This window comes from Lepidochelys olivacea (assembly GCF_965140295.1).
Source record: "Lepidochelys olivacea isolate rLepOli2 genome assembly, chromosome: 8".
Classification (NCBI taxonomy): domain Eukaryota; kingdom Metazoa; phylum Chordata; order Testudines; family Cheloniidae; genus Lepidochelys; species Lepidochelys olivacea.
Window position 1 is genome coordinate 104,852,527 of NC_140418.1, and position 245,432 is coordinate 105,097,958.

At 46.0% G+C, this 245,432-nt stretch overlaps 4 protein-coding genes across 9 annotated transcripts; 2 read left to right on the forward strand and 2 right to left on the reverse strand.

Moving 5' to 3' along the window:
* Positions 1-15,128: 15,128 nt before the first annotated feature.
* Positions 15,129-29,961, reverse strand: MMACHC (metabolism of cobalamin associated C). 2 transcript variants are annotated; one of them, XM_084638074.1, is made up of 5 exons: positions 27,467-28,835; positions 20,350-20,436; positions 19,472-19,666; positions 16,864-17,016; positions 15,129-16,109 (listed from the first exon to the last, which is right to left on the reverse strand). In XM_084638074.1, exons 2-5 carry the CDS (start codon positions 20,386-20,388, stop codon positions 15,798-15,800), a joined length of 699 nt encoding a protein of 232 aa, XP_084494200.1. In that variant the 5' UTR covers positions 20,389-20,436; positions 27,467-28,835; the 3' UTR covers positions 15,129-15,797. The 2 variants fall into 2 exon arrangements, with proteins under 2 accessions (XP_084494200.1, XP_084494201.1); XM_084638075.1 differs by lacking the exons at positions 20,350-20,436; positions 27,467-28,835 and adding an exon at positions 29,702-29,961.
* A 150-nt stretch (positions 29,962-30,111) lies between these two features.
* Positions 30,112-48,456, forward strand: LOC311525088 (uncharacterized protein). Of its 5 annotated transcripts, none has more exons than XM_084636883.1 (12): positions 30,112-30,235; positions 32,444-32,630; positions 34,439-34,472; positions 34,943-35,103; positions 35,737-35,818; positions 36,389-36,569; positions 36,737-36,804; positions 38,341-38,417; positions 40,471-40,571; positions 43,715-43,809; positions 44,631-44,765; positions 47,676-48,456. In XM_084636883.1, the coding sequence occupies exons 2-12, from the start codon at positions 32,565-32,567 to the stop codon at positions 47,810-47,812; spliced, it is 1,137 nt and encodes a 378-aa protein (XP_084493009.1). In that variant the 5' UTR covers positions 30,112-30,235; positions 32,444-32,564; the 3' UTR covers positions 47,813-48,456. The 5 variants fall into 5 exon arrangements, with proteins under 5 accessions (XP_084493009.1, XP_084493013.1, XP_084493011.1 ...); XM_084636887.1 differs by having other exon boundaries at positions 34,442-34,472; XM_084636885.1 differs by having other exon boundaries at positions 30,131-30,235; positions 32,540-32,630.
* Positions 48,457-64,004: 15,548 nt separating this feature from the next.
* Positions 64,005-93,246, reverse strand: LOC311525452 (uncharacterized protein). Its single transcript, XM_084637625.1, has 5 exons — positions 93,095-93,246; positions 74,679-75,122; positions 72,733-73,062; positions 72,395-72,561; positions 64,005-66,567 (listed from the first exon to the last, which is right to left on the reverse strand). The coding sequence occupies exons 1-5, from the start codon at positions 93,171-93,173 to the stop codon at positions 66,523-66,525; spliced, it is 1,065 nt and encodes a 354-aa protein (XP_084493751.1). The 5' UTR covers positions 93,174-93,246; the 3' UTR covers positions 64,005-66,522.
* A 20,731-nt stretch (positions 93,247-113,977) lies between these two features.
* On the forward strand, positions 113,978-237,431 carry TESK2 (testis associated actin remodelling kinase 2). Its single transcript, XM_084637626.1, has 11 exons — positions 113,978-114,185; positions 129,332-129,642; positions 149,471-149,592; positions 161,904-161,952; positions 198,663-198,809; positions 213,216-213,298; positions 215,301-215,376; positions 217,150-217,233; positions 220,789-220,875; positions 228,553-228,700; positions 232,372-237,431. Exons 2-11 carry the CDS (start codon positions 129,421-129,423, stop codon positions 233,373-233,375), a joined length of 2,022 nt encoding a protein of 673 aa, XP_084493752.1. The 5' UTR covers positions 113,978-114,185; positions 129,332-129,420; the 3' UTR covers positions 233,376-237,431.
* Positions 237,432-245,432: the final 8,001 nt, after the last annotated feature.

Genomic DNA, 245,432 nt, shown 5'->3' on the forward strand with positions numbered 1-245,432 from the left:
AATGCTGTATCTTCTTAATGTACTGCAGGTACAGAAGGATGCAGCTAACCCAAATGTAAGGCTCTACGAATATATAAATCTAGTCAAATAACAGTAAAACGATAGTGACATGTTACTTACACTAAGAATACAATACAAATGGATTATATTAGTGCTAACTAGTGTAGTTAAGGTTGTAGTGATGGGGGAAAAATACATGGTCATCTTGTCCATCTACCCGCCAATGCAGGATTGTGTCCTTCAGTATATTTTTTAGATCTTTGGCCAGTAAATTTTTAAATGTCTCAAGTAACATAGCTTCAACCATTTACTTTGAAATATTCAGTGATCCCCATCAATTTGCTTATGCAGCCAGTTTTATAAATCAAGAATTTTCTATGAAATAAAGTAATCTTATTTTATTTTTACATTTATTTTTAAAAAGTCTAGACGGTAAAAAGTTCTGTTCAACCAATTTAAATTTTTAATGTTTGAAATTAGAAATATAAACCTGTTGACTGCTGCTCAAGTTTTACATTACACTAAAGGTACCCTATAAGGGTTAGTAAATGCTCCTTGATCATAACTGACACTACTATGAAGGAATCAAGTCTCCCTTTTGTAATTAGTATATTTCGTATTTTTGTTCATATTTAGGACATGATAGAATCTTATCAATTTAAATTGAGATATACATCAAAGGGACCACAGATGGATGTATTCAAGTGAATAGCTACAGAATTAATTCTATGAAAGACAAACAAAACATTAAAAAAGGAAAATAAGATCTTAAGATGTGATTCACTGAACAATTAATCTGTGCTTTATTCAGCAGCATTTATGCACACAAATTGAATGTATTTTTTAAAGTGATTTGTAAGAAAGGTTTGAGCAAAAATGTTAGAATACCACCAATATGCCATACTGCTTACCTACAGCATACACTGTAAATTTACTTAGTTCTCCCTTCTAAAGTTATTGCAAGTGACAAATATTTTGATTTCACCAGTTCAAGAAAGACTGAAACACCTGACTTACTTCTTGCAAATAGTGATCTTCAGTATGATAAAATATGTATCTGTATCTAGAATGTTTTACTTTAACCTGTATATAAAGAATTTTAAATGTCAGATAAATCCTTACAACTCCTTACTTATTTTTCCCTTAGCAATAAGAAAACTAATGTAACAAATGATACAACAGAAGACATAAAGAGGACCTGTCTTCTTCTAATTCATAACCTCTATTTTCTGATGGAAAATATTGTTTCTCTTCCTTATGATGTCTCTCTCACTATGAAGCTATTTTATTATGCAGATGGCAAGTATTGGGATTTATTTGTAAAACTTTATTTAAACAAACAAAAAAATCTGAACAGAATGGAACACATACATTTTACACAAAGAGGAAAAAAAGACAAAAAATAAAGTAAAATTAATATGATATGTACCAGTTATCATTTTGCCTATATCTTACATCGCTTTCTCCCACCTTTTGTCTCTTGTGTATTTATATTGTCAATATAAAAACAACAAGGAGTACTTGTAGCACATTAGAAACTAACACATTTATTTGGGCATAAGCTTTCGTGGGTGAAAACCCACTTCATCAGATGCATGGAGTGGGAAAAAAACAGTAGGCAGGTATATACACACAGTACATGAAAAGATGGGAGTTGCCTTAGCATGTGGGGGGTCAGTGCTAACGAGACAATTCAATTAAAGTACAAATACAATACTTCCATGTAGGGACCAGCTCTTTCTGTGTTTGCACAGTGCCAGCAGAAGGATATGCCAATTCCAACTGGGGCCTCTAGGCACTACTGTATTACAAATAAATAAGTATGATATGAAAAGCAGAATTGTCTCTAATAAAATTAGTTTTAAATTTTCCTTTAGGTATCAGAGAGTGAGTCTTCAGGCATGGGAATGACCTTCAATTTTTATCATCATAGATCTTCATACTCCACATTTTGTTCTTAGTCACTTAACATGTACTTAAAGTAAACATCTGATCAGTCTCCATAATGCCAGAATAAAATGACAACTAAATTGTAAATATTTGAAAATCATAGGTCTTTTTTAAATATGTACCTGTTTCCTGTTTAAAGGAATTAAGCACTGTTCACACAAATAGAATTCCCCACATGTTTAGAAATGAGTTACTATTACTACTATTAATAATCATGATGAATGATTATTAGTGTAGTGCATTTATGAGCAAGAGGATTCTCTCAGGTGTGTGTTTGTTTTTAATAGTGACCCCTCCAGAATACCAGCCTCCTGGCTTTAGAGAGGGAGAGTCAGAGTTTATCTTATTCGAAGGCATACCTGTGCTTGTGAAGGTGGGAGAAATAGAAACATCTTTCCATATGTTAAAGCTGAAGATTATTAAAAAGGAGGAGAGGATAGATTCAATGGATATACATGGTATCCTGAAAGAATGTAGAGAAGATGCAGAGAGAGAAAAGGAACAGGTACAAATATCTAGCAAAAATGCATGTTCCTTTTTATTATCACTATATTTCATATGTGCATCCACAAAAATTATTAGGCAAAGAATCTTTTTCAAGGTGTGGCTGAGTAAATTTTTTTCCAAGATCCCATTTTCTTAAAAATCTTCTAAAATAAATAGAATTGCTCATGAAAAGCTGTTTCCTCTAGCCCACTAATAGTACAATTATTATAAACTTAATTATCAATTGATCTGTCATGGGATAATAACCACAGAAAATATTACTACTGTTTTTCCTATGTATTATTGTTAATAAAAAAGAGACTATGCTTGCCAGTGTAGCATAGTGTTTTAATGCATATATTCTGGAAAGCAGCTAACAGAAGGCATGATCATCAATATGAAACAGTTTGATTTTCTTCCCTGGATGCTGTGGTAGATATAGGGTTGCCAGGCATCCGGTTTTTGACTGGAACACCAGTCGAAAAGGGACCCTTGTGCCACGGCTCCAGTCAGTACCGCTGACCGGGCTGTTAAAAGTCCAGTCGGTGGCGCAGCAGGGCTAAGGCAGGCTCCCTGCCTGCCCTGACTCCGCGCAGCTCCCAGAAGCAGCTGGCATGTCTGGTCCCTGGGTGCAGGGACAATCAGGGAAGCTCTGTGTGCTGACCCTACCCGCAACACTGGGTCTGCAGCTCCAGTGGCCGGGAGCTGTGGCCAATGGGAACTGGGGGGCAGCGCCTGTGGGTGTGGGTAGTGCGCACTGCACAGAACCGCCTGGCCCCTGCGCCTAAAAGCTGGATCTGCCGGCTGCTTTCAGGAGCAGCGTGGAGACAGGGCGGGCAGGCAGGGAGCCTGCCTTAGCCCCGCTGCCCCACCAACTGGGAGCCGCCCGAGGTAAGTGCCGTCCGGCTGGACCCCACACCCCGAATCCCCTGCCCCAGGTCGGAACCCCCTCCCTCACCCTAGCTCCCTCCCAGATCGCACACCCCCATCCATACCCCAACCCCATGCCCCAGGTAGGAACCCAAACTCCCTCCCAGTGCCCAACCCCTCCTACCCCCCCGCATACCAACCCCCTACCCCAGCCCTGAGCCTCCTCCTGCACCCCAGTCCCACCCAAGAGCCCACACCCCAGCTGGAGCCCTCATCCCCTACCCCAGCCCAGTGAAAGTGAGTGAGGATGGGAGAGAGTGAGCAACAGAGGGAGGGGGGCTGGAGTGGGTGGAGGCGGGGCCTCAGAGAAGGGGTGGGGCCTTGGGGCAGGGTAAGGGTGTTTGGTTTTGTGCAGTTAGAAAGTTGACAACCCTAGGTAGATAAACAGTACACAACAGCCAGTACTGCACATCACAACTATAGGCCAGATTCCTGTTTACATTAAGGCCCCTTTACAGCACTCTGGTAGTGTAAAGATTTACCCCTACTTTGAGGCCTGTTCACACTGCCAGAGTAGCATGAAGAGGCCTTAATTCAAAAGAGAATATGGCCTTGAGTCTCCTAGAGGATTTGTATCCATTATATAAGTAGACTAGCCTGATAAGCACAATGATGAGGGTAATATAAATAATTAGATACTGCATACAGAGTTATTTACCTTAAAAGTTTAAACTACTTCATTGTTTTACCTTTAATGCCATTTTTCACCTGTACTTTTAAATCAACATTTCTGGCTCATTACTTGTTACAAATACATTACAATCCAACTTCTAAATCTGCACAAAAACCTTTGATTATATAATTTGTGCCTTTTTTTCTTTATGATGTGTAAAGAAAGCCAGAATTTTTTTACGCATTTAAAAAAGGTTTGTTGTGTTTCTAACCTCAGAAATGTCAAGCCTTATCTTTTTTGTTTTTGTTGGAGAACTACTCTGAGGTCTCAGCCATGTATTGTGAGCTTTCTCAGCTCTTAACTGAAGGGGCAGGGATGTTTAATTTAAATACACAGATTTTTTCTCTCAAACATTTATAAGGTATTTGAGTTAAATAGGTATTAGCAAGTACAAATAAAAAAACAGTTTTAAATTGCTTTCCCCTCCCCCACTTCAGCTAAGTGGGTTTCATACTCTCAATATAGTGATGTCACCTCCTGTTGGACTTCTTAGGCTCATACCATGTATAATATGTTTCAAATGACAAGGTATGGTGATATCTGTTTTAATCCTGGTTCATGTCAAATATTGCATTTTAATAGAAGTCTCTTTGTATTTGTTTCCTTTGAAGAGGCTGGATCCTTTAGGAGAATACATTAATACAGGTAGGCTCCATGTTCTTTGTTTAGATCTAAATACATGTATTTACATTTTGCACAATGCATTTATTTATTATGTTTTTTATCTGTGTTACATTTGAATGTACAGGTCGAGATTTGTAATGGTGTTTATTTTACATTTTAAAAAGGCATTTCTTCTTTCTCTCTTATTTTAAGATTACACTAGTTTTTAGCGGATATACAGATTTAAAGCCTGCACTTGCTGCCTTTGAAGCCAATGAGAGTTTTGCTGTTTATTTCAATGGGAGCAGAATAGAACCATATGTAATTTTTGGCACCATTTACTTTACTTTTAGGGCTGTGACCGATGGTCATGTAAACATCATACACACAAGCTACTGAAAATGTAAATCCATCATTACAACTGAGTCCTTGCTGGACACAGTTTTATCATATTTACAGTTTGAAATATGAGCTTGGGTCTTATTTTAATTTTTCATTGATTCTTATGTTTTCACATCAAATGATACAATTTGAATAAATGTGTAATGATGCCACCAGAAAAAAATATATAGCAAATACTGCCCCTTTCACCAGTGGATGGAGCACCCATATGAAGGAGAAACAGGAGTGGTGGTAATTGTGTGAAGTAACAGGCCGAACTCATACACAGTTGCACAGAGTGGGTTGTTAGAGATCGCCATGAGATGCTTCAGCACCAATGGAGAAGTTGCGTTAAGACCACTTTTTCCTATCTTTCCCCACTCAAAAATTCATGGCACCTGTATTCTGGATATTTTAATATATGTAGTCCAAAGGGAAGCACAATCTGAATATTAAACCAAGAAATCATAATTATGGTGTAATAAAGAACTGCTGTCTTGTTGATAATGAAGATGTCATTTTTAAATATAGAAAAAAAAGATTATCTTAAAACTGATGCAGAATCAAAAATAAAGACCTTTCAACCACTAGATCACCATAACAAATTATATATCATTCCATTTGCCGGTTTAGAAAATTCCTGGTGAAAGCTTCTTGATTGCAAGAACTTGCTAAATTCAATATTTATTTTTAATATCAGAGCATTTCACATAGGAAAAAAAAGTCTTGTGTCTAGGGCATAGGATTGGGAGTCAGGAGACGTGATTTCTGTTTCTTGTTCTGCCACAAACTTCATATGTGATCTTAATCATTTTACCTCTCTGTGTCTGAGTTTATCCAGATGTAAAATGGGGATAATATACCTACCTACGTCACAGGACTCAAGGTAGCAATATAAAAATAGTTTAAAAGTGCTGATGTACTAGTGATGAGCATAATGTCCATGAATATAAACACATACAAATAATTTTAAAAAAATTCTTCTAAATAGCAGGTTTCAGAGTAGCAGCCGTGTTAGTCTGTATTCGCAAAAAGAAAAGGAGTACTTGTGGCACCTTAGAGACAAACCAATTTATTTGAGCAAATAAATGCTCAAATAAATTGGTTAGTCTCTGAGGTGCCACTAGTACTCCTTTTCTTTTTTCTAAATAGCAGAACTTTTAGTGTACAAAGTAGAATAAAATCTCACTGGAGTAAAAGATAAATGTATTTTTATAAATGTCTTTTTTAGAATATGAACCACCAGGATCTGAAGAGGAATTTGTTGATAAATGCCACAAGGTATGTTCATAGTCTATTTAGAGCCAAATCCTGGCCCCATACAAGCCAAAGCACAAACACGCTGTGTAATCAAATGTGCTATAAAGTACCTAGTCATAATAGCATAGTTATCCTGCTGCAAAAGAATGGGTTGTCAACATGGGGCTTGCTCATTATGCTGTAAGGTGTGCTTTGCTGCTACTTCTTAAAGGCCCAGTGTATGCATAGTAAGCAGTGCTGGCTTATACCTGAATAGCGTACTCTCTCACTGGACTGGACTTTCGGCCAAATCTGACTCGTCATTGAAACTTCACTCATTATGGGCATGCAATCATGGGGTGTTGTGTATACAAGCCTACAATTTTCCTGGCAAGATTTCCCATGGCCATGTATATCAGAGGCCACTGCGAGGATTAGTGAGACTTGAGCTGTCATATAGTTTGACTGCTTGACCCCTCTCTTCCCTTGGGTACCAGCATAGAATTGAGCCTTTACTGTTTTCTAGTCATTGTGAAATTAGTTGTATAGTAAAAACTGAGCAGAATAATCCTATTTGTCTGATGTTTGTATTCTGGATTTCTATCATCATTTCTATCATTGATGTTATATCATCAAGGCTATTAACTGAGAGCATCGCATCCTGAAGGGACACAGTGCAAGCTCCTGCAGGATTCTGGCTTGGCTGGATTTGCTGCAGGGAGCCACAGAAAGACACAAAGATCACTGGTGCTAAAGGACCAGTCTCAGGAGTCATGGAGGTCACGGGCCTGCCCTTCTGGAACTGTGTGGGTCCTTGGGTCCACTCCTGGCCCACTAAAGGGGTCACTCCCCAGAGACTGGTTACAGGCTGGGGCATCAACCATACCCCATGACACATGGGTAGAAGGCCTTCCTAGAATCTCCTTAGTGCTCCCTCCTGCTCCAGCCCTGTCCCTAGCCCAGCTGCTGGATTGTCCAGAAGTCAGCCTTTTAGCTGCCTTCCACAGTTCCAGTACTTGGGCAATCCTCCCTCCGCTGGATCCAAGGCTTTTATAGAGCCCTTTATGCCACCCTGGCCCTTTTCCCCAATGTAAAGGGGCTGGAGTGGGAGCAAGGATCTACCCCTAAGACTATGTTAGCTTTTGTAGTAAAGTTGTGTTGTAACTTTCAGTTCCAAATGTTCTGTATGCAGTACTGCCTGTGCCACAAGTTCAAAAATCATGGGTAAGATACCAAAAAAATCATGAGATTGCCCCCAAATAGGGACATTTAGAAAAAGGTTATGGTGCGGTTTTCAGCTGCCTTTTGATTTTTGAACACAGCCTGTCCACCCACAAGGTGCGGGAGACCATTAGTGTTGCCAGTTCTCCCAGATTTATTGAGTTAGGTGATTTTGAACCCCAACTACAGGAGCTCTTGCTGGCTACCTGATGGTAAGAAGCTGGAAGCTCCACACCAAAGTCCAACGTTATAATTAATCTGTCTACTCCCACATCTGCCCATCCCCTACACCAGCCCAGCAATTAATTCTGCCCCCTGCCAACCCATCCATGAATCCTGTCTCTCCAGTTCCCGTATCTGTCTGCTCCTTACCCCCACCTCTGCTCCTCCTGCTGCTGCAGAGGTTCTTCACCTCCCTTCTCCTGGACCTGGGGAAGCAGCTGCAGCAGTGTTCTCTTCCCAGGCCTGGAAGGGGGGCAGCTCCAGAGGCTCTTCATCCCCTTCTCAAGCTTGGTGTGGCAGGGATGAAGAGAGGAGGGGGTAGAGCAGAGAACAGACTGATCTATTGTTCACAGCAGGGAAGGAGGCCCAGAGAGCCAGGCCTCCCTGAGTTGCTGGGGTCTGTCTGCTCCCCACTCCCTCCTATAAGAGTGGTGTTGCCAGCTCCCTCTCCACTCCTCAAAAAGTTCCTGGTTGCTTCTTGTAACAGTTCTGATTGGAGGCTCTTCCCCAGAGGCTGAAAAGTGGACAAGGCAGCCAATCAGGGGAAATTTTCCCTCAAACTGGACTGAAATTCCCAAGCTTTTCCACGCATGGCTCCAGCCCCAGTCAAAAATCACAATGCTGAGAATGGAAATAGATTATGCTGTTCTCCACAGACGTTTCTTAAAGATTTCATGAAGGAATCACTTTAACAACTGAGCATGGAAGTTGTACACAAAATTATCATTAAAAAATTACATGATTTGTGCATGTAACTTCTGTGCCTTTGAAAATTTACTTCTATAAATCATAAATCTTTCAAGTGAATACATGCTTTTTGAATTTAAGCAAGTTAGGATTAGGTGGTAAAATTGAAGACAACTGAAATCAATGTACTTACCAGATCCCCTAAAGAGGGTTTTCTGCTGTTCCCATGTAGCAGTAAACTCCATGCCCTTCTAGAAGCTCTTTGTGTGTGTGATAATATGCAAGCTTCGCTGTTGGGCAAAGCTGGATTCCTGCTGCCCCGCCTGTATTTGGGTTTCCCACTTGGAAAAAACACTCAGTCCTGCCATCTTGTGCTAAAAGCGTATCTATTCTTTTGGGTTGTTATTTTAAATATATATAGAAAATTTCTTCATGCTGTAAAATTTCAGCACACTTTAAAGGACTGGCTCCTGCAAAGCCCTATCATGTAAGAACTCAGTATGACTTCAGCAGGACTATTTGAGAGAGAGTAAAGGCTGCAGTATTAGGGCTGGCTTTCACTGAAGTTAATGGCAGAACTCCCTGTCATTTAAAAGTAAGCAGATTTGGAACCACAGTCTGTAAAGTCAACTGTCAGTCTCATTATTCTTAATGCTACTCTTTGCATGGGGCTGGACAAATAAAGTACTCATAAGTGCCGGGAAATCTGTTAATAACCAAACACAGAACTCCTCATTCAGTGTTTGCTCAAACTTCCTTTGAAGTCAGTGAACGTTTTCCAGGATTTAGCCCATGTTTAATAGTCACCAAAGTTTCTGGCCACCATAATGAGGAGTCCACTTATACAATATTGTATACAATAAAAATTACGCTTCTGACAAAGGGTGAGAAGCCAGTCAAACTACCATGTGGATCCAGACTCTGGTCCCACGATCCCTTGGTCCAGCACTGTAGAAAGAGAGTGCTCAGCCCCTACAGGCAGCGATTGCCTCAAGTGAACACTTCTGGCTCACACGCACAGTGGCACTGATGGTATACAGTCATTTTCACTCAGAGGGAGCGTTGCTGCAACAAGGAGGAGTAAGAAAGTGGAAAATAGGGAATCCTCCAGGAAATCTCCAGCCCCCTGGTCGAAATCCATAAAATAAGTGCCTACTCTTCCACAACTGAAGTTAGTGGCAAAACTCTGGTTGACTTCAGTGGGAGAAAGACTAGGCCCTCAGTTATCTTCTTCCATACTTTTTGGTGTTCATCTTATAACAGGCACCTGTCTAATCAATAGTTGTCACCATTTATTCAATTCTTATATAAAAACCTGCATTTTTTCCCTTTAAGGTCAATGATGAAGCTACAAGAAAAAGGGAGATATCAAAGAAAAAGAAGAATAAATAAGGAATTTATGCATGTGCAAGTACTTTGAATTCAGTTAAGCCCACAAGAAGTATTTTGGTTGCTTGAAATATACTGAAGAGATTTTTATTTTCAAACTGAAGAAGGAATTTAGTTCAAGCAGCTGTTTTTAAATCTTTTCAGTCTCCAATTCTAATATACTCAGACTGTTTTTAAAGGGAAAAAGTAACTTATTTTATGAACATTTATAAATAAAAGGTGTTATGAAAAAATAAATTTATCTACAAAATACAACTGAACAGCTAGGCTTGGTGTTTTTCATTACTGAATTTTAAGTGCTTCCATTAAATTTGACATTTGAAATCAGCTAACTACATTTTCATGGTGGTGTCCAAGAATGATTCATTCCTCACCTTGCCCCAACAGGTCAGACTCTGCCCTACAGGTCTTAAAGTTTCACAGTGGGGTTCCCTTTAATCCCCTATATATATATATATATATTGAACTTTTATTTACGTCTGTATGACTGTCTTGGTGTTGTACCCCCATCTAGCAGGAAGGGAAAGTGACCACCTACAACAGTGATGCTCCATAAATTGGTTACTAAAAGGCATAAAAGATACAATCCAATTCCCTTTGAAGTCATCCAGAGTTGGACTGAGTAATTCATGATTACAGAGCTGTCACTCTCCTCTAGAGCTCCATGGAATTGGATGAGTGCCACAAGCACAAGGAGCATGCACTCTGATGCAGCTCTCCTAGTCAGGTTTTTGATACGCTCAACATTGAAGGGACAATTCCTGAAAGATGGAGAGCATTTACCAATCCTACTTAAATCAAAGGGAGTTCTAGGTGCTCAGCACTTCTAAGGATTTATTCCTATGCTGTAATCAAAGCATCAGGACAAATATAACAAAGATGAACAGGAATAGCTTCAGCAAATTAGAATTTCAATAATTATTGATCAGATCTGCAGGACTCCAGCATTACAGCTGAGCTACTGAAGAAAAGTTACCAACTATCGATGATATCTTGCTGGGTACTTACTAGAGGCTTTCATGGATTATTAACAACTCTAAATTATTACAGGACCAAAAAAAATTAAATCCTCCTGTGGTACTCACTGACATTTTAGTTTCTTGTTATACAAGTGATCTGATAAGGTACTCACAAATAAAGTAGATTTAGCCCTTGTAGTGGTCCCTCAGGCTCAAGTTCAGAGGGAGGCCACTCTGTGTCACTGTGTCTGGCAAACAAACAGTCTACGGCTCTGGCCCTCTGGCAGGCAGAGCGCGGAGCAGGCTTTTGCCTAGGCCTCCCGGCTAAGGCAGCCAGCAAACAAACAGTCCACAGGGCTCAGGCCCTCAGGCAGGGTGGAGCACCAAACAGTCTCTCGCCTGTCGTCTTAAATCAGGCAGATGGCAGACAAACGCAGGCCTCTTGGCCTAAGGTGGGGGGCGGTAGCCACCAGTTGGGGGGGGGGGAGCAGGGGCAGGGGGACCAGGGTCCACCCTACTCCACCAGGTCCCAGCCCAGGACCCCAACAGTGACGGTGTATTCTGCCCCACTGGACCAGCGGGGATCCGTCCAAAACATTGATTGGGGTTCAGGCAACACCACAACGAAACTACAGTCTGGTGTCCCTGGGCACCTTCCTACTCTCCCCTTGTGGTGTATCTGTGGCTCGGGGTCATCTTCCATCTCCATGGGGTACTCTGCTATTGGCAGTCCTGGGAGCTCTTCAGTGCCCTGGTCACCTGGTGGCTCTGGCAGCTCATGTAGGTCCTCAGCGCAGCAGGGGTCCTCCTCAGGCTCCAGCCCCAGCAGTGGGCAGGAGGCATTTGCCTCCTCCGGTAGCTCCAGCCCAACAGAGCCGCAGGGCCCGCCTTTTATAGTTCCTGTCACGTCCCTTTGCTTCTGATGGGAGGTGGGGCTGGGCTGGCTCTGCCCACCAGGGGAGTGTAGTGCTCCCTCAGGTTCAGAGGGAGGCCACTCCACCTCGCCATACCCCGAACAAACTTTGTTTTTTTAAAAAACTCTGACTGTGCCTGTTGTCATACCTTGCCTGCATCCCAACTCCTAGTTTCTCTCACATTCAGAAACGGTTTGCTTCTACGTCTAAGGGGTGTAAATATTTTCAGAGTGTCAAAAACACAAAGGTTAGTTCTTGGTTAAGCATCTCAAGCTCCCCAAAAAATTCAGTGAGTATCATGTTGCTTACGCAAAAGTACACTCAGTACTCACGACTATTTAGACATTTCTAAGTTTCATTAACCAAAATAAAATATAGAGGTAAATAAGTTAAAAAAGTAAAATACCGATGAATATAGCAGCATTCCTATTTATTGAATTAATTTCAACACAAAGAGTTCAACATGGGCAAACGGGTAACAACTCAAACAATAAACCAAAGTTTGATCACAAAGTGGTATCTAATTCCATTCTATATTATTCTGGGAGGATGGTCTGCATACTAATGTGGTTCCTTTAATATGAGCCATTATTATATTCCAAGTCAGTTGTATTCCTATCAACAAATAAAATGTAACAGTTCAACCATAAGTAATTCTGAAGTCAGAAATTTAGAATTTAAATACTCATAATCCCACAACCACACAATGATTAGTCATAGCCAAATTGTTCTCTGACATAGGCAAATATATTAATATAACAATAACCCCAAATATGCAGAATGATTCCAAGCTGCTTCTAGTGTTTTCTGAAGCTCACCAGAAAGTATATCCACAATTACTTTGTAACAATCAACTACAGTCCTTGTTTTTCTTGTAGAAAGCTAAAGTAATGAAGGGTCCAAGGCAGAAGACAAGGCAAACGATAGTTTACGCAATCTCAGCCTAAGCTGAGTATGCAAAAAACTGCCTGAGAACTTGTTACGTGCAATTCCAATCTTGCCTATAAACTTCATAGAAATTAGTGTTGTAATAAAAGCCCATAAAGCAAATTATCATAACAGTATCCTCGTAAAGGCACTGCTAAGCTATGTGCCTCAGTATATTACTGTATCAAATGTTACCTTGAAATAAGGCTAGCACCATTTCAACAACTAGCGCTAATCTTCGCTGGTGAAGATTATCGCTCACCTTTGGAAGGGCTTGGGATATTTCCGAAATTTATAGCTGGGGAATTCAGGTACAGGAAGGTAAAGTCTGAAGGTGTGCAGAGGAGCTGATGGCAGAGCTAGGATTAGAATTTGGGAATCCCTGTCTCCCAACCCCATAGTTTGCTGTTGGGAACTGGAATGCTCCAACTCTGCTCGGCTGTGTGAAGAAGGGCAGAAAGGCACTGAAGCTTGTAGCCCTGCTGAGAGAGGACCTAGGCTGAGCACAGACCCTGACAGAATACATTAAATAATATCAGCTGTGCATGACCTGGCAGGGGGAGGGTCTCAGGAAAAAGAGTAACAAAGAAGCAGGATGAGCTGCAAAGACAGAGGATTTTTTTGAACCAGGCAACCCAGCTTGTGAGCACACTGACTGCTCTATTTAGAGCAAAACTCATTTTGATCTAAGGCAAAGTCTTTTACTGAAGGACAGCTTAGGGTCTGGGTACCAAACAACAAACAATGCAGAACTGTAACACAAATTACAAACAAGGTGCAGAACAGCCTCCACATTCCTGCTGATGTCAAGAAAAAGAGAAGGTGCTCAGCACCTTGCAGGATTGAGCCCAAGTAGTAAGCAGTCTTTCAAATTGCACCATTAATTGTCATCTTATTATACAAGGTTCTGACCTCACAAACAGCTTCTAAATAAATGAATCACTGACTTCCAGTGTTCCTTTGAGCTCAGTGAATGTAAAAAGACACAGTCCATCTGAAGATATCTTACCCAGTGATGTAAGTAACACCTATGATCACTAGCAGATCAGAGAAAATCGAAGTCTCTCTCTTTTTTCAGCCTGTTTACATTTGGCAGCATTTCATGTATGGTCAGCTTTGAGGCTATCCCTCTACTCATTCAATTAGGAAGCTTTCCCATTTTCGTATTGAGTCCCCCCCCACACACACACAATGTGGCTGTGGCAAGGGAAGTACTTGAAAACCTTCAACTCAGGCATTGTCTAGGACCAGAAGAAAAAAGTTTGGCTTTTTTCCCCTAACCGAGCTAGCTTAACTTGATTGAAAAGCCCACTCTGCACCTGCATAGATATAGTGCAACTGCGTTGGCATCATTTCACCATGTGAAGTTACAGCTGAAGCAGGATCCTAAAATTGAACTAAATGTGTTGAACTGTGTCCACATCTGTGTTACGTGTTTTGTCTGTTTGTGATTTTAGGGTGGTGGTGGTGGTAGTAAGAGGGGTTTTCCAATCAAGTTAAACCAGCTCCTTTTCCTAGTCTGAGTGAAAAAGACTAGATTTGAAAGTGACAGCGCCGTTTAAAACATTCACTCTCCTGAGAGAGTGTATCACAGAATAAAAGGTGCTAGAGATGTTTGAAAAAGTCTGCCCTCTGAGGTCGTACAAAGAAGCAAGTCATTTCACAATTCAATTGTAGACAATTCAGTAAATCCTTATTATTAAATAGAATAAAAATAACTAAGCTTTTTAAAAAAATAAGTCCTATTAGAACACAAATAATCAGTACTTCTAAAGAGCAGCCTGGATTTCCCAGCCTCACGGGCGCCTGAACTTTGCCCAGTTGAAGGGCAAATGGTAACTTAGCAGGAGCCAGAGGAATCCATTCCTAATTAGCTATAACACGGAGCAGACTGCAGCCACCTTCCTCTATAAGATGGGGCCAAACCATAAACCCCAGCATGCAATACTCCATCTTGATCCAAGAGGCAGGCTTCTAGATTGAGATGGAGCATGCAGGCCAGATTAACTTTTTACGGGCCCAGCTCCAAACATTTGTGGGCCCCTCTGGGAACAATGGAACATGGCAAAGGGAGGTCAGTCCTTGGAGCCAGGGGCAATGGGGCATGGCACGGCAGGGGCAGCCCTGCTCTGCACAGTGCTCGGGCACTGTTTACAAACTGGCAGTCACCAGACGCACACTGGCCCTCCCAGCCGTGTGCTGCCAGTGTGCCCCTTCCCTGTGGAGGTGGGTCCATGCAACGCCATGCAGCCCCCCCCCCCAGCACCCCTTGGACCCTCTATGCCCAGCACCCTCACACACACAAAGGCACAGTATCCTGAACACCACCTCTGCTCAGCACCCCCCCGCCATCAGCCCGACCACAACTGCCCAGCACCCCAACACACACATCACTCCCACTGCCCAGCACCCTTCCCCACAGCCCCACCACAACACACCCCCAACAGATCCCCACTGCCTAGCACCCCAAAATACACAAAACTCCCCCACTGCCCAGCACCTCCCACCCCCTCACATCCCAGTATCCCCCCCACAGACCCACTCCTCCACACCCTGCCCCCAAGACCCTGCTGAGCCAGTGCAGAGCAGGGATCCTCCCCTCCCAGCACAATGCAAGGGGGCAAGACCACTGAAGCTCAGGAGCACAGAGTGGCCCTGTCCCCCGGGGTCCCACCCAACCCTACCAGCCTGGCACTGATGGTGCTCGTGGTGGAGGAGGCGTTTCCTTGCATGGGCGGGGGGGAGAAGCAGCCTCCAACTTCCCACGCCTGTCGCTACCACAGAGTGGCAGGGAGAGGCGGGCCCCAGCCTCGCGGAGTCTGAAGCGGTTGGTCACTGGTCCAGCCAGAGCGGCAGCAGCTGAGGGCTCCTCTCTGCCCCTGGCTCTGCTGGTGGCAGCCTGCTGGTGACGGGGGCAGAGGGGAACCCTCAGCTGGCTGAGAGGAGCGAGCGGTAAGAGGAGAAGCTGGGGGGAGGGGAGATGTAGAGAGGAGCCAGATACTCCGGGCGCAGTGCCCATGGAGCGGGCTGTGCCAGGCCGGGGCCCCTTTTCAGCGGGGGCCCAGCACCATGGTGCCATTGTAAACCCAGTACTGATTCACATGGGATCTTCCAACTCTGAACCGTCACGCACTTCTTCATAACTGCTATGGAGGATGAGGGCGTCTGTGAGCTGCACTCTGTTCATTCCCTGCCCCACACTTGGAACCGTGTTACTCAGTAAAACGTACTTCTCTGGAGAAGTCCTTGCAGCTCTAGCAGTTTGAATCTCTCTGCTGGAGGAGCTCCAAAGTAGGCTTTCTGCTCCTCCGAGTACCGTTCCTTCACTTCAATGATGTCCCTATAGCTCCAGTCCCGCCAGTGGAAATTGAATTTCTCCAGCAGCTCTATCCGCTTCTCCTCCGAGGTCACACAATCCACAGGAGCAACCTGCTCCAGGAATGGCACCTGAACATCTGGGAATATGAGGAGACCTCGGATAGCAAACCAGCCTCCATACCGGGGATGGATACAAACACCATAGATCTTCTGAAAAGAAGAAAGAAATGGTATGAGACGTGCTGTTCTAGATCTAAGGGTTGGCCTTGTCTCAAGCAGTGCCTAGTCTCTGGGACTTCGAGAGAACCTCTAATGCACATGGCCAAGTGATGCTGTACTGTATGAGAAGAAAGAGGAATTCCCTCCTAACCTTATACTCTGAAGCATTATTACATTTGATTCCCTTTACTTGGTTCACACACCTGCATGTGCACGCACCCCTCTCCCTCACACCCCCAAATAGATGTGCTGGAAGGTGGATCTCGGGAGCCTCTTGTTAAAATTCCAAAATAAAAATTGAACACAGCGCAAGTTTTCCCTGAGTAAGGATCGCAGGATTTGGCACAGAGACATAGAAAAGGCCTATTTGGTTCTCTAGCACATTTTGCCTATCCTCAGCCAGGATTTTTCCTATGCTACATTTGCCTCTGCTTTTGTCTAGGCTAGATTTAGATGTCCCAGGCAATTGGTCTTCCACCTCTTCCCTTAGAAGGTAATAAATCTCATTGATCAGGACATTTCCCCTCCTATTTAGCCTCCATTTTCCTCTGCTCAATTTCATCGCTCTTCACCTAGTTATGCCCATTGTACCACTCCAAAGAATTCCCGACTCCTTGGCAGACACACTTCAAATAACTATCACATTTATGCCTCATGAGTTCCTTGAGGAAGGAATCAGTGAGTCAACAAAAGTTTTACATTCAGGTGCTCCCAAGGGATTCTTGGGCTATGATTCATAGCTTACCTTTTCTCCCCAGGGATCACACCTCACATCCTTCCTCTGGTAGTAATATGCTGCTCCAGCCACATGGGCCGCTGTCTGGGCCAGAAACTTGGGCTTCCGGTTTGGCAGGATCTCATAATCATAGATGATGTCCACTCTCTGGTCAGGGAGACTCTGGAGGAAGAAAAGTATCAGCTCAGAATGACTGAAAAGTGTTGGCTAGAGGCACACTGGAAATTCGTGGAATGGGTTTGAAGCTCCCTCCCTCACCTGGCTACTGAACTCCCCCTTTCTAACCAATAGGCTTGCAGGATCACACGCTGTTCTGTATATGACTTCTGAGTGATCCTGCATTTCCAGATACTAAGCGCCTTGACCCTACAGTGAAAGGTGCATTATTAATGAGTTTCATTCCCTTTATAAGGGAGTTTTTTGGCATGTCCCTTCTCTCTTCCTTTCCCAAGATAGAACTCAGTACATCTAGTGGACACTGAAGAACTGGGAAACTTCCGATTTGTTTTTATGAAAACATATCTATGTCTCAGTTTGCCCTCTGACCTTGTATTGTAACCTGCCAGCACAATGGGATTAATGTCTTCTTTAAAACAGGACAAGCAATGCAGTGGAGGGACATCACATAATCACAAATGAACTATCAACCTGTGAACTGAGCTATAGAATCAGAATACTCAAAGACTGTATCAGCTTTATAAAGATGTACCTGTCTGGGCTGGGGGAATTGCAGGCGTTTCCTACTGGAACTCAAATCACTGGAGGATAATTAATGCAAATCCTTGGACAGGGAAACAAATCTAGAGAGGCCCCACCCCCCGGGGAATGGCATATCCTGGTTTAACTGATTGAAGGCAGCTAGAAAACAAAGAAATGAGAATTGTATGATGTGACCAACCTGAGGGGTCACACTGACTACGTCCAAGAACTGACATGTGACAAAGGGCAGATCCTGCAGAAAGGTTTAAACTAAGTACTTTGAAATCCACCAAGGTCTTATGTGGAGATACCTGGTAAGCATGTGGGTTAAGCCATTTGTTCTATCATATTTTTTTTCAGTAATGCTTTTGTTCTGATCAAATACTGTGCTTTATTGAAGCTGGCTGGTCACTGATTAATACTGTCATTGCCCTCAGGTCTGCAGGTGCTGGACTAAAGTCAAACTTGCTAAGGTGATCACAGTGAACTGCAGGAAGAACTGCAACCTAAATCCCTGGGCTCACCTGAAAGGAAGTCAGCTCCTGCAGGGGAGATGCTAGCCACCCAGAAATGGAGGATTAAGGGGACACAAGGATTACATAGTGAGTCTTGCAGTCTTCCAGCACTGTATTACTGAATTACATTTAAAGATACTGGTGAATAGCCAATGCAGTCGGATTAATGGAGATATTCAGTGGGAAAGTTTTAATTTTTTTTGTAAGTCTCCATCCTGAAATCTTCTGGCACTCCATGATCTCTAAAGTCATAATGTGGGGTATCACCAATACCAAAAACTCCTATGCAGTTTTGAGGATTTACAGTGTCTCAGTCCAGGTTTGCAGTGGTTATAGAAGTAGAAATAAAGGCTCTGAGGACCTCTCTGTCAGCAAGCTCCCTTCTGTAGTTACTGAGGTATTTATTTATATACATACTTGCAGGATATGTTCAGCAGGACGATCTCCTCTAAGGGACTGTTCTAAAGTTCAGTGCAGTCAGTGGCAGATTCAGTGGTGGATTAGCCACTGGACAGACGGGGCCTGTGTTTGGGGGAGGTGGCGGAGGGTGGAACAGGGGCAGGCCCTGGGGAAGGAGCAGAAAAGGGTGGGGCTGTGGGTGGGGCCGCAGGAGGAAGGGGTCGGGAGGGGACCCCACTTCCTTTGGCCCAGGGCCCCAGGAAACCTTAATCCGCCTCTGGTCATTGGAAAGACTTCCAATGACTTCACTGGGCTTTGGATCAGGCCCCAGATGTCCTGTTGGATTCCGGTACCACAAGGAAAAGGACATCCAGCCCCACGACTCAGCTCCAGCACTGAGGTGCAGCCTCTGCCAAAGCACAGATTGAGGCTTGTGTCAGTTGTCAGCCATATCTTCCTCTCTCAGATGTCTGACTCCTGCCTTGAGCTTTTTGACGCTTTCACTCACAACTCCTTCAGGTCCATTCTCCTTATGGTGGGGTAGACCCAGGTTGACCTTCTGTATGACCTGGTGAACACCATCACCCCAACCCGTGAACCCATCCAACAACAGCTTTGTGTTTTTAATCCATGCCCACACCAAGGATGTAACGATAAAAGAGGCTGCGTAAGAGAGAAAAGGAAGTTGACACCCTTTTGGGTACTCTTATCGTGAGCCTGGCAGCATGAATAATACTGTGCAGTTCCCATCTTTCATCTGAGGATCCCAAAGCACTTAAAAAAAAACCTCAGTCACAAACTCTCTGCCCATAAAATAGGTCAATATCATTATTGCCATTTTACAGATTGAGAAACTGAGGCACAGAGAAGATAAGTGACTTCCCAAGGTCACAAACACAGCCAGAAACAGAAATAAACCCAAGGGTTCTGACTCCCAGTCTCCCATTCTAGCCACTAGGCCATACTCTCATTAGCAAGAAGACACTGTTTTCAAAGGTTCTTACCTCCTTCACAAGTGACAGATGATAAGAAACGCATTGATCCACTGGGTCATTGATTTTTTTCAGCAGCTGTTTGTTCACAAAGGGTTTAAAGGCTTTGTCAAACATCAAGGGGGTGCTGAGGACAACGAATGCCAGTGCGCCCTCGGAGTACTGGAGGTGAAAGGACGGCTGAAGAACAGCATTGTACCACCCAACCTTCAGCAAATAAAGACAAACATCCATTAGAACCAAGACACCTAGATTTTGTCCTACCAGGGCTGCGCAGAATTTCAAAACATGAAAGAGACTGCAGCTATCTTCATACGTAATACAGATGTGCAGCCTGCCCAGGCTACAGATCCCAAAATGCACTGCCTTCCATTCAAATCACGAGGGAGCATTTCATGTTGGGATTTATGGTCACCTCTGTGATGGTGCCCCCCATAAGGCTTTATGGAAATATGCTTATGGATATACGACATAACTGGAATATGTTCTATGCTGTAGATGTCACGTAACATATCTATGTAAAGGTTATGACCTACTGAATCTATTAATCCTATTTGTATGCATGTATCATTTTTGTATTTGAAGTTATGAATATTGGCCATGTACTGGCTTGATTTCTAAATAACCTTAGTAGAGCATTTGGTCAGTTCCTGGAGAAAGGAATTTGCAAAGTTAAGTGCCCAATCAAGAAGCACTTAACGAACAACGCATCTTGAAAGGCTCCAATCTACATAAGAAGTCTTCCCAGAGACATTCAAGATACCACGTGGGCAATGGCTTCTGCCTGTAAAAACTGAGTCATGCATGGACATGTGACTTGCCCAGGTGACTCCAGAACTCCATCTTGGAGCTGGACTGTGCATAGGCGAGAGGAGGGGGTCTCCACTCACAAGAGAGAGTCTATTTAAGCCCGTGGGAGACCCCTCCATTTGGTCTTCAGCTGACTAAGGAGATAGCCTCTCCACCCGCAAAGATACCTGAAAGAAATTAGAACAAAGGACAGTAACTACAGGGGTGTGAGTGATTGCTGCACCTGGACTAGAAAGAGATTAGTCTGTAAAAGGAAGCTTACTGGAACTGGTGAGGTTTTGTCTGTATTCAGTTTTATTAGACATAGACTTGGGGTTTTATTTTATTTTGCTTGGTAATTCACTTTGTTCTGTCTGTTACTTCTTGGAACCACTTAAATCCTACTTTCTGTATTTAATAAAATACAGGGGGATAGCACCCAGGAGCCCTGAGCTTTAGCCCAAACTTTCCCTCTGAAATCTCAATCCTCTGTTTCTCGTGACAATCACTTTCATAGCAAAAACTATGATGTCACAGAAGCAGCATGAGTCACTGAACTCTTTAAGGATGAAGATCCTGTGTGCCAATGTCCCTCCTAATAACAAAGTGAGAAAGGAAAAACAAACAAACTGTATCACAGAAAAGCAGAATCATCTCAAAAAATAACTTGAGACATCAATGGGTCTTTAACAGCAACTGGATGTGGTGCCATTTTACATGGAAATGCAGATTATTACAAATTACAGCACTGAGCTGCAGAATTCACAACCCATTTCTGCCTCCAGCCAGTTTACTACAAATAATGAGACATGCTTCTCTGACATCATTCTCGCTAACACAGTGGGAGGCTGGATGGGGGTGTTGTCAGTGACTGTGGAGCATATCTCCCAGCACTTCGCCATTCACATACCGGGACAGAATTTGTTCGGAGTGGACTCCACTGTCTCTCTCAATTCTCTCTTGAAGCAATAGTGAGCACCACTATCTGGGATTCTTGGACTGGTGTCCCCGTTGGATCCTTTATTTTGACCCAGTGATCTCACTCCTGTTCCTGATTGGAGTTTTTTGTTTTCTTTTGGGTTTTGTTATTTGTCCCCCATTGTTTGGTTGATCCTTGTTTTCTGTGGCCCATCCCTTTTGTTGAGGGGGTGGCCATTTGGGTATTGTTGTGTTTTTTCCCCAAGGATCAAATAAGCATGCTCACTCACAGCCGCCCTGCCCCTTGTGATGTCATAAGGGCCATGACAGGCTGCTGGAAAGAAATGGATACTTCTGTTCAATCGCATGACGGGCCACATGCTTTACTTCTCCAGGCATAAACATTTATTTGTGAAGGTAAATGACATGATGCTCCCAAGAGCACAATAATCCCTCAGCGGAACATTAGGTGCATCACATATTATGATGCTCCCAAGATTTCAAGAGTTACTTTCATGGCTGGATGGGTCATAATGCAGCCCAGTTGACAGTATTAGAAGTTAGGGGGCAGATCAAGCCAAGAAGGCAGGGAGATATGAGCAGGAGAACAGAGACTCAGCCCCAGGAGTGCTAAGCACAGCCAGGTAATAACTCTAAAAATCCTAGCATAATACACAAACAGCATGTTACACAACCTGATTACACATAGCAAGTTTATTCTTGTGTATAGGACCCTGTGACTCTATTAGTTTCTTGCAGTTTTGTCCCTTGGGAGGTCAAACGCCATGGCTGATATTTAAAAAGGAGTGTAGAGGTTTTAGAAATTAATATTTCTCTAAGGGCCTGAAACTGCAAGGTGCTGAGAAGCTTTGAATACGAGTGAAATCAATGTGAAAGTGACGCTAATGAGAGCAGGAGGTACCCAGCACCACACAGGATCAGAACAGAGAAAGAAAATGAAATTTACAGTAAATCATCATCCTTACAAGGTCAGCCCCACTGTTTAATCTGAAATTGGGTCATTTTAAGATGCTGAACTGAGACTTCAGAAAAATCAACTGAAATATTTGAATCTAAAGGTTGTTGATTTTGCAGCTGAGATCAGGAAATAAGATGCCACTAGAAATAATGAGAATTGTATCTTAAAGGAGCCACAATGGTACCATTCTTTCGTTCGGTAGTTAGAGCCCTTTTTGTTCCCTGTTTCTTCCATTCACTCTGCTTTGTCTTTCTGTGGAAGTGGGAAGGTATCAGATCCTGCTCCAAATGCTAGAAGAATCACTTCTAACAAGACCTTTTGGCCATCAGACCAGGATTGTATCCCGAGATTAGCTAGGAAAGGCATCAATATTTCATTTGCTATATATAAAGCTCTTATTGTTCCAGAATTAACATAGCCTACTAGAAACAGTCCAAAAAAAGTTTTTGCTTCCTCTATTATACCAGGTCATAGCTGAGATTATAATCCTGTATGGTGCTCTCAGGATATTGTCAGATCCAAAAGAAAAATTATGCTTTAATTTTAACAATTATAATTAAACAATTAAAAACAAGCAGAATAAGGGTGATTAACATCCCAGTAGTTCTTTTTCTATTGATCCAACATCTATCTGGGCTGGTTGAAATAATCAATATTTGATGTATGTTTGCAATGTTGTGGTAGCCATGCTGGTCCCAGGATATGAACAAGACAAGGTAAGTGAGATAATATTTTTTGCTGGACCAATTTCTGTTAGGGCTTGGCTACACTTGCAAGTTAGAGCACATTAAATCAGCCCCGGGTGCCCTAACTCCTGAGGTGTCCACACTGGCAAGGCACACAGAGCGCCTGGACTCTTCAGCTGGAGCGCTCCTGCACGAGAAGCATAAAGCTTGCTGCGCCCCGGCTGAAACGCCCGGGTGGCATGTGGACGACGTGTTGCATTACTGTGCTGTGATCGGCCTCTGGAAACGTCCCATAATCGCCTGAAGTCAAGTGGCCACACTTGTCATTGTTTTGAACTTGGCTGCAGGTATGCAGATATCCCCTTTCAAAGCTCCGTTTCTGACAGCCGGCTGCTTATCTGCTCCGGGACAAAGCAAGCCATTACTGTAGAATGCTGCTGTTGTGAGTGTGTGTGAGAGAGTTGGGGGGGGGGGGGCGAGGGAGGTCTACTGCTGTCTGAACTTACCAGACAGCATGCTGACACCCTCTCTACCACCCCAAAACACACTGTCTCTCCCCCCACATACACACAATACACTCCCTGTCACACTCCACACACACACACCCCCTTGAAAAGCACGCTGCAGCCACTTGCACTTGTGGGATAGCTACCACAATGCACTGCTCTTTGTGGCGTTGCAAGAGCTGCTCATGTGGCCATGCCAGCCCGCTTGCAGCTGACAGGTTAAACACGCAGCAGTGTTTTCCCTGCTACGGTCTCCGAAGGCTGGTTTAACTCCCAGTGCTCTACATCTGCAGGTGGAGCCATGCCCTTAGTGGAAAGTTTCACAGAGCTTTTTGCAGGTCTGGAAAAGGAAGCCAGGGTGTCACAACTAAATACAAGGAGGGATAGACTGTTAAGCATAAGGGGTTAACACATATTGCAAGAAACTACCTAAAAGAAAGTGGGCAATAAACACCCTGCAGTTACAGGACAAAGGAGGATTGGTAAATTACAGATTGTTGTAAGGAGTCATGAGACCAGAGTCAGAGAGACCAGGACACACCAACTCAAAGCAGCATAGGCACCAGACCCGGAGACAGATGCAAAACCTGCAGATAGATCTCTACTGCTCAGATGATCAATACCCCCCATAACACACCTCTCGAGATCTACGCGTCCTACGTATCTCTATCTTACATGTGGTGTACCTCATCCAGTGCATCAAATGCCCCCAACAACTACTATGTGGATGAAACAAGACAATCAATAACCTCTTGACCCCTTCCTGCGTTGGGGGGGGGGCAGAGTGAAGGCAGCTGGCTTCAGGAGTATTACTGAGCATGCTCAGTCCATGTGAGCATGCTCAATAGAAGCCAAACAGCAAATCTGATAGAGGGGGAAGACGATGTGATCCCACCCCCATCCCACATGGCCTCTGCTCTCAAATTCATGAACTCACACAGGAAAATGATAAAAGAAACACACCATAGCATCTGTGGGTAAACACAACTCACAAAGCAATTATTTCCTCTTTGACCCCTCAGGCCCCCTCAAAGGAAACCTGCACATCTTGAAAAGACAAGCCTAGGAACTTAAATTCATAAATCACTAAAAATCATGGTCTCAACAGAAACACTGGTTTTATGGCTCATTACAATTTGTAACTTACAAACCCTCCTTTGTCCTAGGGCTGTAGAGGAGTTAATCACTAGCTTCCTTTTAAGTGGTTTCTTGCAACATACCTTAACTCCTTTTGCTTAACAATCCATCCCATCTTGTATTTAGCAGTGACATCCTGGTTATCTTTTCCAGACCTGAAGAAGAGCTCTGTGAAGCTCAAAAGCTTGTCTCTTCCACCAACTGAAACTGGTCTAATCAAAAATGTATTACATCACCCACCTTGTCTCTAACATTTGATTTTGTAATGGAGATTGCCCTTAAATATCTAGGTGGTTCCATATTTCGGTTTTATATTTTAGAAACTAATTAAAAACATTGGGGGAGGGAAGGCTGCTGCGTGGCACGGGTTTAGGGCAGGCAGCTGGCCGGCCCCGCACAGTGAGGGTCCATGCCACCTCATATGCCACCCACAATGTGTAATAAGTTGAAAACCACTGATCTGAGTAGCTATTGATTTCAGTGGACTCTGGACTGACACCAGTAAAACTGAGATCAGTTTTGTTTTGGCCTTTGTTTAAATCAATGGCTCTCAGTCCTTCCATACTACTGTATCCTTTCAGGAGTCTGATTTGTCTTGCGTACCCCCAAGTTTCACCTCACTTAAAAACTATTTACAATACAAAAAGTGTCACAACCATGATCACTGAAAAATTGCTGACTTTCTGATTTTTACCATATAATTATAAAATCAATTGGAATATAAATATCGTACTTACATTTCAGCGTATAGTATATAGAGCAGTATAAACAAGTCATTGTCTGTATTAAATTTTAGTTTGTACTGACTTCGCTAGTGCTTTTTATCTCACCTGTTGTAAAACTAGACAAGTATCTGGATGAGTTCATGCACCCCCTAGAAGACCTCTGCGTAACCCAGAGGTATGTGTCACCCCGGTTGAGAACCACTGGTTTAAATAATTAGTTGGTCTGCACGTTATTACAGTGTTGAGAAGAGATTACACATGTTATTAGTCATGACGCAGTTTAAAGACTTGTATAGAAATAACACGGTACGATGAATGCATTCTTACTGTCCCTTAATATCCTTTTTGGAGGACTATCTTTTTTAAATACTACATGGGGTTTTTCACCAGGGAAGAGCAATGGGGACCAACCCACACATAGACATCTTGTATGTTTGGGTTTTTACAATAATAAAATAATAATTAATAATAAATTAAAACTGCATTATTAGCCATGCAGTATACTGCTCTGTAGGCATCTGTAGGTTCCAATGTGCAGATCATTACTCCTGGGCAGGTGCCAAGCAAAAGGCTGTAGGGATAGGGATGGGTATGTATTTATTTTCTGTCAAAGGAAGGTCTCCAAGTTCCCTAGAAAAATTGTGATATACAGCACCAGGTGCAATTTCCTGCATTCTGTCAGGCCCAGGACCTACAAACATATGATGAGCTTTATCTACAGGAGCAGTCCCTTTGACTCTAGCTGCAGGGATAGAAGAGAAGAGCTATTTCTTCCACTCAATGCTAAAAGCCTGGTGAGGCAACGCCATCTACTGTCTCTTCATAGATATGGGCCCCCATCAGTACCCCCACAGAAAGGCTTCAGTGCCCACTGAAGTCAGCAGGATTCTTTCCGTTGGCTTTACTGAAAGCGGGACTGGGTCCATGTGTAGTCATCCTACTGAAGCCAGTGCAAGCTAAGGACGTGAAGTGCCCCCTCAAAGGCACTCAGCACATTTCAGGAGGTGCCCTTAAATCAGGGGTGGGCAAACTTTTTGGTACAAGGACCACATCTGGGTATGGAAATTGTATGGCAGGCCATGAATGCTCAAGAAATTGGGGGTTGGAGTACAGAAGGGGGTAAGGGCTCTGGCTGGGGGTGCGGGCTCTGGGGTAGGGGTGGGGAGGAGGGGTTGGGGGTGCAGGAGGGTGCTCCGGGGAGGTTTTAGAGGGCAGGAGGAGGATCAGGGTTGGGGCAGGGGGTTGGGGTTCAAGAGGGGGTCAGGGGTGCAGGCTCCGGGCAGTGCTTACCTCAAGCAGCTCCCAGAAGAAGCGGCATGTTCCCCCTCTGGCTCCTACACAGAGCCGCGGCCAGGAGGCTCTGTGTGCTGCCTTGTCCGCAGGTGCCGCCCCTGCAGCTCCCATTGGTCTCAGTTCCCGGCCAACGGGAGCTATGGGGGCTGCACTTGGGGCAGGAGCAGCATGCAGAATCCCTTGGCTGCCCCTATGCGTAGGAGCTGGAGGAGGGACACACCACTGCTTCCGGGAGCCGTGCGGACCGGGGCAAGCCCTGAATCCTGCTCCCCGGCGGGAGTTCAAGGGCCGGATTAAAACACTCCCAGGCTGTAGTTTGCCCACCCCTGCCTTAAATAGTAAGCAACATGAAAAACCAATGGAAGTATAATCGCTAGCATTCATGCAATGCATTACAACATGCTTCTGAGTGCACAGAAACAGTCATTAATCCTTGCACCACCGCAGGAAGAGAAGCAATTATCATCCCCATTTCACAGTTAAACTGAGGCCTGGGGAAGTCAAGTGATGTGACCACATCAGTAAAAGAACCAAAATTAGATCTAAAGAGTTCCTACCTCCTATTCTTTTTTCAGTCCAGGAGGCCAAACTGCCTAGCAAGAACAGAACACTGCAAATAGCAAGACAGAAACACTCTCCTAGCCAGTAAATCATTCAGCTGTTGAACTGCACCTGGTAGCATTTTAACTGAAGTGAACTTGTTTCTTTCACCAACAGCAGTGGGACTAATAAAAGATATTATGCACCCACCTTGTCTGTCCTGACATTCCACATTTATCCCCACATCTTACTAGCTCAATTTACAAGTTAAAGATTTTCCTAACAGATTGGTTTGTCAGCAGTCAACAATAGTCTTATTTGTCAGTCACCTAACTTCATTGCTCCGAAAATGTTAGTTTACAAAAAAGCTTCATTTAAGAAATTCACAGTTTCAGTGGGAAGATTTCTGATGAAGGCTTTCAGAATGTACGTACCTGGGCACATAAGGACTTTGTCTCTCTGTGAAGATCAACATTCACTGACTGTGGGGGCAAATCTTAGTTTCACCTTTGCCTGGGTTAATATTCAATTCTCAGGACAATAAAAACTTTACTTCTACAGTAGTCAGTTTCCTGACTATTGTCAAAATTTAACTTTCAAGACAATACAGTTTGATGTTAATCTCAACAGAAGTCAATTATCTGTTTAGTATCATTTTGTGCAGCTCATCTGTGAATTCATGCAATCCTTTCTCATGCTTTCCTCCACTATTTATCTCCTGCTCTTGCTGTTCTCCAGCCAACTTCTCTGAATGTTTCAGTTGCTAGTTTCCCTGTTTCTTTCCTTGTATTTTCAACAAGATTATGCATTTCACAACATACATGGAGAAATGTTTCCTCCCACATATTTTAAAAATTACACTTGGCCTTTCTCAGAAGCCCACCAGTATCAACTGCCACAAATAAAATGCTGTCCCATGATGCACTCTGCAGAACAACATGGCAGTTTTGGAAATAATCTGAAAGGATGGAGATGCAATACACTTTGGAGCTCTCAGAGATACTCCAGGGGACAGGTTGCTACTACACTATGGTAGGACTGATATCATTGGGAGTCAAAGGACTGACACAGCTTTCAAGAGGCAACCAGCTTCTCACAGGATCAGGCCTTTATAGAAAGGCACTCATGCCAGTTTTGAAGGAGACTGGGCACTTCATTTTCCCAGGTGATCCAAACAATGTGACAGCAGAAATGAGATGAAAATAATCAATGGGAATAAATGAAGGGATAACAAGCAGCAAGATATGGGGCAAACTCAGTTCATGTCTGGATGTCCTGGCCAGCAAAATGTAATTCAGGAAGAGTTACAGACTCAGGAGTACACAAAGATTTCTGGGTGAGAGCCTACCACTTCTTGCTCATCACTTCAATGCCACCTTTTCCAGCACCTGGCCTGAGTGAAGAAGGAATTAGACCACGTACTTTCCATAAACGGTCACCAACATACTATACTTCAGAATACAGCCTGCGGGGGGAGAAAACATGTGTGGGATCCCTGTGGCCCACTTGTCCCCAAATCCACTGGACAGCCACCGTTTTCCCCAATGGTAACTGCCAATGATACCACCATGTCTGGAATACATCCGGGACCCTTCACCCCAAAGCGCCTGCAGCACCAGGGAGGAGCCCGAGTTGACTACCGGCCTGGCAGCCTCCTGTCATCACACAAGGTGGCTGACGCGGAGATGTAATGTCACGGCGACAAGTGCAGGACGCCGCGGTGCCCACACGGCGACAAGTGCAGGACGCCGCGGTGCCCACACGGCGACAAGTGCAGGACGCCGCGGTGCCCACACGGCGACAAGTGCAGGACGCCGCGGTGCCCACACGGCGACAAGTGCAGGACGCCGCGGTGCCCACACGGCGACACGGTGACAAGTGCAGGACGCCGCGGTGCCCACACGGTGACAAGTGCAGGACGCCGCGGTGCCCACACGGCGTCACGGTGACAAGTGCAGGACGCCGCGGTGCCCACACGGCGTCACGGTGACAAGTGCAGGACGCCGCGGTGCCCACACGGCGTCACGGTGACAACTGCAGGACGCCGCGGTGCCCACACGGCGTCACGGTGACAACTGCAGGACGCCGCGGTGCCCACACGGCGTCACGGTGACAAGTGCAGGACGCCGCGGTGCCCACACGGCGTCACGGTGACAACTGCAGGACGCCGCGGTGCCCACACGGCGACACGGTGACAACTGCAGGACGCCGCGGTGCCCACACGGCGACACGGTGACAACTGCAGGACGCCGCGGTGCCCACACGGCGACACGGTGACAACTGCAGGACGCCGCGGTGCCCACACGGCGACACGGTGACAACTGCAGGACGCCGCGGTGCCCACACGGCGACACGGTGACAACTGCAGGACGCCGCGGTGCCCACACGGCGACACGGTGACAACTGCAGGACGCCGCGGTGCCCACACGGCGACACGGTGACAACTGCAGGACGCCGCGGTGCCCACACGGCGTCACGGTGACAAGTGCAGGACGCCGCGGTGCCCACACGGCGTCACGGTGACAACTGCATGACGTCACAGAGCCCATATGGTGTCAAGGTGACAACTGCAGGATGTCACAGCCTACGAGGCTGTGCGGGCCACGTGGGCACCACCCAGGGAGCCTGGTGGCCATAGCAGCCTCCCGCCCCCGCCACGCGGCGTATACCTGGAAGGGAGAAAGCTCGAAGCCGAAGTCGCACAGGCAACCGCGGACCCGCCTCTCCAGCGCAGCCACACCGGGCTCCATGCTGCCCATCGCGCGGGGCACCACGGGAGATGTAGTCTCCCGTCCGCCATGGCTGCGCGCGCGGAGAATCATGGGAAAGAAAGTCCTTCCCCGCCGCGCCGCGGCTGCACGCGGGCAACGCTCGCCTCCTCCGGCGGCTGCGCGCGGTGCGTCTTGGGACGCCGCGACCGCGCGCGGGGCATGACGGGAGAGGTAGGCCGCTTTTCGGACGCCGCGGGGCACGATGGGATTGTAGGCCGGCCTGCCCGCCATGGCTGCTGGGACGTGTAGTCCTGAGGCCGTGTCTCTCTGGGCCGGGGGGGGCAGGGCGGACTCCATCCCCCAGCAGGCGCCGGGGCAGGGGGGGGGGTGCGGTGACGGCGGCTGGGCGCGGTTTGAATCCTCGGAGGGAGCGAGGCAGCCCCCAAGGGGCGTGGGGGCGCCGGAGCCGCGCGCCGGGCGCGGGAGCCTGTGGTACCGGTAGTAGGGACCCCCGCCCCGCGCCTCCCAGCTCGGCCCGAGCCCGGTCTCGCCGCTGGGACCCGAGACCTGCTCGCTAGGCCGCGTTCCCGCTGAGCCCCCCGGGGCCCCGCCCACCCCCGGGGGCCCCACGCCCCGCCCCTCCGCCAGGCCCCCCCAACGCCTCCCCTGGCCCCGCCCCTCCGGCAGGCTCCCCGCGGCCCCCCGCCCCTCTGCCAGGCCCCCCCACGCCTCCCCGGGGCCCCCTGCCCCACATCTCCCCGTGGCCCCGCCCCTCCGCCAGACCCCCCCCCAACGCGTCTGCCAAGCTCCCTGACACCTCCCTGGGGACCCCGCCCCACATCTACCTGGGGGCCCCGCCCCTCCATCAGGCCCCCCCAACGCCTCCCCATGCCCCACCCCTCAGCCAGGCCCCCTGCCCTGCCCCTATGCCAGCCCCCCTATGCCTCCCCGCGGCCCCCCGCCCCTCTGCCAGGCCCCCCCACGCCTCCCCGGGGCCCCCTGCCCTGCCCCACATCTCCCCGTGGCCCCGCCCCTCCGCCAGACCCCCCCCCCAACGCGTCTGCCAAGCTCCCTGACACCTCCCTGGGGACCCCGCCCCACATCTACCTGGGGGCCCCGCCCCTCCATCAGGCCCCCCCAACGCCTCCCCATGCCCCACCCCTCAGCCAGGCCCCCTGCCCTGCCCCTATGCCAGCCCCCCTATGCCTCCCTGGGGCCCCCCGCCCTGCCCCACATATCCCTGGGGCCACGCCCCTCTGCCAGGCCCCCCCCAACACCTCTGCCAAGCTCCCTGATGCCTCCCCGGGGCCCCTGCCCCACATCCCCCTGGGGCTCCCCACCCCTCTGCCAGGGCCCCCCAATGCCCCCTGGGGCCCCGCCCCACTACCAGGCCCCCTGGGGCCCCGCCCTGCGTCCCCTCGGGGCCCCGCCCCTCCGCCAGGCCCCCCGACGCCTCCCTGGGCCCCCCCCCGTCCCCACATCTCCCTGGGGCCCCACCCCTCCGCCAGGCCCCCCCAACACCTCCCCGGAGCCCCTGACCCCGCCCCTCTCCTAGGGCCCCGAACACCTCCCCGAAGTTCCCTCTCCTCCGCCAGGCCCCCCAATGCCTCCCCGGGGCTCCCTCTCCCTGCCCATCGGCCAGGCCCCCCAACACCGCCCCAGAGCCCCCTCTCCCTGCCTGTCCGCCAGGGCCCCCAACACCTCCCCGGAGCCCTCTCACCCGACCCCTCTGCCAAGCCCCCCAACGCCTCTCTGGAACCCCTGCCCCCCCGATTTGCAAGCCCCCCAACACTTCCTCGGAGCTCCCTCACCCTGCCCATCTGCCTGGCCCCCCAATGCCTCCCCAGAACCCCCTCTCCACCAAGCCCCCCAACAGCTCCCCGGAGCCCCCTGACCCCTCTCCTCCACCAGGCCCTCCAACGCCTCCCAGGAGCCCCCTCTCCCCACCCCGTTGCCAGGCCCCCCAACGCCTCCCTGGAGCCCCCTCTCACCTGCCCTCTGCCAGGCCCCCCAACACCTCACCAGAGAACCCTACCCTGACCCTCCACCATGCTCTCCACTCCACCCCCTTGATACCTCCCATCACCCCACCCATCACCCCACCCATCCACCAGGCCCCTCTGCCAGCCCCTCTGCATGCCTCTCCAGAGCCCCCCACATGCCTCTGCCATACCTCCTCCCCCCAGCACCTCCCCAGACCCTTCTGAGACCTCACACCTCATGGTGGGGGGGCTGACCCACCCCCCACCCAAAACACCCTGAAACTGTCTGGCAGATTTAGCTGGTGGGAGCCCTGGGCTATCCCTACCTCCTTCACCCTTCTTTGAGGACAGGGCATGACCCTGCCCCAGAGTCCGCTTAAGGCTCAGAGAAAGCGGATGGGGTGTATTTTACTGCATCGCCAGCGCTATGGCAGGGTGCTGTGCTTGGCCCTAGGAGATGGTCTGTACGGAAGTCTGCTTCTGCTCTGGGCTCTGCACTGCCCTGTCCCAGTACCAGTGAGCCTCCATCAGGCCTAGTTTATGAAATCCATTCTGGGTGTGAATTATGTAGGAGTCTCAGGATTTCTAGACCCTGCACTTTGCCCTCAGTCCTGTATCCTCCCATTTATTTCTCTTACCATACATGTATATTTATTTTAACTGTAATAGGAGCATAGACTGTATAGGGAGAAAAATCTCTATGCTGGTGGTTTTACAGGTCAATCCAGCTATCTTCACCACGTTGGGCTCTGCTCTATCCCTCAGCTTTATACACCAAGGGCTGATTCTAGGTTACTTTGTCATTGGTAAACAGTTAAAAGCATCTGCCTACCAGCCACATGAACTGGGATACACAGCTCAACTCCATATTGACTGCAACAGACAGCAACGTGGCTAAAATAAAGGCAAGTTCAGCTGCATTGTCATCTCTTTCTTGTGGCTTAGACTCTCACTCCAGGCAAGTCCTATTTAAACAAGTGCTGGATCCCTTGGTTCCTTGAACTATGTTGGTAACGTTGCTGTAGGTGAAGTCACCGGGACTGGTTTCTGTAGCTGCTTTGGCTCGTATTAGGTTTCAGAGTAGCAGCCGTATTAGTCCGTATCCTCAAAAAGAAAAGGAATAAATTTGTTAGTCTCTAAGTTGTCACAAATATTCCTTTTCTTTTGGCTAGTATTGTATCTGTTGTAGAGTTCCCTGCCCTCTAGAGACTGGTTGAATGTTGCACATTGATGGTTGGATTCAACTGAAAAATGACTTTCACACAGGTCTTTTTCAGTACTAGACTGGAGGTATCAAGGCTCCAGTGTCCCTAGAAGGGATGAAAATGGAAATGCTTCTGCAAATATTTCAAGGATGTAAATGCTCAGGAGTAGGGAGCGATTCCTCAGGGTGATTCAAGGCCCTAGAAGAGAAAAGGGATGAAATGGGAACGCAACATGGATTGGGCACTGGACTGAGAGGAATCACCTAATTCCTGTGTAATAAGCAACTTCTAGAACTGGATGGGTATCCACTGTTTGCAAACATCACAATCCAGGCCTCTTTGCCAAAATAAAATCCACCTCTGTGTTTACTGCAGATACTTACGGAAATTACGTCCTCAAGGTCCTCTGTGCAGTTTGTTTTTGTCCCTTCAGTGAAGAAAGATTCTCTTGACTTCCCCAAGAAAGTTGGATCTTTTGTTGAGCCAGGATTATTCTGTCAGCCCTGCAGAAGCTTTATTATATAACAGTTCAGAGGAAGGGGTGTGCTCTTTTGGATAGATACAAGTGGTTTTCTTTAAAGACCAGCAGATGAATACCTCGGGTTTTGTCAGACCTTCCTGCGATATCCACCCCATGAAAGGGAGCCAATTTGTGGGTAGTGTGATGTGCAGCTCTGAGATGTATTATTTTATCGTTAGAGCCAGGGAAGATGGCTGTGTTATAGAGAAGGCAGCAATAACGTTGGGGGAGAGTGGTCTAATGCTTAGAGTGGGGAATTGTGCTTTGGGATTGCTGAGTTCTGTTCCCGCTTCTGCCCCAATTTACTGTTTCGACAAGCCCCTGAGCTAGTCTCTTCCTCAGTTCTCCCCATCTATAAAATGGGAGATTATGGGCTATAGAGGGTGCTAGAGGTACATGGTTGTTTTAAAGCTACTGGTGCTGTTCCTAATTAATCAGCCACGGGGGGGGGGAAGGGAAACACTTACACTGCAGTTCAGTCTGGCTAGAGATCATACAGACCTCTAGGAATGCTGTTAGATTTTTCCAAGTTCTGTGACTATCCTTATGTACCTAATATGGTAATTGTTTCACATAATTAAAAACATGTCTCTTGCAAACATTTTTCATAGATTTAAAAGTCAGAAGGGACCACTGTGAAATCTAGTCCGACTTCCTGTATAACACAGACCATAGGACCTCCCTGAATTCATTCCTGTTTCAACTACTTTCCCTTCTGGATTTGCCCCACATACTTCACCCTTCTGTTTCTCTGTTCACTCTTCATCACTGTTGTTGCAATTTAGTTGATTTGAGAAGTCGTCATTGAGAACATGAGGGCATTTCCTAACCTGTCCTCTGGTGTTAACACCCCATCCTCCTTCTGTCTGAAGACAGATCCACTGTGGAAAGCCGTGTGAAGCACCCTACCACTCCTTCCTGTGTGTGTAACTTTCCCTGTCCTTTAGTGTCTTTACCACTTAATCTGGTTTCTCTTTCTCTATTACAGCAGCGTCTGAACACAATCAGCATCTCTTCCAAAGGTAACAACCTGTTTGTCTCAAGCATTTCGAAAAGCACTTGCTACCATAGCATTGAGGTTCTATAGGAATATCCATTGCGTTGTACAATCCTGTGTTGTTGTTGCTGTGTCTCAAATGGATAATTATTCTTGTCTTTATTTTTGTTTTGTAAAAGCTGTTGATGCCTTGGGGTTAAAATCCAGGCAACTTCTGTACCCATGTAGCAACGCAATGGCCATTTCAAGCCCCTCTTATTGGTTATCCGCACAGCGGTTCCAGGGTGGGCAGACCTGCCTGTTCTAATGACTCCACGTGATTGTATAATTTAAGCAGAAATAAGAGAGAATCTAGTTTCTGCTTTTGAAAACTTCAGTTTGGCCTTTTCCAAGTTCCTTGTCTTGGCACTAGCTGAGGCAAGTCTAACAGTGTGGTAAACAAGTGGGTTCCCTTCCCTGCAGCCCTTGTAACTCCTGTTACTTTTGATCTCTTAGTGGATTTGCTGCTGGACAGAATAAACACTGAGAAGGTTGCATTTGATGAGTCTCTGGCTGGATCTCGGCAACCGTGTCCTACCTGCCTAAGTCTTCCACACTGCAGGATGGCAACAGAGGAGCTTGCAACCATCAGCAGTCAGCTGCATTCGCAAGCTAAGGTAACTCCAGAGTGCCGATGACATTAGCCTCTCTACTAAGGGGAAAGAGACAGGTTTCACTAGTGAGCTTAAAATACACACTTCTTACACTGGATGCCCTGGACTGTGGGGATCCTCTGTTTGTCACACGATGGGAAAAGCCTCTCCCTGTTGAGCCAGTGGATATTGCTCTTTGAGACAGCTGGAAAGGTCTCCACATGAGGATTTGAGGTGTTCCTTTCTCTCCCCATCACCCTGCTTGAGAGTGTGTTGCCTCTGCAGCACCCCCGATTCCTGCCAGCACATGGCTGAAGCTGCAGGGACACTTCACTTGTCCTTTAAAGCAAAGTAACTTCCCAGGATCACTAACTTTCCTTTCCTCTCTGTCAGGTCCCCTGTATCCCTTTGAGCACTGAATCTTCTCCCTGCCCCTGATCACAGCCTTTATCCTTTCAAGAGGAGGGTCATAGGAGATTCCTTGGAAGCCCCTCTATCCTGCTCAGCCGAGTGTGGTTGCTTTTAGAGTCAGTCTTGAGGTGCCCCACAGCATTCCCAGCTTCTGAAACTGAACTGACTTGCACAAGACAACTGAGTTCTTCTCTGCACTCAATTATTTCCATATGAGACTTGTTCTCATCCTGCTCTTCCCCCCAGGTCATTGAGTCTCTCACCCAGTCAGTAAATCGACTGAAGCAAGAGAAGGAGCTCCAGCAACAGCAGATCCATAATCTGGAAGGTATTGATGAATCACTTGGCTTTGCAGTCATTCTGGGATGTTCAGAGATTGCTCCTCATCTGACTGTTTGGGATCCTGTTGATGAGACAACAGGCTGTGAGTGCAGTGCCCCAATGGGGCACAGTCCAGTTCGCTATTCTGCTGAATACATAGAGCTCAAACCTAGAGTAGAAACCTGGTGTCCCAACTCATAGTCCTTTGCTCTAAGCCTTACAGAATACAACCTTTACATCTGTTGGTACAGATGCTTGTAGGTTGTTGGCTCAGATGTTGGAACTCTCACGGGTTCTACCCAAGAGTATCACTTGTTCAGAGTACGCCATGAAGACCGGACTCCCCCTCATGCCCCTGGAGTGTGCTGGCAGAGTGGTGAAGGGAGCTCTGGAACTGGTACCGATTTTGCTGTACCATGTCAGGGGATCAGCAGAGGCCCCCCGCGTGCTCAGTCCAGTGCCATACATCAGCAGTGAACTGACTTTTGAGACCATTGTACTGTGTATTATTCAACCCCACCCTTCCCGTTGCAGGCTGAAGCCTAACCATTTTCTGTTGTTTTGCTTGCTGTTGCAGAGGAGGTTGGTCGATTGCATAACAGCCCTCAGAGTGGCTTGGAGTCCCTGCTGGGGCGGAGAATGGAAGGGCTGAAGAGCGAGCTTCGTAACTTGCGACAGCAAGTGTTTCACCAGCCGGATGGAGATTGCACCCCGGATCCGTATCCCAGCTCCAGCGTCATGCAGGAGGTGCATGAGAGGTCAGCTCTGGGGCTTTACAGCCATGTGGGTCATGGGAAATTAAGGCTGTTGCTTCCTTTGTTAATAAATTTGTTAGTCTCTAAGATGCCACAAGGACTCCTTGTTGTTTTTGCTGCCACTCTGAAACCTTTCCCCAGGGGGTAACTCTCTCTCTCTTTCATTTTAGCAAAAAGCTCCTGTGGCGCGAATATGAGTGTGTGAGGCGAGAGGTGGATCAACTGAAGCACAAGCTCAGTGAGTGTTGCTCTGGACTGCTCCCCATGCGGGTCACTGCCCTGTGGGCCTGACAGGTGACTGGAATCGGGAGGGAAGCAGCCTGCAGTTGAGAGCATCATGTTATTTGTTGTCGTGGACAGTTTGCTCAGGAATGGAAGAGATGGGGATGCTGTGGTGAATTGGCAGAGTTGGAGGGGAAGTGTGGGAGCATGCACAGGGCTTGCTAGCTCAGTCAGACTCCCAGCAGGGCATTGGCAGAGCTGTGGGAGGGGAACATGCACTGGGTCTCCCAACTCTGTCTGACTCTGAGTGTTGCACTGTGGTGCTTTGAGAGATGGGGTCCATTCAGTGAATGGTTGGTGCATTGCAATACGCTTCTGTATCTGTTTTTCAAACGTCACCCCTGCCCTACCCTTAGAGAGGCAATGGGGGGAGGGAATTGATAATGATACTGACTTCCTTTGTAAAGTGCTTTGAGATCTACTGCTGAAAAGTGCTATGTGCGAGCTGGCTGGCATTGTTATTACTGGGCCTTTCTCAAGGATGCTATGGGATGTCAAGTACCTTGGCTGGGCATAGACCTGAGACACTCCTGGAAATGCCTTGGTCCTAGATTATCAAACTGTGGCTCTACTCTTCAAAGCAACTGTATAAAAATGACCCCTTCATACTCATGAGCCACTGCTCAGTCAGATTGTCCGTTTATAGCAACTAGGTTTTAACTACTTCACTCCTATTAGCGGTGCAGAGCTGACATAACCATGGGAGAGGGAGCTGGGTTCTATTCTGGCTCATGAATCATAAACAGAATCTCCAATTATGGGCTAAATTCTGTTCTCCCTATATGGCAGCAGCTTCTGTGGAGGCAGTTAAGTGTCTTATCTGTAACCAAGGGCAGAATTTGAGGTGCAGAATCTTTGGTAATTACATGAAACAGAAGGAACCTAGCTTGACTCTCAGATGCCAAACTGAGTTTACTGCAGCAACTCTGTTACCTTCCAGTAAGGCCGAAAGTTCCCAACAAGGATCAGGTCCCCATTGTGCTAGGTGCAGCATAAACACACGGTGAGAGTCAGTCCCTGTCCCAAAGGGTTTATAATCTGAAGAGACAAAACACAGAGTAGGGGAAAGGAATATAACCATCATTTTTACTACTTATAAACTGAGCATGTTGAATATAGTCATTGAATGGCAATAAACAAGGAACCACTAATGTTATTTTCACAGTAGAACTGTACGTAAAGGGCTTCGTGTCGATAACAGCTTCCCCATTTGTGCCTGTTATATATCTGTGAAAGCAATAAACCTGGGTATTGTATATGAGTCCCGTGGAGATCTGGCAGCTGCTCCTGCTGTTCACATGAGTTCCTCAGTAGAATGTAGCCCTGGCATGAGAGGTGCCCACTGAGCTTTGGAATGTGCCTGGAGGAAAGGGAGTGCCAAGGTGACTATTAAAAATCAGACACAGAACAGAAGTAGATTCTGCTCTGACTCAGCTCTCTGGCCAGAACCAACCCAGTTCACTAGGTAAAGTTACACTGCTTTCCTTCTCAGACCGACAGGAGGAGGATCTAGTCACTCAGATGTCTGAAACTGATGAAATGAAGAGAACTCAAAGTCGATACTGCAAGGTACATAGCTTTACAGGTTCGCCTTCCCCAGGCAAAATCATTACATGCATTTTTAAAGCATGTGATGGTTTGATAACCTGTGGAACTCACTGCTTTGAGATGATAGGAAAATTGTAAGTAAAATTCTTAAAAGAGGGGTTAGGCACATGTATGAATAGTATCTGCAGTGCAAGCAGCTAGAGTAAATGACTGGCTGTTGATCCTTATGCTTCTGGCGTATATTGATCACCAGTTGGGGGCAGAAAGTATATCTTCTCTTTGGATAGTATTGTAAAACTATCCAGGAGATTTATGGGAGTTTTATATCTTCCTCTGAAGGCTGGAGAAAAGATCATGGATTTGATGATCTGTTCCCATATGGCAGAGCTGTTATTTCTCAGGCTTCCTGCATTAACAGCATCTAAAAGGTTTACTGGTGCTACATTAATCAACACCAGGATATTACTGTGTTTTCCAGTGTGTTTCAGATTTCAGTATTTATTCCTTAGGATAGAACCAACTCCTGTTTGCACCTGGAATTATGGGAGGGGTCACTGCAATCCCTGTTTATAAGGGGCCACGTTAATTAAATTAAACACTGAGACTCAGTAGTGAGGCCCAACTGTAGCAATTCTCTTTCCTATATAATTTAAGTGTTTATCAAACAATATTGGTGCGCTCACAGTATTTCTAAGACACCTGTCATATGGGTAGCTAGGTGCCATGTAGAAAACTAAGATCAGTATGGTAACTATTTCCCCTTGTTTTTTCCTAGCACCCCCCCACACCCCGTTCCTCAGAAGTTCTTGTTAAACCCTGGATTTGTGCTAGAAATGGCCCACCTTGATTATCACACACATTGTAAGGAGAGTGATCACTTTAGATAGCTATTACCAGCAGGAGAGTGGGGTGGGGGGAGAGAAAACCTTTTGTAGTGATAAACACCCATTTTTTCATGGTTTGTGTGTATAAAAACATCTTCTGTATTTTCCACAGTATGCATCCGATGAAGTGAGCTGTAGCTCAGGAAAGCTTATGCTCAAATAAATTGGTTAGTCTCTAAGGTGCCACAAGTCCTCCTTTTCTTTTTAGTATGGTAACAGTCTGCAGAGGATGACTTATTTTTATTTGATATTGATATTGCTGTAGTGCCATTGTGCAAGGTACTGTACAAACACAGTCCATGACCCAAAGAGCTAACAGTATAAGAAGACAAATGATATATGAAAGGTGGGGGGAGAAGAGTATATTCAAAATATATACAAGTGTTCATGTTCGTAAAAAAAAAAAAAAAAAAAAAAAGCCAGCATATATATCTAAGAGTTTCCGACTGTCCCCATCATAGCCATTGGAACTTGCTTGATTTCTTGTAGGCGTCACTGCAGAATTTGGTGGGATTTGGAACAAAAGGTAGTGCCCTTATGAGTCACTTCAGGGAGGGCATTCTCTGCGTAAGGTGTGAAGACATTTGTGATTGAGGCTGGCAGAGCAGAGGAAGAGAAGGGATAATGCAGTGGGAAAGACATGGACAAGTAGGGAGGGGCAGAGTTGTGAAGGGCCTAAAATACATTGGAGCTAATAATCAGACCTGACTATACTTCTCAGCTAGCAGCAGTCGTCTAACCCTTTTAGAAACCACCTGCTGTCTGGTGCCTGTGGACAAGTAGCCCCCATAACCTGCTGCCCAAGAGACTCTGGTGGCACATTCTCAAACTGATTGGTGTTTTTATACATTATGGTTGGCCAAAATGCAGTCTGTGGGCCAAGCATGCACAGCAGAGATCTATAGTGTAGCCCTAATTTCCATTAAGGAGGCTGGGTCAAGGGATACAGATTCCAGTATGCTATACCCCATCTTGATCTGAGCACCCCAAACTGTAAAGGAAAGGTGAAGTGCTCGTTGCCATGGATAGCATGGTTTGTGTCAGCTGTGCTTTCCCCAAGCTGTTCCAGGCCCGTGCAGAGAGCAAGTCACACATGCATGTTCTGCTGGGCTCAGCACTGCTGTGTAGACTCAGCAGCTGTCTGTGAGGAGCCCTTTTGGCAGTGACTGACTGTCCCCCCTCATCCACAGATGCTGGAAGATCTGATGAACAGTCACAAAGCTCAATCTGATGACTTGGACAAAGCCAGGTTCGAGACGCGGAGCACCCAGCAGGAGCTCGGCCACATCAAGTAGGGGAAATGTACCTTCCAAGGGTCTTGTGGGACATATGGCACTACATGTGTGCACGCACCATGCATTGCTGGCAACGTGGGGTGCATTCCTCACCCCGCTGGGCTCAGCACATCAGCTGCAAGTGCAGCTCTTTGTATAGCCGCGGGATATTTCACCACAAACCACGTGGGAATGGCGCAAGTGTGTGCACTGCCGTGTGACCACTCCTCAGTGCCCCTGTGTGAAAGGAGTTGTGGGGAATATCCGCTCAGTTGCTAGTAGGCAGGTGTCCACATCACAACTAGCACTAATAGACCCTATGCTTCCGCCCTCAGAGAAGGCAAAGGTGAATTCCCCTCTTGCTTCTAGAGGGGGCCTCTGCAGGTCACGATTGAGGCCTGTTATTGAGGCAGTGTGGAGAAGCCGTCTCTGTACCTGCGTGGTGGATAGAGAACATCCATCGCCAGGGTTGCAATCCAGCACCTTGGCCAATGAGGCATTCCCCTTTTAGATGCATAAAGTGCCAAATTGCGAGCCCTGGAGGTTCCAGAACATGGGCAGGTCAGTTCAAGCTTGCCCACTGCTGGGAGAGGAGCCCCAGCTAGGGGCAGATGGAGAGTTCAGGCTCCATGGTCCATTCAGTCTTTGGTCTCTCTGCTGAGGCAGCTAACAAGGGGACTAGTTGTGATGGTATCTGTTTGTGATGGAGACACGTATACCTTGGGAACTAGACTGAGTACCCCAATTTACTTCACACAGGCACAGAGCAGCCATCTAGTGTGAATGACTTCCTGCCGTTCCTATTCTGGGCTGACCCTACACTGTTGACCTGGAGATGAAAGGCTCCATGTCTAATCATGGCACTCCTGTGCCCTCTAGTCCAAGTGCATAGACAGCGTGTAAGCAAGCATGCTCATGTTCCCCCTCCACAAACCCTCTACCATGGGCACTGACTGACTTCTGAAGCTCCTTCTCTGTCACTCACTGAGTGAACCCACTTGGTGCTTTTCAGAAAGTGGTGATTCCCCCCTTTAGTTCTTTCCCTTTCTAGCACCTCAGCAGGAATTCCCTTCTGCCTGGGGCCTCTTCTCTTCAAGAGACGCCCACTTGTGTCCCTTTCTCCATGCTCTCCTCTTGCTTTCCTGTGCTATCACGTTCCCACAATGGATCATGCTGAGGAAGGAAACGGACTCTACCTTTTGGCTGTGATCTCCACACAGCTGGGCCTTGCATGCTCTGGCCTCTTCCCTGGAGAGGATGGTGATATTAGCATTTCCCCTTCAGTAATCCTTAGCTCTGTGCTACTGTTCCTTTAATTGTGTCCTTGTCTTTCCAACCCAGCTGGCCCAGGGGTATCTGGGGATTCTGTGTGTGCCACTGTCTCTAACCCTCTTTCCTTCGTGCCCAGGTGCCACAATGGGATAATGTGTCACAGGACTGCCAAGTACCCCTTCAGCTGGTAGGCAGTGTTCCCTCAATGGTGTGCCCCAGACCTCCCTTCCCAGGGAAGCACTCTATCCATTCATTAACATCAGGCTGATACTGAAGACCTTTGCAATACAGCAGGGCTGGGACTATTTATTAAATATTTGTTCCTGAAAGGTCTTTATTTGAAATACCTGTGTTCTCTAGAGATGTAGCAGGTAAGTCACTGCCAAGCAGTATCGCATAGAGCCATTCATCCTGAAGGATCTCAAACAGTGTGCAGCGTGGTGACACCCACCACTCCAATGCTGTCACTACTGGAATAGCACCTGGTAGGCTCCTTAACAGCCAACAGCAACACTTTACCACAGTTTGGGGCAGGATGTGAAGCATATTTTTTTATCCACCTGAAAATGCATGGGATGGGAGGAGCCTGTGAAGGCAGAGTATAACTACAGTAGAACCTCCACGGACACCTCGGGAATAGAGGTTATTCGTAACTCTGAACAAAACGTTCTGGTTCTTTCAAAAGTTTACAACTGGACATTGACTTAATACAGCTTTGAAACTTTACTGTGCAGAAGAAAAACGCTGCTTTTCACCATCTTAATTTAAATGAAACAAGCACATAAACAGTTTCCTTAGCTTGTCAAATCTTCTTTCTTTTTTTTAAACTTTCCCTTAATTTTTTTAGTAGTTTACGTTTAATGCAGCACTGTACTGTATTTGCTTTTTTGGGGGGGTCTCTGCTGCTGCCTGATTGCATACTTCTGGTTCTAAATGTGGTGTGTGGTTGACTGGTCAGTTTGTAATGCTGATGCTCCTAACTGAGGTTCTGCTGCATTGCAAATAGAATTAAGCTGGGACACTGGAGATGCATGCATGGCCTCTGCAGGGATGAGCCCTTCACATCACTCGGCAGTGCCCCATCTGATGGGCACATGTAGCACTGGCTGGCTCTGCAAGGAGCTGTGTCCAGGTCTCTCCTGGTGATTCTGGGCCTTTGAGGGAGATTGATGAGGAATGATACTAAAAACATTAGGCATTCCCTAGTGCTTTCCAGCCAAGGATCTCAAAGCCCTTTTCAGACACAATTCATTCTCACAACCTTCCTCTCCATCACCCCAGCAAGGTGCATGTGATGATGTTATCCCTCACGTTACCGATGAGGAAAGGAACAGTACCAGAGCTGGGATTGGAACCTAGGTGTCCTGACTTCTTGTTCTCTCTTCTGGTACCCCTTTTAATCGCTTATATTCACCCCTACCCCCCAAAATCCATAAATAACCATTAGTGTTCTTAGTGGAAAATATCTGTGAAAACATTCATGGTCCAGCATGGCTCTGTTATTAGAATCTCCTTGATGAATTTGTTCTGACATCAGAAACCAAACTTGCCTCCTGTACTATAATAACCCACTGTGGAGGATGTTCTGTTAACTCAGTGAGTCATCTCCAATAATGAGATTTAATTGCAGTTCTCCTGTAATTAAATATTGATTCTCTTTCCCTTCCCTTTCTGTAGAAGTCTCAGGTCTCCCTGCCCCCCATGCCCCACGCCCCCCATGCCCCACACCCCACATACAAGAGTTGCTTAGCAGAGCTGAATCTACCTTGAACCATGAGTTTACCAAAATCCCTCATTGCAGAAAATCCAAAGAATGAATTTTGTGTCTCTCCTGGCAGCTGTTTCTGTCCCTGGAGCTAATCAGTGGTGTTGGTTTTGTTTCAATCAGATCCACGGTCACTGACCTGAAAGACCAAATGAAAAATCTGCCCTTGGAAGAGAAGTCATACACTAAGCCTGTAGGAAAGGAAAGTGCTCATGGGAGTAAGTGATGCTAGTCCTCTTGGGTAGAGCTGGTTGGGAATTTTCTGACAAAATAGAGTTTTGTTGGCAAATGCTGGTTTGTTGAACCTGAAATGTTTTTTGGAAACATCCTTGGGTTTGACAGACTTTCATCAAATCACAGCAGGGTTCCAATAGAAACCTGCCTGGTTTGCTGGTGGGCTCCTGAGGATCCCAGGGCTTCCAGGGTCTGTGGCCCTGGGGTAGCCCAACCATGTGGACCGCCTGGGGGCCAGGGAGCAAGGGGCTTCCCGGGTCCATGACTCTGGGCAGCCATGCCCTGTAAGGGATTCCAGGCTCCCTGCCTGAAAGCCTCCGAAGTCCTGGCTCTAACTAGGGCTCGGCTCCCTGGCTTGCAGCAGAGAGCCTGGAAGTCCTGAGAATTCTAGTAATGTCGCTTTATTGGACTCCCTCTCCAGATAAACTACTTCTTGCCCTTGGGACGTGATTATGGTCGGGGATAGTCAGGAATCTGGCTGGCTTCTCTGTTTCCTTCATCTTACCTATGATCCTGCTTGGTTTGTCTTTAATCATGGAGTCAGAGATGGGAGAGTTCAGTGCAGTGCATTGCCTTCAGTGTGTGTTCAGCATGTGTCCAGTGCACTTCCAGTCTCGATTTACATGATTCAGGGCCTGGTTCTCCATCCCTTTCTTCGTTATTTACACTAGTGCAGAGTAGGAATACGATGCTATGAAACCAGAATGGTTGTATTGCCTATGAAGATAGTGAGGAATCCGGCCTATGGTCTTTAACCTTGAGCTCAGCTCTCAGCTTATCCTGCTTGTTGGTGTGTTTCTCTTAGTGGAAAGCAACGATTTGTTGAGAGAAGAGGAGATATTTTCTTCCTCCCTGAGTGATGATTCTGCCTCTGAGCTCAGTCTCACAGATGTCAGCTCGGATGAGCTCTCTAGTGCCACAGAGATTAAGGAGCCTGAAGGTAAGAGAAGTATGGCTGGCTTAGGAGCCCTTGATACCCTAAGAATATAGTTGTTTTCAGTGGGAACGTGGATGTGTGACTGCCTTGGGGGGAGAGGGGAATCTCTTTTTACGTCCAGTCCCTATTTTGTGTCCCTAAAAGTGTTTCAGTATTTGTAATGCCCATACTAAGGTCAGACTCACAACTTGACAAGAGCCCGAAGGCCGTACCCAAATTAGGTGTATGTATTTGGCATCTAAATATGGGAGGCAGCATGATCTAATGGTCAGAGCATTGGACTGGGAGTCAGACTTCTTGATTCTAATCCCAGCTCTCCACTTGCTAACAGATTTACTTTCCAGGGCTCCTTGTCGATCTGTTGTCAGGCCTAATCAGGTGGAAGGTGCTGTGTAAACAGAAGTATTATTTTGCATAAACTAGAGCATCCTGCAGCCTCTCACATCTGTACTATTGAGTGGCAGTCCTGAGGAGGGAGGGACCTTATCTTCTAGCATGCAGTGACCCAGAGGCTTTCCTTTGCATGTTGGTGTCTAGTCTGTCCAAGTTGTGTACTAAAGATTGAGACGGTTTGTAGTCTGCATTGTAGAACTTCACTTTCCACCCCTGTACCAAAGCATTGGGGGAGGGATAGCTCAGTGGTTTGAGCATTGGCCTGCTAAACCCAGGGTTGTGAGTTCAATCCTTGAGGGGGCCATTTGGGATCGGGGGGGGGGGCAAAAATTGGGGATTGGTCCTGCTTTGAGCAGGGGGTTGGACTAGATGACCACCTGAGGTCCCTTCCAACCCTGATATTCTATGATTCTATGATCTTATGCTGCTTTCTTCTCTAATCTGATACGGGCAATCTAGAATGCTGGTTGTGATGATTTGGGGGCTCCATCTACACAGCTTATGAATTGATTACAGTTGTGAAGTTGTTAAGAAATGTTTGTATCATGGAATGCCTTTATGTATATATGGTATCCGCTATGCTTGTGTCGGGTCTTTCCAAACTACAGACAGGGGTGGGTGGCTAGAATTTAATGGCTGCCTATCCAGCTGGAAACACCTGAATGAAAATGGGTTAGTTGAGGCCAGAAGATATTTTTCCCAATTTGTCTGCAGGGAGTGGGGGAAGTGGAGAGAGTGGAAAGGATGAAGACAAAAGTGAGAACGGGGGAGTTTAAACAGCCCCTGAAAGCCACATGGGGAGTTTTGGGCAGGAGAGGGTAAGGAGATAGAAGAGCCAGGGTCAGAGAGGTGAGGTGGGGTGGGGAGAGAAGGCTCCATGTTTCAGAACACAAGCTAGGCACTGCAGCAGAAGGACCCTGGATGTCCCCAGAGGACTCTGATCCTAGCCCAAAGAAAGCTGTCTAGTAGTGAGGAAACTGAGGCAGGGAAATGCAAATAGGGTTTATTGTTTGTATTGATCTGTGTATTTCTTGTGCAGTTAAGTAACAAGCTGTGCTATTAGAGTCCTTTGCAAAGTGTCTGTGCACTGCATGTTGCTCCTAACACACGCCCCTTGAAGTAAATGAGACCCAGAACACCCCACAGCTGGTGTTCTGGGAGAGGAAAGGTTTCAGCTGAGGGGGGTTGGAGGAGGAAGAAAACCCTCAGTGGCCACCACTGTTTCCCAGGGGCTGGACAATGGGCTGCATAATCACAGCTCCCAGGATCGTGTGCTAGACAGTGGGTCTGTGCCCTGAGTGTGAGCCTAGAAGCCCCAAGATAGGGACAGTACATGGGTTCTCTTTAGACATTGGAGGCTTACAAAAGTCTGGTGAGTGGCCAAGAGGGGCGCTTGACTGGGCCTGTGACACTGGCCTCCAAAGCACTTAGATCATGGTTCAACTGTGGTGCCCTATGGTGTCCGTTGTTGGAGCGTCCCTTCCAGCCTTGTTTCAGGGTAACATTAAGCTGCAATATGAGGGCCAGTTCTAATACTACCAATAATAATTATACTGAGCATTCCCCAGGGGTGCCAGGAGGTCAGTTTTTAATGTCACTCCATGTTTGGTTTGGTGCTGACACTCAGCCAATGAGGTTAGGAAGGTGAAAATCACCGATTTTTGAAAGGCTCATCTTCCACACTATATATCCCTTTGGATTTCAGCTTTGTTTCAGGATGTTAAAGACCCTTGGGTTTGCATTAACACTTAGCCTCAGGGGAATTCCCAGCTCCAGGAACAAAGGGGTTAATGTTCTTTTAAAGGAAATTCATGCCCTACTTCCGTAAGATGCTTAAGATTCTCGTGAATGGGGGCTTTAAGGTACATGAAATTGCCTTGAGTTCTGTTTTTTCTAGGTACAAATCCCGCTGAGTCAGTCTTTACTAGTAAAGCTGCTACAGTTAGCTGCTTTGCAGATGCAGTTGTAACATGTCCAGTTGTTAGGATGTTCCCTAAGCAATCTCCCCAGGACATATCAAGGGGTTAAATTCCCTTCTCCAATATTACTTGCAGGCACATGCCAGGGACTGAGTTTAACATTTGATCAGCAAAGCCCTGTGTCAGATAACATGCATAATTTCATAAGAGGAAGCTAGTTATCCTATATTATTGGTAGTAAATATTGATATCCTAGTAGCACCCAGAGGCCAGGGTTGGGATTATAGTAGGGGTGCCCAAAGGCTGCTAAGAGGCAGGGGCCATGATTAAAAAATATATGCCAATACAGATTAGTCAAACCCACATTGTCAATGTGTTTTCTTGTATTTGTATTTGCCTGAGTAGATGATGAATTGGCATTGCTTCAAATTCATTGGTGACTCCGAACCAGCAGCAGATCAGCTTTGTCCTCACTCTGCAGTTACAGGGAGGTCGTGATCAGGGGCTGCAGTTTACCCTTGGGCCATTTTTCTCGGTTGATAATGAGGACTTGAGCCTCAGAGTTCAGAGTATGGCTAACTCCTCTGAAATGTGTCTGTAGGATCCAAAGAACTCTCCACCCCAAGCCTGGAGCTGGAGGACAGCACCCCCAAGGAGGAGGATGGAAGCATGTCAGATGAGGACCTCAGCAGTGACCTGTTTGACAGTCTGCCTGAACTTAATCTGAGTGATCTTTAATGCTTAGCCAAAGAAAGCCCCCCTCTGTCAAATAAGAAAAATTAAAGATGGAAAGGGAATTGGCATCTCAAAATGGACAGGCTCCTCTTCTGAACTGTCAGCCACTTGGGCGGCTGGGGGTGGAGGGGTGTTGCAGTGGCCCAAAGTGATCCCTTTGCGGGAGACGGGCTCTGCACAGCCTGGTATCAGGCAATCAGCACCTCCACTGACTTTGACTTTCAAGTACTCCAGAAGAAACCGATTGGGCTGTGTATTCCTGAGCTTCAGGTTGTAAGATTTGTTCTAATTATGTTAGCTCAAGTGCTGGGCACATATATGGAGACCTGCTCTACCCTCTCTGCATGGGTGGGGAACAGAGCCCTAGTCGGTGATCATAAATTTACTTAGATAAGGGCCAAGAAGCCTCTAAGTGGCAGCTGAGTTTGCCAGGTGCTGGTAAATCCCTTCCCACTCAGGTAATTGAAGTGGTTTAAAAAGCTCCATTCTTGGAACAGTGTTTTCATGTCAATCATAAAGGGAAAATTGCTTTAATACAGGAGACGACAGCCGAAATGGAGAGAGGCTGCGGCCTAAAATCCTGCAATTCCCATTCTTCAGGCCTTGCACGTCTCGGGTGTTTTAAATAAAGTTTTCCTAAGTAATTACTCTGATTTTACACAAGTTACTTTATAGCAGGGAGCGGGGGAGGACAAGGGGAAGGAAGGGTGTGTGTTAGGTGAGAGTCAGTGTGCTTGACAGTCCAAGTCCAAGTTAGTGAGCGAGAGGAGGAGCCTAAGGGGCTGTGAAACAGGAGGGATGCAGAGATGCCACTAACCTTTCCCTGCCTCCTGCCCTTCCCCAAGTTACCAGTGTTGCTCATCCTGCAAAGTGGGTAGCAAAGGGAGGTGGTCCCGATTCGGGGGGAGGTGTTTAGTGCAGTGTGGCAGAGCTCAGTGTTTGAACAGCCAAGGAAATAAATAGCCTGTTAATGAAATTCATTGTTGGTGTTAAACTGGGAATAGCAGCAGCCAGGTGAGTCATCGAGGAGAAACAGAGCAGAGACACAGGCAGAAAGTGCTCCTGCGCCAGTTAGTTCGTATACTTGGGGAAGCGTAACCACAGTTCCCACCCTGGAAGGGCCAGGAAAGCTGGGCAGCGGTGACTCTGCTAGAGACCTACTGTGGTGAGAGTGGATGCCATGTTTAGCATGATCTTGCAACAGTGGATGGCTGCCAGAAAGGCTGGTGCAGGATGTGAGTGGTCCCTCTCTAAGTGACTCTGGTATGACCCCAGCCACCAGACTGGAGTCAGTGCTAGACATCTCCTTACCAGAACTTTATTCCCAACCTGGTAGGAGGCCAGAGAGGAGCAACGGAAATGAAAAGGCGCTGCGGGGACTGACAGAGAAGCAGAGGTTAGCTCTGCGAATGAGGCAGGGCTTGGCTAAGTGAGGACTGGTGGGGGGGTGGAAAGGCAGGAATTACTTCAGGCACTAATACAATGTGCCTCTCATGGTGGTAGCTACATCTACTTTAGAGATTAGGCTGAGAGCAGTCAGCTTCTCCTAAATGGGGAGCAGCTGCTTCCTAACTGCCCGGGACCCAGCTCTGTGTCCTAGGGGAGGACCCCAGGGAGTGAATGGCAGCCACTAGATTCTGGTTTGGGATACCAGAGGCTGCCTGGATGGAGGTGAGCCTGGTTGGGACTTGCTGCTGTCTCATGGCCCTGGATTCTAGAAACTAAAACTGGACAAGACTTTACGGAACGATCGTGCATTGCCCAGCACCTGGGCTGGATGGTCTCAGAGCTGGCCTACAGCTAGGTTGCCTGAAAAACGAATGGGGTGATTTTCCCTGAAAGCTCTGCACAGTCCCTTTGGGAAGATGCCTGATTCCCCTTCCCTTCCACCGAAGCAGGCGCAGACAGTGTTGGACGGGTCTCTAGTATTTACACCCATGGAGCTCACAATGCTTTACAAAGCCAGGCAAGCATTTTCAGCCCCCTTTTACAGATGGGGAAACCAAGGTACGGAGCAGTTTACTAGTGAGTTGGGGCAGCGCTATGATTAGAACCTAGGAGCCCTGCACTAATTTCAATTGTCTATAGCTGCGTCCGATAAAATACTTCTTAACGAGTTGCTGAGTCACACTAATGGCTTAAAACTGACTGAGGGATACATTCCAGAGTGTGCGAGCCTTGTCTTGTTCCACGCCCAGCCTGTAATTTAGCATCTGGAGTTTTTGTGGTGCTGACACAACAGGTTGTTAAGAACACATCAAATAGGGCTGATGGCACTGGTCTCCCTTCAGCTCCGGGGAAAGCCTGTGTGAACGGGGACACTCGCTCTCGCCTGCCAGAACTGCACGGGGCAACCAGCGTGTCCAATTTCAGGGGAAAAGTGCTTCAAAAGAAGAGAGGATTAAAAGCGGGGGAGGGGGAAATTAGCCTGTGGGAAATTAAGTCAACAGATGTTGCATTACAGTTGACAGTGTTGGTAAATGGCCAGTCCTGCAAGAAAATATTAATTCTGGGCAGTTTCTAACAGGGAGACCTGGTTTACAGCTGCAGGAAGTACAGGGTAACTTATTTACTTCTTCCTTTACCTGAGCTGGGCTGGATCTAACTGCAAGTTCAGAGGAACTGGGAGCTCTGCAGAAAGTGTCTTTAATCCCTTATGGCTGTGACTGCCATTGCATCTGTAATCAACACCGTGCTGGATTTGTGATTGAGGGGGCTACTGTGTGAGGAAATGATTACAGATGAAATGAGGCTAAAAATTGTTAACTACTTCCGTGTGTGTGTGTGTGTGTGTGTGTGTGTGTGAGAAACAGCTGCTAGCCCAGGGCCCTGTCTGTGCTCAGATCAGAACGGTGCTGACCCCCATCTTATTTAAACGTGGTTATTTCTAGTAAGGGCCTATTGATATTGCAAAATCAACCTTGACAGGAGACCTGATCACAATCTGGGTGTCACAACCAACATTAAACAGGATGCCTATTGTACAATGAACAGAACTAAGTCCTTGAACCATCTTCTCAGATCATTCTAAAGTCAGCTGCCAGACCTGGCTGATTCTTGTAGCCAAGGTGGGAGCTAGTATGCCCTCCTCAGCAAAGTGGCAGGGCAGCAGGACTCGTCACTTAAATGCAGGAGACCCAAGAGGGCAGCGCTAACATAATTGGCTCACAGGATTCTCAATGCAACAACAACAAATCCATTCCCATTGATCAGGATCTGTGAGCATTAGCGGTCTAACCCTGAATGCAGCACATAAGAGTTGGGGTCTGGGGCTGATAAGGCCTATTGTTAGGCCATTGCATTTCTCCATCTTTGTTTTAAGCTTTGGCACCCGGGCACTTGCTGGAAAATCAGCCTGGTCACTGGTTTAGTCCTTTTACAGATTATAAACAAATGATTCCTTCTCTGTTTTACAGGGGATGTGGGGAAGAGCAACCCTCTTAGTCCGTGCTGCAACTGATCAGAGTTATGTCAATTACATGGGGAAACACTGACACAGGTTGGGCAATCTTTTTTTCCTGAACCCACATTTGTAGAGGGTTCAGGAAAAGGGAACAGTATAGTGCTGCTGTCCCCAGATTTCCCTTTGGGCTTATATGAAATAGTGCTGGGAATTCTCCATGCTCAAGGGAAAAACTCTGTAGAGTAAGAGCCCAGAGCTAATGGCATGGTTAAAAAGTCCTGCATTTCACACACATTCATAGGACCGAACAACAAAAGGAAAGTTCCCTACTTTGCCTCTCAATCTGGTTTGAGCTTCTGCTCCCTGAAACAGCAGTGCATGGTAAATAGGGCAGAAACGCTTTTAAAGTTTCGACCCTCCGCATTGATCTGTGGCTGCGGCTCACGGGAGGAAGACTCTGTATTTGTGACACTTGCTCTCAGGACAATACAAAGAAGAGGTTACTCACTTTGTGTAGTACCTGCAGTTCTTTGAGATGTGTGCCCCTGTGGGAGCTCCACTTAAGGTATGCATGCGCCTCAAGTCCTTGATCGGAGATTTTTCATTAGCAGTGTCCATTTGCCCCCCGCCCCGCACACACTCTATACAGCGTCACCCCAAGGGTACGTAGCGCTGTACAGGCGAACTGCCCTCAGTTCCTTCTCTAGCCAAACGTCCAACAAAGGGCAGCCCAAAGCAGAGGGGACGGAGGACAGGTAGTGGGTCACCCATAGGGGAGACCTCTTGAAGAACCACAGTTACGGCACAAGGTGAGTAACCTCTTCTTTGAGTCGTGTCCCTGTGCGTCCTCCACTTTCAGGTGACTCCTGAGCAGTGTCCCCCACAGGGAGGAGAGAACTTTGGAACGGAGCCCCAGACTGAAGACGGTACACCGGTACCAAGCGTCGCATCGGAGCTGACGGCCTGGACTGAGGCATAATGTTTAGCAACAGGATGCACTGTGGTTCACGTAGCCAGCCTGCATATCTCCAAGACTGGAATGCTCTTGAAGCTGTGGCAGCTGCGTGCAATCTGGAAGAGCGTGTTGTTATCTGGGGTGGGGGTAGAGCATCGTCTGCGTCGCAGCAAGCGATGATCCACCCGGAGATCTGCTTCCAAAGTCTCTCTGCAGAGATCGTGGACCCATGGATCTCTCTGTGGTGCAGACAAACAGTGTAGATGATTTCTGAAATTGCTTGGTCCTATCTAGATAAAAGGCCAATGCCCATCTACCACCTAAAGTATGACAGGAGGTTTCACGCTGAGATTTATGTGATTTAGGTGTAAGCAGTGTCAGGATGAGCTCCACCCTGACATCTGGTGATGAGGTGTGGCAAGTTGTGGAAAAGAACTTCAGGGGCTGATCTCATTTGCATAGGCACACCCACCCCGCCTAGAATGAGGCCATAGCTGCCCAAATGGTCACTTTGGCTGCTGTGGGATCCCCAGTGTCTCTGTTATTGGGGCAGGAAGAATAAATTGTTATTACCCTGATTATGGGAACTGTGCTGGGAACTGTACGTGGCCTTTTGTTATGATGGAGGGACTCACCCTCAACTGAGTAGCACTTGCTAGGCAAGGGCCATGGGTTCCAAAACTCTGTGAATGGAGAGAGGCTGGGGACAAGTATTAATACTTGATGGCATGGGCCCCTTGCTGAGGGCCTTACATGCTGATTGCACTTTCTCTTCTCTCCACTGTGGACTATCAGAGCTAATTTTGATTCCGTTAGGAGTCTAGTTACAGGCTGCTGAGCTCACTTTGGGCTAATGGTGGCCCAGCACTGAGGCTCCCCTACTACAAGCTGAATTCACCAACGAGCTGAACTGACTAGGAGCCGAAATCACTGAGCGTTGGGTTAAGTAGTGGGGCAGCCTGAAGAGACATGCAAAAAGAAAAGGAGGACTTGTGGCACCTTAGAGACGAACCAATTTATTTGAGCATGAGCTTTCGTGAGCTACAGCTCACTTCATTGGATGTATGCTGTGGAAACTGCAGAAGACATTATATACACACAGAGAATATGAAACAATACCTCCTCCCACCCCACTCTCCTGCTGGTAATAGCTTATCTAAAGTGATCACTCTCCTTACAATGTGTATGATGATCAAGTTGGGCCATTTCCAGCACAAATCCAGGTTTTCTCACCCTCTGCCCCCCCCCCAAACTCACTCTCCTGCTGCTAATAGCCCATCCAAAGTGACCACTCTCTTTACAATGTGTATGATAATCAAGTTGGGCCATTTTCAGCACAAATCTAGGTTTTCTCACTCTCTGCCCACCCCCCAAACTCAGAGGGTGAGAGTTCGTGGGGCGGCTGGTGGAGCTGAGCGAAGGCCTATGGAGCTGTGGGGCGGTCAGCTTCAGATCATGTAAGGTGCCCCTTACCTCTCTGCCCCCCCGCCCCCATCTCCACTCAGGTTGGGAGGTAAAGCTCTGCAGATAAACTTTCGAACTCTGGGGCTCCCCTGACCAGGGAAAGAGACTTTTGGGTCATTGGACTTTTGGGACTTTGGGTGATTTGGGGTTGCTGGACTCAAGAACCAAAGGGAAAGAGCATGCCCCAATTTGCTTGGGGTGGGTTTTTGCTCGTGGGTTGTGTTACGAATCCTGTTGGTGGTGTTTCCCCAACATAATGCCACATTGTTTCTCTCTGTTATTAAAAGGCTTTTGCTACACTCAGACTCTGTGCTTGCGAGAGGGGAAGTATTGCCTCTTGGAGGCGCCCAGCGGGGTGGTATATATTTGTCCCAGGTCACTGGGTGGGGGCTCGAGCCGGTTTGCATTGTGTTATTGGAATGGATCCCCTAGATATTGAACCCGGCCCTTGTTGCTGCCAACTCTGACGGGCAGAAGGGTTACATAGGGAAAAATACTGGTAGATGGATGGTCTGGTTAAGATGTAAATCTGACAGCACCTTAGGTAAGAATTTAGGGTCTGGCCATAAAAAGACCTTGTCCTTGGAAAAATACCATAAAAGGGGGTTCTGCCATCAAGGTCCCCATCCCTGTAAGTTGACGTGATAGCTTGTACAAAAGCTGTCTTCATAGATAAGTAGGGCCCTACCAAATTCGTGGCCGTGAAAAACGCATCACAGACGGTAAGATCTGGTCTCTTGTGTACTTTTACCCTATCCTAGACAGATGTCACAGGGGAGACCAGCGTTACTCAAACTGGGGTCCTGACCCAAAAAGGGGTCACAGGGCGTTGCAAGGTTATTGTAGAGGGGTCGTGGTGTTGCCACCCTTACTTCTGCCCTGCCTTCAGAGCTGGGTGGCTGGAGAGCGGCGGCTGCTGGCCAGCTGCAGCGCAGAAGTGAGGGCGGCAATGGGTGGCCGGAGAGCGGCAGCTACGGGCTGAGGGCCCAGCTCCGCAGGCAGCAGCTCAGAAGGAAGGGTGGCAATCCCCTACTGGGCCATCCTTACTTCTGCGCTGGTGGGGGTGGTTCTGCTGCCTTCAGAGCTGGGCTCCCGGCCAGCAGCTGCCGCTCTCCGAAGGCAGCGCCGCCGTCAGCAGCAGAGCAGTAGTAAGGGTGGCCATACCGCGACCCCCCGATAATAACCGTCTGCCCCCACCCCCACTCCTCCCTTTTGGGTCAGGACCCCTACAGTCACAACACCGTCACATTGCAGATTTGAGTAGCTGAAATCATGAAATTTATGATTTTTAAAATCCTACGACCGTGAAATTGGTCGAGCCCTATAGATATGTAAAGCAAGTGCCATAGGCTCCAATGGAGATCCCATGAGGTATCTGAGAACCAGGCTGAGAGCCCAAGAAGGTGTAGGATCCTTAACCTGGATTCCCTAACCCTTCAATAACTCTTGAGGACACAGGGTGAGCAAACGGGAAACCCTTCGAGCAGGGGACAAAATGCTGATAGTGTGGCCGGAAGAACCATAATGCAGCCAATTGATAACCTGATTTTCCAAGTTTTTACGACAAGATGGCTGAGAGCAAAGAGGGTTCAGGCACAAGATGGTGATGACGACACCCGTGGCTGAACTATTTCCGTTTCTGACGGGAAGAAATCCAGGTGGACTCTTCTGCTGTAATGTCTGTTGCATTTCTGTTGAGCAGGTGGATTCTAATCCTGGGAAACATCTAGGAGCCATGTCGGTAGGCAGAGGACCCCTAGGTTGGCATGAATCATACGAGCTGCATCCTGGGAGAGGAGATGAGGGATGGACGGAAGCTTGAACACCGGCAGGACGTGCAGGTGAAGCAGGTAAGGATACCAAGCCTGTCTTGGCCACGTCAGTACTATAAGGATAACCCTGGCTTTGTCCTGTCTGATCTTATTCATCACGCTTAGTAATAGCAGTGTTGGAGGGAATGTGTAGAGGCAACCTAGGCCTCTTTTTTTGTTGCTGAAGCGGTGAATAGGTCCACTTCTGGAAGTCCCCATCTTTGGAATATCCCATGAAGGATTTGAGAGTCCAACTCCCCATTCGTAACCTGGGAGAAGCACCTGCTGAGCATGTTGTCTGAGACATTCTGGGCTCCAGGAAGGTAAATGGCTGAGATCTGAATCTGATGGGCTATATACCAGTCCCATAACTTCGCAGCTCTGGTACACAAGGAGGGGGAATCTTGCTCCTCCCTATTTGTTGATCTAGAACATGCAAGCCACATTGTCCATCATGATCCCAATTAAGTTGCACCTGATGAGGGGTAAGAACTGAAGGCAGGCATTCCTGACTGCCCTGAGTTCCAACTGGTTGATATGGAAAGCAGTTTCCTGAAGTGACCATCTGCCTGGAATTGCAAGGGTTTTGAGGTGTGCTCCGCAACCTAGCAGTGATGTGTCCATTGTCAGTTATTGTGGGAGCTGGGCAGATAGAAGGGATGCCTGCAAAAACACTAAGTTGATTTTTCCACCAGTCTAGGGAGTTCTTCACCTGGAGGGGAACCGCGATGTGTTTTGTCCAAGCTGTCTCTGATTGAGCAATAGGTCCTTCTGAACCAGCCCTGAAAGCAGCGGAGGTGTAATCTTCCATGTTCGGTTACAAAGGTGGAAGCTGCCAGATGAGCTAGTAGCTATAAATGGTTCCCTCCTGTAGTTTGGGACTGCCTTGAATTGTCATGACCAGATTTGCCAAGGTCATGAATCTCTCCATTGGAAAGAAGGCTCTGGCTGCTGCTGAATCCAAGAACACCCCTTGTATTCTCTGTACCAGAGCTAACACAGATTATTTACATTTAGTTGGAGACCCTAGTCCTAGGAGAAAGCAAGAGATTTCTGTGTGGAGGTCAGTACTGCTTCATAAGATCGGCCCTTGAGTCATGAGTTGTTGAGATACGGGAAGGCTAAAATTGCCTCTTGCTGAAGGTAAGCAGCCACTACTGCTAGAACTTCTGAGAACACCTTTGGAGCTGAAGAGAGGCTGAAGTGAAGTACTCAGTATTAAAAATGCTCCTGTCCCATGGTAAAACATAGTTATTTCCTATGTGCTGGGTGAATCGCTACATGGAAATAGACGTCCTGTAGGTCGAGGGCCAAAAAACAATCTCCTGCCTCTAGAGAAGGAAATATAGCTGCCAGAATCACCATCCGGAACTTCTGAGACTTTGCAAATTTTTTGAGTCATCTTACATCTTCCTCAATGTCCTCCAGTGGGGAGGCCCCAGTAGAAAAAGGAGGAGAGTACTGCAGTACCGGGAAGCAACAGTAATCCGGAGACTGGGGTCTCGGTACCAAAAGTCATTCAGTGACGATACCCATAAACAGTGACGACTCTGGCTCGTCTAAACCTGACAAGTCCCTGGTGCAACAGAGTGCCTGTGGTTACCAACGAAGCAGTTGAGTTGGATGGTATCGTTACCTGGAGCACATAGATGCTGGGGCCGAAGGTGTCCAGCACTTCAATTTTTCCCAGAACTGACAGTGCCAATGAGAAAGCACCAATGGTAAGTCTGATATAGATGGTGCTGTTCTAGAGGAATGTCTGTCCTGGACCTCGTTGTCCTTCATACGTGGTACCATATGTGGTACCAGGGGCCTGCTGGAGCTGTGCTTCTCCAAAGCATTCTGGGATCTCCTGGTCCTGCCAATACCAGAGGAAGAATCCTTTGCCTTCACGGTACCAAACCAAGAAGTCGAGGCCTCCAACAGCACAGACTTAGTGGGAGATCAAGGCCTTCTGGGAGCCGCCATCTGCTGGTGGGAGACTGAGCTCCTCTTCTTCAGAGCTTTCCCTGAGTCCTCTGAAGTCTTCACCCTCTTAGGGGAGACTGGAGCCAAGGTTGAAGGGGCACTGGATCCTGTCTGGAAACAGATATACAGGGGACGTGGGGGTGAGTCTCCTGACCTGACTCGGAAGCAGGTCAAAGGGAGCATGCCATCATCAGAACCTCAGTTTGGTCTCCCGATGCGTCCATGCTCTAGATTTGAGAGCTAGGCGAAAGTTACACTTTTGACAGATATCAGACTCTCCCAAGCAACGGATACACTTAGACTGCCCGTCACTGATGGGTAGCTTCTCGACAGGAGAGGTAGTGTTTGAAGCCTGATGAGCCAGGCATGCCCAGCCAGTCCAAATAAGCTTCCTGGAAAAAGGAGAGGGGGAAAAAACCCCAAAGCACTCGTATCTAATTCTATACTGGCAACTAACAGTAACTAGAAACATGAAACTAAAAGAACAACTGTAGAACACACTCAGGGACACACAAGGCTTCATCTCAGGCCGAGGCTGTAGAGAAGGAACTGTGGGCTGTACGCCAGTGCAGATCTGTATACCCTTGGTGTGCAGCATGAGGTTGTATAGACCGTGTGCGCGGGCAGAACCCAAACTGCTAACAGCAAATCTCCGATCCAGGGCTCGAGAGGCATAGCTGTGTCTGGAGTGGAGCACCCATCAGGACGCTACTCGAAGAGCCTGAATTTTATATCACTTTTAATTGGAAGGAGTTTTATAAGCTATACACTGTGATCGTATCCCTGTTACAGACACCCAGAAACGGGAGAGGAAAAACCACCATGTAACTGTGAATTGTATTAGACAAATCTACCAATTAAAATTATATTTTAATATATTTTAATTATAATTTAGCGGATAAACAGCACTAGGTCACTACTCCCATCCTGGAGCAGGGCAGGATTGTTCCCTACAGCCTATTCATAGAAAAGTAGGGCTGGAAGGGACCTCAAGATGTCACTTAGTCCAGCCCCCTGTGCTGAGACAGGACCAAGTAAACCTAGATCATCCCTGAAAGGGGTGTGTCCAACCTGTTCCTAAAACCTCCAGTGAGGAAAATTTCAACCTCCCTGGGAAGCCTGTTCCAGAGCTTAGCTCCCCTTAAGAGTTAGAAAGTTTTTCCTAACATCTAACCTGAAGCTCCGTTGCTGCAGATTAAGCCCATTGCCTCTTGTCCTGCCTTCAGTTCCTCTTTGTAACAGTTCTTAACACATTTGGAAATTGTTACCAGGGCTTTGTCCAGCCTTGTTTTAATAGTGAACTGTAAAGGAGGGGGAGAGTGGTTGTGCTCCTTTTGTGTCTTTATGATGCGGTAACAAGAGAAGGGTGTTCTTATTTCCCTTTGTGAAAGGGGTTAGTAGTTCGGGCTGTTTACCTGTGGTGTTGCGTGGGTGATGCAGGTCAGCGTGAATGATCACAGTGGTCCCTTCTGGCCTTATAATCTATGAATCTGCCCTAGAAACTGGTATGGCTGGGTGGAGAACTGGTAGGATTACATCACGTATGCCCTGGCAGGGAAACCAGACTGAACGGGGGTGTGGGCGTGTGAATATTTCTGTTTAAAACTGAGCTTTGTTGCTTGAGAGAGAAATTCTCCCTGTTAAGGATTCAACACCCTGTTTCTTCAGTTAAGCGCTGGAAGATCTCCTGGTCTGCACGTCTGACTCGCCAAACACGTCTTCAGACCAAAAAAAGGGGGTGGGGTTGGGGATGGACATTCCTGGTTTTTTTTAAACTCTCAAGCCTTCATTCTAACTCCTAAATAAAAGTCACCCACCCTGCACCCATATTTCCTGCTGTCCTGTAAAGCTTTCAAGCGGTGTTGCCCATTTCCCTTGGGAGACCCTCTCAGTATAGACAGTCTTGCCCTCTGCAGGTACTTCCTAATCTGGAGCTAAATTGCTCTCTGCACCATCAAGTCTCGGTAGAGCTCCTATGCTCACCTGGAACAACTTCTCTACAGTCTCATTCACAGGTTTCTCTTCTGCACGGTCGCAGGGCGAGACATGCTCGCTTCAAACTTACCTGCAGCTGGTAAACTCTGATGGGCAGCCCATCATACGGGCCATTGGTGCAGGAATCTCAAGCCCTACAGCCACACAGGGAGCTATCCTTTGACCAAGCACCTTTCAGGACTAGTTGGCCTTTTCCCCCCTCCCTTCAGAAAGTGAGCTCCCACCAACAAGCATGGGAGGCGGGTGGGTCACTGAGGCTCCAATCTCTTTTATCTGCACTCCATCCCCACTTCAAAACGTAACTGGCCTGATTGATTTCTGGCCCCTTGCTACAGAACTATATTGAAGCCTGGAAAGTGCACAAACCAAACCCAAAGATGCCATCGAAGGCCTGTGCTGTGTGCAAAAAGACACACACAAGCTGGCATCATCAAACAGCTTGCTCAGCTGGGTGGGGAAAATCAAGCCCAAGAGGCCCCCACATGACTCATCCCAAGGGGCTCACAGCACCAGAAACTATCTAGATGCTAAGTGGGAGGCCCTGAATCTGGTGGGTCACAGAGGCAGAGTCTCCATGCCTTGTGGAGATGGTTTCCTACAGGTCAGGACAGGGGGACACTAAGGTGGTAGTAAGAAGGAAGCTTGGTCCACTGCTGCCCTGTGGCACTTAGTCTGTGGTTAAAGGTTCAGTACCAAGGTCTTTCAGGAAGGCTGAGATTTTATCTGCATTGTGAATTTGCCCAGATTCTAGCCCCTGGTGTAGCTGCCGTCCTGCAAACCCCAAGCATAGCCAGAAGCAGCCATCCGGTGCTCTGGGGTACTTTAGCGCAGTTTCAAGGATGGCTATTTAATGGGGCAAACCCCAGCATAGACTGGGTCTGAGTTTGTTCATTCAAGTGCTGGCTTGGGACCTGCAAGAACTTCTGGCTCACTGTGGTGTCTGTCTGCACCATACACTAACTCTCACATTCTCAATGTCTTTATTTTTGCTTAGAATCATAATCATAGAATCATAGAATATCAGGGTTGGAAGGGACCCCAGAAGGTCATCTAGTCCAACCCCCTGCTCGAAGCAGGACCAATTCCCAGTTAAATCATCCCAGCCAGGGCTTTGTCAAGCCTGACCTTAAAAACCTCTAAGGAAGGAGATTCTACCACCTCCCTCGGTAACGCATTCCAGTGTTTCACCGCCCTCATAGTGAAAAAGTTTTTCCTAATATCCAATCTAAACCTCCCCCACTGCAACTTGAGACCATTACTCCTCGTTCTGTCATCTGCTACCATTGAGAACAGTCTAGAGCCATCCTCTTTGGAACCCCCTTTCAGGTAGTTGAAAGCAGCTATCAAATCCCCCCTCATTCTTCTCTTCTGCAGGCTAAACAATCCCAGTTCCCTCAGTCTCTCCTCATAAGTCATGTGTTCCAGTCCCCTAATCATTTTTGTTGCCCTTCGCTGGACTCTCTCCAATTTATCCACATCCTTCTTGTAGTGTGGGGCCCAAAACTGGACACAGTACTCCAGATGAGGCCTCACCAATGTCGAATAGAGGGGAACGATCACGTCCCTCGATCTGCTCGCTATGCCCCTACTTATACATCCCAAAATGCCATTGGCCTTCTTGGCAACAAGGGCACACTGCTGACTCATATCCAGCTTCTCGTCCACTGTCACCCCTAGGTCCTTTTCCGCAGAACTGCTGCTTGTGCCCTAGAAACCTACTAGCCTGATTCCCAGCATGACGTCTTATGTGCAGCAGCTTGCAGGGAGCTGTTTAAAGGGCACCTGGAAGCCCAGTGCAATTGTGGCAGCCATTTCTCCAACTTCATTCCAAAGTGTCAGAGAATTGGGTGTTTCTGACCCCTGAGTCCAGGAGACTCAGAATTTCTTCATCAGCCCAGGTGCTCCCGAGTGCTCTCCTGGGCCCAACCAGCAGCATTGGCATCACGGCCTCGTTTGGGGCCATTGTTAAATCAAGATGAGTTGCAATCATGGATGGGAGAACTGGTGAGAAATCATGCACGACAGGATCCCAGGGGCAAGGCTTCCAGTTAACGGGATGCCAGGACCGTGGAGTTCAGTAATGCAGACCACAGCAGCCCCCAAAGGTGTGACCAGGATATTGTGGGTCACGAGGGGATGGGGAGGAGGAAACCAATTGCAAGATGTGAGCTAGTGGGCTTGTGTGTCTTGTCTCCATTAGCGCTGTATGGCTGCAAGCTAGCACACAATGAGACTAGCGTAGTGAGATGATCACACCAGGGCTAACCAAGGTATAAAGATGCCGTTAGAATGTTGCAAAAAGAAAAGGCGGACTTGTGGCACTTTAAGAGACTAACAAATTTATTTGAGCATAAGCTTTTGTGAGCTACAGCTCACTTCATCGGATGCATGCAGTGGAAAATACAGTGAGGAGAATTATATACATAGAGAACATGAAACAATGGGTGTTACCATACACACTGTAACGAGAGTGATCACTTAAGGTGAGCTATTACCAGCAGGAGAGCGGGGGTGTGTGTGACCTTTTGTAGTGATAATCAAGGTGGGCCACTTCCAGCAGTTGACAAGAAGGTCTGAGGAACAGTGGGGGAATAAACATGGGGAAATAGTTTTACTCTGTATAATGACCCATCCACTCCCAGTCTCTATTCAAGCCTAAGTTAATTGTATCCAGGCCTGTCCTATAGTAGATGACTTCTGGGTACTCTTCTGGCTCTGTCAATCTGTTTCTTCACTTCAGCAGGTGGGTATTGTAGTTGTAAGAATGCTTGTGTGGTGTGGTCTGGAGGAAAGCTGGAGGCATGTAGGTAGGAATAGCGGTTAGTAGGTTTCCGGTATAGGGTGGTGTTTATGTGACCATCGCTTATTAGCACCGTCGTGTCCAGGAAGTGGATCTCTTGTGTGGATTGGTCCAGGCTGAGGTTGATGGTTGATCCCACCATCCAGCTCTTACCCAGACCACACCACACGATCCATTGTCTACAGCCAAGCTCTACGATACAACCGCATTTGTTCCAACCCCTCAGACAGAGACAAACACCTACAAGATCTCTATCAAGCATTCTTACAACTACAATACCCACCTGCTGAAGTGAAGAAACAGATTGACAGAGCCAGAAGAGTACCCAGAAGTCACCTACTACAGGACAGGCCCAACAAAGAAAACAACAGAACGCCACTAGCCATCACCTTCAGCCCCCAACTAAAACCTCTCCAGTGCATCATCAACGATCTACAACCTATCCTGAAGGATGACCCATCATAGAATCATAGAATATCAGGGTTGGAAGGGACCCCAGAAGGTCATCTAGTCCAACCCCCTGCTCAAAGCAGGACCAATTCCCATCACACTCTCAGATCTTGGGAGATAGGCCAGTCCTTGCCTACAGACAGCCCCCCAACCTGAAGCAAATACTCACCAGCAACCACACACCACACAACAGAACCAGTAACCCAGGAACCTATCCTTGCAACAAAGCCCGTTGCCAACTGTATCCACATCTCTATTCAGGGGACACCATCAAAGGGCCTAATCACATCAGCCACACTATCAGAGGCTCGTTCACCTGCACATCTACCAATGTGATATATGCCATCATGTGCCAGCAATGCCCCTCTGCCATGTACATTGGCCAAACCGGACAGTCTCTACGTAAAAGAATAAATGGACACAAATCAGATGTCAAGAATTATAACATTCATAAACCAGTCGGAGAACACTTCAATCTCTCTGGTCACTCGATTACAGACCTAAAAGTTGCAATTCTTCAACAAAAAAAACTTCAAAAACAGACTCCAACGAGAGACTGCTGAATTGGAATTAATTTGCAAACTGGATACAATTAACTTAGGCTTGAATAGAGACTGGGAGTGGATGGGTCATTACACAAAGTAAAACTATTTCCCCATGTTTATTCCCCCCCCTCCACCCCACCCTGTTCCTCAGACGTTCTTGTCAACTACTGGAAACGGCTCACCTTGATTATCACTACAAAAGGTTCCCCACCCCCGCTCCCCTGCTGATAATAGCTCACCTTAAGTGATCACTCTCATTACAGTGTGCATGGTAACACCCATTGTTTCATGTTCTCTATGTATATAAATCTCCCCACTGTATTTTCCACTGAATGCATCCGATGAAGTGAGCTGTAGCTCACGAAAGCTCATGCTCAAATAAATTTATTAGTCTCTAAGGTGCCACAAGTCCTCCTTTTCTTTTTGCGAATACAGACTAACACGGCTGCTACTCTGAAACCTGTTAGAATGTTGGATGCCTGTCTGTTCTTTATCCCTCCTTGCTTTAAAATACCGAAGGGATAAGTTTCAAAAGCACAAGGGGCTGTTAGGTGCCCACTTCCACTCACTTTTAGGTGCCTTTTGTGCTTATTACAGTCTCCCTAACTGCCCTCTCCCTCCCCTGCCCCGGGACCAGAGCAGTCAGAGACTTTCCTTAGCTTTGCTTATCATTGGTTATGTTGCCGTCTGCAAATTCTTCTTGCCCTGATGAGATGTCATGTAACCATCCCAGGGTTTGCTGTGGAGCAGATGATCGACTCAGAGCAGTTGCTGGAGCTACGTGCAATCACCATACATGAGGCCTTCGGCATTTGTAACTTTATTGCAGAAAAACCCACTATTAACATATTTTACAAAGAAAGTTGCACTTTGGTGTTTGGCAAGTTCTGTTCCCCCGCCATTGGGGGGCAGAGATGCAGCCGTGCCTGGGGCAGCCAGTCCTCTCCCTTCAAGCTGTGTGCAGAGCGGCTCGTTCTGACAGCAACAGCTCCATTGATACCCATGCGCCAGTTCCAGCCAGGAGGAAGTTCCGCTATTTCCATCAGCACTGTCCGTGCCTCTGTTGGTGCTAACCATTGGCCGCACCCTGCCCCCCCGCCAGGGAAACAAGGCTGCAGCGTCAGTGAAATTTCTGTGCGCAGAAGTGTTCCGACTTGGCAGTTTGACGCCTGTGGAAACTGCCCTCTAATTTTCACACGAGAGGGGGGGGGAAAATCACATACATTCCCTCCTGCATTTACTTTTGGGTGTCTCTCATCACAGGTAACAGACCCAAGTTTACAGCCAACAGGAAAACCCTAACTACTGCATGATCTCTTCATCAGCTACTCCCAAAGCCACAGAGCAATGCAGGGAGTGGGGAAGTCACCTTCTCCAGCTCGTCTGCCCTGGTTCCAGACTACCAGTTCTCCGGCTGCATGGCCCAAATAATCTCCATTAAAGCCAACGCTAGGACTTATATATGTCCTGCTGGTGGGAGACTAGGCCCTCCCGAAAGCTAATGTGGGCACTAGCATGGCTGTGAAAATGGTACAACTTCATGGGGCAGGGGCCTCACCGGAAGAGACGCAGGTTGCCCACAACTCCCCCAGACTTTTCTGGCCTGAGGGAGCACAAGCGCTGGCGGCTTCGAACCAAGACAGCAGGCTGAGACCTGAGGAAAAACAAGGCTTTTGTTTTATACCATCTATCCCAGCATCACTCTCAACAGCGAGACCTCTCCAACCGCTGCCCCCAGGCCCAGCTGAGCGGGACCCCAGAGGAGCCTTCAGAAGGCGAAACAAGATAGGAAGCAGAAATAAGCAGGAGCCACTGTATGGGAAGAGAGAAGACCCAGAAACCCCAGTGAGTGAGTGAGTGCGTGTGTGTGTGTGTGTGTGTTGGAGAATGGGGACAGGTGGTAACACAGAACAGAAAAAAAACAACCACACAGCCTCTCTTCAGCTGCACCCACGGAAGAGACGCATCCTGCCCCACACACTAATGTCGGTCCCTAGGGTGCCCAAAGGCAGCTGGCTGTCTCCAGACCCGCTCCTGTTTGTTTGCTTATTATGCAGCCGCAAAGGCACCCAGGAGACGCAGGGGCAGAGCTAGCAGCCACTGAGATTGTTCAAGGGACTTGAGAAGCAGGGAAGCAGCATTTCTTGACCTCCAAACCCAACACACCGGCCTTCATTTATATGAATGAGAGTTCTGAGGAGGGGGGACAAGGCACAAAACAATGGCAAAGGCTGGTTCGGGGGCGTGGAGCATAAAGTGTCCTTGAGAGCCGCCAAGGGGCAAGGCTATTTCGATGGTGAACTAAGGAGCTCCCAGCTCGCGCTAGCGGGGAGGGAAGTCACGGTGCAGGCTGGGCAGGGCAGCCTCCAGCCGCCAGAGCTCAGAGCAGGTATTAAGTGCAACAAGTGACTCTGATACGCAGGAGAAGGGCCTGCATGTTCCCTTCCCACGCTGAGGCGACCGCGGGCCAGTCTGCCTGCGGGGAATGGGTTAGGCTTGTGCAGCTGCCTCGAGGGAGAGAACAAGGGATTTTGTTTTCTTTTGAGACAGACAGGAGAGTCCCACCCAAGACAAGGCTACACAAGCCCCAGTTACATTTGTTCCTTCCCTCTGCAGCGTGATGAAAAGTCTCCAGCCTACCCCGCCCCTAGCAGCGCGTTCTCCTTTCGCAGCCACGGGGCTGTTTTTCTGGGCGGCAAGGAGGGGAGTGCAGTTTACCGCGGTCCTGCTAGATTCTCTGGGAATTCAGGAGTGGATCCCACTGCTGAAGCTGAAATAGGAACAACATGTGCAAAAAAACCACAAAGCAAGAGGGAGCCAGTCTGCTCCCCACCCTCGTCTCCCAGTAGGAAGTAACATTCTCCTTTGCTTGCCTTGTGAGGACCGACACTGCGTCTCCTGACACAAGACGCACTTTGAGAGCAGTAGCTTCTGAGACTTCCAAGCGAGTCCTCTCCAGAGATTGTCGGCTAAACATCCGCTCAGCCGCCAGGGTAAAATGCAAAGTGAAAAGCCCCTCTCTTGTCTCCTCAGCATTTTGAGGAGGGTCAGGACACTCGGCGTATGGAGAGCAGAGGGAAGGGCCAGTGCTGGGCTCTAACTGGCTCCAGCTCTTGGATTAAACCCTAAAACCAAACTTTTACAAAAGTTTTTAAAACAAACCAACCCACCCATCTGCAATGAGTGTTTCAGTCAAGTGCAAAATCAGAGCCACCTTCCCTCCATCCTCAGGGGATCTTCCTGGACCAGATCCTCAGGGGCCTACTGCTCAGGGAACTCCAGCGCTCCCCCAAACCAGGATGGAGGGTCCTCTTCTTGCTGCCTAGTAGCTGTAGAGGGAGAGGGGCGTATCCTCCATCATGTCGTCCTACGAGCAAAGGAGAAACACACACATTAGTATCTGTCACGTCATGGCATGAAGGGGGGACTGGTTTAGATCTGGGGTTGTTCTGGGACCAGACTCCCTTTCCCTCATCCCACCCCCTCAAGGCCACCACCAGTCCAGCCAGGGAGGTCCCCCACCAGCAGGATTCATCAAACAGAGGGGTGGTCTCTGCGGAAGGACGCAAGGCAAACACCACATCGCTCCCAGGCCAAGCCGCGAGGTCCTAGGATGGTGAACATATCACTGTTCCTCTGTGGCATCACTAGGCTGGACGACTGGTATGAAACAGTTACTTACTGTAACTGTGGTTCTTCGAGATGTGATGCAGCCACGTGTTCCACTTAGGTGTGTGCATGCCCAGCACACCAGAGCTGGAGAAATTTGCCTAGCAGTACCCGAGGGGGCAACGCTCACGCCTTGTGGCCACAGCCCCTCCCCTGGCTACTCTCCCTCAGTTCTTTCGCACTGAATGCCAGGACCCGAGAGTCCAGTGCAGAGGGGATGGAGGGTGGGTTGTGGAATACACGCCTGCATCACATCTCAAAGAACCACAGTGACAGTAAGTAACCGTTTTGTCGTCTTCGAGTGGATACGGATGTGTATTCCACTTAGGAGACTCACAAGCAGTACCTCCCCCCTCATCCCCAGGAGGTAGGGCTCAGAGTCTACCAAAGCCTGCATCCACCCTGGAAGATGCAATTACGGCGTAATGATTTGTGAACATACGTATCGACGACCACGTAGCAGCCCTGCCAACGTCCAATATGGAAATGTCACTGAGGAAGGCTATGGGAATTGCTTGCACCCGAGTAGAGTGAGCTCACACCTACTGATAGCCGTTGAGGGGGCCGAGCTGAGGCTATTTCATAGGCTGTCTTGATGCAGAGTGTTATCCATTTGGAGATCATCTGTGAAGAGATCACTTGACCCTTCATGTGATCTGCATATAACACAAACAGGCAGACGAAGCACGAAACGGTTTAGTCCAGTCCAGACAGAAGACTAGACATCACCTGACATCTACAGTATGGAGACATTGCTGCTCTGGAGACGAATGCAGCTTAGGAAGGAACACAGGTACTGCCTGGTTCCAATGAAACTGAGAAGCCTCTTTAGACAGAAATTTTGGATGTGGTCGTAACGTCACGTTGTCTTTGGAGAATTGTGTATAAGGAGAATCTGCAACGCTCATGCTCTCCTTATGGAGGTCCTTGCTACCAGGAATGCAGTTTTCTGACCCAAAAGTGGGACAAGATGCTAGGGGCTCAGATGGAGGTCCCATTAAGGCCGCTAGGACTGAGTTAAAGTCCCACAGAGGAACCAGCTCTCGGACCGGGGGATGTAGACGAAGGAGCAATTTTAAAGAATCTTGCTACTATGGCACGGAAGAAGACAGATCTTCCCTGAATGGGGGGATGAAATGCTGATCCTGCTGCCAGATGTGCTTTCAATTAACTAAACACAAGCCGGAGTGACTGAAGATGCAGCAGGTGCTTCAAAATGTTCCCGATAGAGACCAGTGATGGTTGGATTCTTCGAGCTAATGACCACGCCAAAAATTCCTTCCATTTAACTGAATAGGCCACCCTGGTGGAGGGTCTTCTACTGTTAAGGAGGACTTGGACAGCTGCCGAATGCTGCTCTTTCCTCCCACGCTGGGAGATCCAGGGAGCTGAGCACTGGATGCAAGGCGTGGCCTTGGTTCTAAGTAAGTTGGGATGGGGAGGAAGCAGTATGGGAGGCTGAACAGACAATGCAGGAAGGTCGGAGAACCTGCAGTCTTGGCCAGGCCACGGCAATGAGAATAAGCTTGGCCTGATTGGCCTTGAGGATGACCTCAGGGATGATCAGGATCGTGGGAAAGGCATACAGGATAGGCAGCTGCCAACTAGATGGAAAGCGTCAGACAGGGAACCTGTCCTCCAAGGCCCCCTCGAGAGCACAACAGATGACATTTCCTGTTGTCCCTTGTAGTGATCAGGTTGATTGTCGGGATGCCCCAAGCTGTGAAGATGACCCAGAGAACACTTGTCTTCGAGAACCACTTGTGATTCAGGGAAAAATACCCCCTGAGACAGTCCATGAGAGGATTCTGAACCCTGGGCAAGTGAACGGCTATTGGATCGTTCTCCTTAGCACAGAACTGCCACAGCTGGTCATCTCTAGGCAAAACAACCTGGAGTTTGCTCCCCCTTGTTTGTTCGCATAATAGATCGTTGTGGGAACTTTGGGAATCTCTTGATAGGCATAGCATGCACTGTAGATGGCCCGAAACTCCAGCACATTGATATGGAGCGAGGTCTCCCGCTCCAACCACAGTCCCTGTACTTTCAGCGCTCCCAGGTGCACCAACCCAACCCATCAGGGACGTGTCAGTAACAATCGACCTAGTTGGCAAGAGCCAGACAAAGGAAACGCCTTGGCAAATGTTCTCTGGACACATCCACGACTGCAAGGAGTCCAGGACCAGTGGAGGAAGACGAATCAATCTATCTAGAAGGCGAAGAGCAGGACAGTAACCTTGCAAACTGGACCGCCTGCGTGCAAGCAGACAGGTGACCCTACAGCCTCAGACACGTTTGAACTATTGCGGGAGGCTGAGTCTGCAGACGAAGGCAAAGATGGCAAATTGCCTGAAAATGGTCGGTTGGAAGAAACATTCTCGACATCGTGGAATTTAACAGGACCCCAATGACCTCGATTTTCTGAGTGGGAGCCAAGGTTGACTTTCCAGTGTTTAGAATGAGACCCAGCTGATGGAGGAAGCGCACTGTGATGCCAACGTGAACAAGAACTTCCCCTCCATAACCAGCCGTCCAGATACAGGAAGATGTGAATTCCCTTCTTCCTGAGAGATGCTGTAACAACCACCATGCATTTGGTGACAACCCGGGGGACAGAAGAGAGGCTGAATGGAAGCACTGTGCACTGAAAGTGGTGTTTCATCACAATAAACCAAAGGAACTTAATGTGGCTTGGCAAAATTGCCACATTTAAGTAGGTGTCTTGAAGGTCAAGAGCAGCAAACCAGTCATTCTGAGACCATACAGGGAGAATAGTCAATAGGGACCATTCAGAACCTCGTGTACCAGATATTTGTTGAGGCTGTGAAGGTCGAGGATGGGTCTTACTCCTCTCATAGATTTGGGTATCAGCAAATACTGGGAGTAGAAGCCATGACCCTGGTGTTCCAGCAGAACCTCCTCCACTGCTCCTAAAGCCAGCAGAAAATGGATCTTATGAGACGGTCCCTGAAGAGGGGTGGGAAGGAACTGGATAGCATAACCCGACATGACGGTGCTTAGGACCTAGCTACTGGTAGCAATCGAGCCCCAAGCATTGTGAAAGTGGGCCAGCCTGTCCCCAAAGGGGGCAGACGAGGAGGGAGGAGCAACCACTGGAAGAGTGCTCTGGACCAAAGGGTTCCAGAGACGGCATGTGGACTGGCCGAACCCTGAGCCTGACTGCTTCCTCCTATGGGAACTATGCCCCTTTCTGGGGTAGCCCCAGTGCCTTGGAGGAGTGAAAGTCTGCTGCTGGTGTTGCATGTCTCTGCATGATTGGCCCCCAAAGACCGCAGGGAAGTCCTGGAGTCTCTGAGGGAGTGCAGCATCTTGTCAGTTTTGTCCAAGAATGGTGTTTGGCCGTCGAAGGCCAAATCCTCTATGGATTACTGGACATTGCGGCAATGACCAAATTCTGCTTTGCCACAGGCATACCGAAGCCAGCATGCTTAGCCAGTTCAAGGAGCGTATCGCTGATAGGGAGGATGAGTCTCCCAGGGGCAGATGGCTGCAGGATGTCCACCAATTTGTGAGTATTCTCTTGCACGAACTCCACTTGGATACTGCAGGAAGCAGCTACATGCCACAAAAGGTCTTGGCACACCTTAAAATCCTCCGGTATCGAAGGCAAGGATGAGCCAGGCAACACAGCATTGTCTGGAGACGGAGACAAAGCCCTCAACTGAACCAAAGCTGGATCCTGTTTATAGGGCTGATGGACCTGGATGGGACGACTACAGAGGCTACACTGGTGCTTGGGCCTGCAGCAGATTGACAGTCACCACTGCAGGCCTGGCCAGTGATTTCGCCTTCAAGCAAGACAGAGTGGGACCTCCGCAAAGGAGGAGCGTCCCAAGGATTCCATGGAGGCCACTGGCACGGATAAGGCATTGGTAGCCAGTAGACACCGGGCCGGAGAAGAACGCCAATCTTGCTACCCATAGTGGTCTGTCAGCGGTCCCCAGTGCTGGTCCGGTGATGGAGCGCGGGAGGATGACAGCGCCAACTCGGAGCTTGGGGAGCCTTGGGATCCCGGAGATAAGGGTGGAGCGAGACCAGAAGACGCGAGTAACCAACTTGTCCATTGCCCAGAACGAGGCAGGAAGCGGCACTGCCCATGGAAGTGGTACTGTTGGCACTGAGCATGCTGGTGCTGGAAGCAGTGTCAATCCCAAAGGAGAGGTCGGGACCAAAAGGCAAAGGCGGTCTGTAGCTGCCTGGAATGCCGCTGACCTGGAAACAGCCAGTACTGGCATCTCCCTCTTTGGTGCCGGACTCAAAGGACACCCAGGGGCCAGAACCGGAGTCAACGGTCCAGGGTTTCCAAGTTCCCCACTCAGAAGGGTTAGAAGTACTTGCGCCATCCCACAGGCCGGTACCTACTCTGTGCCAGTCCATGCTTTTCTTGGGGGAGGCAGAAGAGTCACCCCGAGATCTGGAGCAGTCCGGATTGGTGGTATGCAACCTTTTCCTTGGCACAGGCGACAGGGAAGGGCTCCTCTGTTTCTTCGGAGAGGCAACTGCTCCGGAACGTGAAGCAGCAGCCCTTGGAGTCCGCGGGCACTCCCAGCCCGGCATGCGCCTCGGGACCGAAGCAGGTGCTGCGTCAGGCGAAGGTCCCAAGCCCCTTGAGCCTGTCCCTTGAACGATGTGCAGATCGCACAACGCTCTTTAATGGGGGCCTTGCCAAGACAGAGCAAGCACCGTGTGTGAGGATCACTCCTCCCGCCCCCCTCGAAGGACAATGTTTAAACCCTGGTGAGGGCATCATTAAGGAAAACAAACAAATACAACTAACACAAAGGGTACTATCTATCTATCTAAGAGAAAAGCTAAACTTATTGAGAGGTTAAGACGGTTAAGCTCTGACTCCAGCCGAGGGGGGATAAGAAGGAACTGAGGGAGGGTCAGGGCAGCGCTGCATCATGTAGCCAGGGGAGGGGCTTTGGCCATGAAGTGTGCGCCTGACCCCTATGGGCACTCCTAGGAGTGGAATACACGGCTGCATCTACTCGAAGAAGAACTTTGTATCTCAAAGGCTACATAGAGTGTTCGCTTCACCCACCATGGAAATGCAACCTCCTCTGGCGGGGGGAAACATAGCAGCTGTTTAACAGCCGTCCGGGAACACTGCATAACACATCAGGGCAGGAGTGAGGAAGAATACTGAATCTACTTGGAACCCTGAGGGAACCATGGCACACGACGTCGGGCTGCCTTCACACGGTCTGTCTGTCTTCTGGAACAGGGCTGGCAAGGTGGATCCTGTCACTAAATCTCATGTCACCTGACGTCATCCTGGCAATGAACCTTGGATGGAGGCTCTCCAGACCCCACCCCACACTCCCCACCCAGCCACAGGTACCTCTTCCTTTGCAAGAGGAATGAGCTGAATTCCCTCTGTGCGGCTTGTCTAGCAACGGCTAGAAGGGGAGCTGCACTGTGGCCTGGTCACACAGTTGGGAGCCAGCCAGCAGCTCCAGGCACAAAGGCCCTGGGCATGGCCGGCAGGGGGCATTGCTCACCATGGGCAGGTCCTGCAGGCGCCGGAAATCCATCCGGCTGTTGCGCTGCCGGTATCTCAGGAAGCCCACCAGGGCCAGGATCCCCACCATGACGACGAACATGGAGATGACGCCGATCACCAGGGGGTCGGCCCCCATCGCGCCGGCAACAGCGGAGCTGGGCAGGTCTGCAGGGAGGAGGAGACGGTACCGAGAGGGTAAGGTCCTGGGGCAGTCAATCCCAGTCTCTCCCTGGGCTCTGCCCTACCGCACCACAAGGGGCTCCCCCCAGCTCAAACGCCTCTCCCATGCCCGGGAGAGCAGAGATCGGCGCACGTGGGAGCCTTGAGAGCATTTACCTTGACCATCGTCGTCTCCCACATCCAACACCGAAGCCTTCTCATGCACAGGATCGGCTGATGGCTGCATTACAGCTGTTGTGGCTGCCCTGGTGGTGGAGGAAGCTCTGGGGGTCACCGTGGTGGTGCTGGGGGTGGTAGCTGCAGGTGGGCTCCCTGTTGTCATGGCAGCAGGCACAGAAGCGGGCCCTGCGGCGCTCTCCTCTGTGGCGTTCTCCTGGGCTGTTTGTGGCGTGGGTTCAGGGCTCTCTGCGGTGGGTTCAGGGTTCCCTGTCGTGGGCCCCAAGGTGCTGAATGCAGAAGGCTCCAGAGGGGAGCTGCCTGCTGTTGCTGCACGTAAGAAAAAGAGGCAGTTATCTACAAGGCAAAATCCTGCGTCTGCCCATCCCCACCCTGCATGGCCTGGAAAGGGCGGTAGGCATCCCTGCTGGCACCTAGGGGACATGCCCAGCTCCTGGCATGAGCACAGAGCGCTCTCTGCTCCAGGTTCTCCCTGGGATCCTCAGGGAGGCAGCGGAGAGGCCCTGAGCCCCCTGCTGTTCTGTGTCGAGCTGTTCAGAAGGCCACTAACTGGAGCCCTGGAACGTGGGCAAGGCTTGGGAGGGCATCTCAAGCCTTTTCAGGCTCGCGGCCCGATTCCCCCATCAGAGAAGATTCTTTAGCACCCCTGAAAATTTACTTCTTCAGCAGGTTGAGAGATACCTGAAAAGGCCCTTAACCCTGTCTCGTCCTCCCTGTGGCTACATCCCATCACCTCCACATGGCCACCCAATGGTGCTCATCTCCTAGCAGAGGAATCCCCATGACAACGCCCCAAAAGGAAGAGCAGGGATCCCCACTAGCCTGCGGACATGCCTGACAGCTATGGCCCTGAAAAGGGCAATAGGAATAAACTCTACGAGCCAGGACAGCCGGGGCACTGCCCTCTGGGGTGGCTGCCCGCTGCTCACAGTGACAAAGGCCGTACAGATTAATTGACAAATCAGTTTGTATTTCGCAGCCTGTCAGAGCCAGAGAGCCCTGTCAGAGCCTAGGGCGTGTCGAGGGGAAGGTCTCTGAGCTGAGAGCCCCTCTCCAATCAGCAGCAAAGCCCAGAAAACCAGGTCAGTGAGAGTCCCCATGCCAGGCAATGGGATTTTAGGGCAGCGTGGCAGACCAGGGCGCTCTTGGCCACCCTCCCCTTTAACACGAGGCCGAGAAGCAACAGCAGTAGCCTCCCTGGAAATGTCGTCAGGCCAGAGAAGAGAGATTACGCTGGCAGCTGTGCCCTGCCGCCATTAAGGATCCCAGCATTGCTCAGAGCCACCTAGCCACACTGCATGCTGGGATTTTTCTCACAGTTTCTGGTTGATGATGGAGGGTAGCTTCTATCTATCCCATGGTACGGAAGTTAGGGGTTGCTCCGGCAAGCTGCCAGCCTCAGCTGCCAGCTGGGTAATACTGCTTTAAAGCCAGCCAGGCCAGGTCCTGCTCTTACTTATACCGGTGTGACATCACCACGGTCAGGAGACCTGCTCTGGATTGACGCGGGGTTAAAGGAGAGCAGCGTTCGGCCCCTGGGTGAGTGTGCACGTACCTCGGAAGGAAAGGGTTAATTTGTACTTTTGAGGAAAGATGTAAGGGCCTGTAGCAGCAACGCTCCCCCTCCCAGGACAGCTGGCTGATGTGGTAAAAGTCAGGGAGCAGCTTCCCTGTCTGCATATGAGAGAGGAACCAGCAGCTGCTGCAAACCTTTCCCGCTTGCCCCAGCACCAGGATCCTGCTTTCACTTACCACGGGCCCAATCCTGTGAGGTGCTGAGTGCCCCCGACTCCAGGCAAAGTCAGCGAGAGTAGAAAGGCACTCGGCACCGCAGGGGCCCAGGCCCTAAGTCCCCAGGCTGGGTGTGCTGTGGGAGAAGGTGCCCCCTACACGCGGGTGAGCCGCGGGGTAGCGAGAAGCCTCACCCAACGCGTCCTTTGGTGGCAGAGACGTTGGAGCCATGGTCGCGGCGCCAGTCGGCCCCGGGGGGCTGGAGGGCTCGGTTTCGTTTTGGCCAGGCGGGTTTGTGGTGTTGGCAGCCAGAGCCGGAGGGGGGAGCACCGACAGGTTCTGATTCCGAAGCCCTGTCATCGCATCCGCTGAGACGGCTGGGGCAGAAGTCTGCAGCCTGGTGCCCTTGGTGGTGGTTGCGTTGGGATCGGGTGGGATGGACTCGTCCAGCTCGACAGCGCGGGGGCTGCTAAAACTGGGGTGCGGGGTGGCAGCCCCGTCCTTATCGGCGCTAGTCACAGGAGGGGCAGTCGCCTCTGGGCTGAAGCCATCAGCCTCATGGAGTGGAAATGAGCCTGGCTCGGTGCTGGGCTGAGCTGGGGACACCACCTGGTCAGTCGGGGTCTCCTGCCCGTCTCCTAGTGCAGGAAAGAATGAGAGAGAAATGCTGAACGGGGCGATGTCCATGCCACACGAGAGGGGACCAAGGGTGTAGGCGGGCTAGGGAGGGAGGGCAGGAACCAATCCCCAGCTGGCCTATGCTGCATACAGCATCGCACAAACACCAGGGACCAGAGAAGGGGTCCGGGCAGCAAGCCTGCCTCTGGAGCAGCAGGCACTGGTCTCTACTGAAGGCAGGATGCCTGAGCAGATGGAGCTGCATCAGCTCCACTGTCAAACCTCCCGCTCCCATTGCACTGTGCAGGATGGGCGTGACTCTGAAACTTCTCCACACTCACCTCAAAACTGGGAGTTCAGTAAGAAGAGTGTGTCCGAAGGCCAAAAAGCCACACTTCCAGTGTCAACAAAGAGGATGACCACAAAAAAAAAAGCCCACCCTGGTTCAATAGGGAAGTGAAGGTGAAGGTACAAATAAATAAAAAAAAAAAAACATAACAAAAGGACAAAAAGGGGAAGTAGATAGCAATCATTACAAATCAGAGGTTATGAAGGGTAAAATATTGATAAGGGAAGCTAAGGACACGAGGGCGAAAAATTAAAAAGGTGTCTAAATATATTACAAACAAAAGGAATCTTCACAATGATAGAGGTTCATTACTACTAGATGGAGATGGTAATATGAGGATCATATGAGGATGATTAACTACTTTCCAGGCCTTTGGTAACTGGGGAGGATGTTAGCATCTACGAGTAATAGACATTTTAAAATCAGCAGTTCCAGATACCTTGCATCCAAGAATTCCAAAAGAGTTGACGGAGATTTCTGGCCCATTAATGTTAAATTTTAATAAATCTTGGAATAGCAGGGAAATTCCAATACTTGAAGAATGCTAATGTTGGGCCAATACTGTATTTAAAAAGGGCAAGTGGGATGAACCGGTTTACTATACGTTGGTTAGCCTGTCATCTATCCTGGGCAAAATAATGGAAAAGTTGATGCAGGATTCAATAAATAACTAATGGGAATATAATTAATGCCATTCAACATGGTTTTATGGAAAACAGTTCTTATCAAAATGAAATCAGATTTGTTTTGACAAGCTTATACAGTTGGTTGATAAAGACAACCGTGTAGATGTAATAAATATGTTTTGTACTGCATTTAATTCAGCATCATGTCACTCTTATTAAAATATTAGCACTATACAATATCAAAACACGTTAAATGGTCTGAGAACTGACTGACAGATCTTAAAACACTGGGGAACTATCATTGACTGGGGGTGTTTCAGGGTTCTGCAGGGATCTGCTAGGCCTGATGCTATTCAATATTTTCATAAATGATTTGGAAGTAAATATAAAATCACTGTTGATAAAATATGCAGATAGCACAAAGACTGGCGAATGGCAAATGATGAGAAGGACAGGGCAGTCATACAGAGCAATCTGGATGACTCAGGAAGCTATTCTGTGAAAACAAAATGTGTTTTAATACAGCCAAATGCAAAGTTGCACAGCTAGGAACAAGGAATGCACCCTATACCTACAGAACGGGGAACAATATCCTGGATAGCAGTGACTCTGAAAATACTGCAAATACTTATTCATGCGCTTAACTTTAAGCACATGTATAATACCTAGGGTGACCAGATGTCCCGATTTTATAGGGACAGTCCCAATATATGGGGCTTTTTCTTATATAGGCACTTATTACCCCCCAACCCCGTCCTGATTTTTCACACTTTCTATCTGGTCACCCTAATAATACCACTGATGCCAACTGCACATACATATTTGCAGTATTGCGGCCATAGAGGGAAGCCCAAGTGGTGCACCGTACATAGTGAGTGGCCAGACGATGTAAGTTATACTCACATAGGTCTTGCCCTCATTCCAGCCATCAGCGGCCTGGCACCAGAACAAACCCCTAGTGTGGGTAAAGCTCACTGCAGTTTGCATCAGTCCAGTTTTGGCTGGTTTCAAGAGCTTAGACCCCCCGCCCACAGCATGTCTCCCTTACAAATCTGGCTCCCGAGAAACGCTGCCAGCATCGTGTTGGGATCTCTTGACAGATGCCAGTGACTCTGGTGACGCAGCAAGGAGAGATTGCATGTTAAGAAGGCATGAGAGAGAGAGAGTGTGTGTGTGTCCCCAACAAAAGGCTTAGAGGCCTTAGAAGGGAGAGGCTGATGGAGCTAAATTTATACAGGCTAAAGGAAATGGTATTTATGGGATTGTGAAAGCCCTATAAATATCTGAAGGGAAATACAAGGCAGAGGATGAAGATCTAGTAATAACAGGGGTGAAAAATACACCGGAGTAAGTAGGGGCTTAGAGACTGGCAGATGGACCCGCTAAGCTCACTCTGTGGGACGATCTAAGACAGCCCAGGGGCCCCCTGACAAGAATCAAGCTGGTGTGTGCCTACCACTACCCCGCCCTACTCATAAGCACTGAGTAAGAGGCCAGAAGCTCCTGAAGCCATGCTAGGCAGCTCTCAACCATCTAGCCTGGAAATAAATAGCTCTTCCCATCACCCACCCACTTCCACCCACACCCACACCGGCTCTGAGACAGCACTGTAAACAGGCCGTACTTGTATGGGAGCAGGAGGAAGGGGTGAGAGAGGAGAGGGGCGGGGGGGCCAGCTCTGCAGCGGGCTCACAAGGCCTGTTCCCCGTTTGGAAGCTGCTCAGGGATGCGTGCAGACGCTCACCCAGCCGGCTAGCAGGAGAAGGGGGAGCCGAGGGGGCAGGATCGGCTTTTCCTTTCCAAGGACAGGGCAGTCTCCCAGGTGGAGGCCAGAAGAGCAAAGTGCCCCTAGAGCCCAAGCTTCAGAGAACCAGCCCAGACCAAAGCAGGGTGCGGGGTTAACCCACGACCTCCCGCCTCTCAGGTGCTGGCTGCGCAACTGTCCAGCCCTCATTGCCACTGCTGGCTGGGCGAGCCCTGCCTCCCATGGGAAGGAGCGAAGCTGCGTGCTGAGCTCCCGGGCCCTGGGGCTGAGTTCCCCAGTGCTAGATTTAGGTGCTGTGGTTTCAGGGAGCGGGGGAGGCCAGGAAACAGTTTTGCTCTCAGACCGGATGGGGGGAGGGAGTCAGGGCACAGCGTGGAGCAGCCCTGCTGCTGCTCTGAATCTTGGAGGAAGGCCTAAGCCACTTGAGGCTGGCTGAGCCCCTCTCGGAGTAGGGAAAGGGACAGCCTGACTCTCGTGCTTTCCATGACAAAGCATGCTGGGAAAGGAGCGGAGCTGGGGGCCCTTGAAATACCAGCTCCTCTCCCTTCTTTTCAGCCAGCTGTAGGGAAGTTGGCACCGGGGGCTGAGGGTGTTGGCTTGGCTGACCGAGCTCTTGGGAGTCAGCAGGTGTTCAGGGTGCAGGTAGGGGCTTGTCTACGCTAACAGCCTTCGGGTTTTAGCTGCTGCTGGGCTGTGGGAGCTCCTGGAGATTTATATTGCTTGGGGGAGCGGGTCTCTGCTGTCTCATGGTGCAACAGATTCCTTGGGTACAAGAAACCTCTTCATCTGTCCCTGTGTACCCCCTGCCCACTTCCACGGCGGGCGGGGCCCTCCTGTCCCTGCTGGGGGTTGTGCTGTACCCAGGACACAGAACTCACAGAGTCTGTATCCCTGGAGAGAGCCACCTGGCTGTGCTGAAGGAGCAGACGGCTCTCAGCAATACCCCCCACACACACAACAGCTGGAGGGGTCCTCACCTCCCTTCAGGAGCTCTGCCTGCAGGCCTCCCTGGGGAATATGGAACTTGTGGGGTGGGTCTGGATGAGACGGGCTGGGCTTTGTCTCTTCTTGCTGCCCCAGCAAGATCACTGAGGTGTATGGCCCGCAGGGAGCTTAAAGGTGCAACCGTCTTTGAGGGGCTCCGTGGTGTTAGTGGGAACCTGCCCTCGGAGCTGTGGTTTAGAGGGCATGGTACAGGGAAGCAGCACGTAAGGGGGCACTTGAAGGCATTAAAAAAAGCTGTGTGTAGCTGGAGCCGCTGATCCGTTCAGCTGTCCCGGGGGTGCACACCGAGGCTACTCGGAACGTCAATGCGCAGCCAGGGCAGAACTCTGAGCTGTCTGCTCCAAGAAGCAGACCCCTGGGCCCTGAGCTACAGGAGAGGTTTTGCACCACCGACAGCAAAAAACTCAATCCTGCTCCTAACCAGTACACAGGTACAGCCAGCTCCTAGCTGGCTGAGCAAAGCACGGCCTTTACCCTTTAATGGGATGCGGTGGCCATTAAGGCCAGAGGAGGTAGTTTAGGAAGAGAGGAAGATGGTCCTGGGGGCACTTGGCATCTGGGAGAAGGAAGATACAGGGCAATCCCAGACAACTGTTCCCATAAGGGCCTGGCACCAGGAGCTTTGGAGAGAGGGCAGGGCACAGCTCCCCTCTCTCCCAGCCAACACAAACAGGAGTGGGGTTATTAAACCCACCTGGAGAGCATCAAGAGACTGACTAGTTGACTGAGTGGGTGACTCAAAAAAGGAGTCTCCAAGCTAAGCCAAGGAAGAAGCTCCTGAGACCAAGAGGAAGAACTCAGCCAGGCCCTGAGGGGAGAGTCTACAGTACAAGAAGGGCCAGGACCGGAATTGCACAGACCCAAGGAGGAGGGCTGTGAAACCCTGAATCTATGGGTCTGTCTATACTGCAGCGTAAGCCCAGGGCTAGCAATAACTTCAGGCAGCAGATCCAGAGTTTCTTAACCCAGGGCTCTAGCATCTACACTGCATTATTGGGCCGAGTCCCACTTCCCATGTCCCAGACTTCCTCGCACCCTTCCAAGATGCGGCTGCTCTAGCCCTTTGTTCGTGGTGCAGTAAGTGAAAACTTGACTGTCCAGAGGCCAAAGGAGAATCAGCCTGTGGGATACTCTTGGTGGACTCCAAGAACACGAGTCCAGTGGGGCCGCACCTACACTGCAAAGCAACAGGGCTTGAGCCCGGGTCCCAGCTTGACTCTGACTCAGACCCTCCACCCTCATGGGGTCCTGGGACCCTGTGTCGGAGTCCTGGGTTACAGTGATTTGTGTGTAGACAGAAGGGGGGTTAGGCTTGAGCCTGAGTTCAAACTCTGGGCTTACACTGCAGTGTAGACATACCCTAAAAGGGAGCGAGAAGCTGGTTAATCTGAATCAGATAGTCCCAAGGTGGGGGGAACATTGTACTCTGGATGTAGGTGTAAGTGGGTTATTCTCAGAATTGAAGGGGAAACTGAGGCAGGGTGCCTGCAGGGCCATTCCAGACCCTGAGGCAGTGCTCTGGGACTGCACCTACCTACGACACGCAACGCTACAGCATTTCTGTCTGTAATGTGATCACTTCTTAAAACTGCCTCTGATCAGTTTGGAGCAACAGCTCAGCAGCATAACAGCTGCCCCACTCATCTCACTGGACATTAACTCTGAAACCTAATGATGACCAGTCAACTATTTTCTGTTGAATACTAAATGTATTGTAGAGCCCTTCTCCCACTACTGGGTTCAGCACCTCCCTTCGAGGAAAACGGCACTTCAGGAAAGGCAAAGAGCATATCAACACAAGCAAAGATGCAGCTCCTTGCAATGACCTCCGGCTGGGGAACCAGAGGGGATATAGCTTTCAGACCAAGAGGAGCCCTAGAGGAGGAGGGTTGTAACCATCTGAGAAAAAAATGCACCCTGTTTCAGACACTGGTGGGAAATGCACCCCACTCCACGGTGAGAGGCGAGGGCTAGCTGCTAAGGCCAAGAGCCATCTAGGTATTGCAGACGGCTCTGTGGTGCAATGCTGCTACAATACTAGATCTCCAGCATGAACCTGAGCTGACACCAGCTCTGAGGCGAACACCCGTAGTACAGCAGAAGAAAGCAGGAAGCCAGCTGAACATGAGGTGCAGAGGCTTAGCTCAGACTTCACAGCTGTGCAGTGCACCAGGCTCAGTGATTGAGGGGTTTCTGAATACATAAGAATCGGTAACCAGCTCCAGATCTAAACTGCCTCCTGGGTGAGGCTGGAGAAGTCTGCACCAGGGGCACAAGCAGAGCTGCTGCTGGGCCTTGTCCTGAAGGCTTCTGCTTTGCGCCTGTGCTTCCCTGGAGAGTCCAATGTAAAGCGTGCTTCATCCCCCATCTCCCAAAGTCTGCAAGGCCATTCCAAGGACAGGGAGGGCTGCCGTCACACAGGGACAGACGGACTCCCGTCTGTGTGAGGAACCAGAACCCGCCACCCAGTTCCGTGGGCCTCGTCTCTGAAACAAGGCCACGGCTCTTGGAATCCCAGTCAGGAGCCCCCCGGCTCCCTTTTGGGAGGAATTCATCAGCCAGATCCAAAGCTGGAAGAGCCACTCTCTGAAGTAAACTACAGAGTGGCCAGCAGCAGCTGGGCCTGGACTCAGGGCTCCCTTCCCCAGCTGAGAAGACCGAGGAAGCAGGGTCCCTCTGTGAGCCCTTTGATATTGAGCGGCCTGGGAGGCACAGCTGGCTCCAGCCTGCAGAGACCCGGTCTAGATTTAAACACAACCGCTGTCAGAGACTCTCAGGACACCCAGCATTCTGCTGACAAGCACTTAGCAGCTCCATGGGACCCTTCAGCCCCCGAGCAAGGCCTGTGCCCTCCCAGCTCCCTAAGTGAGGGACAACGGACTTGGATCTTCCTCCAAACATCAGGGACCAGGAGTAAATCCCAACAGACCCTCATGCAGATATTTCCAGCTCCAGTCAATAAAGCACCAGCAGCCCGGTGAAACCCCAATGGATCAAACACACAGCAAGGGTCGGAGGGACTCCGATGTGTATCTGTTACACAGGGGGCAGGTGACTGACTCATCTGATGGGTTTATGGGACCTTCAGTATAGAGTGGTCTGAGAGCATCTTTCTCTTGTTCGGAGACTCTTTTGTTCTCTAAGTTCTTCCCATTGGAATCACTGCTGGGGACAGGTGCAGGCTTGTCCCCTCTTTATCCACCGTGCAGATACAGCACATGCAACGGCAGGGCAAGCGGCCTCTATGCTCCCCCTCCCAGTGTACCTCAACCCTGCCCTGGGAAGACCACACACAGGGATGCGCGAGGCGGTCAATCTCCTTGACCCATTCACTCTGTGGCACTTTTTCTGATTTTGCCAAGGGAGCCAATTGGTACCAACTGAGATGGGTTGTTAGAAGGGACGCCTGCACACCAGGCATGGACCCGCCCCAACAGCTCCTGATTTGGGGGACCTTTGGGAAAGCTTTCAGGCACTGCTGGCCCGGGCTGGATTTGAATTGGCAGCCTCTCCTTTATCTGCAGCACCGAGGTGCTTAGATCTGGAGGGTTTCAGCAGGGGGAGGGCAGCACACGCACAGAGTTCCCTCCGAGACTTCTAGCAATTGCAACTCGCCCCCTCCACCCCACCCTCCACGCTTGATATGCTCCTGGTTACCCAGGCCAATGATCAGTGGTCATTAAAGGACTATCCAGTGCTTTCTCGGGGTCCTCGCTCCCCTGCCCAACCTAGGAATCTATCAGAACAGGCCACTGCTAGCCCCCTGCCCATGAGCCCAGGAAGCAGAACAGACCCAGACCCTGCACTGTAGCACAGATGGGAATACAGCAGCTGGCTCTGCGGAAACCCCATCACTCAGCATCAAGATAAGTAAGTTAAACCTCGGGCAGCAGCTGTGCTGGAGGAGTTTGTGAGCATCAGCAGCTGGCATTAAGGAGCCTGGGCATGTGCAGGAAGTCTCTGTGCTCTTCTTCCTCCCCCGCCCCAGAGCTCTGCTTCTCCTTCCACCTGGAGCTCTGCCCCAGTCTAGGGGAGGAGCTGTGGAAGTGGGGGCCGGTATAGACAATGGCAGGGGCTCCTGGCGAGGGTTTGCAGGTGGGAGTACTGGACTGGGGATGAGGGTGCAGAGATGTTGGCAGAAAATGCTTGACCAGTCCCTGGCAGGCAGATAGCAGATGTTGGCAGCTGGGGGCTGTGTCCAGCAGGTGCAGGGTTTCACAGCCTTCTCCCTCAGAAGGTGATCAAGGAGTCCATGCCGCAGCCCTAGGATTAAGGCTCTTCTGTCAGAGAATCCTGCTTTAGTTAAAGGTTGCGTCAGTAACCCTGCACTTCCTGCAGCCCATGGTAAACATACAGCTCAGTATAACGAGTGAATGCACAGCCATTCTCCCCAACCCGCCCTCCCCCACACCAGGGGAAGTCAGCGTTCAAACGACTCTAGCTGGCATCCTATACTCCAGCCCTGAAGACACTTTCTGAACCTGACCACACTTGCCCAGACAAGGTTTCCTGCGTGTGCAGCCTGCAGCCAGGAAGGCACTAGCTGGCACAGCGGGGAAATGCACCACCTCAGGCTGCGCGACCTGCTCAGTGAGGAGTTCAGTGGAACCGGTCTCGTTTCCACTGAATCCAGCCCTCAAACCAAAGGCACAGGGTAAAAGTGGCCGTGTCTGCTCAGAGCCCCGGCACTGGAATAGCAGGGTGGGCAGGGACGAAGGCACACGGGAGAGCTGCATATCAGGAAAAAACCTGCACACCCCTAGAGCCAGGCCACCAGCCCCTTCCGTTCATGGGCACTACAATTATCCAAGCAAACATTTAATGAGATGAAGACCAGGCTAATGAGTTACTCATAGTCCTAATGAACCAGACACAGTGCCTGGGCTTGACGACAAGCCCGGAAGGAGCAAGCATAACAGGCCTGGGAGGGAGACAGTTCACATATGTGACAGTCTCAACAGCTGCTGAGTGGAGATCCAGGAACTGCCTCCTGTGACAATGGCAGGGTAGCGGGCTGTCAGCAGCTGCTCCACAGGAGATGCTGGCAAAGGCACTAACTGCAGCCTAGGGAGGCAAGGAACGGCTGAATGGGACTTTCTACAGTGTGCAATGAATGACTAAGGCTTACCTAAGGGGAAAGAGGTGGACCGGCCTTGCTCTGACTGCCATGCACGCTGGGTGAATGAATGAACAAGGCTTTGTTCTGAAGAGACTGTTTGAGTCCCTTTAATCGGCTGCCGTCACAGGCTCCTGGAGGGAAAAAGGCTTGCAGGTGCAAACTCCCTTGGGCCTGTCGGTTTGACAGTTGGTGAACAGGGGGTTGGAGCCCACAGAGCTAGCCTACGACTGGTAGGACCATGTGGTTTCCACCCAGAGAGAGAGGAAGGCAGCAAAGGGGTGCCCTCAAGGGGGACTAACAGGATCTAAAGTGCAGCCTCACCCTGTAACGGTGAGCCTCCCCAAGTGGAGTTTTTAGAGCGGGACTCTCTCTCTTCCCTTCCTGGGGGGTAGGGGGGGCACATTCCTGCTCTCCAAGATAAGCTCTTCTGTCTAGGCTGGGCTGTAAACTCAGGTTGTTGTAGATCACAGGCCTTCCACCTCCCCTGCAGAGCTGGCAAGGTGAGCTAGCGCTGCCCGTTCCACCTTAACTACTGTGCACAGGACTCGTCTACGTATCTCTGGCCTCAGGGCAGCAATGAGACCGCATGGGAGGGAGCTGGAGTGTGACAATCCAAGCTTTATGCATTGCTGCTGCCCCTAGGGCCCAGACTGCTCCTGGAGACTTCTATCCTGGGAGCAAAACAAACAAAGCAACCCCAACACAGCCCAAGGTGGGGGGGGGGGGGGGAACAAGCTGGCTTCATGGACCAAAATACTCTACAGATTTATTTTTAAAATCAAGCCCAGTGCTGCTGAAGGAAGCGGATTTCCAAAGGCTGCAAAGAAAGACACTATTGAAAGAAGCTAACGCAGGCCAAATCCTCGCTCTCTCAGCGGAGAACGAACGGATGAGTTATAACAAATCGCCAGCAGCAGCCAGAACATTTCCAGAGGGATCCTCCCAAGTCCCTTGGTTTTTTAACAAAAGAAAGAGGTCTGTAAATGGGCGTGCATGCAGGTCTCCAGTACTTTAAATATCTATCAGCAGGCAAGAAGAAAAGGAGGACGTGTGGCACCTTAGAGACGAACCCATTTATTTGAGCTGTAGCTCACGAAAGCTCACGCTCAAATAAATTGGTTGGTCTCTAAGGTGCCACACGTCTTCCTCTTCTTTTTGCGAATACAGACTAACACGGCTGCTACTCGGAAACCTATCAGCAGGCAGACTTTGCCAGAGTTCTAGCTATACTGCAGGAATGGGACCGGATAGGTACAAGTGTTCCTACAAGTGTTAGCCATGTAGGAAGTCCTTGGTTAGGCACACGGGCTGCTGCCCCAGCCATATTTAGAAGTGCCATGTAGCCCTGCTCAGCTTGGTCTCGGGCAGAGGTCTCAAACACACAGCCCGCAGGGTTATTTTCTGCCCCCCCCCCGAGCGTTTACCTAGAGCAGCTCCTGCCTGGCACGCACCGGGGGCAGGGCAGGTTCCCCACCTGCCTGTCCTGCCCCCGCACCGCTCCGGGACCTGGGGGGAGGATGGGGAGGCACAGGGGTCTGTGTGTTGCCCTGGCCGCTCCTCCAGGTATCTCCCCCAAAGCTCCCACTGGCTGTGGCCAGGGCAACACACAGACCCCTGTGTCCCCCTGCCCCCACCCAAGTCCCGGCCGCTTCCTGCCTGCCCTGCCGCCGGAGCACGCTGGGCCAGACCCGCCCCCCCAACCCTTCCTGCAGCCAAACCCCCTGCCCTGAGCCCCCTCCCACACCCACACCCCTCCTGCACCCCGACCCCCTGCCCTGAGCCCCCTGCTGCACCCCACACCCCAGCCCCCTGCCCTGAGCCGCCTGCTGCACCCTGACCCCCTGCCCCACTCTGCACCCCAACCCCCTGACCTGAGCCCCCTGCCACATCCCGCACCGCTCCTGCACCCCAACCCCCTGCCTCACCCTGCACCCCTCCTGCACCCCTTGGGGGCAGGGAGGGGGCAGAGTTGGGGTGAGGATTTCGGGGAAGCGGTTGGAATGCGGGCAGGGAGGGGTGGGAAGAGGCAGGGCCTCATGGAAGGGGTGGAGTGGGGTGGGGCCGGGGCAGCGGGGGGTGGTGGTCAGTGGTGCGGCCCTCAGGCCAATGTACTACTCCTCACGTGGTCCTCGTGGTCATTTGACTTTGAGACCCCTGGTCTAGGGGGAACATGACAGAAGCTCCCAGGGCCTGGTCTACATAAACTTTGTACTGGTACAACTATGTCAGTTGGGGGGACTTAACTGAAATACGTAAACCAGTAGAAGCCCTAATGTGGACACAGTTACATGGACATTAAGGTGCCTTGCACCAGTAGTTTATTCTCCTTTCCATACAGGAATAAGCTATAACAGTGTGAGGCACTTTTATACCAGTATAATTTTGCTCATGCTAAACCTTGTACCAACACAGTTAGAGCAGAAAAACTCTTGTGACTAGACAAGCCAGAGTCTCGCTGAAAAGTTCTGCAATGGGCATTAAGGACTTTAGAAAGTTTCACCCCGAGCAGCAGCACTTAGCACCTGCCGAAGCCTCACCTGCAGGAGGGATCCCAACATTGCTCCTGCTGGTGGAGCGGCAGCAGGGTGACGACTGCTGGGAATTTTTAGAAAGTTTCCTTGGTGGAAACAGGGTCACAGAGGCCAAGAGGTTCAAAGGATGTTCCAAAAATCCTGACTTCTAGATGACACGCACTAAAACCTACATTAAAAGAACATGAACACTGCAAAGCCAAGAACTCCAATGTTAGGAAAAGTCAGAATTAAGGCTACTCATGCAGTGTCCTTGTGCAGATGCGTTACGACACAGTCTTCACTCACATGATCAGACATAATTTTTTCCACAGGACCTCTGCCTCATTCAGGGCACAGGACGGATGGCGCAAAATCAATGAACAGCTATTCAATATTGTTTTCTCCTTATTGTTCAATGTATGGCCCTGGGCCTTATTTACTGCACACTATTCAAAGCCTGCTCTGAAGACAACATTATTCATTTCCTCGTGGGCTCTTCTGTGATGCCCATCAGTATGGCATCTGAGTGCTTCACACACTGCAATTACTTTTCCCAACCCCTGTGAGATGAGGAAATGCTATTATCCCCATTGTAGAGATTACTCAAAAAATATCAATTAATTGAGATGCCTAGCATGATATAGCACTTTGTGTGTTCAAAGCACAGCTCCCACTGACTGCAGCTGCAACTGCTTAGTCCTTCAAATCAGACCCCAGGGTCTCAAGTCAGTTACCCAGAAAATGAGGAACACACGATTAGTGACCTCCTGTGAAAAGTCTGGTTTAAGGTGATTTGACTAGCATCCCATAGGCACACAGAGGCAGGGATAGAATCCAATTCTCCAGGGCAGCATTCCACTGCCTTATCCATGACACCATCCTTTCTCTTCCTGCATCCCCTGCCGCATCACTACAGACCTTCCACAACAGATGAGGCAGGGATCCTATAGACAACAGCCTCCTTCACGCACAACTCTGCTCCACCCCAGAGCAGGTCCATTCTGCGCAATGAATGAGGCAGAGGTCCCATGGAAAAAATAGCACACAATTGTGTAGTTAAAGAATGGATCATAAAGCATACACACAAGAGGACTGAATTATGGTTGCATGAACAACTAAATAAGCAATACTGCCAAAAGGGGTTTTTGGTAATATAACTGAGTCTACACTAGGGGTTTTGCAAGGACAGCTGTGTCGGTTCCTCAGGTGGTGACATTTTTTCACATTCCCAACCAAAGCAGCTATACAAGCAAAACGTTTATGTGTAGACGGGGCCCGACTTTCAAGCTCACACGGGAAATCAGTGGCAGAGCAAGAACTAAATAGTTTCCCCCAAATCCGAGACTAGTACCTTCGCTGCTGGAACGTACTTTATCTCATTCACAAGCTGTCTAAAAATCCTGCCTGACGTAACGATAAACCTTCCTGTCCAGGTCATAAGCTGACCAGTGGCTAACTGAGAAAGCAGATAGTAGGAAAAAAGCCTCCCATACAGACAGGTTATTCCATAACTGTCCACCTCAGGATGTGTTGCAGGTCCTTTGAAGCAACTGGAACTGGCAACTGTCAGACAAGATACTGGTCTAGATGGCCACCAGCCCAAACCCATATGACAATTCCTAGGATTGTGAGAGGAGCTTGGTAGCTTACCATACTCCCCCAGACACACTACTCTGATGTGGTTATAGCCGATACGGGTCAATGTATGCACACAGGACTTTTTCCCAGTGCAACTGGGCATTGGCCATACACCCACCACACTGTGTAATTGTGCTGGTGCATTCTGGGAAAACACAGGCAGTTCTCCTTTACTGCCTCAACTGCGGGGGCCAAGGGCAGAGGCCTGCGGGTGCCTCCCACAGTGGATTCTTTTCAGGTTGTCCCCCTGCACAGAGAGCTAGGACACTCTCACCTCACTACCCAGGCACTGTTAGAAGGCCGAATTCGTAAGGCAGCAGGGCTGTTAGGACCAGGATGCAGCCTGAGCGTTGTGCTACGATTATGCCATAGCTGCATGGTTAGGAGGCAGGTGTTAACATGGATCGTGTGTTAAGTCAACCAAGTTACACAGTCAGGCTATGTCTGCACTGCACAATTAATCCACTTGGATCAGCTGCCTGGTCCAAGCACTCAAGTTAGTTTAGGCCAGGAGTGAATATTCCCACTGCAAAGCCAAACCCATGTTACTACGTCCTCCCATCTCTGCGCCCACCAAGGTGTGTCTGAGGGCACTGCAGTGAGGACCAACAAGAAGAATTACACAGATCTAAGGTAAAGAAGGCTCAGCTGAACAGGGCAGTTTCTATATGCAAGTTTCTGATAGCCCTGCAATTCTACAGGAAGTGAAAAGTAAATGGGGGGAAGTTTTTCTCCCCCCGACAACTGCTTCCACATCATGCAAGGCACAACCCAGTGTCCTCCTCAGTAGATTTCTCCTCCCCAGAAGCCTCAATTCTGAGCGACCCCACATCAGCCACCGCGCACAAGCACAGTTTGGCAGGGGCACGGGATGCACAAGTCACATTTGGGGCAGGGGTAAGTAACAAACAGCTTTTCACTCGGTCCAGCGTGAGGTAGGAGAAAGGTGTGACATCCCTTCTGGCAGCAAATCCAGTGAGACAAGCTCCTCCTCTGACAAACGGAGCATCCGAGACTTCTGGGGGGTGAGGGCCCCTTGCACCAGTCGGGGCTTGGCCCCTTGACGTAAAGATGGCCCAAACTGCAAAGAAGTTTGGAACCTAACCAGAACTTCCCCAAAGTTCAAGAGATTTGCATCTCAGATTCTGGTTAAGGATCCAGGAACACAGAACCTGCCACATTCAAACAGACACTGAGGCAAACTAACCGAGGCTCCAACAGTGGCCGAAAGCAAATAATCAAAAGAATGAAGAATGCCACATACTGTACCTGGCTGTAGCCCAGAAGTGGAGATTTTTCTGATCTCCAGCTGATCACCCACTTACACCTTGAAACAGGTTACCAAGGAGCTAGGGAGGAAAGAAGCCTCATGTGATTGGGTATCTACCCCACACTGGCATTAAAAGTGTTAAACTGGAGCTAGAGAGCTTAATGAAGGCACCAGGTTACACCTGGAGGGTGGGCTGGGCTGGCCCACCTGAAGATGAGGCCCAGCTGCAGGAGAAGGTGGGTGATGAGCATAAAGGGAAGAAGCCCAGAGGAGAAAGGATCCTATAGTCTCTCCCTAGCGGCTGGAGATTGAAGGAAGGGCCTCAAGGGAAACAGATGTACAGAAGCCCAGGAAGAGGCCGTGGGGAAGGCCACAGGAGGAAGAAGTCAAGGGAGGCAGCAGGAGCAGACCTCAGCTGTTCACTGCAGGGTCCCTACTTGGACTGGAACTCAGGGGAGAGGAAGGAGCTGGGTTCCCCTGCTGACCACAGGGAAAGATGGTACAGAAACACCCTGATGGGGGAGAAGCACTGTTGAATTAGGAGCTGGGCTTCAGGGAGAAAGCCCTGGGAGGTGTTGCTCAGCACCACGCCAGGAGACCAACCCTGCAGACTAGAGCCCTACAGAGTCTGCCAAGGAGTGAGCCCTACTAAGGGTGAAGAGTTATGTTTGAGTCTAGGTTATTGGCCCAGAAGAGAGCGGTCAAAATCTGACCTGGCTGGATGGCTGGCATGAGAACACTACAGGGCCATAGCTGCTGTCAATGGGGAGCACTAGATGGGGGAGAGTCTGCTGTGCTATGCCATGCCCAGCTATGGGGCGGGGGGGGGGGGTGAACGTTCCAGTGATGTGTCAACCCATCCATACCCTCCTTTAGCGTTATGTGTTACACACGCCACCTGTCATTTCAGCACATTCGTGGCTTAGGACCAGCTCCAAAGCCCACCGAAGTCAATGGAAGACTTTCCCCTGACTTCACTGCGCTGAGGATCGGGCCCTCGTGCTTCTCCATCTCTGCCACATCTTCTTTCAGAAGGCCCACAGAGACCAAACCCTTCCCCCAATCATTAGCTTCCCCGACAGTGTGAGCCCCTAGGGTGTGCTCTGCTGATTACTAACACACGCCCAGGCAGGGCTCTGATGCTGTGGCAACGAAAGTTCTCTGAATGCTTAGATCCAACGGACAAGGCCAAATCCCACTACTGAAATAGTGCTTTAAAAACTTATTCTCCCTTCTGGAATATGGAAACCTTCACCTAACACTTAAGTAGTCTCACTGATATGGGGTCAACTTATTCTGTAACATACAACTTTTAACAGTGATTATTCATTCACCATGAATTTTGGGAGTACCTGGTAAAAACTGCAAGGATGAAAGAATGCTCTCTAATACGCATAGACATCGAGCACTTTTTTAAAATTAGCATTCCTGTTTTTTATCCCCTAGGCGTAAGAGCTACATACAACTCTGAGCGAAGAACGCTGGTCGCTTTTCCAAAGTGTTGGGTTTACTTCACCCCAACTCTGTGCTGGTAAATGGTGGGTATGGGATCCCCTGAAGGGTCCACGCTGGCATCGCAGCAAGCAGAGGCAGGTACTTCAATTATTGCTAATTGTTTGGCCCTTCTATAGAACCTTCAATCCACAGACTTAGTGAAGGTGAATGACTCAGCCCTGTAAAGATACTGCTTCCCACCCCCACAGATCGGTCCAGCTGGACCTACAGAGAACTCATATCTCCTAACCCCGCAACCCCAGCCTTGTACTCTAACTGCAAGAGCAACCCCCCTTCCAGTGCACTGAAGGGACACACATGCTGTGTTTTAGGAGGCATTCAGCATCACATGAAGGTTTTCTTAGCTTTGTTGATCCCCCTTTAAACAATTTGTATTTGACATTTTAAAAGCCTGATCCATGGACCAGGACATCACTGTGCCAGGCGCCGTACAAACACAGAGCAAAAAGCCACTGCCCCAAGGAGCGCACAATCTAAGAATAAGCAAACAGGGGTGTACAAAGAAACAAGCGGCAGGCATTGATCAGCCCCATGAGCAGCAGTGTCTTGTTCGGCACTCACTGAGGTATGTTGTAAGAAGTCCAAAAGAGTTGCAAGAGGCAGGGGTGAGCACCCTGGGGCAGAAAGCAGAAGCAGCAAAATCTACAGAGTCAGCCCCAGAAGGATCTAGATCAGTAGTTTTCGAACTGGGGTACGCGTATCCCTAGCGGTACAGAAGCTCTTGGAGAGTACACAAGCAAAATCCTGTAATGGCGGACAACGCCTGGCATGTGGTAAGACTTTGCAATCTAATCACAGGGTCACAACAATACACCTATCTCCGATGTGGGTATGTGGTAGACTGCATTATTTGGAAAGGTGTACACAGCCCAAAAAGTTTGAAAACCACTCATGTACATGAATCCCACCTATCTACTCAAAGGATGGCAGGGCCACCTAAGAGATGGAGAGACATTAACAGCAGGTACTGACTGGGCCAACCTCCCAGCGGGAGCTTGGGGGGAAGAGCACTGGCCAAGGGAGCTTATCCTGGCCTCCTGGTGGCGTTCGCCAGGTGACCCGCGTACACGCCTGCGTTGCAGGATGGGATTGGACCCAGGTGATGGGAGAGCCAGCGCCAGGCACTCGGCTCTGGCACCCCGTGCACGCATCGCCGGAGGGGACGCCCAGCCCGGTGCAGACCTCGGGGGCCAGCCACCCACCCAGCTGTGCAGAAGGTGGCAGGCTGCACTGCCCGGAGCTGAGGCAGTGGCTAGGGCTCTGACCCACAGGGCCCCAGACCCACACCCCGGCAAGCCCCCTGGAGGCCATGTTACTGCCATGGCCGGGGGAGAAGGAGAGGGTGCCCCTCCAGCCAGAGTGGGGGGAGCCTGGCCGGCCAGCCAAGGAGCGGGAGGGAGCCGGCGAGTGCCCCCCCCCCGCAGGCGGAGAGGGGGGGAACCAGCTGGCTGGGTGCCCCCCAGGGCATGGGCGATGGGGGAAAGCCGGGCAGAATGGGGGGGGGTGGCTCAGTGCCCCCCCTCCGGGCACGGGCGATGGAGGGGAGCCGAGCGGAGTGGGGGGGCCGGCTGGGTGCCCCCCCTCCGGGCACGGGCGATGGGGGAAAGCCGGGCAGAATGGGGGGGGGCCGGCTGGGTGCCCTCCCCCGGGCACGGGCGATGGGGGGAGCCGGGCGGAGGGGGGGGGGCCGGCTAGGTGCCCCCCTCCGGGCATGGGCAATGGAGGGGAGCCGAGCGAAGTGGGGGGGGGCCGGCTGGGTGCCCTCCCCCGGGCACGGGCGATGGGGGGAGCCGGGTGGAGGGGGGGCCGGCTAGGTGCGCCCCCTCTGGGAATGGGCGATGGAGGGGAGCCGGGCGGAGTGGGGGGGCAGGCTGGGTGCCCTCCCCCGGGCTCGGGCGGAGGGGGGGCCGGCTGGATGCCCCCCCCGGGCTCGGGCGGAGGGGGGGCCGGCTGGATGCCCCCCCCCGGGCACGGGCGACGGAGGGGAGCCGGGCGGAGGGGGGGGGCCGGCTGGATGCCCCCCCCCGGGCACGGGCGATGGGGGGGAGCCGGGCGGAGGGGGGACCGGCTGGGTGCCCCCCCCCGGGCTCGGGCGATGGGGGGAGCCGGGCGGAGTGGGGGGGCCGGCTGGGTGCCCCCCCCCGGGCTCGGGCGATGGGGGGAGCCGGCTGGGGGGCTGGCGGCGGCGGTACCTGGCAGCGGCAGCAGCAGCCCGGCGAGGAGGCAGCAGGCGGCGGCGAGGCGGAGCAGGGCGCGGCCGGGCCCCTCCATGGGGCCGGGCTGGGGGGCGGCGGGCGGGCGACAGGGAGCCGGGCGGGGGCGCGGAGCCGTCGCGTCTCGGAGCCCGGCGCTGAGTCAGGGGCAGGCGGCGGCTGCCACGTGGTTCGTTCCCCAACACGCGGGGCGTGTCCCCCACCCCGGGCTCCCCGCCCCCCGGGCCGCCCCCCTGTCTCCCCACGTGTCCCCCCCCGCGCCCCGCCCCCCGGGCCGCGCCCCCTGCCCCCCCACCCCGTCCTCCCCGCCCCCATCCTCCCCCCGGGCAGCCCCTTGTACCCCCCGGGGTCCCCGCCCCCATCCTCCCCCCCCGCTCCCCGCCCCCCGGGCCGCGCCCCCTGCCCCCCCACCCCGGGCTCCCCGCCCCCATCCTCCCCCCGGGCAGCCCCTTGTACCCCCCGGCGTCCCCGCCCCCATCCTCCCCCCCGTGCTCCCCGCCCCCCTGTCCCTCCACGTGTCCCCCTCCCCGCCCCCCGGGCCGCGCCCCCTGCCCCCCACCCCGTGCTCCCCGCCCCCATCCTCCCCCCGGGCAGCCCCTTGTACCCACCGGGGTCCCCGCCCCCCGGGCCGCGGCCCCTGCCCCCCGCCCCCATCCTCCCCTCCCCGTGCTCCCCGCCCCCATCGTCCCCCTGTGCTCCCCTCTCCCATCCTCCCCCCCCCGTGCTCCCCGCCACCCAGGCCGCCCCCCTGTCCTCCCCCGTGCTCTCTGCCCCCATCCTCCCCCCCGTGCTCCCCGTCCCCGGGGCCGCCCCCCTGTCATCCCCCGTGCTCTCCACCCCCCGGGCCGCCCCTCCTGCCCCCCCCCGTGCTCCCCTCTGCCATCCGCCCCCCCATGCTCCGTGTTCCCCGGGCCGCCCCTCCTGCCCCCCCCCCGTGCTCCTCGCCCCCTGGGCCGCCCCCCTCTTCCCCCCCCGTGCTCCCCGTCCCCATCCTCCCCCCGTGCTCCCTGCCCCCGGGCCGCCCCGCTCTGCCCCCCCGTGCTCCTCGCCCCATCCTCCCTCTGGGCCGCCCCTTGTCCCCCCCCGTGGTCCCCGCCCCCCGGGCCACAGCCCCTGTCCCTCCCCCGTGCTCCCCGCCCCCATCCTCCCCCTGGGCTGCCCCCTGTCCCCCCTGTGTTCCCCGCCCCCCTAGCCGCGCCCCCTGTCCCCCCCCCCCGTGCTCCCCGCCCTGCAGGCCGCCCCCTGTCCCCTCACCCGAGGTTTACACTGGCCCTGGACTCCTGTCTCAAACCTGCCCCTCACCCCCCCCCTCTCCGGCTCCCCCTCCCTCCTCTGCTGGGGCCTTCCCTGCACTGATCTTCCTCCCCCCAGCGCCCTAGAGGGCACCCCCCTGATCTGCCCTCCTCACCCCACAACCACCCCTTATGACCTCCTGTTCCACCCATCACCTTTTCTGAGCCCAGGCAGGCCGGGCACTTTGCCATTGACCCGAGCTGCCTTAAAGCCCGAGGTGTTACCCCCTGGCCCTGACTATATTATATAAGGCTTGGCTAAAGTGAGGGGGGGTGGGCACTTAGTGAAGGGGTGAGATAGGAGCCTTATTACGTGCCAGTGTTTCGCCCATTGACGGCCCCCTTCCTTTCTTGGGGTAGAGGAACAAGGATACTTGTTGCACAACATTTTGACAGAATGCTCAACGTCTTCAGAGAGATCTTCATCGGCTGACAGGGTTCCATGTAACGTATGCCCCTAGCCCTCTTCATTCCCAGATTATTCCCCGGGTCGACGGACACATTTAGCTGCCCTGGGGCCAGGATTTAGAAGGTGGTTGTGGTAGGGTTTTTCACCCCATCTCCCATCCTATAGGAGAGATCCTTTGGGAACAGATCTCTCCCACGCCCTAGTTATCTGCGGCCAGGATTTTCACAAGTGCTCAGCACCTGCAAGTGGGGATCCAAATTCCCACTGAGGCATCAAAATAAGTGAACATCTTTTCCAAAAAGAATGAGGAGTACGTATGGCACCTTAGAGACTTAACAAATTTATGTGGGCATAAGCTTTCGTGGGGTAAAACCCACTTCATCGGATGCATGCAGTGGAAAATACAGTAGGAAGATATATATACACAGAGAACATGAAACAATGGGTGTTGCCCATACCAACTGTAATGAGACCAATTAATTAAGGCGGGCTATTATCAGCAGGAGAAAAAAAACCTTTTGTAGTGATAATCAGGATGGCCCATTTCAAACAGTTGACAAAACGGTGTGAGTAACAGTAGGGGGAAAACTAGCATGAGGAAATAGTTTTTACTTTGTGTAATGACCCATCCACTCCCATCACTGTAGAGACCCACATCTCTCTCCCTCCTGACCAGGGGTTTTCCAGGCTGAAGGGTTCCCTGCCTACACTGGGATTTCCCCGCAAGCCAGATTGCCCTCACAGGCCAGTGTCTGCACTTTGCTTTCTCTTTGCAACCTTGTGAACAGCAGAGTTGCCAGCTGTTATAAGTTACCACACAGCCCTTTCTAACAAAGCACAAGTTATTCCTGAGGTAAAAGCGTTAGACAGAAAACATATTTAAAAAAACAATACAAGTTCCTACAAGCATGCTAAAAGCTTACCAGAGGTCACCCATTGGTCTTAGGGGGCCTCTGTAGGCCAAAGACCTTTCCAGGAAGAATTGGGGGACAACTTGGACAAAAGGTCCTTTCCATTGGCTGGATCAGAAAGCAGGCCCCCATGCAGTTTAAACTCAGGCTATTTGTCCAGTGCTCATTTCTTTGTCTGTTGGTCTCTGGAGAATCCAGTGTGAGCCAGTCTAGGCAAGTCTTTCCAGGTGCCGGGACTTCGCTGGAGGCGTTACCGCCTGAGTGAATTTGCCTAATCACCTCCCAACTTTCTTAGTCCCTGGAGAAGCCCTGGTTCCCCTCCCACACGCAATCACGTACAATCCCTGACTCACAACGATACGTAACCTTCATAGGGTAAGATCTCCCACAGATATGGCAGGAAACTGCCCTGTTACACCATGTATGTGCACCGCTGCCCTCTACTGGATGTAATCAGAATTGCTCAACTTTGTGTTGTACGGAGACCCTCTACTGCCAACAGCTAGTTTGTACTTTTGGAATGACAGCATCTGAATTTTTTCCACCCCAGTATTCTGAGTGGTCATGGTGTGCAACATAAGGACATCTAGGTAGATGATTTAAGATGGATTCAAGGGCAGATTTTTCCTAGGAAGTCACTGCCAAGGATGACTGTATAAGGCTCTTCTGCCTCTAATACCCGGTTCAAATACGTGCCAAGGTCTTGCAAGCTCCTGACTCCTCACTTCTCAAGAAGGTGGTCTCTCTGGAGACACTGAAACTATATATGTCACAGCTGTCGTATGGACAGAGAGGCCTTCGGTTGTCCAGGTTACTAGTCCATTTGCTTTAATTAAACAGGGACACTTGGTACAAGATATTTTCAAGAGCACAGAGATTATGGGGAGCCTTATGCTGCTGTCGTGCCCTAGAGGCAGGTAAAAAATATCCTGAAAAACATGTGCAAAGGAGACCCCCTACAGGTCACTGCTAGAGTTTACCAGTTCTGCTCATTATTAATTATTATTAATACACATAATTGAGCACTCTCAGTATGTAGAATACAGAAAGTACAAAGGAAGCTACTGTACCGAAGTAACACCACCTTTGTGATGACACTTACTGCTCTTCCATCACTGGAGAAACACTAGAAAGCTATTTTTCATTCTATTACTGGTGCAGAGGTAGTTATTGTGATTCAATAATATTATCATTAGATGTTACAAAACAGCACAGTAATCAGCAGAAGATACAAAGGAACGTGGAAGCTACAGTGAATCTAGTCTGTCCTTCCATTTAGCAGAAGACTGGGAGTTCACAGCTTGAGGCAGGTAGAATGACAATGTACACAGAGAAAAAAATATCGTGTGGTCTTCGAAGGAGCTTCTAAAATAGAGTTACACACGCAATGATCAATGCATTGACTCCTGCCAAAGTCATGCAACAAGGGAATTAGAAAGAGTAGGAGAGAGACAAACTTGCCAGGGTGTAACTATGAGAGACACATAAATACAGTGATGTGACACTGGCCGCTATTGGAATGGCTCAGCTGTGTGTCACAGGCCCCCTACAGTTAACAGTTATAAGATATTTTCCTTCATCACAAGCAGAGCTGAAGACACTGAGTGTTATTCTCACTGCTGTCGTGAAATTCCAAGCGGTCACTGAATGCAACTTAATGACAACTGTGAAGTCCTCAGTGGCCACAGATTGGTTGCACCACAACACACAGGACAGCTGTTCAGACATCAGACATGGAGATATTGTCAGGGACAAGATCAGGATAGGAGGCTGCATGGAAGAAGTGGGGAGAGACAGCATTTGGAGCATTGGCAAGGAGCAGCAGTTCCAAGCACTAGACTGGGATTTAGAAGATCTAGATTTTATTCCTGGCTCCGCTGCTGACCTGCTGCATGACCTGGGGCAAGTCAATCTCACTGTGCTCTATAGCTATATAGATGAATGAGTGGGATTCTATTCTGCCTCATCTGCCCTCAGTAAAATTATTAGCTCCATTCTCATCGCAGAATGGTTGGTGGCAATCAGGATTCATCTTTGATCAGACAGACATAACGACGTGGCACCCAAACTGTGTGCACTACATATCCCTTCTGGAGGTGCTACTCAAAAACCTGGGGTGCTACTCAAAAGTGGGACTGTTTATGGCTGAGTTATAAACCCTCTGCAGATGGGGGATTCTGTTAGCAAAGGGAACATTGCTGGTAGCAGAATAACAAAAGCAGAAAAGATAGCCCAGGTGATTATTTTTTGCAGGGTCAGTGCATAAGACAAGAAAGTTTTGATAAATGGCAAATCACAACCCAGGGAGAGGAATTTGTCAGAGAAGGGAAGATGCTCCCAGGTCACTAACAGAAAAGCAAAAGGGAGCATTTCCTCTGCATTTTCCCAGACTATTACATCTCCTCTGTCATTGCCTCTGATGTGGAGAGAGATGCCATTAATCTATTTTTGATAACTGTGACGCGAGCAGTCAGCCTGGCTACAAGGCCTCTGTCTATCTCTCCTCATGCATCTTTGTCCCCACAAGGACTCTTCATGGCTGCGTAGTCTAGGGGGAAGGAAGAATGGATAAAAGCAGTTAAATAAAAGAGATCAGACAGAATAGCTCCAGAGTAATACTTGGAGGGCTATAACAAGCATGGTGGCTCTGATGACTCAGGGGATTGGACCTGGGCTAAGCAGCTGGCAGGCTGGGGGAACACGAGGTCTGGCAGCTCAGCCACAGGATAGGGTATCCTTTTCCTCCCTACCCTTTGGGAGGAAGAGCAGGGGAGTTCAGTTGAGGAACCGCTGTGTGGTGCTTTTCCTCCTCAACTGCACAGAGCTATGGAGGAATCCAACAGCAGCAGACCCTAGAGACAGACAACAACTGAACGTGTTTGGGGCAACTAACATCGGGTCAGGGTTTGGATTCGAGCGACTTGCGGCAGTGCAGCCTACCGGCCCCTCTTGCAAACTGCTCTCTTGTTCTAAAGAACCTCAGCTTTCAACTGGAAAAAAAAAGTCCCTAGCTGCAAAGAAAATGTACCGAATGTGAACAGAGTGCAAGGAAAGCAGACATGAGTCTACAGACAGCCTTTCAGAGTAACAGCCGTGTTAGTCTGTATTCGCAAAAAGAAAAGGAGGACTTGGGGCATCTTAGAGACTAACCAATTTATTTGAGCATGAGCTTTCGTGAGCTACAGCTCACTTCATCGGATGCATACTGTGGAAAATACAGAAGATGTTTTTATACACACAAACCATGAAAAAATGGGTGTTTATCACTACAAAAGGTTTTCTCTCCCCCCACCCCACTCTCCTGCTGGTAATAGCTTATCTAAAGTGATCACTCTCCTTACAATGTGTATGATAATCAAGGTGGGCCATTTCCAGCACAAATCCAGGTTTTCTCCCCACCCCTCCCCCAACCTCCCCACAAACCCACTCTCCTGTTGGTAATACCTTATCTAATTACAGTGTGTATGATAATCAAGGTGGGCCTGCAACCCTAACTCTGAGAGGTGGGAGCTGCCCCCTTCGTCTCAGAGAAGTGTTAATTCAGCTGATCCCTGGGGAGAGTTTAAATGTCAACACTGTTAACGATTCCATTCCTCGTGTGCGAAAGGAGGAGCAGGTGCCCAGACCGCACCATGCGCTGTGACTCCCCTCTCCGCGTGGTGCCATGTGGTGCTGGGGAGTTACCAGCACTTACTGTCTTTCCTCCAATCGAAACGCTGCCAAGCCCAAGGAGCTCTGCCGAATCCATGGGCACATTCAGGCCTCCCAGGCTCGGGGAGCCCAGTGGAGCTCAAGAAGCTGCGTGACCATCCTTGGAACATCCACACAATCTATGGCGACTCATATGGCAGAGCATGGGTGGAGCTTGGAGAAGTCTGTTTCCGCTGCCGTTTTCCCTCCAGTTTGACCCCTGCATGGGAGAAAGATTCTGCTCCTAGCCTTGGGAGCTTTGAGTCAGCGAGAATTCCTCTTGGAACGTGCACGTGGTACGGCAGGTCCACCTTGGGAAGGGTGAAGAATGCTCCTCCTCTTGTGCCTGGCCTCTTCTGCAGGCTAATGGAGAGGGCTGGGGCCATGCCCCCCTGCCACCATCCTTCCCTCACTGCTTACAGTGGAAGTGTTAGCAAACACATGAGACTCTGGGACTCTGGCTAGCCCCTGAACAGGAGCTCAAAATAGAGGGTGAGGTTTTTGTGCCCTCACGTACACCATGAGGTTGCACCAAAGCTGGCTCACGGATATCACTCCCCTGCTGTGACGTTTCACTGCCCCAAGCTGAGCAAAGCGCAGACCATAAACCGCGTAAGTGGTGCAACATGATATCTGCTTTTTCAAACTCCTTCAGTCGAGATCATCTTGGGTGTTATTGGTAACAACATTTCAGACTTCTAACCTGAACATGTCCCATGAAATGGGGTGAGGGAGAAATACAGTGATCCTAACCCCTATCAAGAATACATTGTCTCAACCCAGCTGATGTTATTGCATTTTAATGTATTATTTGTATTGTGGCAACTCCTAGGACCCCCACCCATAGACCAGAACCCCCTTGTGCTAGGCACTGCACAGACAGATAGTCCTTGCCTCAAAGACCTTACAAGTATAAGACAAGAGACACCAGATGGGTCTGACAAAACACCCAGGGGGAACACCAGGAAACAATGAGCAGAAAGCCATGCTCACAACACACCACTTGCCTAGCCATTAATGACAGGTTTCAGAGTAGCAGCAGTGTTAGTCTGTATCCGCAAAAAGACCAGGAATACTTGTGGCACCTTAGAGACTAACCAATTTACTAATAAATTTGTTACTCTAAGGTGCCACAAGTACTCCTGTTCTTCTAGCCATTAACATCTATCTGCCCAGTTAGTTCTTTGTTTGTTTCTAATCCAGGCTTTCCTCACACTGCAACAAACCTCTAGCTACCCAGGGCAGGTCTGTAAATAGAAAAAAAAAAAAAGGCCTGCAGCAGCAAATCTCAGAGCCTGGGTCAACTGACTCGGCTTGCGGGGCTAAAAATACCAGTGTAGATGTCTGGGCCTGGGCTGGAGTCTGGGCTCTGAGCCTCTCCCCCTCACCGGGTTTCAGAGCCCAGACGCCAGACCCGAGTCAGCTGACCTGGGCTCTGAGACTCACTAATGCAAGGTGGGTTTTTTTTTGCTGTGTAGACATATGCTTAGGGCTTGTCTACACTAAAAATGCTACAGTGGCACAGCTGCGTTGCTGTAGCCCTTGAGTGTAGACACGGCCTACGTTGACAGGAGGGGTTCTCCCGTCAGCGTGGGTAATCCACCTCCCCAGGAGGCGGTAATGAGGTTGACGGATGAATTCTTCCATTGACCTATTGCTGTCTACACCAGGGTTAGGCTGGTATAACTACGTTCCGCAGGCATGTGGGTTTTTCACATCCCTGACAGAAGTAGCTATGTAGATGTAAATTCTAATGTAGACCAGGTCTTAGGCTTTTCTAGACTAGGGGAAAAGGAGCGTTGTTAGAACATGTTCTAACTAGTACTATGTGTGAAAAGTCTAGTGTAGACAAGGTGCATTGCCTTTAACATGTGCTAAACCAGTTGAGTTAAAGTCTACTTTAGGCCTGGTCTATACCAATGTTCCCACTAATTTTTGACAGGCCGTGTGCGCAAAAAAAATCCTGTGCAAATTGTTGTGCTTCTGTGCAAATTTTTGTGCGCGCGGTGTTTTGCCGTGTGCGCCGGGTTTAGGATCTGTGTGCATGCGCACAGCTTAGAGGGGACAGTGGACTACACTAGGAAATTAGGCTGGTATAAATACATGGCTCAGGGATGTGAAAAATCCACACCCCTGAGTGAGGCAATAAAATGACCTAGCCCCTGGTGTCGACAGCGTTATGTTGACAGGAGAATTCTCCCATCAACCTAGCTACCACCTCTTGGGAGGTGGATTACCTATGCCAACAGGAGAACTCCTCCCACCAGCATAGGTAGCATTCGCTGAAGGGTTACAGCAGAGCAGCTGCACTGGTTTTAAGTGTAGATACACCCTTAGCATGTGCTATGCTGCCTTCCCCACACTGGACTTTTCAAACATGTTAATTAACAAATGGTAGCTTACACCTTCTATCATCAGAGCTGTAAATCCAAGTCTATAGAAGGCCCACAGAGGAAAGAACTCAAACTGCCAGACAAACTCAGAATTGTTCATGTGACTAGAAACATGCAAACATCAAGATAACTAGGCAGGGTAAGGAGGACCAAGTGGTGCATCAGCTCTGAGGTCTACCACTTGAAAGCAGAGTGGGAATTCTTCTTTGTCTGCAAATAAATCTCATCTCATCTGAAAAGCTCACCTGGAATCACATCAAGGGATGTGGAATACATAAAAATATCTTCCAGAGGAACTCATCAAGAAGGCTTTTCAAATCCTGAGAGTTTGATCTGTTGCCGAAACCCTGGAGGCTTAATTCCCCATGCTGTCCTATTTGATATTCAGCAAGGACAGCAGACAGTAAAAGAACAATGTCAAAACAAACGAACAAAACAAAACAATCAACACACCACATGGACCAAATTCTTCACAGATGTCCTGGTGTAAATCTATTGGCTTCAATTTAATTACTCCAGATTTACATTGGTGTAAATAAGAGTGGAATCTGACCCATTACATTTAAAAACAAAATATTCCTTAACAGTGTTTCTTACACAGAAGATTATCCCATAATAAAATCATGTTAAAATGTTGATTTTCATCACTGAAGGCCATGATGCCTCTGCACCTCTTATGTCCCACTACAGGTCTCTGCACAGGAACGAGGTGATTTTCACCTTTTGTTTGCTATTTACACTTCCCTCAGCTTGGTCATATGGAAACCAGATTAGTCTGTTTTTAGTCAGTTTCATTTTGTGATGCAGACTCACTAATACAGTGCTGTGGTGTGCTGGTTGCAAACATCCTATGGGGATATTTAAAAACCTCTTTCTCCCCCAAAATATGTTTCCACTGCGGGGGAAGAAACAATTTTCATTAAAATGTGTCTGGTCTTATTAGAATTTATAAATACTACATTTTTCAGTTGCTTAGTACAATGATTCTGGTCCCTGTTTGGGATCCTTAGGGCCTACCCAAATAGAAATAATCAAGAGCAATATATGTTGGTTCTAAATTACTTTACAATGTCTGTTTAACATTTTTCCATTGAATTGGGCCTGTTTACCTGCGGAGAATTTTTGAGACGTCTGAGTGCCGTATTGTCCCCTTCTGTGGAGAAGTCCAGGAACTCTATGAGCTTTCATTCCTAGCTTGTCTATATGGGGAGGTTATCCCAGTATAAGGCAGGGTGTGAATTTAAAGTAAAAAGAAAAGGAGGACTTGTGGCACCTTAGAGACTAACCAATTTATTTGAGCATGAGCTTTCGTGAGCTACAGCTCACTTCATCGGATGCATACCGTGGAAACTGCAGCAGACTTTATATACACACAGAGAATATGAAACAATCCCTCCTCCCACCCCACTCTCCTGCTGGTAATAGCTTATCTAAAGTGATCATCAAGTTGGGCCATTTCCAGCACAAATCCAGGTTTTCTCACCCTCCACCCCCCCCCCCCACAAACTCACTCTCCTGCTGGTAATAGCCCATCCAAAGTGACCACTCTCTACACAATGTGCATGATAATCAAGGTGGGCCATTTCCTGCACAAATCCAGGTTCTCTCACCCCCTCACCCCCCTCCAAAAACTCTGTGTGTGGTTTTTGAGCTGTAGCTCACGAAAGCTCATGCTCAGATAAATGGGTTAGTCTCTAAGGTGCCACACGTCCTCCTTTTCTTTCTGCGAATACAGACCAACACGGCTGCTACTCTGAAACCTGAATTTAAAGTGTAAGTCTCCATGTAGACATTCCTATTCCCATTTACAAGTGCTTTTTTTGGTGTCGCTTAGGTTGCTTTGGCTCAAGCTAAACTGAAAAAAATAGAACTCTCTTCAACTGGACTAAAAGTGTCTACACAGGGAGTTATGTTGGTATAACTATACTGGTATAATTATACCCGTTAAACTGGCAAAACTTTCCTATGTAGATAAGCCCTAGCTAGTGGTGCAGTTATGTCAGACATAAACAGACACCTCATTTTTGGGGAGTGATGGCAGAATTTAATCTGAATTAGAAGCATTCAAGCAACCAATTCAAATTAAATATGACACCCTCACCCTGGCCTTCAGTACAAACGTTCCCCTTTTCCAGGATCTGAACACGTTCTCTTAACTTTTCACATCATTCATTGCCATTTTTGTGCATCTCCCCAGTTTCTGGTACCAGGGCAGGGACCGTGGGATTTCTCTATCTGCAGGGAAGTGGAAGGTCCAAAATGCCTGGACTCAGGTTTGTTCTCGTGGTAGTTCCAGCCCAGCTGGAACCAGGAACCACCAGGGAAATCCTGTGTCCTTGGGAGAATCCTGTAAACCTGGGAGGCTGGCAAAGCACCTGAACTTACCCAAACAGAACCTCCAACCTTTTAGGTTCAGCTGCCACTATTCCATCAGATAGGTAGCTACAGAGACACTGGTTTTGGAGTAAGGCTCGAGATCAAAGGGAGGTGAGTTGGTCTCATGTTCAGAGCAGGGGCTGGGAGTCAACACTCCTGGATTCTATTTCCAGCTCTGGCACCCCTCGGCTGTGTGATAGCAAGTCATGGCCTCGCTTTGTGCCTCAGTTTCCCTACCAGACAAATGGGAATACATACCTACCTTTGGAAGACATTCCAGATATTTATATAAAAGGTGTTATATGAATGCAAAATAATCATTATTTTAACAACTCCATGGCTACTGATGACTAGTTACTACTGTGGTCATTGGTGATTTTGTGGCAACAGCGGGAATAGAACTCAGAGTTTCCTGGTACAACAGCGTAGGCCCCTGCCATTTGAGCTAAAGGAAAAGTGCATTAGCTGTTAGTAGTATAGGATCTATGATACAAGCTGAGTAGGTCTATCCAGTACAGAGTAATTCTGACAGACACTTATTTTTAACTTGTTACTCCTCTGTCGGTCTGTCTGTATCCATCCATTGTCTCGTCTTATACTTATATTATCAGCTCTTTGGGGCAAAGACTGTCTTTGTGTTCTGTATTTGTACAGCACCTAGCACACTGGGGTCCTGGTCCATGACAGGCTATGTGACAGAGTACTGAGAACCAACAGCTGAAGCACACTGGTCACTGTAAATCCAATTAGTTTCTCCGAGAGCTCCTGATTGAAGGGTGGTTAATTACTAGGTCATCCTGACCCGGGGAGAGCTAAGGAAAGAATTAGCCCATTAACTGAAGAGTAGAAAAGGAGCACAGGAAGGCCATGCAGGAGAGAGAGGCTAGCAGGGGTAGGCTAAAGTGAGAGCTCAGGCAAAAAGTAAGGATGCTTGTATGACTCTGTAAATAGAATTGCATCACAGGACTGTGAGAGGGGAGTGGTTGGTAAAACACAAATAAAGTACCCAGCAGTGGTTACAAACCAGAGGTGTCAGAGCTGTTTGTGCAAGAAGACAGGAGTGGAGAGCCGTGGCTCCTGGGCATTACGATAAAACAAATATAATAATAATAATTAGTGAGTTTATTATAGACGTGATCCTACAATGTGCTGAGTGCTCTGGCCCCCATCCAGCAAGGCACTTATGCAGCTGTTTAACTTCAAGTACATCTTAAGAGCTTTGCTGGGTCAGGCATGGCAGCATCATTTAACGCAAGTGGGTTTGTGATCACATCTACAGTGATTAGGATGTTGTGGTATCACTCCAGGATACACAGAGTGTAGCTGTTATGATTACCAGAAGTGATCTCCTTCTATTAAGAGGTTTCAGAGTAACAGCCGTGTTAGTCTGTATTCGCAAAAAGAAAAGGAGGACGTGTGGCACCTTAGAGACTAACCAATTTATTTGAGCATGAGCTTTCGTGAGCTACAGCTCACTTCATCGGATGCATACCGTGGAAACTGCAGCAGACTTTATATATACACAGAGAATATGAAACAATACCTCCTCCCACCCCACTGTCCTGCTGGTAATAGCTTATCTAAAGTGATCATCAGGTGGGCCATTTCCAGCACAAATCCAGGTTTTCTCACCCTCCACCCCCCCACACAAATTCACTCTCCTGCTGGTGATAGCCCATCCAAAGTGACAACTCTTTACACAATGTGCATGATAATCAAGTTGGGCTATTTCCTGCACAAATCCAGGTTTTCTCACATCCCCCCCACCCCCATACACACACAAACTCACTCTCCTGCTGGTAATAGCTCATCCAAACTGACCACTCTCCAAGTTTAAATCCAAGTTAAACCAGAACATCTGGGGGGGGGGGGGTAGGAAAAAACAAGAGGAAACAGGCTACCTTGCATAATGACTTAGCCACTCCCAGTCTCTATTTAAGCCTAAATTAATAGTATCCAATTTGCAAATGAATTCCAATTCAGCAGTTTCTCGCTGGAGTCTGGATTTGAAGTTTTTTTGTTTTAAGATAGCGACCTTCATGTCTGTGATTGCGTGACCAGAGAGATTGAAGTGTTCTCCGACTGGTTTATGAATGTTATAATTCTTGACATCTGATTTGTGTCCATTTATTCTTTTACGTAGAGACTGTCCAGTTTGACCAATGTACATGGCAGAGGGGCATTGCTGGCACATGATGGCATATATCACATTGGTGGATGTGCAGGTGAACGAGCCTCTGACAGTGTGGCTGATGTTATTAGGCCCTGTGATGGTGTCCCCTGAATAGATATGTGGACACAGTTGGCAACGGGCTTTGTTGCAAGAATAAGTTCCTGGGTTAGTGGTTCTGTTGTGTGGTATGTGGTTGTTGGTGAGTATTTGCTTCAGGTTGCGGGGCTGTCTGTAGGCAAGGACTGGCCTGTCTCCCAAGATTTGTGAGAGTGCTGGGTCATCCTTTAGGATAGGTTGTAGATCCTTAATAATGCGTTGGAGGGGTTTTAGTTGGGGGCTGAAGGTGACGGCTAGTGGCGTTCTGTTATTTTCTTTGTTAGGCCTGTCCTGTAGTAGATAACTTCTGGGAACTCTTCTGGCTCTATCAATCTGTTTCCTTACTTCTGCAGGTGGGTATTGTAGTTGTAAGAAAGCTTGACAGAGATCTTGTAGGTGTTTGTCTCTGTCTGAGGGGTTGGAGCAAATGCGGTTGTATCGCAGAGCTTGGCTGTAGACGATGGATTGTGTGGTGTGGTCAGGGTGAAAGCTGGAGGCATGCAGGTAGGAATAGCGGTCAGTAGGTCATCAGCCACACTGTCAGAGGCTCGTTCACCTGCACATCCACCAATGTGATATATGCCATCATGTGCCAGCAATGCCCCTCTGCCATGTACATTGGTCAAACTGGACAGTCTCTACGTAAAAGAATAAATGGACACAAATCAGATGTCAAGAATTACATGTGTACATAAGTGAATTTGTGTGGGGGGGTGGAGGGTGAGAAAACCTGGATTTGTGCTGGAAATGGCCCACCTGATGATCACTTTAGATAAGCTATTACCAGCAGGACAGTGGGGTGGGAGGAGGTATTGTTTCATATTCTCTGTGTATATATAAAGTCTGCTGCAGTTTCCACGGTATGCATCCGATGAAGTGAGCTGTAGCTCACGAAAGCTCATGCTCAAATAAATTGGTTAGTCTCTAAGGTGCCACAAGTACTCCTCTTCTATTAAGAGATTTTCAAGGCCTAGAAGGGACCACTACAAGAGATCCTAACCCAGTGGGTCCCGTATCATGCCCATCACTTTTGGTTGAGCTAGCGCTGATCTTTTTAGAAAGACATCCAATTTCCATGCAAAGATTTCAGCTGATGGGAAATCCATCACCACATCCCTAGGAAAGTTATTCCAAAGGTTAACTCCCTCACTGTTAAAAATGTGCACCTTATCTCTTGCTTTAATTTGTCTGGCTTCAGCTTCTGGCCATTGGAGCTTGTTCTGCCTTTGTCTGCTAGATGAAAAGTGCCCTTTACTATCAGAAATTTTCTTCTCATTTAGGTACTGGGATCAAGTCAGCTCTTAATCTTCGCTTTGTTAAGCTTCTTTCTTTTCTCACGAATGAAAGCACAGTTTCCAGACCTCAAATCATTCTTGTTGCTCTTTTTGGAACCTTTTCCAATTTGTCAACATTCTTTACGAATTGTGGACACCAGAACTGAACACAATATTCCAGGAATGGTCTCACTTAGACAGCGGTAATAAGACTTCCCTACTCCGGCTTAGTATACCCCCCAGCTTATGCATTCATGTTAACAGCCATCTGGAATTTATGGGTAGTCAGAGATTTGATTATTTTGTAATGAAGAAATGTCCTTCTTTCATCCCCCTCTCCCAGGTGCATTTCAGATGCTCTGAGGCAGGGAGTTCCTCTCCTGTCTCCTATTACCAGAGTTCTTTTTATGTCTGTTTTTAGTGCCACTGGGTGCGTTAACCGTTGCCTGCTCTTTGCAAGGCTGTGACACTCAGACAGATACAGGGATCTCTCTGGGGAAGGCAGTCATACTGAAAGAAGAAAGACCTAAACCACAAACCACAGAACTGTGTTCTGGAGTATTTGATCTTTAAGTAGGACAATCGGCACAAGGGCAGCAGGCGGGGGAGAAGGGGGAGCACCCATAGTGAACAGAGCTTCCTGTAGTGGTGTGTTCAGGATGTGTAACTCTTGCCTGTTCTTCCTGCATGCAAACAAAAGATCATTACAAGTAAAGCAGCACTGTGATCTCTGCAGACCTTTCTCTTTGATCTCTTTCCATCCAACCTTAGTTTTCCTCCTTCCAGGAAACAATGGAAAGCTCTATAAGCCATTCACCTTCTGCAGGCTTTAGTGCCAGAGTTTTAAAAGTGTCGCTCAGACCTGTTCACCAGGGGAGCTGCAAATAGTCAGCATGTAAGTTTGGTTTCAGACAAGGCTGTCGCTGTTGATTTATGTACACATGTGGTCATCAGTTAAACCCACACTCTTCTGCTCCAGGCCTCTAGCACTTGAGGTAAAGAAGAGTTTCCTTTATGTGTCAGCAGTCTTGGGGCTCATAACAATATACCCTTTTTAAGTCCTCTCACAAATGTGGATCATTTCCTCATGTAATGATGAGCATAATGCCACATGTGATGGGCACATTAAAAATAGTTAGATAGAGCAGGGGTGGCCAACCTGTGCCCTGGAGCCACATGCGGCTCTTCAGACGTTAACATGCGGCTCCTTATACAGGCACCGACTCCGGGGCTGGAGCTCCAGGCGCCAACTTTCCAATGGGCCAGGGGGTGCTCACTGCTCTACCCCTGGCTCTGCCACAGGCCCTGCCCCCACTGCACCCCTTCCCGCCCCCTCCCCTGACTGCTGGGAGCGGGGTGGGGGGGCAGGAAAGAGCTGATGGGGGGCTGCTGACATATTACTGGGGCTCTTTGGCAATGTGCATTGGTAAATTCTGGCTCCTTCTCAGGCTCAGGTTGGCCACCCCTGAGATAGATGAACAGTGTTTCCACAGAGCAAATGAGGCTTGTGATGACTAGATTACACTGGCATAGGGTAGTAATGTTACTCCACAACCCCAGTTCATATAAGTTCCAGCACATTAAAGTTGCCAACAAAGACATCTGTAGGTATATTAGAGACACACATTGAAATCATGTTGAAATGCAGCAACTGGGTGACATTTTTGGAAGGACAGAGTGGGTGAAAGAGAATGTTTTTGCTTCAGTATAATAGGCATGGTATCCCAAATAGCTGGAATGGCTACCACAAGGTGTCACCTTGGAGCAAATTAATAACAGCTTTAAAATACCAACTGGTATAAGAGAGTTCTGGGGAATAGCTAGATTTAAAAAAAAAATTGTCGCAGTTAGTTTCACTGAGAATGAAGCAGCAACGAACACTTGATTCTAGAGGATTCCCACCAGGCTGAATATTCATGATCTGTTGCATGGACATGAAAACACTGAGATGTTTAAGAGTTTGGTGTTCATATTCTTTTAAATGTTGAATGAACTGTTCAAATAAACTGCACTTGAATTTAAAGCTCCAAAATGTAACTTAAGGGAATTTCGTTTGAGTAAAGGGGCCATTCTTGAGCTCATGCTGCCAAGAGGGCAAACGCTTGCAATTTTGCTACAAAGGCATCTATCTCCTAGACCTAGAGCATCAGAAAACAGAAATAGCTGACAGATCTGAGTAGTTCTGTCTGCTTTATTGGGACAGCTGAATTAGGTTCTGATGAAGAACTTAATAATTCTCTATGTTTAATTGTAGAAATTGGATAGTGCTCTATGGCTGAGAGGTTAGCAGAATAGACATTGGGGTATGTGGGGAATGTGTGAAGTTTTGAGTTTGTGGTGACTGATTTGGTTTTTTTTAGCTAGAGGAATTCAAAAGAAAAATGAGGAAAAATAAGATAAAATTTAAAAAAAAGAGAGTGCTTTAAAAATGTCTCCTCTGCAAAAGTTAGTAAAGATTTTTCCATTAAATTTACATAGAAAAGTCAATTGAAAAGTTGTTGTGCAAAATTTGGAGACTAAATTTAGTTAGTAAAGTGTAAAACAGACTTTAATCATGCTTTAAGTGTAAATCTCAAAGCAACTTGAACAATGGAGTTGCTACTGATGGTTCCATTATGAATGTGAATCGAACTATTTTTAGACTAAATTAGAAAGAGTAGACTGTACTAACAATACACAGAGAAAATATCATATATTGTAGACAGAATTGATAGCATTGCGATAGTTATGGTTGCCTAAACAATGAGGAGTCCTTGTGGTTCCTTAGAGACTAACAAATTAAGGTTGCCTGACACTTCCTGTTCTGAGATGCTTTTTTAACTTGCTTGTAACTTTGCCAAACTTGAACTGTTCAGGCTGAAATTTTATGTTGTTTATGCATCAAAAACAATTAACTGAAACCCAGGACAGGTAGGTCTCCATTAAACTGTAATGAAGTGACATTTGTTGAGAGACTAGCCCTGCAGAAGTCATTCAAAAAAGAATTAAGCAGTGAAGAGGTTTTTGCAGTCAGCTTTTCCTTTGGTTTAGATGAGTGTGTATGTTTATAATATTTTGCCTTTCCATTTGTGAATGTCAAATCACTTTATAGACATTAATTAATTAAAACTTACAACCCATTGTGAGGTTGATAGGTATCATAATTCCCATTTAACAGATCGGGAAACTGAGGTACAGAGGGCCAAATTTGTCCCTGCTATAAGTCCAGTGAAGGCAATGGAGGCAAGACTGGGGGAGAGCTACTCTTCACAGCATCATGTCCCCACAACCTGAACAGATTTTTACAGTGCAAGCTAGTACAGACTCTGTATTACTCTGTGCATGTTTCCCTCTGTGCACAAAATGTCCACTTCCAGGTTGGTATTTGCTATCAGGCAAAATTTCTTCCCTTGCTTCATGTGTCTGACTACTCCCAAAATGCTGAAATCATTACATTCCCCTCAGAGGATGGCTGATATGTGACCTAATACATCTCTCCCCTCTTATTTTCTATAAGAGAAAAGGAGTACTTGTGGCACCTTAGAGACTAACCAATTTATTTGAGCATAAGCTTTCGTGAGCTACAGCTCACTTTTCATCGGATGCATACTGTGGAAAGTGTAGAAGATCTTTTTATATACACACAAAGCATGAAAAAATACCTCCTCCCACCCCACTCTCCTGCTGCTAATAGCTTATCTAAAGTGATCACTCTCCTTACAATGTGTATGATAATCAAGTAGGGCCATTAGATAAGCTATTAGCAGCAGGAGAGTGGGGTGGGAGGAGGTATTTTTTCATGCTTTGTGTGTATATAAAAAGATCTTCTACACTTTCCACAGTATGCATCCGATGAAGTGAGCTGTAGCTCACAAAAGCTTATGCTCAAATAAATTGGTTAGTCTCTAAGGTGCCACAAGTCCTCCTTTTCTCTTTGCGAATACAGACTAACACGGCTGTTACTCTGAAACCTATCTTATTTTCTATGTAATTTCTGTCACCACATATGTTCATTTGTTTGAGCACTAGGTGTCACCATAACTTTATACTCGGGCCAGGATACATGTAGCTTGGCACACGTGGTAGGAGTAAATACCCTCAAACAGGGGCATCTAAATTTTGCTCACATAATGGAACCATGCTGACAATTTTGCAGAAGCCCAACTAACTTATGTAAAATGGATAAGGCTGCAGGTATTCTGATATTTAAAGTAGAGGTACGGCCCTATGGAGACAACAGGTCCTGGCATGCAGAGCTCTGTCTCAATCTGAGCAGAGATGTGGCCCATAAAGATGGCAGGTACCAGCAAGCCATCACAATACTTCTGGCTTAAATGCATCTGCCTGTGCCTTTAGGAGCTGTCTGCAACAAGGATAACAGCCTGCTACCTGCTCATAGCTCAGAGAACTCTTGAACTGAACTGAACTAGTAGAGAGAGGTTTTGGGAGCTGAATGATCAGAGTTCAACCAGGGGTGATTTACCACAAGATGCACCAGCAGGGATGTGAACTAGTAGGAACCTTCACCACTTGGGACCGTGTTGTCTGGGGAGAAATATGTGATAACCACGCATAATGTAGTGTATGTCCCCTGGGATTATAACAACTCACAGATTGCTAACACTCATTTAGCACAAAAAGAAAAGGAGGACTTGTGGCACCTTAGAGACTAACAAATTTATTTGAGCATAAGCTTTCGTGAGCTACAGCTCACTTCATCGGATGTAGCTCACGAAAGCTTATGATCCAATAAATGGGTTAGTCTCTAAGGTGCCACAAGTCCTCCTTTTCTTTTTGTGGATACAGACTAACACGGCTGCTACTCTGAAACCTGCCATTTAGCACAGGTGCTACTCAGCCTTGTGTGTTTTGCGCTGAAGGTCACAGGACTGAGCCCTGCAAAAACCCCTGGGTGCTTGGCCAAGGCCAGTTACACTGGTAATCCAAGCAGGCGGCTTCCCTGTTGTCTGAGGCAGAGTGCATCAGGGCCCCCCCTTGCACAGACCATGTCTCCCCTGTGCCCCCTCCCCCTGCAGGCCAGGCCCCGTCTCTCTCTGCACCCTTCCCCCCCCGCACAGACCCTGTGTCCTGCTGTGCCCCCCCTGTGCCCCCTCCCCGCACAGACCCTGTGTCCCCCTCCCCCCCGCAGGTCAGGCCCTGTCTCCCCTTGTGCCCCCCACCGCAGCTCAGGCCCTGTCTCCCCTGTGCTCCCCCCCCGCACAGACCCTGTGTCCCCCTCCCCCCCGCAGGTCAGGCCCTGTCTCCCCTTGTGCCCCCCACCGCAGCTCAGGCCCTCTCTCCCCTGTGTCCCCCCCCACACAGACCCTGTGCCCCCCCCCCCGCACAGACCCTGTGTCCCACTGTGCCCCCCCTGCAGGTCAGGCCCTGTCTCCCCCTGTGCCCCCCCCTGCACAGACCCTGTGTCTCCCCCCCCCCGCAGGTCAGGCCCTGTCTCCCCCTGTGCCCCCCCCTCACAGACCCTGTGCCCCCCCCGCAGGTCAGGCCCTGTCTCCCCCTGTGCCCCCCTCACAGACCCTGTGCCCCCCCCGCAGGTCAGGCCCTGTCTCCCCCTGTGCCCCCCTCACAGACCCTGTGTCCCCCCCCGCAGGTCAGGCCCTCTCTCTCCCTGTCCCCCTCCCGGACACAGCCTGGCTGCCTCCCCCCGCCCTTAGAACGGGGCGGCGCAGTGCATGCTGGGTCCTGTTCGCACCACGGCTCCGGACCAGGCTCTCGCCCATCACCCCTCCCACTCTCCCTCCCGCGCCATCGATGCACGGGCCCTGTTGACAGCTTCACGCCACTCACCTCAGAAATAATTTCTAATTGGCTCTCATACTTGTCAATCACTGTCAGTCTCACTCTCATTGGACAGTCTTTTATTTACTCCCGCCTTCAACTGCTGGCCAATCGGTTTGAGGCGCCCCTAGCAACGCCCCTTCCATTCCCTCCCACTTTCTTCTCCTTCCCTTACTTCCTAGTGGGTCCGGCTGCTGCCGGAGCTTTGTTGCGTTTCATTGTGGACGGCCGAGAGGGCTGTCAATCAAATAATTTTGTCCAACCATCAGGGGGAACTCTTTGATTGGTCCAGCCGGGCCTGTCCATCAAGCATCCAGCGGTGCCGATTGGACGCCGTGGCCGGGGCGTTCATCGATCGGGGCCGCCCCCTGAGTCGGGGTCTGGCTGGCTCGGGCTCGGGCGCGGGCGGGCCCGCAGTGGCGTTGAGGCAAGGGGGGCCGGGCCGACGCGAGGCGCTGGCGGGGTGGAGGCTGGGGGTCGAGGCGTGAGGCGGGGGCGCAGCGGCCCCTCCCCTTGGGCCCTGCTGGTGGGGGGGGCTCGCCCCACATGGCCCCCCCTCGCGTGCGGCGGGGGCCACGGACCCTCCCCGCGGCGCTGAGGGGCCGGGGGTGCCGGCGCGGGACGCGGCGATGAGAGACCTCCCGGCGCGCGGGCCCCGCTGCCGCCCGGGCCTGGCTGCAGGTGAGGGCGGGGAGCTGCCGCTCGTGTCCCTGCTGCTGCTGCCGGGGGAGCCGCGGGGGTGGGGGGTGATCTTGCAGCCGGAGGGAGCAGCTTGTCACGCGGCGTGGGAGCAGGAGGTTGGGGGCGGATTGGGGGGGAGCAGGGGGAAGGGCAGCTCGTCATGGGGGCGGATTGGGGGGGAGCAGGGGGGAGCGCAGCTCGTCATGGGGGCGGATTGGGGGGAGCAGGGGGGAGCGCAGCTCGTCATGGGGGCGGATTGGGGGGGAGCAGGGGGGAGCGCAGCTCGTCATGGGGGCGGATTGGGGGGAGCAGGGGGGAGCGCAGCTCGTCATGGGGGCGGATTGGGGGGAGCAGCTTGCTTGTCATGGGGGCGGATTGGGGGGGAGCAGGGGGGAGCGCAGCTCGTCATGGGGGCGGATTGGGGGGGAGCAGGGGGGAGCGCAGCTCGTCATGGGGGCGGATTGGGGGGAGCAGGGGGGAGCGCAGCTCGTCATGGGGGCGGATTGGGGGGAGCAGGGGGGAGCGCAGCTCGTCATGGGGGCGGATTGGGGGGAGCAGGGGGGAGCGCAGCTCGTCATGGGGGCGGATTGGGGGGGAGCAGGGGGGAGCGCAGCTCGTCATGGGGGCGGATTGGGGGGAGCAGGGGGGAGCGCAGCTCGTCATGGGGGCGGATTGGGGGGAGCAGCTTGCTTGTCATGGGGGCGGATTGGGGGGGAGTAGGGGGGAGCGCAGCTTGTCATGGGGGCGGATTGGACGGGAGCAGCTTGTCATGGGGGCGGATTGGACGGGAGCAGCTTGCTTGTCATGGGGGAGCGCAGCTTGTCTCGGGGGGCGGGTGAGAATCAGTGGGCCCCGGGGAGCAGCTTGTCCTCACGGGTTATTTTGCAGTCTGCTGCCGAAAGCCATAATACTGGGCTTGGTTAACCAGGTGCACGTGGATCTGTTTGCGCCAAGATATTTCGATGAAAGGTGCTATTAAAATCCATAGCATTATAGTAGAAGCTCCTTAAGGAGCTAACTAAGGTAGGAACACAAATCCAGTCATTCTGGTAGGGGGAGGGTTCATCGGAGCCGTCCTTGGTGCAAGTTTCATTGTTAGTATTCTTTTCTGTTGTTCTTTCCCTACAGCTGTAGCTCAGGAAAGCTTATGCTCAAATAAATTGGTTAGTCTCCAAATTTGTGTTAATGACAGACTCGGCCATGCAGGTGTATGTTTATATATTTGTTTTATGGTTTTCAGATAAAAGATGCTTTTTAAATTTAAATGATAATTCTTAGTATATGCCATTCCAGTTAGTGTGGAACTTTTAAGTGCTCAGCTGAATACTGAGTCTTGCCAGTTGAAACAATTGCAGTTGTTGTTTGATGGAATTGTTTTTGTATCTTATCCTGAGTTCTCTGAGACTTTTATTTGTATTTTATGTATGGTAATAGGTTGAAACTTATAACCATTATTTAGGATAATATATGAACTATTCTTTAAAAATGAACTTTACATATCCTCTGAAGTAGTAATCATTTTTCATAATCAGAGATCAGATTTCTAGCATCTCAATCTGCGGATCAGTAAATTTATAATCTGCACATGGATGCACTGGAATTTATAACTTTAGAAAAGTGTTTTATGGGAAGGTCTGACATACCAGTGAATGTTCCATAGACATTTCTACTAAGCCTTTTTGGCTTGAAAATGTGTGTATTGTTGTATAATCTGCTAAATCAATAGAAGGTGTGTGACTGCTGTCTGGCCCTTACTGCCTGGCCACAGACATCTGCTGTATAATTCCACCTGCACTAGTTCTGGCTTCATGTAAACAGCTGCATATAAAACACGTTTAGTTTGTACTGCCGATCTTTGTGGCATTGTCCAACACTTGATGGAAAGTGTATGCTGTCTTTTTAAATTCATTGTGCTAAGCCATTCTTGTGCCAGTGGATCACCTGTTTCTACTCTGAAGGGTTGAGGGATGGGATGGGGGAGAAATGAGGATCCCTATTTCTTGCTTCAGTGTATAATATAGGGAGGCACATGGAAAAAATGAAATTAACCAACATTGAAAGTATGCAGTGCCTGTAACTTAAAACATTATCCTTTATAATAATGATGAAAAGGTTTTACTATTACAAGATCCACTGCATTGAAACATGTATGTTTATAATTGTGGCTTTTTATGCAACTGATTATTACAGGTCACTGTTTTGCAATGAATGCAAAAATGACACGCTTTTGGGGGGAAAACCAGTAATATTTGTGTAGAGCTCTGAAAATGTAAATTATGTAAGCTAACCTCTGCTCTGGCCTTCATTCTCTCTCCAGATTTTAATATATTATAAAAAAGGAACTAACCAAACTGCATATGTAGCAATAAGTATATCTCATGATTGGTCACTTGTATCCCTCCCACTATCCCCATCTGTTGTCTAGCCTCCCTGTGTTATGTCTGATTTAGATTGTAAGCTTCTTGTCACAGGGACCTGTGACTTTTTTATTGCATACCTACCATGCTAAATAAACAATGTTCTTTATTGTTGTTATAGTTGTTGTAAATAGTTGATATGCAGAATTTCTGTGATTTCTGTAGCCACAAGCTAAATAACTAAACTGCCTGTGCTTTTCAAGGCGTGCTTTTGAAGGCATGCTTTATGTGTTTCAGCTATGTGAGTTTATAAATGACATATAAAAGCCAAGTCTGCATTAGGAGTGAAATCAGGAAGGCCAAATCACACTTGGAGTTGCAGCTAGCAAGAGACGTTAAGAGTAACAAGAAGGGTTTCTTCAGGTATGTTAGCAACAAGAAGAAAGTCAAGGAAAGTGTGGGCCCCTTACTGAATGAGGGAGGCAACCTAGTGACAGAGGATGTGGAAAAAGCTAATGTGCTCAATGCTTTTTTTTTGCCTCTGTCTTCACAAACAAGGTCAGCTCCTAGACTACTGCACTGTGGAGCACAGCATGGGGAGGAGGTGACCAGCTCTCTGTGGAGAAAGAAGTGGTTCGGGACTATTTAGAAAATCTGGAAGAGCACAAGTCAATGGGGCCGGATGCGCTGCATCCGAGAGTGCTAAAGGAGTTGGCGGATATGATTACAGAGCCATTGGCCATTATCTTTGAAAACTCATGGTGATTGGGGGAGATCCGGACAACTGGAAAAAGGCTAATGTAGTGCCCATCTTTAAAAAAGGGAAGGAGGAGGATCCGGGGAACTACAGGCCAGTCAGCCTCACCTCAGTCCCTGGAAAAATCATGGAACAGGTCCTCAAGGAATCAATTCTGAAGCACTTAGAGGAGAAGAAAGTGATCAGGAACAGTCAGCATGGATTCACAAAGGGCAAGTCATGCCTGAGTAATCTAATTGCCTTCTATGATGAAATAACTGGCTCTGTGGATGAGGGGAAAGCAGTGGACGTGTTATTCCTTGACTTTAGCAAAGATTTTGACACGGTCTTCCGTAGTATTCTTGCCAGCAAGTTAAAGTATGGGCTGGATGAATGGACTATAAGGTGGATAGAAAGCTGGCTAGATGGTCGGGCTCAACGGGTAGTGATCAATGGCTCCATGTCTAGTTCGCAGCCGGTATCAAGTGGAGTGCCCCAAGGGTTGGTCCTGGGGCCAGTTTTGTTCAATATCTTCATTAATGATCTGGAGGATCAGCAAGTTTGCAGATGACTCTAAACTGGGAGGAGAGGTAGATACGCTGGAGGGTAGGGATAGGATACAGAGAGCCTTAGACAATTTACAAAAAGAAAAGGAGTACTTGTGGCACCTTAGAGGATTGGGCCAAAAGAAATCTGATGAGGTTCAACAAGGACAAGTGCAGAGTCCTGCACTTAGGACGGAAGAATCCAATGCACTGCTCAGACTAGGGACCGAATGGCTCGGCAGCAGTTCTGCAGAAAAGGACCTAGGGGTTACAGTGGACGAGAAGCTGGATATGAGTCAACAGTGTGCCCTTGTTACCAAAAAGGCCAATGGCATTTTGGTATGTGTAAGTAGGGGCATTGCCAGCAGATTGAGGGACGTGATTGTTCCCCTCTATTCGACATTGGTGAGGCCTCATCTGCAGTACTGTGTCCACTTTTGGGCCCCACACTACAAGAAGGATGTGGAAAAATTGGAAAGAGTCCAGCGGAGGGCAACAAAAATGATTAGGAGACTGGAACACATGAGTTATGAGGAGAGGCTGAGGGAGCTGGGATTGTTTAGTCTGCGGAAGAGAAGAATGAGGGGGGATTTGATAGCTGCTTTCAACTACCTGAGAGGTAGTTCCAGAGAGGATGGTTCTAGACTATTCTCAGTGGTGGAAGAGGACAGGACAAGGAGTAATGGTCTCAAGTTGCAGTGGGGGAGGTTTAAGTTGGATATTAGGAAAAACTTTTTCACTAGGAGGGTGGTGAAACACTGGAATGCGTTACCTAGGGAGGTGGTGGAATCTCCTTCCTTAGAAGTTTTTAAGGTCAGGCTTGACAAAGCCCTGGCTGGGATGATTTAGTTGGGGAGTGGTCCTGCTTTGAGCAGGGGGTTGGACAAGATGACCTCCTGAGGTCCCTTCCAACCCTGATATTCTATGATTATTGTGACATTAAGTAAAATCATCTGTTTCAGCCAGCTTCTTATTTTCTTTGTGGCTGAAATGTTAGGAGAGATTTTAATCTTATGTTTCTGTTCTGTACATTGAAAAATAAAAGTTAAAATGATTATCCCTCATGAATGGGAATAACCTAAAAGACCTTGTGTTTCTGCCCTTTTTACACTCTGGGATACATACCAGTACATCTCTTCATTTTATCTTTCCCAGCATTTATTTATCTTTTGTTCCTGCCTTTGTTGTGCTGGATTCTTTAATGCCTTATGGCTCATTTGCATTGGCTGATGCGAAGGGGCTGCAAAGTATCTGAAAGCTGCTTCCTATTTTCTGAGAATACTCCAAATGCAGAGGGGGATAGCCCCTAGTGAAGGGGTGGGAAGGGATATGGCCAGTGCATTCCTAGGCCTTGACTATTAGGGGTCTTGGCCTCCAGGGCATTATTTAGAGCTACCCTAACCTGTGCTGTGCCTAAGGAAGCCCCAGCAACTCCAGAATCCAGGAGGCAAAAGCAACTTCCTCTCAGTACTGCTCTGAGCTCTGCACTATCTATGCTGCTTTGTGTAGGGAGGGACAAACGGGTCATTATGCCTTCTAGACAGCTCACCTTTCCTGCCTCTCAAAAGGGATATGTACCTTGCCTGAAATGGATTATTTAAATACAGCAACCATGTGTTGTAACCAAGCTAAAGCAAATCATATACCTGTCTTTAGTCTGTTTAGCATAAGGTCTTGTGTATGCTACAAAGTGGAACTGTTACAACCAGGTTAGGGGACTGCAGGTGGTTACCAGGTCCCTTAATGGGGTTACCTTTAAATTAAATGGACCTTAGAAGTTATTGGCAGGAACACTAAGGACAAAGCATTTAGTATTTCAGGGTTGTGGTTGTATTTACATTTCCTGAATGAGTGTTAGATGCTTAAAAATGTTTGTGACCATTGTACTTGGGCTTGAATGCCAGGTTCTGTGTAAGGGGTTAAGGACCAGTCAGTCCCGTTTACTGAATTCAGACTTGGCTGGATTCACAAATTAGGTGAGAGGTTTGTTTCAGTTCAGCCTCTTTTGGAGGTGTATTGGCATCACAAACTACCACGCAGTTTAGCCAACTGACAGTCTCTGGAGCAGGGGTAATGCAGGTCACTTCTGAGGAACTTGTGGTCTTTTTGTGGAAAGCATACATTATAATAGCATTGGCTAGAGTCAGAAAGTGGCTCTTTCAGGAACAACGAAGATCAGAGAAATATAATATGAATGTAAAATTAAAAATCCAGGATTTAGCATTTTTTCAAAGCTCAATATCCTGAGTTCCTCAGGGCCGAATGTCTGATGTCCTATAGAGCTAATGGTGGCACTTGTGTATATTTGCACTTTAGTGGTTTTACAGTGTTTTGAAAATAGAACTAATTCTCACAGCCCCCTGTGAAGGAGTAAGGTAGATATTATCATCATTTTACTGAGTTGCGGGTGGGGGAAAAGAGACAGCAGTTAAGTTACTTCCTTGCATGGCCACTGACTGGATGTGCCATTTCAGCATTAGTACGCTTGAACTCCCAGCTTCTAGTTTCATGCTGAATCCACTACAGTATACAAGCTTCTGTAGCTGTACAGTCAGGGGCAGCCTATGGAAATTCAGTGACACTGGAGCAACATTCTCAGTTCTTGATGTTAAGTCTACCATATTTCCAGGTTTGACATGCAATTAATTATGCTTTACTAAGAGATGTGGACCACTAATATTGTGGACCAATGTTTGGGCTGCGTGTGGTGATGCATAGGGAAGAAGTCACTGCTAAATCTTTGCAAAGGTAGTTGTGTCTGTGTTCCCATAGCTAAGGACTCTGCTGCAAAACAAGAAGTGGATGGGAATGACGTGCATCCCCATGTCATCTATGGAGGCAGCTGAGGTGATGAGAGAGGAAATATCCTTGGGCTGTCTGATCTAGGAAATTTATATTGTATTAGAACGCATTAACTAACATGATGTATAACATTCAGTGTAGACTAGTGCTCTTGGGTTAAATGTGACAGCTCTTGTCTACATTATGAAAAGGAGGACTTGTGGCACCTTAGAGACTAACCAATTTATTTGAGCATGAGCTTTCGTGAGCTACAGCTCACTTCATCGGATGCATACCGTGGAAACTGCAGCAGACTTTATATATACACAGAGAATATGAAACAATACCTCCTCCCACCCCACTGTCCTGCTGGTAATAGCTTATCTAAAGTGATCATCAGGTGGGCCATTTCCAGCACAAATCCAGGTTTTCTCACCCTCCACCCCCCCACAAATTCACTGTCCTGCTGATCACTTTAGATAAGCTATTACAGATAAGATAAGCTTATCTAAAGTGATCAGCGAATACAGACTAACACGGCTGTTACTCTGAAACCTGTCTACATTATGTATTTTAAGTCATGTCAGCCAGCCCAGTGTAACTTCCTAGTGTAGAAAAGTTCCACAGAGCCCAGTCTATTTCCCATTACAGATTCCCATTGACTTCAGTGGGAGTTGGGTAAGGCCTCAGTGCTGTACGAACTTTGCCTGATTTCTCCCTGCCCCTGGTGAGATGGCCAATATTATTTTCATTTTACATACTGGGAAAATCAGACATAGAGAATGACTGTCACACAGGGAGTCATTGGGAACAGAATTCTGGAGTTCCAGGTTCTGAGCTCTTTTGGTCTCTCATGCTTTACCTCCTTCCGCTTCTCATAGATTTAGGGAACCAAGATCCTCAAAATGCACTTCTTTTGACTTAGTTGATGTGTGAATTTTGACCCCCTGTACAGAGATTGCTTTTTTCCCTTATAGATAACATTGCTAAGTGACCCTTGGCTACCTGCTTCTTGTACGTTCTGATAGCACTGTGGATTGAAGTTGGATCAGGAACACGGTTTTAGAATTGGGAGCTTGAATGATTAACATTTGGCAGATGTCTTGTGTCAAAGCTTGGGCATCTCATTCTTTGGAAAACATTTTAAAATTAATAACAGGCACCTACCAGATCTTCTCCTTTCCAGGCTAGATGCCGAGCGACAAGTCCTGTATGTGTGTAATATATAGACATGTAGTTAATGGTTGCTGCTGTGTAGTTAGAGAGAGCAGTCAATTTTCTAGTAGAAATTGTGTCTTTTTAAGATTGACGTGTGTAAATGTGCACATGCTTAAACTTGCCTGAATCTTGTAGTGGAGACAGGCCTGAACTCGTTTATTTGGGAGAGACTTTGTTTTGTGTCTTGAGGCATTAAAGGGACACTGTCAAGGTGGGAGGCCTGAAACTTGACCTATTTTATCTCTTTGAAAAGAAATAAAATGCAAAGCACTGGGTTATTTAGTCTTTTGAGCTGCCTTGCAAGTGCCCTGGGAGGTAACTCGATGTGACATAATGGGCTTTTCTGTCGATATTTTTGAAACAAAAGCTTATGTCTGTAAACTCAGACCTCAAGTGAAATAAATACAAACAAATTCTACAATCTTTTGTAAGCAACCCTACAGTAATAAATTGGTGAATTCATGCAGTGGAGGCAAATGTTGTAGTAATTTAAAAAAAATTCAATTCAGGCTTCCAAAAGACTTTGAACTGATACATAATTTTAAAAAAATAATTTAAGATACCTAGACAGTGTCTTTTTTAGCAAATTGATAGATGGTTGGGCAAGGCAAGGAAGCATTCTGGAAGACAGATATTGTAGATATTTCCATACCTAAAGACACTGACTTGGGGTTGGGTATTTCTACCCTCACCAAATGTATAAGAATACCAAAGACAGGAGTTTGAAAGCCAGCAGTTAAGCAGAAAACACTTATAGCATGTTCAGTGTTTTAATAGGCTATTGAGCACAGTTGAACAGTTTTCCAGGCTGAACGTTAATATTAAAAATGCTCTGGTTTTGCAACGGGATTGTTTTGGATTCTGTTTAGTGCACTTTAATTTACTACTTGCTATGGTTAATTAAAGTACGTCAGACTTACTAGACAGTTAGTTAAACCCTGGATGATTTAATTGAGAATGTGATCATTAGTATAATTGGCCAAAATGACACTAGGCCTGTTTGGAATGCTTCCTGCTTAAATTTTTCCTCTTTCTAATGCTGCATCTACAAACCTAGTGAGAAAATGAAACTAATACAATTCCTACCCTAGCAATTTCCATGGATATTTTTTACACTGAGTAACTGTCTGGAAATTAGACTAGCTTTAGCTGGCCAAGATGAAGGAATGGGTTACTTGAGAATCCAGATGGTAAAACCTTTGAGGTTTTAATTTTTCAGTGTGGGACTTATATAGACCTTCTCTAACTAAGTTCATCATGTGATTTCAAGTAATAAAGGATGGGGCATGTGTAGTTCTTTTTTAAAAAGAACAAACTAATAGGGAAAGCATAGTGAGAGACTGATTTTTTTTTTCTTTTACCTCTGGTTGGATTTTGTTCACAGAATTTTCAGGTTTTTTTTTTTTGTACCCAGTTGCTTGTGGGTTTTTTCCTGTTTCTCTCCTGCTTGATCAAACATCACATCTGTTGTGCTTGATGCTTGCTAGCATAGGGGACAACCGTACTCTCCTGTATCTTTTTTATTTTTACACACACACAGTTTCACCTATGAACTTAACAAACCATGTTCCTGAGCCTACGAGGAACTCCAGTGGATGGACCCCTGTGCCCAAGTGGTGCCTGACTGAAGTCTGAAGAGCTCTGTGGGTATGTCTGTGCTGCAATTAGACGCCCCATGCGAGTTGATTTGGGCTAAGGGCCTGTTTAATTGGTGTAGACATTTGGGCTTGGACTGCAGCTCAGGCTCTAGGACCCTGCAAGGGCCCCAGAGCTTGAGCTCAACATCTACACCACAATTGCATCTTAGTTCAAGCCCTGTGAGCCCCTGTCAGCTGGAATGGGCCAGACGCAGGTGTCTAATTGCAGTGTAGACATAACTTGTGCAAATTCAGGGGCTTACTTCATGTGAAATCCACTGAAGGAGCGGGGCTTTGGTTGTAAGCCCTTTGGGGTAGGAACTGTGACAATCCTCTGTTGAGAAAGCACCTACCACGTTATGGGTGGGACTGCAGCATAAATAAGTCATACCACAACTTTGTGCCTTCCTCTAGTGCTATTTTATCTAGTCCTTCTCTAAAGATGGACTCTGTCTGAATAGGAAATATAAATGAGTTGCTGTTGCATTTCCTCTGCACCTTGTTCGCTGTTCTTGAGCACCTTCCTCTTCATCTACTTTCCTAGTGCTTCTTTAAATCAACAAAATGTTTGTTCAGATCTCAGTTGGAGCACTAAGAGTTATTATTATTTATTTTTAACCTATCTCAGAAATTGTGTCGGGGCATCATCCTTATTATGGCTCGGGGGGGATGGTTTTCAGAGGTGTCGGTGCTGTTCTTTATCAGTTGCAGTGATGCCAGGCGTCATGCCCGTGCTGCTGCTTCTGTAGCACTTCCAGACCCTAATAGCTCTCAGAGCAAGAATATGAGGTTAAAAATTGAGCGTTGATCTCCTGCATATCAGTGGGCCACCACAGCATGATAGTCAATGAGCACAGAACCCAAGTGTGGTCAGCTTGCATATGCTGTGGGAATTTGCATGGTAAATTCAGCTTAGGAAAGTGTTTATAGAGTTCTATAGGAACACCACCATATCCTGCATTGTGGAGATAAAGCAATCCCTAGCCAATGTTGTTAATACTTTCTCCCTGATTTTCAAGGACTTAGTCAAATACGTGGTAGGTACCTGAGCAATGCAACATATTTTTTTTATTCTGTAACTGCTTCTTTCCTTTTTCTTGAGAGTGTAACCTGAATGTTGTTTGGCATTGCAAAATAAAGTTCACTATTGAACAGAAAAGGGGTTACCATCTGTTTTGTTGGCATTTTGGCACTGAAGTAACATCTATGAACTAAGACATGCATTGCATACAAAACATGCTTATAAACAATATTGCTGTGTGTCCAAGGGACAGCTGGTGAGCCTCTGTTTTTTTGAAATGCTCTTTAAAACTCAATAGACTATTTTTAAATTGTCATTTGTAACTGTTTCAGGTTTAGGGCTCCTACATCTGTGTAAATAAAAGTACAACTGCCTCATCTGTTCCTTGTCTCATTAGTGACTTCACTTGTCCACTTTTCAATATAGATCACTGTTTTTTCTGCTTCAGGCTCCCCTCTTTTTTCCTTCTCTTTACCCTTAAAAATCTATTCACTCTGTGATGAACTCAGATTCTCCAAGGACACACTGAATTGCTGTAAATAAGCAGTTAAATATGAAAAGATGAACAGCCTAGTGAGCCTAAAGGTTTAAACAAAAAAGTAGGCCATCTGTCAAGTTTGCCAGTGCAAGTTTGGTTTGATAGGCTCCAGAGTCATCCTGATTACTTCATTGTCCTCTTAAAAAAAAAAAAAAAAATCCGTTACTGGTGTTTTTTCCTTTTCTACTTGGCAAACATACAGTAGTGTATTTTCTGTATTTTGAATTGAATGTAAATTAATGTAGCTTTAAATAAAGGAAAAAAGAACCCCAAAACCACTCTGGAACTTTACCTTGAGTGGGAACATCATTGATGTTATAATAGACTTGGGGCTAAATCTTCAACTGTCATTGCTCTGTTGACTTCAGTGGAACTGTGGGCAGGTCTACACTATGGCAGGGATCGAAGCTCTGAGATCGATCCACCAGCAGTCGATTCAGCAGGTCTAGTAAAGACCCGCCAAATCGACTGCAGATCACTCTCCAGTCGACCCGTGTACTCTACCCCCAATGAGAAGAGTAAGGTAAGTTGATGGGAGATTTTCTCCTGTCGACCCCCTGCGGTGTAGTCCCCGTGGTAACTCGACCTAAGGCATGTCGACTCCAGCTATGTTATTCACATAGCTGGAGTTGTGTAGTGTAGGTCGACTTATCGCGGTAGTGTAGACATAACCTGTGTAAGTTATCACAGGCTGAGGGATTCAGAGTGGTAGCTGTGTTAGTCTATATCAGCAAAAAGAACAAGGAGTACTTGTGGCACCTTAGAGACTAACAACTTTATTTGGGCATAAGCTTTCGTGGGCTAAAACTCACTCCATCAGATGCATGGAGTGGAAAATAAAGTAGGAAGATACAGAGAGAGAGAGAACATGAAAAGATGGGGGTTGCCTTACCAACTTTAATGAGACAAATCAATTAAAGTGTGCTGTCCTCAGCAGGAGGAAAAATCACTTTTTTAGTGGTAATCAGGGTGGCCCATTTCAAACAGTTGACAAGAAGGTGTGAGTAACAGTAGGAGGAAGAATTAGCATGGGGAAATAGATTTTAGTTTGTGTAATGACCCATCCATGTAAAGTACACAATTTACAAACTAAATTACACAAACTAAAAACTGTTTCCCCATGCTGATTTCCCCCCCTGCTGTTACTCACCTTCTTGTCAACTGTTTGAAATGGGCCACCCTGATTACCACTACAAAAGTGATTTTTCCTCCTGCTGAGGATAGCACACTTTAATTGATTTGTCTCATTAGAGTTGGTAAGGCAACCCCCATCTTTTCATGTTCTCTGTGTGTGTGTGTGATATATATCTTCCTGCTGTATTTTCTACTCCATGAATCTGATGAAGTGGGTTTTAGCCCATGAAAGCTTATGCCCAAATAAATTTGTTAGTCTCTAAGATTCCACAAGTACTCCTCATTCTTTTTACAGGTTAAGGGTGTTGGCTCTGAAGTTGTAGTGTATGGAAACCTGAATAAAGGATGTAGGTGCTGCTACTGACAGCTAATGAAGATCGTCCTTTATTTGATTTTAACGTTGTGCTGTGTCATAAGTATAAAGGGAAAGGTAACCACCTTTAAATCCCTCCTGGCCAGAGGAAAAACCCTTTCACCTGTAAAGGGTTAAGAAGCTAAGATAACCTCTCTGGCACTTGACCAAAATGACCAATGAGGAGACAAGATATTTTAAAAGCTGGAGGGGGGGGAACAAAGTGTTCTCTCTGACTGTGTGATGCCTTTGCCTGGACCAGAGCAGGAATGCAGGTCAGAACTCCTGTAAAAAGTCGGTAAGCAATCTAGTTAGATTCTGTTTTGTTTAAAGAAAAGGAGGACTTGTGGCACCTTAGAGACTAACCAATTTATTTGAGCATAAGCTTTTGAAAGCTACAGCTCCGATGAAGTGAGCTGTAGCTTACGAAAGCTTATGCTCAAATAAATTGGTTAGTCTCTAAGGTGCCACAAGTCCTCCTTTTCTTTTTGCGAATACAGAGTAACACGGCTGCAACTCTAAAACCTGTTTTGTTTAAATGGCTGATAAAATAAGTTGTGCTGAATGGAATGTATATTCCTGTTTTTGTGTCTTTTTGTAACTTAAGGTTTTGCCTAGAAGGATTCTCTGTGTTTTGAATCTGATTACCCTGTAAGGTATTTACTATCCTGATTTTACAGAGGTGATTCTTTTACTTTTTCTTTAATTAAAATTCTTCTTTTAAGAACCTGATTGCTTTTCATTGTTCTTAAGATCCAAGAGTTTGGGTGTGTGTTCACCTATGCAAATTGGTGAGGATTTTTATCAAGCCTTCCCCAGGAAAGGGGGTGTAGTGCTTGGGGGGATATTGGGGGAGGGGGGGCGACGTTTCCAAGTGGGCACTTCCCCTGTTCTTTGTGTAACACTTCGGTGGTGGCAGCGTTTAACCTAAGCTGGTAAGAATAGGCTTAGGGGGTCTTTCATGCAGGTCCCCACATCTGTACCCTAGAGTTCAGAGTGGGGAAGGAACCTTGACATGCTGTTTTTGGTCCAGGGATCCTCAGTCAAGTCTTAGCGCAGAGTGGTTTTCTTGTGATGGCAGCAGAATTATGGGAAGTGTTCATTAACTGTTACTCTAGTATGGTGAAGCATAAAACGTTATTTTTCTCGCCGGGTTCCTAAAACTAGTCTAGTAACTCTTCATTTAAAGTTGTCCTGGTTAACGCTGTTTCGTTGCTGATCAATTAGAGATCATGCTCATTTAAAGTTGTGCAATGCTGCCTTATAATGTTGTTTGGCAGCCATCTGCTTTGTCACTGCTTGCAGAAAGAGCAGCCTGTTGGCGCTAGCTGGTGGGGGCTTGGAACCTGGGTGGACCGTCGGCCCCCACATCAGCTTCCCGCTCCCCTAAGTTCCCTGTGCGGCAGCTGCCCAGCAGGCTATCAGTTGCTGGCAGTTCAGCTCCCCCATGGCCATGTGCTGCTCCTGCCCTCTGCTTTGGAGCTGCTGGTGGGAGCCTCCTGCTTGCTCTCCTGCTGGTAATAGCCCATCCAAAGTGATAACTCTCTTCACAGTGTGTATGTGGGCCATTTCCTGCACAAATCCCACCTTGATTATCACGAAAGCTCATGCTCAAATAAATTGGTTAGTCTCTGAGGTGCTACAAGTAAGTACTCCTTTTCTTTTTGCGAATACAGACTAACACGGCTGCTACTCTGAAAACTGTGAAGAGAGTTATCACTTTGGATGGGCTATTACCAGCAGGAGAGTGAGTTTGTGTGTGGGGGGGGTGGAGGTTGAGAAAACCTGGATTTGTGCTGGAAATGGCCCAACTTGATGATTACTTTAGATAAGCTATTACCAGCAGGACAGTGGGGTGGGAGGGGGGTATTGTTTCATGGTCTCTGTGTGTATATAATGTCTTCTGCAGTTTCCACGGTATGCATCCGATGAAGTGAGCTGTAGCTCACGAAAGCTCATGCTCAAATAAATTGGTTAGTCTCTAAGGTGCCACAAGTCCTCCTTTTCTATTAACAGTGTGTTAACCCTTGAGGGCTCAGTTGAGTGCTAGTTCATCATTTAGCACTAAGGCATTATCCGGGAAATATCCCACCCTCTGACTCCACCATCTTAACCAAGCTTCACAATCGTCATTGCTGTGTACTGTATTAAATTGTGAAAAAAGGTATACTGTACATATATAGTGTGTGTATATATATGTATACTGTGTGTGTGTGTGTGTGTGTGTGTGTGTGTGTATGTATGTGTGTATGTATATGTATATATATATATATATATATATGTATATATGTATATATATATATATAAACTTTTTGTCTGGTGAAAAAAATTGTCCTTGGAACCTAAACCCCCTCCCCATTTACATTAATTCTTACGGGGAAATTGGATTCGCTTAACATCGTTCCGCTTAAAGTCAAATTTTTCAGGAACATAACTACAACATTAAGCGAGGAGTTACTGCAATATTAAAAAAATCTTAGTGAAATAGAGAATGTATTTTATTTGACTAATTAAAAAAAAAAACCTTGTGTAGGAATAGAAGGATTTTTCTAACTGTGTTTGGGGCCCAATACTTTCAGTATGTGTCTCTTCAATCTTATAGCCAGAAATATAAGGTATTTCTGGAATCTAAAGACAGAAAAGGCCATTTTAGGCGGTCCAGTCCATCTCTGTTGTTCCCTTTTGTATGCTTACTAGGATTCTGATTATTTTTCCTAATGAGAGTTAAATTTGTCAGGCTAAAGAGGTGTGACTGAAGAGTTGGACTCTTTTTGGGTATGTCCCTGATAGTAGTAGCTAATGAAGTGTTTTTCTTCTTGTTTTCTAGCATCCCACCAAAGCAGAAGAAAAACTACTTAAGCACCTAAGATGTGAGAAGATCCTTCCTTTTTCAAAAGGAACCATTTATTTTCCATAATGGATCGAAGTAAGCGGAATTCAATAGCAGGATTTCCACCACGCTTGGAGCGCATTGAAGACTTTGATGGGGGTGGCGGAGGTGATGGGACTGTGTCCCAGGTGGGGAGAGTTTGGACCTCTTCGTACAGAGCCCTGATAAGTGCCTTTTCCAGACTTACACGTCTTGATGACTTCACCTGTGAGAAAATAGGCTCCGGTTTCTTCTCTGAGGTGTTCAAGGTGGGTGGCTAACCTTAGTGATTCTCCTCTTTCAAGTCGATGATGGAGTATTTTGTACAGAGGCTGTTTTCTCGTTTCTGAATGGGGGCCTCTCCTGATCTGTTAATCATCTGAAGTTTTTGTATGTGCTTTGCCTAGGGGTGGGTAAGTGGTGGGGATCTTGGCAAGTAGCATAACGTTTTCCCCAACCACTTACAATATGGTGTGTCATTTATTTTAGGAAAGTTGCAGAGGAGGATGTGGGAAATGGTGGAAAATTTTTGGATTGGCTTTTTGTTTCTTATCTATGTTTTAGTCAATGCATGCACACATTAAATATTTATCTCTTATATGCTGGGGAACCTGTGGTCTGGATGTTTTCCATTTGGCTTTCTAATTGGGCCTGCAGAACTGCATTTGTTTCTTTAGTACAGGTTGCTGATCTTCTTTGCTTCCTAACAGAAGAAGTAGACATGTTGTGATGTTGGCACATAATTGTGGAATTTGAAACAACATGCTGTAGTTTATTGCACAATGCCTTTGTACCCTCCTCCTCTTTTCTGTTTCCATCTCTTCATTCCCTGCTTTCTTTTTCTTATTCAGTTTTTCAATAAAAAGAATCTCTTATTCTTTGAGCAGATCTGCGGTTGTGGCAGTCACCTGCTTCTTCTCAGTGTTTACAGCATCTACTGACTTTCCAAACTGTAAAGCCAAGATGAGATTGTGCAATCTCAAGTTTGTGTCAGCAGTGTTCTGCCGTTCTGGCTCTTCTAGTAAGGTTTATAGCCATTTTGATTTTTGCTAGGTATTAGGCCAAGTAAAATATTTTTAAAGCTCTTAACTTTGCTATAGGGGAATTGATAAATGCATTGACTTTTAGACTTTAAGGTGTTGCAGAGATTATTGGCTTCCTTCCCCGATTTTATGGCTTTGAATAAAGTCATAGTCCAAATTGTATTTACATCTCTGTGACATGAGATACAGCTTTTCCAGATGTTACATTAGTGATGTAACATTTCTTTTGTACTGTATATTTTAAAATTGTAAAAGCTCCTAATTCTGTGGTTAAATGCTTAAATTACAAATTTAAAATAATTTAAAATAAAGGTTACATTACATAAATTATGATTTTTAAATTTTGTTTACACCTCTTTGCCCAGAAATGTTCAACACTCCATATGTAGCTATCTGCTTCTGGTGAGAAGGCATAGCACTGCAAGGAGTAGCCTCTCAGTAACTGGAGAAAGTGAATTCATGTTATAACGGTACACAGAATGATGCTGTTTCTTGTTTGCATTTCTAGGAGCTAATGTAATCTCCGGCAGGCCCTGTATGTGCTGTGCAAACAGGCTTTTTAGATTAAATTGATTGTTCTTAATCTACCAGCCAATACTGATGGATTTAATGGGAAAAGTTTCACAAGGCGGAGAAGGCAGATGTTCCAGGTGGAAGAGGCAGTATGGAAGAATGTCAGGAAACAAAAGTGGGTGAGGGATTTAGTGGGAGCAGTTAGGAGCAAGGTGTGGGCAGAGGAAGGATACATTACCAGCATATGTGCTAGTTGATCTGCTGCTTTAGTTTTCTAGAAGAGATGATCTTATCATGACAGGCCACACGGAAGATCTTTGCTTCTATATACAGTTTAGTGAAGGCAAATAGTAGCTGCCACTGAGCTTCGTTTTTAACAATCAATGTGCTTGACATTCTCTAGTCCTTTGTCAAAGGTATTTAACTTGTAACTCCACTGCAGAGTCAGTCTCTTGAATGAGCATGTTACATTAGGCACGCATTTGACCTATGGTGGTGATGTGGATTTAAAATGTAATATCTCTGGGATCTGTTCCTCCAGAAGTGACGGCAGATCATCTGCAGGGAGTAAAGGATGCCAAAATGGTGGAGTCTGGTTCACGTTCTCTTCTCTTCTCACCCCCTCCCCCCCAAAATTACTGTGGAGCAAAAGGGATGAGAAATGTTTTAAGATGATATCCTGTGATGCAGTTTTAGTGCTTACTTGGGTGATAAGTTTGTGCTCTGCTATGATGTCAGTAGGGCCACCTATGTTATTAACCTAAGTTCACTGGTGCTCTGATTTCATATTAAGCTTCTTGATGTATGTCCAGTATGGAGACCATTTCATGGTTCAAAGGACTAGAAGTTCATCTTGGTATGCAGTCTCTAAGGTGGAAAATCAGTCAAGAAAAATCCAAGATAATTCTAGTCTTTTTTTCCGAGGCAGCTTTGTGAGTGGGTAGAAAATACAACTTTCTAGCTTAATGAAATTATATGAAATAAGAGCTTTGGTGACACCATTCTGAAGTATTCATCAAACATTGGATTAAGAACATAAGAACGGCCATACTGGGTCAGACCAAATGTCCATTTAGCCCAGTATGCTGTCTTCCGACAGTGGCCAATGCCAGGTGCCCCAGAGGGAATGAACAGAACAGGTAATTATCAAGTGATCCATTCATTCCCTGTCACCCATTCCCAGATTCTGGCAAACAGAGGCTAGGGACACCATCCCTACCCATCCTGGCTAATAGCCATTGATGGACCTATCCTCCATGAATTTATCTAGTTCTTTTTTGAACCCTGTTATAGTCTTGGCCTTCACAACATCCTTTGGCAAGGAGTTCCACAGGTTGACTCTGCTTTGTGTGAAAAAATACTTCCTTTCCTTTGTTTTTAAGTAGGCTTTGTATCTGTAACACAACCAGGGATACTTTGAAAGGCTAACTGGTTGCAATATGGTCAGTTCATTTTATTTGTCTAATTTCTGTGATTAGTTGAAAAAATTCTTTTCCAAGTACAATCCATCACAGTGGATGCAATTGCTTGCTCTTAAATTGGGGGTTGTAATAAATACTAGTTTAAAAGAAAGTACCTTTATGTATAACACCTATTAATGCAAAATCAGGAGAAAAACATAACTAGCAGCAAGTACAACACATGTTGGTTTTGTTTTCTATTAATGGTTGTGTGCCCGGGCAAATCTTAATGCACTATTGAATTCTTGTTTTATACACTTCCTATAATAATTGCAGAAAAAATTTTTAGTGGAACTTTAAGGGCTTTTAAGTGACCAATGCATCTGAAGAAGTGGGTTTTTTACCCACGAAAGCTTATGCCCAAATAAATCTGTTAGTCTTTAAAGTGCCACCGGACTCTTTGTTGTTTTTGTGGATACAAACTAACATGGCTACCCCTATGATACTCAATAGTGACAAGTTACTTAAATCCAGATGGATGTGTTTTGGGGTTTGCACAGCATGGAGTATTAATCTGGCATATTATTAGCCAGCAGTGTAGCAATTCTTGCATCCTTAACATCATATAATATGAAATTAGAGCTTAATATTTCTCTGAGCTGTCATACTGAAATAGCTGGTATAGTTAGAAGTAGTTGGCTAATAATTGGCTTCTGGCTTAGACTCCAAAGGCCTGTGCAGAACATGAAGGACTGTTCTCAAATTGGGCTAGGCATGAAAAATCTTTTATTAATAAAACAAGTTTTAAGTTTCCAGCTAGGAGGCAAGTGTACGGCAAGACCTTCAGGTACTGATAGAGCTATAATTCAACGTGGGGGAGATGTGCGTCAGACACTGAAACTAAATCCTACACTATGAAACACACGCTGTTCATTATACAATACAGTAAGACTGAAGTGAACAATTAATTTGTCTTCTGTTCAGAGCTCCTTCTGCGAAAAGCGTTTTGTGCTGTTAGCTTTATACAAGGCCTTATGGACTCTGCAGCAAGCTGTACCTAAAGTCTGTGGTAAGGCTCCTGAATTCTGTGACAGACTGGAAATTCTTCAACCGCCTTGGGTGAATTTTAAAATCAGGCTTTTTTCTGAACAAAATACAGTATGGGTAATACAACCAGCCCAGAATGCCCTGGGGCATTTATTTTAATATTGATTCTATTTAATTCACTCTGCCCATGAATTTTCAGTTTCCAATGTGCGGAAGATTTTTGTATTGACAACATAACAAACTGTCTTGTGGAACCTGTTACTAGGATTCTGGAGTTTTGGGAGCTATGAAGGGACAATAGAGGGTTTTGGAAGCCAGGAAGGAATGAGAAGTAGATTGGGATTGTGGAATAAGCACACTAGCTGGGTTTCCTTGCTAAAATGATCTTCAGTGAAACAGTTAATGTTGACAGTTAAACACCTTACAAATGTCTACGTTACATCTATGCAGTTACTTTTATCAATCAAACTTATAATCTCTTCAAAGAATGAGATCAGGTTTGTTTGAAAAGACCTATTTTCCATAAAACCAAATTGACTAGCATTAATTACATTCCTATCCTTTAAGTCTTTATCAGTTGAATCCCGTATATTTAGCTTAAAATGTTGCTCTTGAGCAATCTGCTGAGGTTTCAGTATATTCTATGTCATACTGGCATTTGATACCCTTCTAGATTAATTTTAAAAGATATAATCTTCAGACGTATTAGTTTTTCCTGGTAATCCTTATTACAGCCCTCCTGGTAATCCACCCCCTCGAGGGGAATAGTTCTGAGCACTGGGAGCCTGTCCACACTCGCACTTTAAAGCGCTCAGACTTGCTGCGCTCAGGGGGGTGATTTTTTTACCCCCCTGCGCTCCCCCGAGCCAGCAAGTTAGAGCGCTATAAAATGTAAGTGTAGACAAGCCCTAAATGTCACTTAAAGAAGAGCATTCACAAGGACTTCCTTTAGGTCTAAGCTAATACATACTAGATACACATACACCCAGTGCAGTCTGGCTATGTGACTTCCTTATAATTCATACAGAAAGTTTGTCAATCTTTGATAGTTCTCTTATACGTAGAACTAAAAAGAAAGTAAATTTTGTAATTTATTTTGTTCATGCTTTATTTTTGTATATATGTATAGGCACATTCTTGCACCTCTTGCTGAATCCATGAATAACAGTGTACGTTCTTTGAGTAAAAGCAAAGGACTAATCAGTTTTGCTTTCTAATTCCATGATCTTATGAGATCGTAATGTTCTTTTATTTTGAAAGTAAAGTGGCCATATAATCTGGTGGCTGAATCCTCTCAGATGCCATGGTTATTGGTGCGGCCAAACATGGGACTTGTAGCATCAAAAATGAGAGGCCTCTAATACCTGTTCCATTATTCAGTGTGTCACTCTCCCCAGCTTTCGTGAGCTACAGCTCACTTCATCGGAATGTGGTTCACGAAAGCTTATGCTCTAATAAATTTGTTAGTCTCTAAGGTGCCACAAGTACTCCTTTTCTTTTTACGGATACCGACTAACACGGCTGCTACTCTGAAAAATCTCCCCAGCAGGCTGACAACTCAAGCCAAGGCAGCAGGCTAATTCACTCACATGTGAATAGAAAGAAAAGAAATGTTAAAAGGTCATAGTGTGTTCAAGCTAATTCACTTATTAGAATAGACCAAATGAGGATGTTATCACATTACATATACATGGCATATGCCTGATAATTACATTTGCCCTAAATACTTGAAAACTAGTGAAATGCTAATGTTGTTCTCTTCACTCATCTGAAACTTGTTGATTTACATTGCAGTTAGTTAGCTCTAAATCAAAAGGTGTGTTAGCATTAGGAAGAGAATTTATTTAATATGTAATACTGCATGAAAACTAATGAAGGATTGTTTCTGGCTATCTCTGTTCCTGTAAACTAAGAAAGTTTGTCTGGGGGGTGTATCTAAATGCATTATATATGTGTCTGCAATGGGATTGCCCATAACTGGAACAGAAGCCTTAGAACAGTAAATGATAAGCATGTTAACTTCAAAGCATGGGTCCTTACATTCAACAATGGGAAATCTACAAACCCATGCTGTGGTGGGATTATATGCCAGATTGCTTTCCTGGGAAGACAGCTATCAGAATAAACCCTGGGCATGATCCTGTATCTCTGGACTGATGATTCTGAGCGAATACACACAGGTCCCCAAAGCCATTTTCATAGAAACGTAGGACTGGAAGGGACCTTTGAGAGGTCATCTACTCCAATCCCCTGGATTCGTGGCAGGACTAAAGATTATCTAGACCATGCCTGACAGGTGTTTGTCTAACCTCCTCTTAAAAATCTCCAGTGCCAGAGATTCCACAACCTCTCCAGGCAATCTATTCCAGTGCTTAACCACCCTGACAGTTAGGAAGTTTTTCCTAGTGTCCAACCTAAACCGCCCTTGCTGCAATTTAAGCTCATTGCTTCTTGTACTATCCTGAGAGATTAATTAGAACAATTTACCTCCCTCCTCTTTGTAACAACCTTTTTTGTACTTTAAAACTGCTATATTGTCCCCTCTGTCATCTCTTTTGCAGAGTAAACAAATCCAGTTTTTTCAGTCTTCCCTCATAAGTCATGTTTTCTCGACCTTTAATCATTTTTGTTATTCTTCTCTGGACTTTCTCCAGTTTGTCCCGATCTTTCCTGAAATGTGGCACCCAGAACTGGACACAATACTCCAGTTGAGGCCTAATCAACGCAGAATAGAGCAGAGGAATTACTTCTTGTGTCTTGCTTACAACACTCCTGCTAATATATCTCAGAATGATGTTTGCTTTTTAAATTTATTTAGCAACAGTGTTATACTGTTGACTCATATTTAGCTTGTGATCCAGTATGACCTCCCAGACTTCTTTCAGCAGTACTCCTTCTTAGGCAATCATTTCCCATTTTGTATGTATGCAACTGATTGCTCCTTCCTCAATGGAGTACTTATTGAATATCGTCTTTATTTACTTCAGACCATTTCTCCAGTTTATCCAGATCATTTTGAAATTTAATCCTCTCCTCCAAAGTACTTGCAACTCCTCCCAGCTTGGTATTGTCTACAAACTGTATACGTGTACTCTCTATGCCATTATCTAAATTATTAATGAAGATATTAAACAGAACCAGAAGTACTGGAACAGGGGACCCGGGGGCCACAGCTCCCCCAGTTTTTAACAGCTGGAAGGGTGAGCAATGCGGGGAGGGGGCAGAGAGGAGTGAGTGGGAAATGGGGTCTTTGGGGGAAGAGGTGGCATGGGAGTGGTGCCTTGGGGAAAAGGGCCAGTGTGAGGGCAGGAGCTTGGGGAGAAGAGGCAGCGTGGGAATGGCGTCTTGGGGGGGGGGTAACGTAGGGGGTGGGGCTCAGTTAGGGAGCCTGTGGCCTCCCCACTTTTAGGAGGCTTCCGCCACTCTGAACTGGACGCACAACCGATCCCTGCAGGACTGCACTGAATATGCCTTCCAGCTTGCCTATGAACCACTAATATCTACTCTCTGGGAATGGTTTTCCAACCAGTTATGCACCCACCTTATAGTAGCTCCATCGAGGTTGTATTTTCTTAGTTTGTTTATGAGAAGGTCATGCGAGACCGTATCAAAAGCCTGAATAAAGTCAAGATACAACACATCTACCACTCCCCTCCCCCCCGCCCCCCCCCCATCCACAAGTGTTACCATGTCAAAGAAAGCTATTAGGTTTTTGGGCAACCGTCAGAGACTTACAGGTACTCGTAGACATTATATCTCTGTTATCAATTGAACTTACAAACTCTAACCCACCTGTTATATATTTTACTTGCTTTAACCTCTCAATACATCTCATTTCTTTTCTTAGCTAATAAATCTTTAGTTTATTTTACTAAAGAAATTGGCTGTCAGCATTGTTTTTGGTGTGAGATCTGGCGTATCCATTGACCTGGAATGAGTGACTGACCCTTTGGGGTTGGAAGAACCTAATGTGTGGTGAATTTTGGTTTTAGTAACCTTTCATCATAAAGTTCATTTTGTCTGAATGGTAAAGAGGGGCTGGAGAATTGAAGGGGACTGTCCGTGGCTCCAAGGTAAGACTAACATAGTAGTCCAGGAGTGCACATTTGTTATGGGCTTGGTGAAATCCCCTTCCTTAGAAGTTTTTAAGGTCAGGCTTGACAAAGCCCTGGCTGGGATGATTTAGTTGGGATTGGTCCTGCTCTGGGCAGGGGGTTGGCCTCCAGAGGTCCCTTCCAACTCTGTTATTCTATGATTCTATGAAATCTAATTATAGGATATACCACCAATTTGGGGTGTCTACCTTTTTTGAGAGTCTGACCTGAGATTGGCGCTCTTAACTGTAAGCCATACCGTGACCCAGAGTCTTAACAGAAGTGAGAATTTTCTTTAGATCAGGTAGTAGACTCCTGTATTTTTGGTGCTGGAGGTTCTGGGTTTAATAGATGTTCATGCTCCTGGTGTCTGTATTTACACCATCTTTCTTTGTTATAAATGCATAGCATAAGTACTAAATATTACTTATCTGTCAGGAGTCTTACATCTTGCTATAAAGTACATCTGTTTTAAAAACATGCTTTTTTAGAAAAACCTTTCAATGCTCATCTAGTATAAGCCTCAAACCATTAACTGAATTTAATGTTCATTTAAGGTGCTGGATTGACAGTTATGGAGTCCTCTATTCATAGAACTCATTGCAAACTTCCGTCCATTCTAACCCTTCTTTCCCTCTCCTCTGATGGCCCTGCTAACTTATCTTAACCCTGATTTTGAAGGGCCATGCTATGTATAAGACTGCAGTGGGACCCAGTTAGAGCTGCTTCCGGGGCTAGCTACATGTGTTCGGCTCAAACAGCAGGCTGCCTCTAGCCCAAGCTTCTCTTTTCCTGAGATGTTCAGATCAACTGTGCAAGATGCCAGTGGATGTCCCCAGCAGATGTCCCCTTCCAAAAGCAATAATGTGACCTTCATGTTTGCCTGGTGGGAAATAAAGGAGGAGTCACCAAGTGAGCAGAACTGTGAACAAATATCGGGGGGGGGGGGATAGAAGTGCAGAGTGAGTGTGTGTGTGTGTGTGTGAGAGAGAGAGAAACAAAACAAAAACAAACACATACAGAACAAAAAGGACAAAGGGGGAGAGAAAATGGACGGAAAGGAAAGGCAGCGACAGCAACATGTGAACTAGGGGTACAGTACAAGAAGACATGGGTGGGAGGAGTGAGAGGATATCTAGCCCCAATCTATTCAAAGGGGAAAGAGTTTGGAAACCACTGACATGGGACATTTCAGGGAGCATGCTTCAAACTTGGAATCTTTAATTAACCTTGCCTGTTGGCAGGTAAGTAAACAATAAATCGTTTGAACCTTCAGCGTGTTTTAAATACAAATATAAGTCTGCACATGGTTGACAGTCTCATCAGAAAGGCCAAAGATGGAATTGACGTGGAGACTGAACTGCACTGTCATCACTGGAGGTGGTCACGTTGGCTGGGTGATAAAGCTTTCATGGCTGCTCTCTGTGTGGCACCTGTTCTCTGCATAAATAGGACTTCAGTCTCCGGGGTGGTCAAGCCAGCACCTTTAAGCTGCACTGAATTAATTTAAAGGCTTTAAAAAAAAAACCCCAAAAAACCCAACCTGCTAAAAAGGAGATTCTGGGAGTTGAGAGTAAATGTATCATTTTGTGATTTTTAGAATATATTTAAAGTTTAAATAAAATGTGAAAAATAAAATCTTAGATGTTAGGATTACTACAGCATTTGAAAACAAGTTAATGCAAAAGCTAAAGTGTAATGAGACAAATCCAGAACTAGTGCAATTGTAACGGATTTAAAGGAGATTATAGGATGAATTTGACCCAGTGTATAATACTGAGTTGTACGGTTGTATGTGTTTTAATAACCTCTACCACGCTTTTCTCCCCCCACCCCCTGTTTTGTCTCCACATTTGAAGCCATGGTTACATTCTTGAAGGTGGTGATAATTAATATTGACGCTCAATCATTAAGTAAGAAGAGTACTTATTTATAATTTTCACTTTATAGATAAAGGCAGGAAAAATGCTGGTTTTGAGCATATTAGCTGTTGGGATATGAGGTTTACTGATGCTAATGACTTGTAACCACAACTTGTTTCATGCTGCTTATGCAAGTTCATATTTTTGGCTTTCTGGGCTTGCGGCATACTAAGCAGACAGTTTTTTTTTTTCTTGTCCTTTTTTGTACATTAGACACTACTGCATTTAGTTTCTCCTAAGAACTAGTCTTTGTATTGGCCACTAGATATAACCGCTCTTTTCAGTTTTACCTTTACTATGTTTTTGTTTGTACAGACTTAAAAATAAAAAATATGCTTTCTTGTCCACCTAGCATGGTCCTTATAAATGCCACAGATGATGTATCTTTCTTGTACCTCCCTTGGTTCATATTGCCCTTCCAAAGTAAAATAAAACCTTGTAAGGGGAGCCATTGGGCAGAGAGTGGCTCCCTAACCAATTTCTATCCTTTATATCGTCTAAACTCTTATTTGTTGCTCTCTCCTTAAAGTTGGTTCTTAGCTGCTGCTGTAGCCGTCAAACACAGGTGATGCAGTGGAGGTCAGATATTGAGGGAAGATTTTCTTGTAGAAAAGTATTGATTTCAGCCACTCACCTAGGGAGCTGACTCTAATAATTAATCACGAGTGGAACTAGAGATGCAAATGAGCAGTCTTCTACATCAGCAACAGTAAAGGTTTGTTAAAGTCCCCATCCCCAACAAAAACCTCAGAAATTATTTGATTACACTTAGAAATAAGACTGCAAAATAGGAGGCAAGCAGTGAAAACCCCTTGCCTAGACTCATATCTCAGACATTTTTTCTTTCCCCATTTGCAGTTACTGAGCAGAGTCACATTTGTACATTATATTCTACCGCTTCATATCCGTGCACCTAACTTTGCGAAACTCTAAATCTGCAGCAATTAACGTAGTCACATACAAATGCTAAGGAGGCATTTCTGAGATGCTATATGAAGCACGCTGATATGTTGCTTTCTGGTATATCTATATGTAAAGGGACCCTGCATATTTTCTCTGTTTGGTGACCTGTCCATGCTTTGTCCTATTTGTGGAAGACTTGGCAATTCTGTCAAAATGTTTGAAGGACTGGTCATGCAGATCTACAACAGGACAGATTCTGTTTTGCTTTCATCCAGACATACAGGTGTAACTTCTCTAGGTTTCTTTTCAAGCAAACTAATAACCTACAAGGAAGCACTTCTAATAGTGGGTAAAAATAAAGGCAGAACTGCAGTAGAAGTCAGCTGATATCAGCTAAGTCAGCTAAATCACACAGGAAACCTCAAACCCACATCTGCATTTTCTGCTTGTCACTACTTAATCTAAAGGTGTTCTCTATCATTTTCTGACATGTCCTTCTGAGCAGCACTATCACTCGGCCTGTACTAGGAAGATGAATTTGTTAGTTGCATTGAGGAATGTTCTTTGAGTTAGCCTGAATTAGTGTAACTGATGGAGTAGGCAGTCTCCAAACACAGCTTAAAATGTAGCGGTGAGGATGTACAATACCCTTGGTATTTGTGGGTCCTGCATAAATCCGTTTAACTAGGGTAAAGGACTTTATTTTATATAGATTCTTATAAATGTTAAGAGGGCACCTGTTCACATACTGTTAATACCCTTGACATAGCATATTATTTGTGATGTATATAAGTACTGGAATACTATGTAGATTTTTAGTGTCCACATTTTAAAAATGATGTTGAAAAATGGGAGAGGGAGCAGAAAACAGCTACAAAAATGAATTGAGGGCTGAAGAAATGCCTTACAATGAGGGACGTAAAGCTCAATCTGTTTAGTTTATCAAAAATGAGTGAGAGGTGACGTGATTCACAGTGCATAGGTACTTTCACAGGGAGAAAATACTGAGTACTAAAGGGCTCCTCAGTCTAGCAGAGAAAAGGAGCACAGGAACCAATGACTGAAAGCTGAAGTCAAACAAATTCAAATTGGAAATGAGTCACAAATGTTTAAGAGGATGATAAGCCATTGGAACAAACTATGAAGAGAAGTGATGATGTCTTCAAATCAACACTGGATGCTTTTCTGGTAGACGTACTTCAGTCAAATACAAGTTTTACTGGGCTCAGTATAGGGGTTACTGGGTGAAATTGAATGGCCTGTGATATACAAGAGGTCAGTGGATGATCGAATGATCCTTTCAGGCCTTAAAGTCTATGAATAAGTTAATTGTAGCAGTAGAGTTCAGTATAATAACCATCACCACCAGCACGCCATGCAATTTAATCTCCTCTCCCTCCAACAATTCTCCTCCCTTACAATTTCCAATCCACTGCACTCCCATTTTCAGATGCTTGTGGAAAAAAGGGGAGCTTTGCAATGTGGCCGGAAGGTGACTGGACTATTTCAGATTAAGTGTTGGGGGAGTGGTGCAAGGTGATCTGGTTCTGGCTGAAAGCAGAATCTGCATTTGACCACTTTGCTGTTTTCTGTGTAATTTGAATTGTAGCCTTGCTCATCTGTCTCACTAGCTATACTGAATTATCCTCTTTGGCTTTGTTTTAAGGGGAAAAATAGGGTACGTTTGCCATCATATTAGCTCAGTTGAGTTAGCTTAACATAAGTGAAAAACCTTGTTAAAATTCAGGCTTTTCAGTTGCTTTATGCTAACCTGACGGAAATATCATGATGGAAAAAACACACCCTTTTTGCCCATCAGGACCTACACACACCCAGTAGCTTATAGAGTATCTTTTATTGTGCGTTGTCCCTCACTCACAGAAGTACTGGAAGGGTTAGGCTATAACTAATAACTAGAATTTTTAAAAATGTAAGCGTTAAGGAAGATGTGTAGAAAGAGTACTACAAAATAAGCAAAGGGCTTTTGCATGTTGACATGAAGTGATATTTGAGGAAAGGAACCAGTCTGTCTGCCTGATCTGGATGCCCCTTGAACTGATCATGGTTTTGCATTTCTTTAATGCCTTTCAACATTCAGATAGTTCCATAACCTCTTTGAGACAGGTGAAGGATATAGAGGGATCCCTTGACCTATTGCTGAAATGCAGCCACTGTTAACAGTACATAGCAACACTATGCAAACACTTAGGGCAGGCAGTGAAATACATTACTGTATCCAGATGGAACTGTAGTGGGAATTCAGGGGAATTTGGCCAGGACACTGAGAGGCAAAACAAATAGTAAATATAAAATATGCATATGGGCTCTTTAATGACCACAGGTAGTGATAACCTCAGTTTTACTCAGCTCATTGAATAAAATCGTGATCCCCTTAATATCATCCTGGGACAATGATTCATTATCGAGCTTGAGGGAAGAATTCTATCTACTACTGTAAACTGCCAGGGCTATTTTCTGTAGCATCCAGATGTTCAATGGAGACCTCCCATCCAAGGCATTTTTTTCTCCTTTACAGTGACATTCATGAGTCAACAGCTTCGGCAGCTGAAGAATTCCATTAGGATCCTTACCAGTCCTGTTGCTTACAGATTGTAAATGAATAGAAACATGGGTGGTTCTTCAAATTACTGTCCACATGGATTCCACATTTGAGGCTCATGTGTGTGAGATTGGAGTCTTTTGGCCCGCAGTGTCCATTAGGGCTGTGCCTATGGCCTAGATGTCCTTGCACGCCCCACCCAAGAGCATGAAGTGCTGAGTGAGTCTGACTTTCCCTCAGTTCCTCCTTGCTGCCGGTGGCAGTGAGACAGAATCCTTGCTGTGTCCTCCTGCTGCTTTGCATGCTGTGCTGGTTTACTGGTCTTGTTGCTTGTTGGTAACACTGACACCCACTCACCAAATTTCTTATTTTAGTCAGGTTCTGGTTTTTAGGCTAGGAACCCCAACCCCTCTCTCCCCTGATACCGAGGCTCTATCAAAATGACAGAGGCAAAATCTCTGGGATTAAGAACCTGCCCCTGATCTGACAGTTCAATGCCACTCAGTGATGGGCACTCTCAGTGCCTGTTTTGTTTGGGAGGGATGTTTTCTTGCACTTTGTACCATACATACATACCTCTGACAGACAGGAAGGAGCAGTGCTCCAGAATTGAGCTGCTAAGGCATAGGAGAAATTGTAGGCCAAGTGGAATGGGGTGTGTGACCCTAAGAGCATTCCAGGGCCAGGGGCTCACTGACATCAGGTTTCAGCAGGCCGGACCAATTTAGTGAACCCCAACTCTCTATGGTTACAATCTGTATCTAAAAGGTGTCAAGTAATATGTTGTTGGAAAGCTAGTAACTCACAGATCATTAATATTCTTGCATAATCTATGTATGCAGTGTGTGTTAAAAGTTATGGGTATATGGTGCTGGGGTCAGAGTTGCTGCAGCGATAAGACACTCAGTGCATGGAAGCCAGGTTAGGGCTGTTGTACTGTAGGCGGGCTGCTGGCGTCAGTAGCCAATCCAGGGATGCACAGCACGCAGAGACTTAGGCTTGCTTGTTGCTGACTCTGAATGTCCCAGGCAGGCATAGTAGTAAAGCTTTTTAAGGCACATTAGGGTTATGGGGCAGGCAGTGACACAACTGCTCACTGGTCTGGATTGCACCCCCAGAATGTTACAGGTGGAGGGGAGAGAACCGTGGTGGCACAAACTTTTTGAGACTGGTATCCAAAATCAATTGTTTGATTATTATGTGGGCCATGAAAGCTTAGAGAGAGGTTACTGAGATGTGTATTTAGTGGTCTACTTGTACCATCATAAGAACATAAAAACGGTCATACTGGGTCAGACCAAAAGTCCATCTAGCCCAGTATGCTGTCTTCTGACAGTGACCAATGTCAGGTGCCCCAGAGGGAATGAACAGAACAGGGAATCATCAAGTGATCCATCCCCTGTTGCCCATTCCCAGCTTCTGGCAAACCGAGGCTAGGGACAGTTTGGATATCGCTTGACTGTTTCTCTTAAGCAGCCACCACACAGCAGAAAGAGAGAATCCAACAACTTTATCTGATTAGTAAAATCTCTGATATGTGGTAGTCTTGAAAAAACTTTAAAATATCAACTTGAACATCACATTTCTGTTTAGAAAACTTTGTACCTGCTGCTGTTACAAGTAACTTAATATTACTGTGACTGAGAGAAATTAGCAAAAAACATTATTTTTTGAGTTTTTCCCCTGTTTAGTCAGTCAGATTCTTTGTGGCTGAAAAGACCTTCCTCAACAACAAGAAGGGAGCAGAACAGCTATTTCAATCTTAAAAAATTTAGGGCCACGCTATTTAAAAAATGTTTAGTGAGAAACTTTTTTTTAAAAAAGCTTCAGTTAATTACATAAATATTAACGTTATTAGCCACATGGAAACTTTTCTAATTGTTTGACGTTTTAAAACTTCCTATGCTAAATTGTTGGTGTATTGCAGTTAAATAGGGTACTTAATTACAAGATAATAAAGGTGTTCAGAGACTACGGGCTTGTCTACATTGGCACTTTACAGCACTGCAACTTTCTCGCTTGGGGTGTGAAAAAACACCCCTCTGAGCGCTGCAAGTTTCAGCGCTGTACAGTGCCAATGTAGACAGTGCATCAGTGCTGGGAGCTCTTCCCCTTGTGGAGGTGGGTTTTTTAAGCTGCAACTACACAAGCCACGTTAAAGTGAAGACGTGCCCGTAGGCTAACAGCCAAGACGGAATAAACTAGATAGTGACTGCACTTCTGGTTGATTGCCGTGATTATTTCTTCTTCTTTTTTTTTTTGGTCATTTGTGAAGTGTCGGGCCTTGCTTTCCTTCTGGATGAAAGGGCTATGTCAACGTGAGTCATTATCATTGTGTGGTTTTCCAGTAGAAAAGCAGGTGGCAAGACTACACTGGCATGAAAATATGTCTCTTTTGTCTTAGACCTCACAACTTTTCAAGCACATTTAAAATGATCTGTGAGCTTTCTGTTCTGGATGAAGATATGCTGGGCTGGTTGCACTGGGATTTTCTGATTTTTGCCAGCTGGCAAAACATCCATGTTTATGTAAGCCCTTTCACAGCAGGGTACTGAGGGAAAGGTGCAGGGTTCCTGTTATTCATATAAGTGGGACACGCTGGCATACTTCCAATATTAATGTGAGTGACCTTATGGACGAGAGTACATAGAACAGGAGGATTGCTGTGATGGACCTATTATGTGGGAATTTTTAGTTTTTCTTGTAGTGACAATAGAACAGGGAAATCGGATGCCTCTCAAATGGTGGATTTTAATGGTTTGTGGCTAGTGCCTATCTGTGTGCAAAAGTGATGGAGCATGTTTGTGTGATTGACGAATATATCAAGAATAGAAAAGAAAAGTTCAAAAACTATTGTGGATGTAGTAAATTGAAACCCTCTCCTTTTCCATCCCAAATGCTTAGGATATACTTTGACCTGGACAGTGGATGTGAAGAAGCTGGGAGGCGAGGAGAGAATTCCAAATTGCTTCTATTTAAAACTCTAGCCATCTTCTGTCAGTCAGGTCCAGCTTTCTGTTGTCAGCAGATGAGTAGTTCTTTTTCTCTTTTCTGAATTGCTTGATTAGGCCTTCTATTTGTTGGACTGTTGTGGGCGGGTGAGTGTTTGAAGAAATGGTAAAGGTTAGTGAGAGGACTGATAGAAACTGGTCTTGGTATGTTTGATCAGCTCGAGACAGCTGATTGTGTCGGTGGGCACGCATGTGTGTTGGAAAGATGAATGTTACAGGGACATTGATCTGAGCTCATGTAGACTGTCTGCATCAGTGTGGTGGTGGTAATACACTTTTTCCCATCCGTTCCCAGTGTGCAGTACAGTGCACTGGAAGATACTGTCCCAAGATGTTTCATGGGATGTACGGTAACTCCAGATGTTTATAACATTGGGAGTTGTGTGGCTAAATTGTGGCTCTCCATCAAGAAAACTAACTAACTTGGAGGCTGTATCATGAAAATACTTAACATAAAATTGTGTTAAGAAATTTATTTATAATATAAATTCAAATGTCATTGTGGCACTATAGAAAGGTCTTCAGGAAGATGCAAATTTAGATGCATCAGTTCTACTATCAGTTACATGATTTTTATAACAAAATTGGGTACAAAGGAATGGCAATCTTCTTCTCTCATCTGAGGCTCTGGCGAAATCCTAAAACTGTATTTGTGATATCAGTCACTTCTGTAGCAATGGACTGGTATCCTAAACACAGGATCATGATTTCACTGCAGGCTCAAAGAGGAAGGAGAAGCTTCTTAAAAAAACACACAAATGTTTTCAATGATTAAAAAGGAATGCAGGGGAAATGCTTTCAAAGCAAAACTTTTTTTGATAGAAATGTTTCCTCTTTACATTCCCCATGCAGATTCTGAAAAGGAGATCAACAAATAAACTATTTTGGGGGCTCCTCATGACTAACAAGTTTTGTATGCAATGGAGAGAGATGATGGTGTGCATTTGAGGCCAAATCTTGTGCTGTGACCTATTAGAGAAGGGATAGCTTGTGTGTTCTCTTATCAAAGTACTGGTGCAGAAACTCAGCTGTTTTAACTTTTATTAATCTTAGAAAATTTCTGTAGCTTATGTAAATACCGTAATAATATTAAACATTTTGGTTATACGTTATAAAACCAGAGCAATCAAGGGAATATTTAGCAGATGCTTTAACCTGGGTGGTGAGATGATACTGAGTAGTACATGAAGAAAAGGAGGACTTGTGGCACCTTAGAGACTAACCAATTTATTAGAGCATGGACATCTTCAGAGTGCTCCACAAATTTAAAGTTCTCAACACCCCGGGCAGGTAGGTAAGTTTAATCATCTTTGTTTTATAGATGGGGAGACTGAAGTGTAGAGGTAAAGTGACTTGCCCAGAACTACTCAGTGAGTTAGTGACAGAGCTGACATTAGAATTTGGGAATTGACTCTCAGCCCTATGCTGTCTCAGCACACCTTGTTGCTTTCCTTATCTTGGCTTTGTCATGACTTTTATACCACAATGAAAAATTAAACTAACTCCCTGGGTTTCTTTTCTACTCCCACACCCCTCCCAATTGCCACTACTGAGTCTGAATCTGAGTTTGCTCATAAGTCTTTCAGGGCAGTTTTATGTAGAACATTCTGCTGAATTAGGTATAAGATTAACTCCTACCCCCACCCCCAGGCTGTGCCTGCTTATATCTAATGCCAAAGTCTGGAACAATAGCCCTCTGATCGAACTGTGTGTTTTCTCTCAAAATAAGACACTAGTCCCTTTTTGCTTTCTTCATTTGACCAAGAACAAGCTAATGAAGGGGAAATATGCACAGTTCTGTATCAATAAATTAATTGTAAAAAAACCCAACCGCATACCTACTGTATTGTGGGCTCTTGGTTCTAAATTTACAGTGCCTAGTGGAGACAAATGTAACACTGACAGAAAAATGAAGTCTTTTTTTTTTTTTAAAGCATATAATGAATAGATTTACAAAGTAATAGAAATTTTATTTCTTTTTCATTAGTTGTAAAATTTAATTTGGTTTGCCAAAGAAATATTGGGTAAAACTTATTTGTCCTTAGGTGTAGAATATATCACAGTAATTGTAAACTCACTGCTTTGCAGAACCAGCTATATGAAGTAACATTCAAGTTGTCAGACATGGCTTTTGGCTTAGTTCCTAATAACCAGCCTGCGTGGTACTGGAGCAGTGGTGGGCAGCCCGCGGGTCGCATCCTGCCCGTCAAGGTAATCTGCTGGCGGGCCACGAGACCGTTTGTTTACATTAACTATCCGCAGGCATGGCCGCCCGCAGCTCCCAGTGGCCGGGAACAGGGAATCGGGGCCACTCGAAGCTGCGGACAGTCAAAGTAAACAAACTGTTGTGGCCTGCCATCAGATTACGCTGATGGGCAGCGTGCGACCCACGGGCTGCGCACCACTGCTCCAGTACCACACAGACTGATTATCTGAAGGTGAAACTGATTTTCATTTCCCAACCTGAGACAGATGTGAAAAGTAGAAAGCATAAATGATGACAAACTAATTGGATTGCTAGCATTTGCTCTTAATATCTGTTGTGTAGTGACACAGGTAAACACTTGTTACAACTCAAGGTTTTTACCTTGACAGTCTGCTATTAGCAGCGTAAGAGGAATGGTTGCGGAATTTGATAATGTAAAGGAGAATTTGTTTATTGCTTGGTAATAGCCATTTTGGGGGGGCGTCAGGCAGGAATATATGGCTGATCTTGCTTTTCTACTCCCATTCATCAGTTTGGCTAAGGTTTTTTTTTGTGTGTGTTTTCTTGCTCAAAAAAAGTAAAAGCTTAACCTTTTTCAGAACTTCTAGTAATTAGAAGTGGGAATGGAGCCAAAATCTCATGCAGGGGTGTGTGTGGAAAGAACTCGTGTAACAAAATGGAGCTGCTTTGCAATATAGATGAAGAGTTCCTCTCTCTGTCTCTGTCCTGATATCCAAAGACCTCTGTAGGGTTGGCTCTAGCTAGCTTCCAGATCACCTCTGGAAGATCATCCGTCACCATGATTTCTCATGACAGCAGCCTTCCACAGGAACAATGAAATTGTCATCTCTGGTGGAGGAGAAGAGGAGGGGCTATTGTGCATTGGAGACAGCTTTCACGGGATTTAGAGTGTGGAACTCCCCCTCTCAAGAGAATTGGAACGATACAGAGAAGATTAGCATGGCCCCTGCGCAAGGATGACACGCAAATTCGGGAAGCGTTCCATAGTAAAAAGAGACTGAGTGACCATGGAAATAACTACGTTTGGAGCTAAATAAAAAAAATGCATTTCTTCAGTGTACTTTTTCTTCAGTTTCTTTACGCTTGCTCATACAAATATGAACAAGCAAGCAAACCCTCTAAACTTAATAAGCTTTTTCTCCTACAAATAGTGACAGAAGGGGGAGAAATGATGATTTTTAAATACTTGGGAGGTACTCAAGCACTCTGGTAATGGAAAGTCATGTTATAGGCTAGAGATGGCATAGTTATCAACTTGTTTCAGACATGAGGACCATATGTCCTGCTGCTTGTTATATGCTACTCTGTTAATGGCTCATTGACCTTACATTTCCTGCCATCAAAATGTCATCTGCTCATTTTGCTTTTATTCTGTAGGTGAGACACAAAACTTCAGACCAGGTGATGGCTTTGAAGATGAACATGCTGAGCAGTAACCGAGCAAATATGCTGAAAGAGATCCAGCTCATGAACAGGCTCTGTCATCCAAACATCTTAAGGTGCTGAGTTTTTTTCTGTTGGGTAGTAAGAGGGTGAGAGAGGGTTCCTAAGAACCTTTTTTTAAAGGGTTTTGTGTATAACTGGAACTTTATGGATCCACAAGATAGAGAGTCTCTAATTTTAAAATAGGATTTTTCATACTAGAGCATATTACCTAGATTGGCATTTTGCATCCAGTAATAAGCAATAACTGTTTCCTCAGACAAACATTAAAGTCTTCATAATGTAATTGTCCCTACAATCAATCAACTGACATGAAGGAAGAGATTTGATGTCCACTTACTGTCTTAATGTGCATAGGTTAAAACTATTGTGAAGGGTCACATAATAATCAAGCTTCAGGACTGAAGAATAGAAAGTAGAATTAAATTAGTCTGCTCTGATTAATACTTCTCCTTTCAAGGGTAAATCATCCAAATTTTGCAATAGCTTGTCATATGTCATTTCCAAATACTTCTAAACAGCTATTATTGTTGCACCCTTTTATTCCTTTTCAGTCTCAGACATACTTTCCTGAAGGTTAGGTGACCAGCAAGAGGCACTGTATGCATCCGATGAAGTGAGCGGTAGCTCACGAAAGCTTATGCTCAAATTTTTAGTCTCTAAGGTGCCACAAGTACTCCTTTTCTTTTTGCGAATACAGACTAACACGGGTGCTACTCTGAAACCTGCTTCAGCTGAGGCTGTAACATTGTTAGAATCTAATATGATGATGATTATCATCTGCACAGTGTACCCAAGTAACATGGGTACACTGTACAGATGATAATCATCATAACATCCTGGCAGACATCCTGACTGAACTATGATGATGACTGAAGTTTTTCCTTGGGGAGTCCATCAAGCTCAGAGCCTGTCAGTGTTTGTAAGCAGTGTAGGCTCATTTTGCCAATGTGCATTCCTTTACATTTACACATGGTTAATTTATTGAACCATTACTTTGCAAAATGCCCCCAGAATGTCTAAATCTGTAATACTTATTAAATTGAAATGACAGTTTGCTCTTCCATATTTTTAAATAACTCTGGTCCCAGTATCAAACCCTAGAATATACTCACTGTTAACTTTACTGTTCTTTGCAACAACTCTTAACCAATTATTAATGCAAGGCAATATACACCTTACTCCTTTACCTCATTTTCCCCCCCTTAATAATCACTCATGAGGAACACTTATCAGAAGTGTTTGAAAATCCCCATGAAGTACCCCTCCAGTTCATGTCAATCTATTTTATTATTTTTTTCCAAATAACAGTTTAGAGAGGCACAATTTTTTCTTACGGTAGCCATGCTGGTTTGACCTTATTAGATTATACTTATCCAAGTGCTGTACTAATCTACCCTTAATCAGACTCTCAGTCCTTCTTTTTCTTTACCAAGGTAGGGCTCACTGGCCTAATTCCCAGCATTTCTGTTGGTGTTCTCTTTTTTATTTATATTTTTTAGTGGCATCATGTGGGCAACTTTCAGTTCTTCGGGAGCAATAACTTTTATAAAGAATATTCCTCACTTCATTTCATTCTGAATACTCAGTTGTGCGGTGTGTGGTCCTCCTGGCAGCTGATAGAGTTGCACTGGAATACAATTTGGAAGAGACTTTGTTTTACAATCAGTGTATCTCAGTGCTTTCCATATCAAGTTTGCAAAACAGATGAATGTTCTAATTGCTAGTCTGTAATAGAGCTGGACTCAACCGGCAGCGCCTCCTGCTGGTTGTCCTTGGGAATTAGCTCATCCACCTCTGGAGTGTCCTCTGCTTTCTGGTGATCCGCCTTACTGCTGGCCCCAGTTCCTCCCAGGACCCAGTGCCGCCTCCCACTGGGGTGCTGCCCCCTGGCAGTAAACCCCAGCAATCCCTGAGGGTCTCCCTTCCCTGGAGAACCCCCACCCAGCCTCAGTCTCGGCTACTACCAGTCATCTCTTAGCCCTGCTCCCTGGGACAGACTGCAGTGTATCAGCCACTCATCACAGGTGAGGGGATTTGGACCTGCTGCCTCTGTCTACCTGTGGGCTGCCCCCTTGCAACCCCAGCACCTAATAGGCCCTAATCTAGGCCTCGCAGCCTGGGGGTTTCCAGGCTGGAGCTCCCCTGCTCCCAAGGCCTTTCCCCCTCAGCCCTCCTCCAATCTAGGTACTCCCTCAGGTCCCTGCAGCCAGGCCCTTCCCTTTCTGAATGCAGAGAGAGACTGGCTAAGCTTCAGCCTAGCAGCCCCTTTATAGGCCCAGCTGCGGCCATTTCCCCAATCAGCCTAGCTTTTCTTGCTCTCAGCCCTGGCTCTCTCCCAGGGCTGGCTCTCAAGCCCCACAGGGCAGGAGCGGGTAACCACCCCGCTACACAGTCCTACAAACTTGCTCTGAAAGTCAACCTGTTTCTTTTCTGGCTTGTGCTTTGTCATCACCCGTAATAGAGAATCTGTTGGCCAAATGCTGCGTTCAGTTACATCTAAGTAGCCCTGCTGCTTTTGGTGGGGTTGCACAGGTGTCAGTGAGAACACAAGTAACTTGGGTCTAATACGGGGTAACTGGGTGAAATGTCCTGTGACGCAGAAGATCTGACTAGATGATCTGATGTTGCCTTCTGGCCTATTCATTTATGAATAATTTGAGAACAATGGTGTTGCACAGATTGCTCTGAAATGGAACAATAATTCTGTTGATTATATGTGAACCAGAAGATATTCCAGTTTGCTCTGCCAGTGGGTCTGCAAAGCTGACAGTAATAAATCTTTATTCCCTCCCACTCACCTTAGGTAAGCACATACAACTCTGATTATGTAAAAATGACCCCTTCTTATTCAGCTCACCTGTCCTGTTGTGTGTTCACTTTTTCAGAGTAGAATTCACTGAAGTTTTTCAAATTGCTTGATTTGAGGCTTTTTCCTTGGGGAAAAGTCACTGTCTATTAAAATTGCTGACTTTATCTTCCCTACTGGAAAGTGCCCTTGAAATAGGAATTTCTTCATTGTCTACAGTAAATTCCAATATAAAAATTGTATTTCACTTTTCCAGTTCTTCATCTGTCTCACACTTACTCCATGCCGATAGTTTGTTTTTTCTTTCTATTTTAGGTAATTGATATTTTGTGTTTGTCCTCTTCAATTTTAGTTCAGAATTGAGCCCTACCTGGCACAGTGTATTTTCCAGTCTCCTAAGGATGATTGCAGCAGGATTTCCACCTTTTAAAAAGTTGTTCCTCTCTGTCCCCCAACTAATAATATGAAGTGCTACTCTGTTTAACCATGTGTATTTTACTTTACTCCTTTTCATTTATATATTTTTGTACAGATGTCTATACTCCATCTGTGCCTCTAATTCATTGTTGTAAGAAATGAGCCTACAGGCTGTTAATCCTGTTTGTTAAAACTTTTTTTGTTCATGTATGTATTCATATCCAACATGCATTTGCTTTTGCAATATTTAGTGCTGAGGGGAAAAACCACACATGTAAGTCTCATCTAACAGTAGCCTGGACCACTATCAGATGTAGATCCTGTCATTAGGAGAATGTTCTACAATAGTATGTTTATGTTGAAAGGTTTTCTGGGCTGACTTTCTGGGATTCTTATTTGGGTTGAAAGAGAACCGTTCTTTCCTAGTAAATTTTAAGTCTTTTGAATATGTAACTTTTCCATTCCAGGGATTTAAAGACTATTCTGTGCTTCAGCTTGCTTTTAACACTCTTTTCTTCATCACTTTTTAAATCTGTCCCCTAAAATTATCTTCCTTTGTTATTGCTAGGGAAGGTGTTCTCTCTCATGATATCAAACCTAATTGTGCTGTGGTCAATGTTTAACTAATGCAGCTTCTTCACTTGACTCTCAGGTGAACTTTGGTCTTACGTAATAGGTAATTATAAGTCACCTCATCTCTTATAAACTCTGATGTGCTGTGAAAAGCAATTGTTTTATGGCAGTGGTTTTCAAACTATGATCTGTACATCACCAGATGGCCCTCTTCCTTGTGTTCTGCAGACTGAAACCTTTTGAGAGCCATGCTGTGGGTTTTTTTTGTGTGGTTGGGAGGATCTTTTTCTTAGGAAGTGGTTTGCAAAATTATATCTCTGTCCTCTCCACATTAACTTGTCTTCCTGGTGTAGTTAGTAGCCAGGAACCTCTTTATCTCATTGATGTTAATTGTTCTACCGTTTGTCTGACACTAAATTAGGTGGCTTCTTTTCACAAGCATTCCTGTTAACTCACACTTTAGCTTAAATATTCTAATATAAAGTTACTTGTTTTTTCTTGATCAAATCACTGTCATCACTAATATTAATTAATTTCATTTGGTTGAAATTCTGCTTTTGCTTGTCTGCTGGCTGTATTGCCCCATCCTTATTGCTGGAAATTCCTGGCTATAGAATCATTTGTTGCCCCTGGCTCTGGGCATGGAATAAGTAGTCTAGCTGTGTTCTTTGTGTCTTGCATATCGTCACCAATATTAAAAGATTCCGCTGCCCAAACTCTCCACTTCATCTGACCCAGCTGTGGTAGCTTGCTGGCTCAGGGCAAAGTTAAAACTGGGTCTCCACCTGTTGGAGACAATGCAGCCCAAGCTGCCTTGCTGTCACCCCGGTGACCTCATGTATATGTTGAACATGAGAATCTATAAAAATAGAATCTTTGGGTCTCCAACACAAATGTACCCTTGAGGAAAATGAGAAATTGCCCATGCTACCCTATGGATTATCTCTGCACACACACAAACATAAAACAAAAATGGAGCCACTTTTTTCATCTCTCCAGGGGATATTTTTGAATATATTTTGTCACCTTCTCTTGTAGCTATATTGGCACAGTGGAGCTAACGGAAATAAAAAGCGGTATAAACTTAGTTCTGTCATTAAAGTCATTAGGCATGACTCTGAACACACACTGGGAATAGATCTCTTGAGTAAGAAGGTGCCATTTTTGCATAATCATTTTCTGGGCCCTAACTTATATCATTCAATAGATGGTTTCAAGTTAACCCTTAAAGAGAAATGTAGGAGAGAAGTCTTGGTTGCTGATATTGACATGCATCATATTCAGGAGTTCCTACCCAAGGCAATCTACAGGACTCTGATCCTTGTGAAATCAATGCTCTTTTGTCCTGCTCTGTGTTCTATAGTGCTCACTGATGGGGCAGTCTGTTAACCCAAGTCCTTCCTCTCCTGTGCTGTCTTTTAGATTAGTGCATTTTCAGTATGTGATTGAATTTCAGGCTTTAATATCACTACTGTTTGCATGAAAAATGCTTCTTTATTTAATAAGTACTTTAGGGACCTTTATATATAAAAATGTTCTAGACACAAAGTCTTAGCTCATGTCTTAAATGTCCTCATGGGAGCACTTTAAAGTATTGCTGTGTGTTTGGCAGCGAACATGCAGGCAGATTGACTCATTGATTAAACCCCACCGTCTGCAAATGTAGTAAAACTAAAATAAAGTCTGTGTATGTGTGTCGTTTGAGCTTTCTTGAAGGAGAATTTTTCATCTGCTCGCACACATAAATTCAGCATCCTTGAAATATAATGCCAATCTATTTCCTTTTGCTTCAGTTGGTCCCTGTCAAGCCCTCCCATCAGTGGAATAACTTGTGATTTGAGTATGTTATAATAGGCTGACTGCTGGCATTGTTTTTAGCACACTCAATATGTTTATGCTGAACAATGATTTGTAATTAACAGATGGGAGCCGGAAAATGATTTAACAGGTTTGTTTTTCCCTATTACCTGGATCCTCAAAAGAATTCTTTTAGAAATGGTTTGCACATACTGGTGTAACATATATAAATATAAATAAAAATTTATGAAGCTGAAAAAGGGCTAGTTGAGATGACTTACCTTTGGACTAAAATGTGATATGGATTACAGTGTCAACAGTAAAAAGTTGTTAAAATGCATTTTTATTTAGTAGCATCTAGTACAACTATGGAAGGTTTTAGTGCAGATTTACTGAAGTCATTCCCTGTGTTGGTTGTCACATTTTTGGGGTGCAATCCAGACCAGTTAAAGGTTGTCATCTCCTGCCCAGTTACCCTGGGTGCCTTAAAATGCCCTGCTGCTGTAGCTCCCTTGTCTGGACACTCCCAACCAGCCAGAGACGGCTCTAGGATTTTTGCCGCCCCAAGCAAAAAATTTTTTGGCTGCCCCCGCTTTTTTTTCGTGCCCCCCGCCCCTGGCTCCGCCACAACTCCGCTCCTTCCCAACCCCTTCCCCAAATCCCCGGCCCTGCCTCCTCCCCTGGGTGTGCTGCATTCCCCCCCCATTGCTTCCTGCGGCTCCCCCCCACGACCCCCCACCCTAGCTCACCTCCTTTCCGCCTGCTCCCCTGAACACGCTGCCACTCCGCTTCTCCCCTCTCCCTCTCAGGTGAGGGAGAGGCAGTGCGTTCAGGGGAGCAGGCGGAGCGGAGGTGAGCAAGGGTGGGGGGAGTGCAGGAAGTAACGGGGAGGGGGTAGAGGAACCGCTCCCCACCCCAGCTCACCTCTGCTCCACCACTGCTGCCTCCCCCGAGCGCGCCACCACTTGGCTTCTCCCTCCCTCCCTCCCTCCCAGGCTTGCTGCCTGAAACAGCTGTTTCGCATGTGGCAACCCTGGGGGTGGGGGGAGAAGCGGAGCGGTGGCAGTGCGCTCAGGGGAGCAGGCGGAGGCGAGCTGGGGCAGCAGGGGCACATTGCTAGGGGCAGCCTGGCTGGCGCCGGAATGACGCCCCTAGAAATGTGCCGTCCCAAACACCTGCTTGTTTTGCTGGTGCCTGGAGCTGGCCCTGCAACCAGCAAACAAACATGCACTGAGTCTGTGTTGTAAACAGCCCTGGTTCAGTAATTCTGACTCCAGCAGCTTGCTTGTTACACTGGTCTCTGCCAGTCTTGGTTACTACTAGCCAAGTGACCCCAACATAGCCTCAGTCCTGAACTTCCCCCAAAACTGCCTGTCTGCCAGCCAGCCAGAGACTCAGAGGACAATAATAATTTCACATGTGGCATTGTTATGATTGGCATTATTGTGAATAATATATATTCCACAATGATATTAATGACCAATGTGGTGTTTAGTTTTCAGACGATACCTCATGAGATTCGTACAAGTATCTTTGAAGTAGTGTGAGTAGGGTTTGACTACAGAGTGCTTAGGGTCATAGCCATACCCTGCCCTCCACAGATATTCAGTGCCATGGTACAAGTATATTTATATAAACCCTCATTTTCTCAGCACTGAAGACAGTGCATCTCACCAAGAGGAATAATCCTTAAAGGATCAGCAAGCAGGTCTACTGCCTATCCAGATAAATGGAATCTCACTCGGGGCAAAGAATTTCTAAATTTAACTAAGTAGTTGTATCTTCTAAATAGCAGCTGCCTATATTACCTTCAGCACAATTATTTTTCAGCAGTATTTGGGTTAGCTCGGAGGCTCACTGTTGCCTGATACAGCACCCACAGGAGCATGTTATCCAGGAATTTGGATTGGCGGAGCTATGTCTGTTAAACCTGTTTTCCAGATTTTCAAAAAGAGTTGCATTCTTTGGTAATGATTAAATGATACAATTTATGTTGCTTATAAATATATTAACAACACTGTCCTGGTTTCTTTTTGCTTGCATGGCAGTTTCTAATAGTGTGGGGTTTTAGAAATCTAGCCTGTTTATGTGAGCTCATAGCTACTAAGACTTGTTTCAGTTCTGTTTAAGGGGTAGAAACATCTTTATTTCCCAAACAGAAAGCCAGTGTTTCTCATTGTTTGTTTTTAATTTTGTTCTTGTTTCTAGGATTTTGAACAGCTGCCTTAGGGTTTTGAACTGCTGCCTATTCCTGCAGTATCTGAGTGCTCACAGTAGTAGGTTGCAGAACATGGCATCTTTTTCCGTTTGTTTCTCTCTGATAGAGACACTGTCAAATCTTATTGGCCTTACCTTACTTTAGCTTTTATACCTTCCAAATGAACAGATGAAATTAGCTATTTTTTTGTCTCAAACTTTTCTTATTTTTAATAAATCTGTCACATCAGTATCTTAGTGTTTCACATTTACTGCTTTCTATTCCTCTTCAGCCTAAATGTGGGTGTGTGAACACCCACTAAATGGCTGTTTCAATTTTACTAATGGTTTTAGTATTTAAAAAACAAAAAGACCTTTGTGAAACCTGCGGTAGGTTACTTTTGATATAGACTATATTTTTTACTATAATGGATGTGGAAAGATATATTAAATAAGACAATTGGAATAAAATAATTTGCTGGTTTGATACTGAGACCTCCTGTGACCCAAGCAGTTTAGCTGAAAAAATTTACAAATTCCATCAGAACTGGCTAACATCATTGAAACTTCTGAATTCTACCTGCTTTTTTGCCAGTTATTTTTCTTCTGTGGCCTTCACCATTCCCTTCCACAAAGAACAACCTTGTCTCACAAACATCTTGTTGGATTAACATCAGACTTTATTTACATACATTTAAAAAACCTGTTCTTTTCCAAAAGACCTTCGTCTGTCATGAATGTGTAGGGTTAATTCATTCTTTTTTTGTGAAATGTTTGAAGATTCTTAGATGGAGGTTCCACATTTAAAAAAAAAATAGTTGTCAGGATTTTGTGTGTCTGAGTGAGTTAGTGTGTGAGCTTCTGTTGGAAGCTGTTTTACAAATTTAACTATAGAATTCCTACTGCCTAGATGTACTGTATTATCTTCTATCTAAAATGATAATCTGAGTCCAGCTTCTTTTGTCAGATATATTGCATAAGCCATGAGACTTGTGTTCCTAGTACACACCATTTGATTCTTGTCTTGAAAGAAAAGGGAGTATAAATTCTTCATAGCCTGTTTTAGATATCTGGGTTGATTGAAACGTTAGTGTATGTATTTGCCACAAAGGTCAACTTTTTTAACTGAGCAAAAATGTTGCAATAATAAATGTTATTACCAGCAATATATCATCAATTTTCGTTTCACAAAGGACAAAATAAATTTTCAAGCTCTCGGAACTTGTGCAGGAGTAGCCGCTGGAGTCTAGGATCTAAATGTCCTGGAAGACCACAATCGCATATCAGGCTTCATTGTTTTGTGAATGAAGCTGTAACTCTGTGTGGTGCAGCTCAATGGCCTTAGTTTAATCAAGTGTATTTCAGAGTTCGCCTGCATAATGTCAGTCACTTCTTGAACAGATGTATTTCTGACCTTTTAACGGTTTTTAAATATGAATGACCTATTTACAGATTTTCTTTTAAGTAGTTGCCCTTAGGAGAGAAGAGGCAGCAGTTTTATAGACTGGATATCCAAAAATCTCTTTCTGATCTCACCATAGTTTTGCATTATATGAACCAGAGAGTATTCACGTTTTCACTTTTTTCCCCATGATAAAGATAGATATCATATGGGGCAAGAGCGGTGGAACAGCAGATTTTATGGAGCAAGTTCCATTTTTTTCCTCCCAGTTACAGAAAACAGATTTTCACAGCTCAGCTTATGCAAAGTCCCTTATCTATATTGTTTTTCTTGGGTTGCCTGTAATTTACCAGTCAGCTGTTAGACAAAAGAACAGTAAGGATCATTCATTTCTTCAAAAGCAGCTTAGCTTAACTAGTACTACGTGTCCCTTGCATCATTTTGCTTTTAAATACAGAAGTGTTTTAGGATATAAAAGGTCATTATTTCTACAAATCAACCTTCACGAGGTTCCTCTGTCACATCCAGAATGGTCGCATTTACTGAAATCATGCATTTCTGCTCACACACTTTTTTGTGGTGGGGGAATAAGAGAGTGTGTGGAAGAATTCCTCTGTCAGCCATTAACACAACTTAATAGTCAACATGTTTTTTACCTCTAAGTGATCAAATTGTAAATGATACAACTGCAAATGGTTGTATTATGAAGCACACACCTCGTATGACAATGATATGGAATCAACTGTACACTTCTGGAGTCTATATAGTTGTAAAAAGTCAGGCTTTAATTTAACTTTCTAATGGGAGACAGTATTACATTCTGCTTTACTAGTCTTCATTCACATTTTGCCACACCCAGGGTGACCGCTGCTACACAAATTGCCCGTTTGTGGTGAACACAAGGAGTTTAACCTGGAGGGATGGGGGAGGTGAGGTGTGCAAATGAGATTCTGATTGCACTCCTGTAACCTAAGGTTGAATGTTTAGCATGCTATTCTCTTCATTGTGCTTAAAAACTAAGAATGATAGGTGCTTTTGGAGTACCCATACTAGGAGCTCCAGTCATGGACAAGGGCCCCAATGTGGTAGGTGCTATACAAACACACCACAGAGAGATGGTCCCAGCCCCAAAGAGCTTACCGTCTAAGTAGTTGATTACAGTCTGAGTGTTTTGAAATCAAATGATGAAATAGTCATTCAGGGTAAAATGTTCACTTGCCCTATGTGACGGTGCAAGAGAATGTGGGAGCATAAGATGCTTCTCTTCTCCCCACACCTTTCAATAGCAGCTAGCACAAAGTAGCCAGTCCAGAAGGGGAAGTAATTTGCTATTTGTATTGGCTTGTAGCTGATTACTCAGCTTGGCTGTCCGTCCCTGAGTAAGTACGAAGCAAGATAATTAATTGTGACTTTGACCCCTTTCCTTTCCCCTGGTGACATAGCTATATGTTGTCCTTTCCTCAAGGCTTGGAGAAAATGAGACAATTTACCCCTTTAGTGAGTAATTTTCCACTTGAGTCTGAGTCTTGTCTCCTGAGCTCTATTGAACTGAGCATTCAAAATAGAATCATAGAATATCAGGGTTGGAAGGGACCCCAGAAGGTCATCTAGTCCAACCCCCTGCTCAAAGCAGGACCAATTCCCAGTTAAATCATCCCAGCCAGGGCTTTGTCAAGCCTGACCTTAAAAACCTCTAAGGAAGGAGATTCTACCACCTCCCTAGGTAACGCATTCCAGTGTTTCACCACCCTCTTAGTGAAAAAGTTTTTCCTAATATCCAATCTAAACCTCCCCCACTGCAACTTGAGACCATTACTCCTCGTTCTGTCATCTGCTACCATTGAGAACAGTCTAGAGCCATCCTCTTTGGAACCCCCTTTCAGGTAGTTGAAAGCAGCTATCAAATCCCCCCTCATTCTTCTCTTCTGCAGGCTAAACAATCCCAGCTCCCTCAGCCTCTCCTCATAACTCATGTGTTCCAGTCCCCTAATCATTTTTGTTGCCCTTCGCTGGACTCTCTCCAATTTATCCACATCCTTCTTGAAGTGTGGGGCCCAAAACTGGACACAGTACTCCAGATGAGGCCTCACCAATGTCGAATAGAGGGGAACGATCACGTCCCTCGATCTGCTCGCTATGCCCCTACTTATACATCCCAAAATGCCATTGGCCTTCTTGGCAACAAGGGCACACTGCTGACTCATATCCAGCTTCTCGTCCACTGTCACCCCTAGGTCCTTTTCTGCAGAACTGCTGCCTAGCCATTCGGTCCCTAGTCTGTAGCTGTGCATTGGGTTCTTCCGTCCTAAGTGCAGGACCCTGCACTTATCCTTATTGAACCTCATCAGATTCCTTTTGGCCCAATCCTCCAATTTGTCTAGGTCCTTCTGTATCCTATCCCTCCCCTCCAGCGTATCTACCACTCCTCCCAGTTTAGTATCATCCGCAAATTTGCTGAGAGTGCAATCCACACCATCCTCCAGATCATTTATGAAGATATTGAATAAAACCGGCCCCAGGACCGACCCCTGGGGCACTCCACTTGATACCGGCTGCCAACTAGACATGGAGCCATTGATCACTACCCGTTGAGCCCGACAATTTAGCCAGCTTTCTACCCACCTTATAGTGCATTCATCCAGCCCATACTTCCTTAACTTGCTGACAAGAATACTATGGGAGACCGTGTCAAAAGCTTTGCTAAAGTCAAGAAACAATACATCCACTGCTTTCCCTTCATCCATAGAACCAGTAATCTCATCATAAAAGGCGATTAGATTAGTCAGGCATGACCTTCCCTTGGTGAATCCATGCTGGCTGTTCCTGATCACTTTCCTCTCATGCAAGTGCTTCAGGATTGATTCTTTGAGGACCTGCTCCATGATTTTTCCAGGGACTGAGGTGAGGCTGACTGGCCTGTAGTTCCCAGGATCTTCCTTCTTCCCTTTTTTAAAGATTGGCACTACATTATATAAATATGGTACAAAATATTGTACCATAGCCCCTCACCCTTCTGTTAAGCTAGGATTTTAAATGTTCCGACCTGAGATGTACAGTTTTCACCACACTGATCCTTGCTTGTTTCTAATGCTTGAACATTGAACCACCTTCTCTTTTTACTTCTGTTGTTTTTATTTATATATTTTAAAAAACCTTTGTTCTGTATTTTGTAGGTTTATGGGTGTCTGTGTACATCAAGGACAACTGCATGCACTGACTGAGGTAAGACTGTTTATGTTCAGTACTGAACTGTTTGTTTTGTGTACTCCCCTGGGTCCAGATTCTACATTTTGTTGAGTAGCAGTTACTTATGCAAGTAGTCCCACTGGCTTTGATAGGATCACTTACTGTAAATGTTACAGAATCAGGCTTCTTAATTATGTTTCAGTAATAGACTCCTAACACCCAGCTTTCAAACACTGACCCTTAATTGGATGAAAAATCAACATTTAGGTATGTAAAATGGCCATTAACAGAGTATCCAAAAGAGTATCTAGGCCAAGACTATAACAGGGTTCAAAAAATAACTAGATAAGTTCATGGAGGATAGGTCCATCAATGACTATTAGCCAGGATGGGCAGGGATGTTGTCCTTAGCCTCTGTTTGCCAGAAGCTGGGAATGGGGGACAGGGAATGAATAGATCACTTGATAATTACCTGTTCTGTTCACATAAATTGGAGCACAGAACACTCGCCCTGGGAGAGTTGGGAGTTGACTAACTTGTATGATAAAGTATCTTCTACTAAACTAGGTACTGTAATAAAACTAGACATGAAGTCATATTTGGAGGATAAGTTTCTACATGAGATGTTGCAGTTTTTTCTTTACATGATACTGTGTTTTAAAAAAGAAACTGGTACCACATTTCATGTGGTGGGGGAGACATAGCAATCCTCATAATTCAGGTTTGCTCCTTTCACACACTGATTTTGTTGTGCTGTGCATATGATGTATACAAGAAAAGTACTTGACTTTTTTTCCCCAGTGACAGAATTTTCACAGGATATTGTTTCATTATGACATTTTGTTGAGTGTCTTGATAAACTCCCACAAATAACTAGGTTTTTTATATGAATAATAGAACAAAAGTTTTCTGCTTAGCAATCTTGCATGAATGTCAGTGCTTTTAGAATATTTTTTTACAGGACAAAAAGTATTTAAAACTGCCTAATATGAAAACGTGCAAAAAGCCACAATACTGTCAATGTAACTTTATTTGTAACTTTGTTTTGCTTAAAAATGTATGTTGCTTTTTAAAAAAGGTATGAGTAAGATCACCTTTAATTATTATTTACCAGAAGGAATCTGCCCACCATAACCATTTGTGAAATATTTTTTATAGAATGCAGCCAGTTATTAGAGAGAAAAAAACATTTCAAGAGGTTAATATGCATGATTCCATTAATGATTAAAATGGGGAGGAATATCTAATAATACTTTGTCCTGTCATGAGTGCAGGGGACTAGACTAGATGACCTCTCAAGATCCCTTTCTGTCATGTGATTCTATGATTGCCCTTTATCCAAAGGGACTTGGCATGCATGCCTTGGAGTCTCTGTAGAAAGGGAAGATTGGGTAATCGTGTGTAAAACAATAGTAACAAATAGAGAACATAACAGGGCCAGTCAAAGGCATGCCCACAGTTTGCTGCTTGCCCAGTTTGCATGTGTAGTCCAGACTTGAATGGATATACACATTGGCTTTGAAGGTCAGAATTCATTGGGGGTGAATGGGGTAAAGGAGGGACAGGATGAGTTCACACCTTTGTTGCTCTTTGGCTGAAGCACATTAGCAGACTTTAACAGCTGTATTTTCACAATGGAAAAGAGATGTTTTTAAAATGAAAACTTAGACTTTTCAGAAAATTGCAGGATGCAGCAGATTTATGAGAAGACCTTCAAAATGTGAGATGGACAGTTTTCTCAATCTTTGTGATATTCTCCAGTACCCAGCAAAGTTGTTTTAAGAATTTTTTCTCTGTGTGCTTAAGTAAAACTCCTTCATGCCCATTACCTGATCATTAGTGCTTGTCTCTTTTGGGGTCTTTGATCAGGCTAAGCAGGGAGAATACCCCCTCCCTGCCCCTAAACATGTCCAAAAAGTAATTGGACTTCATTATGCTCTACTAAAATCTTAGCAGATACTACTGAGCATGCTCAGAAATGACATTTTCCTCCCAGATGCTTATCATTTTAAACACCTCTTCAAAAAGCAAACAAGCGAACAAAAACCCAAGAGAAACTTCCTATGGAGTAGTAGCTAAATTTGCAGATGCTTGCTTTCTTCAGCAATTTCTGAATTCTTGGCAAGCGAAATAGGCAACCTTTGTTTCCTCTGTTTTTGGTCACCAGTAATTCAAAATAATAGAAGAGAGAATCCTCAGTCTTTCACAAAACTTTACCTTTGGATTGAGGCAAAAAATGATGTTTCAGACCCAAGCAGAATGTTTTAGAGTTATGACCAGACAGAATAGGGGAGCTATGATGAAATGTTGTATCTAACTTTAATTATAGTGTTTGCTACAGCCCAAGTGAGAACTCAGGTAAATTTAATTTACAGCCAAAATAATAAAATTGCTACATATGGGCATTTGGTCATGGAAGCAGTGAGCATGTGCAGGCATTCATTTAATACAGTAGCTCTTTTGTGGTGTATTAGTTCATATTTGTACAGTGCTCTGAAAATGTAAAGTGCTATATAAGTTCTGAGTAATATCAGTATATAAATTCTGAGTCCAAGTTTTGCCAGTTATACTGTCATTCCCCCTTCTGGAATATTGTGAACAGTACTGGCCATATAGCTTAAAGGAGTTTCTGGGGCTTGGGGAACAGGGGCAGAAGTGAACGGCTAAGGGAATTGGTGGTAGGATACATATTCTTTACCTCTAGTGCCACCAGTTTCAATACAGCCCATGGTGACAGTAGTAACCAAAATTAAACTACCATCTGGTGGCTCTTCACTAGGTTATATGAAATAAATTGGTGTCATTCCATTTTCTGGTTAATGGATTCCATCAACCAGAAAATGGAATCAACCAGCTTGGTTGATTCTAACCTCTGTCCTTATTGGCATTCTCAGGAGAGCTGTCCAGGACTGAATTGGACGCAGAGGTTGAACTATGTTATCTCAATAGGCCACTGCTTTCTAGGGCATGGTTGAGGCAGTGAAAGCAGAATCTTCCATTACTGCAGCCTAGGGTTTCCACTTTTCTAATAGCTGGTAACCAGACTCCCAAGGCCCCACTGCTGCTCCGCCTCTTCCCCCGCAGATTAAAAAAAACTGGACATCAGGACTTGTCAAATGGCACTTGGACACAAAAACTGAAACTCAGACTGTGTGGGTGAAAACTGGATGGGTGGCAACCCTACTGCAACCTGTGCTGGACCTGTTCTTTGGATAGATGGAGGCCTTCGGACTCTGACAGCACTGAAGATTTTTCTAAATTAATTAAATCTATTTCCAGACTATGAAAGCTGCTTAAAAATAAATTAAAATTTGTTGACATGAAATCTGTGTAGTACAGAGGACCTACGCTTTTACTGTGGTTGGGAACAATGATGTTTTCAGAAGGATAACAGTCTGGAAAAGAGAGAGTCTGGAGAAGAGAAGACTGAGAGGGGACATAACAATTTTCAAGTATGTACAAGTTGTTACAAGGAGGAGGAAGAAAATTGTTTTTCTTAACCTCTGGGGATAGGACAAGAAGCAGTGGGCTTAAATTGCAGCAGGGGAGGTTTAGGTTGGACATCAGAAAAAACTTCCTAACTGTCAGGGTGGTTAAACAGTGGAATAAATTGTGTAGGGATGTTGTGGAGTTTCTATCATTGGAGATTTTTAAGAGCAGGTCTCAGTGGTTTGAGCATTGGCCTGCTAAACCCAGGGTTGTGAGTTCAATCCTTGAGGGGGCCATTTAGGAATCTGGGGCAAAAATTGGGGATCGGTCCTGCTTTGAGCAGGGGGTTGGACTAGATGACCTCCTGAGATCCCTTCCAACCCTGATATTCTATGATTCTATGAAACACCTGTCAGGGATTGTCTAGATAATACTTGGTCCTGCCACAAGTGCAGGGGACTGGACTAGATGGCCTCTCGAGGTCCCTTCCAGTTCTGTGATTCTGGAGATTTAAAATTAACATCTGAACAAAGAATTTAATTTATTTTTGTATGTATTTGTTCCTGTGACAAATAGTAATCTGAAGAAAGCTGAGGCCTTCTAGCAAATGTAGTGTATTGTACATGAATTTTCTTGAGGCATGCAAATACCATCAAGAGGGAGGAAAGTAGCCATAAAATCCATTCGACTAGCTCTGAGAATTTTAGAGGTCGTCATCTGGCTGTTCAGGATTTGTGTTACCGGTATCTAGCACTTTACTCCTGGCAGGTGGCAAGTAGAGTGTTACATTTAACAAAACTTTTTCCACATGTCTGAGCATACAAGAATCTGAGCATGCTGAGATCTGCAGAACATAAGTTGTCTGCTTCTGGAAAGTGTTGATATTCTGGTGCTTGGTTTTGTTTTGTTTCTTTTCCTTTTGGCAGCATTTGTACTCGTTTTTAATTGTCCCCGTCAGAAATGGGTTTTGTTTGAAAACTGTCTGGCCAAGAAACAGCTTAATGCATGGGGTTTCCAAAATATGAAAGTGGAATTAATTGGACTGGACTGGGACTCTGGATATGTTATAATTCCACAGCATAATCAATATTGAATGTGTTCAGTGTGCTATTCAGACTGGAAGCTGCGGCATCTCTCTCTTTTGAGCAGTAATACAGTATGTACCCTTGCAAACACACCATTAAAAACATTTGGAAAGTGGAACTGATGCTTTAATACAACAGGGCTGTAGTGTGCAAAGGGGGACATCTGGATTTGCTTCATTCAGTAGATAGCAGCCACTCATTAAGTGTTCACTGTCCTTGTACAACTTTTTCCTTCAAGTCCCTCTGAGGAGGCTCTGAGTAAGGGACCAGTAAGATTTTTGTAAAATGCTTTTCATGCTGAAGATATATGAAACCATTTTACACACAGTCTGAGTTTTATATATTCGTGGTGCAGAATTGTTGAAGGGAAACCAAAGCCCCAGCAGCCTTGTGTACGTCAGCTGAAAAAATATTGCTATAAACTTGGTTGGGACGTCCTGAGCTTGCAGTGTCTGCACAGTGCCATGCAAACAACACGCAAATGCCATCCCCAGATATTTTATAAGTGTTGATCGTGCTGGATGGTAGCAACACTGGGCTTGTTACCACCAGCCCAGTGTACCGAAATTTCTCTCCATTGTGGTGTTGCTACACTCATTCAGCCAGTCATTGTAATTCCATCCTCCAATGTCTGGGGAAATTCCCTGGAAGCCCGTACTGTTAGCATCCGTACTAGGCCCTATGCGTTAGGTGTTTCAGGAGTCCCAGATCCATTGAGGCAACCGTGGCTGTAAGATGCTGTGTATGTATCTGCTTACAGTCCTGAGGGAAAAACTGTGGGAGATGCTGAACAGGAAAAGTAGGGAAATAACCCTTCTAGTGCAGTTGATGTCCCTTCAGTGGTTCCCTGGCTGAGTGTAGATTCTACCTCTGCTCAGCAGTTCTTCACACCAATCACTTTGTGTAGTATGCTTTACAGATGTTGCACACTCAGGTTCCTGGAAGAGTGTTGAAGTGTGAAATGCTTCCTGAGTCCTCCACATGCTGCCGCACTGCTCTCTGCTGCAGTATGTGCTGGCAGCCTGCAGTATGGGAAGATGGGGTGTTAATGCGTGTAGGTATGCCAAAAAGCATTACATGGAAAATATATTAAGTGCTGCTATGGACATTTTCTTTTGTTTAAAAAAAAAAAAAAAACCCTAAAGGGATTGACTGAACCTGTGCAGAGTTTCAACTTAAGGAGGTGTTTTTTACAACTGGGTACTAAACCTCAGGAAAAACAGTTTACAATGCAAATACTTCCAGACACGTTAATTTTCAGCTCAGACAAGGGGATTCCTATTGGATTGTTCTGACACATTATATTTGAATAGCTTATTGAACAAGACACTGCTACTTTTACTCCCATCAATCATCTTCTGTCATTGTCTTGAGAAGGATGCTGTTATGTAGCAGTTCAGAATCTCCCCCCTCCCCCCCCTTGCTCTGTGGCTCCTTATTTTATATTTTGTGCTCATAATTCCAGCTAGTGCTAATGGAAGTTTCTATTGCTTTGGTAGGGAATTTTTTGTCTCCAGTGTGTCTGTTTGCATTGACTGGAAATTACTTTCCCTTCCCCATGCCCACTGTAGGCAAATTTTAAGTGCAATCAGTGGGATTTGAGGTCTCGGGGGGGTAGTTTTATTTATAGTACTTATAATATACTGCTGGAGCCAGGCCCTGATTGCGAGGAGAGAATGTAAAAAGCTCCTAGTTCTCAGAATTGTTGTTAACTTAAAAACTAAACATCTAATAGCCAAGGCGTCCATGCTGTTTTCTGCTTCCACGAGCAAAGATGAACCTGCAATTGATTATCCTCCTCAGGCATACTTCCACTTCCCCTTGAAAAAACGTTGAATGGGGTTTTGGCTCTGGTTTGGGGAGACAGCTAGGCAACAATTCCTTCTCCTTCACTCCAAATCCACAGGATACAGCGGAGTCATGACAGGTAATGCAATTCTTAGCAATCATTATGCATCTCGGGTGGCTTTGAAAGCCTGAGACTCTCAAAATTTTTTCGTTTCCTAATACACAAGGATTCCAAGAAAGATCTACAAGTATGAAAACCCCTGTGGGTCTGCACTAGTTCTGGGGCCATTCTGTGTGAGGGGTTCTAGAGCACATCAACATCCTTAATTTGCCCAGTGACCAGGGAGATTGGCATACATATTTGGATGTCCAGATTGACTGGATCTGTGACACTCTCAGGCTTTCTCTGCTGGCCACCCACATCACTACTGTGAAAGGACCTATCCACTGTGTTCCACTTTCAGACTCCCTCATCACTTAAACATACCCTCTCCCAGAACTCCATCCCAAGGTGAGTGCTTTCTGGTTTGCTGTTTAACTCTCTTCAGGAGGCACGTGGCAATTGTGAAGCATATAACTCACACAGAGACACTTTGCACAGATTCTAATACCATTGCTGTATTATACTTAGTCATATAAAGCACAAGACAGTAGTGATAATTTAGAAAACAATATGCATCCTAACTGTAATATCCCTCTCAGGCACACCCTTCCCTTGGGAGTCCTTGGGGACCATCTGGGCTCAGGCAGGCAAGAAGAGTTTCCCCTGCCTGCCTCAAGGCTGCATCAGCGCTTATCAGCTTGAACTGATGAAAGTGGCCAAAGATCCCTTATAGATCTGTTCTTCCCTTCAAGTCTTCTCTATCAGGTGACTCTCTTTCCAGCTTCCCCAGGTGACCAGAGACCCCTGCCAGGCGATTTTGTTGCCAAGGCAACCTCTTCTCAGACAAACCCAGCTCCTACCCAGGAGAACTATCTTATTCTCTAGAGCAATTCCATTTCTGTGGTAGAGTATTTCAAATCAATTACTCTCTCTTCTGTTCTGCTTTTACTATTTCAGCCCGATGTGGAGGCAAACAGACAGTAGAGAAGGTAAAAGGTTGCACATACAAAATGGAGTTTGCTGCTTGGCAGAGATACATACAGAGTCCATAATCTCACACAGAATTCATAGATCATACAAACAGATTCCCCTGTTGGTTACAGTCAGTTTGTAGAAAAGAAGTAGAATCCACAAGGGCCATCATTCTTGCTTAGTTCTGGAGGCACTTAGCATCACTGGATCTCCAGCACCCTTCCCTCCATGCCTGATAGCCAACTATTTACCAAACAGTCGAGGTTTGTGTTGTGGAGTATTTCCTCTGCAGTACCGAAGGAGCCTCTCCTTCAGGTTAGTATTAGTTCTCCAAAAGGGTGGCAGTGGTGTTTCTCCAATAGAAGAGAGTAGCAGTAGTTCCCTACTTCAGTGAGGTTAGCCCACAGTATTGCAATAATAATATAAAAAGAAAGCTAGGAGGTGGCAAAGGGTGGAGAGAAAAAAAGGGAGATTAAAATGGAAGTAGAGACACCCACATTTACCCTGTTAGAAATATAGTACTTGTCCGTAATGCACTGAAAGCTCCATTTCCAGCAAAACCAAAATGACAGAAGGGGAGGGTCCTTCACTTGACCCTTCAGTAAGATTAAACATCTAAATGTTACCCTTTTAAAACTGTCTTTTTTTTCCCCTTCCCTGGTGAAGTAATATGCTGCTATGACACATTTTTGAACAGAACCCTGACTCATAAAATAATCACATCAAAAAGCTACCATGTTACTGCAGTAAACACACATTCCTCGTTTGGCGTGAATTTTCTCTTTGGCTTGTGCAAATCGTCTTTTTCCAGTGATCCAAGTGCTTAGTAGTGAAATCTCTTGAGATATTTTAGCACATATTTCATGCAGCTAGTTTTAGTAACTGCCAAAGCCTTTTGAGAAACAGGAATCTAGTGTTTGGCAGTCATTATCCACAAGTAAAGGATGAGTTTTTGTAACTTTTATACATGGCATTGATTCTTTTCCTCCTGGCTGTGCTTGCCTACCGTCAGTCAGTACTGATATAAAGTTTGCAAACTAGAATTAAGACTCAGTTTGTGTATCTTACTGTCTTGTACTTTTAATTAGCCAAATGACTTGGAATCTCTAGTTTGAATATACTGGTTTGGGGGAGTTGATACCTTGTTTTCTATCTAGGTATTTATACCATGTATTCCTCAGTACAGTGTCTGAGCACTGGTTCACAGGGAAATGTTCTTCCATTTTCTTGTACATTTTCCCCACCAGTTTTGGTGCCCTGTCTTATTTGTTCTTATGAGCTGAGTTTTTAAATGAACATTTTTATTGTGTGTGCATATATATAGTTTTATAAACTGTGGTAGTTTTAGAGATTTGACCAGTGTGGCAGGATGTCTACCTTGGGGTGTCATGGATTTTTGCAGTTGTTGTGGATTTAACTAATCCAAGCTCTCCCCTCCAGGAGGAAAGGGAAGATTGGCTATGGAAACTTTCTCTTGGAACTTTTTGCTGACTAAACTATGAGAATTTACCTGTTAAACTAAATCGAAAATGTTTAGGATTAAGGGAGTGAATTTTGGATTACAGTGTTCTAAAAGACAAATTCCCTTAAAAAGGCTAGGAATAGCATACAATGCTGCTGCCAGAGGGTCAGTTTGTCTCCTTTTTTTTTTTTTTAAATGCCACCCAGTTCTGTGATGCCTCAGAGGAACTGCTGTACAAGTTCTGTAAAGAGTTCTTAAGTATGTGTAAAATTCTGTTGATTAAATTTGGGATTAAAATGATCCCTATGATCTACAAGCCAATGAACAGTGTGAGTTTTGGATTAATAGTGTCAGTCTTTATTTGCATACCCTATTTTTTCTTTGATTCAGTTCTTTCTAGGTTTCCTGTTAAAGTTGTAGTTACTGTTTGTGTTTTTATTTCTGTTTTTCACACAAAGGGAAACAGATAATCCCTGAACCTGGTACAGTAGCAATGGCACTGGTGGTTGGGTGTGTGTGGCATAGACCAGTATCTATAAGAAAACTAGGTCTCTTCAGATATGAACCTGAAAAGCCTGTGAATTCTGACACCAGGGTGATAGGTGTGACCTGAGAGAGGCAGGTATTTGTTAAAATAGTCTCTAGTGCAGTATGGCCATCTTGTATTGCGCCTCAGGTGGATTCCGGCCATAGGGCAAGTGTATCTAGTTCCAGGAGGATCATGCCTGTGCACTGGGAATCTTGTGGTGGCACAAAGTGGGAGTAGCTGCTCCTATTCTGCCACCTCTTCCTTCTGCTTCCAGCATAGGGCTGGAGGAAAGAGGGTTGTAGCAAGATTACTCTTATGTTGTGTCAATCCTCCACTGCTGTTTGGTTCCTCTGGGGTCATTAGGAGCTTGTGTAAGAGAGAGCAGCTCTCAGGCTGCTCTACCTCAGTACAGAGGGTTCACACTTGCACATAATGGCTCCAAGATCAGATGAGCGGTTTGGCTAGACCCCAGGGATTGGCCCTATGGCGAGATTAATGATAACTTTGCATGAAGCAGAATAGTTAATGTATCTCATGACAGCATTAGGATGGAATCCGGAGACTGCAGTTGAGAGACTCTTCTGCAAGCCGCACTAGGCCTTCCTCTACATCCACGTACGGGCCTGTCGCAATCTGGTCTTAAGTGAAGAAACGAGCAAATGAGATGACCACACAAAAAACGTGTGGGAGAGAAGGGCAAGAAATATGCTCACTTACAAGTTCTGAGGGTAATACACATTTCTAATGTTCAAAAGAGTAGCTGAGTCATTTAATCTCTCTGACTGTCTTCCCTGCTGTAAAATAGGATTAATGCCTCTTCCAGTGGTACTGGAAGAGTTATTTAATTGTTTTGCAAAGGGCTTTGCACTTCTAATAGCACTTTCCATCAGAGAATTTCAGTATTATGATTATTGCAGTAATTTTTTTTAAAGGAGCAATTTTTTTATGTTACAATAAACGGATGTAAATGTTAGGACATCTTTAGTTCTTTAGTCTAGTCTTGTTTTATTTACAAACCTGAAGTTATTTAATTTTACTGCAGGAGTAGTAGTAAAGGGAAAATGAACCTACAAGTCATAATGCCTCTTTCACTAGGTACTTGCTAAGTCTGTCCTGTGTGAACGGTTGTACAATGTTGCTATAAAAATATACAGAATGTATTTCCATCTGCCGTCTGTGTTCTCCACTTCCTGACTAAGAGCCAGTATCGGTGCACAATATTTAAGATTAATCTGATTAAGTTTTGGCTAACAAAGAAAAGAGTCTTTAATAATTGATAGCTTTTTTTGACGCCTTTAGAAAGGTAGGTGTGACTCTTGAGATTTTTCTTGAGCCAATCAATCTGAAAAACGAAAAGGAGTACTTGTGGCACCTTAGAGACTAACAAATTTATTTGAGCATAAGCTTTCGTGAGCTACAGCTCACTTCGCTCATGAAAGCTTATGCTCAAATAAATTTGTTAGTCTCTAAGGTGCCACAAGTACTCCTTTTCTTTTTGCAGATACAGACTAACAGGGCTGCTACTGTGAAACCAATCAATCTGAAGTTTCTTTTAATTTCATTTTTGCATAAAAAATGCTGTTAACTTGATTTTCAAACCAAAGCTTATCTGAAAATTCCTTTTTGAGTATGTGGCAGTGTGGGTCCCACTATAAGTGTTCCTGCGTGTGAGAGGAGTGACTTTTTTCAATTGCAGTGCATCACTTTTTGACCTGGGGTAGAGTGATGCACTTTCTATATCCTGGAGTCCTCCCTCATATGCTTGCAGGAATGGATATATACTGCACTTTAGAAAGAGGAAAAGATTGCACTCCCCAGTGGCATCCCTGATCAGGCCCCTGCCATTGACAGGGTAGAATACCAAGAACAGCCAGAACTAATGCCAGAGCAGCAACATCATCCTGTTTCACCACCTAAATATCTTTCATCCTCGTTGCATGATGAAGACGTCCTCTTGGCATAGGTACCAGTGCCAGATAACTCCACGCTACTTATGAGAGAGAGAGAGATCTATATCTGTATCTCTGTCGTGCAAGAAACTCTCCTAGGTTGTTATACATATTGACAACATTTGGCCTGGGCAGGATCGGACTCCCAGTAAATGACGGACTGCTGGGGCCTGTGTCAAAAGCCGACCACAATACCACCAACCTTAAAGAAAGTAGAGAAGAGGTACTGAGTTCCTCAGAAAGGGTTCGAGTACTCCTGCTCCCACCCTGACGCACACTCCCTGGTTGTCTGCGTCCTTGACCCACTTGAGACAAAGAAAACTGTTGACATCACACGAGAGAGCCTGATTTTCATACCAAGAGAAAAACCCTCAGTACAGTAGGACTCCCCAGCTGTCTTTCTCCTTACTAACACACCCTGTTCTTGCAGCAAGTCAACACTGAGGGGACTGTCGGGAGCCACGTTAGACCCAGTTGACACAGCATGACTTTTGGAAGCCTCTCTGCCCTGTCCACCAGGTGTAGTCTGCCACGGGTCCTACAGAGATCATCGCCAATGGCAACCGATCCAGTTTGCCTCTTGACCCCCGTACCCATCCTCCTTCCCTCTCTTACAAAAAGAAGTGGCTTTGGTGCTTCGTCTAAGTACCATAGGGGAAGTATCACCAGAATTCTGGGGAAGAGCCTTCTATTCTAATATTTACTTATAGAATTATAGAAATGTAGAGCTAGAAGGGATCTCGAGAGGTCATATTGATCAATTCCTCCCCCCCAAAACACAAACACACACACACACACACACACACAGAGTCAGGGCCAAGTATGCCTAGACCATCCCTAACAGGTATTTGTCTAACGTATTCTTAAAAACCCCCAGAGACTGGAATTCCACAACCTCCCTTGATGTAACCTAATCCAGTATGTAACTATCCTTATAGTTACAGTTTTTCCTAATATCAAACCTAAATCTCCCTTTCAACCGATGAATCCCATTACCTCTTGTCCTACTTTCAGTGGACAGAATCTGGAGAACAACTGACAACCTTCTTCTTTATCAGAGCACTTAGCATAGTTGAAGTCTGTTAGCAGGTCCCCCCTCAGTCATCTTTACTCAAGACTAACTATGCCCAGTTTTTTTAACCTTTCCTCATAGGTCAGGTTTGTGTTGCTCTCCTCTGGACTCTCTAATTTGTACACATCTTTCTGAAATTTGTGACTTTTGGAACTGGACACAGTACTTCAGCTGAGGCCCTACCAGTACCAAATAGAGGAGGACAAATAACTCCTGTTTCACATATGACACTCCTGTTAATACATCCCAGAATATTAGCCTTTTTCACAGCTGCATCACCCTGTTTACTCATATTCAGGTTGTGATTCACTATAACCCCCAGATCCTTTTCAGCAGTATTATGGCCTAGACACGTACTCACCATTTTGTAGTTGTTTGATTTTTTTCCTTCCTAAGTGAAGTGTTCTGCATTTGTCTTTATTGAATTTCATCTTGTTGAAATCCGACCAATTCTCCTGTTTATCTAGGTCCTTTTGAATTCTAATCCTGTCCTCCAAAAGCTTGCAACCCCTCCCTGCTTGGTACCATCTGCATATTTTATAAGCATGCTCTCCACTATATTATTCAAGTCATTAATGAAAATGTTGAATATACCAACCCAGGACAGACCCCTGTGAACCCCACTAGATACTCACTCCCAATTTGACAGCACACCACTGATAACTACTCCTTGAGTACAATCTTTCAACCAGTTGTGCACCCACCTTATAGTAATTTTCATCTAAACCACGTTTCCCTAATTTGCTTATGAGACTGTCATGGGAGACTGTGTCAAATCCTTTCTCAAATCAAGAGTTATCACATTTAATGCTTCCCTCCTAACCACTGAGCTAGTAATCCTGTCAAAGGAGGACATTAGGATGGTTTGGCATGATTTGTTCTTGAAAAATCCATGCTGGCTTTTCCTTATGACCCTACTATCCGCCAGGCGCTTATAAATGGATTGTTTAATAATTTGTTCTAGTATTTTTTGAGGTATCGAGGTTAGGCTGCCTGGTCTATAATTCCGCAGGTCCTCTTTGTTCCCCTGTGTAAAGAGAGGCACTATGTTTGCCCTTCTCCAGTCCTGTGGACCTCTCCCCCTTCTCCATGAATTCTCAGAAATAATTGCCAGTGGTTACGAAATTGCTTCACCTAGGCTTTTAAGTACCTAGGATGAATTTCATCAGGCCTTCTTGACTTGTATATATCTAATTCAACTAAATATTTTAACCTGTTCTTTCCCTGTTTTGCCTTGCTTTCCTTCACCTTGTTCTTAATATTAATTGTGTTGCATGTCTGCTCACCATTAATGTTTTTAGTAGAGACTGAAGCAAAATGGGTATTTTAAACACCTCAACCTTCTTGATAACATCCATTATTAGCTCCCTTGGTTTCCTCTCCAAGTAGTGGACTACACCCCAAGTTCATACCTTAGATAGTCTCATAATAAATTAATTAACTTGCCAGTCATCTTCCTGAAACTGCACTCGACAGTGGGAGAAAAGGAGCTATGTACCTTGAATGTTTCAAGAGCTCTGCTTTATTACCTTAGCAGAGGTAAGCCTTTAAGGCTGTTTTCCCCACCTCTTTTGGCCGTATCCAGACAGTCAAATAGTGATTCGGTGAATACAGCTGAAATTCCTCATTCCCGTCATTCAGAGGGGATGCTGCTTGCCAGCCACCTGCACTGGGATACTCATTATGTACTCAAAAAAAGGTACTAGACCTATGGACGGAAGTTATTTTCAGATTCCAAAAGCTTCTTGTAAAACAAGAACACCCTATTAAATTTTTGTTTTGAGGAAGCATGTGTAATCTGCATGTTTTTGTCCATTTGGAAAATCAGTGCAGGGTGTGAATTATATAATTACTCTTGTTCCCCTTAACAGCACTTGTAAATATCAAGGAGGTGAGTTACCATTGCTTCATTATTTATCTCACAAGAGGTACTGGCATGAGACAGTGTTTGGGGAAGTTTGTTACAAAAAAGCCTGAAAAAGAACACTTTGGCTGACTTAACTACTTGCCACGTTTTTTCTTCAGAGGGATGGACAGTATCCTTGTCCCTCATTTCCTCTCACCATTAACTGAGCAGTGTTTGAGTGGCCCCAAGTGAAGTTAGTGTAGCTATTCGGGGATCTAAGCCATGCTGGATTTTTTTAGGGAGGGCAAGGGGGAAGTGGAGGTTCTTACTAAAAATATGATAATTAACAATATGTATTCCCCTGTTTTTTTAGATAAGTATTGAAGCAATGTACTAGTACATGAGAACTTGAGTGAAATTGACAAAAGAAAAAAGTGAAGGTGACTAATCTGTGTTCACTGAGAAATGCAAACATTAAATCTAAACGTGATATATGTAAATTAGATTTGAAAACATCTACTCCATTAAATTATTGATTATTAATTTGTATTCTACCACCTAGGAGCCCTAGTCATGGATCCAGGACCCCATTGTACTGGGCACTGTACAAATTGGACAAAAAGCTCTGCCTGAAGGAGCTGTCACTCTAAGCATAAAACAAGAGGAAAACTGATATAGACAGACCTACAAGAAAGTACAAAGAAACAGTGAGGAAAATATTGGTCAGCATGGTAGGCAGTGGCCTCAGGGCACCCATGGCCTAACTGGTGTCAAGTTTTTGTGTGTGTGAAGGCATCATGGCAAAGGAGAGATTTGAAGGAGAACAATGAAGTAGTGTCGCTGATGGTTTTTGGGAAGAGACTCCCAAACTTGTGCGACAACATGGGGGAAAAACACACAGGTGATTGTTTGAAAATCTGGCCCCATGAGCTGATCGCATGTGGGAGCTGACATCTTGATACTGAGTGAGGATGATGGGTAGGGTGAGGGTAGGCTGTGAAGGACCTTGAAAGTGCACACAAGTAGCGTATGTTTGATGTGATGGAGAAGGGGGAGCCAGTGGAGATATGCAAAGAGGGGTGACACAGTCAAAGTGATGGGTTAGATAGAAAAATGATCTTTGCAGTGGCCTTCTGAGTGGATATAAACAAGGCAAGATTGCTTTTGTCACGGTGAGAGTTGTGTGGATGGATGGGAAGGGCTGTATCTTAGAGATGTTATGCAGAGAGTATCTGTTATTTAAAATTTAGGCACATCCTGGATGTGAAGACCTAAAGAGAGGTCAGAGTTGAAGATGGTGCCCAGGTTACAGGCCTGAGTGACCGGCAGGATGATGGTGTTTGTCACAGTGGTTGAGAAAGGAAGTAGTGAGGGGAGGATTTAAGGAACGTTAGGAGCTCTGTTTTAGCAATGTTGACGGCTAGACATTCACAAGAGGATGTCATGGCTAGGATTGTAGTTTGGACAGAAGGAGACAGTTCTGGAGTAGATCAGTAGATCTGTGAGTTGTCAGGATAAGCTGATAGTTAAATTTGGGTTTACAGATGAGATTACCCAGAGAGAAGGTGTAGAGGGAGAAGAGACTTGGACCAAGGACAGAGTCCAGGGCAATTCCCACAGAAAACTGCAATAGGGACAAAGCGGGTTGTCTAAAGGATACGCCGAAGCTAGAGAGATAGGAGAACCAGGAGAGGACAATCACGGGAGCCACAGGCGGACAAGATTTCAAGAAGAATATGTTCAACTGTCGAAGCCAGCTGACAGGTTGATGAGGATGGAGTACTGGTTCTGACATTTGGCTAGGAAGAGCTCCTTAGATAACTTTGGAAAGAGCAGTTTCAGTGGAATACAAGGGGGTGGGAGCCAGGATGGAGTTGGAGGAGAGGAATGCCAGACAGCAATTGTAATCAGTGTGTTCAATGAGCTTAGACATGAAAGGGAGATGGGGTGGTAGTTGGCAAAGCAAGTGAGGTTGAGCGAGCTTTTTTAAGATAGGAGAGATTATAGCATGTCTGTATAGTGAAGGGAAAGAGCCAGAAGAGAATGAGAAGTTAAGGAGAAGAAGGTTAAGAGGGGGGGGATGAGAGTTGGCACGAGGGACATCAGGAGATGAGATGGGGTCACTAGGGCAAGTGGAGAGGTTAGAAGAGAGCAGGCAAGAAACTTCCTTTCCTGTTAGACACAGGAGGAGAGAGAAGGAGGAATGGGATGGCCGTGTTGTATTTTGTCAGTTTTCTCTTGGAAGAAATCTGTAAAAAAATTTCTGTGTGGAGAGAGGTGGTAATAGTAGAAGGGGGGAAGGGTTTTAAGAGTGACTCAAAGATGGCAAAAAGGGGCTGAAGTGAGAGGGGCAGAAGTGGTGGTCGGGACTGGTGAGAGATATATGAAGAGAATGGGGACGGAAGGAGGACTGCATTTTGGGCAAATGTCACCAGACCTGAGGAGGCAGAGGATGGTGTGGATGAGAGACCTGGATTTGTGTTGGGAGGAAGGGGGAAATTGGGATGGAGAGAGAAAAGATGCAGGTAGAGCTGGTGGGAAATTGAGCAGGATGAGGAGGACTAGGGTGGGGAAGTGGAGCAAATAGTAGGAGGAAGGAGGTGGACAGATACTGCCGTGCAAAAGAGGAATGTGGTGAGCTGTGGGTCAGAGGCAGATGGACAAGGTTATAAAATAAATAAATAAACTTAAGGTCATGCTTATGGGAGCTGCCCCTCACATAACTGGAATGTGTTGTCCCACCCTGCCAGGGATGGGGGAAGAACGTGCCTGGACTCCACCACCGAGAGGATCTGGGGTGGGGGACACACCGGGTTAAGAGCAGTTCCCTGGTGTTTGTAGAATTCCCCCACAGGTAGCTAGTGTGCATTGTCCCACCTGCCAAGAAGGGGTATTGGTAGTCCACAGGTAAGAATGCTTATTTGTAAAACATGACTTTTTAAAACTGAACAGTATACCTTTAAATCTTTCAGAGTAGCAGCCGTGTTAGTCTGTATTCGCAAAAAGAAATGGAGTACTTGTGGCACCTTAGAAACTAACAAATTTATTTGAGCATAAGCTTTCGTGAGCTATAGCTCACTTCATCGGATGCATTCAGTGGAAAATCTTTAAATCTTTGACTCATTTTGCAACACAGAACAACCACAGCGTGTCTAATACAGTGAAGTGTTTTTTCACAGTAGTTAAGACAAAGTACTTTTTCTCTACTTCGTTTATATTATTTTCCTTGGAAACCAAATATTTTGTGAACTATTTAAAAGAAGGGGGGAAAAAAGACTTCAGTCCCCAAACACAGCTTGATATGCTTCATGTGGTTTTAAATTGATGTTTTTGGTATGTGAAGTGTCCAGGCTTTAACTAACAAAAGGCAGGAAATTCAGAGTTCTGGCTGAAACTCTGTCTTCAGTTCATCCCCTTGCACCCTGATGTTGCAGCATGCGCGTAATCCCTGACCCTGCAGTTCTCACGCAAGCAAAATTGACAAAGGTGTCTGGGAGTTTTGACTAAGTAAAGTCTCTGCAGCATTACTATCACCAAGTGTTTAAGCATGACAAGTCAGACCCTCCTCCCCACAAAAAAGCATGTGGTTGGTTTTTTTTAAAAAAAATTCATGATTTAAAAACAAAAACAGGTTGTTTTATTTGACTTCTGGGTTTGAGCCCTTTACATTTGAATCACATTTTTCCAGTTTTTCCCACAACTATGAGGCTTAAACATAATTTTTCCTAAAAATGAAAGTTAAGAATCTCAATTCCAGGCCTTGAGGAGCTGGGACTTGAAGAAAAATACCAAATATTGCATGAGTTGGTCACATTGGATTGGACCCCTGGTATGCAGAATCACTCGTTGCTCAAAGCTCCCCTGATGTAGTTATAGGAGAGCTGCTGTGCCTGGTCTCAATACCGTGATCTTGAGGCTAGAAAGGCGTTTTAGGGCTTGTCTATACTTAATGCTGCGGTGTGGAGCTGCGTCGCTGTAGTGTTAGTGAAGATGGTACGGGCACTGGTGGGAGAAGTTCTCCTGTTGGCATAGGCACTCCACCTCCCCGAGAGGCAGTAGTTATGTTGACATAGCGTTGCCTACAGTGGGAGTTTGGTCAACATAAATGTGTCGCTCAGGGTGCCACACCCCGGAGTGAGGTAGTTATAGCGACATAGGTTTGTCGTATAGACCAGGGCTTAGTCAGAATTCTGAGTTTCCTTCTATTTGTTAACATCAGTCAGATTCTCAGTGTTGTTTTTCACATCCCACATATGTTAGAGTGTTTCCTTGTAGTGATGCTGATTTAAAAAAAATTATGCAGAAGTGCACAAGATTGATTACAACGCACATTGCAGAATTAATTGAGACTATTCTTATGAAGCCATTGGTTCGTTGTGTGTATATCTGTTTTGACAGTTTAAGGCCTGGTCCTATTTAAGCTTGCATGTAGTCACATTAACTTCTATGGATGCGGATGCTTAAAATTAAACACGTGTATAAGTGTTTTGCAGGATTGGGCCCAAATCATGGTTTTCTTAAATACAAATGGTTTGAAGTTTCTTTCGAGTAAAGCACCAAAGCTGTGTTTTGGGGAAGAAAGTTGTAAATTCCATCTGTATTTTCTATCCCTTCAGTTTTTCCTTCTCTCACTTGACATGACTTCATTACTAATTCATTCTTCCTCAGAAAGCAGGACACTATGAACTAATAGCCTGCAAATTTAACAAACCCCAAAACACAAACTTTGCATTGTCCCATTCTCCTAAAGGTGGAATGCTCTGTGTTGGCCTACAAGGGACTCCAATTTGATGTCTAGTTGCCATCTGCTCCCTGAGCCCCATAGGGAATGGGAGCACTGTCAATTCAGAAAGCTAGTGGGGAAAGAGGAATTCATACTGTCGGTCAGTAGTGACCAGCTGTTTGGGTGGCATAAATGGACTGAGAAGAGTTGTATCCAATCTCCTTGCACCAAAAGGATGCAAACCATCAAGCAGGCTGAGTATAATGCTGGAGTGGAAGAAACAAGGAATCAGCAAGGCTCAGACAAACTTGCAAGACCTGGCTGGGAGTGGGGAGAAGGAAGTAGATTATAGTAAAGAAGAAAAACTGCTTTAAATTGAAAACAGCATGGAATGAAAGCATTATAATTGGACACACTAAAATAACACTGACTTGAAGACAGAAGCCAAGGTTTTCAAAAATAGGAGCCTAACTTTAGTCTCCCAAGTCCATGTTTAGGACAATTTCAGGTCAGCCTTAGAAAATGGTCAAATATGCCTAAGTGAAGGTGACTGGATTTTAAGTTCCTACTTGCTGAAGTTTCTTGAAAATGAGACCGTCTCCTTGGTTACTTTTAAGTAACAAAAGTTTTAAAAAGTCCAATTTTTAGCCACCCTGGTAGAAATTACCAATAAGATTCTGGGGCAGAAATTAAATGTTCCTCTATTTGTACAGTGCAGGGCACAATCACTGCTCAAGAATTGATACTGCCTAGTGGGAGTTAATACGCTCTGGGTGTAGACGTTGGACTCTGCTTCTGCTGAATTGATTGAAGTCTCACTTTAGAGTTGCTCTTGCTATTGGCTGTGACAGCAATAAGGTACTTTGTTTCCTCCATGCATATGCAATCACTCCATTCCAGTATTAGTTTGCAGTATCTAAAGTTCTTATTTTCATTGTGCCTAAATCTGGGTTGTTGGTGCAGATGGATGGTGCATGCAGTTTATAAAGTTTGTTTCTGTTGGTTAGACTGTTTTTTCTTTCTCTTTTTCTATTACTATAATGACAGGAAAAATGGTTATCAAGGTCAGTTGCATAAATACACTGGGAGTGTTTTCTGGCTCCAGCAAAATAATCTCATTTCCTGGAATATTTTAAGCATGGATCTGAATATGTAGTGAGCTTCCTCAAGCCTTTCTTCAAAAATGTACATTGCAGTAGCACATTGTTATTACCATACACCAGCAGCTGAAACCTAGTCTATAGTAAATTGTTTCTGGCTATCAGGCCAGTAAATGAATAAACACATTTTAGTTAGCTGGAACATCATGGAAAAGGGGAAAGGATGGAATAGGACAAATCTTGACCAGAGAAGATATTGGAGCTATTGAGCAAGGTGTAGGAAGACACTTTTCTTTTTCCTTTCCATTCCTCACCTTCCCACACACTTTTTTAAAATCTGGGTGCTGACTAATGTTGCCATTATGTAACCCTTCACAGAGCAGTGCAAACTGATTTGTGTGACCCCCTTGTAAAGTAGATACCCTCCACACGTGTGCACACACAACTACCTCTTTTAGAGATGGGCAAAAGACAGAATTTGTGACCTGACCAAGGCCACAGGTGAATTGCTGGCAGAGCTACAGATATACCTCTGGATGTTCTGTATTTTGGTCCTATGCTCAACCACTAGGTCACATTGCTTGTCTGATCACACCAGAAAGTTTGGCCAACTACTATAAATAGCTGCAACTTCCTACAGCATACTAGGACTGTGGGCTCGATAATTAACTTTTTTTTTAAATCCCCTGATTGGACCCCTCTATGATCCCTTGTGCAGGGTCTCTTGAGCTTCATATTTGAGAGACACTTGCCTGCTCCACCCCATTGCTATAATGTGCTCTGTTACAGTTCTTTTCATGACTTCCACATAGGTAACTTCATCACATCTTTCAGAGTAACAGCCGTGTTAGTCTGTATTTGCAAAAAGAAAAGGAGGACTTGTGGCACCTTAGAGACTAACCAATTTATTTGAGCATGAGCTTTCGTGAGCTACAGCTCACTTCATCGGATGCATACTGTGGAAACTGCAGAAGACATATACACACAGACCGTGAAACAATACCTCCTCCCACCCCACTCTCCTGTTAGTAATAGCTTATCTAAAGTGATCACTAGCTCACGAAAGCTCATGCTCAAATAAATTGGTTAGTCTCTAAGGTGCCACAAGTCCTCCTTTTCTTTTTGCGAATACAGACTAACACGGCTGTTACTCTGAAACCTCTCCTTACAATGTGTATGATAATCAAGTTGGGCCATTTCCAGCACAAATCCAGGTTTTCTCACCCTCCGCCCCCCCTCCCCCCGCCACACACACACAAACTCACTCTCCTGCTGGTAATAGCCCATCATTGTAAAGAGAGTGGTCACTTTGGATGGGCTATTACCAGCAGGAGAGTGAGTTTGGGGGGGGGGGTACAGAGGGTGAGAAAACCTGGATTTGTGCTGGAAATGGCCCAACTTGAAGATCACTTTAGATAAGCTATTACCAGCAGGAGAGTGGGGTGGGAGGAGGTATTGTTTCATGGTCTGTGTGTATATAATGTCTTCTGCAGTTTCCACAGTATGCATCCGATGAAGTGAGCTGTAGTTCATGAAAGCTTATGCTCAAATAAATTGGTTCGTCTCTAAGGTGCCACAAGTCCTCCTTTTCTTTCATCACATCTGATGCCCTGCAACGTACTTGTGTAACACACACGCTCAGCAGGGGGTTATGCAGGTCCCTCCTCATCCCTGAGTGACCTGGCACATCCCAAGTTCAAACATCCAATGTTTGCTTTTCAACCTTGATTATTTACTATTTGTGTGGTGCCAGCAGTGTGGTAGGCATTTCTGAGATGTAAGAGATAAGACCATTGCCTTGAGCAGCTTGGACTAGATGGCTTACATACACATTTTAGTTTTAAATTGTACATTTCTTAAATAATAATGCAGAGCTTTTTTAATTAACTTTAAAAACAGTAAAACAACCCTGTAACCTGAGCTACAGCATGGCAATTTGCATTAGCTGATATCTGAGCTTATGCTAAAATTGTGTTTTGGTATTCCAAGCCTGCGTATTTGGAGCTGATAAAGCAGTTATAAAAACTGGTAGGTGCCCAGTCCATAGAGCTAATTATGCCTGCTGGGACAGAAGGGTAGGTTGGCTGGCTAGAATAGCCTAGTTTTCTTGCAGACAAGAGTCTTGAGCAGGGGTCTCAAACTCAATTTACCTTAGGCCCAGTGCCAGTCCTGCGATCCTCCCAGTGGGCCGGTCACGTCACTGAAGATGGTGTTCAGAAAAGAAAACGTTTATATTGTATTTTTTATTTTGAATTTCTTAGAAAATAATAAAACTGTCGCACAACTTTATACAATTCTTCACCTGCCAGAGAGTTTTTAGTGTTTGCCAGGCACCTGGCAATGCTTCAGTTCTGTCCGTTTGTTGATGTTTGGCCTCAGTGACTGAGCAGTTGAAACCTTCAGGATTGCAGCAAGGTGGGCATCAGATAGTTGGGTTGGGTATTTTGACTTGCTTATATTCATTGTGGGGAAAAAGTGACACTGCCTCCATGGCTGATTCTGCCCGGCAACTAATGATGCTGCCTCCATGGCTGACTCTGCCCAGTGATTAGTGATGGTATCTTTGTCCCTCTCCCCCAGCCAATGCGGGGGGGGGGGGCGGGAGGGGAGGGCACCAGCAGCAGTGGGGAGGTTCTCGGGCCGCAGATGGCCTGTGGGCTGGGACTTTGAGAACCCTGGTCTTGAGTCTAGTCAATCACAGAGGCTGATGAATTTGATGGATGTCTGGTTAAAATATGGAAAGTGAACACTGTGCTTGGTTTTCCTTTAAAATGGGCTATTTTAAAACTCTTTTTTGATATTCATAAAGTCCAGTGTGTAAAAAGCTGATCTTACCTTTATTATTAAACACAAGGATTAATTTGTACTTACCTCTAGCATTAGGAATGATGTGGGTCTGCAAGCTTCTTACCCTTGATGCTGCCAGAATCCTGGGCCAATGCCTGTAGTTCTTTGGTTTTATTATGCTTGCTTGCCCAAATCCATGCTTCAACCTCTCCATGCTGTTCCATATCATGCAGTCAGGCATTATCTTTAACATCCCTTTCTTAGTTTACGTCTCTGTTACACTGTAAGATCAACTCTATCACTCAGTTTGGTACCTCTCTCCTCCCCGCCTCCCTTCCCAGTCCCTCGATTCAGTTTCTTGCTGCTATTCATTCTGCATCTGCTATTGCTAAATGTTTTTTTCTTCAGTTCTCATTCTTCACTTCTCACCCAGTTCATCATTTTAAATGTCCTTTCAAAACGTATTGTCCTTTTCCCCACCTCCTTAATGCTAGTGCTGTACTGCATTGACATTTTTGCTACCAAATGGGAAATACTGTGTGTGTACCATTGCTTGACTTGCTGCTCTGTTTCCACGGTAATCCTCACCCAATACTTTAGTTTTTAAGGTGTTATATAAATAAGGTTTGTTGGCAGTGTTGTGTAGCCATGCTGTTCCCAGGATCTGAGCGAGACAACGGTAGGTGAGGTAATACCTTTTATTGGACCAACTTCTGTGCATCAGATGCCTCAGTAACAACTATATGGGTGAAACCAGACAATAGCTATGCTCTTGAATGAACTTGCACAGAAAAATAAGACAGAAACACCATATCCCCCGTGGGCAAACACTTTTCACAAGGCAATCACTCCATATCTGATCTCTCAGTTCTCATGTTCAAATGAAACCTGCATAATACCTTCAAAAGATGAGCCTGAGAATTTAAATTCATAACTCTGCTGGAAACTAAAAATGTGGACTTCTCAGAGACACTGGTTTTATGGCTCATTACAACAATTTGTAACTCACCCTACTGCCTGCTATCCCTTAACTGCCCAGTGAGTGTGAACCCCTTATGTTTAACAATCAGTCTCACTGTGTATTTAGTTCAGACACTTTGGTTAACTTCCCCATACCTGAGGAAGAGCTCTGTGTAGCTCGAATGCTTGTCCCTTCCACCAGTTGGTCCAGTAAAAGATATTACTTCACTTACCCTAAGTTACATTAGACACAAGGTATGTCTACACTATGAAATCAGGTCGAATTTATAGAAGTCGGTTTTGTAGAAAGCAGTTTTGTACAGTTGACTGATTGTGTGTGTCCCCACACAAATGCTCTAAGTGCATGTAGTCAGCAGAGTGAGTCCACAGTACCGAGGCAACCGTCGACTTCTGGAGCGTTGTACTGTGGGTGGCTATCCCATAGTTCCCGCAGTCTCCGCCACCCATTTGAATTCTGGGTAGAAATCCCAGTGCCTGATGGGGCTAAAACATTGTCGCGAGTGGTTCTGGGTACATATCGTCAGGCCCCCGTTCCCTCCCTCCCTCCGTGAAAGCAAGGGCAGACAATCGTTTGCGCCTTTTTTCTTGAGTTACCTGTGCAGACGCCATACCACGGCAAGCATGGAGCCCGCTCAGCTCACCGTCACCATATGTCTCCTGGGTGCTGACAGACGTGGTACTGCATTGCTACACAGCAGCAGTTAATTGCCTTTTGGCAGCAGACAGTGCAGTATGACTGGTAGCCGTCATCGACGTAGTCCTGGGTGCTCTTTTAATCGGGTGCCTGGGCAAACATGGCAGTGATTCAGCCAGGTCATTTCCCTTGTTTCGTCTCGTGGCGATTCAGTCCTACTGGCAGTGTGCTGTCTTTTAACCTCCAGCCAGCAGAAGATGATGGCTAGTTGTCATACTGCACCGTCTTCTGCTGAGCACCCAGGAGGAGATAATGGCTAGCGGTCGTACTGCACAGTCTGCTGCCAGCAAGATTATAAAGATAGATGAAGTGGCTCAAAACAAGAAATAGACCAGATTTGTTTTGTATTCATTTTCTCCTCCCTCCCTCCTTCCCTCTGTGAAATCAACGTCCTGCTAAACCCACTTTGAGTTCTGTCCTCGAGGGGGGCCATTCAGTTTCTCGCAAAGCCACCCCCTTTATTGATTTTAATTCCCTGTAAGCCAACCCTGTAAGTCATGTCATCAGTTGCCCCTTCCTCTGTCAGGGCAATGGCAGACAATCGTTCCGCGCCTTTTTTCTGTGTAGACGCCGTACCACAGCAAGCATGGAGCCCACTCAGATCACTTTGGCAATTAGGAGCACATTAAACACCACGCGCATTATCCAGCAGCATATGCAGCACCAGAACCTGGCAAAGCGATACTGGGCAGATAAGCGACGTCAGCGCAGTGACGTGAGTGATGAGGACATGGACACAGACTTCTCTCAAAGCACGGCCCCTGGCAATGTGGGCATCATGGTGTTAATGGGGCAGTTTCATGCGGTGGAATGCTGATTCTGGGCTTGGGAAACAAGCACAGACTGGTGGAACCGCATAGTGTTGCAGGTCTGGGATGATTCCCAGTGGCTGCGAAACTTTCGCATGCGTAAGGGCACTTTCATGGAACTTTCTGACTTGCTTTCCCCTGCCCTGAGGCGCAAGAATACCAAGATGAGAGCAGCCCTCACAGTTGAGAAGCGAATGGCGATAGTCCTGTGGAAGCTTGCAACGCCAGGCAGCTACCGGTCCGTCGGGAATCAATTTGGAGTGGGCAAATCTACTGTGGGGGCTGCAGTGATGCAAGTAGCCAACGCAATCAAAGATCTGCTGATATCAAGGGTAGTGACCCTGGGAAATGTGCAGGTCATAGTGGATGGCTTTGCTGCAATGGGATTCCCTAACTATGGTGGGGCCACAGACAGAACCCATATCCCTATCTTGGCACCGGAGCACCAAGCCGCCGAGTACATAAACCGCAAGGGGTACTTTTCAATAGTGCTGCAAGCACTGGTGGATCACAAGGGGCGTTTCACCAACATCAACGTGGGATGGCCGGGAAAGGTACATGATGCTCGCACCTTCAGGAACTCTGGTCTGTTTCAAAAGCTGCAAGAAGGGACTTTACTCCCAGACCGGAAAATAACTGTTGGGGATGTTGAAATGCCTATATGTATCCTTGGGGACCCAGCCTACCCCTTAATGCCATGGCTCATGAAGCCATACACAGGCAGCTTGGACAGTAGTCAGGAGCTGTTCAACTACAGGCTGAGCAAGTGCAGAATGGTGGTAAAATGTGCATTTGGATGTTTAAAAGCACGCTGGCGCAGTTTACTGACTTGGTTAGACCTCAGCGAAACCAATATTCCCACTGTTACTGCTTGCTGTGCGCTCCACAATATCTGTGAGAGTAAGGGGAAGACGTTCATGGTGGGGTGGGAGGTTGAGGCAAATCGCCTGGCTGCTGGTTTTGCACAGCCAGACACCAGGGCGGTTTGAGCACAGGAGGGCATGGTGTGCATCAGAGAAGCTTTGAAAACCAGTTTCATGACTGGACAGGCTAGGGTGTGAAAGTTCTGTTTGTTTCTCCTTGATGAAACCCACCGCCCCTTGGTTCACTCTACTTCCCTGTAAGCTAACCACCCTCCCCTCCTCCCTTCGATCTCCGCTTGCAGAGGCAATAAAGTCATTGTTGCTTCACATTCATGCATTCTTTATTCATTCGTCACACAAATTGGGGGATGACTACCAAGGTAGCCCAGGAGGGGTGGTGGAGGAGAGAAGCACCAGGAGGGGTGGTGGAGGAGGGAAGGACAAGGCCACACAGCACTTTAAACGTTTAAAACGTTAAAACTTATTGAATGGCAGCCTTCTGTTGCTTGGGCAATCCTCTGGGGTGGAGTGGCCGGGTGGCCGGAGGCCCCCCCACCGCGTTCTTGAGCGTCTGGGTGAGGAGGCTATTGGTTACACAGGGGCTGTAGCGGCGGTCTGTGCTCCTGCTGCCTTTCCTGCAGCTCAACCATATGCTGGAGCATATTGGTTTGATCCTCCAGCAGCCTCAGCATTGAATCCTGCCTCCTCTCATCACGCTGCCGCCACCTTTCAGCTTCAGCCCTCTCTTCAGCCCGCCACCTCTCCTCACAGTCATTTTGTGCTTTCCTGCACTCTGACATTGTCTGCCTCCATGCATTCATCTGTGCTATGTCAGTGTGGGAGGACAGTGTGAGCTCAGAGAACATTTCATCACAAGTGTGTTTTTTTCACCTTCTAATCTTCACTGACCTCTGGGAAGAAGAAGATCCTGTGATCGTTGAAACACATGCAGCTGGTGAAGAAAAAAAAAGAGGCAGTGGTATTTAAAAAGACACATTTTCTAGAACAATGGCTACACTCTTTCACGGTAAACCTTGCTGTTAACATTACATACACAGCACATATGCTTTCGTTCCAAGGTCGCATTTTGCCTCTTCACCCCCACCCCCCATGGCTAACAGCGGGGAACATTTCTGTTCAGCCACAGGCAAATAGCCCAGCAGGAACGGGCACCTGTGAATGTCTCCTTAAGAAAAGCACCCTATTTCAACCAGGTGACCATGAATGATATCGCTCTCCTGAGGATAACACAGAGAGAAAGAACAGATGTTGTTTGAATGCCAGCAAACATACACTGCAATGCTTTGTTCTACAATGATTCCCGAGTATGTGCTACTGGCCTGGTGTGGTAAAGTGTCCTACTATGGTGGGTGGAATAAGGCTGCCCTCCCTAGAAACCTTTTGCAAAGGCTTTGGGAGTACATCCAGGAGAGCCGCAAATGCCAGGGTAAATTAATCATTAAACATGCTTGCTTTTAAACCATGTGTAGTATTTTAAAAGGCACACTCACCAGGTCCCTTCTCCGCCTGGCAGGTCCGGGAGGCAGCCTTGGGTGGGTTCGGGGGGCACTGCCTCCAGGTCCAGGGTGAGAAACAGTTCCTGGCTGTCGGGAAAACCGGTTTCTCCGCTTGCTTGCTGTGAGCTATCTACAACTTCATCATCATCATCTTCCTCATCCACAAAACCTGCTTCTGTGTTGCCTCCATCTTCATTGAAGGAGTCAGATAACACGGCTGGGGTCGTGGTGGCTGAACCCCCTAAAATTGCATGCAGCTCATCATAGAAGCGGCATGTTTGGGGCTCTGACCCAGAGCGGCCGTTTGCCTCTCTGGTTTTCTGGTAGGCTTGCCTCAGCTCCTTACGTTTCACGCGGCATTGCTTCGGGTCCCTGTTATGGCCTCTGTCCTTCATGCCCTGGGAGATTTTGACAAATGTTTTGGCATTTCGAAAACTGGAACGGAGTTCTCATAGCACGGATTCCTCTCCCCATACAGTGATCAGATCCCAAACCTACCATTCGGTCCATGCTGGAGCTCTTTTGCGATTCTGGGACTCCATCATGGTCACCTCTGCTGATGAGCTCTGGCCAGCATGGCAAGCTGCAGGTGACCATGCAAACAGGAAATTGAAATTCAAAAGTTCGCGGGCCTTTTCCTGTCTACCTGGCCAGTGCATCTGAGTTGAGAGTGCTGTCCAGAGCGGTCACAATAGAGCTCTCTGGGATAGCTCCCGGAGGTCAATACTGTCGAATTGCATCCACAGTACCCCAAATTCGACCCGGCAAGGCCGATTTAAGCACTAATCCACTTGTCAGAGGTGGATTAAGGAAATCCATTTTAAGAGCTCTTTAAGTCGTAAAAAGGGCTTCATCGTGTGGACGGGTGCAGGTTTCCATCGATTTAATGCTGCTAAATTCGACCTAAACTCCTAGTGTAGACAAGGGCTATGTGAATAACGTAGCTGGAGTCACCCGGAAGAGAACTCACGTTGAGTCACTTTAGTCTTCTTGTCTGGGGTAGAGTACAGGGGTCGACTGGACAGCGATCTGCAGTTGATTTGGTGGGTCTTTACTAGAGCCGGTAAATCAACTGCCGGTGGATCGATCTCAGTGCATCCCTGCGGTAGTGTAGACCCGCCCTGAGGCGTAACATAAGATCATACTATAGGTGAGTAGTGTAACAGATAAGAGTGTCTGGGATGGCCTTGCTGAAGGTGACTTAACTGAATTGTTCTGTGAACAGAGACCCTGAATTCAGTCCTGGATCACATTTGTGTGACTGCGGAGGGAATCAACAGTGCAGCAGAGAACAGTTTTGAAACTGACTGTGCTGCTGTTATAGCTGCTAGACCTGCACTTTAAGTGTATTTTAGTGGGATGATCTGGTGCGTTCATTTTTGCTTTCCTGTGTGCACCCTGATTGTGTCTGAATCAGACACTCATGCTGTTCTGTCAAGTGTTGCCAACTCTTTATGATTTTATCCAAATCTATCAATATTGGTGTCTTTATTAAAGTCCCAGCAGGAGTCATGTGATTGCCAGGTGCTCTGTTCTCAGTTACATTTTTTTTTAATTTGTTGTTCACAGGGGAAAACCTTGAAAACATGAATCCTAAAGGCTAACAACCAGAAAGGTTCTGTTTATTTGCCAGCACTTATTATTTTTCAAAATCTCATGGTATTTTAGGGCCCGACTCATGACTTTTGAATGCTTAGGGTTGACAGTACAGCTATAGATAACCTGTAGGGAAGCAGAACGACTTAAATTGTGCTCACATTATCCCTTGCTGCAGTGCAGTAAAGGATTATTTTGCTTGCTCTGTCGTGTAACATGAACCTTTGCTATCGCAAGTCTGACCAGGAATCTGAGTTTGAGCCACAGCGGGTACAGGCTTGATCATGCTCCTGCGCAATTGATATTTTGAGGAGCCTACCCTCTTGGGACTGGGATGAGGAAAGAACACTAAAAAGAGGTGTAATATAAACTTGGTTCTGTTGAACCATCATGCTTAGCTGTCACTTTGGCGGCAAGACCATGGCTAGATTTCACTGTGAATAAATGTGTGGGAACAGGATATTTTTACCTTAACTGCAATACTAGGATCTGTTTCATGCCAGTGCTAATCTTGTTGCATTGAGTCATAATGAAGGGAAAACATATGAAACTAAATAACTTCTTTGGATATCTAACAAATGAGTTTAACAGAACCCTGCTCTCTTGTTACTGTTAGTTTTGTAATCTAATTATGATCAGTATCTCTTGCGCTGCAGGTTAATGATACAGAGTTTGAATATCTGTCATGATATTTCTCAGTTTTGCTGTGAGGTCTCTTTATAAAACTTCTCCCAGCAACATCCTTTCCTTTCATGCTCTCTCACAGCCTGACGTGATCTATCCCCCACTTGCATGTACACACATAGGATATATGTACACTACAATTAGACTCCTGCGACTGGCCCAGGCCAGCTGACTTGGGCTTAGGCTGCAAGGCTATTTAATTGTAGTGTAGACATCTGGGCTCTGGTTGGAGCCCTGGCTCTAGGACCCTGTGAGGTGGGAGGGTCCCAGGGCTCGGGCTGCATCCTGAGCTGGAAGCCTATGCAATTAAACAACCCTGCAGCCCGAGTCAGCTTAATTGCAGCGTAGACATACTCATACGTACTGCGGTTGTTCCCCTGCAGTGTTGCTTTGAGACAACCGCTGTGCTGCAGCCACACTCATTTTGTGTCGGAAAGTACTGGCACCAAAATGTTTCGGGGACATAATGAAGTCCAGTGTTCCTCAAGTAAGAAGGACTTTTCCTCCTTCAGCATATTCTTATCACACAGAGCTTGTTTGTGGTTGCAGCAGGTGTGATAGACCCAGGCCAGTTGGATACAGCAGAGTAGCCTTATTGGGATCCAGGAAGTGGGTGGGCAAAGCCCGCCCACTGCTAAAGGATCCCCCCCCAGCCTAAGGGGGGGGTCCACAGGACCTGGAAAACCAATTAATTACGGGGGACAAATAATGAACAACAGGGACAGGAGTGCGGTCAAAGGGTTAAACGAAGGGAACCTGACAGGGACACCGAGCAGAGAACCCTGGACAGCGCCCACTGCTCCTCAAAGGCGTCAAGGGAGTCAGTGGACGCCGCCCAGAGGAACTCTGCCCGGAGGCGTGAACGGACAGAGGATCGGAAATAGGCCCCACAGTCGCAGGAGACTCCATTGGCCAACCTCCTCACCCTGGTTTTATAGATGGCCACTTTAGCCAGGGCCAGGAGGAGGTTGACCAGGAGGTCCCGCTACTTAGTGGGGCCACGGACAGGGAGTGCATAGATAAGGAGGTGAGGGGAGAAGTGCAACCAAAATCTTAACAAAATATTCGTGAGGAGCCGGAATAGGGGCTGCAACCTGGCGCACTCCAAGTAGACGTGCGCCAGGGTTTCCCTCATGCCGCAAAAGGGGCACGTGTCCGGGATTGGGGTGAACCGCGCCAAGAACACGCCCGTGCTCACGGCCCCGTGAAGGAGCCGCCAACTGATATCCCCGGCGGGCCTCGGGACTAAGGTGGAGTATAGGCTGGCCCACCGGGGGTACAGCAGAGTAGCAGAAGGCAGATATACTGGCCACTGGCTTAAGTTTTCTGTTCCCTGACTGACCAGAGCAGGGGCTGCTCCAGGCTAATGAGAACACCTGACTCCAATTAACCTGCAAAGAGTCAGGTGAGGCCATTAAGCTAATGTGACCACCTGACTCTAATTAAGGCCCTCTGATACTATAAAAGGGCTCACTCCAGTCAGGCAGAGGAGAGCCAGAGGAGAGGAAGTGTGGCTGAAGGGCTGGTTAATGGAGACACCCTCAAGCCATCGGTAAGGTAGCCCTAAGGTAAGGGTGAAGAAGAGAGGAGCGGGAGAGCTGTGGGGAAGTGGCCCAGGGAAATGTAGCAACTCTGGCAGTGAAAGGTCTGCTGCCAACAGCTGCTACCATTAGGGCCCCTGGGCTGGAACCCGGGGTAGAGGGCGGGCCCGGGTTCCCCCAACCTGCCACTGCAGAAACACCTCCTGGGAGGGGAAGACAGGCCCCTGTCAGGGCAGGAGGCTAAACTGTTTGGGAATAAGCCCATAGGGACAACAGAGACTGTGGGAGTTCTCTCATCAACCTCCATTGCTGGCTTATGATGAAAAAGGCTCAGTAGACTGTAATCCTGGCTCTAGAGAAAGAAGGGCTACGTGGAGGGTCACAGTGAGCCTCTGAGGCTAGCATAAACTGCCTAGAAGTGTGGGACCCACAGGGACAAGGACGGAGCTCTGCCACACAGGGTAAACAGCAAGTCTCTGGGACAAAGCTTCCTTTTCTTTGGTCGCACTGGCAAATCGGATGTAATGTTTGTAATTCTTTGTGTATACAACAGACCAGGAGATAAACACTAAAGGCTAAACAGCATTGTTCGGAAATGACTGGTAACTCTTGATTGGGGGCGGGGGGAGGAGCGGGACCATGTGACCCCCACACATCGCCTCTGGGCTGAGGAGCAACAGCAGAGCCAAGAATGCCAAGGCAGTGGCGAACAAGCGCCTCAGGGAGCATCTCATGGCAACTGTGCCCCACATGCAGGGGGAGTCGCTGGCTGACACCGGGCTACTTTGGGGAAGAGACAAGAGTGTGTCGGGGCGCAGCTTGGAGCTGTGCTGCCTGCCCGCCCTGCCTGCGGAGCACCAGCCATGCAGAGGCAGCCCAGCTCAGGGAGCAGGGCAGGGAAGGCTGCTAGGCAGCCAGCCATTGCTATGGCTCCCACAGCGTGGAGAGCAAGGGCCAGAGCGGGCTGGGTGGCTCCCACCAGCTTCTGATTTGCCTGCTCCTGGCAGAAGGCAATGGGTGCACCCCACAGTTTGAAAACCTTTGTGCTAATTGGAAGGCAGAAATCTTGGGGGGGCATGGTCATGTGCCCCCCCTCACACTCCTTCATGTTGCCTCTAGCATTGTTGGAGGGCTTTGGAAACTAGGCCGTCAAGCTGGCCCTGCTGCATTCCCAGCCTGGTCAACCCTAACCAAGAGGACGGCAGCTCTGTCTTCCTCCCTCTAATTAATTTTGGCCCCTCCTAGTCCCCACTTCACCACTTTACCCAGATATGTTTGGGGTATGATGGAGATACTTTTGTCCAGTCAGGAGGGTGTGATAGGCTGTGCTCTATTTGATCAGTGCCGATTTACACATTAGACCAGTGGTTCTCAACCAGGGTACATGTACCCCTGGGGATACACAGAGGTCTTCTGGGGGTACATGAACTCATCTAGAGATTTGCCTAGTTTTACAACAGGCTACATAAAAAGCACTAGTGAAGTCAGTACAAACTAAAATACAGACACTGACTTGTTTATACTGCTCTATAGACTATACACTGAAATGTAAGTACAATGTTTATATTTATAATTATATGGTAAAAATGAGGATGGCAGCAATTTTTCAGTAACCGTGTGCTGTGACGCTTTTGTGTCTGATTTTGTAAACGAGTAGTTTTTAATTGAGGTGAAACTTGGGGGAGGCAGGGAACACAGGACAAATCAGACTCCTGAAAGGGGTTCAGTAGTCTAGAAAGGTTGAGAGTCACTGCATTAGACAATCAAGATAATTAAACTTTGCTGTCCTTTAGCACCTTCCACCCCAGGATCTCAAAGACACTGGTGAACTCTGCCTCACATCCCCCTTGTGAGGTAGGTAAGGAGCATTACTCCAGTTTCCATGTAGGGAAACTGAGGCATAGAGGCTGAAGTGGCTAGGACACACAGCAGAGTAGGTTTAAATGATCAGTTTTCATCTTTGCCACAAGGCACTATGAACTCTTAAGTCCAGTGTTTAATGTATTTTAGTGATCTAAAAAGGGGGGTGATTAGTGAGATAGCGAAATTTGCAGATAGTTATTTAGGTTTGTCAGAACCAGAGGGAACTGTGAGGAACTTGAGAGAATGAGTAACAGGATGGCAAACAATTCACTACCAATAAATGCAAAATAATGCACATTGGAAGGGAAAATTTAAACTACTCATACACCTCACTGGGTTCTAAATCAACTATATCAATTCCAGAAAGGAACCTGGGTGACACTGTAGACAACTAAGTGAAGACCTCTGCTCAATGTGCTGCTGTGATATTTAAAAAAAAAAAAAAAAGGCTAAGAAGATATTAGGCTGCATAGGGAATGGGATGGTGAATAATAAAGAGAATATTTTAATGTCTTCACATAAATCAGTGATTTAGCCTTATCTGGAATATCTCAAAATAAAATTGCAGAACTAGATGGGATTCAAAGAAGAGTGAGAATGATCAAGGGCCTGGAAAAACTGTCCTATGAAGAGAGTGGAAAAATTTGTATTCCTGACCTTAGAAAGGAGACTAATAAGAAAGAACATGATAAAACTATATAAAATGTGTGGTCTAGAGAAGGTAGATTGGGAACTTCTTTTCTCCCTGTCTCATAACAATAGAACAAAAGGATATTCAGTGTTGTTAACGGGAGGGAAACTCAACACCAATAAAAGGAAATACTTTTTCTCACATATAATTGAACTGTGGAACTCCCTGCCACAGGGAAAAGTTGAAGCCAGGAACTTAACAAGATTCAAAAAGGGACTAGATATTTATATGGATGTAAAGAATGTTCAGAGTTGCTATAATTAATGATTTTGTGGAAGGGATATAAAATCTCATGCTTCAGGTCTTAAGTCAATCTCTAACTCGGAGATCACGATGATGTGGGGGACAAATTACCTCATGTCTGCTTCCTGAAGGGTTCTTAAACCTTCCGTTGAAGCATCTGATGCTGGCCAGTGTTGGAGATACGAAACTGAAGTAGTTGGACTGTGGGTCTGATCCAGTCTGGCAATTCCAATGTTGTAAGGTTACACAGAAAACTAATCTCTGGGCTGTGAATAGAACCCAGCAGCCCTGACTCAGTTTGCTCCTCTAGCCACTGGACCAAGTATTTTCCCCTTCTGATTTATTTTTTAATCAGCATGTTAAGACCTGTCTGACTTGAGCTTGAAATGGGATAGACATTTTGTTCTGCAAACTGGTAAACGTGCCAGTAAACTATGTGGACGGGTTTTTAAGTCCTGATTAACACAAGGGCAAAGTTGCTGAGAATTTCAGTTGTTACACTTCCAGCAATGTAGGATGCATTCTTCCACCAAACGGGTATATACAAATGAGCAACCAGATAGTGAATTTTTAAATACAATTTTAGTGACACTTCTCCCTTCTCAACACTTTCTTTCCTTTTTGATGATGTCCGGATATTAAAGCACAGGTACTCTTTGCCTGTTTGGTCTGGAAAAGGCCAACGTTCCTGCAAAGCATTCTCCCTTGCCTTTATATTTCTGTCCCTACCCACAACTTTTAAGTCCCTTTTTGTTCCTTTCCTGTGTACATTAGCAGTCATTCTCTGTTGGCAGCATTGGATATTATAATACAAGGTAAATAATATCACCTTTCTCAGGTGATGAGATGACCTAAACTGGCAAAAATCTGTGTCCTAGACCAATCCCATAAATGGCGAACTGGTCCGCTTTCGTGAGACGGCCCGTCCTGACATGAGAAGATGGGAAATCAGTGTGGGGCCCCAAGTTGTTAAGCACGAAGCCAAAGAACTTTTTTTTTCTTTAATTCTTTTCAGATCTTTTAACTAGATTGGAAAGCTAGAAAATAACCTCTGTGTTCACGCTTCATCCTGATTGTTGCATAAGAGTAAAACCGAATTAATTGCAAGGTCAATATGTTGTACCAATAAAATAAAAACCAGCAGGATCTTATTAAAGGGAAAAGGCAAAATACCACATTTATTGTAAATACAGAAAGAATCATAGTAAGCAGTTAGTTATAGTTATAACATTCCATTCAATCTCATATTTATTCACACATTCATTCATACAAACACACACACACACACATACAGGTTCTGCAAGGTTGTTATCATAGTTACCAGCCTTAGAGTTGCTCATGCCAAGCCACTGGCCAGGCGGCCTGGACATGAGGAGGGAGCAGGGCCTTGTCAGATGCTCATCTGATGCTCCTGGAAGTTGGTTTGCAGAATCAGACCCCAAAGTTCTCACTTTTTAGAGTCTATTTTTATAGGAATTTCTTCCTATGCCAGTCTATGGGAATTGCTTCATCATGCTGTTGCTGAATCAATCAGCAGATAGCACATTCCTGATGGCTCCAAGATGTTATCTTGTTCTTTGGTTCTCCCATCCTTGAGGCTGTTGGGTGGATTCCAGTCTGCCCTCCGGGGGGGGGGGTCGTCTGGTTATTTCCACTTGACGCCTTCTTCAGCCGATGGACACTGGATTCTTAGGCTGGCACCTCCCTGATCATTCAGTTATTATCCACACCAAGCATCCATCCACATACATCCTCTATCTCTATTTTAATCACAATTGTTAATATAACAAAAGGGTGGGGAGTCTCTGGGTGCTGTTTCTGTTGTTAGAGTATTGCTTTGAGTCTCTCTCTCTTGTGAATTGCTTTGAGAACAGACTCTGTCTTAGAATGTACTAACACAGTTAGCAGCTTGCAAGTTTCACACATAGAGGGAGAGAAACAATACCAAAAACCAAGAGACCTCTTAATTAGTAATACCCTGGAATTTAAACTCTGGGGAATCAAACTCATTTGTGATTTTAATACAGAACTTCTTTAATATGATCCAACAAATACATGATGATGCATTGGCATGAAAATATGAACCTTTGGCCAGAGCATATTACAAGAGAAAGCAAATGCTAGGGAGAGACTATTGCGTGTGTGTACTCATGCCAGGTTCAGGTGGACTTCTGACTCTCAGGGCTCAGCAAGTGCAGTGAAATTAATTGACACTGTTTCTGTGGGGGTTCGCATCCCAGCCTAGCAGTAGAATTTCAACTGCCATATGCTGTTCTGAGTCCATCTTTTGTCTCCAAGGACAGGTAGATGTGTTGTCTCTTAAAAAAACACGCACCATAAAACTCTAAACTGAACTGTTAACATTTAGGTTATCTGTTTAAAAAAAATATTAATGGCAACTCTTGTTTTGTTTCTTCAGTATATCAACTGTGGTAATCTGGAACAGCTGTTAGACAGTAACCAGCATCTGCCCTGGATGGTGAGGGTGAAATTGGCATATGACATTGCTCTGGGACTCGGTTATCTTCACTATAAAGGCATTTTCCACCGGGATCTTACATCAAAGGTACCAAGTATATAACTAATGGAACTAATTTAAGGGATATATTGTGCTCTAAAAGCACCACTTTGCTGGCTAATATACTCAGCTCTTCATCCCCTTCCAACAATGAAGCTCTGTTACATAAAATGTCATTTAAGGGATTGTGAGAGAAAGTTGAAACAGTTTATAGGATTAAAATTATTGTACAGAACAAATGATGTTGAGAACAGTTTGTCCAGAAGCCTTAGAAGTGAGGTCACTTGTAAATGAGTTTGGATTAGGGTTTCTGAGAACGTGGCTGCAGAGCTCAGTTTTTAATTCCTAATTATGTTCAGTAATTTATTTAAAACCCTGGGCATTTAAGCATAAAAATCTAACAATTGGAATTGGATTAAAATCCTATAAGGAGTTGAGGTAGGGTGACCATATTTCCCAAAGAGAAAATGGCACACCCCCAGCTGCTTGCCCGAAGGCTCCCCTCTCCGCACGAGACTGTTTCCTGGTTGCTGGAACCCTGCAGGGGTCCTGCATGCTGGAACGCTGCTTTCCCCTCCCCCCAGCCCTACCTCCCGCCTGCAGGGGGCAGGCATCTCCACTTGCCCCCTCTGTACCACACCCCACTTTTTGACAAAAGTGGCATTTGTCATGTTTGCTCTTGCCAACTGATCAATTCAGCAAGAGCAAATGGGACAAATGCCTCCTTTTGGGGGGGGAGGGGGAGTTGGTCTGGCCGGGACAGGGCTTAAAAAAGGGATTGTCCTTAAAAAAGGAAAGTGTAGAACAGTATTGGTCTCTCCACAGCTTTAACCTTAGTTATCTTCTTTACATCTCATTTTCAAACTTCCCCTTCTCTCCACCTAACTTCAGCAAGAGCAGACCAGTCTACCTAAAACGTCACATGCTCTGGAATGAGCTAAATAGTCCTATGGGGAAGAAGGGCTTAACTATGGGGAAATAGTGGGAGGAAGTCACATGTGGAGTCAGCAGGCCCTGGGAAGGAATAGTGTCTATATGGTATGGCTTGCAGGTCTGTTGGGACTCCTGTCACTGAACAACTCGCTGATTTAAAAAATAAATAAAATAAATTCCCAGGTGAAAATAAAACAAAACAAAACTTGGAGCTAGATCTTTTTTAGACATATCACTTCAACAAAAAACTCAGAGTACTGCCAACTTCAAAAGATCAAAAAATGAATGAGTCAGACCCCAACAAATCAGGAGATTGGCCCTCCCAAACATGTGGTTATTCACAAAGAGATTATTTTTTTTTCTGTCTAATGATTGGTGAACTGCCCCGTCCCTCCCCAGAGCAAGAGAATATGTTAATGCTGCATGCTCCCAAATGTATTGGCTATGAGGATTTTGGCCCTTGCTGCAGGAGTTCTCACCCCCACATCTGCCTGTCTGCTGCCCAGCAATAAACTGTGTTCCCCCCCCAACCTCCAAACCAATCTTGTGCCCCTAGTTTCCAAATCAGTTCTGCTCCCAGCCCCCATCAGTTCTGTCCTCACCCTCAACCAATCTGGTCCCAGTCAGTTCTGCCCCACCTCACACCCAGTCCCGAGCCCTCAGTTCAGTCCCCCCGCCTCACGTCTGCTTCTTCTGGGGTTCTTCCCTCCTCCTAACACTTGGGGGCTGCAGCAGGGTCCCCGCTCTCCTTTCAGGCTGGGGAGGGGCTCCAGGGCCTCTTGTAGAATCGTAGAATCATAGAATATCAGGGTTGGAAGGGACCTCAGGAGGTCATCTAGTCCAACCCCCTGTTCAAAGCAGGATCAATCCCCAATTAAATCATCCCAGCCAGGGCTTTGTCAAGCCTAACCTTAAAAACTTCTAAGGAAGGAATTACTCCCTAGGTAATGCATTCCAGTGTTTCACCACCCTCTTAGTGAAAAAGTTTTTCCTAATATCCAACCTAAACCTCCCCCACTGCAACCTGAGACCATTACTCCTTGTCCTGTCCTCTTCTACCACGGAGAATAGTCTAGAACCATCCTCTCTGGAACCACCTCTCAGGTAGTTGAAAGCAGCTATCAAATCCCCCCTCATTCTTCTCTTCTGCAGACTAAACAATCCCAGTTCCCTCAGCCTCTCCTCATAAGTCATGTGTTCCAGACCCCAATCATTTTTGTTGCCCTTCGCTGGACTCTCTCCAATTTATCCACATCCTTCTTGTAGTGTGGGGCCCAAAACTGGACACAGTACTCCAGATGAGGCCTCACCAATGTCGAATAGAGGGGAATGATCACGTCCCTCGATCTGCTCGCTATGCCCCTACTTATACATCCCAAAATGCCATTGGCCTTCTTGGCAACAAGGGCACACTGCTGACTCATATCCAGCTTCTCGTCCACTGTCACCCCTAGGTCCTTTTCCGCAGAACTGCTGCCTAGCCATTAGGTCCCTAGTCTGTAGCTGTGCATTGGGTTCTTCCGTCCTAAGTGCAGGACCCTGCACTTATCCTTATTGAACATCATCAGATTTCTTTTGGCCAAATCCTCCAATTTGTCTAGGGCCCTCTGTATCCTATCCCTGCCCTCCAGCGTATCTACCACTCCTCCTAGTTTAGTATCATCCGCAAATTTGCTGAGAGTGCAATCCACACCATCCTCCAGATCATTTATGAAGATATTGAACAAAACCAGCCCCAGGACCGACCCCTGGGGCACTCCACTTGACACCGGCTGCCAACTAGACATGGAGCCATTGATCACTACCCGTTGAGCCCGACAATCTAGCCAACTTTCTACCCACCTTATAGTGCATTCATCCAGCCCATACTTCTTTAACTTGCTGACAAGAATACTGTGGGAGACCGTGTCAAAAGCTTTGCTAAAGTCAAGAAACAATACATCCACTGCTTTCCCTTCATCCACAGAACCAGTAATCTCATCATAGAAGGCGATTAGATTAGTCAGGCATGACCTTCCCTTGGTGAATCCATGCTGACTGTTCCTGATCACTTTCCTCTCATGTAAGTGCTTCAGGATTGATTCTTTGAGGACCTGCTCCATGATTTTTCCGGGGATTGAGGTGAGGCTGACTGGCCTGTAGTTCCCAGGATCCTCCTCCTTCCCTTTTTTAAAGATTGGCACGACATTAGCCTTTTTCCAGTCATCTGGGACTTCCCCCGTTCGCCACGAGTTTTCAAAGATAATGGCCAATGGCTCTGCAATCACAGCCGCCAATTCCTTTAGCACTCTCGGATGCAACTCGTCCGGCCCCACGGACTTGTGCACGTCCAGCTTTTCTAAATAGTCCCTAACCACCTCTTTCTCCACAGAGGGCTGGCCATCTACTCCCCATGTTGTGATGCCCAGCGCAGCAGTCTGGGAGCTGGCCTTGTTAGTGAAGACAGAGGCAAAAAAAGCATTGAGTACATTAGCTTTTCCCACATCCTCTGTCACTAGGTTGCCTCCCTCATTCATTAAGGGGCCCACACTTTCCTTGGCTTTTTTCTTGTTGCCAACATACCTGAAGACACCCTTCTTGTTACTCTTGACGTCTCTTGCTAGCTGCAGCTCCAGGTGCGATTTGGCCCTCCTGATTTCATTCCTACATGCCCGAGCAATATTTTTATACTCTTCCCTGGTCATATGTCCAACCTTCCACTTCTTGGAAGCTTCTTTTTTATGTTTAAGATCCGCTAGGATTTCACCGTTAAGCCAAGCTGGTCGCCTGCCATATTTACTATTCTTTTGACACATCGGGATGGTTTGTCCCTGTAACCTCAACAGGGATTCCTTGAAATACAGCCAACTCTCCTGGACTCCTTTTCCCTTCATGTTAGTCCCCCAGGGGATCCTACCCATCCGTTCCCTGAGGGAGTCAAAGTCTGCTTTCCTGAAGTCCAGGGTCCGTATCCTGCTGCTTACCTTTCTTCCCTGTGTCAGGATCGTGAACTCCACCAACTCATGGTCACTGCCTCCCAGATTCCCATCCACTTTTGCTTCCCCCACTAATTCTTCCCAGTTTGTGAGCAGCAGGTCAAGAAAAGCTCCCCCCCTAGTTGGCTCCTCTAGCACTTGCACCAGGAAATTGTCCCCTACGCTTTCCAAAAACTTCTTGGATTGTCTATGCACCGCTGTATTGTTCTCCCAGCAGATATCAGGAAAATTAAAGTCACCCATGAGAACCAGGGTGTGCGATCTAGTAGCTTCTGTGAGTTGCCGGAAGAAAGCCTCATCCACCTCATCCCCCTGGTCCGGTGGTCTATAGCAGACTCCCACCACTACCTCACTCTTGTTGCTCACACTTCTAAACTTAATCCAGAGACACTGGATTTTCCCCGGCTCTGGCCTATAAAAGTGGGGAGGGGCAGAGGAGCTGACCTGTTGCTCACAGGATGGGTGGGGGAAGGAGAGGGAGATTGAGCTCTGATTGGTTTCTCTGCAGATGGCCAATCAGAAGACGGCTTCCCCCCTTCCTTTCCCCTCCCACTCGTCTGCGTTGCAGACTAAAATTTGCTATCTTAATGTCGCTTTGGGGAATGGAATGTGATGCATGCATAATATTTGAAAGGGGCCTCATCCCTGAAAGCAAAAGTACAAAATGTGATCCAGCTCCAACACTAATTAAAATACAAGAGAAGGGGTTTTTTTTGTTCTCGCATGTAGTTTTTTCAAAAAATCCTGCAGCACACCTGTTCAGGCCTGATGGCACACCCTAATCCTTGTTTGGAAAATACACCACTCTAAGGAGTGCCTGGTGGTAGTGCAGCGGTAAAACAGTCTGTGATGATGGGATATGGAAAGGGCTACTGTAAACCATCGGAACTGATCCACAAAACCAGTAGGTTTTATTTTTAAAGCACAAAAGGTAAAGTTCATTAATAGGTCACAGTGGAGGTTGGCAGGCTAAAAGCTTGAGCCAACAGCTGTATTGTGAGCAGGCGAGAAGTATTGTTTCTCATTTTCTTCCAATTATGTTGTGAAGGGGGTAGGAGGTCACACAAATACCTAGATAGGGTCCTTGCCTTCTCTGTTCTTTGGAGGAGCAATGTACAAAATTCCTGCTCTCAAATGGACAGATATTTGTGAATTTCAAGACAGTGACTTTTGTTTTTCATGTTGTATTACTGTGTGAAACATACTTCAAATTGAAACTGAATGCTGTGAAAATTATTGGTTTTGACTGTACACCCTGCTGGAAGAGTGAATTTTGCTTTGGAGGAGGAAGGTGTTCCCATTGTCAGATTTAAAAACATAAATAAATCAGTAACTGCAGGAGACACACTATGACACACAGGAGTCAACTATGTAGGCCAAGTAGCTTTTAGCTACTGCTTTGAAGACATGGCTAACATCCTGTGGTATTCAATTGGCTTTAGATCGATGCCAGGACACTTACTGCAAATTCAGGGAAGATTTGACATGTTTTAGCCTTAGAATGGAAAGACTGTGGCATGGCTTGTATTGTGCAGGTATGGGGTGAGCAGAACCACCATTGAATGCTGTTTTTTTAACTGCTCCTCTTTCTTCAGTGCATGATGATCCCTATAAATCAAATGAGGACAAAAACAAGGGATTCAGAATATTTGAAAACACCCAAGCAAGCAGTGAGGATAAGGGAATGTAGTTTCCAGAAATCTGCTGGAGTCTGCTATTAATGAGATTAAAAGTCAGTTACTGTACAATGAAGCAGTTTCTTCTTTCTTTACCTATTATGCTCAACTGGGGCAAGAATATCCCACTACAAGAATTACTTTTAATAAGGGGGTTGTTTTACTGTAGGAATTTGGCATGAATGGAATCCCCCTACAGATTTTTTGCTTTTTTTTCCTTTTGGCAAACCTTATTTGATTCCTTATTCCTTTCATAGTGCAGAAATCACCGTAGCTACGTATAGTTTACTCCATTGAGTATGGTTGCAGGAATGTGCACTATTCTGGCAATAGTGTGGTGCGTGGCAATATATTAATGGTGTTAAGACCCACAAAAATGGAGACTTTTTACAAGAAAAAAATCCTGAAGTGAAACTGGAATTTTTTTAAAATTAAATTTTAAAATGTAGGATTATATGCTCCCTTTCATTTACACAGTGTGAAGAGCCACAGAACGCACAAATCCCATGGAGGGAGGGTCAGAGTGGGAAGCTCAGCTCTGCATAGTTGAGGAGGTACAATTAGGGGGCAGATTTAGGGCAAAAGCCTAACTTGAACTCCATCAGAAATTGAGGTCCTTTCCTCCCTCCCAAGTTATTTTTAGACCATGGCTGGTGTGTGTGAACAAGAGTCAATGCTAGGGTGACCATATTTCCCAAAGGGAAAACTGGATGCCGTGTGGCGCTGGCCCAAGCCACTCGGCTGAGAGCCCACCCCCAGTGTGGAGCTGGCCTGAGCCACTTGCCTGAGCCGCTCCCCAAACCCCATGTGTGGAGCCGGCCCAAGCTGCTCACCCAAGATCTGCCTACCCCCCATGCTAGGCTGGGGCTGGTGTTGCTGCTTGCTCAAGCCCTCCCTGCCCGCCTCCTGAACCCTCCCTCTCTCCCACATGGGGCTGGCATCACTGCTCCCCCACCGCATGTTCCTCCTCACTCCACTTCTTTGACAAAAGTGGGCATTTGTCCCGTTTCCTCTTGTCAACTGATCAAGTTGACAAGAACAAACGGGATAAATGCCTACTTTTGCCAGAAAAGTCTAAACGGCCAGGTCTTAAAAAAAAAAAAAACTGTCCTGGCCAAAATGGGATGTATGGTCACCCTAGTCAATGCTGTAAGTCAGAGGAGGGGACATGAGAGAGGCTAAGGCAGGGTATAGATGCCTGGAAAGACTACAGGGCTAATCCCCATGCATGGCTATTGCAAACCACTCCCTCGCCCAAATCTACACCACCGCAGGCTGTACCTCTCAGCACCCGTGAATTTGTTCTCCCTTTGGACACATTTTAAGATGAGGCCCCCTAATTAATGAGGCTTTTCTCCAATAGATTCTAACATTTCTGAAGTAGGTCAGATTATGCGTCTGAACTGTGGCCACTCTCACTCCTCAGGCTTCTAGCCCAGCCGGTCCTAGTCCCTGCCCCTCCCCTGTTTCTCAGTCTCCATCTCGCCACCCCAGACTCATTGTCCTAGAGTGCTACTCACTTCTGGTCTCATTGCCTAGCCAGTCCCAATGTCTGCGCTCCTGGGTCCCAGTTTCCCTCAGCCAGCCTCCAGTCCCAGGCTCCTTGTTCCAGTTTCCCCTCTCCTCCACAAGCTCCTTGTCCCAGACTACTTCCCCCAACCCCCTCCAGTCTAGCTCTTGTCTCCTTAGCAATCAAATCAAGCAGCTTCCTCCTCCATAAGAACAGCCATGCTCGGTCAGACCAGTGATCCATTTTGCTCAGTGTCCAGTCTCTGACAGTGGCCAGTGCCAGGTGCTTCAGAAGGAATGAAGAGAACAGGGGAATTTTGAGTGATTCATCCAGTCCCAGCTTCCGGCAGTTGAAGGGTTAGGGAAAGCTGGAGGATGAGGTTGCATCCCTGACCACTGAGGCGAATAGCCATTGATGGACCAATTCTCCATGAACTTCTCATTCTTTTTTTTAACTCTGTTATACTTTTGGCCTTCACAACATCTGGCAACGAGTTCTACAGGTGGACTGTGTGTTGGGTGAAGAAGTCTTTCCTTTTGTTTGTTTTAAACCTGCTGCCTATTAATTTCATTGGGTGACCCCTGGTTCTTGTGTTATGTGAAGGGGTAAATAGCATTTCCTTATTCACTTTCTCCACACCAGTCATTATTTTATATTCCTCTGTCATGTCCCTCCTTAGTTGTCTCTTTTCCAAGCCAAACAGTCCCCGTCTTTTTAATCTCTTCTCCTATGAAAGCTGTTCCATAATTCTAATAATTTTTGTTGCCCTTTTCTGTACCTTTTCCAGTTCAAATGTATTTTTTGAGATGGGATGACCAGAACTGCACACAGTATTCAAGGTGTGGGCATATCATGGATTTATATCATGGCATTATGATATTTTGTTTTATTTCCTGTCCCTTTCCTAATGGTCCCTAACATTCTTTTAGCTTTTTTGACAGTTGCAGCACATTGAGCAGATGTTTTCAGAGGATTATCAAATGACTCCAAGATCTTCCTTGAGTGGTAACAGCTAATTTAGACCCCATCATTTTATATGTGTAGTTGGGATTATTTTTTCCAATGTGCATTATTTTGCACTTATGAACATTGAATTTCATCTGCCATTTTGTCACCCAGACACCCAGTTTTGTCAGATTCCCTTTGTAACTCTTCACAGGCAGCTTTGGACTTAACTGTCTTGAGTAATATTTTTATCGTCTGCAAAATTTGCGACCCTGCAGTTCACTTCCTTTTCCAGATCATTTATGAATATGTTGAACAGCATCGGTCCCAGTACAGATCCTTGGGGGACCCCGCTATTTACCTCTCTCCATTGTGAAAACTGTCTATTTCTACCCTTGGTTTCCTGTCTTTTAACCAGTTACTGTTCTTTGCACACTGGCAGGGGTCATTGATAGCACAAGGGAAAGAGAGGCACTCTGCCCTCAATTTCAGTACCTGGGCTTGATTTCAGTCACAGGGAAAGTCCTGTTAGGACTGAGGCTGGAGCATGCTCAGAGCAGACAGTTTTCAGGGAATTTAGCTGCAAAGCTCTAGGAAGTCTCAAGTGAGCATGTGCAAACTGCAATTTTTCAAAGGCTTACAACTTTGTCAGATTTGGTTGGATTATCATGGGGAAAGCAAAAGAGACATCCCTGACATGCAGGTCACTGCCTGCCAAGCTTCAACTCCCTGCTCCAAAGCATGGGGATGCCAGAGTTTCTCGACCAAAAAGTTACCAGTATTTAACACAGGCAAACAACATATTTTCCCTATGTCTCTTCCTTGGAAACAGCTGAACAGTTTTATCTGAAATTTTTCAAAAAAATTCAGCCTGAAGCAGATACCTGGTGTGGAAAGTTTCAGCCCAAACAGTTATTTTGACAGAGTTACAAACAACTGAAAACAGGGTCTTAGAATGGGAAGTGTCAGGCAGTCTTAACAGGTAGCACTACCAGCCTCACCTATAATCAGCTGTGGGAGGAGGAATCCTACTTTTTCACCCTGTATTGCTTGTTTCTTTTTTAAAAAAATTTTCAAAAAAAATGTTTCAAATTTTGTTTTATAGTCATTTTTTGTCCTCGCTACTGTCTGGCTCTCTTGTACTAGCAAAATGATGGTATTTGGATCCCAACACTGCAGGGGAATGTTCACATGCACAAAGTTGTCTTTCAGTGTGAATAATTCTAATGCAGCTTTGGTGTACAGTCTTATTTAAATGCAAAACATAATTTTTGTCTTAAATGAAATTGTCCTTTGGAATCATAGAATCATAGAATATCAGGGTTGGAAGGGACCTCAGGAGGTCATCTAGTCCAACCCCCTGCTCAAAAGCAGGACCCATACCCAATTAAATCATCCCAGCCAGGGCTTTGTCAAGCCTGACCTTAAAAACTTCTAAGGAAGGAGATTCCACCACCTCCCTAGGCAACGCATTCCAGTGTTTCACCACCCTCCTGTGAAAAAGTTTTTCCTAATATCCAACCTGAACCTACCCCACTGCAACTTGAAAACATGATGTAATTTTAAACTTTGCCTACTGGGACTATGAAGTTGCTGTTTACATTTCATTGTCAGCATTGCTTTTGATACTGATAGGGTGGCTCTTTAAAACCAGCTGACACATCCCAGTTGACTTTTAAGTATTTTAACTAAGTAGCAGTTGTCATAGGATTGTAAATGAGTAACATTCCTGAATTTTTCTGTATGTCATAGTCTCGCTCTGTATCATAGTGAAAAATAAAATGGTGGAGATGCTTGGTCTGAACAACTTATTTTTAACACGAAAGTTTGTGAATCTGTTTATTTTCATCCGTGTTTATGCAAAATAGAAGGTTGCATTTTCCCTAGTAGGATTATGCTGTGCAAAGCAGATATTAAGCTCCCATAAGATACAAAAGGGCCTTTGTGTTCTCTCACATCTGTCTCTGCATAAACAGCTATGTTAACCCTTTAGGGCTGTACAGAGTTCCTTTCTTTTATTGAAGTGACTGTCTCAGCAAGGACTGAAGCCTCTCCATTTAAAAAAAAACAAACAAAAAATCAAAATCCAATATGGTGGTGTTGGGTTGTGTAAACCTCCAAAAGAAACAATGAGTCTCTTTATGGAGGAGTCCCACAAGAAAGCATAGAGAATTCATGTTTTATTGCATTGCGTCTTACACAAATAGTCTAGTGGTAGGTTGGAAGAGCTTTCTTAAAGGCCATGTTGTAAAGCAGCCTGGCATTTTATTTCTTTGGCCATTCCTGCTGTCAGCCTTTCCATCAGACAGGGGTTTGAACTCTGTTATTAGTGGAACTTGGCATAAAAGTTCTTCTCACTGATGTAATTGCTTTTCTTTGCCTTCTCCAGAACCTGAACAATATCAGCTTGGTCAGGTGTTAGAGTAACCGTTCTCTGTGTGTTGCACTCTCTTTACTAAATAGTTTCTCTCTCTTAATTTAAAGTCGCTTTTCCACGTGTTAGCCCATAATACAGACTTTTCCCTTTCGATACCTATATTTTGTGTTTATGTTAAATTAATTTGGAAGTTTAGAGTGCATGCATAGCGATGTGCACTCTGAATGCAGCTCCTATCATCCTTATTTCTTATTGTGGGACCGGCAGGAGACTTTTCAATAATTGCATCAAAGGTCCATTAACTATCTTGTCTATGTTGTGGACTGCAGTGAAGCTTGGAGGATGAAAATTAATTCAGTGGTGCTGTGAATATTCCTAAAACCTTATTTGAGGTCTGGACCCAAGTATCACATCATAGAGTGAAGCACATCAGTGTGGAATGCTGTTGTTTTTTTTTTCCAGAAAGTTGTTCTATTGTTTGACATGAATCCAGAAAACTCTAAGGGTGAAATCCTGGTCCCGTTGAAATCAATTGCAAAATTCCCATTGGGTCTAGGATTTCACCATAGGTGGGGTTTGAAGACTCTCAGGGCTTGCTTGCATACATACAAACTTGCACAGATTTAATTAATCACTTTAATTAAACTAATGTAAACCTCTGAATGGACACCCTTATTTTGGGCTGAGTGTCGTATTTCACCTGTTCCCAATTGACTTAAGCAAAACTAAAAAAGCCACTTTTGTACAGAAATACGTGTGTCCCTATGGGTTTAACTATAGTATGTCTACACTGCAAAAAAAGGTGTGTACTAACCAGAGTTGAGAAAACTTGGGTTAAAATAACAGTTGAAGATACAGCAACTCAGCTTTTAACTTGGGTAAGCAGTTTGAGTACAACCCTGGCAGTCCTATATGCTTGAACTTGGGCTGCTAACCCAAGTTAAAAGTTGAGTTCTCTCCCCTTCACTGGTATTTTAACCCAAGGTAAGAACACACCTTTGTGCAGTGTAGTTATACCCTCTCTCTGTTTAAATTCACACCTCATGTTCTGCCAGGGCAGCTTTCCCAGATAGACAAGGTCTCAGACGTCTACCAACAAAAGCAAGGAAATTTAGGAGTCCAGAGGTCTTCCTGGATTTAACTCTGAGCAGCACAGTGTGGCAGCACAGTTGGTAAATTCTTTGTAGGTAAAATCTGAGGCCTCAGGCTGCTCCCACTGTCTCCTGGGATTATGGAGGAGCTCACTGGCAAAACTGTCAAACCTAGAGCTGAGAGGCGCTGCTGGCGTGGTGCAGTGCCTGCTTGGCTTCCCTTCTTAAAATGCCACCTCTCAAGCCAGCCTTTGCCTCAGAGAACCCAGTTTGCAAGTTTCGCAGATTCTCCTACATATCAGTGAGTTTACAGCGGTAAGAAAACATCAGCTGGGAGCTATGCTGTGTTACGTGTATCACACGGGTGGGTTATTAACTGGTAATATAGACTAACAGACTAGTGAATACCCACTTCGTCCGATGCATGTAGTGGAAATTTCCAGAGGCAGGCATTAATATCCCTGCCTCTGGAAATTTCCACTACATGCATCCGATGAAGTGGGTATTCACCCATGAAAGCTTATGCTCCAGTACGTCTGTTAGTCTAAAAGGTGCCACAGGACTCTTTGCCGCTTTTACACATCCAGACTAATACGGCCACCCCTCTGATAATTGGTAATAGTTTAATGTTGCACTTGGGAGTTGAGGTTGATAAAAATGCCATACATCTTCATTAAGAAAAGGAGGACTTGTGGCACCTTAGAGACTAACCAATTTATTTGAGCATAAGCTTTCATGAGCTACAGCTCACTTCATCGGATGCTGTAGCTCACAAAAGCTTATGCTCAAATAAATTGGTTAGTCTCTAAGGTGCCACAAGTACTCCTTTTCTTTTTGTGAGTACAGACTAACACGGCTGTTACTCTGAAACCTATCTTCATTAAGGAATTTCTTTAGACTGAGAGTTGGTACATATTGCTGGTATAGGGACAAGTTGTGACCAGGGCACTCTGTCATGTTGGCAGAGGTTTTGCAAAACCTAAACCCAGTAGAAATGTTTCCATAGATCTCTAATTCCAATGAAAACATTTTTTATTTGGATTATTTGTTCCCCTGAAATGTTTCTAAACCAAACTTTGGAGCTTTGTGCTAGTGCATGAAAACCAGGTGAAACAAATTAATCCATTCTCGCTGATCAAGTTGAGTGAAATACAAAAAGGGAAAAAAAAAAGTATTAATGGCAAGAAGTGTAAACTAGATTTTAAAAATTCCTTTAATATGAATAATTGAAGAGGTTAGAAGACTTGTTGGAATTTATAGAATGATTTTTTTTAAACCTGACATTCTTTTTAAAATTTGATCTTTGAATATTTATTAAAATTCAAACATGACATTTCACTGCATCTACCATGGGAAAGAATTGTACTGGTGAATTTTCTAGTGTCGGCACATGCTTATTTCTGTACAGAATACAATGAAATTCCACCTCAGTTTGAACCTTTATAGTAAGAGTTGAGAAATGTTTTATCCCTCTAGGATTTAAATGAATTTTACAGTGAACAAATGCTTAAACATTTGGCAGAGTGAATGAATGTGTGCTTTGATAAGAGATAACAAAGGCCATAACTGAGACATTAAAGTGCACTTTGGGTCAGTGTGGTTCACTTACCCTTGTAAAAATTTATGAATCCCAAAGTGAACTTTATTTATTATAGTTCAATCACATTAAACAAATAGGACTTTGGAACTAGGAATCTAAAGCACCATTCAGCGTTTTCGCTGCATGTTCATGAGAGCAGCATACTTAACCTTTTAATGAGAAGGAGGAGAAATTTATTTACTTTATGGACTGGAGTAGTGTCAGCTCCGGATAGGTAATCAATGGTGACCTGGACTTGATCTTTCAGACAAGAGAATCACTATCTTCAGCAGTTGCTTCACTCAGACAAGCTAACATGGTGGGGATTGGTGAGGAGTTTTTGTGCATCCAAGCACTATAAAGCTAACGAACCGAGTTTCCTGACGCTGGCTGATACTGCATAGTGTCACCCTGGAGAAGTCTGCAGAGGCATTGCTAGCTATCACTGCCCAGTGTATCTTTCTGTGGGCGCACGGAGCAAGGAATGCAGAAGTGGAATGAATTCTTCTGCAGGGAGCAGGGCAAAATGAGGAGTTCAAAGAAACTCAGGAAAAACGGAAATCAGCTGCCAGTTCTTTCAGTGAGGAGGAAGATATCAAGCACTGATCCTTTCATTCATTTTCTCCCCCAAAACAGTGCCTGCGCTCCGATGCTACGGGTCCTGAGTCAGCGAAGCACGTGCTTAAATGTTTTGCTGAATGGAGGCCTTTGAAAGGAAAAGATGCTAAGTCTCTGATTAGCTATTTCCTGCCAACTACATCCTTTCAATATGCAGTGGGACTATGTATTTGACTTGATTTGAGACTTAGCAGCACATTCAATTTCCTGTAGCTTATTTTCTACCAGAAACTGTTGGTGTAAATCAACAAGTACCTTTAAAATACAATTTTGTAAATGGTTAATTTAGCAAAATTACAATATGAAAATATTTAAAGGTCATGCTTTTCCTCATGTACTGTAAACCATACTAATTGGTGTATTGTGTTCTAGTCCTGCCTGGCATATCCTATAGAGAATCCCAAAGAGTCTTGTTAAGCAGTGTTTGTTTCAGATTTTACCAGTACAGGGACTAAACCATTTTAGCTGTTGCTGAAGCCCAGATACTTGCTGCCTCTGGTTGTCTGTTGCCTCAGCAAATTTGAGTGGATTATTAACAAAATATAAAACTGGTTGCATCATCTGAATCTTTGATGGGCACATGCCTGACTTCGGTGCAGAATTTGTGTGTAGTTGGGTACAAACAAAAGTCTCCCATAAATGAGTATCTTTAAAACAAGCTTTAAAAATCTTGCTCCAAATTTGAAAACAGTGTGGAATTTCAAACCCAGACAATATTTTAAACTTTCCTCCTTTCTCTTTAAATTTCAGAACTGTTTAATAAAGCATGATGAGAATGGTTACTCGGCAGTGGTGGGAGACTTTGGTTTAGCTGAGAAAATCCCTGATTGCAGGTATGTGGATTCTTCAGTACTAATCCAAATGAAGAGTCAGTGTGCTGCAGTTCTGTGATCTATGGAACTGAATGCCTGAGGGTTGTTACGTTTTGCTAGAACTCACAGAAAACAACCACTGATTTCAGTCTGAAGCTACAAGCTAGATGGAGACTTGGATAGTGGCACTTTTTCTTTCAATGTTCCAATGATCAGAGAGCTCGCCCAGGCATTTCAATAGGTCTCCAAAGCAGGATAGATTTACTTTTATATTTTTGTAAAGAACTCTGGGTGACTTATACTGAATGCTCACTTCACTGCTTCTTGGTTTCACAGCCAGTGTCCAAAAACATTAAAGTAGAGGCCTCTTTCACCTCTGGTCTAGTAGTTGAAATTCAGGGTTGTAACTATCTGATGGCTGTTTGGCCCATTGTGGAATGAGATGATGATCTCCGTCCATTTGAGGAATGAACAGGTGACTGAATCTCACAAAACACGATCACAGTTGGCAGCTGGCCTTTTTTTTTTTTTTAACCCATCCAGTGTAGAGGCCAAGGATTTGATTAAGCTATCGCCCCATCTGTATATAGTCCTGTGTGTTCAGGATTCTGGGACCATGGAATTTGTCAAAAAATTATGCCTCAGAATTTAAGCTCTAATTAAAATAGCTTCTAGCCTGTATGGCTGTAAGGAAAACATCAGGAACATAAACAATATAGTATTGTCTTACTGAGACTGCAAACAGTCTAAAACAATAGTTCAGGGAGTTGTGAAACTCCCCATTCATCTCAATGGGATGCTGACTCAAACAGTTTTAAATGTCAACACTGTTAACTTTTTCTACTATTGATAAATTCAGCAATAAATCCTGAATTTATTTCTCAATCCCTCACTACCTCCAATTCCTTCAGATGCCAGAAGCCTGAGCAGTCTGTTACCAAGTCACCAAAACTTCCAGCTTCCCTTTCTAAGTTGGTGGTGCAGTGATGCATTTTCAGCACACATTTTTGAGATGCATTGGAAATCAAGAATGTAGGAATAGCCTAAAATAAATGCAACTTAGTATCAAAACAAATAACACAAGAGCTACTGTACTGATTGCATTATTCATTTTTAATTAAAACTTTAGTTTTCAAATTTGAACAGTGCAGCCATGTAATGTCCCATTTGCTGACCGCTGTGCCCTAGGGCTTAAGGGAGTGTACCACAGAATGTAGATACCACTAACCTCAGAGACTCAGTTTTTAGAGGTGGTCCTTCAAAATCAGTGTTGCAGCAAGCTTGCACTGCTGCTGTATGTGTTCATGAACAAGACTGCAGTTTCTGAATGTGTGGAGATATTGTAGATCAGATTAATACAAATTAAAATCACCTCTGATTGACTGCTTCTCTTAGGTTTTGCTCAGTGGGATTCACCAGATAACCCTACTTAGTGAATTTTTGAAAATTTTAAATAAAATTTGCAAGTCAATTTTCAAGGTTTTTGTTTCTATTTATTGTGTGGGCCTCAGACCAGACTGACTTCTTTCAAAATGGTGAGCAGAATCTTTCTAAATCTTTACAGCCTGTCATCACATTGTCAGGGATAAGACTTCCTGGGTGGAATAACTTTCAGAACTGCTCACAGAGAGCCCTCCAGTCACATAACACAAGAAAAGTCTTTCCCTCTTTGAAAATGTACTTGAAAATAAAGATCTCTGTCAGCCCCTGCACAGATCAGGGGACCTATTCTGCTAACAGCTTGGATGCTGAGGGTCCAAAGACTGATGGCTATAGAGTCTAGAGCTATTGAGGGGGCTTACAGAAAATGAAATTAAATAAATGTTGTTTCAGCAAATTGTAACAGCCTGCTCCTTCATATGCTGTCCTGGGACTCTCAGGACCTTTCCATGTACAAAAGAGTAGAATCCAACATGAATTATATGGAAACCACTCATACTGTCTTTTCTATGCTGAAAAGCTGCTCGTGAAATGTTTTAACCTTTTTCTCTCTCTCTCCCCCATCCTCCTTGAATGCGGAAAGTGAGAAGCTTCCAGTGGTAGGCTCGCCCTTCTGGATGGCACCTGAAGTTCTCAGAGATGAGCCTTATAATGAAAAGGTGGGTATGTTTTTAAATGGAGCGTGGTTATTGGTTATTTCTTTTCAGTGCAGCCTTGGAGGTTTGGGAATATCAAGAGCTTTAAAGTTGTCTTGCCACTGTGACTTAGTGTTTCCTTAGAAGAGTTTGTCGTAAAGGATTCTGAAAAAAGAATGTTTTCTACACTTGAAGCGAGGGTACCAATTCTGACTACAGCTCAGTAGAAACCTAGATAGAATTAAGTGGTCCTTGTGGACTTATACAATTATTTTTGAATTGAAAAATAAAAGATCCACATTTTAGGGTAGAAATTCTACATTTGACATGCCCAGATAAAAGCTGCTAGGGAAAATGCTCGTAAGTTCCTTTCTTTTGAGGCATTGGGAAATGGCTCTGTCAAAGGAGAGCAGTGGAGAAGAGGGAGGTGACTGGGACCTAGAAAACAATATTTTCAGCCAAGCTCTGCTTAACACAGCTTTGTCCACTTGGCATCCCAGAGAAGCTTGCTAGCTGTTAGCTGATTTCCCTCCTGTGAGCGCCACTCTCTGGGGTAAAGTCCACACTCTGCTAGCATTCAACACCAGTGTGCCTTGTGTCCTCCACCTTTAGTTTGCAGAACTGAAGCAGCTGCACAGACATTAGCACATCAAAGCATTATCGAAGTTCCATCTATTTAACTTGTGTTTGGGTGTTCTATTTCTAATTCAGGTCATGTCTATACATACAGCGGTGCAGCTGTACGGATAGAGCTGCAGCACATCTGGTGAAGATGCTCTATGCCAACAGGAAAGAGCTCTCCCGTCGTCCTAAAAAACCACCTCAGTGAGCAGCTGAAGCTATGTGTGGGTGGGAGAAGTTCTCCCGCTGACACACAACTTGTGCACATGAGCGCGTTTGTCACTGTAACTTGCGACAGTCAGGGGGGTGGAATATTCACACCACTGAGTGACATGAGTTTTGCTGACAGAAACGGTAGTCTCAACATAGCCCAAGAATGCCACTTTACCCAATCTCCTTGGGGCATAAAGGTCTGAAGGAGAAGCAATTGTAAGTTAGCTTTCCCACCAGTGCAGCTGTGCTGCTGAAGCCCTTGGAGAAGAGGCTACCTACACAAACAGGAGACCTGCTCCATCGGCAGAGGTACTCCACCTCCCTGAGAGGTGGTAGCTGTGTCGAGAGCAGAAGCCCTCCTGTTGGCATAGTACAGTCTACACCGGGGGTTAGGTTGGCATAGTTACGTCACTCAGGGATGTGGATTGCCACACCCCTGAGCGATGTAGTTATACCGACATACATGTGTAGTGTAGACCAGGGCAGGGCTAAGTGTCATGTAAGTATGCCTTGATCCCTGAGGGGGACACCCTGCTACTGCTCTGTAGACCTGGCTTCCATGTTTGCTCAGGTTTAATAACTTGGGCAAATGCCAGATGGCAAGAATCTGTGAAACTCTGACTCCCTGAGAGCAAGTGATAAATGAGTCTGTCTTGTGAATGAACACTGCATCGGGAAAGGGGAGCAGGATTTCATTTGTCTTTACACTGCCAGCGCAGCAGTGTCTGAAGTAAAATTTAACACTCCATTGCAGGAATTTTATTCTAACCGCACTGTGAGCATGTTTCCACTCAGTGAAAATGTGGGAAATGTTACTGTCAGGTGTTCGTCATGGGGCTCTGGGGGTGGATGGCTGCTCTGGACAGCCTTTGAAAATCACCCTGTGGTCAGGAGAAACCCAGTGGCAGATAAGAAGGCTGAGTGTTCATAAATAAGCTATGTGGTTATTTTTTCCTCTCTCAGGCGGATGTGTTCTCCTACGGTATAATTCTCTGTGAGATTATAGCCAGGATACAGGCAGATCCTGACTATCTCCCTCGCACAGAGGTAAGTGGTGAGCATGTATAAGGGCTGTGGGAGGTGGGGAGTGCTCATGAGTGATGCTTGGTCATTAATAATTGCAGCATGGCTGCCAAAGACATGACGAATGGCTGTTACAGTTAAGGGGGCCTCTAACAAAGCATCTGTCCTTTGGCAGAGCTTCTTGCAGAGAATGACACTGAGACCACATTTTTAGCACAGGGTTACTCAACCTTCCTCCAACTGAAGATTGCATTGGAAACTTGCCAGGAGGCCAAGAGCTGCAACTAATTGGCATAACATGGAATAGATTGCAGCCACCTTCCTGTTTCATAAAGAGGGGCAGCTTGAAGAGGCTGCCAGTTTCAGCAAGCAGCGCTCCATTATGGATCAAGATGGAATGCTGCATGCTGGGACCAGCATTCTCTGTGGGCCACTCCTCTTTATTAAACAAGTAAGTGGCCATGGGACACATTTTGACCCAGCCCTGTTTTAGTTTATACTGTATTAAGCACCATGAACCTGATCCAGAATCTTTTGAAGTCAGTGCAAATGCTCCCATTGACTTCAGTTCCTCCAGGGCAGATTGGAAGAGGCCCTGGAGGTTTTTCGCCTTCCTCTGTAGCATGGGGCACGGGTCACTTGCTGGAGGATTCTCTGCTCCTTGAAGTCTTTAAACCACGATTTGAGGACTTCAGTAGCTCAGACATAGGTGAGAGGTTTTTCGCAGGAGTGGGTGGGTGAGATTCTGTGGCCTGCCTTGTGCAGGAGGTCAGACTAAATGATCATAATGGTCCCTTCTGACCTTAGTATCTATGATTCTAGATCAGGCCCCATCTGTTGAGTAGTTTTTGGTCTTCTTTGGGCTGATGTGAAATCCCCTCCCCCTTCTCCAGTTCAAAAAATTTACAACTGCTCAGGATTTAAGCTGTTGTGAAGCAGGTGTTTTCCTTTCTTCCATCTCCCTTCAGAAGGGGACACCTTGAGGGACCTGATGATTTTGCAACTAGTCCCAATGCAAAATATTGCAAAGTTGACCATTTCATCAGTTGGCTGTGATGAAAACTTAAAGTTTCCGGTTTCGTCACAGACTAACTATGCAGTTCATTTACACAGTTTGAACTAATGATGGGCAAACGTAATAATACAGGATAGAGCTCCCAGAACCACATGAACAACGTTGTATGTGAAAATCTCCTTTGTATTAATTAGTGTACAAACTGTGTAATGTTCTCTCCACTGATGTGATCAGTGGCATAGCAGCATGTGCCATAAAATCACCTTGAATAATAAAATGTACTACAAAGCTCTCAAAGGTAGGACCAAATCTGAAAAGTAGTGCTTTTAATTTTATATATTGCCTCACTGGAGCTGGACCAAGCCAATAACCTTAATTTTTTAAACCCATAGACATGATTCAAAACATTTTAAACATGGTGAATTCCCTTCCCTGATCAGCTTTCAGGTTTTGGCAGTTGTTTCTATCTCTCATTCACTCTACCTGCATGGTGTCCCCCCTCCAGACTTTCCCTGTCTCTAGAGGCTTCCTGTTCTTCCTTTTCTGCACTTTGATTCATGGCCCGTTAAGTTTTGCTGTTCATTTTCGTCCCTTTTCGGTCTCATATCTGGTTTCCATGTCCTATTGTCTTTATTGCTCTTGCAGCTGCTGTTTTTTTCTCCTTCTATATCCCTTCTTACCTTTCAGTTTATTTCCTCTTATCTCTCCATCCTCTGCCCACAACTTTCATTCTCCCGCTCCCCCTTTCTTCCTGTCTTATTTTTCTTGCCAGTAACAGATGCTGATTAGTCAGTAGCATGTGTTCAGATCACTGTCAAAGGGCAGTCTTCTGGATCCCTAGAGTTTTCACTGGATGTTGAAGGATCCGTTAAGTCTCATTTTAATATTGATTGAAACCATTCAACCAGTCCCAAATGAAACAAACGAAATATGGTATGACATTCACGAGGGTACAATCTGGACAGCTGTGTCCCCTCTAATCTCCAATCTGGGGTGTCTTTTACATGGCTTTACTGTGAGAACAACCACTTCTGGTCCTGCTCTCACAGAGCATCTAGCATGCAAAATCACTCCCAGCTGAATTGTATGAGTGTTCAAGCTAACCACTCATGAATTACATTACAGGGTGACACCAGTAAATTCCCAGTCCCAGACTTGTCCCCAGAAATGTGCGTGTTGTACTGCCCAGCTCTTTTCTTCTGTGCAGTGCAAGCTCACAGAAAGTCCATTTCAGTAATAGAAGATGATACGCAAAATCTTGTTATCCCAAATGGAGGTTCCCAAACACTTCAATCCAAACATTGGTTTAGATAAAAGAAGCTTACTAACTACAGAAAGAGAGATTTTAAGTCATTACAAGTAATGAGGCATAAAAGTTAGTATTGGTTACAAAGAAAATAAAAGATAATATGCAAACTAATAACTAATTTAGCAAGAAGAAAAGGAGGACTTGTGGCACCTTAGAGACTAACAAATTTATTTGAGCATGAGCTTTCGTTTTTGTTAGTCTCTAAGGTGCCACAAGTCCTCCTTTTCTTTTTGCAAATACAGACTAACACGGCTGCTACTCTGAAACCTGTAATTTAGCTATCTAAATGTATTCAAAGCAAAGGCTTTTCTCACCTCATGCTTTTTACAGTCTTCACTGACAGAAAGCTTCCCAGCCAGGACCCCTCCCCCAGTTCCGTTTCTTCGGTCGTTGTTGCTTCCATGAGCAGAGAGAGAGGAATGGAGAAGAGAGGTGTTGTGTGTCCTCTATTCTTATATCTTTCTCTCCTCTTCGAGGAGTACCTCCAGCTGGGGTACAGGCGACAGCCAGTCTGTCACACAGGAGCCCCCAGCTGTTTCATTGCCAAAATGTAAATTTCTCATTCATACCCTTCTTCCTGCCAAAGAATGGCCATTTTCCCAGGTAATAGACTATTTGATTATTCGGACACCTGGCTGAGGTGCTGACTAGCCTTTTGTCTCCAAGGAACTGCTTTGAGCTGCTTTTCAAACCTTGGAACATGTCACAAAAGCGATATACAGTAAAATCTTATAACTTTACATACAATGCTGCTACACTAATTTTACAATAACAGTAATGTTCAGTAGGTTATGAGTTTTCAAATAATACCTCACAAAGCATACTTTGTACAAAATTTATCGTAGTCTTGTAAAAGTGTTGATCATACATGCACAGTCTGTCACAGATGGGTCCCTTCATAATTGCCTCCTGCTTTGAATAGCTGTAAACTAAAATAATAGATACACATTGGAATTGTGCAGACATCTGGAACTAGAAGGTAATGAATTATGACCTGGTTCAGGAAGAGTGATGGCTTTGAAGTCAAATCATTCTCCTGAAAGCCTCTTCTAGCAGATAATCCCCATGGGAAATTCAGTCTGCCCATTGCAGTGCACGAAGTTTTCTCACACATACTCATTTCCCTGTGGCTGCTCGCAGAGGTGGTGTTAATGGTTATTCCTGATAACTGTATGTAGCAACCTTTGAAATGAAGATGGTTGGGGAAATAGAGGGGAAATGTACATCAGGACCACTCTTTGTTCTGTTTGTGCAGAATTTTGGATTAGATTATGATGCCTTTCAGCACATGGTGGGAGATTGTCCACCTGACTTCCTCCAGATGACCTTCAACTGCTGTAATGTGAGTACTCTGCTCAAAGGGGAAGAGCAAAACCAGTGCCCTCCAAAATGCATAACTACAGTTTGTTTTAAACAAACAAATTAGTGCTTACCCAGCTTCCTGAGCCAGTGGGACTGGTATGCAGAGCAACCTCTAGCAGACTGCCCCTGTGTGCTCTGGTCAAAACTAGTTGTGTTTTACTAGCATTACTAGGGTAGTGGACCCCTTAGAATCCAGCCACCATAGTGCATAGACACACTGATTTATTAGAAATTAATTCTCTGTTGTCTTTCTATAAAGAAGGCAGGAAAGAAGCTTGAAGAATCACTGAAATCTCCTAATATTTCTTTGTAGCCTCTTGTGGGAAGAGAGATGATGACAAAATCCTGATTAGAGCAATTCTCTGAATGAATGAATTTAGGAGGACTGTGTGAAGTGGAGCAATGTGCAATAAGCTTTCAGCAGCCATTGGCATAAAACTGTAACGATACTTAGCTGTGAGGTAGCACTTTACATTTTCAAAGCACCGAAGAGACACTGACTGATGCTTAGGTTCCACTCTCATTTTTACAGCTAGCAAAACTAAAGCACAGAGATGAAGGGCCAAATTTTCAAAAGTGACCGTTTAATACTTCTTTAATGTCCCTATGAGTGTTCTGTGTCAGGATGTGCTCGCCCATGTGCTCTTAATTGGAGATTTTGTCAGCAATGTCTGCAGGTCCATGCCTGCACCCCAGAGACCTTTGTGATCTGATCTGAGGGTGTATAAGAAGGGAGTGGACCTGCCACCTCTCCAGTTCATTTTCAATCACCTGCATCTTGAGACAGAGCCTTGTGGTGTCCTTAGCTAGCTATGCAGCGTGCTACCGCTCTCAGTGAACCTTGTCTTTCCTTTGGTATTTTCTTTGTTTATAGTTATTTAACAGTTTGTGCTTTTATGACAGGGGTGTGTTCCCCTTCCCCTCTTCACTTGCCTGATCTGTGCCTGGTTCCCCCCCCCCCCCCCGGCCTTGATCTGTGGGCTTGAGTACAGGTGATGCTAAGACCTGAAGCTTCAAACCCTGCCAGACCTGCTGCAGGTCTCTTCCATTCAAGGGCCTCAGGTGGTTTAGTGACATCACAAACTGGTCCCTTTGTTCTCTTTTGGGCACCTGAACACCTGTGACAAGTAGAAAATACCATGGATTGCAGACAACTCAATGGTCTCACCAAATCCAATACCGGCCCATAGGACCAGCTGAACCCCCCTGGAAGAAACCCAGGTTCACTAAGAAAGGGCTGCCTTTTGGAGTGACCTCACAGTCAGCAACACCCTGAAAACAACTGCTTTGACCATTGGTCAAGGGTCACAAACTCTCCCACTGCAGATCCTGTGCTGCACCTATCCCGCCTCCACCTTTACGGGGATAGTCTTTCCCATTTTCTCTTTCTGGAAGCGCATCACCTTAGACGGATGGATCCTGGAGGTGAGTTCTACTGGTTACTTCATCCAGTTCAGCTTCTTTCTGACTTCCCTCTTCACCCCCCAGTACCTCTTCAGGGACCCTTTTCACAAGGGTCTCTTGAGGCAGGAGGTACAATCCCTCCCCATGCTAAGGGCAATCAAAACTTTTCCACTAGGCTTCATCAGAAAAGAGTTCTAATCTCTGTACTTCCTGGTCCCAAGGTAAAATGGAGGGTGGAAACCAATTCTGGACCCCAGGACTTGGAACCCCCTTGTCTGCTCTCAGTGATTCAGATTGGTAACCCCAGCAGTGATGATTCCCTCTCTGGACCTGGGAGATTGGTTTGTCTCCCTTGATCTTCAGAATACTTATTGTCATATTGTCACACACTTCTCGCCCAGACGTGTGTGACTTTTCATGGTTGGCAGGGACCACTACCAGTATAGTATCCTACTCTTCGGCCTTTCCACTGCCCCAAGGATCTTTGTTCTTGGCTGCTGCAGCCCATCTTCTCCACATGAGAATAATAATCTTTCCCTACCTGGATGACTGGCTCCGGAAAGGTTGCTCATTTCTCAAGGTACAGCCAACAGCAGTATGACCCTGTTTCTGTTCCACTTACTGGGCTTCCTTCTCGACACAGAAAAGTCTACCCTTCCACCCACTCATCAAATAGACTTCATCAGGGCCACTCTGATCTTCCATCACTACCAGAGCATACTTGCCCAAAGACAAGATTTGTCACAATGTCCAACCTTGTTTCAACAATACCACAGAGCCTGCAAACTACAGCAAGGACTAGCCTGCACGTCCTGGGCCGCGTAGCAGCCTGTATGTTTGGGATACCCTTAGCAAGACTACGCTCTTGGTGCCTTCAAGCCTGGCTGAGAAGCATCACTACCCCAACAAGCAGAGTCTAGCCAAGTGGGTGCCTGTACTTCAGAGGGGCCTTGATTCTCTAAACTGGTGGAAAGACCCCAAAAAAGTGTTTGAGGGAGTTCCATTTTTTCAGCTTCTGCCCACAAGGATGATCACTACAGACTCCTCCTTGATAGACTGGGGTGCACACTCCCAAAACTTCACAGCTCAGAGCAAATGGATCCCTCAGGTGGCGATACTTCATATCGACATATTAGAGCTCAGAGCTGTTTGTTACACTTGCCAGCACTTCCTAACCCACATCTGGGGCCACCTGGTCAGAATATTGCTGGACAATAGAGCAGCAATGTATTATATCAATTGACAAGGAGCATCATGGTTCCAGTCTTTATGCACTAAATCAATAAAACTATGGAACTGGTGACTAGCACGCCACATATGGATCTCAACAGTTTATATACCAGGAGCACAGAACACAATGGTGGGTTTCCTTATTGACCATGAGCGGGAGCTGAACAACAAGGTATTCTCAGAGATGTCTTACCTAGGGTCATCCAGAGAGAATCTCTTTTCGTGTCGCCATCCAGTGCAAAGTGCAAACAAGGGGAGTGTTTCCACAACTTGACTCTAGTCATCCCTTGGCCTGGCATATTGCTATATGCTTATCCCATGATGCCTTTCCTGCTCAAGGCCCTAAACAAATTAAACCAAAAAATGAGTAACCTGTCTCCACTATGACAGTGCTAAGAGGATGGTGTGGTTCCCAGAGCTGATTCGTATATGTCTGTCTGTCTAATCCCTTCTCCACCTTCCCCGACAGCAAATCTCCTCGTCCAGGAATCGGGACCCATCCCCACCTCTCAGCACTTCACCTCAAGCCATGGCTACTAGATGACTCTGTGCTACAGAACAAGTCTTCTCCCCAGAGCCATAGACAGTGTTGCTTAATGATAGAAAACCTTTGACAAGACAGACTTACCTCCAGAAGTGGAAACGCTTCCAGACTTGGTGCAGCCAGCAGTCTATATCTCTGCTCGAGTCCTGACACTCATTCTGGATTACCTGCTGAATTTAAAAACCAAGGCTTATTGCTGAGCTCCATTAAGGTTCACCTAGCTGCCATCACAGCTTTTCACCACTTCCCCCATCAAGGGGTTTTCAGTCTTCACGCAGCTGATCACTGCAAGGTTTATAAAAGTCAACCTCTTCTGTCGTGTCAACTTAGTCCTCCATGCACTGATGAAACCCCCATTTGAACCTGGGCGGGAACTGTTCCTCCTTCATTTGTCCCTTAAAACCTCGTTCTTCACAGGGGAGGGATAGCTCAGTAATATGAGCTTTGGCCTGCTAAACCCAGGGTTGTGAGTTCAATCCTTGAGGGGGCCATTTAGGGATCTGGAGCAAAAATTGGGGATTGGTCCTGCTTTGAGCAGAGGGTTGGACTAGATGACCTCCTGAGGTCCCTTCCAACCCTGATATTCTATGATTCTGTCCCCTTAGCCAGGAGAGAGGGGAGCTTGGAGCCTTAATGGGTGACCCACTAGTGGTCTCTTGTGGTAAGGTGACCCTTCACCCACACCTTCACTTTCTACCTAAAAGTTCTTCCGAATTCCACGTTAATCAGGAGATTCACATACTGGCGTTTTTAAGAAATGTGTCTCCATACACTGGACGAAAACAGAGCTCTTGGCTTTTATCTAGACAGAACTAGGCCCTTTAGAGATTCACCTAGGCTTCCATCTCAGTCCTAGAAGGAATGAAAGGACAGACGATTTTCACCCAAAGACTGTCCAAATGGGTTCCAGGATGCATCTTAGTTATGAAGCCGGGGGGCGGGGTGGGTTTGTGTCCCCAGCCCCATACTTGTTCCACCAGGACTCCAATCTACACCTGTAGCCCTACTGAAAAACATATCTGTCTCACACATCTGCAGGGCAGCTACCTGGTATTTGGTGCACGTGTTTTCCCACCTCTATGCTCTTGTGCCTTCTTCCAGAGCTGACACAGCTTTTGGGGACACTGCTATACAGTCCCTACTGAATCCATCTCCTTGGCACCCTCCTTGTCACTGGAGTACTGCTCAGGAATCTCCTGATGCGGAGCATCCATAGGGACACTACTCGAAGAAGAAGTTACTTATCTTGTACAGTAACTGGAGTGCTTTGAGATGTGCATCCTTATGGGTGCTGCACTACCCACCCTCTGCCTTGGAGTCTTTCATTGGATTTTCATGATTGAGAAGGAACTAGAGTGGCAGCAGGTCTGGCCCTTCCCTACATACATAAGGCTACACAAGGGTGTCTAGGAAGCAGGTGCAGACCCACAGACTGCTGATGAATATCTCTGATCGAGAGTGCCTAGCCGTGCCTACGTTCTGACATGGAGCACACCTAGGGGGACACATCTTGAACTCCAGTTACTGTACAAGGTAACAGCCCTTGTGGCTGTCTCTCTTACTAGGTGGCCAGCTTACAGTATCTTTTAGGCATGATTTTGAGGTACCTGAGCACCTGAATAAATTCAGTTGGAAATGTGGGTGCTCCCAATGAGTTCCGTTGGATGTGGGCCCTCTGCTGCTTTGATAATCAGATCCAACAGCGTCAAGCTGCACACCCAAACTTAGAGGCCACTTCTGGAAATGTTGGCCTTCAGCAAGCTATTTTAGGACAAAGAGCAAGTTAGTGCCAGAGCCAAAAGCAGCCTGGTCTAGAGGAATTGGCATGGGGGAAGGGAGTCAGGAACACCCAGGTTCTGTTCTTGATGCTGCTAGTGACTTTGCCCTATGACCACAGGCAAGTCACTACACCTCTCTGCCTTGATTTCTCCATTAATTCAGTGAAGAGAACACTTCATGGGTTGTTGTGAGGATTGATTAATGTTTATTAAGTGCTTTGAACATTTGAAGTATTCTATATAGTGAGTGCTAAATAGCTTTATTAGAGCTAGGGTTAAAATGTGAGAGTTCCCAGGGCCAGGCTTAGTCAGTTAGACCATGGGGCATGATTAAAATCAGCTTCCCAGCACTAGATGGAATTCTTAGTGGGTGAAGCTTTTCTCTGAGAGGGGAAATGACTTTTATATTCTCATATAAGAATTAGCTTTATTTACGGAGGGAGAACTGTTACTTATCAGCTAGCACCAAATGTGCTCCCCAATTAAACATTCCTTCCCTGAGTGTGACTGTGGGCCCAAAAGCAGCACCAGGAAATACACTGAAACAATTGGCCCATGGATTTAACCATTAACAAAATTCCTTTCACTGTAGGGCATGTTGTAATACATTCAACAAATACACTTGGTGAAAAGGAATCCCGATAAGGTTTCCTTGTATCTTTACACACTCTTTGTGCTTTGCTAGCAAGCGATCTTGCTAGTATGTGAGCTATATCTCAAGGTCTGCACTGAGGGTGGAAGCAATCATATCTCATGTTCTTATTATTTCAAAAGTCAGCAAACAGTAATGGAAACTGTATGGCTCAGCGTAATTAGCTGCACCATAAATATGCAGAGACATGGTGTTTCCTGCAGCAAGTGACAACGTTTAAGACTCTAGGGAGAGCAGTGTAAACAGAAATACAAGTTTAGTGCATAAAAAAAACTTCTGTAATTCACTGTTATGGTTGAATTTAAACATGGCCAAGTCAGGAAATCCAAAATCAAAGTCCCTACTGCAGCTATAAGTCACACTGCATGCAGACTTACAAATGAAACCATGTGTGTTCATTCAAAAAGTTCCATGGGTATAAGGTGGGCTGTGGGATCTACAGTCTTGGGGGCTGAATCCTCAGCTGCACCAGAGCAGATTTAGAGCAGCTGAGGAGGGAGGAGGCAAAGGTGGCTCTAAGTTACCTTTCTGCTGCCTCTACCCCTCACAGATCCTGGCCTAAGAGTTGTTCTGATTTCTTACAGCTTGCGGTGGGCCCCAGGGTCCATTACATAGATAAGGGTTCCCAAAGCAGTGTGCTCTGGCGCCAGCCCTTCCCACTCTCTGTGGCATGGGGAGAGCACAGAGCTGGCTATGCTGGCTTCACGCCACCCAGATATTCTCCTATGTCAGAAATACCCATCTGCCCTTTTGTGCCATTTAAAGCAACCAGAATGGGGCTGAGGATTTGGTCATATATTCTTTATTGTTGTATGTCTGAATTCTCAGCCATAATGTTGCATCCCTGGCCAGTGATTTTAGTTTTCCTCAGTCAGTTCCATCTCCTAGGAACTGCAGGGCAGCTTCAGGGAAGCCTCTGAAAGCCTTTTACAAAGCATTGCTGCCTCCTGAGCATTGCGTTGTGGGTGGGATCTGTCTGAGGCTATCTGTAATGCAAGGACTCTGATTTCGGAGTCAGGAATTTCTTCTCTGTTTGCTTCTAGCTGATGGTCTTCCTGTGTTTCTAGCTTTGTATTTAAGTTAATTTTTATCTGCGGAATTAAACCTTTTTACATAGAGCAGCTTAACATACAACCTGTGCTAAGGCCCTGTATCTAGTAGGCAACCCCTGTCTTGAGTAGCCACTTGAAAGGGTCACCATGGTTTCCCATACAGTTCGTTTTAACCTTTACCTAGAGACTTATTTCTACTTGGCAACAGATTTTCGCTGGCTCAGTGGTGGTCCTGTAAGATGCTGTTCACAGCGTATTGGCTTTATCTACCTATATACAGTCTCGCTTCTTGTCTGCTGCAGGAATTCTGTAGTAGAGATCCAGGACCAATCACACTGGGCACTGTGTGGAAACGAACAAGGGCAAAGTGGAAAGCAATAATATTTAAAGGTGTCAGATTCTTGTCGAATGAGCTAGGCTGTCTGGGCAGCTTTTCATAACAGCCACTAGTAGTTCAAGGAAAAATTTAAAAACTTTTTAAATAGTAACATGCCTATGTAGGAACAAACAGCTCTGAGTATAATTTGCACTGATCCAGGCATCCTTTGAAACTGGATGGCTATGTAATCCTTCAGAAGTTACTGCGATCCAGAAATGAGATCCTTGCACTATGAACTCCCCAATACAAATAGGAACGTTGCACTCCCCCTTAGGGAGTTTAATTAGGCTCCAGATCGTGTCCACTACATAGGAAGCCTGAGGCTTGACAGTTAATTGTGAAGTCTTCTTTGTAATTGTAAATCAGCTCGGCTAAGATTTACTAATGGACATAGGCTGTGATACGGACTTGCTGTTCCCCCCCAACTTTCGGTCACAAAGTTTGCACTGGGCATGGAATTATGTTCCATTTTCTAAACCCCCCCCCCCCCCGGCCCTTCCCCCCAATAATCTGAATTTACTAAATTCCTGAAAACTGTCCCTTCATCTGCACAGCTCTGTAGATAGGATGGCTTGGAGGAGACTACTTGATTTATTTGGCTTTTGCATACATTCACAGATGGACCCAAAATTACGTCCTTCATTTGCCGACATCGTCAAAACACTGGGGGAGATTTTAAACCGCCTGAGAAATGAGGAGTCTGAAAGAGAGAGGAAGTTGCTGAATCTGGACGGCCCAGAGAGAAAACCTATCTCGATTTCCAAAGGTGTGAGTGAGGGGGATACATTTCTGCAAAGGCTGTTAGAGATGACTGTAGTGAAGATAAAGTGCTTCATGTCACAAGGGACAGTTCCTTCTGCCCACTTCCTGCAAAAAATGTAAAAACAGAGAAGTAAGATTTAAGACTTTTTTTTATTTTCTCCCAGTTCCTTCAATGAGCTCCATCTTGAGCAGTGTGCTGGAAAACACTTGCTGCAGTATCTGATCATAAAGGGAATATAGAAGCTCCTGCTCTGAGATGGACTGATAGTCTATCCAACAATGTCTGTCTGTCGCTCAGGTATTTCAAGCACCTGACAAGAAAGTGCTGATATGGCCCATATAGAGGAAGATGCTACTCCTGACAGGCACTCTTAATCACAGTGACCTCTATATCTCCTGCCACAGTACCACACATTCCTTACAGACCATGTTCCATAGAGAACGACTTCAGACAAAAGTTACTGGCCCTTTTTGTACGTTTCCTTTCTTCTGTAAAGCCAGATGCCTTAGTACCACGGGTCAAACTGTGCACAGGCCTCTGAGGGAAAGGGCATTTTTTAGATACCTCTATAACCAATCAAAAAGCTGTACCTCCTGCTATTGCAGTTTTAAGCTCTCAAATTTTGCAAGTAGCCAGAGCTACAAATAATTGTTGCCTCCCCTTGTAAAGCAGTGATGGGGTTCCAGGGACTCTCAAGTTGCTGAAGGGTGTCGGATGGCAGAATTAATCCTGGCAGAATTGAATTTGGAGGTAGACAGTGGTGCGTGATAAATGCAATTTTTCATGTCTTGTCAGTGTGACACATGGCTTATCCCCACCACACCCTGGTATAAACAGAGCACTCTGGTGTATGTACACGTAGCATTTGTGCAGTGCTTTGGGATCCTTCAGGATAAAGGGCACAGTAGATACAAGATTTGTATCCCTTGCCCAGAAATGCTGTGAGCTCTGGAGAAAAGGCTGTAACTGAAACCCAGTGGGGAATGTTTGGTGGCCTGGAGAGTCTTCCTGTGCGGCGTCATAGCGCCACCTAGTGTGTGGAGGGATAGGACCGCTTGCTGCAGGACAGTGAGACGTCTGACTAGTTTGCTGCTTTTATAAAGAGTTGGCTTTTGGGGTCGAAACCCAGCTGTCCACTTCTAAAAAGCAAGAAGTTCTACACTGCAAACAGTGAAAAACAAGAGGGTGTGCACCAGTGGGGTGCTGGCGAGGGGGAAAGCCTGTGCCATGGGAAGCTCCCCTTCTTACGCTGACTCTTTCTTCCTCCCTCTTTCCCCAGCAGCTCTCAGGTTCCCACAGTGATGGGGAGATGTTACACAGTATTCTTTAAAAAAAGAAAAGGAGGACTTGTGGCACCTTAGAGACGAACCAATTTATTTGAGCATGAGCTTTCGTGAGCTACAGCTCACTTCATCGGATGCATTCAGTGGAAAATACAGTGGGGAGATTTATATACATAGAGAACATGAAACAATGGGTGTTACAAGTGAGCTGTAGCTCACAAAAGCTTATGCTCAAATAAATTGGTTAGTCTCTAAGGTGCCACAAGTCCTCCTGTTCTTTTTGCGAATACAGACTAACACGGCTGCTACTCTGAAACCTGTCACTTAAGGTGAGCTATTACCAGCAGGAGAGTGGGGAGGGGTTGCTGGCACATGATAGCATGTACATTGGTCAAACTGGACAGTCTCTGCGTAAAAGAATAAATGGACACAAATCATATGTCAAGAATTATAACATTCAAAAACCAGTTGGAGAACATTTGTCTCTTTGGTCACTTGATTACAGACCTAAAAGTTGCAATTCTTCAACAAAAAAACTTCAAAAACAGACTCCAAAGAGAGACTGCTGAATTGGAATTAATTTGCAAACTGGATACAATTAATTTAGGCTTGAATAGAGACTGGGAGTGGATGGGTCATTACACAAAGTAAAACTATTTCCCCATGTTTATTCCCCCCACCCCACCCCCCACTGTTTCTCAGGCGTTCTTGTCAACTGCTGGAAACGGCCCACCTTGATTATCACTACAAAAGGTCCCCCCCCCACCCCCGCTCTCCTGCTGGTAATAGCTCACCTTAAATGATCACTCTCATTACAGTGTGCATGGTAACACCCATTGTTTCATGTTCTCTATGTATATAAATCTCCCCACTGTATTTTCCACTGCATGCATCCCATGAAGTGAGCTGTAGCTCACAAAAGCTTATGCTCAAATGAATTGGTTAGTCTCTAAGGTGCCACAAGTCCTTCTGTTCTTTTTGCGAATACAGACTAACACGGCTGCTACTCTGAAACCTGTCAGTATTCTTTAACTGACCTCTTTCACTCTGGACCAGTGATGTCCTTAAGAGCACAATCTAAACTGTAGCAGGGTCTGAAGGAAAAGGAGGTATCTATATGTGTCTATCCCACAAACAAAAATCCCAAGAAGAAAATATTCCACTTCTCACCTAATCAGTCAGCATTGCCCTGTGGTAGCTGAGGGGGACTTTCAGAGGCCCCAAGCAGAGAGAGGCTCCCAACTCCAATTGAAAGTCAATAGCAGTTAGGTGCTAACTCTCAGGAGAGCCTTTTTTAAAAATTTCCTCCTGAATAATTGTGAATATCTCTTTCCACCCTGTTTTAATGATGCAGCTTTTATTACACATATTTAAACAGTGTTTATAATCTCTTGTTACGAAGTCAAACTATTGTCTCCCTAGTGTCTGAAATGTACTGTGTGAAGGCTCATATGGAATTTAATCTCTCCACTTCCAGAGGGATGTATTGAATTTTTTTTTTTTTTGCCTTCACCTTTCACAGCACGGGGGTATCTTAAGCTTTTGTGAAAACCTCACTCATCGCGTTTTTGTGTTAGTATTTTGTGCTCTAACTTTTTTTAATGGTAAGTTTCCTCATCAGATCCTGCACTTGAGTTAGTTCTGCTAGTATATGGAACACAAAAGAGGCTAGAAAAAGAGAACACCTACTAACCCCCCCCTTCAAAAGACCTGTTCGTTGGCCTGTCAGTTTACTGACATAGGACTTGAAGGGCCACTCAAAATGGAGGGTTTGTATAAAAATTTTAAAACAGATGAACAAATTTTCATTCATAGCAAACTTTGTAGAACCACCATCTCCTTTGGGTTTTCACTTCCCTGCTGTATTGCCGCTAGAATTACCTCTAGCATGGACAGATCTGACGATAAATAATAGTTCAACCGACCAAGCTGAGTTAAGTGCAGAAAGTAAAACCACACCAATGGTGAAAAGCAAATTCAAACTTCAGAATTATTTCAGTTTAAATAATTTAAGAGGTTAGTAGCACAAGGAAGCAATACTTTTAAATGATTATTTCCGTTGTCCTTTTTAAATTAAAAAAAAAAGTCGCAAAAGGACATGGCTCCATTTTAGGATGCTAGATGTGTATCACTCCGTGTTCAGAGCATACGCCTGCACTTGGGAATGAGGGGAACAAAACTTTCCAACCTTCCTTGTTCGCAGGGATCCCATACAAGAACGTGCAGGTAACCCAAGAGCGTGTGTTTGTGGAGGATGCTCCCTGTAAGAGAGCATCACTTATAAGTCAGGAGTCTTCCCCCTTCCTTGTAAGGTTGTGATTCAGACGGAGTGAGCCAGGCCAGCAGCATGTCTGGCCACAAAGCTAAAGGTGTTTCTCTTCTCCTTTTCAGGGCTGAGTGAAAAAGGACAAGGAATAAAGCGATTGAGTTCACTGGATGACAAGATCCCGCCCAAGTCACCCCGCCCACGCCGCAACATCTTGCTGTCACGCAGTCAGTCAGATATCTTCTCCCGCAAGCCCTCCCGGAAGATCAATGTACAGGACCCCTACTACACACCAAGCAAGGGGGCGGCGCGGAAAGTCAACCCCTTCAATGCCAGGGAAGACCTGAAGGGGGGGAAGATCAAATTTTTTGACATGCCAAGCAAGTCTGTGATCTCCCTTGTGTTTGACTTGCACTCCCCAGAGGCAGAGGACTGCCTGAAGACTAGCCAGTCCCTGTCCAGGCAGGTTTATAGCACGGACTGGCAGGAATTCTCTTTCCCCCCTGGGAGGCGGTGCAGATCTCTCCCAGTCTCTCCCGAACTTCTGCATAAAGATTATGTACCTTTTGGGGGTCTGTGTTCAACTGTCAGTAGGTGTGACTCGACCCAGCTAGGGGCTGAGATGCGGCAAAAACTCCTGAGCAGTAGTAAGTATGGAGTATCAGAAATCCCTCCCTTTCAGGCCAGATCTCACAGGCAGGATTCTCCTTCGGTGCCAGAGCAAGAGGAGGACATGGACTACTCCGATTGGCCAGAGTCCCAGGAGGAAAATGGATTCTGTCCTGTTAAAAACACAAGTGAGGATCCAGGATATAACCAACCGCTAGTGCAGGCTCAGTCCGAGTCCCTAAGATACAAGGGGCGCTCAGCCCAGAATTCAGTCAACTCTGAGGAAGGCAGCTCCTTGAGAGTGTTTGCGAGCTCTGAAGACATGGAGGTGGAAGATGAGATCCGGAAGAACTTGCTGCCAGAGGCTTCCAAATCTCCATTCAGTGTTAACCCCTCTGTGGAGCTGGGCAGAGAGACGTTGTCATTTGAAGTGCTGGATATGGACAGCTCTGCCCCACTTTCACTGGCACCTCCTAATATGTCAGCATCTGGTGGCACACAGTCAAAATGTGACATTTAAGGAGAGGGCTTAAAACCCAGATACATTCTTGTGGGGACAGACTGTCCCCATTCACTTACTTTTTAACTTTTTCCTGTAGTGCTAAGTCTTGGATATTTCAGTGGATCATAGAAACCGGCCATCAAACAGGAGGCTGCAAAGCGCATCTGAAGAGACCGTTGTTTTTTTTTTTATTTTATTTTTAAATGTGTCCATCATCCCTTAGTTCACTACAAGAGGCAACTACTGCAACCAGCATCGGGCAGGATGCCCACAAGGTCCTATAATCATTGCAGGGCTGTATGCAGCAGGAGCTTGGTAGTGTGTAAGTGATTTGAACCACAGCCCTGCATCTTTCACTTTAGCACTCTGTCTAGCTGGTGCGTGTGAATTCAGTTGGGAGCCTTGTCTAATATTGGAAGAAAGGCTCTCTCTTGGACAGTGCTAGGCAGATATAAATGCCTTCAGAGCTCTAACAGGATCTGCAGGCTCACAGCACACTCTTGAACAAACTGATCTCAAAAGCAAGGAAAACACAAATCTTCTGCTGGTAGCAGTCTGAAAACTTAGCAGCACGCCAAGTACCTGCTGATTAACAGGAGGAAACTATTCTCTTGTATGCTTCTTGTGCCCTGGGGTTCAGTTTCTGATACAAGGATCTGTTAGTCCCAGTGAAACACGCTGGCTCAACAGCCTTGGAGACTGCAGACCCATGTGCATCCCTAGAACAGCACAGGCCACAACACTTCAGGTTCTCCCCAGACACGCAGCTGTCTGTGTATCTTAACCTGCCACAGAGGGAGATTACTGTAGGGTTGAAAGGGGAGCTCAGACACCAGGCACATTCATTCACTGGCCTCTCATGAAACCGCAAATAAAAGCTTTGTGTTGTGGACACTTGTCCACGAGGAACTGAATTGACACCATCAACTCTTTCCACATACACTCACCAAACAGCACTCTGGGAACAACTCGGCACTCACTGCTGACTTGGCCAGGCTCGAATCAGTCACCCAGAGACAAAAGGGTCCTGTTACCCTTTTCCCGTCCTGTCAGACATCCCATTCCTCCTAATGTGATGCTGGTGTAACTGCAATAACAATCTGTCCCTATTTACACCAAGCAGCTTGATTGATACATTTGTCAAAGAATAAAAACCCTATAGTGCAATGGATGTTGGCAGCAAAGCTTTCAGCAATGTTCATGCAAATCTAAAGAAGCTTTTCACTGAGAAGGGGATTAGGACAGACTCATGATAAAGGCTTTCGGCTTGTTAGAGACACTGAAGAAAATCAGTTTCTCCCCATAAATTCAATGTTCTGTATTGCTTTGGCAAAGAGAAAGTAACAGGCAAGTGTATCTCCATTTGCTTCTGAGTGCAGTTTTATTTTTCCACCAGAATGTAAATTTGAAAGAAACAATAGTGTGTTTAAAGCCAGCCACTGTGGGCACATTTGTGTGTGTCTGAGAGGCAGGTGCTAGCCCTGTGGTAGATAGACATAGAAAGCTTGTCCTGTGGTTCTATTTACACAGCTTCCTGTATGGTCCTTTCACCTGCACTTCCTGAGATTAGAATGTGTGGGGTTTTGCCTGCATTATCATTCCGGGCTCTCACAGGGCCACATATCAGCTTATCTGTAAGACTGACATTTACAACAGGCCCTCTGTATCACTTGATGGCCCCTGGTACTTGGGAATTTCACCCCAAGTACTAATGTGGAAACTCTTGTTTCCATGCAGCAGCCTTGGGAGAACTCAGCACTGATGGTGGGAGAGGAAATATAAAGCAACAGTGTCCCTTGATGGAAATTAGGTTATTCCTCTGCTTGTCTCACCCCAAAGAAATAGAGGATGAGGAAGAAGGGGTTTTAGAGACCAGCTAGGAAAGTTGTTTGAGAATGAGGGATGAATCCTGGGTTTGTGGGGTGGTAAATTGTCTCCTGGCCCATGAATTACTTAAGATTTCCTCTCTCTCAGTGCTTGTGTGAAAGTGGCCAGCAGCATTGCCCCTTCCCATTGGCTGTGAAGAATTAAATAGGAATCCCTGGGCCTCCTTGAATTCCTTAGCACAGCCCTTGCCAGTGGGACAGGTCTTGGTAGCATGAAAGAAAAAATGTGTATCCCTAATAAGGTCTTTTAACCCTTCTTTGCTCCTGTACTCCTCCTCCATCAAAAAGGTGCTGATTTCTACAGCAGTCCTTTTCCCTTCTTCTTCGGCAGGTTTTCTGTCCTTGTGCATCCTCTCGGGGGGGTGGGGGGGTTTGGGAGGCGACTGTGGAGCTTCTTGGCTGGCAGGTGCTACCCACATACATGCAGTTTCTGTTCAAGGCTGAGAAACTATCTAGCTAATCAAAGTAACAATCATCCAGCTGATGCTTGTTTTACAATTGTAGCCATTCGCAAAGGAAACCATCCTCACCAGCTGCTATTGTCACAAGGCAGGGTTAGGTTTGTGACTTCAGGCAAATGAGCAATAACAAGAAGTGTTTATATTTGGAAGCTTCACTGGATTGCAGGGAATCTAACCAGCATCCTACTTCTCCCTTCAGTCCCAGTGGAGAGACTGAGTAAAGAAATCACGCCTCGTTTGCTATTGTGTTTGTTAGATCTTAAAACAATGATGCTGTTGCAACAGCATCTCGCTGGGGATGCCTGTTGCACTGGAAGCTCTGCTTTCAGCTCTTCTGTTAAACTTGACTGTGAAGCTCTTGTGTTGACAGGCATGGGATGCATCCATGGCTCCAGTCAGACTGACTTTTCCTGCCCTGGGTGAATTGCTTCCTTGCTTCAGTATCTTTTAAAATCTGTATTCCCCAGCTGTTGTATAAACACCATGGCTAAAATAATTTTAGTTGGGGGGAAAAGTATTCCACTTTTTAAACAGAAAGCCAGCTGTAGGGCACGGCCCTGTCGCTTCCAGCCTGCGGTGCCAAGTTGGAGATAGGTCACAGAGATGGAAATGCCAAGGAATGGTGCTGGACTGTTAACGTGCCATCTTTCCCAAGTACCAGGTTATGTGTGGGAGTGGCACGTGAATGTAAGTCTGGTTTTTCAATTGGTAAGTCTCTCCGAAAACCAAGTCTTTCTGTGGTCTGATTTGGTTAACACTAATCGTTAACTGTCCATCTGGCCACGCAGAGCCAGACTAGATTGGTTAGATGGAGCTTGGTCGCTCGTCCCTCCACAGATGCTGTTGTCCTACGTGGAATAACTAGTAGCCCATACTGTGAGGCAGCTTCTCCCAGCTACTGATGACCATTAATACAAACTGCTAAAAATGAGTTCAGGCAAACCCCTCTTTTTACAGTAATGCGATTAAAAGTTGTTTTGTTCCGATTGAATTTTATCATGTTTTTGACTTTTCTAATAGATGCAATTCTGGCTTTTTAAACTATTTCTAGACACTGCTACGTCTCCTTAAGAAATCTAACTTAAATTCACTTTAGCTGTTTCTATGTTGGATTCATTTAAATGTCTGTTATAAGCTATTTTGTTGTTGTTGATTGGTGACATACAAGAAAGAGAGCACATATGGTAAATTGCTGCCCCTGACAAGAAGCAGATGCAGGGCAAAGGGCTACAATAGGTTTATTCTGCTTTGTTGAAAGGTGTTGCTGTACAGAACATTTCTTGCCAGTACAACTAAAGACACTTGAATTATTCCTGTTTGCACTTAATGCTATTGTTATACCGCATGTCACTACATTTCTATGCAAAAACAAATAACCTTTTTGGGCAGGTGGATATTTGATTAAATAAGTTTAAAGATCTTTGCAAGATGATCTATTTTCATATTTATGAAGGAGTTTTATGTCTTAATATTTTGCAGTCTGTAAATAGCTAAACTTGTAATTAAAGGCTTAGGAAGAAGTTTGTAGCCTGTGTACAATAGTAAGTTAACACTGCCAGAAAAAAATCTTTGCAAAACAAGTTTTTTCTAATATTGGGGATATTTATGAATATGTAAAGAAAGCAAATCTTGTTTTTATGTTGATTGATCTTCTGACTTTTGATGTTTTTTGAACTATGGAAATGGTGTATGTTTTATTGGAACTGCAATAAGAAGTAACCAAAGATGAATCTAGTTAAATATTTTCATAATTTTTTTTCTTGGTCAGTTTTTGTAAACTGTTTCCCAACTTGCTTTCAAAATAAAAATAAAAGAAAAACATGATTCTTGTGGTCAAGAGGACAAAAGTGGAAAAACTGACTATCCTATAAGCTCATTAAAGTGTTCACAGTTCCTAGGTATGAAATACAAATTTGGTTTCATATAGCGCCTTTATTTGTAAAGTGCTGAGTTACATGCAGTGGTACCAGAAAAAAAAAAACAGCCTCCCACGTGCATCCTACTCAGGGCAATGTTGGCGTCCGGGTTACTTATCCATTGTCTCTTCCCGAAGTGTCTTATGCTGCTCAGCACCTGGAAATGGACTGCCCCACAGCATTAGCAGCCTACCTTGTTCTTTGGCAGACAGCGATGGTGTTGCCAAAGGACAGAAAACCAGGAGCATGTATGGTACTGTAGAGAGATGAAATGAGACAAGGGCCTAGATCCTCAAAGGTATTTAAAAGCATCTAACTCCCATTGATTTCAGTGAGAGCTGGTTCATCTCCTCAAAGGCACTTAACTCCCATTGATTTCAGAGAGAGTTAGATGCTTAAATACCCCTGAAGAACTTATCTACAATAGAAATAAGACACCTAGACTGCAGTAAAGCCAGGTGAGGGATGCTCTCTGTGGTAGGTGTTTTGTGTATGTACACGTGGGGTTGTGATCACTTAGTTGCTGTTTTAGCCTTTATAAATACATACGCCCCAAGGGAAGTGGTGGAAGCAGCAGGGCTTTGAGCCATTTCAGCACTAAAGTGCACAAGGCATGGCTCTGTCCTAAAGCTTTGTATAGGCACAGGCATAATCTGGAGATGGGCTAGACCAGCGGTTCTTGCATGTGGCCACCAGGGGCTTTTCTAGTGGCCACAGCTGCCTTGGTGCGGGGGAAAGCAGCCACCCCTCCCTCCCCCAGGGTCACCAGCAGGGCAAATCCCGGGCCCCTTCTGGAACCACAAACACTGTAGCAGCAGGCAACCAGTGTGAGTTTCCCACCTTCCCGGGGCAGTGAGGCTTGGGCTTCAGTGGTAGGCGGCAGGCTCTGGCCATGTGATGGAGGGTTCCATTCCCAGCCACAAGGCTTCGAACAGAGGGCTCCATTTCCAGCCACACACCCCCGCCCCCCATTGCTGCTGGCCCTCTGCCTCCTTATCCACCTCCTCATCTAGGGCTTAATTTGTCCCCCAGCTTGCCAGGGCTGAGTAAATCAGCTGTGAAATGTGATATTAACAAATACCACTTTTCACAATAGCGGATTTACTAGCTAGCAAGTCTCCAAAATAAAAAATCATCAACCCAAAACAGCAAACCATGTCAAGCACCTGTTTCTGTTTAGGTCCAGTAAAGAATAGGGACAACTGCATGTTATTTTTGAGTCTGCAAAAACACCATGCTTAAATAGATTACAATGGATTGGACACGTCTATGGGCATATGTTAGTTTTTCCTAAAGTTTTAAGTATTTTAGGAAAAATTGTCAGAGCAGCCACCAGCAAGAGTTGGTGGCCACACTCAGGCCACCAGAACATTTGTTGAGAGAACCCCTGGGCTAGATGCCTTGGCAGCTAATAGTGTTTTAATACACTCACAGTATTGTAAGGTATTTGATTTGGTACCACATAACGTGATACGGCATGCATTCAGTAGGCTAAAAGCTGGCTGATAGGTCTCAAAATGGAATTGTAAATCAAATAGGTGTGTTTCTCTTGAGTTCCTGCAGTGATCAGTTTTTGGCCTCATGCTAGGTCATATTTTTATTAAAGAAAACAAAATTATCACAAAGTTTGCAGACGACGCAAAAATGGGGGCAGGAAGCAGTAAATAACAGGACAGGTCACTGTGATCTGGATTGTTTGGTAAGCTGAGTGCAAGCAAACAATATGCATTTTAATATGGCTAAATGTTACAGGCTGGGGGATTCTCTCTTGGGAAGCAGTGATTCTGATTTGGGGATGGATAATCAGCTGAACACGAGCTCCCAGTGAGATGCTGTGAACAAAGAGCTGATGTGATCCTCAGATGCATAAACGGGAACTTTGAGTAGGAGTAGAGAGGTTATTTAACCTCTGTATTTGGCACCAGTGTAACCACAGCTGGAATTGTGTACACAGGTCTAGTGTCTACAATTCAAAAGAATGATAAACTGGAGAGGGGTCACAGAAGACCCACAAGAATGATTAAAGGATTAGAAAACCTGCCTTACGGTGATAAGCTAAATAGAGAAAGCTCTTTGAGACTAACCAAGGAAAGGTTGATGGTTGCTTTGATTAGAGTCATAGAATAGCAGGGTTGGAAGGGACCTCAGGAGGTCATCTAGTCCAACCCCCTGCTCAAAGCAGGACCAATCCCCAACTAAATCATCCCAGCCAGGGCTTTCTCAAGCCTGACCTTAATATCTATGGAAGGAGATTCCACCACCTCCCTAGGTAACGCATTCCAGTGTTTCACCACCCTCCTAGTGAAAAAGTTTTTCCTAATATCCAACTTAAATCTCCCCCACTGCAACTTGAGACCATTACTCCTTGTTCTGTCATCAGCTACCACTGAGAACAATCTAGATCCATCCTCTTTGGAACCCCCTTTCAGGTAGTTGAAAGCAGCTATCAAATCCCCCCTCATTCTTCTCTTCCACAGACTAAACAATCCCAGTTCCCTCAGCCTCTCCTCATAAGTCATGGTTCCAGTCCCCTAATCATTTCTGTTGCCCTCCTCTGGACTTTTTCCACATCCTTCTTGTAGTGTGGGGCCCAAAACTGGACACAGTACTCCAGATGAGGCCTCACCAATGTCGAATAGAGGGGAACGATCACATCCCCCGATGTGCTGTCAATGCCCTTACATATACATCCCAAAATGCCATTGGCCTTCTTGGCAATAAGGGCACACTGTTGACTCATATCCAGCTTCATGTCCACTGTAACCCCTAGGTCCTTTTCTGCAGAACTGTTGCCAAGCCATTCGGTCCCTAGTCTGTAACGGTGCATGGGATTCTTCCGTCCTAAGTGCAGGACTCTGCACTTGTCCTTGTTGAACCTCATCAGATTTCTTTTGGCCCAATCCTCTAATTTGTCTAGGGCCCTCTGTATCCTATCCCTACCCTCCAGCGTATCTACCTCTCCTCCCAGTTAGTGTCATCTGCAAACTTGCTGAAGGTGCAATCCACACCATCCTCCAGATCATTAATGAAGATATTGAACAAAACCGGCCTGAGGACCGACCCTTGGGGCACTCCACTTGATACCGGCTGCCAACCAGACATGGAGCCATTGATCACTACCCATTGAGCCCGACAATCTAGCCAGCTTTCTATCCATCTTATAGTCCATTCATCCAGCCTATACTGTAGTCTATAAGAACCTACAGGGGAAAATACTATATAATGAGTTCTTCAATCTGGCAGAGAAAGGTATAACAATCCAGTGGCTGGAAATTCAAACTAGACAAAGTCAGATTGGAAATAAGGGGTAATTTTTTAAGAATGAGTAATTAACCACTGGAACAATTTACTACTGACCATTTGAAAATCAAGACTGGATGGTTTTCTCAAAGCTCTGCTCTAGGAGTTATTTTGGGGATGTTCTGTGGCCTGTGTTGTACTGACGGTGAGACTAGATGATCTTTTCTGCGGAAAAGGACCTAGGGGTGACAGTGGACGAGAAGCTGGATATGAGTCAGCAGTGTGCCCTTGTTGCCAGGAAGGCCAATGGCATTTTGGGATGTATAAGTAGGGGCATAGCGAGCAGATCGAGGGACGTGATCGTTCCCCTCTATTCGACATTGGTGAGGCCTCATCTGGAGTACTGTGTCCAGTTTTGGGCCCCACACTTCAAGAAGGATGTGGATAAATTGGAGAGAGTCCAGCGAAGGGCAACAAAAATGATTAGGGAACTGGAACACATGAGTTATGAGGAGAGGCTGAGGGAGCTGGGATTGTTTAGCCTGCAGAAGAGAAGAATGAGGGGGGATTTGATGGCTGCTTTCAACTACCTGAAAGGGGGTTCCAAAGAGGATGGCTCTAGACTGTTCTCAATGGTAGCAGATGACAGAACGAGGAGTAATGGTCTCAAGTTGCAGTGGGGGAGGTTTAGATTGGATATTAGGAAAAACTTTTTCACTAAGAGGGTGGTGAAACACTGGAATGCGTTACCTAGGGAGGTGGTAGAATCTCCTTCCTTAGAGGTTTTTAAGGTCAGGCTTGACAAAGCCCTGGCTGGGATGATTTAACTGGGAATTGGTCCTGCTTTGAGCAGGGGGTTGGACTAGATGACCTTCTGGGGTCCCTTCCAACCCTGATATTCTATGATTCTATGATCACAATGGTCTCTTCTGACCTTTAGAATCTGAATCCTGCTCCAGTAAGAGATGGAGAAGCCTACTGTTAGGTAGGGGTTGACCACAACTTGGCTGCTTCAGAAATCATTCCTTCCTGCTGAACTGTACCAGGCTCTTGCTGTATTTGGTTACTCTTGACCAGTGTCCATGGGCCCTGGGTCAGTATCTTCCCTATTTCCCACAACAGTCTTCTGCTACTGTAGCACAGTTGTGACCTCCCAAGAAATGAAATTCAAGACCAGATGAAACACTGGCTAAAATGGTGGGAATAAGAGTGAAGGAAAGATGGTAGGACAAGAATAGAGAACTACTCTAGTTATAATCAGCAAGGAAGAGCGCAAGCTGGCTTTGTGCTATGATAGGGATGTACGCCTCTTTCTAGACATGGATGAGGGTCTTTTCCCAGCAGGCCCTTTCTGGGAAGTGCAGCATGGTCCAGTAGGTGAGACTTAAATACTTTAAATTCTCTTACTAGTTATGCCTCAATTTCCTGTGTAGCAGAGTCACGGCTCTGCTTTACTTCAGGTTGAGTGTCACTTTCCGTTTAAAGCGCAACTATTCAGGTGCTCTAAAAGCCACACATTACTCATAGACTTTAAGGTCAGAAGGGGCCACAGAACTTCACCTGCCGATTCCTGAAATAGACCCCTAACCTCTGGCTGAGCTACTGGAGTCCTCAAATCTTGATTTAAAGACTTCAAGTTAGAGAATCCACCATTGACACTGGTTTAAACCTGCAAGTGCTCCGTGCCCCATGCTGCAGAGGAGGCAAACCCACCCACCCACCCACCCCCAGGGTTTCTGCCAATCTGACCCAGGGGGCAATTCCTTCCAGACCCCAAACATTGCAATCAGTTAGACCCTGAGGAGGTGTGCAAGACCCACCAGGCAGACACTTGAGAGAATTCTCTGGAGGAACTCAGAGCCCCCTCCATCGCATGTCCTGTCTCGGGCCATTGATGGGTTTTTGCTACTGGCAGTCACCAGTGAGCCACATGCCATTGTAGGCAGTCCCATCACACCATGCCCTCCATCAACTTATCCAGCTCAGTCTTGAAGCCAGTTAGATTTTTTGCCCCCCACTGCTCCCCTTGGAAGGCAGTTTCACTCCTTAAAAACCTTCACCTAATTTCAAGCCAGAAATTGTAGATACCTGTTTATATCCATTTGTTCTGGGGACCATATTGGTGCTAACTTAAATAACTCCTCTCCCTCCCCTGGTATTTATCCCTCTGGTGTATTCATAGAGCGCAATCATCTCTCCCCTCAGCCTGCAAGCTCTCAAGGTAGGTTTTTTCCTCAGATCATCCAGCCCTTCTCTGCACCTGTTCCAGTTTGAATTAATCTTTCTTACACATGGAGACCAGATCTGCACCCAGTATGCCAGGTGAGGTCTCAACACTGCCCTGTCTCTACCGGAAATACCTCACCTAAGACTATTTTACAGCCATATCACATTGGCAGCTCATCGTCATTCTGTGATCAACTAATACACCCAGCTGTTCCTCCTCCTCTGTCACTTCCAACTGATACATCCCCAGCTTATAGCAAAAATCCTTTTGTTAGTCCCTAAATGCCTGACCTTGCATTATTAAATATCATCCCATTTCTTATTACTCCAGTTTACAAGAAGAAAAGGAGGACTTGTGGCACCTTAGAGACTAACCAATTTATTTGAGCATAAGCTTTCGTGAGCTACAGCTCACTTCATCAGATGCATGCTGTTATTCTCTAAGGTGCCACAAGTCCTCCTTTTCTTTTTGCGAATCCAGACTAAGACGGCTGTTACTCTGAATCCAGTTTACAAGGTCATCCAGATCCTCCTGTATGACCTCCCAGCTTCGTCCCATCACAAATTTTATTAGCACATTCTCACTTTGTGCCAAGGGCAGTAATAAAAATGTGAAAGGTTGGTCCCAAAACCAGTCCCTGAGAAATTCCACTAGAAACCTCCCTCCAGCCTGACAGTTCACCTTTCAATATGGCCCATTGTAGTCTCCCCTTTAACCAGTTCCTTATCCATCTTTCAGTTCTCATATTAATCCCCATCTTCTCCAATTTAACTCCAAGTGAAAACTGTATCAGACGTCTTACTGAAATCCAGGTAGATTAGATCTGTTTTTCCCTCGTCTACAAAATCAGTTCTCTTCTCACGATCTATCTTTTGTAAAACCACGTATTTTATCCCACTCACTGTTCACCTCTATATCCTTAACTACTTTCTCTTTCACCATTTGTTCCAAGACCTTCCATACAATTAAGGTCAAATTAACAGGCCTGTAGTTTCCCAGCTGATTTTCCCCCTTTCTTAAAAACAGGAACTATTTTAGTGATTCTCCAGTCATAGGGTACAACCCCTGAAATAAGATTCATTAAAAATCCTTGCTCTTAGACTTGTAATTTCATGGGCCAGTTCCTTTAATATTCTTCACGATTATCCACCCTCCACAGTACCGTTAAGCTGTTTGAGTTTGACTGCCACCTCGGCTGTGGTAATTTCTGCCTCTGTATCCTCATTGCCATTAGGCACTATGCCACTACCCCTGAACTCTCCACTAGCCTCATAAAAACCTGAGGCAAAGTATTTGTTTAGGTGTCGGGCCACGCCTAGGTAATCTTTAATCTCTATCCCATCCTCAGTGCCGAGCAGTCCCCCCACTTCTTTCCTTCTTCGAGAGGGCTCCAGAATCTTTTATTATTGGCTTTAATGCCCTTTGCAAGGTCCAGCTCTGCTTGGCTTTTGGCTGTGCCCTTTATCCCTACACTTTCCAACCTCCAAGAAGTAGCTTTCCTTGCTGATCCATCCCAGCTTCTATTCCTTGTAGGCTTTTGGCTTTCTCTCAATCACCTGTTTGATGTGTTTGCTCATCCAGCTTGGTCTGCAAACATTCCCTAGGAGTAAGGCTACGTTCTGCTCACAGGCATTTTTAATAAAAGTCATGGACAGGTCACAGGCTGTACACAAAAATTTACCGCCCCTGACCTGTCCATGATTTTTACTATATACCCCTGATTAAAACTTGGGCCAGGAGCACAGAAGGGGGTGGGGGTGGCAGGCTCCCTACCTGGCTCCAACTGGCATGTCTCTGCAGCTCCTAGGGGGAGGGGTGGCCAGGGGACTCCATGCACTGCTCCTGCCACAAGTGCCTGTTCCACAGCTCCCATCACAGCCAATGGGAGCTGCAGGGGCGGCGCCTGCAGTCACAGGCAGTGCACGGAGCCTCCTGGCTCCTCCGCCTAGGAGCTGCAGGGGCATGCCTGTGGGAGCCAGGGACACCCCAGGTAAGCGCCACCCTGCCCCTCAACTCCTTGCCCCAGCCCTGAGCCCCCTCCCACAAACCCAAACTGCTGCTGCTGAGCCAACCACACTAGCCCCTGTAGAAGTCATGGACTCTGTGACTGACATGCAGTCTTATCTACGATTTTTTCCCCCTTGCTTCAGAGAGCTTCTGCAACTTTGACAAAGTAATTCCAAGCCTCCTACACATTCAGATCCCTGAGTTTTTCAGTTCAGTCCACTTCCCTGACTCAGTCCCTTAATTTTTTTAAGTTACCTCTTTTGAAATCCAGGACCTTTGTTGCAGACTTGTTTTTGTTTATCCTTCCATTTAGTCTAAACTGAATTAGCTCATGGTCA

Coding starts and splice junctions, on each gene's coding strand:
- MMACHC (XM_084638075.1), bottom strand. CDS start 29,854: ATGATTCTCCGCGCGCGCAGCCATGGCGGACGGGAGACTACATCTCCC. Junction 19,667..29,701: donor TCGAGCTTTCTCCCTTCCAG/GTATACGCCGCG, acceptor TATTTGCTGAAG/GTTGGGTGGTACAATGCTGT. Junction 16,110..16,863: donor GTGATCCCTGGGGAGAAAAG/GTAAGCTATGAA, acceptor TCTTCTTTTCAG/AAGATCTATGGTGTTTGTAT.
- LOC311525088 (XM_084636883.1), top strand. CDS start 32,565: ATGAACTGGGATACACAGCTCAACTCCATATTGACTGCAACAGACAGC. Junction 36,570..36,736: donor ATGCAGGAGGTGCATGAGAG/GTCAGCTCTGGG, acceptor CTTTCATTTTAG/CAAAAAGCTCCTGTGGCGCG. Junction 44,766..47,675: donor AGAGATTAAGGAGCCTGAAG/GTAAGAGAAGTA, acceptor ATGTGTCTGTAG/GATCCAAAGAACTCTCCACC.
- LOC311525452 (XM_084637625.1), bottom strand. CDS start 93,173: ATGGAGGGGCCCGGCCGCGCCCTGCTCCGCCTCGCCGCCGCCTGCTGC. Junction 73,063..74,678: donor GCCACCAAAGGACGCGTTGG/GTGAGGCTTCTC, acceptor TCTTACGTGCAG/CAACAGCAGGCAGCTCCCCT. Junction 66,568..72,394: donor GCCTGCAGGACCTGCCCATG/GTGAGCAATGCC, acceptor CTTTGCTCGTAG/GACGACATGATGGAGGATAC.
- TESK2 (XM_084637626.1), top strand. CDS start 129,421: ATGGATCGAAGTAAGCGGAATTCAATAGCAGGATTTCCACCACGCTTG. Junction 198,810..213,215: donor ACCGGGATCTTACATCAAAG/GTACCAAGTATA, acceptor TTTAAATTTCAG/AACTGTTTAATAAAGCATGA. Junction 213,299..215,300: donor GAGAAAATCCCTGATTGCAG/GTATGTGGATTC, acceptor GAATGCGGAAAG/TGAGAAGCTTCCAGTGGTAG.